This window comes from Salvia hispanica, chromosome 6 (assembly GCF_023119035.1).
Source record: "Salvia hispanica cultivar TCC Black 2014 chromosome 6, UniMelb_Shisp_WGS_1.0, whole genome shotgun sequence".
NCBI lineage: Eukaryota > Viridiplantae > Streptophyta > Magnoliopsida > Lamiales > Lamiaceae > Salvia > Salvia hispanica.
In genome coordinates, this window is record NC_062970.1 from 42,054,661 (window position 1) to 42,308,961 (window position 254,301).

The window sequence follows — 254,301 nt, forward strand, 5'->3', positions numbered from 1 at the left end:
TGTATAATCATCAGGATATATATATATATAGCTCGAGAAGTAGGTGAACCCCAGTTTTGTGTTAGCCATTTGTAGCCTTCCTTGATTGTCTCTCTCAGGAAGATATTTGATCTTTTCCTCGAGTTGTATCGGCAAGCTCAACATTTTCCCAGTTGAAGGTTGGTAGAACTAATACCCAATTTTTTGGTCATTTTATGTTTTACTATTAGACTGGATTAGCAGCTCAAGAATTTGGATCCCATATAATCTTTTCTTCAATCCTTACATAATACATATTCCACATACATGTGACACCAGAGAATATGAATAATTATACAGAAAAATCCCATAATTATAAATGAATGCAATTTCTTCATCCCCATTCATATCATCATTTCATTTTTCATATGTTAAAGCTGCAAATTTACATAAGCAAAAAATTGCATCAGATCAATAAGCCATTGGAAGAAACCTTGAGATTATAAGAGAGAGAGAAAAAGAAAAGGCAAGAAATTCAAGTAAATTTTCCTTCATTGAACATCTGTTGACAATCTTACACAAGTTGTAGTAATGTACAAAATTCTAAAACCTTAGAAGCTAACAAGCTAACAATATTTTTTAAAAGCTACTAACAAGCTAACAATGTTTTTTCTTCAAATTTTCATTTTTGCAGTGGGCTTACAGCTGTTTCCAGTTGAAACCTTAAAAGGATACTATAAGAATTCATACCCTTCAAGATCCAGAAACTTTTAAATATTCAATTAATAGAATCAAAAAAAGATGCACTGTTCAAATGTTCAGTTCCCCAGAGTTTGATTACCTGGGGTTCAACTGGACATCTCTCAGGTTGCCTTACAATGTAAATCTGATCACCAGTTTCGTTGTACATGTCTTTATTGCGATGCCACGACCACAGAGCATGTGTCTCATTCTTCACCTGCACGATAAACCCAAATGAGATGACCTAAACAAGAACAAACTCGACTTGTCAACGTAGATGACATCCATACTCCCAATTATGCCCTCAGACTGTAAGGAAGGATTCAGACAAAATGGAAGTACCTCGAGAATTCCATGGCCGAAGCTGGCTTCTCTGTAAGCACTATACTCAGGTTGTCGGTCCCAACAGAACTTCCCAGCAGCTGGTCCAGATGTAAAATTTTGTGCACAGAATCCCCCCATGAAGTCATCGGGCGTGGTGGAGGGCTCTGGGCAGTTGCCATGCTCGTCAGCATGTATCGTTGCCATTTTCTCTCTATTTCCCCCATCGCCAACTGAGAGGTGGACAGGACCACATGGATCAAGAGTGTAGTTGTACACTCTGTTTGACCTCTCATATGCATGTACCTAAATATTGTTTCCCCTTTTTTAATTGTTCTCTTAGGTTTTAGCGAAAGAACGACATAATAAACCATGATTTACGACCATATAAACTTACGTGGCCGTTGAAGACTATGTCGACACCATACTTGTACAGTAACTCTTCCATGGATACCCTCATGCATTCAACTTCCCGGTAGTGTGCCGTGTAAGTGGTGTACCAGGGAGGATGCCATGTAGCGACTAACCACGGAGTAACATCTCGGTTCACATGAGCTAGATCCCTTTGCAACCATTTGTATTGATCATCTGCAGTGAAGGAGCCATGGAATTAGAACCAACTGTAACAAATACTATCAGAGACTTATACGATAATAATTAAAGGCTTACTGTTACCTGTCTTGCCGTAGGCAGCATATCCACCTAGAACGACAAAATGTATGCCTCCTGCGTTGAACGAATAATAGAATGGGGAAGAAGAGCCACTTTCTTTATGTGGGAAAGCAAATCGAGAAGTGAAGGAAGTAAAAGTCTGGCCGTGGATTTGTTCTTCTATTTCATGGTTCCCTTGCACCATCATTATTGGAATTCTAGATATCAGTGGCTGCATAAATCTGAAAGGATCATACACCAAATGTCACAGTTATATATAGTCTCAGAACTGTTTGAAGTTTATGACAACTAGAGTTACACATTTTAAACCAGTAAGAGAAACTGTTATTAAGATAATCGAGATGTTACCTTCCCCAATAATCCCACCGGGGCTGATAAGTCTCATGTATAGGAGTATTTGGAAACGAGCATGAATAGCAATCAGAACCAGTGCCATTGGTAAGATACAAGTTAGCATAGCACAGATCTCCAACCATCAGAATTAGATCAGGACTGTTTCTCGTTACATGATCAATCGTGGAAGTGGAGTTGTATGTGAGACCAAGGTCTCCAACCACAGCTACTCTACCAGGATAGCTATGTTTACTGGAAACTGGCATTGTCCTAAAATGTAGGATACGGCTCATGGCCTGTATTGAAGGATCACCACACTTGTAGTGGTATTGAGAATCAGGATCCAAACCTAAGAAACAATAAATGAAAATCTACCATCACAATTAAAATCAAGATTTGTGCGTTGCAAAGTGTCGGTCAGAGCAGAAAAATCAATATTCCTATAAAACAAAATTTGGAAACACACTACAATTCAAGACCAGGAGCTAAAAATGATTGATGGATTGGATGCATTCTTCAAGTAAAGATTATCAGGCAACTCGACATGGAAAAGGCGAAAACTCTTTTACTGCACCTGTGAGACGGACATGATGAATGACTCCGGAAGTGTAGTTCTTGAGTCCTTTGAAGGGATAAAGCTGGCTGTAGACTTCAGATTCTCCGGTAGCTATGCGATGCATAGGAAATCTTAGCTTCCCATAGTAAACCACACTGGCAATACTCTTCGGATTCAACGGTTTGATGTTGTCACCAATCTGAAATTCCCCTGCAAGACATCATCATCATCATCAAGAAACCAGTCACAAAATGAAGCATTCATTTATTCATCTAGGCCTAATTTAGCATCCATTCATCATAAGTTCAGCATTCATTTAAAATAGTAACTATGTCTAATTTAGCATTCATTCATCATAAGTTTAGCATTCACTTCAAAATAGTAACTAGGCCTAATTAAATCATAGCTGATCATCTATAATCCAACAAATTCAAGAAAAGGGCTGCTTAACATTCATTCATCATAAGTTTCACCACATAATGAATGCACAAAAGAAAATATCAGGAAATAACCAAATTTGAAGGCTCAAAAGAAGAGATTCAAACCTGTAATCCAAGAAATCCAGACAGAATCGTGAGTGGAAGAGAGAGAGACCGAAATTTGTTCAGGTTCGAAACCTGAGACATCCCTTTGCACTCTGGGGTCAGAATCAGGCAAATCAATAGCATTCCCCCTGAAATTCTCATCCAATGAAACAGTGACAGGATCAAAGGGCCCATCGAGGGTTGTGGGAATTTTGCAATGAATTTGAATTAATTCCAAGAAAAGAAGAATGAAAACGGCAACCACCATTTTCCCTATTTGCGGGGCCATTTCCCCCCTTCAAACGTGCTAAAATCTAAACCCAAATCAAATCAAATCAAATCATTGAAAAAAAGAATCTTGAAAAGCAATAAAGCTCCCTTCTTTATGAGTCAAACGAAATTCTCCCAAAATGAGAGCTCTAGATTTCTGCAAATTCGCATTCCTACAAAGTGGCTATTTCTGTATATATAGACATGCGTGTGTGAATATGAAGATGGGGTGAAGAATTAAAAGGGTAGTGGTGAGCGGTTATGTCAGTTATATAATCAATCGATACAAAATCGTCAATTATAATCTGCACCTCGAAATCAGAGAACTGCTGCATGCTTGCCGTTTTCGAGGCATATTTCAAATGATAAATTCAATAAATTATGACTATGTATTTAGTCTAAATCCCCTAAATTAGCATAGTAGATTTGATTTCAATGATTTACTAAAACAATATTTATGCATTGAACGTGTCTACAACCCTACTACTTCCAATTTGTAAAAATTAAATGCAAATCATGTGAAAGTAGTCAAGTACAATGGTGTAATTAATTGTAAGGAATGTTCATGCATCATCTTGTTGTGTGAGTCGTATGTGTCATTTTCATACTATAAAATTTATAAATTTAAAACAAAATTTCAAAGTCTAAAATAAACTCAATTACGGAACAAATCTCAAAGTTTAATATTTTGGTAGATTTTAGTACGCATAATAGACTATGTGTTGTGTCTACATGATTTTAATATTATATTTAAGGTATATTTTCTTATTTTTTACTATAAATAGTATTACTATATAGTAATAATGAAAATCAAAAATTTGATGGATCGAAATCGAAATGTTTTAATCGAGAAGAATATTCTTTTGCCCTATTATTCGCGTAGAATATCCGATATGGAGATGAGGCCATTGGCCTGATATGCGGTCCACTTATATTTTCTCTAAAGTGAAGTAGATGTCATTTTTTATAGGGATATAGTATAGGCATATAATATCACAAAATTTTAAAAAAATTGAGTTTTTTGCACGAACTTTAAAATTGGCAAATAATATCACAAACTTTATCCCGCGTTTGTTTTTTTCTACGAATGAAAAAATTCATGTTATGTTAATAAATTAAAAACAATTTTGGAGGATGTGCTTCAAGAAAAATTATTTTTAAATATTGAAAAACTTGAAACTCTCAAAATTGTTGTCGAGAAATTACGAAAAATAATCGTATTATAATATTATTTGTGGAATTTTTTCATTCGTGGGAAAAATAGATCCGGAGCAAAGTTCGTGATATTATTTGTCAATTTTAACGTTCGTGGGAAAACCCCTACTTTTTAAAAGTTTTGTGATATTAGATGCCAATATCCTTTTTTATATGAACTCCGTATCTGAGCATCATTTTCGTTTTATGCACATTTAGTATTGTTCGTTTCAATTTATATATTTAGGGTGCGTCTGGTAGCCCAAACAATTTTTATCATGTTTTGATGGATAATGGGCTTTCTCTAATTGGTAGATAGGATAGTATGTGGTTTGGTTCAGCCCATAGAGGGCTGATTGAGCTTATATCAAGCGTTTGGTTCAACCAAGGAATAAAGGAAACAAAATGCCATCTGCCTAAACTACCCTCTCACGTCTGGGCAAATATTAGCGCCGCACATCAACTCCAAAAAGTGTACCAAGTGCAAATGCTCCTATGATTACTCATCCTAACTGATATGATATGCTATATAATTCACACTTTATTGTTTCATAAAAGACTCGAAAACAGACTATCGATGCAAGGTCCAATTCTAGCATGCTTTGAAGAACATATAAATGAGAGACAATCAATGCAACAACCATTGTCATGTACTTAGTTCAAGTTGAGCAGAGGAAGAGTTAACAACAAAATGTTTCACTGAGTTAGCTAACCTATGCTAAGTTGTGCATAACATTGATACTATTATAAATGTGGGAGAGTGTTCATCCATGACAAAGCTCAACAAGCTGTGGGATGAGATCAGAGTCCCGTAGTCCAACAATGGCAAAAGAGGTGGTTTGAACAGCGTGAGATGTCATAGCGATTAGAGATTGCAGCTTCTTTATCGAGGCCTTTGTTTTGTCCAATTTCGACTCCTCTTCACCGTGGTACTCCTGCCCCTGAAGTGCACATAGCTCCTTCTCATGCTCGATTTTCGCTGCTTCACGAGCCTGCAATTGTGATCACACACATAAGATATGAAATTCTGAAATAAGTAGACACGATTTACAAGCTTATTATACCTTCACTTCCTGGTACAATTTCTTCTCCCAAGCCAAGAGGCGTTCCCCGAGTGGAACACAAGCTCTAATTGCCACTGGAGAGCTCGACTGAGCTGGGCTCGAACCGGTATTTAAGCGTCAATGGAGGCTTTGAAGTCCAGCTTGAGCTCAAGTTGCTCAACATTCCACTAGAGTGATACACACTCTCTACAACACCAAATCTAATTCACAGTCATATGTTAAAGAAAACACAACTCAAACTCAAAAGCATATATAGCATGTGAAACAGAGCCATCAGCCATATTCAGTTCTCAACTGCTTGAAGCTTCGATGCAGCTGATCCCGCCCGGCCTCCAGCATCTCTGTCACCTGCTCGCCAGCGGAAGCAGCCTTGTCGAAATACTCCATGAGAGCTGCAGGTCAATGCACAACCATCATATGGGCAATCGTAATCAGTTTGATGGAACAAAACCAATTAATTAAGCTGACCAAATCGGGCTGAAAAAAATTAAGCAACAGATCGATACGACACCCATGAATCGAACATTGAAAAAAACCTGACCCGGATTTCAGGGCGAAATCAACTATGCAACCCAGTCTTATCGAACACAAATTTTCAAAATTGGCACAAATGCAAAACGACTTTGGCGTACCAGACTTTTACCAGATGCAGAGACAAAATTTGTGCAAATCGGACTCGAATTCAAACATCAACACCAAATTCACATTCACTGCCAACAGATCAAAGCCAAAAATCGACAATTCGCAAAATTGGAATGTTCATATTCTTTAGGACGGATAAAAAATGAAATAATACATCCTCTTTAGGGATATGGAGGGAGTATATGAAAGAAAAATAATTGTGCTTAGAGAGGAATGATCTGTTATATTGTTGACTCAATACCTTCTTGCTAACTACAACTAAATAATAGCTATTAGATATTCAAATTAAGGGTCCAGACCATTAGTCACGGAATGTCAATACGATCAACAAAAAATGTCAATAAGGATATTAAGGTCAATTCATAACAAATTAGTTGTAACTGACTTTTGAAAAATATCCTATAACTTTAAAACGCATATAACTTTCTCGATTTTAATTATTTTTTCGCACAACATATATCAAATTAAAGATAATTTCATAAGGATTCTAACGAGATCTCACTTGTATATGTTACGATGTCAAAATTTCAAAAAAAATCAAAAAAATTTCAATTTTTCATCCAGCAACATATGTCAACATGATATATAAAATATGTCAATATAATACATGTAAAATGTCAATATAAGCTATGTGTAAACATTTTTCAAAACATTGTGTTGATATTTTCAAAACACAATATTGACATTTTCATCCAAAACCCTAACTTGGTAGTTTTTTTTTATCTTTTTCGATTTAATTATTAACAACGAAAATTACACGTAGCAAATTATACTTATATACAGAGCTCACAGAAATTGAAACGAATAATACTAAACATGAGTTAAACGAGAGTGATACTCACCGTAAGATATGTAACATATCATTTTTATATGTTTTATATATAAGATAGGAGTACATAAACATTCGTGATTTTCTTGCATTTCTTTAAAATTCTAAAAATGCATTTTGAGATTTGCAAATCAGAAGGGGAAAAAAAAACTGAAATATATACTTAAATATAGAATGAAAATATAACGATGGAAAAATATGTCATGCATAAGTGCATCTCTTCAAAGAAGAGGATAAATGGAGAGGTAAAAAGAAATACTACCATATTTATTTATTCTTTATAAAATTTTATTCTCCAATGAAAAGGTTATTTGAGAAGGTATTATTATATCTTCTTTCATTTTGAAAAAGTATCTTTACCTCTTTTTGATAAATAAAAAAAAAGGTAAAAAGTTAGTTATTTTGTTTGCCTTTTTAATTTACCTTCTTTCTTTGGAGTTTATTACTTTTAAAAAGAGTGAACTTTAAAAATAGTCATTTTCATCTCAAAACAGTGCAAAAGGACCGTTTTTTATATAAACTCTTAGTCCAGGGACTACTGGTGATATTTTTAAAGTCCAGAGACTATTTTCGAGATAAATCCATAGTCCATGGACCAGTTTTGAAGTTCACTCTTTTGAAAAAGATATAATAACCTTTTTGAGAAGAGAAATGAGAAATATACCTTCTCAATATACATTTTTCTCATGGAGATGCTCTAAGTGAATTTATGTCGATATAAAACGCTAAACCGTTTTATATGAACCTTCTCAATATAATGGGTAAAAAAGCTAAACCGTTTTATATGTACTCCTACTTATTTTTTTGAAAAAAAGCTAAACTGATTTAATGGGTAAAAAACATACTAAAAAATATTGAAATTTATATATTTATAAAAAAATAATTTGTCATATTTTGACATGTAGATGATAATATGTTATGTACTACTGGGATGTAATCAATTGCTAACTAATTATCCATCCCAAATTGAGACCAGTCATCTCATCAAAATGGTTTATCATCACAAAAAGTAGAAAATCTGAAATTCAAGTATTTGAATTTAAAATATAAATTTTGAAAATAAAACCAAAAAATATTAAAAATGATTGTATTTATATACTAATAAAAGTAACTATAAATACCTCAAACTAAATTGAAGATCACACGCGTCAAACTTTTATCTCATTGGCTGAAACACGTCCTGAGACCTTTCTCACGTGCCACGTTACAGTTTCAATATCTAACGCGCTGCATTTTTTTATTCTGTCAAAAAAAAAAAAAAATCCCAATTTCATTTTGTCTAAATTAAAAAAGGGAAATACTAATACAACTACGCAAAATCTTGTTCTGCTATTTTCTGGGCACAAGCAAAAATTTTCTGGTTTGCAGAGAGAGTGAGAAGAAAAGAGAGTGAAGATGAATATATTCAGGCTAGTAGGGGATATGACACATTTGGCAAGTGTTCTTGTCCTGCTCCTCAAGATTCACACTATCAAATCATGTGCAGGTATGCATTTACATATTCCCCTTTTTTTCTTATCCAATTTGCTTCGCAAGATCCAGATTAAGAGATTTGGTGTTTGCGGCTGAAACGCCCCTGTTTGTTGTATCTAAAGCCCTAATTCAGTGCCTCGTGTGTGTGAGAGAGACGGAGTGAGACAAAGCGATTTCATTGTTGTTTGTTTTTGTAATTGGTGGAATGGTTTTCTTTTCTGGCAATGGAAACATATTCCCTTGTTTCCGTACGTGTCACACGAACTGTGGCGCAGTCAATCTAAATTTTACTTATTAAATTATCAATCGTGAAACTGATGCACAGTAAGATTGGGTGCAAATATTTTTGTGCACTTGGCATAAGGGTGTTTGGGGCATTGTTGTTTGGGCTTAGTCATGTTCAGAGACCAGGTAGAGCTAGATGTAATGAGGTCAAATTGAGATGTTGTAGGCTATGTTAGTAATGAGAGCTATAATAAATTTACCAGGTCTTCAGCCAAGGAACTGATCAAAGGTTGGAGTAGTTTGATGGTCCTTGCCTCTTTCTGCTTTAATGTAAGAGGTTCTGGAGGAGATTCATCTGTTTGGGTGGAAATAATTGTATCCAAGGGAAGTTTATTGTTTGAGAGGTTAAATGATTCTATTGGTACTTTCTGATAGTTGGATTAGCTGAGGTCAGATCAAGACATAGGTGATGTGGTTACTGGTCTAGTGTATTTAAAACTTAACTGCAAGCTTTATGCTTCAGATTAGCTGAAAAACTACCAATCCTTTGAGGTTGGTGGTATTACAAGTATCATGTTGTAGTAATGCTCACAAAATTGTACTTTCAGTGGAAAATTCTTAAGCCCACTGAGACCCTGCATCTATTTTACATCCGTTATAGTCTTATAGACATATATGATTGGGAGATCACTTCTATGTTGGTTGTAAATCGATTTGGGAATCGGTATACATGCTTTGTAAATCAGATAGAGTAGATGATGACTTACATTTGCAGCCTACTTTCACTTCATTACGCATAGGAACCTAATTAGTGCAACTCATCAGTTGAATATGTTGCCTGCTGAGGTGTGCCTTGTCATCTTCTCATGGCTTGATTGGAACAATATGAATCATGTCTCTTTAATCATTTTTAAGATGTTGACTGTATGTGTTTATGCAGGCGTTTCTCTGAAGACTCAGGAGCTCTATGCTATTGTTTTTGCTACTCGCTACTTGGATTTATTTACACAATATGTGTCTTTCTATAACACACTTATGAAATTAATATTTTTGGTGAGCTCTTTCTCAATTGTCTGGTATATGAGGCGTCACAAGATTGTGCGCAGATCATACGACAAAGATCACGACACTTTTCGCCACTATTTTCTAATTCTTCCATGCTTATTACTAGCCCTGGTCTTGAATGAGAAGTTTACCTTTAGAGAGGTACTGTAATCCCATGAGAAAGCTAATATATGTACCAACATATTTCTCTGTAAAATATTTATGCTTTATATGATTGACTAGGTTATGTGGGCCTTTTCCTTGTACCTGGAAGCTGTTGCCATCCTTCCTCAACTGGTCTTGTTGCAGAGAACGAGAAATATTGACAACTTGACAGGGCAATATGTTTTTCTTCTAGGGTAATGGATGATTCCCCCCTTTAATTTTTTTTAATTCTTGCAGCAGTCGGTGTGTACGAATCAATGATGGTGGGGTTCAAATTGTGTTTTGTCGTGTGGCAAGTTCCTCTAGTGTTATCTTTTGTTATAAAATCCAATTTATGCTTTAATATCTGGTAAAGAGTCTTGGGTAAAAGTATAGCTTATGAGATTCAGCCTTGATTTTCGAAATCAATTATTAGGATTTATTGTTATGTAATGTACAGATTGTGTGAATGTATGAATTTGGTATGTGTTATGCTGTCTTGGGTGCTTGCGACATGACTATAATTAGAGCATTACAATATATATGGAGGAAGTAGCTTGTATGAAGATTTCAGATGTCATTGTTAAGCAGACCTAGTTTCGAAATTTGATGTAATTCCAATTGAAAATTGTTTACATATTCTAAAATATTATTAACACTATTAGCTCGAACATAATTTTTTATAAGGATGCATGGAGATGATTTATGTACAGTCTTCTCTCTCATTACCACTCTTTGTTGAACAGTTGATGTAACTTTATTGCTAGAAAAACATCAATTATGTATAATAGAAATTTATTCCCATGAAAGACTCCACTTATAGTAGAAATATTGATTAAAGCACATATTACTCACTCTGTACTCTTTATCTTGATAACAACTGGCTATCCAGTTTAGTTATCGACTGGTGTATTTGTTGTCTCTTTCATGAATTTTACAATTAGTTTGTGGGATGGAAAAATGATTAGATGGATTTGACTTGTCAGATTCCATTCTTTTTCACAGTAAAAGGGGTCGCTGGTAACTTATGTCTGTCAAAATATTCATATTTCATGATATTCTTTTGCTTACTTGGTGGAACATGATTTAACTGAGTTACCACTGCCATTAGAACCTCTTGTTCCTTTCTTTAAAGCTAAATTTACTTGGTTTTGTACACTTAACTTTTTTATGTCTTGGTTTCTTCTTGCAGTGCCTACCGATCATTCTACATTTTGAACTGGGTTTACCGTTACTTCACTCAGCCACACTTTGTCCACTGGATATGTAAAGCCTCTATCTCTCTCTCTTTTTCTGTCTGTTTTGCCTTATAATCATGAAATTTGGGTGATGTTCCTGCCGAAGCTAAAATCTCTAAAGAGGAACAGCTGGTTACCGAAATTTATAGTAGTACTAAATTGATGTGCTTATTTTTGCCCTGCAGCTTGGGTTTCAGGGCTTGTCCAGACCTTGCTTTATGCCGATTTCTTTTATTACTATTTCCAAAGGTAAAGTACATTTGATAGGGCTTGTCCAGACCACATGTCCAAAGTTCGTATTTGCTTTATACTGATTTATTTTCTGATTTCATTTTCTCAGCTGGAAGAATAATGCAAAGCTTGAATTACCGGCTTGAGATCGTCCTCAGCATAAAATTGTTCGAGGCTGATATTTTCAAGCAGCACTTCTCCAGACACTCTAGTAGGTACTTGGCATGTGGTTTCGCTTATGCCTGTCTTAATTTGGACAAGAGATGAGATCCCATTACTCATTATCGTATATTTAGCCTGCTATTAAGTGACTTATTACTGTGTTGTAATGTTGAGGGAAATAGTTATACAGCAAGAATGATTAGCAGAACATGTGGCCAACTTTTCACTAGACAGATATAATTTGTCATTTTCTTTTTTTCCCAATTGAGAAAGAGCAAACATATGTTTTCTTATATCGTTATTGATTTAATTAGTATTTAATCCTAGCACATAAAGGGCTCTTTTTCCCCATGTGTTCTGTTTACTCGAGCTTCTCCTGATTGGTAGAAAATTTGCAGATAATTTAAGTCTTAGTACATGTTTTTGTTGTTTTATCAATGTCATGGCCAGTTTGGAGATTTGCTTAAACGTACTGCTTATTTTCGAAGGATATTACAACTTGCCTTTGGTTTTATCAATAAAATTATAATGTCAGTTTGATTATTTTTATCGGCAAGAGCATCAGTAACGGGCTTTAAATTTGGTTCGGAATGCTCTAGAGGTATGGGCACCCCGTCCGATATGTGGGAGGGCGAGGGACTGGGCCCCGCACCCCTCCAGGGGTGTGATTCCGGGACTGATTTACTGTCCAGTCCCGTATGCTGTTGCTTTACGGGCACCGGGCCAAACACAAATCAATTTTTTAATTTTCTTTACAAAATAGTTTTTTTTAATTATTTATTTTAATCACAATTCACATACTTACTTTCCTCTGGAAAACTTAAATTACGTAATGGACTTTTAATCTATGTAATTTTCATTATTTATTTGACGTAATTGTAGAAAAGATTTCATATTTAAGTCATGTCATTTTGAGTTATTTACTTTAATTCTACAAATAAAAAAATGCTATGAATTGGATAATAATTAAAAATGCGGAAATAGAAAAAACACTGATTGAGAATTTATTACTAATAATTTAATTTGATAGTTAAGGATAATGATAATTCTATCACCTGTCAAATCTTCGTCAATGTCATGTGAAAATATAATACTATCAAATTAAAAAGTTTCAATAATGGCTCACTTATATCCAAAATGGTCTTTTGACCATTATAATGTCTTTCTAAAATAAGTAGTTTATTTATTTATTTTTTAATTAAAGGTAATTTTGAGAATCATGAAAACCGCAATGTGATAATTGAAAATAATTCTATTTTAACAGAATTTATTCAAATTTCGTGATTCAGATATGAAGAGTAAAAGAAACTACATTGGATCGATTGCTTATGCACACAATTATGAATAAATATGCAATCTCACAACAGAGTTTATTCGGATGATCATTGCCGTTTAAGCTGGCGGGCGAATCTGTGATAATTAAGCAGAAAATTGAGGCAATTGATGCACAAAAGCAACACGGCGGCGAGGAGAGCTATGGTGGTCCACGGACTACGAAAATACGTATAAAGCAGCTCCGCCTTGAACGTCTTCGTCTTGCTCCTGCAGTGCTCGTTGATTCTCTCTCTAACCCCTCGGAAAATATCCTTCCGGCACGCCCCCTCCGTCTCCAGCTCCCTGAACATCTTCACCACCTCCTCGTCGTCCGCCTGCCACGCCATCACCAGAATCCCCTTCTCCCGCAGCTCCTTCACGTCCTCCGCCTTCATTATCAGCGACTTCATGAACTTCGCGTACGACGTCACCGCGAAATCGGTACGGCTCCCCGGCGACATCTCCATCGCGATGATGTTCGAGAGTATCACCTTCGTCTTGCTCTCCAGCAGCAGGATCGGGAGGCGGAGCATCCCGTAGAAGGAGTGAGATCTGAATTCGATGTCGGTTAATCGGTACGATTTCGATTTCGTCGGCCGGAAATGGATCCCCTTCGCTTTTAGATCCATTACCGACTGGAATTGGCTGTTTACCACCTTCGGTTTCTGGTTCCCCTCCTCAATTTTAGATTCTCCGCTCTTATTAATTCCGACGAGAAGCGTGCGGCAGGCGTCGAGGAGGTGAGTGATTTCTCTCCCCTGCGGCGATTTTTCTTCACTGTTCATCATGGAGATCACGAGCTCGTAAAAATACCCGTCGATTGATTTATCGGCAACGCCTTCGCATGTGTGGGGGATCAGCATTTTGATTACGAAATAGGGGAGCTGATTCTCCAGCATGAAGAAATCGCGGACGACGAACGCGAGCTTCGACATTCCGAGGCGGTGGAGGACGACGGAGTTGTCGTCGTTGTGGTGCTTCAAGCAGTAGATGAGGAAGCAGGCATCACGGAGCATCATTCCAGCCAAATCGACGTCGCTTTGTATCGACAGGCGTTCGTAGAAGGTTCTGATTTGGCTTGAGTGGTTTTGTAGTATATCCGTGACCAGCAGCTGCTGCTGCTTGTCGGGGATGAGCAGGTCGAGGATCTCGGATTTGAGATCCTCGACCGGCTTGAGTTGAGTGAGGCCATAATCATAATGGTAGGGGCCAAGGGAGACTAGGACCGGGTCGTAGATTTGGTGCCTACCCTCGGCCCCTCGCACCGGTGATGGCGCTCTGTTTTGCCCACCCCGAGACTCTCGCACTTGCGTTGGCACTCTGTAGATTATCGGTTGCGGTATATCGATGCTCGAGTACTCTTTGCTAGGTTTTGGGGGTTTTGGAGAGGCCATTTTTATGCATACAATTTAAAAGCTAGGAAGATGATGAGCTGCACTTGATTGAAACTAACCCTAAAATTGTCCAATTGCTTTGTATAGAGGCGAATATAGTATGTATAAACCGTTTTTTTCTACTACTATTTCATCAAATATTGAAGTCTTAATGTGGAATTGAGATGATTCAAAAGTTGAGTAGGTGAAATAAGTAAAGATCTCCTCAAAAAGTTGAGACATGCATCACGTTGAAAGGAGAAAAGGAATTCATATCATCAACAAAAGCGATAATAATTGAATAGAATGGGACCATCATTATTGTTACCAATCAACTCATTACTAATGGTAGTACATTCTTCACCTATCTTTTCTGCTTGCATGACATATTTAATGTATTTATTTATGATGTCATCGATTTGTATTATGGAACTTACGTAGAAGGTATAAATGCGAACGACAAATAACATTACCGAATTCGTACGAACATAGAACATTGTCGTCTATTGCCCTTGGGACATTGACTATTGGACTTTCTTGAGAGTTATTTTAAAATAGATGGAACTACGTAAATAATACCTGATTTTTCACTTTCGAAAATAAATGATACATGATCTTTATTTTATATCGTTTTTAGTACCTATATATCACATTTTTTATATCTGATGCAATTTTGACCCCAAAATGTCCTCTAAACAAATACATACTTCCATTTGTATTATTAAGGTTATTTTGGGCATACAAAATTAAGTACCAAAAGTGATATTATAATTTCTTCACTCATTCTTCTCACTCGTTATACTATTATTATTAATCAATATTAAAATTATTATTTTGATGAATTAATTTATTTTTTATATCATTCAAATATACTCCCTCCGTCCCAAGATAAGTGACTTGTATTCCTTTTTGGGGTGTCCCACTATAAGTGATCTATTTCCATTTTTAGCAAAAAGTCATCTCTCTAACTTTATTCTCCACCTACTTTATTCTCTCTTCTCTTCTATACTTTTCCCTCTCTCATACTTTACTCTCACCACTTTAACTTATTTAAATACCATTCCTTAAATCTCGTGCCCAAAAGAAGTAGGTCACTTATCTTGGGACGGAGGGAGTACTTAATTATAGTTATAATTGTATTTAATTATTGTAATAATATTATTGTTATAGTGCTAAAAACATGTTGTAATAAATAAATAATAATATAATTATTTAAAGAGTGAACTACAAAAGTAGTCCCTGGACTATGGGTTTATCTCGCCCATAGTCCCTGGACTTTAAAAATATCGCCAGTAGTCCCTGGACTAAGGGTTTATCTCGAAATTGGTCCTTTTGGCTTTTTTGGTACGAAAATGCCCTTTTGAGGGGTTTTGGGGGGTTTGGGCAATTTGGTCTTTTTACACTTTTAACATTTTAAATATGATATTATTTCAGTTATGTATTAAATTTGATATTATTTCAAAATTATCATTCTTCTTCCTTTTTGTCATCCTTCACTTTGTTTTTTTATTTCAATATTAGATTTAATTTTACAAAATTTTAATTTTTAAATATCAATAAATTTTTTTAATTACAAAAATTATTAAATAAAAAAATTAATAGTCATAATCAATATTTGAAAGTGTATAATATTTAATCAATATGACAACGACTTAGTTTTAATCAATATTTAATAGCTTTAATCATAAATATATCATATAACACGATTTATTCTCAAATAAGTATGCATCTAATGTAAGACTAATATAATTTTTGTTTATTAATTTGAAAACAATCAAAATTTACTAGTAATTTTCAACAAAAATACTCCTATATAAAATTTTTAGTAGGATCAAATTTTTAGTCAACTTCATAATATTCAATCACAAGCAATTATAACAACCGAATGAAGGCAAAATAGTACTCTTATTTTTCCATCATGATTAATATTATTTGTGTACTACTTCAATTCAGCTGAATATTATATTAAATAACAAAAATTAATAGTTTTAATCAATATTTATAGTGTCCATGAATTAATAGTTTAATTAAAAAATTTATTGATATTTAAAAATCAAAATTTGAAATTTAATTTTATAAAATTAAATATAATATTGAAATAAGGGTGTCTCTGGTGGCGCCCCTCCCACTAGGACCTCCACTAGCCCTTCCCACAAAAACTGCATGCCACGTCAGCACTAGCCCTTCCCATTCCACTGCCACATCACTAGCCTTTCCCACTGCACTAGGACTTCCCACTAGTCCTTCCATTAGCCCTTTCCACAATTAAATTAATTCACAATTAAAATTAAAATTCACGGAATTAAAATTCGACACGAATACGAACGGGAAATACGAATATTTCATTAAAAAAACATATATCATTCGGAAAAAAAAAAATTACATAGTAGATAAGAAAAAAAATTACATAGTAGATAAAAAAAAACAACCACATCAGTGTCCACCCCTCTTCGATGATATCCTCCTGAAGTCGAATATGGGCATTTCTTTGCCGCATGTCGGCAAATGCGCGCAACCGCTCAACCTCTCCATGAGGTACCCCCATGTTCACATTCGCGGTGGCGATGGATCGGCCGAGGTACCGCCGCCGCCGCCTGCTGCCGCCGCTGCTGCCTCTGCCGGAGTGATCGATCAATCGCCTCTTGCACAGCGAAATCCAATTCATCATCACTATAACCATCACTATCACTAGTGCCTCCGCCACTACCACCCGCACGACTACTCGCCATTATAGATAATTGAAAAAAGAGGTTAGAGAGAGAAACTTGTCAACACAAGTGGTGTGAATGAAATAAAGTTGGGGAAGCCCTATTTATAGAGTTTTTTTTTTTTTTTAAAAAAATTAAAAATTCCGGACGTCCGACCTTCGCCACAGTGGCGGACGTCCGGTTGGACGTCGATGCGAGGGGCGAGCCCATCCGACCGGCACTCGGGACGGGCGTGGGCGCCTCCCCGCCCACTACGGCGGACCTCCGGTCGGACGTCAGCGACGAGCGACCGGGACGTCCGCCGGTGGAGACACCCTAAAAAAACGAAGTGAAGGATGACAAAATGGAAGAAGAATGATAATTTTGAAATAATATCAAATTTAGTACATAACTGAAATAATATCAGATTTAAAATGCTAAAAGTGTAAAAAGACCAAATTGCCCAAAATCCTCAAAACCCCCCAAAAGGGCATTTTCGTACCAAAAAAAGCCAAAGGGACCAATTTCGAGATAAACCCTTGGTCCAGGGACTACTGACGATATTTTTAAAGTCAAGGGACTATGGGCGAGATAAACCCATAGTCCAAGAACCATTTTTGTAGTTTACTCTTATTTAAATTATGAATCACACAATATTATATAATAATAATAATAATAATAATTATTATTATTATTATTATTATTATTATTTTATATTAAACTAATAACTAATCAATATAATCTTAATAAAAATTTAAAATTGTGAAATATATTCATAATGATATTAAGAGTTGAATATTTTTAGTTAGGTGTTTCAACCGTAAAATGAGTATAAAATAATTCAATATAAAATATTTAATTGATTTAAATATTTTAAATAATTAATTTAATTAGGTGTTTTGTTCTTGATTTATATTATGAATGCAATTAGATGTATGTATAAAACACTAAAAAGAAAGAAGAAAAAGAAGAGAAAAGGAAAAAGAGGAAACATAAACTATGAGAAAAGAAAGAAGAAAGGAAGATAAAATACTAAAAAGAAAGAAGAAAATGAAGAAAAAAGAAAGAAGAAAAAGAAAGAAGGAGAAACTAAAGAAGAAAAAAAAAAGAAATGAAGAAAAAAATAATCACATGTTTGGCATACTATTTAATGGAAATTTTCAAAAATATCCTCCATAACAAAATAATCAAAAGTTTGATACCTAGGATTATTTTTGTCACTAGGTACCAAAAATAATATAAAATAAAGATAATGTATCATTTGCGTGCGAAAATGAAAGATCAGGTACTATTATTTCAGTCTTTAAAATAATACTCTCCAAAAAAAATAATTCTAACATTGTCGTCTATTGCCCTTGGGACATTGACTATTGGACTTTCTTGAGAGTTATTTTAAAATAATACTCTCCAAAAAAATAATTCCAACATTTTATCTATTTACATCAAATTTGCCTCTTTAATAAGTCATATCTATTCATATAACCCTTCATTAGCAAATCGTGTTGTCAAATTTTTGTGAATGGAAAGAGGGTAGTAGTAGTTTCTTTCATTGGGTCTAGTACAATCATTATCATTTAAAGTAGTCGTCAATATTGACTAATCAGTATCCTCAGGCAGTCAGGCCTCAAATCCCGATGGAAAATAAAGTAGATTGAAAATATTAAAATAGAGTTCCATTGATGTACTCCCAATGTTATAATGATAGAGTTCCATTGAGTGGAAATGTGAGTTGGATTCTACAATAATACTGATTGATTAAAGTGAAGGCGTAATATTCGTAACGATTTTAACCACGTAATTATGATATAATCTGTCAAAATTTGATATACTATAAATTTATAATTTACAATCATTCTGGATTATTCCCTCCGTTCCGCTTTAAGTAGTTCCATTGACTTTTCTATTCTCTTTTTGTAAAAATGATAAAAAATAGTTAAAGAGGAGAAATGGTAAATTAAGAAAAAAAATAATATAGAGAAGAATTTTATCTACACAATTGTCTCTCTTACTTTATCATTTTTCCGCTTTAACTATTTTTTATCATTTTTACAAAAAGAAGGCAGAAAAGTCAATGAGACTGCTAAAGCGGGACGGAGGGAGTACTATATTTATGAAAGAATAGAAATACTCATTTTATGCATATTTAATTGATAAAATTTCATATATTTTCAAAATTCACACTTGTTCCAAGACGAATATGTTTCAAACAGATGCGACGCTGAGTATATGCATACACATAAAGTTTTAGTGACGTGCATTAACGGTGCTACGAATGTTTTTTCATAACTGTGTAGCTTTTAAAAAGAAAAAAGAAAAAACAAATTTAGTCAGGTAAGCAATTGAGAATTTTTTAAACATCAGGATTTATCATTCAAATTCGGAAAGGGGCAAAACATAACTATTCTTTATGATTTTATAAGCAATCAACTCATAATAATAATAATAATAATAATTTAAAAGACACTAAAAGATCAAGCTGAGTAAGTCATTTCATTTAGCACAATGGCAGAATAAGATTTTCATCACATTACAAAAAACCAGAAACTGCTCCGCGCTTAGGAAATTCACAAATTTTTCTCTGGAGGAATAAAGCTGTCGAATAGAAGTCAGATGCGAAATAGTGCATTTTGGTGCAAGGAAAAATGTCAAAAGAGAATTCTTGACAACTTAAAATAGGTGGGCAGTAGATCAAAGAACCCCGAAGAAAGGATTGTTTATGGCGCTGTTCAACTCACTCCCCGCAGAGTGGAGCACCGGCATGTCGACTTTCTCTCTTGGTAGATACAAAAATTCACCCCCTTCGATTTTCTCAAATCCACAAAGCTCAAGAAACTCAATGCCTCCTTTCAGTTTTCCAACTCGTTCCTGCCACGTTGAATTAAGGTTAATCAGTTAATCGTCACCAATAAACTCAAACATGTATAGATGTATAAGAGCGACCAGTGCAATGAAATTCAGTTAAAGGAGATATAACCCATATTATAAGAATCGATAGATATGTTCGGCAAAGTGCACCTGAAAATTAGCATTGGTGAGTCTAATTTTGCGGAATTTCTCCTCATTTGGATTTGTTGCAACATTCTTTGCAAAAGTCAAGAGTGTGTTGAAAGCTGTCTTCACTTTGGCTTCATCTTCCTGGTTAATCAGGAGTAATAATAGCTCAGACGAAATAGGAACATATAATGTCAGAATGTCACAATAATTAGGAGGAACCATCAATAAAGAATTAAAATGTAGCCCAGTTGTTTGAATTGCAAAGATATTGCACCATACCCAACATTTCCGTTTGAAAGAAACATGCTCTGTCAGATACATATATGACACATCAGGCTCATTCGCTTCACAACATAAATTGACAGAGAAATAATCTTGGAGAGAAACTTCTCCTCTTCAGAAATTTGAAGAATATTGTTCATCAGAATATAAAACTCATCAATCCAAAAATGCAAAACTAACATTTTTCTGTTCTGACTCGCAAATCATAACAGAATTTGAATGATACCTTGTTATTCTGTTTAAGTGTTCTTAAGCACTCTCTCATTTGCTCTGCCTTTGTAGCTGGTCGAATGGGCAGGGAGCTCTGTATTTTAATTTTGAGAAGAATAGCTCAGTTGGGCACAGAACAAGGCCAAACAAACTCATAACCAGACCATTTCAGTGAAGAAACAGATAGGGAAATACCTTCTTTTCCTCAACAGGTGGAGCGGAGGGTTTTGCAGCAGCTGGTTCCTCAGGGGGCAACCCAAGTTTCCTACGTCTTTCTGCCTGGAAATGTGAACAAGTTTGGACTCAGCTCGATCCAAAGGTTAGATTGAAAGAAGTGAAATAAGTAATAACAAAAGAAAATTAATGGAAAAACACGCCCCAGTCCTAGACACCTAAAGCAGACTACTCCAAAACAACATACCCAACCATCAACAGGTAAGTTTGTCCATATATTCAAAGGCCAAGTGCATGATATAGGATATCTTCAGCAAATATACATCAAAGAAAATAAGAAATCACAAAAGCACATAGCAAGGACCTTGTCTTCTTCCAATTTTTGACGAATTTTTTCCCTAGCTCTTTTTTCTTCCTCTTTCTCTGCTTTCCGCAAGGCCAAAATACTGTTTGCAAAGAACCCAACTCATTGAGAATATCTACCAAAAAAGCCAAAATCTAAATTGGAATACACAAGTGATAGCCAACCGTTTTCTTTCATTATCTTCTTCAATGCGTTTTGCTTCAAGCAGTTCCTTCCCAATTCGAATCCTTTCCTGCCATATCATGTGACGCCAATTACAGCAATTGTTAATGAAGTTGCACAATATAAATTGAAACTAATAAGATGACAGTAATATATATAATAAAAATGTGCACATCAACGCCAATTCTCTGGGTCAATACTGTAACATTGAAAATTTTCAATAAAAATCTGGATTAAAATTTTCATCAATCTATATAAAATCCCAATCCAGATAAGTACATAAAACTGGGAGGAAGAATCAAATGAAGAAATACCTTCTCTCTTTCTCTTTCACTCAGTTTTTCTGCCTCTTCTTTCTTCTTGCGAGCTCGCTCCCTGAAATTAACAAAGATCAAGCAAAACTAAGAAACAAATCTGAGTATGCAAGCTTGCAACATCATCAGTAGTATGGCGGGGTACAGGTAAACGAGGGTGATGAAATCCTCCATAATATATAATGCATGTAGACTAACATTCAAAAAAGAATGAGTCCTCACATTCATCAACATCTCTACAGTGTTATGTAAGGAGATGACACTTGCAAAATTAACCAAAAGCGTCATCAATTTCAAGTAGCAGCAAGCTAATATCATTGACATAGAATGCTTCTACTGAAACGAACACATTTATAGTAGTAGTACCAGAACAGAAAGAGATACGAGTTTCATCAGGATCCAAGTATACCTTAGTTCATGTTGTTTCTGCTTAATCTCTTCTGGTGTGAGAGCTTTTTTGGGAGCCTCGGGTTTCTTGGAATTGACAGGTACCTAAACAGAACAGATGGCAATCAGATATATGCTCTGATATGTCAGAAAAATAAACGATGATTTAGGTGATAATAACAGGCATATATCTGATAAAAGTGAGTGCTCAGATTAGGAATCACAGTATCCTTGCAGCAAGCATTGCTAATGATGGCAACAGCCAACAGGAGTCTAGAGGATTGAAGCAAAATAATTCCACTAATATACAAACAACTCCAAGTCTCCAACAAAGAAGACAAACTTCCAATAGGGCAAATTTTCTAGCCCATATCACGAGATTTGAGTTTACAATATTTGCGTGCTCGAATTTCAAGCTAAACAAATTGACTAAGGATGGCAGTTGCAATATGCATGCTTCCCTTTAACCAAACATTGATCCTTTCATTCGCAAGCTAGGGGAGGACCACGAATCTTACTTTTGCTTACATGTAAACTTCCAGATTCTATGTAGAGGTGTTGACATTTTAGTAGAAATACTTATTTTAATATTAAGTGATAGTATGACATATCAATAGTACTGTACACGAAACTCGTACCAGAGGCATTAGATCAATGTCAGGGTCATTATCATGCTCAACAATCCAACTTACAGCAGCCTCAAGATTTTCATTGCCTGTAAGAAGATCAAAACAATATGAATCCACCAATTTCATTGGCACAATTGTAAAGATCATCTAGTTAAAACTTCAGCAAAATAATCATTGTACTAAAGAAGCATGCTGTGTCTCAGAACCCCTGTGCATATCTACTAGGGCTAGAAGAGCAAAAAAAAACTAACAAAATGTGAAACAAAAATCAGGATTGTCTTTGTGTAATGCTCATTAGGTGATTAGGTCTATATCAAACAAGAGAATACTGCAAGCCATAAAATATATTACAATAAATATTCACTATTCAGAAAAAGCATACCTGAAAAATGAAGTGCCCGAGTTGACCTTTCTTTAGGAAACCCCATTTCCTCAAGCTCAAAAAGTAGCTCCGGGTTGACTTCAGGAACGACCATTTCTAAATAGAGGAAGAGTATTAGAAAGTTGCACTAAGCTGATTGAACAAAAGACTATTGATAATATTAATAAATAAAATATTTGATGAAATGAACATTAAAATCCAAAGGAAAAATAATGTTTGGTAATTTCAAGAGAAATTTCACTTATCAAGATATGAAGACAAATTCTGCATGCTATGAAATGTAAATACTCATTTTTCCACCAGGGATCCAACAGATCAAACCAGTTGTATTCTTAAAAGAGGAAAATGCTACAGAACGCTTGAAGTGGTGATAGTACATAGCATGCACATGAAAAACCGAACATGTTTACCACCTTCTTGTTGAGTGCTACTACCCTCGCCAGCCTCCTCCATCTCAACATCATCTTTAGGCTTTGGCGCCTCCAGACTTATAGGTTTTGCTGCCTCCGAAGTCTTGTCCACAAACTCAGTGTGTCCTGTCCGCTTAGTATGTAAATCGCTCTCCTGAGTTCAAATAACACACCGAAACCCACATTATTTAAGAAATATGCTAAATTCTAAACTACTTCTTGTGTAAATTTTATTATGTGAAAAAAAAAAACAATAAGTGCCTAAAACATGAGTAGCTCATTGAGTTAAAAAATCATCCAATGTACCAATTTCAGGAAGGAGTACCCTCCAAATGCATCAAAAAATATATTGATCAACTGTGCATCTATAGTGAAAGTTTGGTTCAAACTTCAAATGTGTGTTATATAGCAGAATAATTCACTTATTGGTAATCTTTTGCTCAAACTTTCCACAACAAACACATCTACTCCTCTTTTAACCTATAGATATAGTTGAGGTGAAACTTATTAATCTTTAATGGATTAATTAGATACCAGATTCCATATTACATACGCCTATAAAGTGTGTGATGCTAAATTTTTCATTTTAATTTTACCGATCTAGGGAACATGAACAACAGGACAAGAATATGATTGAATTGTCACAGACTCGCAGCAGATCATCATTTTCAATTTGAAAATAAAGAGATCGATCACCAGACTCACGCAAGAAATCGGCCACTACTTGATTTTCACCAGAATGCTTTACAATTAACGAATTCACCACTCGGAAAAGCACGCACACAACTACATATCAAAGCATATTTAAAGAATTATACGGTTTTGGAGCGGCACGGCTTTCCGCAATCGGAGCAGACCAAATTGAGCACGGCCTCCGTGGATTCGACGAAGTTGGCGTGTTTGGTTAGCTCCGCGTGCTCCTGCGCTTCCTCCACTGACTTCAGCAGCGTCCCGCAATCCCCGCATTTCAATGAGAACCCCGCCATGGTCCGTTTTCGCTCCGAGCAGAATCTATCAGTTATTATGTGATGGAATCGCCCGATTCATTGATCGCGCGCGCGGCTCCTGAGATATTTTTTCAAATTAGGTTCGAAATTTGGGGGAAAATGAGAGGAACTCTCGGAGTGAAATCCGATTGACTGAAGAAAATTTAGGTACGAAGGCGAAAAGAAGGATAAATAGGTACAGTAAGATTTAAGAATTTACGCTTTGGCCCTTCAATAATTTGGTTCTCCTACTTTAACCCCATAAAATATTATCGTTGAAAGAAAAAATTAATATTGCCAACTCATATCCACGACTTTAGAAAAACTTCATTAAATGCAGGTTATGTAGCTGTCACCGATTCCATAGTGTGGCAACTTCACCCCATCCCTCATCCATTATTAGCATTGGTCGTGGCACGGGTTCTGTTTCAGATATCAACAATGACATTTTTTTATTATATTCGACTTCGCAAATTTTATTTTGAGATCTGTCACTAGTTTTATGATCAACTAAACGTTTGAAATTTTGCACAAAAGACACTAAATATAATATGTCAAATTCGTATTGCACCTAAACCTAAATCCAAGTTCCATCAAATTTTGTTAACCCAATTTGTTTGAGACATCTCAAGTCATCTTGACCATTATCTACGGGCATGCCGAACGGGAGTGTCAAACATGCCGAATGGGAATGCCAACCCAACTGGCTTCAATTGCAGGCATGGCCATATGGACCGAGCGGATATAGCGATCGACTATAACCGATGATACAATTTTTATTTTTTATTTTTTATGACTTATGTAATTTTGTAACTCCATTTCGATGCAATTTTTTATATTTTAATTATATATTTGTCAAAATGTAATTATTTTTAAAAAATAAAGTAAAATAAATATATAAAATAGTATCCCATATGTTTCACAATGTGCAACCATTTTATCAGTTTAGTACGTTCCATAATAGTAAAGTCATTTCCTTTAAGTAAAAGTAACACATTTCTTCCCACTTACTATACTCTTTCTTACTTTATTCTTTCTTCGATCTCTATATTTTTTTTCTAGTATTCTATTATTCCTTTATTTAATTCACTTAACATTTTTTTTCAAATGGCGGACTGAAAATAAAGGCATCCACTATTGCTGAATGAAGCAAATGATAAAAATATCATGGTAACGTGTATGTTGTGGAAGTGTAAAGAGCGTTACTTTTAAGCATCACGCTTTTACGACCTCCCACTATCATGCAGCTGCGACACACTGCAGGAAATAAAAAACCAAATTTGAAGGGGGGAAAATTGAACGAAAATAATTGTTTCACTTTCCTCTATTCGATTGCATCAATTTGACGAAAATTCAAAGATTTATAGCTATGAGGGAACGGTTCTCGCCATCTAAACCCTAGATTTCCTCCTGAATTTTATATGTAGTACGATGGTGAAGAGGAGCTACGGCGATGGATATCGTATTTCGCCGTTGAAATCAAAGAGATTTTCTAGAAACAATTCGTCGATCGTGACTTGTGAATGGGGTCGTTTAAAAAGCCAATTGCGAAGGTACAAGAGGAAGAACGGGTAGCAGAGGAGGATCAGCCGGCGAAGGTTATACAATGGGAGGATTACGAGCAGGAGCTCGCTCGTTTGTGCAGTTTGACCTCCGCACTTGAGGAAGCCAAGAGTAAGAAATCGGTGCTTGAAGAGAAGCTTCACTCGTGGATACAAGTAATATATTGATCTTTGATTATTATCTTTATTTTTTTCATTGGTGCTAAAGGAGTTGCAATGGAAGATGAATTATGGATAAATTTGTTGGATATTAGTGATCCTCTAAATGTGTTATGAATATGAACCGATTAATTAACAATAAAACAGTAGAATGATGCAAACAAGATTTAGGTGATTTGGTTGGAAAACCTACTTCCTCGGGAAAAGAAGGATTCCACTATGATTGTATGATCACGATCACGCAAGAATCACACTGTACAACAACTCATCCAATCTAGTTCACTCTTAGAATTAATCGATTGAAGTGTAGTTGCTTCTTCCCCTCTCGATGAACAAAACGTGTATCTCTGAATTTTTTATTGTTATGTTCGGATCTTTTATATATATATGGAACCCGTAAATAATCTCCAGCTCGCATCAGCAACTCACACAGCTCGTGCTCCCAACTGGACTTCAACTCCATAACTGATTTAACTAACTCAATCAATCTCAGCCATTGAATTGATACATCATCCAATGGTTTAAGATGATTCATGGTTATATAACAAAATGTTATTGGCTTATTTATTCATAATAGTTGGAATGAGAATAGTGAAGGGAAATAAAAAGAGCAGTCAATATGGCCCCAACGTGCTATTTGATCAAGTAGCTGTTGATTGTGATAACTTCAATATGGATAGAGGGGGATCATTTTTGCATGAACTGACTTTAAGGGCTCTGCAATGTGCTTTGCTCAATTTTGTGAATCAGGTACTGCCAAAATTGAACATTAGAAAATATGTTTGATAGAAGAGCTATGCTGGATTGATATAAATACAAAGAATAAGAGAAAAAGGACTTATAGAGGGTGGTCGAGTTTTTTACCAGAAAATTGACTATTTGAAGTTTCTCATGTTAATAGATAAATGGATTCAACTGGGAATTGGGAGTTAGGATACAGAAATGGAAAGCCTATGAGTTCAGGCTCACGGTAAAGATATAATTATTGGTCATACCATCATGTGGTGGTTGTTTAAGAATTTGGTTCATGTTAAATTTGTCTTATTATCTAAATTGTTCATTTATTATTGACATTCCTTGTAATTTTACAAAGGATGTAACAATGATACATCAATAGCCAGATACCGCATTACCACCAAAAAAATGATAATGCATCATGTTATTTCTTCGCATATTTTGTGAAGATTCTTTAATGGCCTCTTATCAGTCCTCAACTGCTGTGTGCACTTCATACCGACTTTTAGTTTTTTTCACTGGCATGATTTGGTTCCCCCTCAACCAGGATCTTCAAGTGTCTGGTAATCATGACTAGGGGGTAGGTCATATTTGCAAAAGCACCGGATCTTGTTACACACTTTTTCATTGATTGATTGTTTTTTATAATTACCAAGTAAGCTATATCTGTAAGATAATAAACACCATGGAATATTTCCTAGATGACATTTCCATAGTCACGAGATGTTACTCTATCATATGTGGTTGCAAGAGTAGTTGTTATTTAGTTATTATTATTGTTTCTGCTTTCGTGTTGCTCCTGCAATTTACTCTATATCTTTGGTTGTGTGTTTGAAAGACATTAAATGAATGATACAGCTTTTTATGGCACTTTTCTATCTTTTTTTCTGTTTGACTTAATTGCATTTTGCTAAATGCATTAGTGACACTATGGCCAGATAGAATCTGAGTCATTAAGTCGGTCAAATGAGCTTGATCAGATGCGTGAGAAATTGGAACATCGCAAGCTGTTGATGGGGAAGATGTCTATGCGTTCCAAAGTTGTAAAGGAGAAGGTAAGAAAGCAAGAGGAAAAACTCAGTGGCGAAATTAGATCTCTTTTGGTTGGTGGAAGTTCTCTTTCTGTGGCCAACAAACACATGGAGGTAATGTTTGACTATGTAACTTGACTTTCTTCACCAGTTTTATTAACTCAAATGAATTTACATTGGTCCTTAAATTTTGACTATCTAAATCGCGACTGTATAAGTTTATTTGTACTTTTACTACTGCAAGTAGATGACTAAGCATGCGGTAAATTATGTCTGTAAAGTCCTCTATAAACCTGCAGCATATGTTGACCAATTAGATACCCAAGTGAAATGATAATAAATCATTCTAACAGGGGTTTAATATTTTATACAAGTATAGTTTTAGCCACCAGTTTTCATCCATCCCTAGATTCTTTCCTTATTTACCTTTCCAGAGATTTGATCTGACAGACATTGTTCAGCTTATTCAGTATAGTGACTAATATTTGAAGAGCACTTCCGTAGATGCCATCTTGAGTAGGCTGATGGATGTGTTCTATTTATTTGCTTGAAAACAATGAGTGACGTGTAAATTACAACTGGCGAAAAATCTAGATTCCCAATAGAAACAAGTTATGCTTTCTTATGTCAGTATCTACTAGAGTCTAAGAAGGCAAAAGATTTGTCAGATACATTCAATGCATAAAAAAAATAATGTGTTGAAGACTGGAAGCTCACTGTGATCACACAAATAGTTTTCTTGCTTTATGTTTAACAGTTGAGGACTTAGTTTCCCTATATGTAGTCATTATTTGAATTTATATGCGGCTAAGATCCTAAAATACTATTGTTCTTCGTTCTTCATTCTATATTTCCTACTCTGCTTTCACTTGTGGAATGAAATAAATATATGTTTAGCAAATATAATTACTTATCTGATCTGAAATGTAAATTTGTTCCACTGCAGGACTCAAGTAGGTCACTTGCTGGGGAAAAAGGTTATGGTTATTTGAAAAATTTGCAGAAATCATTGAGATTGAGGCAACAGTTTATGGTCTCCCAGGTCACTTTGTTATATCCAGTTAAGGTTGTGGTCAGAAAAGCTTCTGAGCAAGAGGTTGAATCATTTCGCAGTAGTATTAAGTCAGGTAATTGTTGATAAGAATTAAGATAGTTTATTTAACTGTAAAGTGAAGTGAATGTGCTTCAAGGTAATTGATCTCACATTTATTCAGGGAGAGGATATTATTCAGTAATATAAAACTGCAAATGAACAATAACTCTGGAGTAAAATCATGAATCGGTAACTTGGTTAGAGAGTTAAAATCAAGTCAAAATTTATTGTTTTTGGGGTCTGAGATATACAGAGTCTATAAGCCATAGGTCAATAAAACTTGTGAACTTGTTAGAAAAAAGTTATTGGCTCGTAATTTTGACTGCATATATGCATTAACACAATGAATTAGTCAAGTAAATTATAATAACCAATTTGGTATATAAAAATCCAAGGCAACAAAACTAAGCACACCCGTCAAGATAATAATTCAGAGCCAGACACCCAATATTTATCCCCCAAAGTATGTGTATTCCTTCTTTCTTTATCGTACGAAACAAGAAAGTATCATTACAAAATTGTAAAATCAACTGACTATCTGGTACCTTATACCTATACTCATACACGAACGCCTTCTTGACAGTTTTTTATCTTCCTATTAATATTTTCCAATCCAACAATTATGTGTTCTGGGTCATTTGAGCAAGTCAAAGCTGCACGGTTTCTCATTTTGGTAAACTAGTAAACGCTTCCCATTGTCTGGGTAGAATTGTTTTGCATTATCATTTGTTAGACGATAAACTTAAAGTTATAATGGCAGTTATGAAGCTATGTGCAATATGGTATGGCGCTATTGAAGAGGCTCTGTCACAGTTGCAAATGTTAATGATTGTTCTAATTTGCCAAGATGTATGAGCGTGGTTAGTGAAAGTTTGCTTCTGTGCCATTTTTCCCTCTTCAAAATACGTACAACAGAAAGACTGCAGTTTTTGTTCTAAAAGAGTTGATGGAGTGGAGGGCAAATCAGGGATGGAACAATTTGTATTTGAGTTTATTTTGTCTGTGCAACAGTATCAGTAGTTGAAGAAACATATAAAATATGTGACTAGGGGATGTCTTTTAGATCATCAGCCTGGGTTAGGTCGAGAAATCGGATTATGTATGCCATTAAATATAATAGCATATGTTGTCTTTTTTGGTTTTCAACCTTGTTTGAGGTCCAGGGACCAGGAGTGTGTATTTGCTGCCTTGTCATTTGTATATTTTGGTTTTCTTTTCTTACCTTTCTGCTAATTTTCACCCCATTAGTCTTTAAAATGATCCACCTAAAAGTCAAAACCAGTATTGGGTTTCATTATCTAACTGGTTAAAATATTTGAGCAATTTTGAGTATATCTAATTTTTGTGATGTAAATATTGACATATGCAACACCAGTTGTATGGACATATACGCAGAGACATAATAATCATATTGTTGCTTTGCATTGATGATTTACTTGGTTTTGTTTCATATAGACCTTTAATATCTATGTTCTAATATGATTGGTATTTGGTAATCATCACGATTTATGCACATAGTGTATTTTGTAGATGATGTACACTATTATAATGCACCTGATTCAAACTTGGAGTTAGTAGGTGTTACCTCTTGATCTGCTTCATATATACGAAGGATCTTAAGTTTTGTAATCATAATATTTTTGTGCTGTTTTATTCGTCTTCTGACAGGTGTTCCGGATGGATCAAAACCCCTCGATCAGGGCACATTGACTATCTCAGGGTTACACCTCACTGTGGTCTCTTTTACGAAGATGAGTTTTTTTACTGACAAGAAGGAGGTTCAGCGTTCGTCAACTGCCCTTGGATATGTAGCTCACGTATGTACTTTCCATATTTGAAAGCTTTATGTACTTTATGCATACGCTGTCAATCTGCGAGTGCACTTATTTCTAAGTTAATACGTCTTGATCAAAATGGGCTATTTTATGCAGGCTGTGTCTCTTATTGCTTCGTATTTGCAAGTCCCTCTGCGATATCCATTACGCTTAGGAGGTTCTCGATCATATATTCGTGACCATTCTCCATCAGTTGAACATTCAGCATCTAGTGCATCCTTAGATACAGTAATTTCCACGAGCTCAAAGCCTGTAGAATTTCCTTTATTCATCGAAGGTCAAGACTCAACAAGAGCAGCTTACGCTGTGTTCCTGCTAAACAAGGTATGTTCATTACTAGATTCTTGCATTAGTAACACATCACTTCAATAAATTGTAGATATTTGGAGCATTACGTATATACCTTTTCAATAAACAAACAATTTTCATTGAATATTTAAAGTAACCTTGAATTTAGGTCACTATAATGACCTTAATTGAGGATCTTTTAAATTTAATATTGACATGACTTAATTCGTTCACTAATGTTGTTGATATTACTGTTCGAGACACATCTGGAATCAACTTTCTACTAAGATATGCAAGAACAACTCTTACTATCGACCAAAGTATGATACTATTGAATAATTGTTCGAGGACATGCCAACGATCCCTTTTTTTTATGCAGTGCAAATTTCTGTTGTCTAATTTGTTATCATAGGGCGTGTTATTACTCATTTGTAAATTTGATTGCAGGATTTAGAGCAGCTCTTGAATTTTATCGGTGTTAAGAGCTTAGGACCTCGCCATATATTAGCAAATCTAAAGGAGCTTACACGAACAATTCTTTCCAGGAAGTACATAGATATGTGAAGTGAACTGTAAGTTTCTGTAAATGGATTACTTGTATTCTGCAAGGGTGTTGTTTTTTGGCCGAGCACCCCAAAATCTTGGTCTATTTTCCAAATCAGTGCCAATTATATTTCATGTGATTCATGGCTTGGATGGAACCTTTTTTATCCGATTTTTTTCATTGATTTTCGAAAATAGACTATATAGTTTTTAACAGACATTTTTATGAATCAATTTTCACTGAATACTTCTCTCTTTCCCTGACTACATTACTGTTTATTATGGATATGCAGATGAGAAGATCACTCTGTATCTTTTGTATAATGACATGTGTGTGTGTGAGAGAGAGAGAAAGAGGGTCGATAGTAGTAGTAGTATAATGATTCAACAACTTTGTTAAATGATTAAAGATTTGTGATAATATTTTAGGAAAGGACATAGCTTAGGTATCCTCCACAATCACATGATATGTGATGGACCAGTGCTTGTACTCTCAACATCATGTGCCCCAACACAATCTTATGGTTTTTAGTTGTTAAACTTGCACCATTGTCATTTCTTGCAAGTAAAAGCATTCAATAATTGCTTGATAAGTCATCACGTATACAGTATATGTCTTCACAATAAATCAATGAATCACAAAAGCAATTTAGTTTTAGTGATTGCTGCGTTATCAGGAGGAATGATAATAGTATCTCTGAAAGTACATTTGATGTCACGCACTCCCTTCGTCGAATTATAACTGAATCATTTGATCTTTATAAAAATTAACAAATTTATCATTTTCTTAATTTATTCTATCTCCAAAAAAAAAACTACCTCACTTGTAGTGGGATAGAAAAAGCACTCCGGTGAATATCAAATTCGGGCATATTTAAGTTTATTTAAACATTATAAAAAAGCTGTGTTTTTATGTTATTCTATGACATTAGCTGCGATCTCAATACTAATTTGGGTGCAAAATTAATTTTGTTATTTTGACCAAAATTCAGACTATTATTTCATATATTTATATATTTTCTTTGTCTCGATGTATTTTTTATACAAAAATTAAGAAAATTGTGTTTAATGAAAAAGATAATAAAATATAAAGAAATAAAATATAGAAATGAGAATAAAGTTATAATGAAGTATTTTAAAAATATAAGTATTTGAGTATATCATTAATAAAAAAGAGATAGAAAGAAATAGATGGTAGTAAAAAATGAGTCCTATAAAGAGAAAGAGCTTATTCAAAATAAAATGTCTATATTTTTTAAAAAATAATTAAATTTTTTTTTTAATTTTTAGGAAACAGGAAAGTGTATCATTTTTTGTACGCTTAATTTTCAACGTCTAGCGCATGCCAAAGCCACGTGACCACAACAAATCCACCTGGCAACAAAACTTCGTTCGTCCCAACTCTCTCTCTCTCTAAACACAAACACACACAGTCACACACACAAACACAGAGAGGGGAACACGCCGAACTAAATGAGTGCGACGCATTCACGAAGAACGTCCCGTCCGCAGTGATCAGAGGAAACCTTTTTCTCCAATCTTAAAAAACTAATCCGACGCAATTCAATCCATTTCTCACCAAATCATCACTGGATCGCGAATCGCTGACGAATTCGGTTTCATTATGGTGAAGAAAGGGGTGCCTGACTGGCTCAACAGCTCCCTCTGGTCGACACCCAATCCACCGCCGTCGCCGCCCCCCAACGACGCCGTGAAGCCCTCACCTGCCCCAGTGGTCCAGCCACCGCCTCCAGTGCCCCCACCGGAGCCTCCGGCTGCTTCTTCTGTTGCCAGTGCTGCGAAGACGGAAATCAGGGATCCGCTGAGTAGCACTTACTGTAGTAATAGTAGTGTTTCTCACAGCGACGAAGAAAATGGAAGCTCCTCGGCCAATTCTACAGTGTCAGGTGGCGGAGCGGCTGTGGCACCTGCCCCGGCGCTTCCTGCTGCGGAAGTTATCTCTAGGCAGACTCAGCTTCTACAAGAGGTTTTTATTCTTTCTCCTCTCTATCGAATACTGCTTAAATGATACTACTTACTGCATATTTTACAAACCTAAAACTTACGTGTTAATGCGGATATCATGTGGATTTCAACCAGTTGAAGGAGAATTACTGGCCGATGTTCATCTAAGAGTATTAAGTTAAACCTAACCATAATTCATCTACTCCTAAAAATATGAAATTGTTTAGCCCTAAACCATAAATTCTAAGAGTCATAGCTCGGAATATTTCAGAATCCAAAAGAATTATCAATTCAACTACTTAGTTATGTATAAGGCACATAGCCTTTGTTAGCACAATGTCGAGATGCCTGGCTTAGGTCCTTGTTCCCTTTGTCTGCACCCATAGAAAACCTTGTAGTATGATTCATGACCTTGATATGAAGATCAACTGACTTCTACTCAATAAAAGATGGAGAGGGTGTTTTCCTCTGTGCGAAGATAGTGACCCTAGGGCTAGGGTATCGTGGGTAATGTCTATGGTTCTTCTATTTGCAAACAAATATATACTTTAATTTGGCATCTGGCAGCCTACTTATTTTGAGTATATTAGGCATGTTTTGTTATTTGGACTCCGTGTCTCTTTATCTATCTGCAGTACATACATTCACATAAAAAGTGGAGAATTGTATTCAAGAATGATATGACTCGGTTGACAATGTGAAATATTTGTCCTTCTTAGTCAAGTTGCAGAATATAATGAACATCATTTAGTACTTAGCAGTACTATATTGGAGACCCATCTCTCTGGCACTATGACTTTGTTGTTTGTTGTCCTGATTATTTTTTCTCCAGTCTTTATGAACTCCATTGTTATTTTGTATTTTTGTGTGATACTTTGCGTCTTTCTTAACCTCAGCTGTCAAGGAAGGTTATAATTATGGGAGAACTGAGGAGGTTAGCATCAGAAGGCATACCTGATGGAGCTGGAATTCGCTCAATCGTGTGGAAGGTATGAGGTGTAAGTTAGAATGATATTGATATCTGTGCCTGTTCTACACTTGGTGCCTACTTTCCTAACTTATGAGTTACCTATTGTATATCAGTATTCCCATTTCTATTACTTTTTGACTTGCATTGTTTATTAATATCAATTCAAGGAGGAGTTTCTTTAGTTCGAATATGTTTTGGCATTGTTGTAGTGACCTCTTGCCGTGTTTGATAAATGTGGCACTTAGTCCTTCGCCTACTTTGTAATATTATTTGTGATTGCAAGCTCGTATCACTGAACAAGGAGGGTCTTTATTTCTTGTGATTACTGGAGACTTATCCGAGCATTGATTTTTTGTTCTTAAGGATGTGTAGCTGTTTTTTGTTTTTAATTCTTTAGCCAGATTTAGAACTTTTGATATAGCTAACTTATGAATTTTCCTTTTATTTTTTCAGCTATTGTTGGGGTATCTACCTCCCGATCGCTCTCTTTGGCCTTCAGAGTTGGCCAAGAAACGTTCTCAATATAAACATTTCAAAGAGGAGTTATTAATCAGTCCTGTAAGTTCATGAATATTTGGATAATATGTAAACACGACGGTGCCAATTTCACTAGTGCAGTGTCTGTGAAATTGGAAAAAGGACCAATAATGTTCTTATTTCATCTGCTGTTTTAGACTTTTAGTCGTGCTTTGTGTATTAAGTTTTGTATGTCTTATTTGTTTTTAGTCCCATAGCCCATAGTAAGTTATTGCAAAGAAACAATACCATGTGGCCGATTTTATAATCTGATATCTTAAAAACAATGTTTTTGTTTTTTCTAATTTTCCTTACTTAAGTTGGATAATGTTTTTTAAATTCCTTGACAGGTGAAATGAACTAGCCATATATGACATGTTCATATCGACCTTTGAATTGTAGCTAGTTTTCTTTATCTGGTTGGGCTAATGTATTTGAAATCCCTTGACAGTTGAAATAAACTAGTCATCTATGACATGGCATTTTGTGCTTGTGAATCACTCTTATTGTTTTAATGACAAACAAGAAATTTTAATTTTATATGAAAAACTATGAAGTACAAGTAAATCGGTGACTACATATCTACACCACCTAAGCGTTAATATAGATAATTGTTTTCAACTTCTGATAATATTGTTGACAGAAAAATCCTGGAACTCTTTATTTTTGCTAATGCACTTTGCTAAATCAATCTTTGTCAAACTTCAAAGACTTGTATTGCTTTATGTTTTCCACCCATGTTTCAATTATTGGAATTTTCTGAATGTTTTTGTGGCTAGTCAGTCAGATATTACGAGGAGGCTGGAAAAATCAAGTCATGAGAAAAATGAACCTGATGGCAGCCCAGGTTTCCTCTCAAGATCGGAAATAACTCATGGAGAGCATCCCTTGAGTCTTGGACAAAGCAGCATATGGAATCAATTCTTTCAGGTACCTTTAATTCTTTCCAAAGAGTCATGTATCACTGATAGTGATATTATATTTTATGTAAGCCATTCCTACTTGCTTGAAATTAAGTTAAATTTGCCCCACTTTTATAACATTAATGGAATGCTGCCATCAATCTTAACACCAATATTTGACCATTTGGCTGGAATACATATGCTTTGTAGGATGCTGAAATCTTGGAACAAATTGACAGAGATGTCAACCGTACTCATCCGGGCATAAACTTTTTCTCCGGGGACTCAGCTTTTGCTAAATCCAACCAAGTAAGCTCAAGTTATACTCTGTATTTTGTTCTTCTTGTTGACATCTTGCTGAACTTATTTCACTTGCTTATGTGATCTTTCTTTCAGGAGGCTTTAAGGAATATTTTAATTGTATTCGCAAAACTCAACCCTGGAATAAGATATGTACAGGGGATGAATGAACTCTTAGCGCCTTTATACTATGTATTCAAAAATGATCCCAATGAGGAATATGCGGTATGTTACTTTCTTGGATAGCTCTTGCTTGTTATGACTTATGATGATGAAGTGCTACTTTAACCTATTAGTTTAGAATGAGATGCAATCTTTTTGTCTTTAAGTAAATTAATCTACCAACTAGAAAACTAATTATTCCATTTCATATAATTGAGATTTTTTAGCTGTTTGAAGCCCCTATAAGCTCTCCTTTCATCTATGCTAATTGGATATCGATGAAAATTTTATGCTACTTGGATACTGGCATAAATCTTGCCCTTTTTTCATCAAATTAAGCTTGTGCTTACCTATCAATATTGGCTCATGCAATGACTAACCTATCTACACTGTTGCTCCATCCTCTCAAAAGAATAAGTACAATGAGATTATCATGTAACCAAGATCTCAAATCTCAATATGTGAGATGAGTTTCTTTGTTTGTAACATTGTGCATGCTTTTAATGATGGAGTTTTGTATTGTTATTTTGTTTTCTTTTACAATTAATACTTCCTTTTGCCAAGTTCTGCAGGCTTCTGCTGAAGCAGATACTTTCTTCTGTTTCGTGGAGTTGATAGGCGGATTCCGGGACAATTTTGTTCAGAAGCTTGATAATAGTGTTGTGGGGATTCGTTCCACCATTACAAGATTATCACAGCTTTTGAAGGAGCATGATGAAGAACTATGGCGGCATCTTGAGATGACAACAAAAGTGAGAAATTATATCTCTACTTTGTTATTACATGGAAAAACTATTAGGTTTCCTTTTTTAAATTCATTTGTATGTATTTGCAGGTCAATCCCCAATTTTATGCCTTTCGGTGGATAACCCTCCTTTTGACCCAAGAGTTCAATTTTCCTGACATTCTCTTAATCTGGGACACGCTTCTGAGTGACCCTGAAGGTCCTCAGGTAGGTCACTTTCTTAGAGTATTTCATATACGAATATTACATTTGCAGATGTCCGGTAATGTTAGCTAGGTCTTCTGATTATTGTGTGCAAGCGATTGCTTATGTAGAGCCACAGATGGTATGGCAGTTGGCTGACCTTTCATGATACTACATGTTTGAAGCTGATACATATAGCTGATGTCTTGTTTGACTAATGATTTTCTTGGGATTGATATAGAGGTGATGCTAAGCAATTTCCAAATTGCAGGAAACACTACTCCGAGTTTGTTGTGCAATGCTGATTATTGTGCGTAAGCGCCTGCTTGCTGGTGACTTTACATCTAATCTAAAGTTGCTCCAAAACTACCCATCAACAAACATCAGCCATCTCCTCTACGTTGCCAGCAAGCTTCGAGCTTGCCCGGCAGGCTGAAATAGTTACCCTTTACATTACTTGGCATACTGATCTGTGTGTCGTCATGTTTCAGTTATAGTACTCCAATTGTTGTTATTTTGTCTGATATTTATTGTAAGAAAGTTTAGGTGTAAATGTCATTTGATTTGACCGCATGAAGATTCTTTGTTTCTTTGTATTATCTTATATTTTGTAGCGCTACAGCAAGAAAGGAAATGTTTGTGCAAGTTCTGGATTTTGATAGATTTAAAAAGAAAGATTTTGTTAGTATCATTCAACTCAAATAGGTGTTGCACTTATAATTTTGTAGATACTTACTCCTTTTCCTTTCCTTGCTTTGCCGTATTCGTATTCATTGTACTTTAGTGTAATGTGTCGTTGCTACCTGTACTCCCCCCCCCCCCTTCATAAAAAATGTCTTACTCCCTCCATTCATAAAAAAATGTCTTGTAAAAAATGTCTAATTTATAAATAACATGAGTTTTAATGTTCACTTGGTAAATACTAGTACTAGAAAAAATGTTATAAAGTGAAAGAGGGAAAAAGGACATTTGAAAAAACAAGACTATTTTTTCTGGAAGAACAATTTACTACGCAAGTTTTAATGTTATTTTGATGGATGAATCAAAAAAAAAAAAAAAAAAATTAAATTATTTTTTTGTGGACGGTAGTGTATTGAGTCTTAATTTATTTCGATTAGTAATTTAATTAAACATTTTTTGCTCTAATTGTTGTATTTATTTCGTTTTTTAAAAAATATATTAATTGTATGGAGTACTAATTTGTACTACTCCTATCAATTTCGGTTTTGAAAATTTCACTCGAATAGTGGCATGCATACAAATATTACTCGTAATATTTTATTATAAATTTTAAACTATAATTATCTAATACTAATTGGAAAATTAAGATAGAATGAGTAATTTGATAGTAAATCGGTAATAAAATTGATGCAATTATAAAATTACTAACATTAGTAAAGCTCATGAAATAAGTATTCAATTATTAATTCTCAATTTTTTCACAAAGTGTGAATGGGACCTATAAAAGTAGGTATTTTGCTCCCGCCTCCCTGAAATTGGAACTCCGTCGTTACTCTTCCACCTACAATGTACGGACAACGACCGCCCTTCCGCCCTGGCGGCGGCGGCCGTGGCGCATCACAACCACCGCAGCCACAGCAGCAGCAAATCCAGATGAACCCTAATTTATTCCCGAACCCCAATCTCTTCATGCTCCAGCAAAACCCCAATTTATTGCCTCAATTTAATCCCTTTCTCCAAAACCCTAACAGCTATCCCCAGTTTCAACATCAGTATCAGAACATGAATATCCCTGTTCAACTGAATCACGAACGTACTAGTTATCAAGCGCCCCCTCAAAATGAATATAACTACAATAGCAATAGCAATAGCAATAGCAATAACAATAACAACTTTCCGCAACAGCACGTTAAGGTGCAAAACGAAATTGCTGAGAAAGTTGAAAAGGCGGCGAGGAGCGCTTGGAATGACCTTTTGAAGTCGAAGGAGAACGTCTCGGCATGGAAAGTTTCGCAGGCAGCCTTGTTAGCTATGAAAGCCGAGTCCTGGGAAAGTTTGGGCCTTCCAATGCAGCAAGTGCCTTCGCTGAAGAGCATCCTCGTTACAGAAGGAAAGGTAAGCAAATTATAGTTTCATTGGAATCACAACCTCTCAATACTTTATATTTCTGTTTTTGGTGTAACTGAAATGGAGTAATCAATCTTTCATGGTGATGTAAATATCCTTGCTCGACATCTTTTTTTATTTGCTAATTTGTGTTAGTTATGAGAAATATAATTGTGAATTACAAGAGATTATTCTGTTTTCTCTATTGCAACATTCTCAATTACTTATACCGCACTATAGTTCCGCCACTTTATTTCAGCTTTAAGCAGGTATCAAGTTCATAATTTGATATCTGTTGTTATTTTCTTATAGATCAATGCATTCATACACTGCTTTGTAGCGGCTAGAAAAATTACTTCATTGTATGATTTGGAAGTGGCAGTCTGTGAGAGTGAGGGCGTCAAAATTTTTGAAGAGCTGGAATTGGGTCCTTTGGTGAAGCACCCACTTGCTGTGCATTATTTTTCCCTGACTTCTAAAGTGACTGAAGTTTACACAATAAGAACTGAAGAAATAATATCTCACCTTTGTGAGTTTATTGATACTCACAATAAGAAAAGTATTAAAGTCGATATCTTTTTGGATTTTATTTGTAAGAAGCAATCTGCCAGTGGCTGGGAAAACCTTGGTGTGCGGGTCCAGGATTTCAGGTAACTTTTTTTTGTTCAATAACTTATCTAGAGCATAATAATAAATAATCATAGAGCGCTCGTATAATTTAGGAACCCGTTTCTACAACTGTCATGTACAGTGTTGGAAATTTTAGTGCATCCGCAATACTTTTGTGGTGGATTTGGAAATTTTCCTAATATTTATATCTATATCTATATCTATACAAGCATCCCGTCTATCACAAATTTTGTATGCTTTTATTGGATAATATTGTGTTGTAACTCATGTCGTGGTGGGACTGGTGGAGACTAGGGATGTGAATGCAAAGAAATCCTGTGTTTTTATAGAATATCACATTGTTTGCAAATATTGGTATGGATGCAAGTTTGTGGAATGCTTATTTAGGCAGTGGTTTAATGCATGTTCGATTTATGGTTGCATGATCTGTTTCAAACTACAAAGATTTAAAAGCCATTGATAAGGATTGTTGGTTGCAGAGTAATTGTTTTTTATATTAGTTATTTCACATTTGTGTCTGTTTCTTTAAGGAGTCTTGTTTGTCATAGTCAGATTTTATCCATTAGAGTTGAGTCAGATTAGTAGTTATTTTCATTGGGGTTCAATTTCAACCAATTCATTATTTATAGGGCTATGCTTTCCTACATTTTATTCATTGATTCATTCAACAAATATACTTAAGGTTCAACAAATACGTTGTGGCCTTCCGTTATGTTCTTTTCCAATATCAATCACCTTTACTAAAAAAAGTTATTCGCTGGTGCACCATAGTTCCCACTTAATGAAAAAACTGGGATGCATATTGATGTCTAGCCATGAGCCCATGACAGATTTGGATGTGTTCTGAGCTTGTTTCCCAGCCTTGTGGACATGGTTATTTCAAGCGGTGGAGCAGTTGATAAAGATAGTTGGTTGCAGTTTATTACTAAATGTTATTGATTGTTCTTATTAGTTAGTTGTTTCATTTAGGAGTCCGATTCTTTAAGGAGTCAAGTTTGTTAATGGTTTGTTAGAGTTGGCTTTCATCTATTAGAGCTAGAGCCTTATTAGGAATTCTTTTTGTTAGGTTTTATTCAGTTTATTATTTTATAGGGCTCTGTTTCCAGTGTTACATACATTTAGAAACATATCACTGTTAAGCAAATGCAACGTGGCCTCTCCAGAGGAGAGTTCCTTCGTTTCAGTTGATGCATTATACATTGGAAGAGTGTGATTTGGTAATTTCTATGTGAGCCTTGAGATTTCTCATCCTTGCTGTAGTTGTTATTTTCTTAATAAAATTTCTTTTTCCTATAGACTGGTAAGTTTTGTTATGATGTACGTTGTGAACGCCTGAACGACTAGAAACACAGTGCTATCAATCCAGAACTTAAAAAATGTGGTGGTGCTTCTCTGAGGATTGAGGCAACATAGTTGTTGTTTTTCCTTGCTGTAGTTGGTATTACGAAAAACTGTCTAATAAATGATCTACTATTTATGTAAAATAACGCAGTATGCGCAACGATTACCGTGTTTTTTTGGGTTATTCTGTATAAGTAAGTTATACTTCCTGTGTCTCAGGTTATATGTTAATCATATAAAGCACGTAAAAGAATCAGAAGATGTTGTACTAGAGAAGTGTTATGAGAAAATCAGAAAGCAAGATGGGAAACGCAGCAAGAAGCGTCCACTTTTTTCAAAACAAAAGAAGGAAATGGATGACCATTTTGACACAATCTCCCAGCGCCTGCAGTCCTTTTCATCGGAAGCCCAGTTTTCTGGGAAACACATAAGATTTTTGTCATCAAGTTCAGAGGATGATGATAGTGAAGCGAATCAATGTGAAGATAACCAGAACCAGAAGAATGTAGATAGCAGTTGTAATTTGTCGCAGCCAAATGGTAGAGCGGAGCGTGTTGGCAGCTGCCCTTATCCATCAGCAATTGAAGAAATGAAAAGGCTGGGCTTGAAAAGTGAAGTGGAGTCCACCTCTTATACACTCAGTGGTGGTGTAAGGTGTGATAGGGACAATAACCACTCTCGTGGGAAGAGAAGATATGAAAATTTGAGTTCAAGCACTTCGTTACCTCGCAAGTTGCCTAAAAAGGAGAAATTTGATGCAGATGTCAAGCTTAGGGGCTCTGATGATAATAATAGTTTGAGTGGTGAATCACTTTCTATTGAATCATTAAGGACATTTGTTACTACCTGGAATGAGGCATGCCGAGATAATAATGCAGATGTGGTAATATCTTGATCTTTAATGGAGATGCGCAGCTTAGTGGAGCTGCATGCACACACTTCTAGTATTAGCCTCTTTCTAAATTTTTGATCCTTTATCTTTCTTTTTTGGCAACAGATGGCGTTAAATATATGTGTGGAGTAGCTTCACTGTTAAATTATAAAGTATAGCTGTAGTAAGGCTTTTTATCCTACTTAAGCTGATGAAGAATGTTACTTTTGGCATCTTGCATGACCATCTTGCTCAATTAGCTACTCGGTTTTTGAAATTAGGCTCGGGTATTTAGATGTCTTGTATGTTTCATTTTTTAGTTTTTGAGCACTTGTTTATGTTAGAATCACTTGTATCAGAAGTTTTATGACCAGATAGACATTAAGTATTAAATTTGTATTTGAGTCTCGGACTGACGACTTTCACTATTAAAAGTTAAAACTAGCATTGTGCAATGCTAGGCAGTGGGCTGACTCTATCTTTGTGCTTCATTTTCCATTGCTTATTAGGTTCTCGAAAGGATGCTTCAATTTTACAACGTAAGGAGAAAGAGGAAAGTGAAGGAAATGTTTGCATCATATCCATTCATTGGATTGCTCAATGCTGCTGTAAGTATATGGTTTTTTGTAGTAATTTATTGTATCAAATTTCCTTAGGTCCCAGACCTCTTTTCTAAATATGCTTTTGGCTTACTCATATCTGGCTGTTACAGGTGGCATGTATGAAATTGGGATTATGGGATAATATGTATGATACTTTCCTGAACTTTGGCCAGCAAGAAATAGACAATAAACAAGATGAGAGTTCAGATGATTACATAAACATTGGTGTCCGATCAGCTAAGAAGGATGTTGCTGCTCCAGCACCTGTGATTGTTACACACAAACAAAGTGAGTAAAGCATTAGTAGTCCTGAATTTTTAAAATGATCATGGAGCTAGCTGCTTACCCTTTCCTTCCTGGCCTCCTGCGTGCTAGTGTGTTTCTTTTTCACGAATTTGATATAATCGAAAGCAGCAATAGAATTTGAATAGAAATTTCATGTTCAGATTGCTATGAAGTATTGGCTGCATCATTATAGTTATAAAACTTCAACTACTAATCAAACCATTGCTCTCATGCTAATAAAAACAAATTCCCTTTCCAACACAGCTATGCTTAACTTTAGTCAGGCAGTGCTATGCTGAATTGTATTGTGGCATGGATATCAGATGTCCTATAACCTCTGGAAGGCATAGTTTAGTGTCTTGGTCTGGTCAATTGCATTTTCTGCATAACTCACCTCTGTTTTTTCTCAGTTTGTGCATTTTATGACAGGACATGTATTTTTGAGTAATCTGATGCATATAATCTCTAATACTGTGAATATACTGCTTTAGTCATCTATTTATCTAATTTATGTGCAATGTGAAAACTGAAATATGATATCCACCTCTGTTTTGTTGATATCCTGTTTTCTCACCTCTTCCTCTCCTATTTTAATTTCTATAGATATTGCAGTTGAAGATATTGCTAAGAAAATTTCTGGGTATCTTGAGGATGATGTTTTGCCCCGTAAAAGTCCCGAAGAAAATAGATTTCGTTTGTTGAGGAAACTCTGCAACTGTGAGTATTGGCTAATTGAACAATATTCTGTGGACAAGTTTGAATCAATTGGTTATGGAGAATATTTTGTGTTTCTTGAGAAATATTCACACCTGCTTCCTGATGCATTACAAAAGTGCATACTAGGTGGTTCATCGAAAAATGTTTCTTTGGAGGCTCACATGCTGCCTATTCAATTGGATGTGTTGCTATCACAAGCTTTAGATAGCTTTCAGGAAAATGAAACTGTGAACATCCACTATGTTTCTGAATTGCTGGCTAGGCAGTTTCCTTTAGTATGCTTCGAACTAGGGAATAGTCATATCAAGGAAAACTTTCTGGATGTCATACAGGAAAGGAGGTGCAACTTAACTTCACATTCTGTATTGTTTTCTACACCATTATCAAGACCAGCCTATATGGGAAATTCATCGGCTGAAGATGAGAAGGATAACGCAGTAAAAAGTGGAATTACTGCTCCTGTTACTAGCCGAGACGCCATTGAGGTCATGCTGAAGGCCCCTATGCTGGCTGATTTGAAATTGTGGTCGCATTGGGATACTTTATTTGCTCCCCATCTTGGTTCAATTGTGAAGTGGTTGCTAAAGGAGGTTAACTCCAAAGAGTTGCTTTGTTTGGTTACCAAGGATGGCAAAGTAATTCGTTTGGATCAATCAGCTACTGTGGACTCTTTTTTGAAAGTTTTCATTGAAGAATCTTCTTTTGAAACAGCAGTGCAGTTGTTGTCCTTATTTGCAATATATGGTGGTGAACAGAGTATTCCTCTATCACTTCTGAAGTGCCATGCACAGAAAGCCTTTGAAGTTGTTACCAATAATTATTTAGAGAAGATACTTGATAATGAAAATTCACACATGCGTGGAACTCAATCTTTTGATCAGCATATCGTCGGCGAAAGTACATCAAGTAATTTAGACAGAAAGTTTTTGAATAATAGGAGCATAATGAATAGGGCAGCTCCAGTTTTGTCAAGGTTTGTACTTGAATGTTTGAGTTATCTGCCAGTTGAGTTTTGCAGTACAGTAGCAGATATATTGATTTCTGGGTTACAATCTTTTGTGAATAATGCTCCTGCAGCTATCTTGGCTGAATGCAAGCAAATAGAGCATCGTCTTATTCTTCATGAAGTTGGTCTGTCTCTTGGATTGTTGGAATGGGTAAATGACTACCAATCCTTTTGTTCTTCTACTACACATGGACTACCCCCCACACCATCATGCTTAGATGTGGTCAATTCGGAGCCCAATAGATTATCAATGGTTGGTCAAGGTGATCTGAACGTGCATGTTGCTTCTTCGGGTGAAATGCTGGTTTCCAGTGAGGCAGATCTTGGAAAAGATAAACCAGCCAGTGATGTGACTGATTATGCTAACCTTTTAGGCTGCACTAGTACTTATTCAGAGGAATTATCAAGGCCTGATAATCACAACGACACAGATCCTGCAAAATTTATTGAATCTATTAGGCAGGATGAATTTGGTTTAAATCAATGTCTTTCAGCTACTGAAAGTAGCATGCTGGAAAAGCAGCATGCTCGATTGGGCAGAGCTCTCCATTGTCTATCACAAGAGCTGTACTCTCAAGATTCTCACTTTATCTTAGAGCTGGTATGGACATGTTCCCTAATATCTTAACTGTATTTTTGAGCTTGTATAAGAGTTTTCTTCCTGGTGGCTATCAAACCTGTTATTTGTTGCTACTTGCTACTTCATTTATTGAAGAAAAATAAAATTGCAGTACTAACCTTATCGATAGTAATTTATTACACCCAGTAACACTGATAAGAACAAAAATTACCAGATAGTATCGAATAGTGACAAGTGAAATATTTAGATGCATAACTTTTCATTTGAAGAGATGCTTTTATCATTGGTGACAATTTTATATATTTATTCTTGACATTTTTCTATCTGATTTGTCTGTAGGTACAAAATGCCGATGATAATATTTATCCCGAAAATGTGGAACCCACTCTAACATTCATTCTGGAGGAGAAAGGCATTGTTGTGTTGAATAATGAACATGGTTTTTCATTCAATAACATCAGGGCCCTTTGTGATGTTGGAAATTCAACAAAAAAAGGCGTTAACACTGGATACATTGGAAAGAAAGGCATCGGATTCAAATCAGTATTCCGGGTACCATTAACTTGAGTTTCTGTTATCTTGCAAGTGTTATTTGTTGCATTATATTCTGATGTGTTATGATGATTTAAACACATATGGTTCATGCGGTTTACCACCATTTTCCTGCTGCATAAATATGCAATGATTTTTCTTTCCTGGAATGCTGTGACAAGATATTTTAGTACACTTTGCATGCCTATTGGTTCAAACTCCTTCAATCATTTCTCTCCTATATAAAACAAATGTGACATCATTGTCAAACATATTTATCTAGATTACCCTTCATTATGCAAAATTGATCTTTGCTGTTTAACGCCCATCTTTCTGTTTACTATATGCTGCATTATCTTCTAGAGTCTTTAAAGCCCGCAGCTCTAAGATATTTCTGAATACTACTAGCTGAGATTGAAGATTAACAAAAATATGGAACTGGTTATTGTGCTAGGTTCTGCCTTGATGTAGTTCTGTCAGGCTGATTAAAAGTCTTTAAAGCCCATTGTTTCTTGTCATGTATAAACAGAGAAGTGTTAGTACGAGTTATTATATGCCAGCCCTCGCCCCCTCAGTCTTCAGTATACCATAGTTTTATTTTTTGTTCTTCTCAAATTTCAGGTTACTGATGCTCCAGAAATTCATTCAAATGGTTTTCATATAAAATTTGACATTACTGGAGGCCAGATTGGGTTTGTTCTGCCAACAGTAATCCCTCCTTGTGATGTTGACTTTTATACCAGATTGGCATTGGAAGGTTCTGACCACCTTGATCGAAACTCTTGGAAAACATGCATTGTGCTACCTTTCAGATCAAGTTTGCTGGAGGGATTTGGCATGAACAACATTTTATCTATGTTCTCGGATCTTCATCCTTCTTTGCTATTATTTCTTCATCGGCTACAATGCATTAAGTTTAAGAACTTAGTTGATGATTCATTCATTGTTATGAGGAAAGAAGTTATTGGGAATGGCATAGTAGAGGTTACCCTTGGTAATAATAGGATGACGTGGTTTGTAGCATCCAAGAAATTAGTGGCTGATACCATTCGTTCTGATGCGCAAACGACAGAAATTTCTGTAGCTTTTACATTAAAGGAGACAGGCGAAGAAGGATATGCCCCAGTTCTGAATCAGCAGCCAGTTTTTTCGTTTCTTCCTCTCAGGACATATGGACTTAAGTTTATTCTCCAAGGTGATTTTGTTTTGCCTTCTTCTAGAGAAGAAGTTGATGGTAATAGTCCATGGAACCAGTGGTTACTATCCGAATTCCCTGATTTATTTGTTAGTGCTGTGAGGTCTTTTTGTTCACTTCCTTGTTATGAGAACAGTCCAGCAAAAGCTATTACGGTATTTATGAGCTTTGTTCCTCTTGTGGGTGAAGTACACGGGTTCTTTTCTAGTCTACCACGAAGGATAATTTCCAAATTGCGCATGTCAAATTGCTTGCTTCTGGAAAGCAATGAAGAATGGGTTCCTCCTTGCAAGGTAATGAGGAATTGGTCTGACCAGACACGTTCATTATTATCTGACAGTATGCTTCACGAGCATCTTGGTCTGGGATTCTTGAATAAGGATATTGTTCTCTCTGATTCATTAGCTAAGGCTCTGGGGGTTGAGGATTGTGGACCCACTATTTTGCTTAAGTTCATTTCTTCATTGTGCCGCTCAGAAGATAAATTAAAGTCGATGGGTTTCGGTTGGTTAGCATCTTGGCTCAGCACCATTTATGTGATGCCATCTCAGCCTTTTATGCAAACTTCCTCAAGTAATGAGACTGAATCTAATTTCATATCTGATCTTCAGAAAACTCCATTCATCCCTCTTTCAGATGGTAAATATAGCTCTCTGAATGAGGGCATCATTTGGTTGCATTGTGACTCTGTAGACCAAGGTATTAGTGATCAATATCTTCTTGAGACATTTCCAAGATTGTTTGCCAAACTGCGGATTGTGAATCCAGGACTCCTGGCTGCAGCTTCCACCATTGATGGTTCATGCTCCGACGCATCAATTATGGAGAATGCTGCAAGGATGCTTTATAAAATCGGAGTCCAGCGACTGTGCATTCATGACATTGTAAAGTTGCAGATTCTGCCAGCCATATACGATGATAAAATTGCAGTGGGACAGGAAGAATTGATGACAGAGTACCTTGCCTTTGTCATGTTCCATTTACAATCAAGTTGTACAACCTGTTGCCTAGAAAGGGATAGCATTATTGCAGAGTTGCACGAGAAGGCCCTGATCCTGACAAATTTTGGATTCAAGCGATGTAGTGAGGTGGCTATCCATTTCAATCAGGAGTATGGAAATTCTGTTGATGTGGACAAGCTAATAAATGGAATTGATATAAATTGGTACAAAATAGGTGTTGCCTATGTAAGACATCCAATCACCAAATCCATCTCTGGTGGAGTGTTGAAATGGAGGAGATTTTTCCAGGAAATTGGAGTAACTGATTTTGTTCAAGTAGTTGCTGTTTGTAAGAGTGTTCCTGAAATGTCTCCTATTAGTTTTAAGTATGAAGAGAAAGCTACAGAGATGTCCGTTGATTCAGTTGCTAACAACTGGGAATCTCAGGAGTTGTTTCACATAGTGTCCTGGATTTCTTCTCGAGATGATCGGGAAAAGTCTGGATACCTCTTGGAGATTCTTGATAAATTATGGGATGAATATTACAGTGATAAGGCTACTGGTTATCACAATGATACAACTGGGGAACGCAAATCATTCAAATCCTCTATTGTATGCACACTCCAAAATATCCCATGGATAGCATCAAATATCAGCAACAAACTTCACTACCCTAAAGATCTCTTTGATGATTGTGTGGCAGTAAATTCTATTTTTGGTCGTAATGCTCCTTGTACTATTCCAAAGGTTAGTCAATGTTTAAAAATTTTAGGTGCTTCATGTTTCAATCAGGATTTGAAGTTTGAGGTGTGTATATTAGCGTGTCTGATCTCATCTCTCTATGCTCTGAAACTATATTGTCCAAAGTTTTGTGCCTGGTATAAGTTGTTTTGCTTGACTGTGTATGTTAACTGGCATATTGTATTAAACATTCACATTGTTACTTATAAAATGCTTCCACATTTTTCCCATCTTTGGTTTAAATGAATGTACAAGTCTATTTACTTTATTTCATGTCCATTATATAATTGTTAGCATCTTGAACTCCATAATAACTACCGATTTAAAATGTTGCCAAATAATTATGTGCTGGTTGTTAGCTAGTAACCTTTGGAATTTTATCCTTGTACAAATAACTGGTTCTGGAACTTTTATGCTCAACTTTTCTTGAATGTCTCAGCTTCATATAGTTTTCTGTTCAGCTTTACAATTGCCCTTCTGATAGTACTTCTGGAATTTTCTATTGTACTCTTCAATCTTAAAGAGATATTGTTATGCCTTCCATCAAAAACTGTGTGGAGGGTCTAGGATGTGAATTTATCAACCAATGTTTGGTTTGCATTAGACCTTGGGAAAATATTACGGAAAATCTTGGCTTATATGATTTTGATATGTTGCTTCTAATATGTACTATAGTAGAATGAAATTCATATTCATTAAGTGTTTCTAACTTGAGGATCCACTGACAAGTGTATTCGTGTGAAACAGTATGTTCTATAAGTGAAAGTACTGAAAGTTTTTCCATTTGAAACAGGTGAAAAGTACAAAGTTGCTCACTGATATTGGATTAAAAACTGAAGTTACCCTTGATGATGCTCTATCCGTTCTTAGACTTTGGAGACAGTCTGCATCTCATTTAAATGCTAGGTATATTTTCAGTAACCAGTCTACCATGTTCAGTAGTTGTTAGAACTTCTTATTTACTTCACTACTCCTACTAAAGTTAATACTACTATGTTTTCTTTTAGAATGAACCAGTGTCCTAGCCTTTCCTATCCTAATCTGTGAACTTAATTAACCATCACTGCTAATAATCTCTGATAGTAGATTTGTTTTCATCAGCATTGCTTAATAACACTACCTATCTTCTTCTTTAATTGAGTACTTTCTGATCTATACCATGGATATTCAAGTCAGACCCTTAAACGATTTTTGACATGGATTGCATGACCTAAATTGCCAGTCATTTTCAACCTGGATCGATTTGGTGAATAAGTGTTTCGAATTGTTGAAATGACATATTAGGCTGAAAGTACGAGACTATGATGCGATATATTTTTGCAGTACAATGCTTGCTTTCAGAATATGATGTGCATTTATTAAATTAGGTTCAATCTTTAGAACAGTATGCAATTTTGACCATTTAAAAGAACATCTTGTTACTTGAGTTGACATAAGGATTTAATAACCCAAATGGTACACAATCTGAGTGGACCCCTACTGTGAAGCATGTTGCTCTAAATGCCATTTGATATATACCTGTACTGACCCTATGACCTGAATCGTGTACCATTTTTGACAAGGATATTAGTCTTAACATAGTTATCCAGCTAGCATAATATGTTAAATCTTACTCGATTTTTATAGGCAAATCTACGGCATGAGAGATAATCAATAATTTTAGTGGTAAAGTTATCCGTAGTAATGATAAAAATTGGACTAGACTGGCATATTCCATTAGTTGGTTATGTAGGCTAAATGAATCTTAGAAAGGACTTCTAGTACTTGTGTTTAATAATGGTTTCCAATCAGAGTGTCTTGCATGTTAATTTGTTCTCTCTTGTTTTGCCAGTGTCTCACAGATGTCCAACTTCTATGCATACCTCTGGAAGGAAATGACACATTCAAAGAAGAAAGTTATAGAGGAATTACATTCTGGGCCTTTTATTTTTGTTCCTGATACATGTAGCTATTTGAATGAAGATGTTTTACCTGGTTCTCTTATGTCTCCTCGGGATGTTTACTGGCATGATACTATTGGTTCCGTAGACCTAATAAAATCAGATCACCCTGAATGTGTTTCAGCATTTGCAAGTTCTAAGATAAAAATGTTGCAAAACTTATACCCACATCTTCATGATTTTTTTGTGAATGAATGTGGAGTGGATGAGAGTCCTCCCTTTAGCAGCTACCTTCAGATTTTGCTGGAGTTATCTGCTATTGCTTTACCGCATCAGGCTGCAAAGCAAGTAAGTGATTCTCAAATTAGATTTTGGATATTTTATGTAACCTAGGAATCTTAGCTTATTTTTTATAAATGTGATATAGGTTTTTGAGGTGTTCTTAATCTGGGATGATGCATTGAGATCTGGATCAATGACGTCACAAGATGTTCAATTCCTGAAAGAAAATCTCCTGAAAAAGGAATATGCTGTGCTTCCTACTAGACAAGATAAATGGGTTTCTCTACACTCATCATTTGGTATAGTCTGTTGGTCTGATGATGACAATCTACGAAGAGAATTCAAACATCGTGAAGGTGTTGACTTCCTGTATTTTGAAAAGTCCACTCTAAGGTCTCAGTCAGATGCTTCTGGGGAAGACAATCAGATACTTCTGGGGAAGGTCTCAGTTGCCATGCAAAGACTAGGAATTCCTGTCCTCTCTAAGGTTCTCTCCTCCCCCCTCCCTCCCTGTCTCTCTCTCTATGTATATTTGTGTGTATATATATGGTAGATCAAGTCTTAACACTTGCTTGGGTAAGAAGTTACTAAAGATTTTGAGTGGAGTGGGCAGTAGGGCAGTAAAAATTGCCTCTATTTTCCTAATTAATGTTTTGGCAATTAATGCCCCCAATAATTTGTAGCTTATCTAATGCTTGTCTTTATCCAAAAATACCTTTGCTATCAGAACAGATTCTGTGCATACAGAGGAATGATTGGCTAACTATCCTAACATACTTTCTTAATCCATATTTGGGTGGATAACTTGCAAGTTCTTGACATTATTGAACTTGACACTTGCAACTAGACCAACTTATAGTCATGTTGATCATTTGTCCTAAATTATGTCCTCATTACCAATATGTGGACTATAACAATAGAATTACTACTTTTCATTCGGTAAGGATTTTTTTGGTTTCTTCAACGGCTAGCCATGTATTTTTTGTCAAACAATTAGTGTTATTAATTTATATTATATATATATATATATATAGATGTATTTATTTCCAACTATGACTTCCATTAATATTGTACTATTACTTTAAAAGCTTATAAATGGAACTTGAAGTTAGGCCTTTTATCTCTTTTGCTAGTTTTGGCCTTGTTGGTCTATTTCTGTCATTCACAAGTATAATATCTTTAATTGTTTGAAAATTTGAGCATTTACTTAATTAATTATAGTTTAAAGTACAAAGCAACAGCCCAAGTAAGATTTTGTAAATATCATAAGTTCTCTTATGCTTTTGCTATTTGAGATATCTTTATTTTCTATATCCTCTGTTGGTTTTCATATTTTATTGCTTATCCTATTGTTTTTATCTAAATTCTTTATTCAAACTGTTTTTTATTTGAATTTTTTAAATTTGTGATTTCCGTATGCATATTTTTTGCTTTTAGCATTTTTTGTATTTGATGCTCATTTACTTTTTATTGAAACTTTAAAACTAAATATTCTAAGATGAAATAGGCTGCCTCAGTATTTGTTTGATTAATTGACATTTCACTATTTCAGTTGCTTATAAGTTTCTCCCTGGAATGATCATTCTCTCTTTGATTTCACTCTATCCTAATTTATTTGTATAGTACTCCTTCCATCAACAAAATGTGTGGTGTTTCAATTTTGGTACACATCCCCTTATATTTTTAAATCTCATTGACACTCAAAATTTACCCAAAACAACACTTATAATTAATCAATACAATACCCTCTGTGGGACCCTTCTCCACTCAAAACACATGTTCCAACTATTTGCCCATGCCCTCCACACCGAACTTATTGTTGACATATGGACTATTTGGTATTGATTTATCTATTAGTCCCATCATTTGCATAATGTATGTTGGACTGTTGGACCTTTTTTCTGGTTTGTTGAATTTTCCAATTACTGTTTGTTGAAGTTTTATGTTTGCTGCATAGTATAAAGTATTGTTTTTTGAATTAATTTCCATTCACTTTTTGCTGTTTAGTTTTTATGCAAACATACATAATTTCAATTTATATTATTTGCTCAAGTCTTTTCAGGTAATACTCTTTTCGGATTGCCATTTTATTAAAAATAATGTTTGATGTGAAGTTATACGTATAATTTTGAATCTTTTACACTTCAAATATGATTTGTTACTTCCCTTCGGACAAACCGTATTGAAGGTGTCCCTACTTTGATTCAATAGTTACTTCTGTTTTTTGTTGTGTATTTTGACATCTAGTAATTACATGTGCTTACAGTTTCACTAAAGTGTAAGAAAAGATTCTTCTAAAGATCTTGTTATATTATAAACAAGCTGTCCATTTTGAAAAGCCTCAATAAGAAAAGCTAGGAACGCGCAAGGTGGTAGTTCACCAATTTTGAACAGCCAGAGAAAACATTAGCAAACTTATAGTATTAAATCATTACCCTTTCCCTCTTGTTCTATATCTACAGCCCAAGGCATATAGAAAACTTGAGTTAACTTACATAGAAAACATTAGCAAACTTATTTCTATTACCATTTCCATTTTGGTATGTGGCTATATGCACATCATCTACCTTTCAGGTGTCTGGTTTTATACGTATGTCCTATGAAGTATGTTATGAAGTGGACATATCTTAGCCTATCTTGTCATCCTTTGGATCTTATATATTCTCCATACAAGTTACAACCATGTAGCAGGTGGTTATAATTCCCATGGATAAACCAATATATTGTTTATTTCATGCATAGCTATGATGTTTATTTTGGACCTTGGAGTAGTTACTTTTTCATAACTTGTTGAGAAACAATAAAAACTTTATTTTGTACAGGATTTACAATAGTCACTACTTACTAACTTACTAGTAGCAACTAAATAATTCAATTTATTCCCTAAATTAAGAATTTATTTTACCCACTTCATTTCTTCTACTCTAAACTTGCTTTTATTATGTTGTAGCCTAACTTATTATACTTTATGAAATTTAATAAATTACATTCAGTAAGTTATAAAATGTAATTATATGGTGTATTTTCATTAATTGTCGAAAAGAAAAGTGTAGAATTGCTATTTATCTTAGCTGTGTGTGCCTAGAGTTTTAAATAATTTTACTTGTACAAATTCCTGATCTATCTTTGCAGAAAATTTACTTTTTTTTCATGTTTCAAGTTTTCTTCAGTTGTGAAAAGTTTGCACTATGCTGATGTTAACAAGCAATTCAGCTAATGCTCCATTTAGTAATTCCTTTTCTTAATCTCATTATCTTTTAGCAAGTTACATTGATTTGTTTCTAAGAGTGACATTCTATCCTTTGGTGAGAGGAAACCACCTTGATGGTAAAAACATTGAATGTCTGTCATTCTAACCAAATCGTCCATGGAATGTGGTTTGTAAAACTCAGACCAATAGACTGTGAGATCATTTCTTTGTCATTCTTAGTGACATGAACATTCTTTCTTTCGCAGATTGTAACCCGTGAGGCTATTGCCTATGGTTCAGAAGATAGTAGTTCCATTTCCTTGCTGGTGAACTGGGTTCTTCCATATGCTCAGCGCTACATCTTCAATGCACACCCGGACAAATATTTTCAACTTAAGCAGTCTTCTTTTGAGAATCTCAAACATCTGAAGATTGTTGTTGTTGAAAAGTTGTTCTATCGGTATAAGATAATGAAATCTGATATTGCGTCGAAAAAAAGACACCAGTGCAACTGCCTTCTGCAGGTACTTAATGCCTGAGATGCATCCTCATTCTTGTTTATTTGAGTTTTTATCTCTAACTTCTTTTTTCCTTATTTTGCAGGAAAACATTTTATACTGCTGTCGGGAATCAGATTCACACTCAATATTTCTAGAGTTATCTTGTTTACTATTTGACGGAACTCCTGAATTGCACTTTGCAAATTTCCTTCATATGATCAAGACCATGGCTGAATCAGGTGCGACAGAGGAGCAAACAGAATCGTTCATTTTGAATAGCCAGAAGATGCCAAAGCTCCCTGATGAGGAATCCATCTGGTCTCTTCAATCTGTCTCATCATTGGAAAGTGATGCTGCGTGTTCCGACTCTGTAAAGGTTCAGGATTTGAGCAATTTACCATCCAAACGCAAACATGGCATCAAGTCCTCAAACTGGCCACCTGCTAATTGGAAAACCGCACCTGGTTTTGAGTCTGTTGATACATCTAAGTTAACAAAACCATGGCCCAGCACTGTCCAAATCGAAGCGGGGAATATTGCACAGGAAGATTATAGAACAGCAGATATTTGTTTTAATGATGTTAGCAGTGAATTTAACATTGATGTTAATTCAACAACTCAGGGAGCAGTTCAAGTTGAGACAGAGGTTCCAGAACCCCAGTCCAATCTTCCGAGCAACTTGGTGCCATCCAACGTTAACGTAGTCATGGATTCTATTGATCTCGATTCCTTTGATACAAAGGATGTCGGGCCATCTGTTTGTAGCGAGAAAGATCCGGCACTTAGTCAGCAAGCATTGCTCACAGGGAGATTGGGAGAGCTTGTGGCTTTCAAATATTTCATGGGGGAAGAAGTTGGCGACCGGTCTGTGAAATGGGTGAACGAAGCTAATGAAACTGGACTGCCTTACGATATTGTATTGGAGGGCGATGACAGCACTACTGAATATATCGAAGTAAAAGCGACCAGATATGGAAGAAAGAATTGGTTTCTCATATCTCTTAGAGAGTGGCAGTTCGCAATCGAGAAAGGTGAATCTTTCAGCATTGCACATGTTGTCTTGGCAGAAAATAATATGGCGAAGGTCACGGTATACCAAAATCCAGCCAGATTGTGCCAACTGGGTAATTTGAGGTTGGCAGTTGTGGTACCAAAACAGTAGAGTTGTTTGTATGGGTGTCTATACGGGTAGCGGGTGTGTAATATGTCCCGACCTGATACATGTGTAATGCTCGAACGATGAAAAGTGAAAAGTATTGAAAATGTGTTTTTCTATTTCTTGATCCGTGTATTTTGACAAAACACTCTGTACGGGTGTGTCAAAATGCGTCAATACATAACGAATGTACATATATTCAACTCCAACAAGATCTGGAAAAGGAAATTTGAGCGTATACCCATTGAAGTTTTATGTATGAATTTTAATCAAGTATTGTACAGTAGTATTTTTAGTTGTAAATTTATCAGTTGTTGAATTCTATCACTATGTGATTCAAGAATGTCATTTAAATTTCAACTTTGTCAATTTCTTTAATTGTGTCATGATAAATAACAAAAGTAAAGGTCGATCTCTGTCATAAGTTAAATTTTGACAATTTAGTCTACAATTATAATGATAATAATGGTATTTAATTATACAGTTACTTAATATTGTGTTTTTTAAAATTTATGAACCCGTATATTGGTACTATCATATTTTTACTATTATTATACTAATTTTTTTGATGCATAGTTAAGTATTCATCTGGTCATCTCTACATTGCATGAACGTAAATATTACCTGAAGATTAGTCCGTACAAAAATATACTCCCTCCGTCTGCGAATAGGAGTCCCGTTTTTTTATTTTAGTCCGTCCACAAATAAGAGTCACGGTTCACTTTTATCATAAATAGTAATAGGGTCTCACCTTCCCCTAACTCATTCCACTCACATTTTATTTAAAACTAATATATACAAGTGAAACCACTATTCCACTAACTTTTTTTCACTCACTTTTCTTAACATTTCTTAAAACCCGTGCCGTCAAGGAATGAGACTCCAAATGGCGGGAAGTATTCTCTAACCTTATTTCAATTATTTATTTTATTTTCATTATTTTTATAGTGTAATTTTTGTAGAGAGTAGTATAAAAGTAGGTTATCCTGCTCCCGCCACCCAAAATTTGGAACTTCGTCTCTCTTCGTCTACCTCCAATGTACGGACAAAACCCGCCTTTCCTTCCCGACGGCGTCGTCCAGGGGTCACTGCAACCGCCGCAACTACAGCTACTGCAACATCAACATCAAATCAATCTGAACCCTAATTTATTCCCAAACCCCAATCTTTTCATCCCCAATTTATTGCCTCAATTTAACCCCTTTCTCCAAAACCCTAACACCTTCCTCCAGCTCCAACACCTGTTCCAGAACTTGAATCTCCCTGTTCAACTGAATCACGAACATACTGCTTTTCAAGCGCCGTATCAGAATGAATACAATAACAATGACAGCAACAAAAGCTTCCCGCAACAGCACGGTAAGGTGGAAAATGAGATGGCAGAGAAAGTTGATCAGGCAGCGAAGAGCGCTTGGAAGGACCTTTTGGAGTCGAAAGAGAATGTTTCGGCGTGGAGAGTTTCGCAGGCAGCCTTGTTGGCGGTGAATGCCGGTTCCTGGGAAAGTTTGGGGTTTCCGATGCAGGAAGTGCCTTCGCTGAAGAGCATCATGGTTACAGAAGAGAAGGTAAGCAAATTATACTTTGATTGGAATCACAAACCGTTGCCCTTTCAATAGTTTTTATTTCTGTTTTTGGTGTGCTACTGATTTGTAACTGAAATTTATAAAGGTTGATAGAGTAATTGATCTTTAGTACTCGACACTTCTGTTGCTTTGCTACTAATTTGTGTTGATTTGATTATGAGAAATATATTTGTGAATTACACGTAATTATTTGGTTTTATTTGCTGCAACATTATCAATTTATACCCGCTTCTTTATTTCAGCTTAAAGTTCATAATTTGATGCTTGTTTGTTAATTTTTTTTATAGATCAATGCATTCATACACTGCTTTGTAGCGGCTAGAAAAATTACTACGTTGTATGATTTGGAAGTGGCAATTTGTGAGAGTGAGGGCCTCAAAAAGTTTGAAGAGCTGGAATTGGGTCCTTTGGTGAAGCACCCACTTGCTGTGCATTATTTTTCTCTGACTTCTAAAGTTACTGAAGTTTACAGAATAAGAACTGAAGAAATAATATCTTACCTTTGTGAGTTTATTGATACTCACAAAAGGAAAAGTATTAGAGCCTATTACTTTTTGAATTTTATTTGTGAAAAGCAATCTGCCAGTGGCTGTGAAAACCTCTGTGTGCGGGTCCAGGATTTCGGGTAACGTTTTTTTCTCTAGTACGAAATTTCAAATGATTTATCTAGAGTATTGTTACGGATTACAGCATGATGGGCTCTTGTATAATTTAGGAACCTGTTTCTACAACTGTTTGTTTCACTAATCATTCTTTATCAGTTATTTGTTTCATTAAGGATTCTGTTTCTTTCAGGATTCAAGCTTGTTATAGTCAACTTTTATCCATTAGAGTCAGAGTAAGAGGAGTTCTTTTCGTTAGGGTTGAACCAATTCATTATTTATAGGGCTATGTTTCCTATACTAGTCATTTAGAAATACTCCCTCCATCTCATTCAAGATGTTCACCTTTCTTTTTTAGTTTGTCCCACCCAAGATGTTCACTTTCTATATTTGGAAATAAATTCATCTCTCCTCTCTCCTCATTAAAATATTCAACTAACTTTTTCACTCTACTTATTCCACCTAACAACTCCGTCTAAAATCCCATGTCACTCAAGAATGTGGACATCTTGAGTGGGACAGAGGGAGTATAATAAAGGTTCACCAAATACGTTTGTGGCCACTTCAGAGGAGTGGCCTCTTTGGAGGAGGGTTTGTTTCATTTCTTCCGTTATGTTCTTTTCCAACCTCAATCGCCTTTACTCTAACAGATTGATTCATTGGTGCACCACTGCTTCCCCTTAATGGAAAAAATTGGGATGCATATTGATGCCTAGCCATGACAGATTTGGACGTTTTCTGACATTATTTCCCAGCCTTGAGAATAAGGTTATTTTGAGCGGTGGAGCAGTTGATAGAGATCGTTGGTTACAGTTTATTATTAGTTATTGATTATTCTTTATTAGTCATTGTTTGACTAAGGAGTCTGTTTCTTTAAGGAGCCAAGTTTGTTGATGGTTTGTTAGGGTCAGCTTTTATCTACTAAATTTTTCATTAAGGAGTCAACTTTGGCAATGGTTTCTTAGAGTCAGCTTTCTATTAGAGTTAGAGTCATATCAGGAGTTCTTCGTTAGCATTTAATCAGTTCATAATTCATCGAGCTACATTTCCTATGTTTCATTCATTTAGAAATATAATTAAGGTTAAGCAAATACGTTGATATTTCCCATCCAACTTGGATTATAAGCAAATGCGTTGAAATATAATTATAAGTACATTGGAACTGTGAGATCTGGTTAATTTCTATGTAACTCTTGAGATTTCACATCCTTGTTGTTGTTATTATTTTCTTAATGAAATTTTCTTTTGCTATAAATGGTAAGTTATGTTATGACCCATGTCGTGAATGATAAGATGCACAATGCTATTACTCAGTTTCTTGAAAAATGTGGTGTTTCTTCTATGAGGCAACATAGTTCTGTTTTTCCAGCTGGAGTTGGTATCTGTGAAAAAATGTTCTTCATATCCTCAATTTCTCATTTACCATTATGTAAAATAACTCTGTAGATGTAATGCGTACCATTTTTTTGGTTTGTGACTTTGTTCTAAGTAAGGTATGCTTTCTGTGTCTCAGATTCTATGTTAATCATATAAAGCAGGCAAAAGAATCAGAAGGTGTTGTACTAGAAAAATGTTATGAGAAATTCAGAAAGCATAATGGTAAACGCAGCAAGAAGCGTCCGCCTTTTTCAGAACAAAAAAATGAAATGGATGGCCATTTAAAAGAAAACTCCCAGCGCCTGAAGTCCTTTTCATCGATAAATGCTTCTGGGAAACACATGAGATTTTTGTCATCAAGTTCAGAGGATGATGATAGTGAAGCGAATCATTGTGAAGATAACCATAATGAGAAGAATACAAACAGCGGCTGTAATTTGTCGCTGCCAAATGGTAGAGTGGAGCGTGTTGGCAGCTGTCCTTATCCTTCAGCAACTGAAGAAATGGAAAGACTCGGCTTGAAAAGTGTAGAGCCTACCTCTTATACTCCTGGTGGGGGTGTAAGGTGTGATATGCACAATAACAACTCCCGTCAGAAGAGAAAATATAATAAATTGAGTTCAAGCACTTTGTTACCTCACAAGTTGCCTAAAAAGCAGAAATTTGATGCAGATGTCAAGCTTAATGGCTCTGATGATCAGAGTTTAAGTGGCGATTCACTTCCCATTGAATCAAGGACATTTATCACTACCCGGAAAGCGGCATGCCTGGATAATAATCCAGATGAGGTAATATCTTGATCTTTAATGGTGATGCACAGCTTAGTGAAGCTGCATCCACGCTATCTGTTCTTCCTGTTAAACTTGATAGAACATGTCCATTACCTGAGAGCTATTAGCTGATCATTTAGGGCATGGGATATGAGTTCAGCCACCGATAATATATTTTTGTAGTTATATATTGATATCAAGATCTAGGTTTCCTCAGTGTTCTCCCTTTATCCTGAATTTGTTGAGTCATCTGTCTTTTGTTGTTTTACAATGATGGTCCATGTTGACTCATTCACTACTTTTAAGCTAATATTCCAAGCTCTCACTTAATTCACCCTCTCTTACTTAAATATATGTGTGGAGAGTATCTTCACTGTTAAATTGTAAATTAAAGCTTTAGTGTGCTTTTTTATCCTACTTAAATGCTGATGAAGAATGTTACTTTTGGCAACTTGCATGATCGGTTATGATCAGAAAATGATAATGGAGATTATTAAATGAAGAATCAGGTTGACCTTCCTTTCTCTTGCTCAATTAGCTCCTCGGTTCTTGAAATTATGCTTGGGGCATTTAGAATCTCAGATGACTTTTACTCCCTCCGTCCGCCATTAGGAGTCCCATTCCTTGGCGGCACGAGTTTTAAGAAATGTTAAGAAAAGTGGGTGGAAAAAAGTTAGTGGAATAGGGGTCCCACTTGTATATATTAGTTTTAAATGAAATGTGAGTGGAATGAGTTAGGTGAAGGTGGGACCCTATTACCATTTATGGTAAAAGTGAACCGGGACTCTTATTCGCGGACGTACTAAAATGGGAAAACGGGACTCCTATTCGCGGACTGAGGGAGTATGAAATTATGTTTTTTGAATATGATAATTTGCTTCATTTCCTCTTCTCTAAACTTGCTTTTAACTAACCTAAGTTTTAATATGTTGTATTGTAGCCTTTTTCTATTTTGGTCTGTCCAAAAAAGTTTGTCTCGTTTCATTTTTGGTAACATGGCCCATGACTTTTTTCTCTCTTTTATTTATTCAAGTTCAACTTCACTTTTTTTTGTCTTTTATTTGTTCAAGTTCAACTAACAATACTTCATCCACTTTTTATATCTCTACAATTTTTCATTAAAACTCGTGTCATCCACTACCAAGCCTATTGATAGTGGACGGGAGGGAGTATTACATTTAGCAAGTTGTGAACTGTCATTTTATGATGCGTTCTCATAATGTGACCAGAAGAGAAGCGTAGAATTGCTAATGTAACACTCCTGATTTATCTTTCTTGAAGATTTACATTTTATTTTCACATTTCAATTTTTCTTCAGTTGTGAAAAGTTTGCACTATGCTGATGTTAACAAGCAATCCAGCTAATGCTCCTACTTAGCGGTTTCTTTTCTTAATCTCATTACCTATTAGATGGTGCATATTGTTGATAATTTTTGTAGGTTTTTCAAATGGTTGCTACAGCTCTAATTTTGAACTGATGCTATTCAGCTCAGCAACTTTATTTTTTTGAAATGTACTCCATCCAAGTTCTTTTTATTTAGTATTATTGTCTGTATACAAGTTGGTTGGTAATAAGCGTACCAGTTGACTATTTCTAGCTAGTAACTTGTATTGAGGCTTTGTAAGAGAAGTGCAGATCTGTTCTATGTCATTCTTTATGACATGAACACTCTTTCTTTCGCAGATTGTAACTCGTGAGGCTATTGCCTATGGTTTAGAAGGCAGTAGCCCCATTTGTTTGTTGGTGAATTGGGTTCTTCCATATGCTCAGCGCTACATCTTCAATGTACACCCGGACAAATATTTTCAACTTAAGCAGTCTTCTTTTGAGAATCTCAAAAGTCTGAAGATTGTTGTTGTTGAAAAGTTGTTTTATCGGTATAAGATAAAAATATCTGACATTGCATCAAAGAAAAGATACCAGTGCAACTGCCTTCTGCAGGTACTTAATGAAGATGCATCCTCAGTTAGGAGGCCCTTGTCGATTTGAGTTTTCATTTCTAACTCCTTTACCTGATTTTGCAGGAAAACATTTTATACTGCTGTCGGGACTCAGATTCACTCTCAATATTTCTGGAGTTATCTTGTTTATTATTTGATGGAACTCCTGAATTGCACTTTGCGAATTTCCTTCAAATGATCAAGACCATGGCTGAATCGGGTGCAACAGAGGAGCAAATAGAATCGTTCATTATGAACAGCCAGAAGGTGCCAAAGCTCCCTGATGAGGAATCCATCTGGTCTCTTCAATCTGCCTCATCATTGGTGGAAAATTATGCTGCACCCATAGCTTCCGGCTCTGGGAAGGTTGAGTGTTTGAGCAATTTACAATCCAAATGGAAACCAAATGAATTTAAAGTTGATGTTAATTCAACAGCTCCTGGAGCAGTTCTAGTCGGGGTAGAGGTTCCAGAACTCCAGCCTAATCTACTGAGCAACTTGGTGGCATCCAACCTGAACGTAGTAGCGGATTCTCTTGATCTCGATTCCTCTGATACCACAGATGTTTGCCCACCAGTTTTTAGTGAGAAGGATCCGGCACTTGAGCAGGCATTGCTCACAGGGAGATTAGGGGAGCATGTGGCTTTCAAATATTTCATGGAGGGAGAAATTGGTGACCGTTCTGTGAAATGGGTGAACGAAACTAATGAAACTGGACTGCCTTACGATATTTTACTGGAGGGTGATCACAACACTACTGAATATATTGAAGTAAAAGCAACCAGATATGGTAGCAAGAATTGGTTTCTCATATCTATTAGAGAGTGGCAATTTGCAATTGAGAAAGGTGAATCTTTCAGCATTGCACATGTAGTCTTGTCAGAAAATAATATGGCGAAGGTCACGGTGTACAAAAATCCAGCCAGATTGTGTCAGATGGGTAATCTGAGGTTGGCAGTTGTGGTTCCAAAGCAGTACAAAAGTTCGTAGGGGTGTCCAAACGGGTGGTAGGTATCAGGTAATTCCAACCTGATATCTGATGCGGTTGGCAATTTTGGTTCCAAAACAGTAGAGTTGTCTGTAGGTGTATCCAAATGGATAGTGAGTATCAGGCAATTCCTGACTCTACATGTGTAATGCTCAATCGATGAGAAGTGAAAAAGTAGACAGTTCGTGTTAGAGAAAAAATTGAAAATGTGTTTCTATTTCTTGATCTATATATGTTGTACTACTATATAGGGATTAAGAAATTTTTACCTAAATCAGCGATACATAGCGAGAGCAATATGATTTGGAAAGTTTATTTGATGTCTTTGATGTTTTGAACAGACATTCAGATTGTGTTTTAAAATTAGATAACAAATTTAAAGGTGGAAACTTGAAAACACAAAACGGATATTTTGAATCTTATCTGAAAACCCAATATCATAATAAAAATATAAATAATTATTATCTCAAAATTCGATAGAACAAACATCTCAATCAACCTACAAATATTTTGTAAGCCACCGGAAAACTCTTCTTGTCACACGATATATGAAAATATGCTACCTCATAATATTCTACTTTTACAGTCAAAATTTAAATATCAACCATCTAAGTTTACTTCCAGCTATCATTTACATACATGTTTCAAAACAAAATTAAAGAGCAAAAAAATGAATCTCAGTTTTTCCCAACCAGCACGTAACATACTCGCACTTTCTCACAGTTAATATCCATTTCACTGTGCTTTTGGTTTTTGAATGTTCACGTAAGGGAACATACCCAAAAAGTGCTTTACTTTGGGATTCCACCCTCGTTGTTGAGCTCGGCAGAACATCAAAAACGTGTTGGCGAAGTACGAGTTGAAACCCATTAAAACATGCCACAAGGCATGACCCTGTGGATTGAAGTGCCACAGCGAAATATCCTTGCAGAAGAGACGGTCGGCTAGCCAGCAGATGGTTGCCGTCACAAGAGTGGCCACATAGAGCTTTGCCAGCCGCTTAGCAGCTTTGTCTTCTGTGTAAATGTAATACTTGTACATCCTGGGAATGCAAAGGAAACAAAGCAGTGCGTAGTGTACCTTGAAACCAAGGTTGAAACGAAGTTGTGAGTGTGCAACTGCGAATGCTGCGCCATAGAGAAACAAAAACGTGGGCATTGTACTTCGATAATGCCAGTCGGGAGAGTATAGAATGTAGATGTAAAGGAGCATTTCCCACACCATAGGTGTTTCGTCCCCTTGCTGCTGCCTGAAGGAATTCAAAATAATGGGTTATTATCAAAAATAGTGCCAGATATATCAATACTAGATGCAGCTTAGACGAACTCATAACTACTTTAGATATACCCAACATTTCGATAAGATTAACTAAATAGGTACTCAAAACTATGATCACAACCTCATACTGTCTTAGCCCCTCTATATGAGACCAACTTCAAGCATGCTACAGAAATAGGCAATCAGCTTGCTTATAACAATTTGTAGCATAATTAAACTAAAAGCCATGTTACATCATAAGCCTCTCACTTGTCTAGTACACAGGACTCATATAAATTCTCCTTTATTTTAAATCGCAAATGACAATCCAATTTTCTAACATCTGAAATTTGTTCCAACAACAGGTTTCATTAATTGTATATGGTGTCCCCTAATGAACAAGCATTACTACACTCGACTCTCGACTATCATACAAAATGTCACATGTTTAATGATGATAGTAACACAGAAGTACATAAATCTGATTTCAAATAGGAAAGCAGAAAAGGCAAGGACACAATAAAAGAACTTACAGTCGCTGCAATGTGGCATGATATATCATGCTGCCAATGCCAAGTATCATATTTGATAGGTGAAGGACGCTGAACCTTTTCTCGAATCGATATTTCAGAGAATTAACAAGGCCAATTAGTGCTAGGAGGATGCATGGGACATTAGATATGGTGTTGAAAAATTCGGCAATATAGGATGAGTGGACATAATTCAGCTCACACCACTCATGTGTGGATGTCACAGGGCCCCAAAAACTTGACAGATCTTCCATTTCTCAGTACTTAAGCGTGCTCAGATGTAACTATTTCTGAAATCCTACAGTGGAAATTTAATGTATTATCTGATTGAGTGTGCAGAACAGATATGAGTCAACCCAGAAAATATAAAACTTAAAGAACCTTCATGATCAAATATAATATAATAAATCGGTTCAGAGGTAATGGTGGAAAAAAATGCTTTGATTAGAAACCATATACTTTGACCATCTCAACATGTCAAATACAATTGAGCCATGAAAATCTGATTAAAACCTTTAATTTTGATACACTGCCAATAAAATAAACCACCTCGCTTAATGCCTTAATCTAATTTCAGAACTCCAGTAATTCCGGCTGGAAATAGAATTCTGAAACAATTTACACAAGTCGGAAATAGTAGAAGAAGCATGGACCCAATAACAAGTTCGCTTTATTTGTGTAATGTGGACATATGCACACATACCAGCAACAGAGCATCTATGAGGTCTCAAGCATTAACACATTCAAGTAAACAACATTACATCATTCTAGTATGGCCTTAGGATCTACAGCAATATAGTGGAGTACGGGGCACAATCAATAGTATTTTACATTGGGATTGATCTTGAGAAATGAAGTGATTTCTTCATGCAATCTTAACATGAACACTTGAAATGCACATATCGTTTTTACAGCCTTTCTTTTTCTTAGAGCTTTCATAATCAAGGTGTGATAATCACTACTCAAGCCATTTCAGCATTTCTCCCATTTCATTTGGAAAATTTCACTTGGTTTGATAAATTTACTTCAGAGCTTGTTCACTAAAGAATTAAGGTATTTGACCAAATAAGCATGCTGCAGACAGGAGAAGGAATCACAAATACTAGACAAATAGAATCAAAAGAAAACTTGAGATCTTCAAGAGAGTCTATTCCATTTGTCTATGGAAATTGAACCAGGGACCAACAGAAAGAGGGGGGAAAGGCAAAGAAATAGATCTGACAAACAAAAATTCAATCATAGGTCAAACTTTAAATTCACAAGCTCTTACTTTAATAGCAATATTAGAAAATAGTGTAGAAATTGACAATTTATGTAGAGTTCTGAAGTTGAGGAAAAGTAACTCGAGTCACACACGGAGCTGAAAAACTCTACAAATGTCAGAGCTCGGTGGTGTCATCAACTACGGCATGAGGAACTACACACATAACCACATAACATCAATAGTATTTAGCAGAAATCCCAACTCTGTTTCTTATCTAAAAACCTATGCATGGTTGCAGTTCGTAAGTACTAATCTGATCAATAGGCAATAGTACATCCTTCCTACAAGAGCTCTAAAATGCATCTAAAGAGGACATCAGACTCAGCCACCTAGAATATTTCACATTTTGGAAATGTAAACAAAAATCAACCTCCACAATCAATATAAATACCAGAATACTCCTACAAATGAAACAGTGAACATGAATAAATATGTTCAGAAGCAACAGATTAGCCGATGTAAAACGATAACAAATCAATAATGCTAAACTAACATCCACCTAACCGATCTCTAAATCAAATATTCAACAGCACGCAGATCATTGAAAAACATTCCAAACGAGGCACCGATCGTTCCACTCAACAAACCGCCAGCCATTTCCGAAAATCAACTATCCATATCCAATAAAATCATTAAAAAATCATTATAATTAGCTTCCTCGATCAATCAAATTCCTTCACCGCTTAATTTTCCGCATTACCACCACAAACACACGCGCACATGAAAATCGTCGATTCACAAAGCAAACTGACCTAAAAACTCAGATCTGCGGCAGCGGCCGCTGCATTCACACAATGAATCCTTCGAAATTCGGCAGGAATAATACAGATATCACCGCTGCATACGCGTACCTATATGTGTTCGTGTACGCGAATTGAAATACATAGCCGGATTTTTTTCCTCCTCTCTTTTAACTTATTTTGCAATTAGAAAATTATTTAAGATTACTATGTTTAAATACTCGTTTTACTACAGTATATTCTTTTGTGCTGTATATATTCTTTTTTATTGTGGTAATTTTTTATATTTCATAATTTCAGCTAAATCAAATCTGATTTATTTAAAAATAAAAGCGTAGTCTGAGAGAAATGTCATCTTTAGAAATTTGAATGATAAATATTGAAATTACAAAAATTCTCAACTTTCTCAATTAAATTTTTATTATTTTTTAGTTTTATTAGGCTCAAAAGTATGGTTCTATTCACATAATCACATTAACATACGTATGTGTTACTATTCATTCACATCACCAAAAATTTATAGGCAAAACACATTCTTAGGTCCTTATACTTTAATCAAATTGTTCATTAGATCCTCGTACAATTTTTTCGATTTAATAGGTCCTTATACCTTTTTCATAAATTTCATCACATCCTCGTACAATTTTTTCGTTTTAATAGGTCCTTATACTTTGATTATAAATTTTATTAGGTCCTTATACAATTTTTTATTTTAAGATATTTTTTACTTTTATCTTAGATAATAATTTATATTTAATTAATTAAATTTAATGAACCTTTTAATTTTATTATTTAACTTATCTTATGATTATGAATATTCAGGGAAACGTATTTTTCAATATAAATATAAATAATCAATTGAAAATTCGGATAGTTATACTAAAAAAACACTTCGATTTTAATCTTCAATCATCACGGTTAATCTTTTTATTATTCTCTACAACTTATTGAGATTATTGGATAACAAGATGATATTATCTTTATAGACTATGCTAAGTTAAATAATGGAATATTAAAAAGTTCATTAAGTTTAATTAAATATATATTATTATCCAAGATAAATGTAAAAAAGTCCCTAAAATAAAAGATTGTACAAGGACCTAATGAAATTTATGATAAAAGTATAAGGACCTACTAAAACGAAAAATCGTACGAGGACCTGATAAAAATATTGTGAAAAGTATAAGGACCCAGTAAAACGAAAAAATTGTACAAGGACCTAATTAACATTTTGACTAAAGTATAAGGACCTAAGAATGTGTTTTGCCAAAATTTATATGTGTGCTCCAACGTAGCCCCGCATTTACTCAAATAAAATTATCATGAAAAATTAAAAAATTTAAATTCCACAATTTGTGATTCTAATTCTGAAGTGTGTAATCGCAATTTGACCAAAATTTGTGATTTATAGGCTATCAACTCTTTTATAAATAGAGATTTAGTTCAAGGTTCCAACCTTATAGGATATTTTCTTTTTTATTAATCCATTACTTTTCATAATGAATTCATAAAGTTTCATAGCAAATTTATTGTATATTATGAAAACATATTTTATACTATAATCTGACCTCTCTGCTATTCTCAAAATTGTTACAACTAGTATTATAATCAGGGAACCACATCTAACCAACCTAATGTATATACTACTACCTCTTTTATAGTGAAATTCATAATATCATGCGATATGATGTGATATTCCCTCGTATAGATGAAGTATAGAATTTCGAATTTATGCGATTCTATTTGATAAAAACATAAATTGATACCACTATGTCATTTATCGTTTTCACACTGAGACAATAACATAATTTGATATGATGTGATATTCCCTCTTTACTGTGCATTGTAATTAATTATTCAGGCAATTAGTTGATATTAGAGTACTACCAATTTGTATATTGGAGAGTTGTGCATATTATAGTACTCCTATTACTTTGCTTCTTTACACGTATCTACTTTATTCAGAAAATAAAGTTAGATTCCATGTTTAATTTGGAAGTAAGATGTAAAATGACTATTTTTATATTAAGTGTAAATTTTTAGAAATCGTTTCATAAATTAAGAAAATCAATTAGTTCCTATAATATGGAGAAATGTGTGTAATCAATTGCTAACTTTCTTAAGTTGCTAACTTGCTAACTCATCAATGCAGTGTATTAAAAATGTCAACACGATGACATTAAAATGTCAACACATGATTTTGTAGAACTTCAATATAATGTGTTGATATTTTGATGTCACCGTATTGATATTTTAATACACTATATTGATGAGTTAGCAGAGTTAGCAACTTAAATGGTTAGCAATATAACGCACCCCCTATGTAGAAATATAACACCTTATTATTCGTGATACATTTATTTGTCCATATAAATTTAATTTAAAGTAGTAAATAAATTTAAAAAAAATAATTTCACTAAAACAACACACGTATTGTACGCATGCAATCATACTATATGGAGTATAACTAATATACCGTCGTAATTTGCATATCGCATACAGAAGGAGAGTGTTGTAATGACTCAATCTTGGTCGATAAAATAGGTATCTCTTTGATTACGATATATAATCCACTATGAATCTAAACAAATATTAATCAATATAAGAAATAATTAATGAAAAAAGTTAGTATGAAGTATAATATTAGTTTTAAAAAAAGATAATTAAAAAAATAAAAATGACATAAGAAAATGGAAATTAGGTAGACTCGAGTTGAGAAATCAGTTGGAATGTCTGCTATAAGAAACTGGCAATCTGACTTCTCAGCAGAAGGATACATTTTAGAAATTTTATCGAGAAATGGGCGATCACAGTCACAGCGCCGCCGCGAAGCTGCCGATACCAGGGAAGCGGAACATCCTCATCACAAGCGCCTTGCCTTATGTAAACAACGTCCCCCACCTCGGCAACATCATCGGAAGTAATTCCCGCTTCAATTTGCGTATCTATGTACATATATATGTCGATTGTGATTTTGCGCATCGGTTGAATTTCTCATGTTTGGGGAACTGATTTAGGTGTTCTGAGCGCCGATGTCTTTGCGCGGTACTGCCGGATGAGGGGCTATAACGTGGTCTATGTTTGTGGCACGGATGAATACGGCACTGCAACAGAGACTAAAGCAATGGAGGAGGGCTCTTCTCCCAAGGAGATCTGTGACAAGTAATTTGCTCATGTTTCGATCATACTACTACTATTTCATTATTTATTCGGGAATATGGAGTATTTTTTAAATGGAGTACGTATTTGTGGATAAAATTAACCACGTACATTAGCTGTTGATGAATAACTTAGAAGGAAGCACCTCTGTTTTACTAGAGAAAAACAAACTTACTTTTTTTTTGTGTGTGTGTGTGTGTGTGTTCTGTGAGAATTTGTTCTGATTCTTATGTGAAATTGCTAGCTATATTCGGAGAATCATTTCTTAATAGTGTTAGAGCTGGTTGTAAAGCTTTTAAAGTAAGCAAGTGGTTTTATCATCTTTAAATCTATTTAGATCATATTATTGTCAAAGGATATGTCCACCACTATAGACTCACTGTCTTGCACCTTAGCCCTTTTTTGCAGTTTGTTAATGTTGATAATATATGAAAAAGACATTCAACTTCAATTAAAATATAACTTTATACTATTATTGAGATATGAAAACTATATGTAATATTGAAATCAGATTATTTAATTCTGTAAACTTAACCACAGGTTAACTCAAATAAAACTTTTATAAGATTATATCCAGGTGAAAATTGCAGTAATATTATAACTTTGAATAAAAAACTAGATTTTTCTTGAAAAAAGTTTCGTTTTAGTTTTATAAGACACACAGAACAATAGCTTGATTAAGTAGAAAGTGGATAATAATTGAAACAATTATTGAAGTTCTATCAAATTATATTTTCATAATGTGTTGAGTTATAGTATTGGTTTTTTACCTCTTATATTAGTCTATGTATGATGCATCATATAAGTGAGTCTTTTTACACCCGAACTAATAATTACATATGACATAACATAATTCAGTTATTTGAATGCTTAAAGTGAATTATCACATGTTTTTATAATTATGTTTTATGGTAAGATGCGTATAGCTTTCTATTTGATCTGATGCTGCACATTCCACTCGAGCATGAAGTCGAATACAACATCAATCCGTGATTGATCAATGGAAATTGTATATAGTTGGACATTTAGGCCTGTGCTGAATTTCTCTCTGACCCAACTTTTGTTGGTTGAGCAGATACCATGCCATTCATAAAGATGTATACAAGTGGTTCGGTATAAGCTTTGATGAGTTTGGCCGCACCTCAAGTCCTCAGCAGACAGAAGTCTGTCAAGATATTTTCAAGAAACTGTTGAAGAATAACTGGCTTTCTGAAAACATAATGCAACAGGTTCAATGTTATTGCATAAACTATTTAGTTTCTGCCTCCGTACTTTTTCTGTTCATCATTGCTGTTTGCATTTCAATTTCCCATTTTCTCATGGTTCGTCCATTAAATAGTTTCTCTCTTGCAGCTCTACTGTGAAACATGTAAAAGATTCTTGGCAGATCGGCTTGTGGAGGGTTGTTGTCCGACACCAGGCTGTAACTATGATTCTGCCCGTGGAGACCAGTGTGAAAAATGCGGGAAGCTTTTAAATCCTACAGAACTACTAGAGCCAAAGTGCAAGGTGTGCTGTAGCTGTAAATTCATTGTCATAGATTATTTCTTAGGGATTCTAAGTACTTTAATCACTCCTTATCTGACCAACTGCTTCACCCATTTCTAAATGGCTAGATTATGATAGAATGATGATTCGTTTCCACTCAGGAGATTGTGATAAATTCTACTGTGCCACCTTCATAAACAGGTTTGCCGCAGCACTCCACACATTCGTGATACAAACCACATGTTTCTCGAGCTTCCTTTACTGAAGGACAAATTAGAAGAATATATAAACAGCATGTCAGTGATGGGAGGGTGGAGTCAAAATGCTATTCAAGCAACGCATGCTTGGCTCAGGGAAGGGTTGAAACCACGATGTATAACAAGAGATTTGAAATGGGGAGTTCCTGTCCCACATGAGAGATTTATGGATAAGGTAAAATCAGATGATGCAATGTATAGTGCAGCATAGATGGTTACAGAAGTTAAATGGTCTATTTACAATGTTACCATTAGGTATTCTATGTATGGTTTGATGCTCCAATTGGATACGTCTCGATCACTTCATGCTACACACCAGAATGGGAGAGGTGGTGGAAGAATCCTGAAGATGTTGAGCTTTACCAATTCATGGGCAAAGATAATGTTCCCTTTCACACAGTAAGTTGTTAATTGTAAACTTGCACTCTGGAAATATCCACTTCACAGAGTTTCAGTTTTTCTGAGTCTACGATAAACTTTCACTTCCCATGAGGTTTCGGTTATTCTTTTGGTAGCTTTTCTTATATTCTGCATACTTTCTAAAATTAGCGAGTATTATTTGATTTTGCAGGTGATGTTTCCTTCCACTCTTATTGGAACAGGTGAAAACTGGACATTAATGAAAACCATAAGTGTTACAGAGTATTTGAACTATGAAACTGGTTAGTCATATCACAGTAGTTCATATGTGTGACAGTCTGACCGGAAATCTTCACCTGGCTTAAGCTGTTTTCCTGGTTTTAATGTTAGGAAAATTCTCGAAGAGCAAGGGTATCGGTGTGTTTGGAGACAATGCAAAAGACACAAATATCCCTGTAGAGGTGTGGAGATACTATCTGCTGACAAATAGGCCAGAGGTAGGTTCTACGCGACATACCTTTTCATCAATGGTCCATTCAAACATAAGCCATTATGATAAAAAAAAATGAAGAAGGATTTCTCTTCGGGCAACATTTCATCTTTAGGTATCGGATACACTATTCACATGGGCTGATTTGCAAGCAAAGCTTAACAGCGAGTTGCTGAATAATCTTGGAAATTTTGTCAACCGAGTCCTGAGTTTCATTGCAAAAGCCCCAGGTGGGTCAATTGATTCTGTTTATCAATACAGAAAAACTTGGTCTTACATGTGATTCATTGTTTTCTTTGCACAAACTTCTATTTGTGAATGTACTTAACTGATTTTCCATTACTAGATTTAAAAGCAGATCCAATTTGTAGGAATTTCCTTTGCATTGTTGAAGCTAGATTCTCGGCTCATTCATGAATGACACTATGGACAGCTTAAAAATTGAGATCTAGAGCCTTCGGTTTGATCACAATGTCTAACATGGAACAAGACAAGAATGCAGTTCCTGTCTTAGGATGGATGACCAATAACGATCTGTTTTATGTTGCATTCTTTGGTTCAGTTCTTTGTATTGGGTGCAGAGGCCCCTAATAGTTCGTGACTACAGTACGCAGGTCATGTTTGTTGGATATTGGTTCAAACGTATGGATTCCATGAGGTTGATGTGGAAGAGGCTAGTAAATACTAAAACCTGTGGGGTCGAGAAGGAAACAAGAGAAGTTTCAACAGTTCCCTTGAAGTTTCATCTTCTGGAACTTAGAAGTGCACACGTTTTCTTATCAGAAGCAGAATATTTTGGTGTGCTTTATTTTATCTAACCTAGAAAAAAATTGATTGTAATGGCTAGTATTCACTTCTAGATTTTCGTAGAGTAGACCTCTTGCGTATGATTTTCACGCCTACTAATCTTCACCTCTAAAAGAGATCCTTACTCTTCTTCCATTAGCACTTACTAATAGTTTTTTTACTCGTTCAGGTTCAGGATATGGTTCGATCATCCCCGATGCTCCAAATGCAGATACTCATCCACTGACCAAAGCATTGGGAGAGAAGATCGGTAGTTTTGTGGAACAGTACATAGATGCAATGGAGAAGGTAAACGAAGGCACTAATGGTCTTATTTTGCTACTGAATATTATCATGCCTTAACATTCTGAACCGCGTTTGGTGTAGGTGAAACTAAAGCAAGGCTTGAAGATTGCTATGACCATATCTGGTGTAGGAAATGCTTATCTTCAAGTATGAACATTGCCACGTTTTTTATGATGATTTTGAACTTTTTGCTATTAGGTTTATCAGATGTTGAACATGCAGTTATCCTCGTGCAGGAAAGCCAATTCTGGAAGCTCTACAGGGAGGATCGACCTTCTTGTTCCGTGGTCATGAAAACTTCACTCGGATTAGTGTATCTTCTCGCTTGCCTCTTGGAACCTTTTATGCCGTCCTTCTCCCTTGAGGTGAATTACTGCATTTGTGCTCATAAAGATATCCATCACCGCGGTGCTAACGCTACAAATATTTTCTGATGCATAGGTGCTTAAGCAGCTCGATTTGCCACTTGAAACGCAATTTTCACTCTCTGATGAAAACAGTGACGTTGAAAGGGCTAGAACGCCGTGGGTGATCCTACCTGCCGGTCATAAAATTGGTACCCCGACGCCATTGTTTAGAGAAATGGTATAGTTTGATTTTTCTACCTTTCTACATGTAGTGGTGTTGAATATCAATTTTGTTGTGTTTATTAAATGAATAATATGATGCAGAGAGATGATGAAGTGGAGCTATTCAGACAGAGGTTTGCTGGAAGTCAAGCAGATAGGCTTGCTAGGGCTGAAGGAGAAACCAAAAAAATATCTCAAAAACTCAATGAGACTAAGATTTGAAGTATGCTGTCATATTTGTTTTACGAACAAGTAAAGTTGGTCACTCTGTGTGTTAAAATAGTGGATTATTTGTTTTTGTCATATGGTAAAATCACGTACTATTATATTAACATGGTAAAACAAAATGTTCCTCATATGGCATTTGATTTTATATAATGTTGTTCCATTACTCGTGAGTTGGATGAAAAGATAATAAAGTCGACTTACGAGACAACAAGAGTATTTTTTTTCAAGTGAATGACGCTTTATTACAAAAGAAATGGCAGTGGAATACCTTTTTAGAAGATGCTAGTACTACTATAAAGAATGACCACGAAAGACATACTCATATTAATTGCTCAAATCAGACTTTAAGAGTGTTTGGCTGAATTTATAAACTATTTATAACTTATATACTATACTCTTAAAAAGTGTTTGACAAAATAATTTACTGTTAAACAACTTAAAATTGTGTAAATAAGCTACATCAAATTATCACACATTTTCACAATTAATAAATTCTTAAAATAAATTCTCTGAAACAAGCTTTATCAAGAAAACTTGAAATTAAACACAAAAAGGAGCCATATCACATATAACACTTTTTAACAAGCAGATAAATATTTTCTTAAAACTAAATGAGATTTATACTAATTGTATTTGTTGGTAGAGGACTTGAGGCTACGCAACCAATCGAATGTGTGCGAACACATGTCATGCATAGCAGGTAAATATCACTTACTTAGTCGACATTTATCATTTTTTTAATTTTAATATCTGAAAATAACTATTGAAAAACAAATTCAACTTTACTTTTAAAAACAATTTATAGTACTATTAATGTATATTTTAAAATAAATGAGTAATGTGGACTTGGACCAAATCATATGAACAAATGATGATCATATTATACGGCATCTTAGGTGCCACCATTCTTTAAAATAATATCGTACCACAATTTTTAGTCAATCATTTGTATATATGGACAAATAATAAGTTGCCACGTGGTAAAAAAAATTGAAAAACTCGGCCAGTAATTTGTTGTTCTTTATATAATAATTTTTATTATCCAGCAATATCCAACACGCTTGCTGTATAGTATTTATAGTATTGTTGTATAAGTGGTGTCACGGTGTGACTTTAAGAGAGTTTACGTTTTAACACAAAGCTCATATTGTATATTACAAAGCTCATATTGTATATTCCATATATTTTGGTTTTAAAAAACCGTTGCAGATAGTGCGCAGTTAAACCCCAAATCAACTCTAAACTCTCTGCAAAACCCTAAACTCTCGATGGGGAAGAAGAAGAGCAAGCAGCAGCGAAGAATAGCGAATGGAGAGCAACAAATCAAGCAAGAGGAGATTCTGAAAACCCTGGGTGACTTCACAGACAAAGATAATTGGGACAAATTCTTCACACTTCGCGGCAGTGAAGATAACTTCGAATGGTACGCCGAGTGGCCGCAGCTACGGAGCTTACTCACCGACAATCTCTCGTTCCCCGAGAAGCCTCCCAAGGAGGTGACTATCTTAGTCCCGGGTTGCGGGAACTCCAAGCTCTCGGAGCAGCTCTACGATGCCGGATTTCAGAGCATAACGAATATTGATTTCTCGAAAGTGGTTATTATGGATATGTTGAGGAGGAACGTGAGAGAGCGGCCAGAGATGAAGTGGAGAGTTATGGATATGACCGAGTTGCAGGTAATTGCAGCATGTTTTTGTCACATCTGTGAGTCCTGTGTTAGTTAGTGAGTGATGTGCATCGACAGATTATGGATTAAGCTATATTGATTAAGTATTCGAGAGTTCGATTATAGAAGTTTGTGCGTAATTTGTTTGATCGTGAGCAATGTGTTTATGGATGCCAGTGCATTAACAAATTTGGTTCTGGATTAAGCTATGCCAATTGAGTTATCCAAGATTTGATTATGGAATAATCTCTATCAATTAAGTGATCTTATATAATAATCTGATTGATGAACATATAAACACATTAATAGGAATATATTGCCAGAAAGAGCCTTGCGACTTCTTGATGTTCACTTTACTTGTTTTTAAGTTTGATGGTGGGAGCTTCAATGCTGTTGTGGACAAAGGAGGCTTGGATGCTTTGATGGAGCCGAAGCTCGGTTCAAGATTAGGCATTCTCTACTTAAGCGAGGTATTGGATATTGATACTAAATTGACCTTTCATACATGATAGGCCTAAACATTGATTTTACGTGTAAACTATCTTGTGCATTCTTAGGTAAAAAGGGTTATGGAAACTGGAGGAAAATTCATTTGTCTCACCTTAGCAGAATCTCATGTCTTAGGTATGGTTCCATTGAATATCACCTTTTCTTATGTTAAGCTATGCCCTTGGACCTCTCTTTCATATTCCTCATAACTTTTTTCTGCAGATTTACTTCTCCGTGAATTTCGATTTGGGTGGAAAATGAGTATTCATGCCATTACTCAAGCGCCACCATATGGAACCACCCCGGAACTGCAGACTTTTGTGGTAGTTGCGGAGAAAGATACTCCTACATCAGTATCTGATTTATCATTGTTCTTGGGTGAATATTCTATTGAACGACATGGTAATCAGGTATATCACTTTCCATCTTATTATGAAACTCAATAGGATATATTGTATTGGCATGATTTTGAAATAAAAAAGACAATATACTTTCAATAAGAGTTCAAGTAATCTATTTTTAACTACTTTCAGTTAAGTTGCTATCTTGGACATTCTCTTTACTTAAGTTAAAATTTATTTTATCCATTATACACTGAAATATAAATTTTCCTTGTTAACATGGTTTAGGCTCGTAAACTATATGAAATGCTTGAAAAAGAAAGACATACTCGCACAAAATACTCCAACAACTCTGACATATCGTACACAATGGAAGACTTGAGACTCGGGGCGAAAGGAAACATTTCAATGCTTGAACCTGGGCGTAGGATAAAGCTCATCTTAGGTGAACCTGGAGTATCCAATTTTTTCTATAATTGCATGCTTCTTGATGCTAAGCCAGACTCAGGACAATTTGTCTATCCCTATGGTGTATTCATTGTTCCCCAAGTAAGTCTCTTTCTCCAATGCATATTATATTGTTCCACAAGATATAGTCGCTACTGTGTTTCGTATCTGTCATTTTACAGACAATTGGATATTCTTTTGTCATTTGTTCAAGATTACGAAGATAATCTTGCATTAATTATTAGAGAGCTTTCCTAGTATGTAAATCAAATCTCAACAAAGCAACTCATTTTAGGGATTATAAAGTGAAGTTGTATGACATGTTTTAGCTTTTATGTTTGAACTATTAAGAGATAATATTGAGGTCTGTTTCATCTGAACCAACTTCCCAGTTGAGATCTAGACGTATTAACTTTTGTTTCTTCTTTTTGTTATGCCATCATAATTGATCTAGTCCCTTTTTCTACCATAAATCAGGTGTTGTGGCCTACTTTTGTTATATATTTGTTTTAATCAAGCTGGTGTGTGATGTGACTGGACTATATATTTCAGTTAAGAGCTCATGACTGGCTTTACACATCAGAAGAAGGGCAGTGGCTTATTGTTGTAAGTGCAAAGGCTGCTAGATTGTGCATGGTAAGCCTTCTTGTCGCTAATAAATTTAGTATATTATTCCTGTATGCAATTTCTATTTTGTTTCTAATAATAAAATTTTCCTTATTGACTTTAGGTTTTTCTGGATTCTAGTAATTCCATTTACCCCATGCAGTCCATCCAGGTTAATATCTTACTACTTATTTTACATGTTAGAATGGTTCCGTTTTCTTGCTGAAAGTATGATAACATCTTATATTTTGTTTTTCCTTATTTTAGTCGGACCTTTCTCCTTTAGTCAAGCAGTTGGCTCCAAACTACGGTGACAATGACAATGACCTTCAAATTCCGTATGTATCCATTCGTTACTCTCTATTAGTAGGATGTCCATGATCAGATCATTTGAATAACATTCCCTGAGTTCCTGTGTCCTTCTTGGATATACAATATATCTATATGTCTGTATGTGTGTGGGGGGTGGAAGTTGTCAGTGCACGTGCCTTAGATATTCAAATGTTATTTTTTTCACTTGCTAGATTTGTTGGAAAAAGGTTTATTGGTTTCCTTTGTTCTCTTTTCGTTTGGCAGGTTTATGGCTGCCGGTGATGGAATTAAGAAGCGAGATATTGTGCACCAGGTTAGATAACTGCCATCTTTTATTTTATATTACAAGATGTGTTCAATAATAAATACGGAGTGTATTTTAGAGAGACTTGTTTCAGATTCCCAAGTTCATATTTGGTCTCTTAGACCTTAGTGCCCCTTCCTTGGTTGTGCTGAGTTTTCACCATGATATTAATATGTTGGGCATGAATTCTTTGCTATTTCTTGTCCCAATCAACTTCTTTGATGATTAAATATCACCCAACCATCTGCTTCTGATTTTTGTCTTTTTGTTAATGTAGGTTGAATCTGACTTGACTGGTCTAATCATCGTGGATGATGTGATCTATGAAGCTATACAGCTACAAATATGCATTTTTAATTTGTTGACTCATGTGTTCTGTCTTATTTTGGGCAGCTTTAAGTAGTGAAGCAGAAGTTATTCACAACCACTTAGCTAGTCCATACCACAATGGGATTATTTCAGGAATACTGTTGATCTCTTCATATTTGAGCATAGCTACCTCATTTGGAGGCCTGGTGAGCGATTTCCTCACTTGCAAATGACCGATGTGCATTAAATTCTGTCTTGCTTAAGAAGGCCATGCTTTAGTATGCTCTGCTTTCTTATCAATGTCTAGATTAGTATATGAATATTTTTTTTATATTTGTTATATTATCACTTTGCCTTTAAATCGTCCATAAATTTTGGTGTGTGGCTGTAGTTTTTGAATAACTGGATTTAAGGCTACTCTTCCATGTTTTCTAGGTAAAAACAGCGGTTCTTGGTCTTGGGGCGGGACTGCTTCCTATGTTCATGAAGAAAAATCTACCCACCCTCCAGATTGAGGTTTAGTTAAATTCTGATACTTTACATTCCTGATTATTTTGCTATCTCACCCTTATGCAAATTCTTATTTTCATAGGTTATCGAGTTAGATCCAGTGGTATTGGATGTTGCTAGGGATTTTTTTGGTTTCGAAGAGGATGAGCGCTTGAAGGTAACACTATTTTTGAAAATAAATCCCGAATTGAAATTGTAGGGGGTTAAGATGCTTGACAACTTCTTATTTAAGTTCATGAAAATAACTTCTTATTTAAGTTCATGAAAATAATATGCATTACTTATAGTACTTGTTATTTTAAACTACAAACATAATGTTACATAAAAGAGATGCATATGGTTTAAATTCGACTGCAGGCATTTTCAAAATCTTCAATCCATTTTATGTTCCTTTGTAGGTACATGTTACAGATGGAATTAAATTTGTCAAGGAGATAGCAGATTCTAAGGTTGAGGGAGGTAAAGTTACATCAACTATCTGTGAAAATAGAGAAAAATGTGCTTAACTAACCCCAATGCATTATATAATCGCATTGTACTCTGTCCAGAAGAAAAAAGCCTCAGAAAAATCGACATTCTCGTGGTCGATGTCGACTCATCAGACACTAGGTAATGTGGATATCTTAACCGGTTATTCATCATCGTCATCTTCTTTGTTAATTTTCTCAATGCGCCTATGACAATCTTATCCAGTTCTGGTTTGACATGCCCTGAAGCGGATTTTGTCGAAGAATATTTTCTGTTGGCCGCGAAAGAATCACTTTCTGAGCAAGGTTTATTCATCATCAATCTGGTCTCGAGATCCTCTACCATGAAAGATGCAGTGTATACGCGCCTGAAAAAGGCAAGAACTATAGTGATGTGGAAAATAGTATGATTCCGATTCAAGCTAATTGCACCATCATGTTAATTTTGACACATATTTCGGTTTCTTCTTGTTGCAATTTGCAGGTATTCAGCAACATCTTTTGCCTCAAGATCGAAGAAGATGTCAACGAAGTACTTTTTGCGCTCAAGACCGACTTCGCCATTGAAGAGCAGCAGCTCTCAGAAGCTCGTAATGCAGTTGCCAGGTATTCAGAAGAGGCAAAGGAATGGGGCGAAAAAGTCGTGGATCTATCAAAATCGATCGAGCTACTGAGTTAATGAAGGAGGAGATGGAAGTTGTACAAACATTTTGTTTTCCTTCAATATATACATGTATACTACTTAGAGTATTACTTTCTTAATTTATTTATTTTATATAACAAAACTGCCAGTTTGCAGATAAAAGATGTGTTAGGACAGTTATTGGCCTTTTGCATTTTTGTTTTATTTGAACAGAAATATGACTAAGACTTTGATAAGCATAAAATGTTTAGTGACATCCAGTTATAATAAAACTCAAAACTATCAAGAAACAACATACCTTCTTGCATTTCTCCTAATATCTGCAAACAAAACGCTGAAAACAGATAAAGTACAAAGGCAATATTGAAAATTATGAAGTGATGTGATTCCAAGTGCTTTCTGGTTGAAATTATTTTCGACAATTGTTATTCAACCGAAAAAAATGAGGAATAAATTATTGTATGCTACACTATATCAGATCAAAAGAGTTTCCAGGTGAAAAAAAAAGCAAAGAATATAAACTAAAAGCTATAATACAGACATCTGATTCAGTTCCTCAGGCTCCTTCGAACAGCAGATAAAAAGACACTCTGTAGGTCGGTTCAATCAAGGCGCTAACCATCAACAATGAACTGATCTTCTTGGTTATCATCCCCCTCGACCCGTGCATCACCATGAACCATACCATTCACATGGTGCATGTTCTGTATCATCTGCGACATATAATGGCTACTCGCTCCAGCGTGATCAGAGAGTGCCGAGGGATGGCCAGTCCACTGTGAAACAATTCCAATCAACTGACTGGTAAGATTCTGTTGCTCGTGGATTATCCTCGCCTGAATCTGGCCTATTTCAGCTCGGTGTTGACTCAACGTCTCATCCATCCTCTTCTTCCATTCTGATCTCCTCCGGTTCATCCTCTCCTCCCATTCCCTCTGGTTCCTTAACTCCTCGTCTCTTCTTCTTCTCTCTCGCTCTTCATTCTCCCTCTCCATAGCTTCCCATTCTTGAATCCACTTCCTCCTTAACTTGTCCCTATTGTTCTCCCTAACTTCTCGATCCTTCTCCATTTCTTCCCACTTCCTCTCACGCTCTTTCTCCATCTCCATCCGGAGCTGGTCCCTTCTTTGCCTCTCCCTCTCTCTCTCCCCCTCACGCTGCTCACTCCGAGCTTCCATCTCCTTCAAGCTCCCCAGCTGGTTAAAAAGGAAACCCCACGCTTTCTTCTCCATCCCTTTCAACACCTTCCTCTTCTTCCTCATATCCGGCTCTATAGCTTCACATACAAATCTCGCACCAGCATCTTCCCTCATACAAGCATCACTCTTACTCCCTCCGTTGTAATTGTCTTCCCCCTCCTCCCCATCATAATCAAACTCCAAATCCATCACCCCATTCTCAACCCCATCAATCCCAGCCACGAAACCCCCTTCCCCCACCTCCCCCAGCTGCCCGAACGGGATGATATCATCCCCTTCGTAACAATCATTCCCCCCTCCAACCCCATCATTGCTTGCAAACACAAGTGGCACATCCCCAAACACCTCCTTATACCTAAGAAAGTTGGACCAATGTGTAATCCCTTCCAACCAATCAAACTCATCCTCGCCCGACCCCCTAATCGAAGACTCGGGCTTCTTGATCTTCTGCTTAACTAGGGCATACTGATGCCTCATGTTCTGCACCTTCGTAGACACATCTTTCCAACTCCATTGCCACGGATACGACACCGGGTCTCGGACATGGTGCACAGAATTCACATGTAAAGCAATAGGCCTATATTTCTTCTCCCTAGTTTTCATCTTAGATAAAGTCCCATCACAAGTCATATCGCCATACTTATCTATTAGAGTCCTCTCCTCTGCCTCAGTCCATTTCTTTCTTCTTGGCTGAGGCGTCATCACTCTCTATCCCACTACACTACACCCAACTAAAACTACTACAAAGCTCAATTTCATCAAATAAAAAAACTAAAAAAACCCATAAAATCATTTGCATAACAACAAAAGCCCAGATCAAGATTCCTCACAGCGAGAGGGAAAAATGGTTGCTTGACCCCACTGTGTGAAAAAACGTGTTTAAATGTGCGTGCTCAGCCATCAAGAATCACGGGAAGTTGCTAAAAAAACTTACCTTTAGTTGAGAGATGGGGAGCGAACTGGAATTGGAGGGCGGAGGTGAACGGACGGAGAGGACAGGAGAATTATTGGGAAAGTTTTTGCTAAATTTTGTCGATGGGTGTGAAAGTGAAAGTATATTCATCAGGGACTGAAAGGGAATTTTTGGTGTTCATTGGGTGCAAATGTGAAAATATTGGTAATGTTTGGAGCAGAAAGTCCATAGACAGTTTTCAACTCAGCCATTGGTCAGAATTTTGATTTGTCCTTTGAAAATCAATATTAAATATATTGAAATTTAGATTTATTTGCATTTATTCTATGATTATTCTGAAATGGTAGTTTCAAAATCAAAATTTAAACGTCATCGTCGATGATTAAGAAATTTATTGATAAACAGAACGAATTCATTTGGTTTATGAACATCAACAATATATTAAAATAGAGGGACGGATCTGGATCATAGGGTTTTTTTTTGGTAATTTGGCCAATATATATTTAAATTTCATCAACTCAAATTTGAAGAATTACTAATATTAATATAAATTTAACTTCAGGTTTCTCCTTCAAATACCCAAAAAACACATTACTTCCATTAAGTTAAAAAATTACTTCATAATACATAAATTGTTAAAGTTGTTATTTATTGTTTCTATTTCTTCTTTCATCCATACAAAATGGTTGAGACTCTCAAAAGCTCCATGTTTGCTCCATTTATTCTCTGCCCGACCCCACCTAGCTCCACTCCTGACCCTGTGGTTCGGCAATGGCCAAGCTCCTGCTGGCGGCGACTTGGCCTATATGGGCTCCGTCGCTTGCCCACCACCACTTTGTATGTTGCACATCAAAATTGTGGATACATGAAACTAGAACTGCACTTGCTTAAATTAGAATGGACAGGACGAGCGCCAAGTCACCTATGCTACAAAAATATACAGGTCGAATATTGTATCTCTCCATGACATGCGACACCGGTGGGGCAGCACAACATCGATGCCTTGTACCTACAAGATCAAATAGGTCAGACGAAAGGGCTAGGAAAGATTAGTGGTGGCATGTCACAGGAATAAGATACCATACCCGGCCATATCAAGAGGCAGATGCCGAGGATAACTCTGGCAATGGCTGGCTCTCTTCAACCAGCAGTTAACGAGCGAGAATCAGTAAGGAATCACATATGGCAGAGCACAAACATCAGCTGATTTGATATGTACAGCTTCAGACCATACTTGCAGATCTTCCTTGACCCCGGCTGGTTCTAACTTGGGCTTATTTGGATGGCCGTTTTTGCTTAATAACCATTCTTGGTCGTCTTCCTCGGACCAGTCTCCCACTGTGGGAACTGCTAAGATCTGACTTAGATACTTGGAATCGGGATGTGGAGGCCTCCTTGATGCTTCAGCAGCATGGTCCTTTATTTTATGCATTTTGGGAGGCTCATTTACATTGCTAGGAGCAGGATCTGGCGTCTTTGGAGGTACAAAAATTTGATGGTTAAGCTTGTTAACACCAGAAGGATGATTAGGTTTAGATGGAGATGGTTTCTTGGCTTCATTTATACCATTGTTCAACTGGCCACCGTGATCCGACCAAACTTTGTTTGGAATATTATGCTTACCAGAAGAGAATTTAGTGGATATTCTTCCATTCTCTGTTGTGGAAAGCCTTTGAACTTTATTAGGCCTAATTTCACCATCTGTAAATTAAGCAGCAGTGATTATTTTAAACAAAAAGGTAAATCACATATGCAATTACAAACATGTGCATAGATAGAATCCAAACAATTATTCTCATTTCCTAACATAGTGAAATAAAATAATGAGCATTGACTAAAAGAACTCACCATGAAGAAAACCATTAGTGTCCATGTCTTTCCGCTTCTTGATACTCGCTTCATTAGTAGCAGCACCGACAACATCCTCGTGCAAATTTTCATTTTTACCAAAAGTAGCATCAACAAGATATTTTTTTCCGGAATTTAGGGATTCGCTTTTCTTGTTTTCTATGTTTGCATTAGCCGCCTCCTTTTTCATCTCCTTCTCCCTGTGTTTATCCTTTCTATGGCTTTTCTTATCCCTGTCTTTCTGTTTGTCTCCCTGCTTATTATTACCCCATGCTTCCTTGTACTTCTCTTTGTCCTCCAACCTTGAGTCATTTTGTACTTCCAGTGGTCTAGGAATCCCTTCATTTTTACTTTTGGCAACTCCGAGGTTTTGGACCGTCGCCTTTCCAGTAAACACGCCATCATTGCATCCTTGCAACTCAACTTTCTTAACATGGAAGCTCTTACCTCCATCGTTATTCCTAGGTGCTGCCCCTTGATCCCTTTTGCCCACATTGGCGACTCTCTGAAGAAACTGGCTCCCTCCACCCTTTTCCTCATCTTGGATCCACCCGTTCAGTTCCTGTACTGATCTTGCTCCATTGGTTGTTTGGGAGGGCAAGATGCTCTGTGAAGGCTTCTTTCCATTTTGACCGTGCAATAAGGGGGAACATTTCCCTTCATCCTCAAAACGGCTATGTTTGTTGTGCCATTCAGGTTGGAGGTTCTCTCCACTTCTTTCCTCAAGCTTCCTAGAAACAGTTGATTCTTCCGAGACACTACTTTTATCTTTATCCTTTCCCCGGTCCTCTTTCTCCCTTTTCTTATCCCTGTGTTTTTCTTTTTTGTCCTTGTGCTTCCCTTTGCGGTCTTTCTTGTCTCTGTGTTTTTCCTTTCCATCCTTCTCCTTCTTTTCCTTGTCTTTCTTCCTCTCCCTATCTTTTTTCTCCTTCTTCTCTTTGTGCTCTTTGGGTTTAGCCTGGAACCAAAAATCATAAGCAATAAAGTAACTATCTCTATGAGACTTCACATTATGCAGAGGCTACCAAAGGATAACAATGAAACTTAATAATACAAGAGAGAGTTATTCCAAGCAATCTCAAATTTAATTCTATGCTCTTCCAGGTGTAAAATTAAATTTCTTACTCATTATATCTAAAACACAGAGGAAATCACAAAGAATGTTTGTCCTATCAACTTTTCCTACACTTATCTGTTCTGGCTTAGTAAATTTATAGTGGGAAGGAGAAATGAATGGCCAAATCATCAAATCAATAAAATTTATTGGAATACTAAGACCAGTTGTCATTTACATTTCAACAACATGAACATCTGATTCTATTTCTGAAAACTGGCGCCGACGAGAAGGCATATTTCATTGATAACAAAGGAACATTAATGTGGAGTGTATATGTGTTCGTCGAGCATAAATGAAACAGCTCATCCTCCCAATAACTGGGGCCTCTATTATATGTGCATACTGAGCTACTAAAGAAAATGAGCTAGGAGAAAAGGAGACAATTCCCTAAATTTGGATTCAAATATAGCAAGATAGAAAACACATCAGTGCAAGAATAAATTAGAGTATGAGAAAATATAATATCAATGGTTGGTCATTTCCAATGCTTGGAACACAATCAAATTTGCATTGAGTATCGTTTATACTCAAGTCAGACTTACGTCAGATATCAGATTTTATTATGAGGTTGAATAAATCTAACAACTAAACTAAATCACTGATGTATTTACCCAGTTGTATATTTACATTGTGACATGTACTACTCACTCACTGATCCAAACCTATAACTTAAGCTATATGAAGCCCGAGATTAACTTTGCCTTACACAATCTGTGTTCTAGATCATTAGATACAAAATTCCCAACCATAACAGTTGAAGCTCGTTCTCGCCATAAAATGAGATTAATTAAATGGAAGTAATACAGAACGCCTTAGTTCTGAAGTTACTTTTATGCCCCTTTAGGAATAGCAAAAAAAATATCATGTTCAGAATCCTACTCTGAAATCCAGCATTGATTTATTCCTTCTTATAACATCATTAAATCAACACCTACTTTCACTTATGTCTCAACACGATAATGGTGTCTTCGCAGGAGTTGGGTTTCAACAAAAAAAATCGAGTCAGCACAACTACCAGACATGATTTCTGATTTTACACTGCGTCAGCTAAATTACTCTAAAATTCAATGTAAGGGGATGGAGCATTCACTACCAAGAAAGAGAGCATCGTCTTTCTGTTGTTATCAAACGTAACAATAGTTTTCAGATAACATGCGTTTTCCACCACTAATGAACTGAGAACTATCTCACAGGCTCATTACAACTTCGCAGCAAAGAGGAACTAATAGTGCATAAAATGATAATCAATTCAGCCGCATTAAATATATAACTAAGTTTCCAAGCATGACACGAAAAACACCCAAGGACGTCCACATACACAGCCTTAATAAAGAAATGCTATCATATCAGTAAACATCATACGAAAACGCCGAAACTGATGATGAATGAACAGACCTCTTTAAGCAGAACCACATCTTCTGGTAGATGCTTTCTTTCATATCCCGGTGGAGGAAATGGAAAGCAGCGAGACATTGGACGCTTTCCCGCAACAAACAAAATAGCTACAACCAAGAAAATTATAGTCTTGAATTACTTCCCTCGTATAGCTGAGTTCCAATATGGGAACAGACCCGCGTTTAAATTTCTGTCCATTAACCATGTCCCCCACACATTGATTTCTAGATTAGAGATCTTCCATATGACCTCTCTTTTCAACTGATCCAACCACCCACCAAACAATGATAATCAAGATCAAGCTCAAACCCGTGCAGATTACCCTTGAGCTTCAACACAAAGGCCTCTAAGCGACGAACAGAAAATGACTGAAAACTATATACAATAACCAAAATCACAGCCAACGAAGGAGCAACAGCAAATTAGTTGGCAAAATTGTTGCTAATCCACCATAAACTTAACACTTTTGACTTAGCTTGTTTCTGAGAAAAATGGAAGGCAACCAGCTAAAGGATCAAGTTATGGCAGCTTACTAAGCAAATGGAGGCTGATGATCATGGCCTTCACCTCGTCAACCTTGTAGTCAAAATCCAAAATTCGATCCCAAATAAATCTCGAAATCTCAGTACCAATTTCAATGAGGGTAACTCTATCTGTGAAAACAATCTGCCTCCATAGCCCCTTTGAAGAAATGGCACACTGAAAATTAATACTTAATCTGATCAAATCGAAAACCCTAGAAAAACTCAGGCTTCGGCAAACCAATACCCAATCCCCAAAACCCCAAATTTCCAAATGAGCAGAGAGCGCGTTTGAGTTCACTTGATCAAGAGGAGAATCAATTCTGCTAGAGAAACGACAATCGAAAACACAATACTTTTCAGCTGAATACAAGCAGATGATATGCTTTCCGTCAATACAATTTACTTCACTCACGGTTCCTCAATTTCGAAAACCCCAAATCAAAAGAATCGACATTTAGCTCAATAAGCACCTCAATATTCAAGCCGAGTTCAATTTGATTCCCAGTAGAAAACGAAGAGCATTTGCAGAAATGCCACAAGATCTCAGCTTTCCTTCTTTCACAGTATTTCCCAATCTCAATCAATCAGGCTAACAGTTCAGCTTCGTCTCCAGATATACGGAAGCACATGGAAGGGGCGTGTGTATATATGGTTATGCAAGCTAGTTTCCTCTGTGAGAGAAGTGAGAAGGGAGAGAACATGGAGAGTTATTAAATGATATTCTCGTTTATTATTTGGATATATACGTATAAATTTTAGAGAGAGAGAGAGGAGAAAGACATCCCTGTATGCGCCATGTGCGTGTGTGTGCGTCTCCACGGGACAAGGCTCGCTGCACCCACATACCGGTGTCCGTGCCACGTGTACAACAATAGGTTTGGAGATTTTTTTTTTTTTTTTGGAAATGAAATGGTTTCCAATTTATTGTACTCCCTATACATGTAAGTTGCCAAGGATATGAGTTGAAATAGTTATTAATTTCTCTATATAAGTGTGTTAGTTGCTAGAAATAGTTATTAATTTCTCTATATAAGTGTGTTAGTTGCTAGAGGATATGAGTTTTTTGAGTATGTATTAACGCGCTTTATATCGAAGTAAGATGTTAAAACTTAAAACTATTGTATACGTTGTGCCTATTACTTTAATGCGTGGAACGGTGGAAGAGCAACTAATGTGTAGTCTAATTAGAATCCACCATATAATTATCTACATACAGCATAAAAAAATGAAAATCATAATTTTTAAAGTTTTTATTGCTCAATGCTGTAGATGTCATAATAGAAGAATAAGCATGGATTAGTATAGAATTCGTACGTATCATTGTAGTTGATGTAATTTTTAAGTACATTAAGGAACGAGTGTTTTATAATATAACATAAAAAACAATGAACTAGATAAGTGAGAAGAATATACAAACATGATAGTATGATACAAAGTAAAATAAATAATTGAAAAAATCTTAAAATAAGAGAGATTACATGTTATGATTTCTAACATGAGAATCCTTCAAATATAATAAGACAACTAAAAAGAAATGCAACGAAACTCTAGAGATGAAGGGAGTATTATTGCTATGACAGTTGATATTGTTGAAAAAATTGTGAGTTCCAATCAAGTCAAACTTTTATAGTAATAATTTTTATACACGTGTAGCATTTATATCCACAATAAAATAGTTAATTTATATCATAAAAATATCCGTCTATCAATATATAAGATCAAGTCTAATCGAGTACAAGTTTTAACAAATGTAGTCCTAGTAGTCGATAGAAAAAGTTAGTGGATGGTAAATCCTATTTTTATATTATTAATTTTATGGTGAAATAAAGGTAGTGGAATGTAGAGTCAATTACCAAAATTGTTAAAATTAAAGAAATGACACGTTTATTAGACGAATGAAAATGACAAAATGAGTCATTATTGATGAATGAAGAGGTTTTATTACTATTTGTTGAATATTTATCACAATTATATTTTTATTTTATTTTTTCCTTTTTTTTATTTTGTGAATGACGCATTTCGTAGGGTAAGAGTATGTAATTAAGATTCCTAATATGCATTAGTCATATTAATAGGATATATTCATAGGGCCGCATCAGAGTGTCCTCTTATTTAGAATCATAGCGTACATCCAATTTGGTGCTGCTATCTGGTACAAAACATGCAATATTTTAAATACAAAAATGCAATCTAGTTGTATATGCATTTCCGCAAATTGCATTTTAGTTGTATGTAAATTGCATTTTATAGTGTTGAGTTTTGCATTTTCACATAAATTGTATTTTATATTGTTAAGTTTTGCATTTTCACATATATAAATGCAATATGTCTATATATAAAATGCAAATTAAACAGTCAATATCTAAAATGCAAAACTCAACAATAAAAAATGCAATCTGCCGAAATTCATTTATAACTTCTACAAATATATATTGCAATTTAGTGTTTAGAATATTGCATTTTTTGTGCCATATGGCAGCACCGGATTGGATGTACGTTGTAATTTTAAATTTAGTTGTTATACTAGTACATCCCTATATTCGTATTCATATGGTAAATATTGTTCAAAAATAAAATATTTGTTCATTGGATCTTATGATCTAACGTTTAGATTAATGTCACATGTCATCTAATAGTGTAGTCTATTAATCTAATAATGCAACTTAGCTAATAATATGGGGTACCTATTTTAGTAAAATAATATAGCATTTTAGTCTAATAAGGTAGTTTAGCTAATAATGTAGGAGTAACATCTTAGTCTAATTATGCAGAACAACAACAACAACAACAACAACAACAACTACAACTAACCAAAATAATAATAATAATAACTAACCAAAATAATAATAATGATAACTAACCAAAATAAAACTACATAGGCAAATGGAGTAATAATAATATAAGTATATAACTAACCAAAGTAAAACTACTACTGGGGATGTCAATGTAGCCCGCAATCCGTGTGCTGGCCCGATTAGCCAGCCAAATTTATAGGGTTAGGGCTGAATATTTATAGCCCGATAAAATTACAGTCTGATTAGCCCGCATCCGATTAACATGCAACCCGTTAGGGCCAGACCCAAAAACCCGATAAAATTTATATTGTTTAATTTGTTTGACTCTACTTCGACACTGCATTGGTTATTTTATAATGTAGATTACTAAAAAAATAACTTTTATTTTATATTATTAATTTTTTATTAACATAATAATAGATAAATAAATTAAAAATTTCAAATTTACTAAAAAATATATTTAAATTTCTAAAACGTGCTTTAAAATTTCTTGATGTTTATGTTTTATTTTGCATAAATCTCAAATATTAATATTTGATTATGTTTATGTTTGAGTTTAAGCATATATATCTCAAATTTATCATGCTTAAATATTTTACTTAAAAAAAAAAAATCACCATTATTTAGTGGATTGATCGCATGTTAATTTTATCGGTAGCAATCCGATTAATCCGCTGGGCCAGCCCGAAACCCAAGCTTTTAGGGTTAGGGTTGAACTTTTATAACCCGAAAAAATCACAGTCCGATTAGCCCGTACTCAATTGACCCGCAACCCGGTGGGCTGGCCCGATTAGCATCCCTAACTACTACTACTATGAATTAATAAAATAATAATAATAAAATAATAATAATAATAATAATAATAATAATAATAATAATAATAAAACAAATGAATAACTAATTCAATGCATAACCCAAAAGCGGATACAGCATAGGTAATGGAGCCCTAACCGCAGGAAAAATAACTGTAGTGGAGATATTTTCGTAGTTTCAGCTCCAATCTGATTAATATATTCCTTTAAACCCTTCACTTGATAGCAGTAGCCGCTCCGTAAAACCCTTCTATTCCAAGAGGTATCTTTCTTCTGATTTCGCAGACTAAATTATTTTTCTGATAGCTTTTTTCTCAGATCTATTCATTTCTGCATGTGTTAATCTTCATATGCGTCAGAGATCTTTGTTTTTAGTTACAGAATATAAAACTTTCATTTAGTTTTTCGTCCTCTGAGAAGTGTGAATTTTTTAATATTTTTTTCGATTTATGTCATTTGTTTATCTATGCCAAGGTGCGATTTATGTATTTTGTATGCCATGAGTGATCTGTGTGATGATATGAGGCCTAGAACATACTCTAATTTTCACCAGATGTTTTTTTATTTTTGTATGGTTCACGACATAAGAAGAGGTGAAATGTTTTATGCTCGTGATTTGCGCTTCTATAGCAATTTGTTTCTTGTTTTTTGACAGATTGGTGCTTGAATCAGTTTATCTTGAGTTATCTGTTTCTGACTAGAATTGGATTGTCATGGCTTCTTGATTGATTACGATCTTATTTGTAAACAGATGTACATGTTTGTTGAGATATTTGACTATATAGTTGTTTAATTCAGCTTCTAACGCATATGGCTTGCTTCAACAAAGTTGGAACCATGCTAAGGCAGAGCATATCTGCCTCTTGTGCATTGAGTGGACAACCCTCGATGTTTAATGCTATGCGCCTCATGTCCACCAAGCTTTTCATTGGAGGTTTTTCTTTCTGAAATTTCACATTTATAGCTTTGTTTGTGTGTGACATGTATTTGTGTTATGATCTCATATTCATGTCCTGTGTTTTCCTCTGATAGGGCTTTCTTATCAAACTGATGATCAGTCTCTCAGAGATGCTTTTTCTAGCTTCGGAGAAGTTGACTCTGGTGAGTCGAATAGAGTAGCTGTTATTTCCTATTTGTGTACGTTCCCAAGTTTGTTGAAAGGCATGTTGCAGGGACCAAGTATCTTGATGTCTCTATGCTCATAAGGTCTTGTTCAGCATGTATTTCCCAAATCTTACGATGAGCCCTATTAGTTTTGGTTTTGTCTGTGTGTTTGTCTGTGGATATAAAATGGCAACACTATCCTGTACTTAAATGAACGCTGACAATGATGTGTCTGTTTGGCTTGTTTTAAATCCATATTCCATGTGATATAGGCGGATGTTGTAGGTCACTGGCTCTGTTAGTTGGAGCATTAGATAAAGTGTTTAATGGACTAAAATATAGAGTACTGTGACTTTTTGCTTGAAGTAGTTTCTTCCTTTTATATATTGACTTAGCTGTCTGTATGCAGTAAGAATTATCGTTGACAGAGACACTGGAAGATCGAGAGGGTTTGGTTTTGTAAATTTCACTTGTGAAGAGGCTGCTAACTCAGCCATATCAGCAATGGATGGACAGGTTAAATTCTGAATGCTAGAAGTAACTGCTAAGCAATCTTTACAGCATTCGTTTTGCATTGACTCTAACATTGTCTGATTCACGTGTTGTCACTTCCCTATAGGAACTGAATGGCAGGAACATCCGCGTAAGCCAGGCAACAGAGAGACCTCCACGCAGTAACTATGGCGGGGGCGGGGGCGGTGGTGGTTATGGAGGCAACAGCTTTAGCCGCGGTGGTGGTGGTGGTGGTTATGGAGGCGGGTATGGCAACAGAGATGAGAGTTACTAGTCTACATATTGCTTGCTTCGTTATTTTTGGCACTACTAGTTCAGTAATCAAGTTACAAACTTGCACTGTTTTTCCCTCACAATGTTCCTTTGCTTTCTGCAACTTGTAATAATTGGAGGATGATTTTTAGTTTGCTATGCTTCTCAGTTTTCCTCAAGCATTTTACTGCAGCTTCTACTTTCTGTCACGTTGAGCACTAAAATGTTAAACAATTACACTGTGTTCATTAAATATGAAATGTTTTTTATTGGTAGTCCTAGGGATGCATTTTCTAAAATAAAAATAATATCATTTTTATTTTATTCTCTTTTCGCTTAATTTTTAAAATAATAAAGAAATCTCGAGTTGAAAAACAAATGTTTTATATTTAGTAAGATTTGCATGTAATGTAAGACTTTTCGTGTGATATAAAATTAGATTACCAAAATTATAGTTATAGGAACAAGATGTTATAATAAAAACAATATTCTATAGTGGAAAACTTTCCACCTCAAATTTTGATTAACTTCAACTTCGTAGGAACATAAGGAAATTTGATGACATTGGAAAACAACTTTGGCACATCATATATTGCCTGTTCTTTTAGTTATTTTAGACATCCGTAATTCAAAATCAGAAGAGCCTAATAGTTGAACTCAAGGGAAAACACACAAATCGAAAACAGAGAAACTTAAAAATGAGGAGTTAATGCATCACATAGTCTTTGTACTTCATCTCTGACATGAGGAAGCCGGGCATCTCGAATGAAGAGGAGAATTTCTCGACATCAATCTTGAGCTCTTCGATGTCTTTGTTGTTCACTAGGCCCTTGTTGAAGTCTTTCAGTAGTTTACCGTGCTCCTTCTGGATCTTCAGTGTCACGGTCACAGCCCGGTGGAGGAATTCAGCAATCTGCTCGAAGTCTTTCTCGACTAACCCTCTCGATGTCATGGCAGGAGCACCTGCAATACAAAAACTCACTCATCAGTAACAGCGGAAACTAAGACAAAGAAACTAAGCTCTCATTCGAATAATACAATACTGATACGTACCAATGCGAACACCTCCAGGAGCCAAGGCACTGCTGTCACCAAACACGGCATTCTTGTTAACAGTAATGTTGCACAGATCACAGAGTTTCTCAACTTTGTTTCCTGCAAAACAACAGCCGGATGTAAACGAAAGAGCTCAACAATCACTTGTGTCTTACAAACAAACTAGATTCAGATCCGTGATCCCATACCAGTTAGCCCAAGAGGACGGAGATCCCACAGAACCAAGTGGTTCTCGGTTCCACCAGTGACGAGATTGTATCCTTTGCTGATCAGATAATTCCCAAGAGCCACTGCGTTCGCCCTGACTTGCTTTGCATACGCCTTGAAACCAGGGGTCATGACCTGCTTTAGGGCCACAGCGAGGGCACCAATTTGGTGGTTATGGGGGCCACCCTGAAGGGATGGGAAGACGGCGAAATTGATCTTATCCTCAAAATCGTAAACTGCACCCTCAGGCTGCCCCTTTTTGGCTGGCTTCGGACCCTTCCTGTAGAATATCATGCCCGCCCTTGGACCCCTCAGACTCTTGTGGGTGGTGGTCGTTACCAAGTCGCAGTACTCAAATGGATCAGCCGCTTCCTATAACAATCAACCATAGCAGTGAGAATCACCAATACTAACAAAAAGTCTCAAGGCAAAAGCACGAAATGAAATTAACATGCAGATCCAAACTCCATCACCAGTTGTAATCAACTGCATTATGCAGATCTATTAGTATATTGAGTATTTCATCTAAATCAAACATATACATGCAACTGAAGAACCATTGAAATTTGAAAATGCACATATCTCTGATTCCACAATACAAACTCCATCACCAGTTGTAATTAACAGCATTATGCAGATTCTATTACTCTAAATCAAACATACATGCAACTGAAGCACCAGTGGAAATGCGAAGATCTCAAATTCCACAGCACAAAACGCAAATGTATATGCAGAGCAAATTGAATAGTAAAGTTCATAACAACTAAGTCAGATCGAGATCGAATGATAACGCACCTGAGCAGCAACGAGGCCGCTAATGTGCGCCATATCGCAGAGCAGAAGCGCGCCGCACTTATCAGCAACCGATCTGAACCTCTTGTAATCCCAATCCCTAGGGTAAGCACTCCCTCCGCAGATAATCAACTTAGGCCTGAAGTCAAGCGCCTTCTCCTCCAACCTATCGTAATCAATGTACCCGGTCTTCGAATCAACCTTGTACGGCAGGCTCTCGAAGTAGATCGAGGTGGCGCTGATCTTCTTACCGCCGGAGGTGTAGTACCCGTGCGTGAGATGGCCGCCGGATGGCAGATCCAGCCCCATGATCCGGTCGTGCGGGTTGAGAACCGCCGTGTAGGCGGCGAAGTTCGCCGGTGAGCCGCTGTAGGGCTGGACATTGACGCCCCAACTGGCCGGGTCGAGGCGGTAGGCCTGGAGGGCGCGAGAGCGGGTGAGGTTCTCGATCTGGTCGATGTACTCGTTGCCGCCGTAGTAGCGGTTGCCAGGCATGCCCTCGGAATACTTGTTGGTGAGCGCGCTGCCGAGAGCTTCAATCACCGCGAAGGAGGTGAAATTCTCGGAGGCGATGAGCTCGATGCCGCGGCACTGGCGGCGCTTCTCCTTCTCGATGAGGTCGTGGATCTCGGGATCCACGGCGGCGAGAGGAGTGTTTCCCCATTCTGATACGGCGTCCATGATTGGAATCGGAGGTGGTGGAATGGAGGTGGTGAGGTGGTCAGTTTGGATCTGATTTAATAAATTAGGAATTTGGTGAGGTTGGTGAATATGTTTGGACTATTATACCCTTGTGGTGGGTGAGAGGGCTTTTTAGTAATTCATTAGTGTTGCTGATAATTCACCATGATTAATTAACTCATTGTGTTAATGTCAGTGTAAGATTACCAACTCCCTGGATGAAGAGGCTTTGAAAACAGTGGAAAAAAATAAATATTTCCTGTTGAATTATGATAGTGTTACTCCTCCTCACAAATTTTAATGTAAAATTAGTAAAATTGAAAAGTTAAAAAAAATAATTTAAGTATATTTTTATTAATGAAAAAAATAGAATTATTCTTATTAGGTGGACTTGAAATTAAATTAAGCTTTGCAATTTGAATTATCAGTTGATGGATAGGCCGCCTATAGATCGTGACGAATTAGCATAGTTTAATGGTTAAAATGTATTTTCTTCACTGTCTAAAAATGGTAGCAGTATAATTATTGGAAAAATAATAAAATGGAAATCGAGCTACTATTAATTTGATAAAATAGATCCTGTAGATGTCGCCATGATGTCAACATATTGTGGAGTAGGATTTTTATAGCTGTACAAAATTTCCTTATTGCAAACAATAATTTACTTTTGGGATTAAAATATGTGAAATAAGAATTCAAAAGTTTGGTGTTGTTTTTAAAGTTCTAATCAAATTGAAGAAATGCCATGTGATATTTTCTCATCGGGTCCTTTTCCCATTGGAGTCACGACAGTTACTAAATCCCACCAAACACACCAAATATGAAAAATATGTTGTCTTCTAAATTCATTTTTCTTCTTAGACAATATTCTATAAAATAGGTAACCTTACCTATCCCTGAATAAAATTAGTGCAATCGTGAGGCAAAATAAACCTATCATGATTCATAACCAATGATGACTACAGTAATGATAGAAGATTTCCTTACCTTAAAAAAATTAAAATCATACTATAATCAACAAAAATGGTGAAGCCTTGACTTACCAACTTCGTGGTTTATTCTGAATTTATATATTGCTAATCAAATTATTACCCTCTTGGTTTGCAAGTATCGCATTTACTATTTTTATAAGCATACAAAATATAACTCCCTCCATTCGATTTATATGTCTAATTTTGATCCAGCATTGATTTTAAGAATGGATGAAATAATTAGTGAAACATTACTCATGTTTATATATATTAATTTTATGCTCAAATACTAATACAACGAGTTAATGAATATGAAATTCATTTATCAAAAATAGTGCTAAGAAATAAAATAAAATATTTAACAATAAGCACTCAATATTATGAGTAGCAATAGGAGACATGAATCGATTTTCAGCTAGAGTAATCTTTAAAATATAAGCTGTTTTTGTGACAATCCATTTTGAATTCATTTTTATTCAATAGTTTAGGCATTAAAGTGTAGTAAAAAGAAAAACGTATGGACTAAAACCGAATAAATAGAAGTATAGGGGTATAAACAAATTACCTCATTTTTGTCACCTAGCAGTAGCGCAGCTCTTTATAACCCCTCACACTCCATCTTCTCCTTCGTCCGCTTCTCTACTCCAAAACCCTCATTTCTCAGATCTGAAACCTCCGCAGCCATGGCTCTCCAAATCGAGAAGACCACCTCCGGCCGCGAGTACAAGGTCAAGGACATGTCCCAGGCCGACTTCGGCCGCCTCGAAATCGAGCTCGCCGAGGTCGAGATGCCCGGCCTCATGTCCTGCCGCACCGAATTCGGCCCCTCCCAGCCTTTCAAGGGCGCCAGGATCACCGGATCCCTCCACATGACCATCCAGACCGCCGTCCTCATCGAGACCCTCACCGCCCTCGGCGCCGAGGTCAGATGGTGCTCCTGCAACATCTTCTCCACCCAGGACCACGCCGCCGCGGCCATCGCCCGCGACAGCGCTGCCGTCTTCGCCTGGAAGGGGGAGACCTTGCAGGAGTACTGGTGGTGCACCGAGCGCGCCCTGGACTGGGGCCCCGGCGGCGGACCGGATCTGATTGTTGACGACGGCGGCGACACCACGCTGCTGATTCACGAGGGCGTGAAGGCGGAGCTGGAGTATGAGAAGACGGGGAAGCTGCCGGATCCGAGCTCCACTGACAACGCCGAGTTTCAGATCGTGCTGACGCTGATCAGAGATGGCTTGAAGGGAGATCCGACCAAGTACAGGAAGATGAATGAGAGATTGGTTGGCGTTTCGGAGGAGACGACGACTGGTGTGAAGAGGCTGTATCAGATGCAGGCTAATGGCACTCTGCTTTTCCCTGCCATTAATGTCAATGACTCTGTCACCAAGAGCAAGGTATTCAATTTTCGATTTGGTTTGTTTTGATGTATGATTGCTTTGATTGTGATTGGTTTTGTTGGGGATATTTGGTTGGTGGTCCTTTGTCAACGATGGTCGATCTACCTGTTTATTTATGCCTAATTGGTAATTAGGGTTTATCAACCATAATTAGGGCTTATGCATCGGATTGTGCCTCTTTGGATGCTTATGAATACTCAACTGTTACTACCTAATTAACACTGCTTGTTGTCTACGCCGATTCAATGTCTTTCCTTAGATTTAGGATCATGTTTTAATTTTGTTACTTGATATTGATTTCTCCTTAATTTTCTATGTTATCTCTTAATATATGATCTGTCATGATTTAGGTTAATAATTGCCAGATTTAGCCAAGAACTTTCACATATTCAGATTTCTGCATTTTCATTCCCTCTGATTATCTTTGTTGATTCTGCTATAACCAGTTTGACAACCTCTACGGGTGCCGCCACTCACTTCCCGATGGTCTGATGAGGGCAACTGACGTCATGATCGCCGGAAAGGTTGGCGTTGTCTGTGGTTACGGAGATGTTGGGAAGGGCTGTGCCGCCGCCCTGAAACAGGGTGGTGCTCGTGTGGTCGTGACTGAGATCGATCCCATCTGCGCTCTCCAAGCCCTCATGGAAGGCTTCGAAGTCCTAACCCTCGAGGACGTGGTCTCCACCGCCGACATCTTTGTCACCACCACCGGCAACAAGGACATCATCATGCTCGAGCACATGAGGAAGATGAAGAACAACGCCATCGTCTGCAACATCGGCCACTTTGACAACGAGATCGACATGCAGGGACTCGAGAACTTCCCGGGCGTGAAGAGGGTCACCATCAAGCCCCAGACGGACAGGTGGATCTTCCCGGACACCAAGACCGGCATCATCGTCCTGGCTGAGGGCAGGCTGATGAACCTGGGATGCGCCACGGGGCACCCCAGCTTCGTCATGTCGTGCTCCTTCACCAACCAGGTCATCGCCCAGCTCGAGCTGTGGAACGAGAGGAGCTCCGGGAAGTATGAGAAGAAGGTGTACGTGCTGCCCAAGCACCTCGACGAGAAGGTGGCGGCCCTCCATCTCGGGAAGCTCGGTGCCAAGCTCACGAAGCTGAGCAAGGAGCAGGCCGACTACATCAGTGTGCCGGTTGAGGGGCCTTACAAGCCTTTGCACTACAGGTACTAAAAGGGACAAGAAGTTGCAACCCAGAGAAAAGAAGATCTCTTATTATCATTATTGTTGTTTTTGATTGTCTTAGAATTTGTGGTTTTCATGTTTTTTGTTTGAGGTGTTTGCTGGCGCAGCAGCTACCATTTTCCATGTTGGAATTTGCTTTTATGGCCAAAATAACTTGAGGATTTTCTTTTCTTATTCTGTCCCTGTTTATCGCTTTATTCTCTCTCTGTTTAGATATTTTAATTTGGGAAGATCTTGTAGAGATATAGTTGGGATAGTAGATTAGTAGTCAATTATTGAAAATCAATAAGTAGCACAAGGATAAAATTAAATGCATGTGACCAAACTATATACGGGAGTATTTAAAAAGGGCTACTAAAGTGTACCCTACGCTATTTGAGACACACATTTGCATATTTCCTATTTAATGAAAGTCTACTATAATTTCGGTATCATTACGTAACTGTATTAATTATTCTGAATTAATATTGATCGCGCGCCCGATCGGCCGAGATCGGGCTCGGGCGCGGTCAGGCATCCATTGCAGCCCTCGGTCGCGCCCGATCCCGAGCCTATCTATAACAGGAACAGGGACGGAAGAGCTAGCGGTGAGAGCATGGAGGATGTCCTCAACAAGTCGTTGTCCGAGTACCAACGGCAGTTCGGGCAGTTCAAGCCTGTTGCAATGTTTGGCTCGATCTTGAAGGACAAGGGGAAGTTCAACGGAGGGATACCTGGCTGGATCCTCGGCTCCGAAGCGGACGAAGAACACCGCCGCTGGCGATTACACGAGCAGCGGGCCCATCTCCTGTGGATCGGAACGCTGAGCCGGAAGGGAGTTCCCGGCACGCCTACGTCTACTTTTAGACGTCCCATTGGTACCAAGGCCGCTTGAAAGCCCAGGCCGAAAGGGAAGAGCGAAGGCGGGCGCGCTCCATCGGCCAGCGGTTCCCGCAGCGCGCATGGACAGCCCATGGACGAGGCGATCGAGGAGTTCGGAGGTTATCGCGAGGTGGTTGAGTATATGTTTATACTTGACGCCCAAAACAGCCTTCGTGAAGAAACCGATCCGGAAGCCCGACAGAGGACTAAGAATATGATCAAGAATTTGGCGCAGAGGTTGAATTTAGATTACTAGTTTGCTTTTTTCTTTTTTTTAGTATTTTAGTTTTAATGTAGTTTTTTTTTTAATCTAAGTATGATGTAGTTCCACTTTTCTATTAAGTAATGTAGTTTTTTTTTTTTTTGTATTTGTGGTGTTTGAAATAATATATTTTGATAATTTATAGTAATTAAAAACAAATTAAAAAAATAATGATTTAAAATTGAAATGAAAAGTGGATAAGAGATAGGGCATGCACTAGGGCTCCACCATTGCAGAAAGATAGGGCATGCTGACGTGGCAACCACTAGGGCTCTCACTAGGGCTTCCACTAGGGCATCCATTGTGGATGTCCTAACTGCGACTTTCTTGCGAAAATGATACACACCAAATGGTTTGATTTTGATTTTGATTTGTTCCACTATTTTTAAAGCCCACAGTTGGAGATATCGTTCAAATGAGAATATTGCAGTTGGTTCGACGTAAAAAGCCAAACTATTTTTAATTGGTCGAAATTAAATAGGAGGAATTTGCATTCGTTGGTCGAAATTTTTTATCTATGAGTACTTATCTAAGTTTAGGGTAGGCATGGGTCATAGTGGGTTCCTAGCTCTAGGTTCCAACTAACTCAGGATTTATTCTCCATATTTATACTAGTTGAGTACTTATAGATACTTGAAAATTGAAATTGCCACAACGATTGTGTGTAATGTTTTTTTTTTGAAACGATATAACTATATAAGCCTCTTAAAACTGAAATCATCTTTAGTCTTTGGATCAATTTAAATAAAGTGATACTCCCTCCGTCCCAAGGAAGATGATCCATTTCTTGGGCGGCACGGGATTTTGTGCAAATTTATTTTGTGTGTTGAGAGGAGAGAGTAAAGTAAGAGAGATGGAATAAAGTAGAGATAAAAGTGTTTCCATTTTAAGTAATGGGTCATCTTAGTTGGGACAAACTAAAAGGAAAGTGGGTCATCTTTAATGGGACGGAGAGAGTATATTATTTTGGTCGTGTTACCAGTGAATACTTCATGATAATGAGATCATCCGTGATTCCATTCCATAAATAATGATTCATTTCATTTGCACATGACTATTTAAGCGAGTAATAAATATTTATTCAAACTTTTTGAATAATATAGATATTCCGAATAGCAATGAATCAAAATATATGACACATAGGAAGAAAAAAGTACTCTACATATATATGGTAATGTAATAGTAGCCGTCCTAAGATAAGTGAAACATTTATTTTATTCACGAGATTTAAGAAATTGATATTTAAAGAATTAAATAGAAAGAGTAAAGTATGAGAGAGGGAAAAAAAAGAGAAGTGAACAGAGAATATTTTTTTATAAAGTGAACTACAAAATTAGCCCCTATGTATGGCTAATCGAACGCTAGAAGTACCCATGTTTCAAAAAATGCATCAGACACCTCTACGTATGGTTATAATATCATTTGAAGTCCTTTTTCACTATTTACGGTCTTTCATGCCCTTCTCATCCTCCATTTATTTCCTAAATGCCACTCCAAGGGCATTAATGTCTTTCCATTATTTCTCATATTCCTAGTATAAATTAGTTTTAGAAGAGTGTACATGGGAAAAGAATTTTTATATATTATTAGTATACTTTAATCTTTATTAGTATTTCTCAATAAAAATAATTGGAGAATAAAATATATTTAATTATCCTTAAAACATTCGCTGATAATATGTGTATTATAATTTCTAGTATTTCTAATTTATTGGTATTATGTTTATATAAAAATTAATATTTTAATAATTTATTTTACAATATTCTTAAAATTCAAATTTGTTTTTAAAGAGTGTGGGAAAATATTTTTTATATATTATTAGTATACTTTAATCTTTATTAGTATATCTTAAGAAAAATAATTGGAGAATAAAATATATTTAACTATCATTAAAACATTCGATGATGATAATATGTGTATTATATAATTTCTGATATTTTAATAAATTATTTTTCAATATTCTTAAAATTCAAATTTGTTTATATTAATGAAATGTAATGATGAAATATTGGAAAGACCTAAATGTCCTTAGTGGCATTTTGGAAAAAAAGGGAGGGTGAAAAGGGCATGGAAGACCGTAAATAATGAAAAAGGACTTCAAATGATATTATATCCATACATAGAGGTGTCTGGAGCATTTTTTGAAACATAGATACCTCCAACGTTCGATTAGTCATACATAGAGGCTAATTTTGTAGTTCACTCTTTTTTATAAAAAAGAGAATGACTCGCTTATAGTGGGACATCTCAAAAAGGAATATGACTTGATCATCTTGGAATAAATGAAGTAGTATTTTTTATGTAAGCAAGATTTCTTACAATATTATGAATCATAGTCGATTTTTATTACAAAATTGAAGTTAAGAAAATAGTTACTCCATAATTTTAAATAATCAATGAATCACAAGTAATAGTAAAAGTGAAAATAAATGATACTAGAATAATTACACACTCTACTTTCTATTGGGTGGAATAAATCATACTCCTGTAATTAATATTTATAAAATAAAATTAAAACATACTAATAAAATTACAATTTAAGAAAAAAGATAAAATACAATAAGGTTATTATAATTAATCTACACCATGATCATTAAATCAAAATTTATTTATAGTCTCAATTTTGATTTATTGTATATACATAATACATGAAATTGTTTAGTTAATCCATAATCACGGAGGGTGTATTGTTGCACTAACTTTGAGGTGTGATTCCGATCTCATCGATGGTCCAGTGACGGCGGTTGACGGGTTGTTCTACTCATCAACAATGTATTACTATCTCAGTAAGTATAATCTAATTGTGGCACAGTGACTTCCAAATGTTTGACAAAAGTCTGCAACCAAAAAGGTCAAAAAACCTTCCTTGCTTTCTCCCCTTGTGAGTTGTGTGGGTCACTCTCGCTCTCATGGTCAGTAGTAGTAGGTGCACACTCATAAATGACCAAAACCAAAGCAATCTCACTCTCCACCATTTCCACCACTGTTGACAAAGAAAAAAACCTCTCAATCACAAAATGCCCAAACCTCAGCCGCAATCCTTGTGCGCCCTTCTCCTGCTGCATTTCCTGCTCTGCTCCTCAATTCCAGATCCAAAATCCGGCGAATTTGCCTGCGCGGGAAAGATCGGCGAGTGCGCCGCGGCGGAGGAGGAGGTGATGGATTCAGAGAGCAATCGGAGGGCATTGCAGTTACGGCGGAGATACATCAGCTACGACACACTGAGACGAGACATGGTGCCGTGCGATCGGCCAGGAGCTTCGTATTACAACTGCAAGGCCGCCGGCGTCGCCAATTCCTACGGCAGAGGCTGCGAGATCATCACGAGATGCGCCAGGGGAGATTGATGGAGCTAATTTTTCTTTTCTTTTTTTTGCAGAGCGCTGTTTATGGTAAATTATTTTTTTACCGACTTGCTTGTTTTTGGGAAAATGTTAATGTCATTTGATTTCAGAATTTTGTCAAATGCAAGTTTATTGGAATTCAGTTTAACTAGACTGCTTTTTATACTATGAGTGCAGATTGGTTTGATTTAAAGTAAAGATTACATGGCTAATTATTGAAAGCTATTGATTTCTATGATTGTGGAACTATTTGTAAATGAAATGCTTCAAATTTAATATTCTCTCCATCTATATACATTTACCTATTTTTCACGCCCAAAAATGTTAATTTATTGTACAAAAATGTAATGACTAATAAGTGTGTAATTTGAAAAAGAAATAAGCCAAGATACTTGAGATAGCTGAAAAATGAAAGACAGACTGTTGCTCTCAACATCCTCCTCCCTTCTCCTCCACCATTGCTTCCTCCACCGCCGTTGCCGCCACTCCTTCACTCCCTTAGAGCATCCTTAACCCCGCCCCGAATTTGGGCCGCAAGTCCCCTCCACGTCATTATTCCCTCAAATTAGGGGTTCCAGGCCACAACTCCATTAACCCCGCAGACCACAACTATTCATTTGCACTATTCACAACTACAACATATTTTAATCGTAAAATATAATACGTTGAACAATTAAAACCGGGAAAATTCATTGTTCAATCAAAAAATAGAAAATTACAACATTGAAATTTAAAAATTCCAATTTTTTTTTTTAAACATAAGTCAATTGCGGTTCCAAATTTCTTCAATTAGATCTGCTTGGAGGCGTGTGTGTAGTTCTTCTTGGCGCATTGCCGCTGAACAGGCCATGACATTGCGCACGTCGGGAGGAACACCTTGCACGGGCGGGTCGGTGACAATGTAGCTACTGCTGGTGCTGGCGAGTGGATCGTCGCTCCAGAAAGTGACGTTTTCTTCCTCGTCCTCAACGATCATGTTATGCATTATGATATATGCATACATGATGTCGGTGATTATTGGACGGTGCCAACCACGGGCCGCACCCTTCACTATAGCCCAACGTGATTGGAGGACTCCGAATGCGCGCTCCACATCTCTCCGAGCCGCCTCTTGCTTTTTGGCAAACAATTTCCTCCTATCCGTTGTCGGACATGTGATGGTCTTCACGAACACGGGCCATCGAGGGTAGATCCCGTTTGCCAGATAGTACCCCATAGTGTACCGACGGTGGTTGGCCGTGAACTCTACGGTAGGCGCTCGCCCGGCACACAAGTCGTTGAACAATGGAGACTCGTTCAACACATTGAGGTCGTTGTTCGACCCAACGACTCCAAAGTAGGCATGCCAGATCCACAACCGTTGGTCGGCAACGGCCTCCAACACAATCGTTGGATGTGTGCCCTTGTGCCGCTAGTGTATGCTCCTCTCCAAGCCATTGGACAATTCTTCCACTGCCAATGCATACAGTCGATGCTGCCCAACATCCCTGGGAAGCCGTGGGTGTCCTCGTGCATCCGCACCAATCTGTGAACATCGTCGGTCGTTGGCTTTCTCAAGTATGTGTCCTTGAATGCTTCGACCACTGCCCGACAGAATCTAGCTAGGCAATCGCGTTCACTATGCTCGCTCACATGGAGGTACTCATCAAACATATCTGCAGTTGTTCCGTAAGCGAGTTGGCGTAGGGCGGATGTGCATTTCTGCAAAGTCGATATACTTTGCCGCCCGACAGCATCGACGGTGTGCATGAAGTACGAGTCACGAGCTACAACTGCGTTGACAATGCGCAAGAACACATGCCTCCGCATCCGGAACTGGCGACGGAGCATCCATGAAAAACCATAAACCAGCTTGTTCACGGTCTCGATGGATATACATCCGAGTACGTGGTGTACTCGGACGTGTTGCTCGTTCCACGCTTGAATAGCAGCTTGATAGCGTTCCACCTCGTTGTTGATTTCTGCTTGGATTGCGGGCATCGCCGTCTCTAACATTCGAGCCATTTGAGCTTCGATTGCTCGTTGACCTTCACAACGAGGAGACATTTTTGGAATTTTACTGTGAGAGTGAGAGAAATGAAGTTGAAGTAATATGAGAATGGATGGAAGAGTGGTATTTATATATAAATTTTTGAATTTTATAAAAAAAATAAAAAATTATGAAGTAGAGTCCCGGTTCGGCCCGCACCCCAAATAATGCCGGGCCGGGACTCTCCGCGGCACGGCCCAACACGTTTAACCCTAGGCCGGGACGGGACTCGGGAGCGGCCCAGGGACGCAACTGCGTCCTCGGGACCGTCCCGGCTGTGACTCTCCGCCCTCCAACGCTAAATTCGGGCCAGGACTCGCGATTTGCGGCCCGACCCCTCCACGTTAAGGATGCCCTCATGTACTAAATGTATAAGCTCATTGTGCACTTCAAATAAAAAGAAAAGTCTATATTTCATGATAATTACACTCTTCACGGTACAAGGAGTTTGAAGTTTGTATAAATAAGTACTAACAACAAGTTTCATCTGTGCTTCACTTAGTATATTTCGCATATAGATAACGCCAACTTTTTGCTCACATGAGGTACGAAAATGTTTCAATATCGTTTCATTATTGCTACTATTATTCATGCTGGCATAAATTTTTTTATCATTATTTCAAAGTTCTGCATATTGTGTAAGTAAAAAAATGGAATATACTCGTTAAATTGAAATGTGAAAGAAACTTTTTGTGGCTGCAGGGGCAGCGCATTTGGCCATGGAGGCCTTGCAGCGCATTTGGCCATGGAGGGGCAGATCTTGCTGCAATTAGTCTGGTTAAAATCTCACTACTGCCGTGTAGTTCTTCCTTCTTCGTACCTAATTGAAACCCCTCACATGATGTTGATAGCTTTTTTTTGCTGCAGTGAAAGAGACTTTTTGTACTATTATTTATAAAAATTTCAAACTATTTTGTATAAACAATGATAAAAAGTTACTCCCTCTTTTCTTGAATAAGAGTTGCTAATTTCTATTTTGGTCCGTCCCCAATTAAGAGTAGCACTTCATTTTTACCATAAATGATAAGTAGGTCCCACATTCCACTAACTCATTTCACTCACATTTTATTATAAAATCAATATAAAAAAGTGGGTATCACATTCCACTAACTTTTTCAACAAACTTTTCTTTACATTTTTTAAATCTTGGCTGATCAAATTGTTACTCTGGAGGGAGTAATAATTAATGGTTTAATTGTTGAATTATGCAATTCATTTGCGTTGGCATGTCCATTGTCAACTTTGATGATTAAAGAATTCCTTTAATTGTATACACACGTACAGTTTCCTACAAACACTGCTCCTATTTCCGTTCCTCACAAAATCCAGTCAACTACATAGTCAATCAGAATTCCCAATTAATGGATGGAGGAGCTTCCGGCGGCGGCGGCGGCCCGGCGCCTTTCCTGCTGAAGACGTATGAGATGGTGGACGACTCTTCAACAGATGCGATCGTATCATGGAGCGGGAGCACGAAGAGCTTCGTCGTCTGGAATCCACCGGAATTCGCCCGCGTCCTCCTCCCTTCCTACTTCAAGCACAACAATTTCTCTAGCTTCATCCGCCAGCTCAACACATACGTATGTTTCTCGATCAATTCGACTGTTGTGGTTCAGTTTTCCGTTTAATTGTTCAATTAGGGTTTCAGTTTTTAACGCTTACTGTTTTAGAGGTCAAAATTGTGCGAGAACGTAACTTATTTAAATTTCGATGATCATGTTTGTTGGTGGAGATTGAGCTGTGTGTGCCATCGTGTGTGATGAATTAGGATTTGATTGTGATTTGTGGTTGATGACATCGTTTTTTGAGCCTTTTTTTGTTCCTGATGAATTAGGATCTATTTCTCGATTTTCTTATGTGTAGTTCTCGTTTCACGGTGTGGATCTGCTTATGTTTTACTGAAACAGTATTTCTCGAAAAACTCTTGTTTGCTTCTCCTTTATCGTCTTGTTTTGGAGAAGTATAGATTTTTACCTTTAATCCAGAAAGAGAAAAACTGAAGACTGAAGTACTTAATAAGTGTGATGTAGGAATTCTTAGTGAATTTTCAAGTGGACACTTGCATTTTTCCAGATAATTTGAACTGTATCATTACATATTCGTGGTTTGCTAACAAGTAGAGAGACGTATTTGGCTATAGGGATTCAGGAAGATTGATCCGGAGAGATGGGAGTTTGCTAATGATGAATTTGTGAAGGATCAGAAGCATCTTCTTAAGAATATTCATCGTAGAAAGCCTATTCACAGCCACAGTCAGCCTCAGGGTCCGGTCGATCCTGAAAGAGCGACATATGAGGAAGAAATTGATAAGTTGTCCCGTGAGAAGGCTGCTCTCGAAGGCAATTTGGTGGGATTCAAAGAGGAGCAGTCTGCAGCTAAGGGACAATTGGAAGACTTAACGAAGCGTATAGTTAGCATGGAGCAGAGACAGGAAAAACTACTAAGCTACCTGAATAAGTCAGCTCAAAATCCTCAGTTTGTTGAACGCCTTGCCCAGAAGCTCGAATCAATGGATTTTTCAGCGTATAATAAGAAGAGGAGACTCCCCGAGTCAGATGGTGTCCAGTTGATTCAGGAGACTGTTTCGGTTGAAAATCATAGCAGCTGCAGGCCTGAGGTTGACTGTACAGAAGAAGACCTAGAATTCTGCAATAAACTCAGGCTGGAGTTATCTGCAACTATTTCCGATGTCAACTTGCTTTCACATAGCACACAGAGCTCGGACGAAGACGAAATAAGCCCTCAAGGCAGAATCGAGGAATGGCCAAGAGACATCCATATGAGAACAGCAAGTTTCATATGCCCCCCTGAAACGTTGGAACTATCAGATACCGGTGCTTCTTCAGATTTACATATGGATACATCTTTGTCGTGCCCAAAACTGCACTCCTTGCATAATAGCCTGACTTCAAATGACGAAGGTGATGATCACCTTTCCTGCCTGCTGAACCTCTCTCTTGCTTCGTCTACTCTGGAGCTCAACAAGAGCCAGAACTCCACGGTGATGCCTCAATCAAGTTCGGATATGTGTACCTCATCACTGCCTAACAGTGACATTGTTGATGCTGGCCATCACTGCCTAGCAGTGACAGCTGATAGAATTCGCCGGGATGAGGTTTTGGATTCGTCTTCCTCACCTGATGCTGCCAAGCAAGCACCTGCAATGGAGCAGAAACGGGTGAATGATGTCTTCTGGGAACAGTTCTTGACAGAAAGACCCGGCTGCTCGGATACTGAAGAGGCCAGCTCTTGTTTAAGGGCGAACCCTTACGACGAACAGGAAGAGAAGAAACCAGTGACCGGAGTGGCGAGAAACACTGAAGGTATAGAACATCTTACACTGTAGGTAAATTTTAATGCTATGTTTTATCACTTTATGGAAACTCATATGTTTGTTTTGTGTAATTTTTATTACTCATATGATCATCTGCTCATGATGTGTAAACCTTGAAATCTGGCTAGTGGTTATTATAAGAAGGAATTCTCCATTTGATTTTTGTGATTATGAATAAGCTTATGAATGATCATTTGATTCCTATTTCGTTCCATCGTGGAGTAATCAATTATGTTAGTTCGATTTTAAGAAAGCAATGACTTTAATCTCATTAGTTCTCAGTCAATGCTTGCTTTGGTATCTATATAAAATCAAGAAAAGTAAATTAGGTGAACTTAAAAATCTAGCAATCAGCTTTTTGTCCACCAAAAATATCAGTACAAATACTGGTATAGTCCTGGGAAAAAATACCAATACTGATATTGAGATTTGAACAGGACAATTTTTTTATTGAAATTGTACTCAATTTATAAGCAAGTGAATTCAACTATTTTCTGCAGTTGGAGTCATATCGAAATAGCAAAATGTTGAAAAGAAAAGTGTGGAAATAATCGAATTGAGATGAAATGTTAAAATAAGTGTTACGGGGGCGACAAAAAAGGAATTGTATCAACATTCAACACTAACTGCTATGATGATAGTTTTTCTGCACAAAAATTGTTTATTTTAGTTATTTGTATAAATCTGGACTATTCGTTTTAAAAACAGCACAAATTATAAAAAAAACATCATACTTGGGATTAGAAACTTACAAAATAGCTTATTATATCACAAATTCATCATTCTCCTCAGTTAATCCATAATTTAGCATTCGAGGAAATTATGACAAACGAAGAATGTTACTATGTGATGAAAATGTTCGGCTACTTAAACGGCATATTATAATACACTTTGTCAGTCAAGTCAATAAATTCAGACCTGAAGTACATCAGATTTTTTTTATTTGGAACAATTGAGAATATATCAAAGTTACGATATAATCGATTATTTTTAAATTTATCTAATTATTAAATCTAGTTGATTAAATGGATTAAAGCTGGATTGGAAAGCCCAATTGACGACGGAACGAAGGCCCATTCATTTAATTTCTAACTACTCAAAGTTGCAATTGAAACCTTAAACGTAAAGTTAAACTACAACTCTGAAGCTCGACTGAACAACAATGGCGTCCGACAAATCAAACGATGCACCTAAAGAAGCAATCTTTCGTCTCTTCGGCGACAAACCCACTTCTGGATTGGGTTTTCTAGACTTCCCAGAAAAGCCTCTCCCTCCCCCGCCGCCTTGCCTTGAAGTTCTCCTCTCAGAGGTACTCTTTTTCAACCAAAACACATTTATTTTTGAAAAAAAAAAGATACACTCAATTGATTGATTAATAATCAACTATATACGAAATCAAAACTGCAGGTTTCAGCAGATGCGAAGTGCTCTATGGAGCCTGTGAATGTTGCTGGGCTTACTCTACTTAAGGTCAGTGACAACTCTCTCCGATATCTTTATTTGATTGTAAACTTCGAAACTCTAATACTTGGAATGCTTTTTAAAACAATTTTGGTCTTGTTGTTCTTGATTTTTTAGGGGATTGTGGCTTGGAATTACTTAATTGAACAGTATTGATTGAACTGAATTGGATGATGTTCTTGCAGGGGAGGGTAAGCACTGAGGAGGTGTTTGCACTGTCCAACTCTGATTTAGTGCCTGGTAAATATGAAGGTTGGTATTGTTTCAAGATTGATTTTTTATATGCATACCGATGAGTATGTCTATCCTTTACATATTTATAGTTGTGCTCTCTGCCCATTCATTTGTATGTGCTTTCGGAGTGATCGATGTTTTGTGGATGGGTGCAGGAGGGTTGAAACTATGGGAGGGGTCACTAGATTTAATTGCAGCACTAAACTCAGAGATGGAGAATGGGCGGTTGTCTTTCACCGGGAAGCGAGTTCTTGAGGTGGGCCTTTAATGCTAAGGTGATTCGACAAACTTTAGTTTGCATACTTGTGCTGTAATGAGGCCCTCTTAGTCATTGTTTATGATGGAGCTACTATTTTTCAAGATAGGTTCAAAGATCATAATGTTTTGTTTCCATAGGAGATATCCATCATCAATTGGAAATAGGAGAATAATTTTGAGATTTTCATGAACTTCTTAGTGTAATATCTAGTTCCTAACTCCCTATCTTATATACCTTCTCTATTTTTTTAGTCTTTGGATGATACGCGTAAAAGACTAATAGACTAAAAAGTTTTCAACAGAGTTCGATGCTTTGGTTTCTTGTTAAAAACTGGAATGTGATAAATAACTGAAGTAGGTTATGTGATGGCTGACACATTATAGTAACTCTTGTGTTTGAGCTTCCTTTAATGCTTACTTCGTTTCATCTATCAGCTTGGATGCGGCCATGGACTTCCTGGTATATTTGCTTGCCTAAAGGTAAGTAAAGGTGCACTGACATTTCGATTTTAATCAACTTTGCCTCGTATATCAGCGATTTCATGACCGTTGCTTTCATTGCATTAGGCGGCAGCTGCTGTGCATTTCCAGGACTTCAACGCAGAAGTCCTCCGGTGCCTCACCATTCCCAATGTTACTGCTAATATGGAAGAGAATCCTCAGTATTTGTCTGCTGAAGTGAAGGAAGGCCGCATCAGCACTGAGACTCGGTTCTTCTCCGGCGACTGGGGTGAAGTGCACTCGATTCTGGATCAGGGAACTGGTTATGATGTCATACTTATGGCAGAGACAGTTTACTCGATTCCTGCACTGCCAAATCTGTACAATCTTATCAAGAAGGTTTAATTTAGTTTCTTTAATCTCTCCTTTTCTTTTTAATCACTTCTCTCTGAGCACCTTCCGTTTCCTTTCACCAGTGCCTGAGTAGTTCCCATGGAGTTGTGTACATGGCAGCAAAGAAATATTATTTTGGGGTTGGCGGAGGATCAAGGCGCTTTCTCTCTCTCGTCGAAAAAGATGGTGAGCAATTCTAAGACATCAGTGCACTGTGTTTATTTTGCTTCATATCAAAGAAAATAATGATTTTCTTTGTTGATGGTCATGATTTTCTTTTCCCCCTAAAAATATGAAAAGAAAACACTACAATGATTGTTAAGATTTCTGGTTTCATTTGTTTCATTTGAAGCACAAATAGTAAATGTAAACTCTCGACTGTGTGAATGTACTAATATGAACGTCTACAGGTCTTCTTTCCTCTTCTCTGGTTGCTGAGGTTGCTGATGGTTCATCCAATGTTCGAGAGGTCTGGAAGCTACATCTCAAATGAGCTCACAGCACCAAGCAGCGTATGTTTCAGCTGGTTTCGAAGAAAGCACCTCAGATAATTGCTGCAGCCTCATTTGTGACTTCTGCAAGTTTTAACTATTGTATTTACTGCTTAAAATCTTCATAGAAACCGGTTTCTATAGTTATTTGCGCCCTAATTATGTTGATCCGACTACATATCGTGCAATGTACGCGGCTTTTTCTTCCCATTCAGTGCAATTTTCACGAGCTAATAATGCATTATTGTCAAATAGATTGTTGCAGAAGGCATTCTGTATAGCTATATGAGAACCATTGAACAGCAAATACAAAAAAGAAAACAACGAAATACAAAAAAAAAGAAAGCACGAGAGGCCGGGCTGAGAGGAGTCACGCATCATCCCTGCATCGGTAGTATCTGGAGCATCCCCTGTGGTAAGGATTGGATGGCTCGGGGATGCAGCCGCTGCCTCTGGAGTAAGGCTGGCCTGCTGCTCCGCCGTTGCAAACAGGCTGGTCGGGCTTGAGAGCGCCCGGTGAGATGTATCTCTTCTGTTCAAGAAACCTTCTGCTGATGTCTGATTCCATCAGCATCTCCAAGTCTCTGTTGCATTCGGCTATTGAGCCTGTGCATGGCGATGGAGAGGGTGCCGTTGCATTGAGGGAGGCGCCGTTGATTGGAGATGTGAGGAGGTTAAGGAGTGTGAAGAAGAAGAAGAGATGGAGAAGAAAGGTAGTGTGTTTTGTTTCCATTGATTATGCTTTGAGCAATCACTGAGATTGAGCAAAGATTATAAAGTTGGGAGATAGTGGAAGATGCACTATGAGCAGGGTGCTGCACTTCACCTAAACTGGAACTATTACTTAATATTTTATTTGGAAAATACCAGAAAATGGTAACTTTTTTTTCAATTATGTCATGTTTTTCTAATGTCTACATGGCCTTTTGAATGTGATGTCGAATGTATATTCTAGTTGACAAAGTCAGCCACTGATTTAGAAATGGTAGTATTAAAAAATACTTTAAATTATAAGAGAAAGTCGAGAGAGATTTATTAATTTTGGAGAAAGGAACAAATGAATCATTTAACTTTACATCACTGAATACGAAAAAGAAATACGAATTAATTGATTAAATGTAAAGTGAAACATTTTATAATTGATAAAAATTAAAACTTGATTAAGAGTTTAAAATAGAGGTGTTTTGTGGTGGATAGCATCATGGCTTAGCCACCACACCTCCATCATTGCTGCCCACTTTATTTCTTGTATACATACCTTTTTTTTTATTTTTTATTTCTACATGATAAAAGGTGGCTCAAAATTAAACTCGTGATAAAATAATAACTCTATATCCAATCTGTTATCCTAAAATCTAGAACAAGACTAGCTATATACATAAGATTTGATTTTTTTTTATTTGAGAAAAACAAATCTACTCTATTTCACAATTAATTCAACTAATAATCCTATAGTTATGAAATCATTTATGTATTACTCCCGTCCACGAATAAGAGTCCTATTTTTCCATTTTGGTTCATCCACAAATAAGAATTCCAGTTCATAATTACCATAAATAGTAAAGAGATCTCACATTCCACTAACTCATTCCACTCACATATCATCTAAATTAATATATACAAGTGAGACCTCTATTCCACTAACTTTCTTCCACCCACTTTTCTTAACATTTCTTAACATACACTTTTATCTGCTGTGAATAATGAATATATTCAATTTATAAAATATTAGTATAAGTATATGAATATCATTTATGCACTCGTTGTGTGGAGATACAAAGTTATTTTGTTTACATAATTATAGGGGTGCGTTAACACGACAACACCTCTTAAAGTAATACCATGCCATCATTCTTAGTCAATTATTTGTACATATGGACGAATAATCAGCTGTCATGTGGCAATCATAAAAAATGTTCAAGAGTAAATTTTCTCGGCCAGCAATATCCAATTCGCTAGACAGCAATATCTAGCATTTATACTATTAATGTGTAGTGTTTATAATGTTATTAGATACGTGGTGTCACAATATCACTTTAAAATGTGTTGTCATTTTAACACAAACCCATAATCATATCCTCAAAGCTTTATAATAAACAACTATACTACCCATAAAGTGTATTTCTTGGGGAGCTCATTCACATGGGAAACACATACGCCTTCAAATGAATTAACAAAAAATATATGGTGTAATATTTAAATTATCACTGCTAGATTAAATTATTTGATTTTGGTTTGTGTGTGTGTGTGGAATTATGTGACAAAGGAATATAAACTTGAGGAAATTGATTGATCAATTAATATGCGCCCAGTTACAAAGATAAGGATTGTGATTGGATGCCTCGTGGTGAGTAAGTATTTATCTCAATTTTTTCCCAATGATGGTTTCTATTAATATACTAAGTACGAGGCAAAAGGTAATTCTGATTATAGAAATCGATACAAATGGTAAAGATTATAATAAAGTTAATAAGTTGAAACAATGAGATAAAATTGATTCAGTTATTAAAAGTTATTGTATAGCATAAATTTAACAAATTTAAAAAATCAGGATATAATTGATGATACCATTAAAAGTTGTGATTATATCAATATTTTGGATGGGTTTGTCATAGAAAAATATTAACCATAAACCCTGAACATTATTAAGCACTATTCTTATTTAGTTTATTATTCCCTCTGTTTTATAGTTATAAAATTATTTCGCCATTTTCCTTTATAGCAAAAGTCGGCGCATTTTTTATTATTTACTCCGTCTCTTTACATTTTTTTTAATTTATTCTTTTTTTAACTTAACTCGTTTAACATAATTTTTTTAAAAATCATGTGCTAAAAAGAAACTCATCCACTGTAGTAGAATGAAGGAGTGCTATCTATTTAATTTGGTTCTAAATTTCTAATACTTTAAAATTATCAGGTTATTATTTTACAAATTACCTAAAAATCAATTGATTTTTCTCTACAACTTGAAAATTGAATGAGAAAAAAATGAAACTTGGATTGTTACGTTGAGTCGTTGATTGTGAATCAACGGCGGCAATAATCATAAAAATCAAACTAATCTTTCCGAAATTACCTTAGAGCCATTGCACCTAGACACATTTTTCTACAAATTTGTATGGAGACAAAGCAAGCCTATACTGATTGCATCGTCATGTATAAATCAATTTGTTTGTACTTGCGTTGCGTGCCATAATTCTACTCGTTAAAACCTTAAAGGCGTTATCTTTTTCAGTAGTTTGGGATCTGGGCGTTGAGCAAGAACAAGATAAGAGAGCCAGAAAGCTAGAGAGAGATAGAGGGAGATGGCAACAGATATTGATTTGGCTTCATTGCAGCATGCAAAGGTGGAAAATGGGTGCTGCAAGAAAGGGCCTGGCTACGCTACTCCGCTTGATGCCATGGCTGGCCCCAAGGAAACTCTTATCTATGTCACTTGTATATACACTGGTAAAATTCTCACCCTTTCTGCTTTTTGAATTTTTGATCTTTACTTTCATTTGATGGGTAGTTTTGCTAGTGTTTTGTCATGATTTATTTCCCCCCCCCCCCTTTTTTCCATTTTTGGTGGTGGAATGTTTGTGATTGAGGTGCTGTTACTTGAAATTTTATTGATGTGGAATGCTAAAGTCAATCATGAGCAAATGGTATGGTGATTTCTGTATTTATAGTAGTGGATAATTGGGTGAAATTGAAAAGAGAATTGCATCAGTGGCTTATGCTTAGGGTTTCAAGGGGATTTGATTATCAGTTGAAACCCTTTTTCATAGAGTTGGAAAATTTTGGGATAAATTCATCTAGTAGTGTAGGTGGTGATGCTGAATTGCTGATCCTGATTAGATTTTGGAAATCTTGGTGTGTTTTTTTAATGCTGGCAGGAACAGGGAAGGAGAAGCCAGATTACCTTGCAACTGTGGATATTGATCCGAATTCGCCAACGTATTCTCAAGTCATCCACCGGCTGCCCATGCCTTACCTCGGAGACGAGCTGCACCACTCTGGATGGAATGCCTGCAGCTCTTGCCACGGAGATCCATCAGCTGCACGGCGGTTTCTTGTCCTTCCTTCGCTAGTGTAAGTATGCCTATGTTTGTGCGTTTCCCTTGGCTCGTTCGTGCAGTTACTTTTAGCAACATTTCAGTTTAGTGTGGCCTTACCAATGTCTGAGATTGCCTTTACAACTTATGACATCTAATGCCTCTCTTCTCAGGTCTGGGAGGATATATGCCGTTGATACTCAGAAGGATCCGAGGGCTCCATCTTTGCATAAGGTTGTTGATCCCAAGGATGTAGTACAGAAGACGGGGTTGGCATATCCCCACACAGCTCACTGCCTCGCCTCAGGTGAAATCATGGTGTCGTGTCTTGGAGATAAAGATGGAAATGCTGAAGGGAATGGATTTCTACTGCTGGACTCCGATTTTAATGTCAAAGGAAGGTAGACTCTGTTTATATCTTCTCGTGGATTAGTAAGGTGTATTTTAACCCGTTGTTCGACCTGAACTTGTGATTGCTAAAGTCATGTCTTCGACCTTATATGACTAGTTGTGTGATTCAATTCTGTTTTTAGAAGGCTAATGCTCTTAATTTTACGACAGGTGGGAGAAACCAGGGCACAGCCCCCTATATGGCTACGATTTCTGGTACCAGCCTCGACACAAGACCATGATCAGCACGTCATGGGGAGCTCCTGCCGCTTTCACCAAAGGTTTCAACCTTCAGCATGTTTCCGAGGGTTTATACGGGAGACATTTGCACGTCTACAGCTGGCCAGGAGGAGAGCTGAAACAGACATTGGATCTCGGAAATACTGGCCTCCTACCTTTGGAGGTTACTACTAGTGCACACTACATCATCATTTTCCCGTATGTAGCATTTTTTTTATATATAACAGGGTGTTTCCGATGATCTATCCACAGATACGGTTCTTGCACGATCCAGCCAAGGATACGGGCTTCGTGGGGTGTGCTTTGACGAGCAATATGGTAAGGTTTTTCAAGAAGCCGGATGAGACTTGGGGTCACGAGTTAGCTATATCAGTGAAGCCACTCAAGGTGCAGAACTGGATCCTACCCGAGATGCCCGGTCTTATAACTGATTTCCTCATATCCCTCGATGATCGCTTCCTCTACCTAGCCAACTGGCTTCACGGAGACATAAGACAGTATAACATCGAAGATCCTGCAAATCCGCGGTTGGCAGGCCAGGTTTGGGTTGGAGGTTCCATCCGGAATGGAGGTCCTGTGGTGGTGGAGGCAGAAGATGGAACAACATACCAGACCGACGTACCAGATGTCCAGGTACACCTCTTTCCCTTCTTAAGGAAGAACTATGTCACTGAATTGTAAGGTCTATAGATTATCAGACACAGGGTGTAATCGAGCTGAGCCAAGCTGAGTAGTGTTAAGCTCAAGTTCAATTAATGTTCTAAATTAGATCAATTTTCATATTAATCCCATTAGATATTAGTTAATTCTTCACCAGTAACATTTCTACTTAAATTCATTTTCAGTATAATAATACTAGAATGAAAATTATTAGATAATACTCCCTCCGTTCCATTAGATTCAAGTTCAAACGAGCTTCACTTAAATGAGCTTGAATGACCTTTTGTTGAGTCGAGTACTCATAGTGTCATCTCAATGTATGCAGTCATACTGAAGTTTTTCCACAATGTATCGACTTTTTTAGGGGCACCAACTAAGAGGAGGGCCGCAGATGATACAGCTGAGCTTGGACGGGAAGCGGCTGTACGCCACAAACTCTCTGTTCAGCACTTGGGACCGTCAGTTTTATCCTGAGCTCGTGGAGAAAGGCGGTCACATGCTCCAGATTGATGTGGACACGGAGAGGGGAGGTCTCGAGATCAACCCTAGGTTCTTCGTGGACTTCGGAGCTGAGCCGGATGGCCCCTCCCTTGCCCACGAAATGAGGTATCCCGGTGGAGATTGCACCTCCGACATCTGGATTTGAGCTCTGTAAAATAAATTCTATGGTTGCAGCAGAAAATGTGTTGTGGATTGTATCTAGAAAAATAAGTGCAGCCATATTTGTGTTTGGACTTTGGATGAAACTTGATTTAATTATACAGTCTTTCTACTCGTTTCTTTGATATCCATTAATTCTATGATTTGAATTTTGTCATTTCTTGATTGTTGTCTGTTATTTTTGCTTGGGTTTAGAGCGGTTGTGAGACTACTTTTTTGGTTGTTTGCGATTTTTTGGCTCGAATATTTTGTAAGACATCAAAAAATTGAAAATTGTTTTATAATTTGAAAATGTAATTTTAAAAAAGTCATGATTTATAATCCCTTTCAATGTTGAACTCTTTGTCACCAGGGAATGTATTCTTTAGAAAATACTAGTACTCCTAATATATAAATAATATTTTTCTAGCTAAATGTCAATTGTGAGAAACAAACAGGTAGGGAGATTTTTGGTTTGATCACATCGAAAACGTGAAGGTGTTTGGTTATTTTGAGTCTTGACAAAGGGAATTTGAATTCCATAACATACCCAACTTAAGTGACGTTATTAACGTGATAGAGATGTTGCCGGTTCAAAAATCATCGGTTTCATTCTAGAAATATTGAACCGAAACTGATTCGTTAAAAGAATTTGTGGTTTCGATTTCGATTCAAAACCGTCAGTTTTCATTAATTAGTAATCAATTGTTAAATTGGTATGCATGTTCTTGTTTAACACGTGAGAAGTTATTCCAGTTCTAAAACTATAACTGTCAATCCAGTTATTGTTTTACCCAACAGCCTCATTCGAACCATGCATCTTTAGCATGAATTAAATTTTATAAATTCAAAATAAAATCAAATAAATAATACATTACTTTAAAATAAAAGGTACTATTAACAGCTAAATTTTGCCAAAAATTAAGGATCGCACTGAGGTAGTGTTTAAAGAGAGTTTTGACAAATAAAGAAAAAGGTAACAATAGGAGTCATGTGACAAAGTGCCAACCCTTTCTTGTTTAATTGAAGGGAATTGTAACGATATATAGTTGAGTAGTACTACCTTTTAAAGATATGAAGGATAAATTTAAACATTATCAATCCCTACTTTATTGATAGCACATACCATTTCCTTCCTCTCAAAAAGAAAGGAAAGATTGTCAAAGAAACAAGTATACTTAATTGTTGTAGAAGTTGGTCAAATCAACATTATTAACACTACCAAACGGCGCTCTCACGACATAATTTTAATTATGATCAATAGATATAATAATTTCTAAAACACTTATTTCATGTTATATAATATCCTACGAGTTTTATTTAGATTTGACGCTTTAATAGGAGTATTAAATATTTGAATAAAAAAACACTGAATTTCCCCAATATATGCCATAGATTCAGTTCATAATTTCAGTTTCAAGTTAATATATTGCATAATCTCATGAACCCTAGATTCATGCTACTAATTGCAATGATTAGTTGTCTCACCAAGTATTATCCATCTATAATTTTGATCAAATAGGTCTAATAAAGAAAGATTATTTGACTTTGTTCTTGGTGTACATTTGTATTAAAATGAATTATACCAGTTAAATTTAGTCTTATTTACCCTTTATTCTTTTAAATTTTTGTTTTATAGAATTTCCCAACCGTTCGAATTGAATTGCAATTTGGACGTTCGAAGACTAAAATTGCAACACAAGATGATAACCCAAAAATAATTTTCAAAAGCATCACAGAATTTCTAAATTTGATAATTCTAAACATCAATTTCGAACTTGCCAGCAATTGTTTTTCTTTTATGAATATATCTCAAACAAAATTGTTATTTTAATAAGTGTCGTGTCATCGGCAACTTGTATGAAATTTTATTAATTCAATTTAAAGTTTTAGAACTACCTCCACAATTATATGCCCCATATCTCCACAACCCATGTGATACAAACAAACAACTTTTTTTCTTGAATCGCACCGAATTCATACCAATATTATATATGTTAGCATTGTTTTTTTCGAGTCGCTTCCATTTGGATTATTATTTCACAAAAATTGTTTATTAAAATTCGCCAAATGACATCTAGATTAAGATTCACTTGCATTTTAATGCTTATGTTCGGACCGAGTCAATCTCACAAGACAACCTAACAATAGACTACTCTATTAAATTATAGTACAATAGATAATCCAAAAAATGGGATTTGTGAGTCACACATATAGAAGAAAAAGACCGATTTTGAAAAACAGAGACAGAGTAAACCAAAATATGAATTAACTAAATTTAACGATGCTTACGGCCCTCGTACATAGTACAAAAGATAAATCCAAAAATCGAAGAAAAAGACCGGTTTTGAAAAACAAAGACATAGTCAACCAAAATTTGAATTAACTAAATTTAACGATGTTTACGACCCTCGTACATTGGCGTCTGGACTGGTTGACTCCGAACCCTCCTGAATTAGTGTTTTAGTGACAACATTTTTCTAAAATTTAAGTCCATGGGCATGGTGGATATAGTTATTAAAACTGAATTAGGCAAATCAAATTTAAAAAAAATAAAATAAAAGTTTGAAATTAATTTATAAATTTTTTTAAACTTAAAGATTTAATCAAAGAGTATTTTGATTGTGCATACAATTGATCATTGATTCATTATCGTTTTGCTTCTATTATAAAAATTAAAAATATAGCTAATATTAGTATATTATCTCCGCGTATCCAGCTTTATTACAGCAAATATCTAAAGACGTGTGAAATCTGAGAAACAGAAAAAAACAAGAGAATAAAGCAAGTTTCTACAGCCTGGAATGATTATTAAGAAATTTAATGTCAGAAATTCATAACCACTTTGTTTTTTCTCTCTTTTTTCTTTTCCCATTTTTTCCCCCATTGCATATTACAGCGATGAAAGCTGATTCTTCAAATCATTGTTTTTAAATTTTAATCCTAAAATCTAGGTGCAATTCAAAATGAATCATATCTCTATACATGTGAAACTCTAATATTTCAATTGTCAATGATTTTTTATTTATTTATGAAATATATAAATCAAACTCATAAATCCATGTTGAAAATTGTATTCATATCATATGCTCAATAAATATCAAATGGAATAAAACGATACATCAACACATGTTGAAATTTTCAATCTTGATTTCTTGACATCCAAAGAGTTAGAGATCAACACAATCCATCAATACATTTTTCTCCAAAAATAGAGCTATAATATTGTACAAGTCAAGTAAAAAAAAGAATAAATTAAATACAACTAGCAATCTTCCTTTTGAGGCTCAAAAATGAGTTGAAGGAAAATAAAATACAACATGCAACATTCGAAAACAGACTTAACCTTTTATCAAATTTCTCCAGTCATTCATCAAATTTCTCCGGCCGGTCATCTACAGTCCGTGGAGCTAAACGTGTCCGCGAATCCAGTGGGTTTCGAGGGGATGCTCGACTGCGTCTGGCTGAAGGAGATATCATCGAACATTCTAGAAGTGCCTTCATCGGCTTGCCATCTCAGGAGGGCTTGAGGGAGGCTCATGTGGAGGTTGACGCCATCACCTTCGTCCTCCTGTGTTCTAGAAGGTTTCCACTGCTCCACGAGCGGCCCCAGGACGTTCACTGCATGCCCCATGTCGGGCCTCTGGAATGGCTCGCGAGCAGTGCAGTGGCCAGCCAGCTCGGCAACCTTGCAGATACTTTCATAGGTTTCGTCGTCTGGCTGGAGATTCTGGTCAATGGACTTCCGGAGGTTGTCCTTGCTGATAAGGACCCTGCGGAACCATGTCACCAGATGGGACTTCTCGTCTGGCATGTTCTCATCGAGGGCTTTTCTACCAGTTAAAATCTCCATCAACACAACTCCAAAGGCGTACACATCGACTTTTGTGGTTACTCTTCCAGTAGCTGAAGAGATGAAAAACTTAGAATGTTACTAAGAAATTCAATCATGTAGATAGAATGCATATTTGAATTCTAATGATCAATAAACTCACAAAACTCAAAATGCAGTGTTCAATACTAACATACAAACTCACTCAAAATATCAAGCTAAAAACTTAATCTAAAGCATGAATTGAAGGTTAGAATTTGCAGTAAGTGAAGTTGAACAATACTATACATAGATATAAGCATCAAAGAAAAGAAAAGGTAACTCATACCAGCATATTCAGGGGCGAGATAGCCAAAAGTTCCAGCCAACCGCGTCTCAACAGAATATTTCCCATCAGGTGCGTTCTTCACCAATCCGAAATCCGCCACCTTGGCTCTCATGTCATCGGACAGGAGTATATTCGATGGCTTCAAATCTCTGTGAATGAAACTCTGCTGCGCCAAGCTGTGGAGATACTCAACTCCTCTGGCCACATCCAATGCTATTGTCACCCGTTGTTTCCAGGTCAGAAGCTGATTGCCATGCTCCTCCCATTCAAACAAATGCTGGCCTAAATGCCCCTGCGGCATGTACTCATACACCAACAGCCTCTCGTGGCCGTTTATACAGTAACCTAACAGTGCGACCAGATGTCTGTGACGGACTTTGGTTAGGACCGCGATTTCTGCCTGAAACTCTTTCATCCCTTTCGTGCCCATAGCATTGGACTCCATCCTCTTCACTGCAATCTTTGTCCCGTCGTGCAACTCACCCTTGTACACGACCCCAAACCCTCCTCTACCCAAGATATTCGCTTCACTGAAATTGTCAGTCACTTCCCTAAGAACCTGAATCGAGATGGCAATGTTGCCACCCTCGAAAACAGGCATCTCGCCATGATCACCACTGCTCTGGCTCATGATCTCACCCGAGACACCCGCATAACCACTCACCCCATTCACTCCATTGCCCATCACCATCTCCTTCCCTTGCTCAGACCCCTCAATCACACTAAACCTCTTATGCCGTCTCTTCAAATAGCATTTATAAGACACAAACAACAGAATCCCAACAAACACTAAAACAGCTATAACCACACCAACAATCATACCAACCGATGGAGACTTCTTCGAAGAACCAGAGCCCCCATCCGATTGCCCCGGACTCTTCCCCGATCCACCACCACCTCCACCACCACTCTTACCAAGCAATGCATTTCCACCATATAAAAAACTTATATTACGAGGAAAGCTCAAAATCGGCCCGGTTAAGTTATTATTCGACACATCAAACGTCTGAAGCGAAGGCAACGTAGTCAATTCAGCAGGAATGTCACCTGTGAGGTTGTTGTCACTCAGCACCAAAGTCCTCAGCGAAGTGAGATTAGCAAACGCAGGCGATATAGTGCCCGAAAACCCCTGCTTCGCCATGTTCACAATCGTCACATTGCTCCCCTGCGCATCGCAGTGGACGAATTGCCATTGTTGGCAAGCATTGTTCCCTTCCCACGACTCCGCTAGCGCCATCGGATACCCGAGTGCACCTGCGACCTCAAGAAGAACGGTCACCTGCGGATCACACGGCCTGGGATCAGGCAAACAGAAGCTGTTAGTTTTAATCCCTAAATCAGCTTCAACTTTATCCGGAAACTTAGGGCAAGGTCCCTGCAGCTTATTGTTTTGCAGTGTAATGTTAAGAAGACTAGGCAGATTAACCAAAGAAGGCGGCACTATTCCAGTAAACCTATTATCCCTGAGCTGCAGATCGAACAAATTAGGGCAATTCGACAAATCAGGAATTCCACCAGTAAACGCATTCGCGTGAAGCCAAACTTGAGACAGCTGAGGCATATCGGAAAGCACATCGATAGTTCCAGAAAGCCCTAGGACCTGATTGTTGAGCCAGAGGTTGCGAATCTCCGATCCGGAGAAGGATCCGGGGAGAGATCCGGTTAAGTTGTTGTAGGAAAGCCTCAGATCCTGCAAATTGAGGAAGGAGGCGAAGATATCTGGAATGACGCCGCTAATGCTAGCATTGCTGGCGTAGAACTTGACGAGATTAGAGCTATCGGAGAGATAAGCAGGGATTTGCCAGGGAGCGAGAGCCTCGTTTTCACTTATGCTGAAAACCTGGAGATTGGTGAGGCCTGCGAGGAAGTTGTTGGGGATCGAGGAGAATTGGTTGTCGTCGAGGAGGATCTGCAGGAGGGAGGTCATGTTTTGGAAGGAAGGAAGGGGTCCGGAGAGGGAGTTTTTCTGGACGGCGAAGGATTGGAGCTTGGAGAGCTGGTTGATTTCGGGGGGGAGAGTGCCGGAGACGGAGGCGGAGTCGAGGTTGATGTTGGTGACGAAGGAGTTGGTGGAGTCGCACTTGACGTTGCTCCAGGTGCAGAACTGGGCGGAGGAGGACCAGCCGCGGGGGGCGGGGGAGAGGGAGGAGAGGAGCTTGGACATGGCGGCGGAGTCGTCGGCGGCGGTGAGGCTGAGGAGGGAGAGGAGGATGAGGAGGTGGTGGAGGCGGCGGTGGCGCGTGGCCATTGTGGTTGCTAGAGAGAGAGAGTAGTTGGCGATTCGCTGTGTTTTTTCGGCTAATTTCTTTATTTGGTTTGTATTTGTAATTAGTGTTTTCAATGGCGCTCTGCGTTGCGTGAAGGGTGGAGTGAAGCTGAACTCGTTTCAGAATTAAGTTAATTTCCTTTTGTTTATATAAAAGTGAAGATACCAATTTTTTAAGTTTGCATACAAATGTTTCCCAATACCCAAAAATTACGAAACAAATAATCACGTTATGACAATTTTTTATTCTTTATCATTTCTAACTAACACAATTTGTGACTATTTTTTTTTTGGTTTTATTAAAAGTTTTTATATTAAGTGATCATATTTATATATTTAATAATATTACTTGCCTATAATATTTAGTGTATTTAGTAAATATTTAGATACAAGATTTAATAAATTTAAACTTGTCTTTAAAATCAGAAACTTTGGCCTAATTTTGTATTTTCGACGAACTTTAAATTTGGTCGAAAAATTATGAATTTATCTCTTGTAGTGAATTTCTCATGGATTGGAAAAATTCAATTATGCGGAAAATTCGCAACAAAGCCTGAGTTTATGGTTTTTGAGATTAACTTTAAAGTTTTTGGAAAATATAAAATTTTAATCAAAATTTGTGGTTTTAGGGACCTATATTCTAATAATTTATATTAGAATAGTTTTTGATAAAATTTAATATTCTATATGAATAATTTTTTAAAAAATAAAATAGTATTAAATGCTTTAAGATCATTGTCAAGGATGTGCATGAAACTAACAATAAAAAGGACCTTCTCAAAAATGTGAGTTTTAGAGTACAACATGAAATACTTATCTGTAGAAAATTAGTATAATCTCACTTGAGATATTTTCACATTATATTCTATTTTTTTTTTATCTTAATGTTATTTGAATCAATCTCTCTACATTATTTATCTTTGACTTAATTTCTGTAATAAATTTCTTTCTTATCTCTCTTCTCTTTCCACCATTTTCCGCTCAGTCACTTGCTCCATTTCATTTATTACCCTTCCTCATTAAATCCACACGGTATTATTTTGTTTCAATTTCTACAAATAATATTCCATCATTTTCACATACGAAATTTGAATCGACCAATTAATTTCTATTGGATTATTCATATCGGTGGTGAGAAAAGAAGTACAAAAATTTAAACAAATACAAAGCTCCTCCAAAATAAAAAGGATCACAAAACTAATATACCACCACAAGTCCACAACCTAACAATCATAACAAAAAAAAACAAGTCCAAAAGAAATACTCGACAACCAAAAAACCACCAACCAAAAACAGTCAATCACAATAAAGATGGATAGCCACAATTACCAGGCATACAAGGAATAATCCGTTAGGTCATCTTCGAATTTGTGTTAACCATCCAATGTGATTTGTCACTTTAGTTATGTTATGATCATCTTCTAATTTCATGTAAGTCTTTGCATATTTACTTGGGTGAATAAGGAAAATTTGAACATCACCCTTTAGTTTATACTCCAAACCTCCAAAGAATGAGTTTTGTTTCATTCCTTTCAAGATTAATTTATTAATAATCCACTAAATTGACCAAGATATCACATACAAGAGAGAACTCCAAATTTTCTTGCCAAATCTCTTGAACGACATGTCCATCCATATAATAAAGTAAGATGTTGGATCCTTGGGCATGCAGAAGTTGAGATTTCAACAATTGCATCCAAAATACCACAGACTACTAAAAAATCTGCAACTAAAAATGAAGTGGTCGGCTATTCCAGGTTCCTCCCTACACAAGAGGCATAGTTTATCTCGTGTCCAGGAAAGCCAAATCTAAACAGTCTTTGTCTGGTGTTTAGTTTGCCCTGCAAGACAAACCAAACCAAAAGTTATACGCGCGCATCCTCACATCCTCAATTTTGAAGAATGAAGTGGTTCATTTCTTCTTGTCCCAAGATACGAGGAACCTGCAAATAAAATCAGAAACAAAGAAAGAAGCTGACTTGTTATACGCCCACATCCTCACATCTCTCACTCTATCACTTACACTCAGAGATTTTGATCCACAACTAGATAGAGATCCTTCTCCAAGTGCTCCTCCCAAATAAAATGTCTCTTCTCCAGATAAAGTTCCTCCCTAAATTATTGTTAAACTTTATACTAGTACTATATTATTACATTCAAATGTAACAAGAAACCAAAATATCATAAGCATAGGTCTATCAAAATCATACTCCGTCCCATAAGAATATGCACTTTTAGTTAGCCACAAGTTTTAATGTATAATTAACAAAGTGAAAGGTAGAAAGAAAAAGTAATTAAAGTACTCCAACGGTCCTATTAAAAATGAAACATTTTCCTTTTCGGGTTATTTCATTAAAAATGAAACGTTTCATAAATTGGAAATAACATTATCTCTACTTTTTCATTTCTCTTACTTTATTCTCTTATCATTAACTCACAAAACAACACTATATAAAATCTCGTGCTAAAAAACAAATGTTGTGTGAGAGTCTGAGACGAACTAAAAAGAAAAGAGTGCATATTCTTATAGAACTAAAAAGAAAAGAGTTGCACGCTCTCGTGGGACAAATAAAGTATAAAAATCATTTATTTTGAATATTATTTGTTAAATTAAAAAACTGCGCATTCATTTCATTCGATTGAGTCACGTTTAATTTTCGTGATTAAATTATGCAGAAACTTAATGCAACTTGATAGTTTAATTTATACTTCAAATCTACTAATTTACAAGCATAATCGAAATCATGTTATAAATGACATTTTCGAAGGTGCGTGACAAAGTCATCAAATTTAAAGCAAAACTATATCTACGTTAAACCAGATGTATCTTACCTAATCCTCAAAATACAAAACATATACTATATCTGAGGAATCATACGTTATTTGCTTAATTCTTATACATTGGTTTCTTGAAATTTACTTTTTGACCAAAATAGGCACTAATTATGCATACCATATTAGTAGTACGTATTTGTTTTCAGTCGATATTGGATCGATAAATACTTTCTCCATTCCATAGTAATAGAGGTATTTTATTTTTGAGCACTTATTTTGAAAAAAATAATTATAAATAGTTAAAGTGGAGAAAAAGTAAAGTAAGAGAGAGAATATTATAGATAAAATTCTTCTCTACATTATTCTCTCTCTTCAAAACGAGTGTAGAAAATGAAATGCCTCTATTACTGTGGAACGGAGGGAGTAAGAATTTTGTTTTTCTACTAGATCAAATAGAGTGGATAAAGATGGATTATTAAAAGTTACTACTAAAACTATATTCACTTCTAATTTTTTACTTACTTTAAATGAGTGGATAATCGATTGACCAAGCGAGATATGATTTTATCTCTAGCTATATCTTAAATAAAGTGGTCGGTGTTGATTATAAACTATACCTACCATGTAAATTTCACTAGATACGAACAAAAATAAATATGCATAAATTGTGAATATTTAATATTTCTAAATTTTAACTCAAATTTGGTTGATGTTGTTACCCTATGTTCCTAAAAAATTATCATCTTTAATTTGAGGAATGACAAGATATTAGTTTTAGGAAATGTGTTTCAGTATGTTAAATATGAAGAAATGGCATTTGAATATATAAATGCAGAAATAGAAAGTAATTGAATATATTAATAATTGTTACTAGGTACTATAAATAAACAAGAAAACTGTGTCATTTTTTATAAGACAATGAAATACTAATTACATTATGTTTTTACTAAACTGACCCTTTTAATTTGTTTTATTTACACAATCTATGAATTATGATGTATAGTACTATGAACAAATAGTTGCATAAAAACTGTTACTATTGCTGATGCATGATTATGAATTAACATTAAAAAAACATAAGCATCATTTATTTTAATAAAAATCAACATCCAAGCATGATTCAACCGGTTAAAAAGGCCGGCTAGATATGAAGTAGGATTCTTTCTTCTTACTTCACATTTTTAATTCTAATATGTCTAGATTAGTAGACTAATTCATTATTCTTTTTGTAGTTTCTCTTACAAGTTGACAGTTGTCTCTAAGGATGTAATAATAAATAGAATAATGAATGAGACTAATATTGCTGGTTTTAGATGGATCCTGCTGTTATATATAATTATTTACATAAAGTAGTTTGGGGATAATGATACAAAGAATTATTAGTTTTAAATATAAATATAGAAACAATATGAGTTGCACATGGCTACTCATTATTTTCATATGTCAAATGTCATCATGTATATATTTAGTTATTTGTTGTATTTGGTTGAATGTGTGACAAACTTAATTCATGGAACCTTCTGCATACCCTTGTCCCTTCCAATGATCCAGTCTATATAGGCTTTGCCCCTCCTTGTGTTTCTAGTTTTATAATTTAGTTAGACTAAATAGAAATTTAAATTCGTCTCCCTCGTGTCATATACAAATAGTTTGAACATTGAAATGATAACAAAATTTCATGTCCACATAAAAATTCATAATTATTCTTCTACTTAAATTCGTCTCCCCATTGAAATGCTAACAAAATTTCATGTTCCGATAAAAATTCATAATTGTTTATGTATTCTACCATTGAAAGAAAATGTTTAGAAAAGAATATAGGAGAAAAGTCTAGCCCAATATGTGTAGTTGGGTAACGTAAAGAACTATATAGTTCACAGCCCAATAAATAGTTTAGGCTCGTGATAGTAATTCTCAGGAGTTTTTTGCTTGATAATTTAGCCATCCTAAAAATAGGAATTTACAAACATCACGAGTTTTAATATAAAATTAGTGAAGTAAGCCATAAAAAGAAAAATATGTTAGTAAAAAAAATGGTTCTCATTTATTAGAGAGAAAGAAATTTTCTTAAATAGAAAGTTTCACGAGTACTCACAAGTATCTCATGAAACTCTTTTTTCGGCAAAATTAGTGGTGATATAGAAGCTGGATCTTTTCCACGAGTACGGTTCACAACTCACTTAACGTAGTAGGGTGGTTGTAACTACCTTTATTCCACATAAGTGTCCGTCTCATAAAATAAATGTCACATATTTAAGGAAAAATATACGTTATGGGATCAATCAAAAGACACAATTTAAATGATAGGAATTTTTCATCAGAAGTATCGCTAGTTGAGCTTATGAATCATAAAATTTAAAACAAAATATTTATCAATTAATGAGATTATATTGTCTCTTTGGTTGATAAAGAAAAAGTAACGGAGACCGCATGGTTGGAGGTTGGAGTAAAATCGACCACAATTGATGAGAGAGAGAAGCCTTCAATCTTTTTAAAAAATACACAAGTAATGTGCGTTGTCGATCACTGAGAGCATCCCTAACCTGTCCCGAATCCAGCCAATACTTGTCACACTTATATTTTAGGAGTATTATTTTCTATTACTTATAATGGACCCATATTCTACTAAAACACTAACTTATACCCACTTATTATAAACAAAAAAATAAAAGTAAAATCTTCATTTCACTACCTTCCTTATTCCATCTCTGCTATTTTTTTTAACTAAAACTCGTGCTGAGTCAAAATGTGCCGATTAATGACGGTGGAAGGAAGATGTACTTATTCTATTTATGGTCTCAGAGAAGAACACAATGACAGTTGATGATCATTAACACCATAAAAAGCAGAGATTAATCAAATTTGTTGAAGAAAGGCGTGGATATTATTAAACGAAGATCCATTATCCGCCATAGCTTCCCTCGCCAAATCCTTCCATTTCCTCGCATTTTCCCTCACTGCCCTGCTCTTCTCACCCCCATCCATCACCATCTCTATACACCTCCGCAACTCACTCCCACCCCCTCCCCCCACCCTCACCCCGCACCCCCACACATCCTCCATCAGCTTCGCATTCGTCCCCTGATCAAACCACTGCGGCACCGCCACCACCGGCACCCCCAAACTCACACTCTCCACCGCCGAATTCCACCCACAGTGCGTCACGAAGCACCCCACCGCCCCGTGCCCTAGAATCTCCAATTGCGCGCACCACCTCACCATCTTCCCCAATTTCCCCAATTCCGTGGCGTGGCTCAGCTCCTCTTCGTCTTTCTCATCCTCGTCTCCTCTGATAACCCAGAGGAAGGGTCTCGCACATGCCAGCAGCGCCTCCGCGATCCCCTCCATCTGCGCCTTCGGGAGCTTCAGCATGCTCCCGAAGGACACGTACACCACCGACGACGGCGCCTGCGCGTCCAGCCAGGACGCGCATCCGCCGCCGTCGTCTGGTGCACGGAAGAGATCGCCTCCGTATGATCTGTCGGAGGGGTCTCTTCCGTCCAGGTACGCTGTGGGGATCAGCGGCCCGATCCCCATCAGCTCGTACCTGTCGACCGCTCTGAGCGCGTCCGGCTCGAGCGCGTCGAAAGTGTTCACGAGCACCTTCACTTTTCCGTTTTCGGCTCCGCCGGCGTCTAGGGTTTCGAGCTTCTCTCTCATCATGGACTTGAATCTCTCCGGCGTCTCCGGCAGGAGGAACGTCGGGAGGTCGCGCTGCTCGAGCGGCGGGAGGTGCGGGAGGCGGATGTCGTCGGAGCCGGCGTCGACGGCGGCGGCGTGGCCGTTGAAGTAGAAGTGGTAGATGCAGAGGACGGTGGCGGGCTCGACCCAGAGGAGGGCGCTGGGGAGGTGGGCGTCACGCGCCACCTCCGCCGCCCAGGAGAAGAGGTGGGAGTAGACGAGGAAGGAGGCGTCGGTGCGGAGGAGGAGGCCCCGGAGGGCCTCCTGGCCGCGGGATTTCATCTCGGACATGTAGCGGCCGCTGTCGCCGCCGGGCTTGAGGCCGTCGTCGTAGCCGTCCGAGAAGGAGACGAAGTCGAGGCCCGGCGGGGATGCGGCGGCGGAGGAGATGGCCATGCGCCGAGATGCGTAAACGCTGGTGAAGAAGGTGACGTCGGTGCCGGCGTTGAGGAGTCGCTTGGCGAATTGGAGGGCCGGATTGATGTGGCCTTGTGCCGGAAATGTTGCCAACACCACGCGCCGGCGGCCCATTTCTGTGGAGTTATTGGTTGTTTATGGAAATTTCCGGTGGTGGAGAGAGGATTCCTATGTCGCGAAGAAGAGAAATACAAGTATATATATAGCCTATAGGGGTGTTTGGAGTATTCATTATCAAGAATTGTCAAATTCTAACATGTAATTTTAAAATTTAACTAGAAAGATTTAAAAATTTGTGTGTCATAGTTATCACAAGTCAAATTAATCTTATATACGAAACGACTTCTTTCTCTTTATAAATTCACAACATCACTTAACTCGCGAGGTAATATCCACACATAAATTTTTGAATGACATATCGACTATAATTTCATAAAAAAAATTCATTCGCGAAATTGATGTGAACAATTTATGATTTATGGAATAATTTATTTTGTGGAATGGACCAAAATTAGAGTACATTGCCCTTTTATTTATCCAACACAGTATTTTAATTTAATGGTTTTATAATGTACGAATATTAATATGACTTGACCTGATTGTTCAAGGTCAAGTTACTACATACAGGGGGTGTTCGGTTTGCAAGATTGTAATATGTTTGGTTCATGAGATTCAACTCTACAACTCAATCCTAGATGAATAATTAGTCATAACTAACCCCCTATGATTAAAATAATCTCACAACTCAATCTTAAAATGTATCTTGATATTATTTATCTTGGAAAACCGATCACCACCATAGTATTTTATCTTACCTATGCTTAAGTTAGATAGAAATTGTACAAAGCATTTGTGATAATGTATGGATGAAAGTAGTAAACATGCGCCACCCATCTTTCAAGCACATGCCAGCTACCGTTATGTTTCTCTAGCTAACCTTGCATTCAATTTCTGGCCAACGTAATTCTATGTGCACCAATAAGACTTGGGTATGAAAACGACTATATATGTACTTTCAGAATCGTATTAAAAGACGAACCATTTTTTTTAAAAGATGAACAATGTTTGTTGTAAGATATGCTACTATTTTTTTTAAATCCAGACTCTTATATGATGATTTTAGTTAATTTGTGGCTCAAAACTTATAATCTTCAACGTGATATTCGCATCAAATGAGTATAAATTTAGTGACAATTAAGTGTCACGGACTCACGGCAAATATAAGTACATGCTACAAATCTCTAGTCATAGTCTCGGCCCATTACAATAATTGTTTTGAAATGCTTAATAAGTACTCCCTCGTTCCATAGTAATAGAGTCATTTTACCATTTTGGTACATTCCATAGTAATAAAGTCATTTCCCTTTCTAGTAAAAATCAACATATTTTTCACACCTACTTTATTCTCTCTTAGTTTTCTCTCTCTTCATCTCTCTACCTTTTTTTATTTTCCACTTTATTCTCCCTTTACTCAACTTACCTAACACAATTTTAATTTCTTAATCTCCGTCCCGAAAATAAACACCTCCATTACTATGGAACAGAGGGAGTAGTTGTAGTTTTTTTAGGATCAATAATGTGATTTTTTTTCTCTATGTTTTCCTTCGTTAATTGCTGTAATATTTCATTTTATACAAAGGAGCCTTCGTTGATTAATTCGGCCCTTCCTAAAAGAAGCCTTAGGAGCTGAGCTATTGGACCTTGCAAACTAATTAAAACGCACGTATAATTAAGTGCAAAATCCTGAATATTGTTTAAGTGCAACGATATGAATAAATTAAGTTAAGTATTTGGCCTAATTGAGATTCATAATTGACCGTTCTAAAATATTTTTCTGATTTTCAAGTACATAATTACATCACTTTTTCCACTTCTTCCGTATATAGTACTCCCTCTGTTTCTTTATAGTTGAGTCATTTTTTCCATTTCGGAGGGAGTAGGTACTATTTAATTAGCTCATTAAATAAAGTTAAAGAGACGCGTCATGGGTCAATTAAAGTAGTAGTACTTATACATTTTTCCAACTAACATCGTCTCATTGCCATGCATTATATAAACGTGAAGTGTGGAGTAATAATATTAGGGTGGACTGGTAGAGTGTCTTAAACAATCAATACTGGTAATATAGTTTGTCCTAACAGTGTAAATCTACTATACTTTGGTAATCAAAATAAACGACTATATTTGGAAATCAACATAAAACTTATAAACCCGTTTTGAGATACGATTTTCCAGACACGACTATTTCAAGAAGTTTGCCTCATGCAATCAATGATTTATTTATATCCTGCTTTAATTTACTTTTGATTCTCCGGCTTCTCCGGCTTATTATCCGGCTTATTCTCCCCCCTCTTTACTTTCCTTCTTTGATTCATGATTTTAATAAATTTTTATCATCGTTATAATTTAATCCATCAATTAATCTAAATTACTAAACACCTCACCTCGCTAATATTATCTTGTTTAATTATATACTACGGCCATATTTGATATGGGTGATAACTCATCTTATGAATAAAAATATTATTTTTGCTGGATGACTCGTTTCATCTGTGACTGTTAAAAGAGTACTTCATATTGGATATTGTTGTTTATTTAAGTGATAATCAAACCGTTATTAATTAACGGCCGCCGACAATTTGATTCAAGAAGATGCCAAGATTAACTTGAGAAGTTCCACCATCGTCCACAGCCTCCCTCGCCAAATCCCTCCATTTCTTAGCGTTTTCCCTCATCTTCCTACTCTCATCTCCGCCGTCCATCACCATCTCCAAACACCGCACGATCTCATCTGCCTCCACAATCTCCCCCTCCACCTGATTGCACCAATTCACCACTCTCCCTCTCTTCAATAGCTCCTCCTTACACCTCAGCTTCTCTCTCTCATCCGAGCCTCTCACCACCCACAGGAACGGCCGCCGGATCCTCACCAGCGCTTCGGCTATCGCCTCCGTCTGCCGCCACGTCAGCTCCAAATAGCTCCCGAACGCCACGTAGATCACCGATTCCCTCTCCAAAGAATCCAAATATTGCATGTAATTTTCACTTTTCTGAATCAAATCACCTCCGAAGGCGACGTCGGATGGATCCGAACCGTCCAAAAAAGCAGAAGGAATCAACGGCCCGATCGCCAGCAATCTGTACTTATCCAAATCTCTCAGAGCCTCCGCCTCCAACGCGTCGAACGTGTTCACCACCACCGTCGGCTTCTCATCCTCTCCGTCCAAAATCTCAAAATTCTCACTGAACAGCGCAATCGCGAAATCGAACGTGCTCGGACTCGTATCCTGAAAAAAAGACGGCAGTTCGCCGCGGCGGAGGCGCGGCAGCCCCGGCAGCTCGATCACTTCATCAGAAGGATCAAATTTGTTATTATAGTAATGAAAATAGACGCCGAAGAGAGCTGCCGGTTGGATCCAGAGGAGCGTGAAGGGGACGCCGAGGCGGCGGGCGGCGCGGGCTGCCCATGGCACGAGGAGATTGTAGACGATCCGAGTGTAGGGGCGGGCGGCGACGGCGGCTTCGATGGCCTTGGTGCCGTGGTGGGAGAGCTCTTTCATGTATCTGGAAGCGTCTTGGGTGGACCACTCGAAGGCGGTGGAGAATGAAACGACGTCGATTAGGGGGTGGAAGGATGGAGAGATGGCGGCGGTGGCGTAGCGGCTGGTGAGGATTGTGACGTTAACGCCGCGTTTGGCGAGGCGTTTGGCGAGCTGGAGAGACGGGTTGATGTGGCCCTGAGCGGGGTAGGTTACCAGTAGAATATGCTTGTCCGCCATTTTTGTGTTAATATTGTTGTTTTGTTGCATGTTGTTAGGGCAGTCTTTTATAGGAGCGAGTTACTACTAAATGAGTGGAAAACAGCACGTTTATGTTTTACTTACTCACGTTTGTTTACTCATGAGTCATAATGCCGTAATCAAATGAATCAATTTTAACAAGTATTGCCTTATTCCGGCACCGTGCATACAGCGGCTGATGAAATAAAACCTAATGTAATACTCGATCCGTCCGAAACACATCGTATAGTACGAGTTTTAATGAGAAATAAAGAAAATAAGAGAAGAAAGAAAAAAAGTGAGTAAAGTAATAGAGATAAATAGAAAAAATAGACATCCAAAAAAAAATGAAACTATTTTTCATGGACGAAGAAGTACTCCCTGTATATGACGCTTAGTATATGATAGCCAGTTGCAATCTTATTCCATGTGTTTGATATTCGGTACTGACTTTCTAGAGTTAATAAATAGTTAATTATAATTTCTACTCCATATTGTAATATTTCCACTGTTGCATTAAAATTGAAACGTTTTTCGTTACGTATTGTCTTATTGAAAATGAAAAATATTTTAAAAAATGGAAATAATACTCTCTCTACTTTTTCTTTTCCCTTACTTAATCTCCATTAACTCACAAAACAACACTATAATAAAATCTCGTGCCGAAAACCAAATGTTTCATATTTAATGGGACTGAGAGAATACTATTTAATAGCTCACGGTCACCATAATTTTGCGCTGCCAACTGTACTACAACCTGTTGATTTTTAATTCAAGTTTTTTTAAATAAACCAGATTTTATTAATTTCGTTATTGTTGACTTTTGTTTTACTTTTGAGTAAAATGAGAAAAATACATTGCAAGTATAAAAATATAATTTCACACTTTAATTTATCATAACAAGTGGAGTTTCAAATATCCCAACAAAATTCATTTGTTTTTAGTTTATCATAGTAGTAATTCATAAATACTGGACCATATTTAGGATATAGGAGTAGGGATTTTGCTGGATGACTCGTTTCATGTGTAACTGTTAAGAGTACTACATATTGGATATCGTGGTTTATTTAAGTGATAATCAAACCGTTATTAATTAACGGCCGCCGACAATTTGATCCAAGAAGATGCCAAGATTAACTTGAGAAGTTCCACCCTCGCCCACAGCCTGCCTCGCCAAATCCCTCCATTTCTTAGCGTTTTCCCTCATCTTCCTACTCTCATCTCCGCCGTCCATCACCATCTCCAAACACCGCACGATCTCATCCGCCTCCACAATCTCCCCCTTCGCCGCCCTCACTCCACACCTCCACAAATCCTCCACCAGCTTCGCATTCGTCCCCTGATCCGTCCACTGTGGCAGCGCCACCACCGGCACCCCCACCGCCACGCTCTCCAGCGTCGAATTCCACCCACAGTGCGTTACGAAGCAACCCACGCTACGGTGCGACAGAACCTCCACCTGATTGCACCAATTCACTACTCTCCCTCTCTCCATCAACTCCTCTCTACAGCTCAGCTTCTCTCTCTCCTCCGAGTCTCTCATCACCCACAGAAACGGCCGCCGGATCCTCACCAGCGCCTCCACTATCGCCTCCGTCTGCAACCGCGGCAGCTCCGAATAGCTCCCGAACGCCACGTAGATCACCGATTCCCTCTCCGAAGAATCCAAAAATTGCATGTAATCGTCAATTTTCTGAATCAAATCACCTCCGAAGCTGGCGTCGGATTGATCCGAACCGTCCAAAAACGCAGAAGGAATCAACGGCCCGATCGCCAGCAATCTGTACTTATCCAAATCTCTCAGAGCCTCCGCCTCCAACGCGTCGAACGTGTTCACCACCACCGTCGGCTTCCCATCCTCTCCGTCCAAAATCTCGAAATTATCAATCAGCGTCGGAATCACCAAATTGTACACGCTCGGATTCGTCTCGAGAAAAAAAGACGGCAGATCGCCGCGGCGGAGGCGCGGAAGCCCCGGCAGCTCGATCACTTCATCGGAAGGATTAAATTTCTTAGTATAGTAATGAAAATAGACGCTGAAGAGAGCGGCCGGTTGGATCCAGAGGAGCGTGAAGGGGACACCGAGACGGCGGGCGGCGTGGCCGGCCCACGGCACGAGGAGATTGTAGACGATCCGAGAGTAGGGGCGGCCTTCGGCTCGCTTGGCGGCGACGGCGTCTTCGATGGCTTTGACGCCGTGTTCGGAGAGGTCTTGGTAGAATTTGGGGAAGTCGTGTGTGGATAAATCGAGGACGGTAGAGAAGGAAACGACGTCGATTAGGGAGTGGAAGGAAGGGGAGAGGGTGTGGGACATGCGGGCGGTGGCGGCGGTGCTGGTGAGGATGGTGACTTTAAGGCCGTGTTTGGCTAGGCGCTTTGCGAATTGGAGGGAAGGGTTGATGTGGCCTTGCGCGGGGAATGTTACTAGTAGGATATGCTTCTCCGCCATTGTTGATAGTAAAAGATAAGTTGTGTGTTTGTGGTCTCAGTTATTTGTTGTGGTTTATATAGTGCTAGATATGCATTATCATGATATGAGACCACTATTAGTACGATTACTGAAATGAGTATTACTATTAGGAATGCATGGTTAAATTGGTATCACTGGGCTCCGAATTAGACTATGTTGGTTTCTGTTTTGGAATACTCCCTCCATCGCAAAATATTGTCCATGTTTGACTCGGCAGAGTTTTAAGAAATGTGTAGAAAAGTGAGTTGAAAAAGTTAGTGGAACGAGGATCTCGTATTTATATATTAATTTTATAATAGAATGTGAGTGTAAATAATTGGTGGAAAATGGAGACCATTTATCAAAAATAGAAAAAAAAAACAAAGTGGACAACTTTTTACAGATGGATCAAAATGGTAAAACTGGACAACATTTCACGGACAAAGGGAGTATTAACAACCTCTCACGGGCTGTCTCAGAACCATATCTAGGGATGTCAATCGGGCCGGCCCATCGGGTTTCGGGCCGACCCTATTCGGGTTGCGGGTCAATCGGGTGCGGGCTTGCCGGGTTGTGATTTCTTTCGGGTTGTAAAAGTTCGGCCCTAACCCTAAAAGCTCGGGTTTCGGGCTAGCCCGACGGGTTAATCGGGTTGCTACCGATAAGGTTAAGGCTCGAACAACACAATAAATCATGATGAAAATTAGTTATATTTATAAAATATAAAATATTTAATTATGATAAATTTGATATATATGCTTAAACTCAATCATAAAATACTAATATTTGTAATATTTCGTGAAATTTTAATGCATGTTAAAAATTTAAATATTATTTTAGTTAGATTAATTTATTTAATAATTATTATATTAATAAAAATTCAATATATAATTTATATATTTACCATAAAATTGAAAGTTATCTTTTTTTAGTTATCTATGTCATAAAATTAGTCAACGAAGTATCGAATTAGGAGTAAAAAATTGAAAAATATAAATTTTACCGGGTTATCGGGCCAGCCCATCGGTTTTCGGGTCTGGCCCTAACGGGTTGCGAGTTAATCGGGTGCGGGCTTATCGGGTTTAATTTTATCGGGCTAGAAATTTCCGACCCTAACCATATAAATTTAGCGGGCTATTCGGGTCAGCCCACGGGTTGCGGACTATATTGACATTCCTAAACATATCGGCCAGGTTTGGGCCTCAGAGTATTTTGAACTGGTAGCAAGCCGTTGGTGCAATGATTTCGACAATTACCGAGGTTGAAGAGACTTAAAACTCAATATAAGTAGAAATTTTGGTCATCTGACGTTTTTAAACGACCATGGCAACATCATCGAGCAAAACTAATTGGTTTAATAAATTAGACACAAATTAAATACTTATAAAATTTCAAATATTTTTTTATGTATTATGCAAAACTACCGCTTTATCAATTTGGGCATAGTTTAGCCACTCAGGTCTGTCGTCAGCGCCAGGAATAGAAGAATGAGATAAGTCTCTATGAAGGAACGGGATAAAAAAACTAACAGTTGTATTTTTGTCGATAAATGAGGACAGCGAGGGACGCACTTGTCATGTACCCTTCCGTTCTTAAAAATTTGTCACCATTTAAATTGTTGTCCACTTTTGCGTGATAAATCCGTGTTGGCAAATTACCACTTTCGCTCACCATTTCACAAACTTTTTAGAATGGTGAAAATTTCACTAACTTCCCAAAAGTTGACAACATTTCACGAACGAAGGAAGTAGTATAATATTCCCTCCACCGCTTAAAATAGGACATATTTCCTTTTTCGCCTGTCCCATAAAAATAGTGTTCATTTATTTATGGCGACCTTTTTTCCCTTCTCTTTTACTTTATCATTTATGGGCTCCACCATCTTCTACACAATTTCAACTATTTTACCAATTACACATTAAAACTCGTTCTGTTTCAACCCAAAATGATATATTTCTATGGGGCGGAGGGAGTATAGTATATTTATTTATTATCACACTATTTTTTTTATAAAAAATAAATAAGACAATTATATAAAAACATATTTAAAATTTGTGAAAATACACACTTTTATAAAATCAATAAATAATTAGATAAAAATGGTATATTTGGATAATATTTACAATGTGAATCTAATTCTCAATTAAAATTTTATAAAAACAAGATAGACATTGATTAGTAATGGCATGATTAGATCTCTCAAATCAGAGTCGGGCTGTTTTTCCGGAAATAGCAAAAGTTGGCATTGGTTTGTTGTGCTTGCAGGAGGAAATACCAAATAAAAAAAACTCTCAACATAGGTATTTACAAATAAGAGAAAGAAAACATAAAATTTGACTTGATTGCTTTATAGATGTAAGTAGTGATATCGACAATGATCTGATCTTCTACTTACGTATGGCATTTGGCCAATATTATGCGGTTTATATTAAGTGCATGGTGTAATCTATTGCATAATCTATGACATCGCGCAAGGCTCCCCCCCTCCCCCCCGGTCGGATATGAGTCGGACAGCCCGGATGAAGGGCGGGACGTACAGTCGGGCTGCTCTACGCCTCTATCCAGTGGCGGATCCAGGACTTCAAAACGGAGGGGGCGGAATTTATTAGTAGTATATAAAATTAAATATATTATTTTAATATATATTTTAATAATAAAATACTCCCTCTGTTCCATAGTAATGGGGGCATTTCTTTTCGGCACGAAGATTAAAAAAATTGTGTTAGGTGAGTTAAAGTAAGGAGAGAATAAAGTGGAAAATGAAAAAGGTTGAGAGATGAAAAGATAAAAAAGTAAGAGAGAGAAAAGTAGGTGTGGAAAAATGTGTTGACTTTTACTAAAAAGGAAATGACTCTATTACTATGGAACGTATCAAAATGGCAAAATGACTCTATTACTATGGAACAGAGGGAGTAATACTTTCTCTTCCTATTAAAACTGAAATGTTTTCTAAAATGCAAACAATGTCATCTCTACATTTTCATCTCTCTTATTCTACTTTCTATTCATTAACTAAAAAAAACACTACATAAAATTCTGAAATTCAAATATTTCATATTTACTGAGTGGAGGGAGTATATTAATATTCAAGTATCACTCCGCGAAATTAATTTCTGTGAATACTTATATCTTAAAAATATTTTTAAATTCTTTTATTATAAATAATTGAAGAAAAAACTTTTCTTGATGAGATAAAATTATACTATGAATATCAAAGGCCAAATTATATTTAAAACTTTAATTAAATATATATTAAAGATATTAATAAAAGATATGATTAAGTAATATGTTTACTACAATTGGTTTGAAGGTATAATTCAAGGTATTACTATTCATTTTTAAATAAAATCTATAGTATAATTGAGCACAATTTTCTAAATATAGTATATATAATTGTCCAAGTACAAATATAATTAGATAAAAATGTGCATTCCATATTCTATATTAAAGTAATATATGTAAGAAAGTGTGTCTCCAATTTTAGAAATTACTTATACTTTACTAAAATATTTGGGCCCTTCTATAGATTTATTAGCCCAACAAATGATCAATTTATTAAACCCAATATATCTTTCTCCAAATAAGCCCAATATGGTCATCTTCTTTCCAACGTTTCCTTCCCCAATTCACTGAACGAACCCTAATCTCCATTTCCGTCGGCGTCGTCATATTCCGATAACCTTCTCATCTCAAGTCACCTTCTGATCTTGGACCGTTGTGAAGGAACTGGCAGCGGAAGCGTTCGTTAAATTAATTAAATCGAACAAATAAATCACATAATTATCAGATCTATTTAGCTTATATTTTTTTGTCTCCTTTATTCTCCTATTTATATTAAGTTCCTTTTCGACCCAGACATGGAGCTATGGAAGGTTTTGGATATGGGCTCATCCAATTTACTTTTTAAATTGAACCTAAAAAAAAATTGAACCCACAATTTAATATAAGCTTTAATTGGAATATTACGAGCAGCCACTACATAAGTAATATTGAACTCTCCCCATCCAAATCCGAAATTATAAGTAATCTGGGTTCCGTTTTAACTTTCATTTCCCGCGCTTAAGATAAAAATGTCCATTAATTAATTAATGTCTGCTTTGGACTTAATTAATTAACTTCTTATTAATTCCAAGAGTGAACTTAGCATGAAACGCTTATTTATTATTCTTAGAGTAATCAAACTCCAACTAGCTAGATTCTCGAATAATAAAACCTTGTTTCGCGCTCCTCTTGAGGACATTATCAAACGAGACTCACCTCGCGCATGATTCAATATAATAGCAATCCTAGCTACCGCTAGATATTAATCACCACTACCCAATATATCGAGGATTATTGGGTTACGAAAAACCCGCACCATTTGATAAGTCAAAGTAATGCATAATCAATACCGTATGCTCAATGCCAAACCCTACATTGATTAAGAAACAAATATTTATCAAGATCTCGTCTTTCAGTAGATAGCACAAAGACACGTCTTGCTGTTAGATCCGTTCAGTGCTTTACCACACCAATGTCATCTTATTTCAATAAGGCTTAGAAATATGCGGACTGACATTGCAACCTTTCACGATGAATAGTCTAATTCCATCTAGGTCGTGAAATTCTTCTTTTTCTTTGTTTAGGACTGACCGTGTTACCTTAAAGTGGACGTCGCCCACAACCGGTCTACTAAAACAAAGAATTAGACTTTGTTAAGTTAACTTATACATTTAAACATGCAATTAACATCCATTAAATGTAAAACACAACAACATTATGACAAAAATAATCTATTTTATTCCTTGGAAAATAAAATAAGAGTTTTATAGTATTCAATCACTCGAAACGTGATTTCTAGTATACAAACTCTGACACGTTCTCCACTGTTCGCTCAGTTTACGAGTCTTCTTCCCTTTTAATTTTTTTCAACGGAGGGGGAGACCATGGATTTTTCCGGCCAATCTTTAGGACAAATTCGACTCTGTTGGCCGTCGGAGAGGTGCGACCACCCCCTCCTGCCCCCCTAATAATATTAACATAGTTTGTTATTTTCCTATTAATCTTAGTTTTAAGTTTATGGCTTTCAAGTGGAGCATTGTCATCACCTATGAGTTAATATACGATTCTTAATACATACTAGTACTACAGTATTACTTATTAAACTAAACACAAGGTGGCTAATTTGCATTTATTATTTTAAAAAATTGAAACTATAACTCTATAAGTAGTTTAATAGTTTGGCTACCCGATTCATTAAATTACTCATATTTTAGGGATTTTTTAAACTCTAATTAGTTGTAGTCCAACTTGTCGCAAGATGATTCTCTCAAACTTTATAATAATTTTTCAAATATATTACTCCCTATGTAACATTAACGACATCACTGCCAATCAAATGAAAGTGATGAATCGTATAAATGAAATAAAAATTATAGCCAGTATATTATTATCATTTTTAGCTGCTGAATTATAAATTAAGATTCTTCATCAATATTTGTATTTTTATGAAGGGGTCGATATTATTAAATCACACGTGGCAATTATTGCCTTACTTGATTATAATAGTACTCCGTATAAAACAATATATTATCGTCATATTATATGTGCATGAAAGCATTATTGAATTCTGATTAAATTCTGATAAGCTCTATAAATCTGTAACTCTAAAAATATGGAATATAAGAAAAATCATAAAAATTGAATTCGTTTTCAATTATCCCATAACATAAATTTTAATGAGGTTATATCATATGGAGTATGACGGTTGAGAAATTTCAATTTTATAAATTTTCGACTATTTTAAAAATTATGGATAAATAAATTTAATCAAATTTCAACAGATAAAAAAAATAGAATTGTCACATTAATTGCGTGAGACTACATTTGCAGGATAGACTATTTGAGAAACAGAGAAAAAAAAGCTATACTTTAAAGAAATACTACTAGAATCTATTGCAACATTAATTGCCTTGGTCTACGTTTGGAATAAAAGGCTGCATCATTGTGACATTGGTATGACGTCGTTTAATGATGAAATATTGGGTTGGGTGCCCATGTACTTCTCTCCTCGTCCCAAAAAAATATGTCACACTTGTGGAACAGCAACACTTGTGGGACAGCAGCACAAGATTTTAGGAGGTTTTGTTTTGTGTATTAAATAGAGAAAGAAAATATAATTTTTATATTTATATGAGAAGAACCTTTTTCAAAAATGAGAAATGTGACATTTTTTTTAGATCAAACTAAAAAGGAAAGTGTGACATCTTTTTGTGGGATGGAGGGAGTACTAGTATTTTCTTAATCCCAACACACGACATTCTTTATTTTGAATTTTAATTCTAACTTCTATGTAAATATGTAATACTAGTAGTACTAATTTACTCCCTCATTCCCTCATCCCCTGTTAATTGTCACTCTTTTCCATTTTGACCCGTCTTTCAATAATTGTCACACTTCATTTTTACTATAAATGGTAAGTAGATCTCACATTCCACTAACTCACTTGATCACATTTTATTATAAAACCAATATAAAAAAATGGGTATCATATTCCACTAACTTTTTCAACCAACTTTTCTTTACATTTTTTAAAACTCAAGCCCGATCAAAGAGTAACAATTAATCGAGAACGAATGGAGTATAATATTAGTACTATTAGTTTATAAAATGGTAATTTGCTTCCTTTCCCCTCATTCACAATGAATCTAATGTTAAAAAATATGACAAATGAAGTAGGAAAGGTATCTGTTTATATTTATAAAGATCTAACTGGCGTAAGAACTAATCTACATTTAATCCTAATCATATAAACTCAAATATCAAAACTACTATATAAATTTTGTTAGCCATCTTCAATTATGTATACTGAACTCAAACCCATTTTTGAGTATCTGTCCAACTATTTACATTAAATTTAAAATTTACATCATTTTTGGATTTTGTCTCACAAAACTTTTGTAAGTAAGACCAAATATGGTGCTGTTTCACAAAAAACACTAAAAATGAATTTGAATTTGGTGTATGGTTGAAAAAGATTTTTACACCAAAACTTATTTTTGATGTATGGTTGGAGATAATTTTAGAGTATACACCTTTTAACTTTGGAAAGTCGTTTCTCTCTAATTAGGTAGGCTCATTCTCAGTTAACAATATTTTAATTATTTTTTCTCTCATACAACTATCTTACTCTACTAATTTTATATTAAAACTTGTGTCGATCAATATCCTTTTAGGACGGAGGGAGTATCAAATATTACTAAGTCAAAAGAAAAATTCAAGAATAGTCTCTTTTCCTATTGCGGTCGAATTGACTGAATTCTTCGATTTTCAATTATCCAAATGTGAGAGGATTATATACGTCCAAACCAATCTGGACAACACGCCAATTCGGCTTTTTTCTTTACGATAATTAATCAAAATTTTAGTCGTAAGAGTAGATGAGTAACCATTATTGATCGTTCGAGAAAATGCAGAGATTCGCAACCGAACGGTCAATGACTTATGACTCAATCCTGGTTAAAAAGTTGGCGTTGCTAGTTTTTTATAGCTTACGTAGTCTTAAAAAGGTCGTTATTTCAAGTATATAAATTGGAGATGTGAGAGCAGACTTTATAGACACAAAACACAAGAGATTTTTATATGATCTCTGCAACCAAACTCGTATTGTTGAATCACAAAACCATCATCACTAATTCTCCAATTCGCCAAACGTTTTCTTCTTCTCTGAGGAGCATAATGTCTGTATCCGATCAAGGCTTCGAGCAGCCTAGATTGGTCGCCAAGATAGTCCTGGCAAAGCCCCAGAGCGCGGGAGAAGGTGCTGTTGTTAGACGAAGCATTGGAAGGTGCGCCCTAATTTCTTCAAATTCTAAGCTTTTTAATTGGGCATTTTTTTGTTTTCGAAGAAGATCATTGATTCTATGGGAATCAAGTAATTCGCTACTTCAACTTCAACTTGTAGTAGCATGAGTTGTTATTGAATCGTGATTTTGGTTTGATTTGGTGCTTGAAAATTGTAGACCTGAATTGAAGTCGCTGGATCCTTTCCTCATGCTGGATGAATTTTCTGGTAACACGTTGTTTTTATGATGATTTTTATTGAATATTTAATTATGTTATTGAATTTGAATGATCTTATTTTCATTGTAGTTACGCCGCCTGCTGGATTTCCTGATCATCCCCACCGTGGTATCTACCATTATCAAATACTGCTATAATATTAAATTTCTTATGCAAATTCAAACAAATGAAAACAAAATATTGACATTTATGCTCTGTTTTCAGGGTTTGAGACTGTTACATATTTGTTACAGGTAATTTTGTGTTGTTTTCACAGCTAAGAGAGGTCTTTTTGTAGCCATTTTTGGATGAAATGAAATAAATTGAACTTGCTATCTGTATATAGGGAGGTCTCACACATCAAGATTTTACTGGTAATAAGAGTACAATTCATGCTGGTGAAGTGCAGGTAGTTGATCAACTGATTATTTTGATTATCTATCAATTCGAATTTCGGGTTTGATCTTCGTGTTTGGAGTTGTGCAGTGGATGACTGCAGGGAGGGGTATGGTCCACTCAGAAATGCCTGCAGGGGAAGGCACTCACACAGGCCTCCAACTGTGGATCAATCTCTCATCCAAGGATAAGATGTTAGTTCTATTTCCTTTTGTGTTATGCAGCTATCCACAAATGTACTAGTAATGATTTAATGCTTAAAAGTTGATGAAATTGAATGAATAAAATGGTTTGTTACTTTTGCAGGATTGAACCTAGATATCAAGAATTGCTGAGGGATGACATCCCGAGTGCAGAGGAAGACGGTGTTAGAGTTCGAGTGATTGCAGGGGAGTCCATGGGAGTTCACTCCCCGGTTTACACGCGAACTCCAACAATGTACCTTGATTTCACCCTCCAGCACGGCTCTCAGCATCATCAGAGGATCCCGGAGTCATGGAATGCGTTTGCATACATTATTGAAGGGGAAGGGGTGTTTGGAACGCCCAACTCGTCTCCCGTGTCAGCCCATCATATCTTGGTTTTGGGTCCGGGAGAGGGTCTGAGCGTGTGGAACAAGTCGGCCAAGCCGCTGAGGTTCATCTTGGTGGGCGGCGAGCCACTCGGTGAGCCAGTGGTTCAGCATGGCCCCTATGTGATGAACACGCAAGCCGAAATCGAGAAGACCATTGAAGACTACAACTATGGCAAGAATGGGTTTGAGATGGCAAAAGAATGGAGGTCTAAGTGAGTGCTGTTGAAACAGCTAATTCAAATTAATTAGGTTGTAAAAGTTTCCGTCTGTCACTAGAAATCTCTATCTCCACCAACACATTTTCACACACATACACATACCATCACCATTGATTCTAGATTTTATCATAATAATGTGGACAGAAAGCTTCTAGAAGCTAAGAAAATATGCAGCACTGAGATTCTGTGTAACCTAAATAAAGTTGTCTATTTAGATGCTGATAAATATGACTTTGATACACGAGGACTATAATTTGTACCTGTCGATGTGTACAATATCCTAGTACACTTAATTGGTATGGTTTGGAAATAGTCGTCATATGTGTATATCACAAGTTAAAGTACATTGAAACCTCCTCGACCAAAATCGTTAATTACTAGTACTCCGTAGATTTTATTGGAACTAATTAGAGGATTGTTTTCGCTTATCAATTTTACAAGTTCACTCCCTCAACTCTTTAAAATTTAGATATTGATTAACATAAGATTACACTAAAGTGAATTAACCATCTGACATGACCCTACTAATATTCTACTTGCGTACTCAATTTGACAAGAATCTGTTGAAATTTACACCAAATGAAAATTCTTGGCAAAGGCTGTGAATCTTCCTTCACATACAATAACCGATGCTATACAATAATATTCAAAAGTTGTCCTGTTTGATTTTTTTATCTTACTTTGAGCATACTCATTTTTCAAGTATATAACAACCATAACAAATATAGTAAGTGAGAAAAAGAGTAACAAATCAAAGCATAAGATTGAATATAATGGCGGAGAAGCACATCCTACTAGTAACCTTCCCCGGCCAAGGCCACATCAACCCTTCCCTCCAATTCGCAAAGCGCCTAGCCAAACACGGCCTTAAAGTCACCATCCTCACCCACGCCTCCGCCACCGCCCGCATGTCCTCCTTCCTCTCCCTAATCGACATCATTTCCTTCTCCACCGGCCCCGACGACTCCTCACAAAACCCCCCCAAATTCAACCAAGCCATCACCGAACACGGTACCAAAGCCGTTGAAGACGCCGTCGCCGCCAAGCGCGCCGAAGGCCGCCCATACGCGCGGATCGTCTTCAGCCTCCTCGTCCCCTGGGCCGGCCTCGCCGCCCGCCGCCTCGGCGTCCCCGCCACTCTCCTCTGCATCCAACCGGCTATTCTATTCGGCGTCTATTTTCATTACTATAATACTCCTAACAGTTTTAATCCTTCAGATCAAGTGATTGAATTGCCAGGGCTGCCGCGGCTCTGCCCAGGCGATCTCCCGTCCTTCTTCCTCGACACGAATCCGATCGTGAAAGATTTCGGCAACAAATTGCTGAGTGGTATTTTTGAGGTTTTGGACGGAGAGGATGAGCGGGCGACGGTGGTGGTGAACACGTTCGACGCGCTGGAGGCGGAGGCTCTCAGAGATTTGGATAAGTACAAATTGGTGGCGATCGGGCCGTTGATTCCTTCTGCGTTTTTGGACGGTTCGGATCCATCCGACGTCGCCTTCGGAGGTGATTTGATTCAGAAAAGCGACGATTACATGGAATTTTTGGATTCTTCGGAGAGGGAATCGGTGATCTACGTGGCGTTCGGGAGCAATTCGGAGCTGACGTGGCGGCAGACGAAGGCGATAGCCGAGGCGCTGGTGAGGATCCGGCGGCCGTTCCTGTGGGTGGTGAGAGGATCGGAGGAGAGAGAGAAGCTGAGGTGTAAGGAGGAGCTATTGAAGAGAGGGAGAGTGGTGAATTGGTGCAATCAGGTGGAGGTTCTGTCGCACCGTAGCGTGGGTTGCTTCGTGAGCCACTGTGGGTGGAATTCGACGCTGGAGAGCGTGGCGGCGGGGGTGCCGGTGGTGGCGATGGCGCAGGCGATGGATCAGGTGACGAATGCGAAGCTGGTGGAGGATTTGTGGAGGTGTGGAGTGAGGGCGGCGAAGGGGGAGATTGTGGAGAGCGATGAGATCGTGCGGTGCTTGGAGATGGTGATGGACGGCGGAGATGAGAGTAGAGAGATGAGGAAAATGGCTAAGAAATGGAGGGATTTGGCGAGGGATGCTGTGGAAGATGGTGGGAGCTCTCAACTTAATCTTAAGATGTTCGTTCACCAAATCGTTGGTGGTGATGGTCAGCCAACGATTTGAGTATTAGATGAAGGATTGAAGGCGAATTTTATTTTAATATTAATAGTATAATAAAATATTTAGTATAACAATTTTTTGTATTTTCATTTGCTCGTCAACATATACTACTAGTATATATTAGAGCATCTACAATGGTGCTTAGGCCAGCCATTCTCTCCCCTGCCACGTCAGCAACACTAAAAAAACCACCTGCTACATCAGATTTAGGCCAGCCGCAATAAAAAACAATTCAAAATATACTACATTTACGGAATTAAAATTACGATTAAAATACGGAATTAAATTTACGACACATATACAGGAAAATTCATTAATTGCATTTAAAAAAGTTATATAGATAAAAAAAAATTACATGCATAATAAAGAAAAAAAACTATCGCCGTGCAATCCTCCGTGCCCACAACTCTTCAATTATATCCTTTTGGAGTTGAATATGAGCATCCACTTGGCGCATGTTGGCAAATTCCTTGAGGCGGCCGGCTTCATCGAGAGGTACCCCTGTCGTCGTACACTAGGGGTGGCCGTTCCGTGGCTTGGATCGGCTTCATCGTCACCGACCCAACTAGTCGGTTGTACGCTTTCGTCTTCGACGATCATGTTGTGCAGGATAATGCAGGCGTACATTATCTCGGAAACGCATCCGACATCCCACAAACGCGTTAGACCCTTAATTGTCGTCCATCGAGACTGGAGCACACCAAATGCGCGCTCCACGTCTTTGCGCGCCGACTCCTGTCGTTGCGCAAACTAGGCCTTCTTTTCATCACTTGTTTGTCGGATCGTCTTCACAAAGACCGGCCACCGAGGGTATATCCCATCCGCCAAGTAGTAGCCCATATCATGCCCGTTGCCGTTGGCCACAAAAGAGACGGCTTGGACCGACGCCCTGGCACTTCTCGTTGAAGAGGGGAGACGAGTTCAGGACGTTGAGGTCGTTGTTCGACCCGGCTACCCCAAAATACGCATGCCAGATCCACAAGCGGTAATCAGCTACGGCCTCGAGGATTATCGTGGGGTTCTTTGACTTGTAGCCGGTCGTGTAGGCCCCCTTCCAGGCAGTCGGACAGTTCTTCGACTCCCAATGCATACAATCTATGCCGCCTAACATCCCGGGAAACCCATGCTTCTCCCCGTGCATCCGCATCAAATTCCGACAATCTTCGGAGTAGGGCTTCAAGGTACCGCTCACCGTAAATGCCGATCACGCCCCCACGTAACTCCTTCGCACATTTCAGTGGCCGACGACTCACCGATGTGGAGGTACTCATCCCACATGTCTGCCGCGCCTCCGTAGGCCAACTGCCCGATTGCCGCCGTGCACTTTTGAATAGGGGTGTGGCCGGGTCTGCCAACCGCATCGTGCCCGAAGCGGAAACACAGATATCAACGCTCTAATGCGCCAACGATGCGCATAAACAACTCCCCGCGCATTCTAAAACGTCGTCGGAACATGTTGGCGGGAAACCGCAGGTTCTCTCGCAAAGTAGTCGTCGTACAGCCGCCGATGTGCAGCCTACGTGATCCCGATCAATCACCGCTCGGTGGTGGACAACTCGTAGAGGGCGAGGTATCGCCTGCTGTTCCACCATACGCATGTACCGCTCCATCCCACGGTTCATGTAGGCATCCATAGCCTCGTTCATCCTCCGTTCGTACTCCTCAGGATCCCCACCACTACCACTACCGCTACCACCCGCGTTACTCATCGCTCGATGATGCTCTTGTACAGAAAGTTAGAGAGAGAGAAAACTCGTTAAAACAAGTGGTGCAAATGAAAATGAAACGAAAATCGCGTTTATATATGATTTAAAAAATAAAAATAAAAAATCGGCGCTGGCCGATCGGGCCGCCACAATCGCCCAATTTGCGACGAGCGACGGCTAGCGCGACGAATCGGCTAGCCGGTCGCTAGCCGACCATTGCGGATGCTCTTACTCCAATAAAAGAGTTTAGCTTTCGTAATAAAATATACGTACTCCGTATTACTCTCTCCGTTCCATTATAACAGAGACGTTTCTTTTCGGCACGGAGATTAAAAAAAAATTATTTTAGGTGAGTTAAATAAAAGAAAAATAAAGTAGAAAATGAAAAAGGTCTATGAAGAGAGAAAAAATAAGAGAGGGTAAAGTAGGATGTGGAAAAATGTGTTGACTTTTACGAAAAAAAGAAATGACTCTATTCCTATGGAACCTTCCAAAATAGTAAAATGACAGTATTGCTATGGAACACTGGAGTAAAATTTAGCCGAAATGAATTAAGGCCCATTCATTTGTATGGTAACAGACAAGTTATCTTACGAATTGAACTAAGGCCCATTATCTCTGAAGAGCCCATTTATATTCATGTAGTAGTTCACTACTTAAGGGCTTAAGGCCCATTGTCTCCGTATTACAAACAAGTTATCGTTACTCTCTTTTCACAATTTGTCTACAAACTCTCTCTACACAAGTTTATAACATATATATAGTAGTAGTATTTGGACTTTGGTTTCAAACTTATATTCTCTAGAAATTTGGATTATTTGATTGTAAATTCCTAAACTTTTGTCAAATTCGGGTTAATATACCTAAATTAGAATCTAATTGTAAATTACCAAACTATTGATTTGTTCAGATTTTACTGCCAATTAAAATTTTGGTGTTAAAATAACTTAATATGAACCTTAACTCAACAAAGATCAAACTATTTAATCTAGTATAATTCTACATTTCAAACATGAAAATGTTGTTTCACAACCTAAAATCAAATATGCAACTCCTGAATTTTGCATAAGAAATGGAGTAGATTGCATAATTCTACATTTCAAACATGAAAATGATCAAAGCTTTTAGCCTTTTAGGGTGTGCAGCTCTTGAGTTTTATAGGTGTTGACAAAGGATATGGAGTATTAGAATTTGATCTATTCACACTCTCCAATCTAAACCAACTCATTTTTTTGATAATCTACAACTGTTCTTCCTCATAAATCTTAGCTGTAATCAAGATCTGTTTTACATTGACACTGGCAATAATTAATAAGCCTTCACTTTTTTGTTGGACTAGTGAACAACTGGATGCAGAAGAGGTTGGGACCAAAGCATTAAGTAAGCAAGCTACTTTGTTGAAAAAGTTAAATATTGTTTCACATGTGAAACCACAGTAGTGGTAGCGAAACATTTTAACGGTTCCGTTCATTTTTGGTTCATTTCATACTGTTTAGGATCTGAAAATCGCATACTTCATATGGAGTAACATTTTGGATCTAAAATGGAGGGCTGAAAATAGAGTTTACTCCTTGGTCTTATTTTAAAAAGAGAGGGTTAAGTTTCTCATTATTGATAAAACTAGTTAGGTCATCCCCAACCATACGACGAATCTTATTTTTGCTGTAGAAATTTCTCCAATTATACTACAAACTTAAACCTATTTTTATGTTTTTTTTTGGATAACAATAAATATGGATATGTGTTGTGAGACACGGTACTAAAAGATTATGTAAATTTGAGTTTGGTGTAAACGTTGAAGTAAAATTATTTTTTGGTGTGATATATATTTAAACGTGAATTTTAATTTAGTATAAATGGCTAAAGATGGTTTGAATCATATTATAATTTTCCAAAAAGTTAGTGATTGAAAGATGGTACTGCGTATTTTAATTAAAGAAGGGCTAAAAATTGAGTTTACTCTTTGGTCTTGAAAAAAGGTCTTAAAATTGAGAGGGTTAAGTTTCTCATTATGATAAAACTAGTGAATCATATAATTTTCCAAAAAGTTAGTGAATGAAAGATGGTGGAGTATTAATTAAAGAAAATGAAGCCCATAAATTTAGAACTATGGCATTTAGGACAAACTCCTTTCAATAAAATTTAATTATAGGAAGATTCTTGTGTGTAGTGAAGACAAATTTGCGTTCTTGTTATGTCAGGCTATGATAATATTCATGTCAAGGCATAACATTATTTAACACTAGTCCACGCATATGGGTCGACACTTTTCTTTGAATGTAGTAGTATATATTTTAATACTATTAAAGATCATTATTTGTTCACATTGAGCATTTATCTCAATAGAAAAGGGATGGGTATGATGGCCATTATTCTATGTATTGAATTTAATAAAACCTTTTTACATATGTTAACTTAGTTGAATAGAAGTGGGTTGCCGCAATTGTAGATTCGATGAATCTCGTGCAGTTATATGCCATCCCATTTTACCCACTCACAATTTGGTTGTGATTGTTGAATTAATACATGTACTACTACTACTAATATACAGTGAACTTAGTGTATATGACTATTATTTGTGCCTTTGTGGCATGGCTCTCAATTAATTCATTTATGTTTAATATTGATTATTAATTATACCAATTATTTAATTATAATCAAAGCTTGATTTATTACTTATTTATTACTTGAAATTATAGAAAATAAATAAATAAAACTTTAATAAGTAATTAAATACTTTTTAGAACTAATAACATTAATAATCCTTTTTGGAATTAAAATAAATAATGCTAACATATCACATGAAAAGTTGCAGTATAACATATATGTGTTTGTATAATGTCTCCAAGCCATAATAACATTGTGACTAATTTACCCTAACATTAAAGTATTAAATAGATATATACCTAATTAAGGAAAATTTAACCAAATTAATTATTCTTATCTAAATGCATATATGTTAATTGGAGATAAACTTAATCATGCAACTAGAGTAATGAATTTAAAAATTTTTCAATCAAAACCATTCTTGTCGTGTAAATTTTTAAAACAATTAATTAAAAAATTAGTAATTTAGATTACCAGTATTAATTAACACACTACATAACTAAATTATTATATTTAATTGTAAAATAATTTGATTACTTAAATAGCATCATATGCTTTTTCAAATAGATTTTACGTTGTGCTATTCTTTCATAACTTATTTTTTTCCTTAAATTTTCTGAAACATTTTGTCAATATAGTAACAATGAAATCATTCATTTAATAGTATATGAAAAAATATGTAAAAAATTAAACATTTATCTTATTCAAATTGGTTTATATAATAAAATAATATACTATTTTTTCATTATCTTTTCAATTTTTTTATTATTTTTCTTTGCTTTAACTAAATTTAATATTTTTTATTTAATTAAGCTAGGGCGTCTAATATTTTAATATAACTATTTAGTTTTAAAATATTAAATAGATGAGTTAAGAAAATACAATTTAATTTTTATTCAGATTCAAATCTATCGTTTTAAATGTTAAAAATCAAAGAAATTATTAATTTAATACAAAAATAATTGGATGAATCTACTTTTCTCATTTTAGATTATTTTAATATACCACATGTCAACTACTACTAGTTGATTAATAATTAAAAGTAATAAGAATCATAAACTCTGCTAATATTATAAGATAGTGCGGAGTATTATTTGTTTAGAGTTAGGAATTCTAATATTTGCAAAAAAAAGAGTGAGGGAATATTAAATATGTAGCTTTAAAATGTTAAATATATAAGTTAAGAACATGCGATTATTTATTATTGATCACTGTTAAACATAATCTTTCAAAAATTATAAATTAAAGAAATTATAATTTTGTAAAATAAAGAATTAAACTTAAAATCATAAACACTAGACTCAATTAGCATTCGTACACCATGTATCAAATTTAATTTATTGCATGTTATAGTTAAATATTTTAATATATTTAAAATATGAAATAAATGATATAAGAACATATGATTTTATCGAGGTTCAACTATAATGGTCCAAGATTTAAGAATTTAAAAAAATCAAAATAAAAAAATAAAAAATTAGAACTAGAGAATTCTTAAAATCAAAACCATATACTCACTTAATTAGTAGTATTAATATATAATATAGTATTATCAAATTTTAATGTGTTGGGTGTTATATTAAAGTGAGCTAAAAAATTTATTATTTTTTAAAGATTATTGTGAATAAAAAGTGATTAAAAGAATAAGTTTATCAATATTGAAGATTATAGTATTATAATTACAAAGTAATTATTTTTTGTCACATGTTATAGTAACTCTAAGTATTTACAGTTCAAAAATATTAGATAACTAATTATTTATATTTTATAGCGCTAATTATTTGTTAAAAATTATTTAAATTCACATTTATAAAGACTAATTCATTAAGAAGTCTGAAATTATTTATTTGTTGATAAATCTTATTTTATTTGTAGACAAAATGTACACTAAATATATAAAGCTAATAAAATTAATATTTAAAATTTTAAAGAAATATCTTTAAGTAAATGCATTAAAATGGGCATATATAAAAAAAGTTATCAAATCATGTTTTAAACACTTAGATGATTGCAACATGTTATTAAATGCATGCATCATCTATGCATAATCAAAATTTATATCCTTAAATAGGTGTATTTAGTAAACAAATTAATGTAGGGGTAATAAAGTACATATACAAAATATAAATTTAATTAAAAATATGATATAATATATACTTACCATTTTAAGTATTATGGCTTGGAGACATTATGTCTCCGAATCATTTTCCTAATGAGAATTGGTTTATGCTACTTTTTAAAAGGGTAAATTAATAAATGTATACTAGCCGTCTTGTCGGAATTGGATTTGTAATGTTGTACACTTCAAAAACTACACTAAATTTGAAAAACTAAATGTAGTAATTCTAGATTAAGTCAATTCAATTATGGAACTGAATTTATATCTTGATCATCAACTTACAATTAAATGCTTAATTTTTTCATAATACCTAATTCTAGATTAAGTCAATTCAATATTGATCATAGCAATACATAACCAACAAACAACTAAAAATGACACACTTCCTTCAACAAAGCGCACAACAAAGCCATAAAACAAGCAAAATTAGGGACAAAGTTTTAAACAATACTACTATATTGGAAAAAAAAACACATCTTCTTCAATAGTCTTTGCTTTCAACCTTAATTGTTATACGATAATCTTGATCGGTTTTAGCCCTGGTAAAATTAAAACTCCAATTGATGGGAACCCACACAATATAATATTAACATAGTTTGTTATTTTCCAATTAATCTATAGTTTAAGTTTGTGGCTTTTAAGTGGAGCATTTAGTTACTTATGATGAGAGCATCATAGTTGTCATCACCATGAGATAATATACGATTCTAAATACATAGATTAAACTAATTACGGAGTATATTATTGTAAACACAAGGTGGCTAATTTGCATTTATTGTTTTTTAAAATTGAAACAATAAGTAGTTTAATATGGTTTGGTTACCCGATTCATTAAATTACTCAAATTTTAGGGATTTTTTTTACTCTAATTAGTTGTAGTCAAACTTGTAACAAGATGATTCTCTCAAACTTTATAATAAATTTTCAAATATATTATACTATGTAACATTGACGACATCACTGGTAATCAAATGAAAGTGATGAATCGTATAAATGAAATAAAAATTATAGCCAGTCAATGACACAATAAATGACACCATCCTCACGTCTAAGCATATCTTTTTATGTTTTATATTATTATCATTTTTAGCTGCTGAATTATAAATTAAGATTCTTCAACATTTTTTGTATTTTTATGAATGGGTCGATATTATTAATCACACGTGGCAATTATCGCCTTACTTGACTATAATAGTAGTTATAAAACAACGTATTGTATTCATTATACACGTCCAAAAAAACATTAAATCCTGGTTAAATTTTGATATGTTCTACAATTATATAACTCTAAAAATATATAGAAAAATCATAAAAATTGAATTCCTTTTCAGTTATAACATAACATAAATTTTAGTGAGGTTATATCATATATGACAGGTCGAGAAATTTCAAATTTTATAATTTTTAGACTATTTCAAAAATTATGGATAAATAAAATTTAATCAAATTCATAATTTTTTTAACTTGTCAAAAAAATACAAAAAAATAGAATTGTCACATTAATTGCGTGTGTCTACATTGGGTCTACGTTTGGAAAATAGACTTGTGCGTAAGAAAGCAAATTTTCTTTTTAAAATAAAAGGCTGCATCATTGTGACATTGGTATGACGTCATTATGATGAAAATTGGGTCCCCATTTTATATATTTTCTTAATCCCAACACACGACACTCTATATTTTAATTTAACTTCTATCTTTATAATATGATATTACTAATTTATAATATAGTAGTAGTACTAGTTTTTACAATGGTAATTCGCTTTATTTCCCCTCGTTGACAATAACTCTAATGTTCTAAAAAATGACAAATGAAGTAGAAAAATCATCGGTTTATATTTATAAGATCTAACTGGTTGAAGAACAAATCTACAAGTTATTCATATAAATTCAAATATCAAAACTACTATATAAATTTTTTTTATTCAAATATTTCAATAATGATCTCTTTTCTTCTTGCGGTCGAATCGGCCGAATTCCTCATTATTGTCCAAATCAAACTGGACAACGCGCCAATTCATTTTCCCTCTCGAACAATTAATCAAAATTTCACAATTGTAAAATTAGATAATTGTAAAATTAGATGAGTAACCATTATCGATTATTTGAAGAAAAAAAACAAGATTTGCAACCGAAAGGTCAATCCGATTAAAAAGTTAGTATTGAATTGTATAGTTTTTTTTATAGCTTACGCAGTCTTAAAAAGGTCGTTATTTGGAGTGTATAAATAGGAGATGTGAGAGCAGACTTTGTAGACACAAAACACAAGATATTTTTATATGATCTCTGCAACCAAACTCGTATTGTTGAATCACAAACCCATCATCACCAATTCTCCAATTCGCCAAACGTTTTCTTCTTCTATTAGAAGCATAATGTCTGTGTCCGATCAAAGCTTCGAGCAGCCAAGATTGGTCGCCAAGAAAGTCCTGGCAAAGCCCCAGAGCGAGGGAGAAGGTGCTGTTGTTAGACGAAGCATTGGAAGGTGCGCCCTAATTTCTTCAAATTCTAATCTTTTTAATTGGGCATTTTTTTGATTTCGAAGAAAATCATTGATTCTTTGGGAATCAAGTAATTAGCTACTTTAACTTGAAGCATGAGTTGTTATTGAATCGAGATTTTGGTTTGATTTGGTGCTTGAAAATTGTAGACCTGAATTGAAGTCGGTGGATCCCTTTCTCATGCTGGATGAATTTTCTGGTAACATTTTATTTTTATGATGAATTTAATTTGAATTATTTAATTTAGTTATTGAATTTGAATGATCTTATTTTCATTGTAGTTACACCGCCTGCTGGATTTCCTGATCATCCCCACCGTGGTATCTACCATTATCAAATACTGCTATGATTATAAATTTCCTATGCAAATTCAAACAAATGAAAACAAAATATTGACATTTATGGCTCTGTTTTCAGGGTTTGAGACTGTTACATATGTGTTACAGGTAATTGTGTGTTGTTTTCATAGCTGAGAGAGGTCTTTTTGTAGCCATCTTTGGATGGAATGAATTAAATTAAACTTGCTATTTGTATACAGGGAGGTGTCACACATCAGGATTTTGCTGGTCACAAGGGTACAATTCATGCCGGTGAAGTGCAGGTAGTATTTGAATAACACTTGATTCATTATCTATCTATGTGTTTTGTTTGGCTCTTCGAATTTCAGGTTTAAATTTTGTGTTTGGAGCTGTGCAGTGGATGACTGCAGGGAGGGGTATAGTCCACTCAGAAATGCCTGCAGGGGAAGGTACTCACACAGGCCTCCAACTGTGGATCAATCTCTCATCCAAGGATAAGATGTTAGTTCTATTTCCTTTTGTGTTGATGCTTAACAGTTGATGAAATCTATGTTTGAATGAATAAAATGGTTTGTTACTTTTGCAGGATTGAACCTAGATATCAAGAATTGCTGAGGGATGACATCCCGAGTGCAGAGGAAGACGGTGTTAGAGTTCGAGTTATTGCAGGGGAGTCCATGGGGGTTCACTCCCCGGTTTACACGCGAACTCCAACAATGTACCTTGATTTCACCCTACAGCCCGACTCTCAGCATCATCAGAGGATCCCGGAGTCATGGAATGCGTTTGCATACATTATTGAAGGGGAAGGGGTGTTTGGGACGCCCAACTCGCCTCCCGTGTCAGCCCACCATATCTTGGTTTTGGGCCCGGGTGAGGGAATGAGCGTGTGGAACAAGGCAGCCAAGCCACTGAGGTTTATCTTTGTGGGCGGTGAGCCACTCGGTGAGCCAGTGGTTCAGCATGGTCCCTTTGTGATGAACACGAAAGCCGAAATCGAGAAGACCATTGAAGACTACTACTATGGCAAGAATGGGTTTGAGATGGCAAGAAACTGGAGGTCTAAATGAGTGCTGTTGAAACAACTAAGTCAAACTAATTAGGTTGTGAAAGTTTCTCTCTGTCACTAGCAATCTCTATCTTCACCAACACATTTTCACACACATACACATACACCATCATCATTGATTTAAGATTTTATCATAGTAATGTGGACAGAAAGCTTCTAGAAGCTAAGAAAGTATGCAGCACTGAGATTCTATGTTTGATGGGGTCAGGTTGCTTCTAGAACATGTTGATTCTTGTACTATTATTATTTTTTTCTTTTGGTTGTGTAATTAGTTTTGAGATTTACTACAAGTTTATTCTTGTCGGAATAAGATCTCCTAATAATTGCATTATTCTTGTGACCACTGATGATTTTTTTTCGGTTTGGATAACAAAAAAGCTTTTCTTGTGAGTTGGGAACTATCATACCAAATTACCAATAGAGAGTGATTGGTGGAACCACTTAGATTATTAAATGTGGCAGAAATTGATTTGAAAATAAATCAGTTTTTTTTTTAGGAGATTTCATTGGATATTCATTGATAATGATATTGTGATATTGACTTTGATCAAGCGCTGAAATATTGTACACTATCCATATACATTTGCGTTTTTGTGTTGATACATTTTACAACTTTCGCTGGAACTCAAAAGTGGTGTTTTAGTTGGTCTGTCACATTGTTTCTAGAAGATGCATCAAACATGAATGTATAGAATGGAAAATTGCTTGCTTATTAGTGGAACAAACACAAAGGTGACAGAAGTAGAAAAAATTGTAAATGTTGGAAGTTAGATTTTGATAGAAACAGTGGAATAAAAATGGGGGATTGCACCAAAAATGTTGTGTGACTAGCCCACTAAGCAATAAGCCACAGGGTATCTTGAAGCATTTATATTGGTGACTTGTTGAATTTTTGTGGGTTTGGACATTTTAGCTAAATTTCCTTTTTAAGGGGGAGCTGGTCAAACGCTGATTGGATGGGTCGTGCGAGTGATGCGCACGTCTGTGTTTTACACGGTACAAATTGTTGTGCGCGCACTAGATGCAACGATGTGCTCGTGCACCGTTAAAGATGCCCTAATGTCAAAATTCCTTATCTCCAAAAATCCACTTATTTTCATTGGTCTGGTGGTGGGGTGGAGGTGGGCAGAGTGCACAATCTTATCCATAATGGGATATCTAGACATTCTCAATACAAAGTTGGAGCTCCAAATCAAGACAGAGAAGAAACTAAAATGAGTTGCTATTAAAACAACTGTTGTATGATTTCTATAAATAAATGTTACTCCTTAAGAGTATAATTTACACTTTCAGAGAAAAGATGTTTCAAGTATAAAGCAACATTCAATTCAATTAAAAAAAGTAAAAAACATATTTGGTCATTGTAGGATCCCTTTCTATGAAAATAGAACCAAAATCAAGAATGTAATGCCATGGCTTTTGATTGAGCACTTTGCTTCAGAGTCAACTAGAACAACAAGATGATCCTCCCTTTTGCTTCGATTGATCAGTGTCATCGTGGACGTGGTCGAGGGACACTCTGTTGAGAGACAATTGTGCTTTGTACGAGTCTGAATTCAAGACCTTCCTGCTGACATTGTTATAAATATCGTGGATGACTACATCAAAAGCCTTCTCAACGTTTGTCGAGTCCAGTGCTGAGGTTTCCATGAAAAACAATCCTTCTGATTCAGCGAGCTTCTTGCCTTCCTCCACGCTCACGTCCCTGATATTGTCCAAGTCTAGTTTGTTCCCCACAAGAATCTTGGCAACTGCTGTGTCGGAATGTGCTGTGGATGAAGAGTATCATGTGCATCAGATATATGTATTGTTCTCTTGTATTTTCAACTCATTCAGCAAATGTTAATGAGCTATGGAAGGTGCAAATGTAAAACAGAGTAGATCTAAGCATAAAGGTTCATGAATATAAATCAATTTTAGAACATAGAGGTTGAAGCTCGAGCTTATATGCAATGCAATTTACTATAAAACTGGCTCCAACTCAATCTAGCATAGGCCTCCAATGATCCAATCTTGAATCAAATCATCTATGAGCCCCCCCAAAAAATGAAGTAGATATGCACCACATTATGATTTCACATACAAAGACTGCGCAATGAAGAATACCAAAGATTTGACACACTTTAATGTCAAAAATTGCAAATATATGCAAAGCATAAATGTGTGACAGACAATCTAATCAAATATAACCATATATTCTATCAGAGTATATAGTTTTCATATCAGCACCTAATCAATGCCGGAAATAGTTCAATTTTTTCGACATCCAAAAAAAGTCAGATCTGTTTCAAATTTGTGCCCTGGCTGGAATGTGTGTTATGAAACAGGAGCATTGAAACGGACTCCAATTTCCTCAAGCAATTTGTATACAATCAAGCAAATCGACTCTTCTATCATTTTACTTCCAATCAGAACAAATGAACTAATCTATCTCATCCTCGATTTCAAAATTGATCATTCCAGATTAAGCAAGCAGAACAAATGAAGTCGTTTATAGCATCCGCGATTTCGAGAAACGAAATTGATGATTCAGATTAAGCAAGCAGAGAGGGGGGGGGTGAAACGAGACGTACTCTTGAGTTCCTCGAGCCATCGGGGAATATTGTCGAAGGTAGATCTCCTGGAGATGTCATAGACGACGAGCGCGCCGAAGGAGCCGCGATAGTAGGCGGAGGTGACGGCGCGGAACCTCTCCTGGCCGGCGGTGTCCCAAATCTGAGCCTTGACTTCCTTTCCGTCGATTTGGCGCGTTTTCGTCTGGAACTCGACCCCAATGGTGGCCTTTGTGTGGAGGCTGAACTCGTTTCTGGCGTAGCGGGAGAGGAGGTTGGATTTTCCGACGGCGGAGTCGCCTATTATGACGATTTTGAAGAGGTACTCCTCTCCCTCGTCATCGGAAGAAGACGCCATTGCTGTACAAGGAGAGAGAGCGCGCGGTATTTAATTAAATATATTTTTATTTGTTTATTAAATTACGATTTTGGCAATACAGATTAATGGTAACGTCTCTATAATTTGAAGTTAATTATCGCGTGTATGAAATATTCGGCATTTGTGATTATGGTAATCAAATATCTTCCAAATTTCATTAATTATTACTCCATTCACGTGCTCTCATTTTGTTATTTTAAAATATACATTTTATTCTATTTTTATACTCCATTTGTCCTATTAAATATGAAACATTTACTTTCTCACACATATTTTGAAAAAATAATAATAAATAATTAAAGTATAAAATAAAATAAAACGGGGAATAATGTAAAGAGTAGTACTAACTTGTATAAGTCACGTTATTTCAATTAGCTTATTACACTTACACTTCTATGTAAATGAAACTTTGTATTTAATTATTTTTTTTCATTTATGTTTCTTCAACTGTCTTAATCATGCCAAAGATTTCTTAAAATCGTGTCAATTTCAAATGAGATAATTAATAACGGATGAAGAGGGTGATATATTGAAAAAAGTCATTATTACTAGATTTTGAAGTTAATTGTTTAAATATGTAATTAAATTGTATAATTTTGAAACATTTGTGACTAATATATATCAAAATATTAGTATGATTTATGAGGGTATTAAAAAATATATCTTAAATATTAATGGATATTAAATCTATATATATACACTCTAATCACCTGTACCAAATTAACACAATTAATTGTTTAAATAGATAATAAAATTGTAGCAATATTTTAAAACATTTGTGACGAATACATATCAATATTTCGAGGGTATTTCTAAAATATTATTCTAATCAATAATGGAATGTAAATTTGTCTATCAAAAAACATATTATCAAATTAATACACATGCATATAATTGCTTAACGGTCGACATCTATCATCACGGTTTTCATGTACAAAAGTTTGAAATAAAGTGATTATTATGAACTCTAAAACTCTGCCAAAAAGCGACTTACTTGTTCTGAAATGAATTATTCTTGATTATGTTTTACCAAATTATTGTGTTCGTCATTTGCTATTGATCCAAACAGGTTACATGTCATGCACGTGGCTTAAATTTATTGTTTTTAGATTATATAATTCAATTTGTCATGTGTACTTCAATAATGTTTGGTACTACGAATTTAGTTTAATTTATTAATACTTCAAATTTATAAATCAAAATTTATTGTCACAAAATATACTAGGAGTAGTATTTTATAATAAGTCAAAAAATGGTGTCCCGTGGGGGGAAAATGGGGATTTATCATAAAGTTTTATTGGCATTGTCAATAGTAATTTTTAAAAAATGTAGAATTATTTATTTATAAATTTTAAAAATAATGAAGATAAAAAATTAATATTTTGTGAAACTCTATTATATAAAAGTAATATAAGAGTTACAAGCTTGAATAAGATCAATAACTTGTGAAATTTAAAAGTTTTGGTCACTAATATATTTTTATATGTTTTGAATTCCATTTATTTATGATTTTATTTACATAGTGTTGGGAAAATATTAGTGTGGTTTACATCTTATTTATTTTATTGAAAACTAGATAAATATTTAATGATATTTATTATATACATAGTCTCAACTAATTTTAAGGTGTATATATTGTGGTTGAAAATCCTGTAATTTTACTTTGATATTTATGTTTGGAATGAGAGATTAGAATTGATTTTTATTATTTATTTTATCATTTTTAAATTAATTGTTTTGAAAAAAATGATTGTCAATATATAAGATTAATAGAAAAAATAGAAAGAAAATAATTACCTCCTCTGCAGTATTAAAAACTGAACATAAAAATCTCTTCAAATCTTAAAAACAAAAAAAGAACGTAGTAATGCCAACTATAGATTACAAAATAAAGCGAGGCAATAAAAATACCAAGATATCAGTCAATATTAATACTAACATTTAATTTATTGAAAAATACATGACTCAAACGAATAATTAAGACCAAAACCTCGGTAGACAGTAAACAACAAGATCGAGTCATATCCTCAAAGAATCTCATACCAACAAGATCGAAAATTTAAATGATGAAAAAGTTTGTTAATGAACAAGAGTTAGAATTCTTAAGTGAAAACTAGATTAACAAATTTACACAAATTCTCCAAAACTCAGAAGCAAAGATCACATAGAGATTTCCTCATAGCTATAGCTTTAGATGATGAGTTGCTTCTGTATTTACACATCTTTTTCTACTCAATCACTCTTTTCTTCTCAGGTGGACTACGTTTCTTCGTCTTCATTCGTCGTGCTAGCTAGTTGTCCCGCGTCTTCTTGCACCCGCATGAGCAGTTATCAAGATCATGGTTCAATTTCTAGAAAATTAACACAGAAATTAATTTATGATATTTGAACACATGGTTTTTTGTTGAATTAACAACTGTAAGAAACAAAACATTCATGTAATGTTATAATATTATTCTTATTTTAGAAGGGTGGGAATGTGAACACAACTATAGCACAATTTTCAGCAATTTATTGAATTGATTTTGGGACATTTATACTGACCTCAACCTGATCTTGAAGGGTTTTGATGTGTTGCACTGCTAGATCCAGCATGTCGGCGTAGCTGGTTTGCTGCAGCCAACATATATATACATGTAAAACACCAAGAACGCGCACAAACACACACTCTGTGAAAGAATGAGAGAGAGGTTCAACCTTATCCATGTTTGGAACAAGATCTTGTAATTTCCTCAACTTGCCGCTGATTCGTGTCCTTCTCTCCTACATAATACAAGAAAACAACTTAATGAGAGAGAGGTTCAACCCTATCCATGTTTAAGACACCTAAAGGCATTATTTCTAACTCACCATGCATGACTATACATCCCTATATATATACATAACATATATATATGTTATAAACTCTAAATCATAACTAACGAACATATTTTAGGATCATATTCCATGGATCCTTTGATCTTGCATGTTGAGATATTCACAAATCACATGCTAGTTGTTATGTATTGAAAAATTGAAGTAAAATAAATTAATCTAAATACCTAATGAGTCACTCTTCTTTCACCAACTGGTTTCAGATCATAACTATGGTTTGGTTAGTCTCGACTTCACGTATGAAGTACACTTCAATGAAAATCTAGTACTAGAGAAGACTTGAAGTTCTAATTATATGCATATCTAAAATATGGAGTAATTAAAAGAGAACAAATAAAAAAATACCCGTTCTGCAATGCTACGAGGATGCGTAGCAAAGCCACGCTTAGCTCGAATCTTGCACGTAACGGAATCCTGTGGTATGTTGATCAACTTCTCCATGTCTTGTGCTGTTTGCGAAATGCTAAACTGAAACTACAACCCGCAGAGTCAATGCAACAATATTTGTAAGTTGAATCTCATATATAATGATCGATATCAATAGAAAGTAACAAACAAAATAAATAGAGATACTATCATGTTTTGGACGATATAAATTTTAATGCACAGATGGTAAAATATGAAGGAGAAACATAAAATATGTGTAACATAAGAGATATAGTGGTGGAACGAAGTTTCTACAAATAAAAGTAAAAGTAATTTTAATGGACAGGCCAAAATAAAAAAAATGAAACTAAACGAACGGAGTATGTTGCGAAAAGAGCTTATATATAGACACCTGAGATTCGTCAAGACTGTCGGCGACGTGCTTGCCTCGATTCGGCTGCGCGACTGAAAACATTATAGGATTGTTACTACTTGCTTCCCACATTCCAAAGGCGCCGCCGCCGCTGCTGGTGGTGGCGTACGACTTCTTCTGGTGGTGGTTGTCCATGGCGGCGGCCTCAGCAGCTTCTAATTCCGAGATGCGAGAGAGCGATTCTTTCCCGGTGAAGCTCAGCTGTGAATTCAATCTGGAAATGCCGCCGCCGGTCTCCGCTACCCCCTTTGAGTTGTAGCTGCCGATGCCTCTCGTGACTGAAAACCCTGCTGTTATTGTCAATATTTTGAATTTTTGTTTTGTTGCGTGGAAATTAAGACATGTAAATTAGGGTCTACTGTTCCATAAAACTAATGAATGTTACATTTTGATTCTAAGAAATGTAAGTTAAAAAAAGTTAGTAGAAACATTGAATTATACCTCTTTATATAGTATATTTATTCAAAAATAAAATGGGAGTAGGATGAATAGGATATAAGTTTCGTTCAATAAAAATAGTAAAAATAAAAATGAGATATTTAAGATGAACTAAGGATTATATTCAATCGATTAAAAAACAAATCTATTACTACTACATACATTTAGGGTTTCACCGAAAAGGTCATAAGAATTTAATAGTTGCAATTAGTTTAGCCTGATTAGGTGATCAAATTATAAAAACCCTAATCTAAGACATTTTTTTAGTGTACACTTGAAACATAAATTATGCCAAACAACTACACAACAAATTAAAGAGCAAGCCAATCACAACAAATTAAGAGTGGCTTTTTTTAATATTACTCCTATATATCAGTAAATCAATAGTAATTACAAATTTTCATAACTATTTACCCAGCTTTTTTTTTTATCATTTTAGTAGTATATAATATAATTTGGACAAATACAACTAATTATGATATTATATACGTACTCCGATCCTATATTGTATATGTTGGGTGTTTTGTAAGAAACGTTGGGCTGATGATGGTGGTTTAGGCCACTTGCAAGGCACGTGAGAGGCACTCACTAAATACAAATACAATGTATCTATGAATTATTGAACAAAGTGATTATTTATAATTATTTATATAAAATATATACCATCCATGCAAAATTCAACTGTCAGTCACCTATGGGCGTTGCCCCCTTGTATAAATTTTAAATCTGCAACTTGCATTCCTTCAAAAATTTTAAAATTAAAAAGAAATACAAATAAATCATCCACTTGCAATGACAAATTAATTTTAGGTCGTAAAAGTGACAACAAAAAGACTGTAATTTATCTTTTCCCGGATACAAAATCGATACAGAAAATAATACGTACAGTATATAAAAAAAATTATTTAGGAATATCTATAAGTTAAGATTCCAAATTATCAACAATATATATTATGATAGAAAAAAAATTATTTTAATTTGATCATTTTCACGATTCATCACAAATTTAATCAGGAGTTTAATTATACTATGTATATTGACACAATATAAGGTTTTAGTTCAATGAGTATAAAAAACCTATTTTTAGCACAAATATATATTTGCACTGTTGTCTAATAATTTAGAATTATGAGTTAATTTCATCACAAATAAAAGATAGGAAAGACAACATAAATTTTCTTGCATGATTTTTGTTGCAACGAGCTATACAACGAAAATATGGAGTATTAATAAAGTACTCCTATAATAATAATAATAATAGTAGTACATGATATAATATAATTAAAAATCTCATCCTACATGCCTCTTTTAATTGCCCAAGTGGTGAATACTTTATAGCAAAATAAAAATTGGCCAATTCAAGGTGAGCAAGTTGATGGAACGAGAGACCTAAAAGTCTAAGAATTTTAATATAGTTTCTAATACTTTTTGGCTAAAGTCATGAATTTCATAGTTTCTAATATACTTTTTAGGTCGAACTATATATTCATATCAAACTCACGAGTAGATAATAACAACAATAACAAATTTAAATAATAGAAAACCCAAAATTTCTATCAAGGATTGTAAATATGGTACACTTCAATATTAAATATATATAAATTTTCACTGAAAATAAGTAATAAAAAAATAAAACTAAAATTTGAGCGACTTGGTTTATTTAATTTAAGTCAATATTTATTACTACTATAGTACGACTACTAAATATCGGGTGTTGGGTCTTTCACTATTTGTCACATATTGTGAGACAAGTTGGTGTTAACCCCATATAAATTTACTACTTTGCCCCTTCATCCTACATTCTTTATTACTCAACAATTACACTAGTTAATTTGATAATTGGATACTAAATTAAATAAGTAGTAGTTGCATGTATTTATATCTTTTCAAAATTAGAGGGATTGTTAGGTCAAAAATAAATATTTCATGGTAAATGTTATCACGCTCTACAATGTTGAAATATTTAGCAGTATAGCCATTGTAATTAGGGTTCAATGGTATGACATCGAGTCTAAAAACCAAACTAATTACTCCTTTTAAGATTTTTTTTGTCTAAAAAAGGAATATATACCTGAGTGTGATTATGAGACATTACTTTTTATAAAAGCAACAATATGACTTACTGAATAATTGTCAAGTTGCAAATTATAATTTTTTTCGTGACGCCTACTATGAGTAAATTTATATCTATACGGGATATCCCGAAACCCGAAGGATTAGGGTTTAATTTTTAACCCCAAAAATCATGATTTGAATAGCCCAACAACCAGAATGGGTTGACCCGAACCCGAGCGGGTCGACCCAATTGGATTAAAAAAAATATAAAAAATCAACATATTTTTCAGAATATTTTCCTAATTCTTGAACTCGACCAATCATTTCATATTTATTTACGTCCTAAGTAACAAAAGAACATAATATTCGTAGTTGCATGCAGACACAAACATAAATCAAACAACAAAATTAATCACTCGTTAAATTAGCGATTATATAAACAGCAAAGCTCAAAATAGGAAGGACAAAAAGGTAATTTAACGTCAAACAAAGAAGCATCATATAAATTTCAGCAAGCAACCAATGAAAAACGAATACAGTGCAAAAATGCTCAAAGAATAAATAAAATATTAATATATATACACACACACATACCGTTTCTATCTCCGGCCGCCGTCGCCAAGTGATTGAGAAATCCCGCCGGCGAGCTGCTCTGCCTCAGCAGCGCCGTCGAAGAGCCGCCTCCGAATCCATACGACGGCTGCAAGCCAATGGTCGTGTTGGCCGCCCCGTGCTCCTCCTCGCCGCGCCGCTGCATTGCGGCGGAATCGGAGGCGTCGGGGTGGAAGAATCGGGCCGGGCCGGGACCGAGGGCGGAGAATTCGCGGGTCGGGGGCCCGACCACGGAGTCGGCCGCGGCGGTGAGGAGGGAGCCGGGGGCGGAGCCGTAGCGCATGAGGCTGCCGCCGCCGTTGGTGGCGGCGCCGCTGCTCATGGAGGAGGAGGAGGAGGCGGAGGAGGGATGCATATTCGGTTAGGGGGGAGAGAGAGGGGAGAGAGGGTGTGGGATATTTAAAAAAGTGGGGTTGTGTTGCAAGTTGCAAAGGGAAAAGTCTAGGAAGAGTGATTGGGGTAGAGGTGGGTGTTTCAAGAATTGGAGTGTTGTTAGAGACCACTTGATTAAATAGCTTACTATATTGCAACTTGTCATTTGTCTCTATAAATTTATAACTTTAGGGGTTAGGGTTAAAATCCCATGTTTGACTATGAGTAGGGGTTCTTCATTAATTTGAATCTTTCTTGTGTAAAATATCGTCCATGACTTTATTGTTAGATTTGGTTATATATATGAGATCCTATTCATTGAAACGTACTTGATGCGTGAAAAGGAGATCAGATAAATCCGACTATGCACTTGGTAATCATTTTATCAGTCATTTAAACATATCTTTGATGCACTATATTTATCAGCGCTAAAATCGACTGCATGGAGACAGATAACTGTTGGTATCGTATCTGTATGGACTATATGTAACTCTAAGTAATGCATCTTGAATATCTTATACTACTAGTAGTATTATCTAAAGATAAATAGTATTGGGGGGGGGGGGGTGTTTAACTACTGAAGTAACAAAATGAGATAAAGAATATTGGAGTAGTAATTAGGATGAAACACTCAGGCAAAGGAATAGTAAGATAAAGATTTCATGAACTATATCAGCTATTAATTCGATGTATGTATAGTTAATTCAAGATTTCTAAACGCCCTATTATGTATACAGGATATGGTCATGCCAATTCGTACATGAACATAATTGTCTAGAACAAATCGTACATGAACATAATTGTCTAGAACACAACTAACTATACAACTCCAAGAAACTTTACTAAAAATGGATCATCTAATATGGTCTACTATTCTCGATCATGTTACATTGCACATCTCCAGATCTATCAATACATACATACATCAACTAATTATGTAAAGCCGTACCATACCAAAAGCATTTTGAGTACAAATAATTGAAGTAAACCTTGAAATAAGTACGAGGAATGAATACTTAAAATATCGAAAGTGTAGATTACTTTCAACACATATAATACCATAATATTAATTTCTCACAGATAATGATACTAATAATACTATCATTTTAAAAATATATAAAGAGGATAAATAATAAAATAAACTCCGTGGATTAAATATAGTTGCTTCCTTGATCTTGTGCAATTAATTTGCTTTTGTCGATTTTCACAAAAAATGGAAGCATAAAAATGATGGATGGTGGTAAAACATATCAACATCTTATTTAGCTGCTGAAAAGTGGAAAGTGAGCAACAAACTAGACAATTCAATAAAATGACAAAAATATGAAATATAAAGGGTTTTGGGTGGCGTCTTTAATTACGACCGAGACAATTGTATTTGACCCAACGATTAGAAAGATAAATTTGCTAAGATTAAGAAGCCCAAGTAATCTTGTATAATACTAATGAACAAGATGCTTAAGTGATCTTGTACTATAATAAAAAAATTAGTGGATTGGGCCGGTTTGAGTCACTTTCCAGATCTTATACTATACAATCAACTGTACTATAAAAAAAATTTAAACAATAAACTCTCCGTTCAAACTTATTATACTACTACCTTTCCTAAAAATAAGAACTTTTAAAATAATATGGATTTTAAAACAAAATTAGTAAAAAATAGTCCCACATTTTCTAAAACAATTTTTTTTTAATTTTTAAGAAACGGAACAAAATGAAAAGAGTTTCCATTTTTATGAAATGGAGAGAGTATTCAGTTTCAAATTGTTTCGCATTATTTAATTATTGTTCTTTATGAAAAAATTATATTGAATCTCATATTTTATTCTCACTACATAATAATGAAACACTATTCTCATAAATCTTGTGCCTAAAATAATCATTCAATACTACCCCACTTTCATAGATCTTGAGAGGGACATTGATTTAAGTACAATTATGAAAAAAAAAACATTGCCTAATGTGGAGAGCCTTAGGCCCAGTCGTAAAATTAGTAAATAGCCCACTTCACCCATATAGATCGGCCCAAGCCCAAATATCTGTATAAATACCTAGCTAGGGTTTTCAATTCGCCTGCGTTGAGTCTCTAGAGAGAGAGAGAGGTAGGTCTAGAGTGAGAAAGCTTCGTGAGCGGCGGAAATGGTGAAGTTCCTGAAGCCAAACAAGGCCGTGGTGGTCCTCCAGGGCCGCTACGCCGGCCGCAAGGCGGTGATCGTCCGGTCATTCGACGACGGCACCCGCGACCGCCCCTACGGGCACTGCCTGGTCGCGGGGCTAACCAAGTACCCTCGCAAGGTCATCCGCAAGGACTCGGCGAAGAAGCAGGCGAAGAAGTCGCGCGTCAAGTGCTTCATCAAGCTCGTGAATTACAACCACATCATGCCCACGCGCTACACGCTCGACGTGGATCTGAAGGATGTCGTCACCGCGGATTGTCTGCAGTCCAAGGATAAGAAGGTGACTGCGGCAAAGGAGACCAAGGCGCGGTTCGAGGAGCGGTTCAAGACAGGGAAAAACCGCTGGTTCTTCACCAAGCTCAGGTTCTGAGTGTTTTATTCATGTTTTGGTAGGGCTTTAATTGAATTACTGTCTGCTACTCTTTTGTTGAGTAATTTTGCGATATTTATGTTTTTGAAGGAGATGATTTTGTCTCTGAATTTTAATCTCAGATGCGTTGAACTTCTTATGTTTTAGTGTTGCAATGTTTTTTGTGTGTGGATTTCAATTTCAATTTCGGAAGTTGGTGTACTGGATTTAGTTTGAGTGATTATTGATGGAAATTATGTTTAAGTTGCTGTTTGATCTAGCTGGGCGAATGAACTTCATTTGAAAATTCTCAAATGTATATAATGTTAATAATTATTTACCCAAGGCAAGCTAGAATTTTGAACTAAGCTGATTGTGGATTTAGATTTAGACCTCATTAACCTTCTAGTGTTATCCTCACAATTATTGAATTTAATAATCCTGAATTAACTGTTATCCCTTTAATCGTAATTACTCAACTAACATTTGATAGAAAGGAAGGAATCGTGTTTATTTTTTTCATTGTAGATTTCTGGAAATGTTCCTCCAGTTTGTTAAAAGATGTACATTTTCCCTCTTGTGATATGATACTTCTCTTCCAGCTCCTTGTTAAGATATCAATCCCTTCTGATAGAATTTTTAAGATGGATATACTTTCTTTATCCACTTTAGTAGTTGTTGGACGGTTCTATTGCAGTTCAGGCATTTCCTTTCATTGCAAAAATCAACGTATTTAGTCTTCTACCTATTCTATTCTACTTTGTTCTCACCTTATTCTCTTGGCTTAATTTTCAACCATTTATTCCATCTATGTCTCAAAGTAAACGCACTCAACTTTGATGAGAGTCATGAGGCCGAATGAGTACCTTGGTACTTGTAATGTTTTCATTGCATGTTTCCGTCTTGTTTTGAGCCTCATTTTTTTTACCATCTCTATATCTTTCTCTTAATTAGTCTGTTCTTCAAAATATTGGATTAGGATTTTTTGATTGCTATTTTAATACTCGTTGCCTTCATTGAAAGGTGGCACTTATGTAAAGCAACCATTCATTGATACTCCCTCCGTCCCAAGATATTCGTTCCTTATTCTACTTTGGGGTGTCCCAATACACTTGAATCATTTCTATTTATGCTAAAAATTTACTCTACAAGCAACTCCACTTACACCACTAAATAACTATCTCCTAAATTTCCGTGCACAAAAGAAATGGCTTTAATATCTTGGGACGGAGTAGTAGATATAGTACTCCCTCCGTTTCATAGTAACGGAGGTGTTTCTTTTCGACACGGTGATTAAGAAAAATAGTGTTAGGTGAGTTAAGTAAAGAGGGAATAAAGTAGAAAATGAAAAAGGTAGAGAGATGAAGATAGAAAAAAGGCAGATATATTCTCTCCGTCCCATTGAAGATGACTCACTTTCCTTTTTAGTTTGTCCCAACTAAGATGACCCATTACTTAAAATGGAAACATTTTATCTCTACTTTATTGTAAAATAACTCTATTATTATGGAACGAAGGGAGTACTTGTTTGGAATTCTATGAATTGAGATATCTAGTAAATAAAATGTCTAATTGATTACATTTCATGTTTTATTGTTAATTTTAATTCTAAACAATTGAAGAAGCTCAACAATTCAGCATTGGAGAATCCACCACCCATGATTTGTATGATACTGTATTGAATCAAGCCAAACCTATACTTTAAGCTAAAATAAAAAAATTGTTTCCCAAATAGCCGTACGTTAATTACGGTATGAACTAAAGTAGTAGTATAAGAAAGATAAGCGAATAATATCATGGGAAGTAGCCAAATCATCTAATGACCAAAGTCAAGGATTGTCAACAAAATGTTAGGAAATACTAATAACAATTAAACGAACGAATTCGACAGGAAATGTAGTTGTTTTCACTATTCCACAAACTCAATTTCATTTCAAAATCCAAAGTCAAAATTTCATTCAAAACTCATCGTTATCACGATCATTTTATATTTCTATAATCTCCAATTTTAACAATTTTTGGTACTTGTAAAATTGGAATAGATAACAAAAATTAATTCATAATAATTAAAATTACATTAATTAAATACTAATAATAACATGATTTAAAATTTCGAAATTGAATTTTAGAAACAACTAGAATTGAGGACGATTTGGGATGATGTGATTTTACTAGTAAAATTTAAAGGGATAGTGGAAGCACTGTAGAAGCCGACGCTGACATAAATAAGTCTATGCATAGATTGATTGATCGTCGAAGAAAAAGGATGAGGCGGGTCAAATGGTTGCGTCAGCGATGACGTACTTCCACTTCCCAATCCCCTATTTTAAGCTCACCATTCCTCAATTCACTTCGATTCATCACTCAAATTCTCAATTCCGCCAAAATGGGAGTAAATGTGCCCAAAATCAACACCCGTGTGCCCATAGAAGTCACTGTGAGTACTCTCTTTTAAGGAGCATATACTTGAAAAGAATGGATATTGTGTTTCAAACTTGCAGTGTCTCTGGTGGTTTCTTTTCCTGTTAATATTTGGAGAAGAAAACTTGGCTCAATGCTGGTAAAACGTATAATTTTGACGCACTGATAGACAAATTGCTTATGCCTGAGACGTGAATTGTGACGATTGTATTTGGAACAGAAATTTTTGTGCAGTATAAAGCCATGGCTTTTAATTGAATTTTTCTTGCCTTGTTCCTAATGCTGAATGTGGTTCATGATTTTGTAGATGGGAGAACTCAAGAAATTGGTCGAAGAAGGAAAGATAAAATACATTGGACTCTCAGAGGCATCTGCTTCAACAATTAGAAGGGCTCATGCAATTCATCCAATAACTGCCCTTCAAATCGAATGGTCATTGTTTTCAAGAGATGTGGAAGAAGAATTGATTCCTACATGCAGGTAACAGGAATACATTTTTGCTGAATTATGATGTTTTGAAGGGAAAAAACAATAGTTTGTTTTGTGATTTTCAGAGAACTTGGTATTGGAATTGTCCCATATAGTCCACTTGGACGCGGCTTCCTTTCAGTTGGTCCCAAGTTGCTAGAGGAGGCATCAGAGGGTGACTTTCGCAAGGTTAGTGCTTGTTCGTGTATGATATGTATCTTCTGTATCCCCAATAAAACAAGGATAATGTCTAAAATTTCTGTTGCATTTGCTAGTTTTATCCGAGGTTCCAGGGTGACAATCTTGAAAGCAACAAGCTCTTATACGAAAAGATTTGTGAAATGGCTACAAGTAAAGGTTGCAGCCCATCTCAATTGGCGTTGGCTTGGGTGCATCACCAAGGAGATGATGTAGTTCCTATACCCGGCACCACCAAGATTGACAATATCAACGACAATGTAGGAGCACTCTCTGTGAAACTAACTCCTGAAGAGATGAGCCTTCTATCTTCTTTGGCTGAGAATGTCAAAGGAGACAGATCCATGGCCATGGCGAGCACATGGACTAACGCAGACACGCCCCTGTTGGAATCGTGGAAAGCCGAGGGTTGATATGCATGACCGCAGCTTCTCCTTCCATGCCTCCAATAATTCTTGTAGTATAGTTAACTACTTGAAAATCTATCTTCTTCCCTTTCTGTTTGTTTGTTTATTGTTAATTTTAACTATAAACAAACCAATAAGCTCAACAATTCAGCATTGGAGGTTTTGTAGTGAATTGTGAAGTAAGTGACGGTCGTAATGCCTCTGGGTGTGAGAATCCACCACCCATGATTTGTACTCCTGATTACTGTATTGAGGCAAACCTAATACTTTAAGCTAAAATAAAAAATTTATCTCCTGAATAGCCGTACGTTATTTTTTGGGTTTTTGGCCTTAAAAACCATAAACTTTCTTCGAATTCCGGTTTTTCCCATGAACTTCGAAATTTGTTTTTAAAACCACCAACTTTAGGTCGGTCTGCAATTTCCCACGGCGGGTCAACGGTGAAACCCGGCTTGTCATATTTAATCCTATTTGGCATATCAAGGGTTAGCTGGATCCTATTTGGCAAAATTAGGGTGATATGGCAGCAGTGCGCTGCTTCTTGTGAGGCTCCATCACGACGGAGGAAGACGCCGCTGCCTCTTCCTCCGACGCCTTCAGCTCGAGGCCGAGGGCGTCGAAATCTCTGTCTACGTCGCCGGCACCCTCGTCGTAGGTACGGAGGAGTCCGTCGAAGGTGAGGCCTTTCTCGCCGTCGATGAACTTAACCCTAGGATTCACGACCACCACAAGCGCCGGCATCTCCTCCCGGTCCAAGCCCCCGTCTATGTTCACGTCGAATTGCTGGAATATTCTCTTCTCTTTCTCCGATCTGCTCCCTCGAGTCGTCATGGCTCGATCTCGCCCCCAAATTCTGGATATTCAATTGGGAATGCCGATGGAAAAGTCAACTCAAATTGAGAGTGAATGGTGCCTAAATTCCTAAATTAGGGATTGAATTGAGCTTGGAACAGAATATTTGGGGAAATTATAGCTCCTAAATCAATCAGCTCTGTCCAATAAACCCTGAGCTGAAGAAAACGACGCCCGTTGCACAGTCATTTTTACGGCGTCCCGGATGGACAATCTCATACCGGAATTTTAGTGGAAATTGCATATTCGGGTCGGGTTGGGAAATTGCAGACGGACCGAAAATTGGTGATTTTAAAAACAAATTTCGAAGTACATGGGAAAAACCAGAATTCGGGAAAAGTTTTTGATTTTTAAGGCCAAAAATCCTTATTTTTTCTATATGAACCAAAGTAGTATACTACTACAAGAAACATAAGCGGAAGTCATGGGAAGTAGCCAATGCATCTAATGACCAAAGTCAAGGATTGTCAACAAAAATGTTACTCCCTCCGTCCGCGAATAGGAGTCTCGGTTGGCCATTTTCATCCGTCCGTCATTAGGAGTCCCGGTTAGACATTTTATCTTGAGAGTATAAAAAATGACCCCATTGTTCCCTTAATTTAGAAGCTGCAATTAATTTTAATCCACTTTGATTGCAATTTCTCTCTCTCTCTTAATATTAGATTTCATTATTCCAAAGAATAAAGCAAATAATAATATAAATGAGTCTCACATTCCACTATCACACACTTTAATTATTACACTCAAACTTTTCTTAAAGCCCGCACCCAACTCAACCGGAACTTCTATTCGCGGACGGAGGGAGTAGTAAATACTAGTAATAACAATTAAACGAACGAATTCGACAGGAAATGTAGTTGTTTTCACTGTTCCACAGACTCAATTTCATTTCAAAATCTAAAGCCAAAATTTCATTCAAAACTCATCGTATCACGATACATAGAAGTACTATATCTTATACCTCAAATCATACCATAATTAAAAAAATCATTTTATATTTCTATAATCTCCAATTTGAACAATTTTTGTTACTTGTAAAAATGGAATAGATAACAAAATAATCCATAATAATTTTAAAATTACATTAATTAAATACTGACAATTTCATGATTCAAAATTTGAAAATTGAATTTAGAAACAAATTGTGGAACGCAAGCCGAAATATGTCTTTACATGGGTTGAAAGTTCGAAGTAGGTTGATTAATCGTCGAAGAAAAAGGATAAGGCGGAAGTTTACGTCAAATGATTGCGGCAGCGATGACGTACTTCCCCTTCCCAATCCCCTATTTAAACCTCACAATTACTCAATTCGGTTCAATTCACACTTGGATTCATCACTCGGATTCTCAATTCCGCCAAAATGGGAGTAAACGTGCCCAAAATCAAGCTCGGATCGCAGGGCTTGGAGGTCTCCAAGCAAGGCCTCGGATGCATGGGTATGTCCGCCTTTTACGGGCTTCCCAAGCCCGACGCCGACATGATCAAGCTCATCCACCACGCCATCGAATCCGGCGTTACCTTTCTTGATACCTCCGACCTCTACGGTCCCCACACCAACGAGATCCTCATCGGAAAAGTCAGCGTTTTCTGCTACTCTACTTAATTCCTTCTGTCGATTTCTTCTGCTGTTACTCTCTGGCGCCGATCTCTGTTTAATCTGTTTCAGCTTTTAGTGGTTTTGTTTTATAATGATCTTAGTTGCTACAAAACAGATTGATTTAGTTTCTCAGTTGTTTATCTCTGATAATCACAATTCATATCGGTATTTTCGGGTTTTAGGAGAATTAATTAGTCAACTCTTGTTCTTATATGTTTAGTTGTTTAATACTCCATGATTCTACTTTCTTATCGAGGAGGGTGAAATGTTTATGCTCTTAATTTACTTTGTTTCCAAGAGATTTTTGCCTAACTTAATTTCCATATCTGAGTTTCAAATTTTGATTGGATGGAAACTATTGAGACTCATTATCTATACATATAAAGAGTCCATAGGTGGATTTGTTTACAGATCATGTGTGGTGTGGGTGTTTTTTTTGTCTGAGTTTGGTGTTGAATGAGTTGCGATGTTCCTGGATTTAATGATTCGGAGTTTTTGCAGGCTTTGAAAGGGGGGATGAGGGAGAAAGTGCAACTTGCTACTAAGTTCGGGATAATATACCGGGATGGGAAGGGTGAGGTACGTGGTGACCCAGCATATGTGAGGTCATCATGTGAGGCGAGCTTGAAGCGTCTTGATGTGGACTGCATTGATCTCTATTATGTTCATCGGATTGACACCCGTGTGCCCATAGAAGTCACTGTGAGTACTCTCTTTTTAGGAGCATATACTTGAAAAGAGTGGATATTGTGTTTCAAACTTGCAGTGCCTCTGGTGGTTTCTTTTCCTGTTAATATTTGGAGAAGAAAACTTGGCTCAATGCCGGTAAAACTTAAAATTTGATGCACTGACAGAAAAATTGCTTATGTCTGAGACGTGAATTATGACAATTGTATTTGGAACAGAAATTTTCGTGCAGTATAAAGTCATGGCTTTGATCCAATTTTTCTTGCCTTGTTCCTAACACTGAATGTGGTACATGATTTCGTAGATGGGGGAACTCAAGAAATTGGTCGAAGAAGGAAAGATAAAATACATTGGCCTCTCCGAGGCATCTGCTTCAACAATTAGAAGGGCTCATGCTGTCCATCCAATAACTGCCCTTCAAATCGAATGGTCATTGTTCTCAAGAGACGTGGAAGAAGACTTGATACCTACATGCAGGTAATAGAGACTATATATTTTGTTGAATTCTGATGTTTTGAAGAAAAAAAAATTGAAATCAACCTTTGACTTGTTTTGTAAATTTCAGAGAACTTGGTATTGGAATTGTCCCATATAGTCCACTTGGACGCGGCTTCCTTTCAGTAGGTCCAAAGCTGCTAGAGGAACCATCAGAGGGTGACCTTCGCAAGGTTAGTGATTGTTAGTGATATAATATGTATCTTGTGTCTCCCAAAAAAACAAGGGCACTGTCTAAAAAGTTTCTGTTGCATTTGCTAGTCCTATTTTCCGAGGTTCCAGGGTGAAAATCTTGAAAGCAACAAGCTCTTATACGAAAAGATTCGTGAAATGGCTACAAGTAAAGGTTGCAGCCCATCCCAATTGGCGTTGGCTTGGGTTCATCACCAAGGAGATGATGTAGTTCCTATACCTGGCACCACCAAGATTGACAATTTCAACGACAATGTAGGAGCACTCTCTGTGAAACTAACTCCTGAAGAGATGAGCCTTCTATCTTCTTTGGCTGAGAATGTCAAAGGAGACAGATACATAACCATGGCGAGCACATGGACTAACGCAGACACGCCTCCGTTGGAATCGTGGAAAGCCGAGGGTTGATATGCATGACCGCACCTTCTCCCTGCATGCCTCCAATAATTCTTGTAGTATAGTTAACTACTTGAAAATATATCTTCTTCCCTTTCTGTTTGTTTGTGAGTTTTTTCGTTGGAGTTGGGAAATAAGGGAGGTAATAATATTTGCTTCCAAGATAGTTAGATACTCCAATGATTTCTTGCTTTGTATTAGTGTGAACTTTGTCTCGAAAAGATAGTAAATTAGTAATTAGCAATAATTATTTGGTATTGTATCTGTAAAATAAAATAAAAAATATTTAAATTGCTATTTTTATATTAAAAGGTACAAATGTGGTTGTGTGGTTCCACACATTGCAATGGAGCCATTGCTGGGTCAGACCGCAACCCACCCCTGACCTACATGACATACGGTTCTACGCCCAACCTAGCACATTGACCTCTCTCTCGCAACACATAAGACATGACTACGTGTGTCAAATCAAGTATCCTTCGATACCCAATCCCAAAATTTGCGCGAGTCTATACCCAACATCCGACCCCAAACTTATATTGGATACCCGATTACTTGATGAATGTATTCGTACCCCAGTCAATAATGTATCCGAAATGCCCGAGCCAAGTTTGAACAGAAATTTATGTTATTAGTTGTGTCATTTACTAACTTTATTGAGCAGAAAATAATGTTAAGACTTAATAAAAGGCTGATAATTGGATGTGAGCTTCACACTAAGAAACGTGTATGTAGACTTGTAGAGGGTTTAATCTCACAGCCTTATTAAATCCCACTTTTCCAATAAAATAATACTCTCTTCGTCCAAAAAAAATAGATAAGTTTTGCTACTTTGGTCCGTCCATATTCAGTAACACGGAGATTTTTAAAAACACACCAGTTCTTTAGTAATTAAATTATTTTTTTCATTTTGTAAAATTCTAATATACTTAAGTAAATTTTATTTTGATAAAAAGTAATATTCTTTTATTTTATTCTCACTTACTTTAATTTTTTAAATCTCAATGCCGAAAAAAAGCGACTCAATTAACAAAGAAAGAAGAGAGTAGATTAAAAAGCCAGTGAATATGACGTGGAATGAGTCAGTGAAATGTGAGGTCTATAACAAAAAATAATAACCATGAAATTTGACAAACTTTATGTGAACGATGAAATAGCAATATTTGACAAACTTTCAGCAATAAAAGTAGTAATTAAATTGTGAAATTAGGTAATTGAGTATTATCCAATACTAGATTTTTCCGAAATATATATACACGAATCTGATCCGATCGATATATGACACTCCCTCCGACTTATAAAGATATGGGCAATTGATTTGGCACATAAACTAATAAAAAATTGGTAGAGTAAGAGAGATGAGAAAAATGATAGTGTCAGTGAACAGTAAAACCTTGTTATTATTAGTTTTTTAAAAATGTATATATTATAAATAACTTGATATATAATGATAATAAATTAGGATAACTTTTTATACATAGAAACACACATACTCCCTCCGTCCCAAGATAAGTGACTTGTATTCCTTTTTGGGTGTCCCACTATAAGTGACCTATTTCCATTTTTAGCAAAAAGTCATCTCTCTTACTTTATTCTCCACCTACTTTATTCTCTCTTCTCTCCTCTACTTTTCCCTCTCTCATACTTTACTCTCTCCACTTTAACTTATTTAAATACCATTCCTTAAATCCCGTGCCCAAAAGAAGTAGGTCACTTATCTTGGGACGGAGGGAGTATTTTTTATCAAGAGGAGGGAATATTCGAATACCGGATGATATTTGGATTGGATCGACACACCATTTAAAATATGTTGTTGTGTGTCGCACGCTCTTGGAACGGAATGGTGCACTATTGTTGTGAGCGTTGGAGCAGGAATGATGCACAAGTAGGAGATCTGCTCCGAGCTGCGAGGGTCGGACTCAGATAATTACTTTGATCTAATCATAAGTCAACACACGTTGAAAATAAAGAATAATCATTGAAGAAGGAGTGGAGGAGGAAGATTTAAGCTGCGTGGCGACAAAATCGTTTCGGCAGCGATGATGCACAACGTCGCTAATTCTCAATCCAATTCAGGCCACAAAATCGTTTACGGCAGCGATGACGCATTTGTCCCCTATTTTAACGTCGCTATTTCTCACTTCAGTTTGACTCATCACTCGAATCCTCAATTCCGCCAAAATGGCAGTCAACATGCCGAAAATCAAGCTCGGATCGCAGGGCTTTGAGGTCTCCAAGCAAGGCCTCGGATGCTTGGGTATGTCGGCCTTTTACGGCCCGCCCAAGCCCGACGCCGATATGATCAAGCTTATCCACCACGCCATCCACTCCGGCGTCACCTTTCTCGACACCTCCGACCTTTACGGTCCCCACGCCAACGAGATCCTCATCGGAAAAGTCAGCGTTTCTCGATCTCTGTTTAATTCGATTCAGATTTTAGGAGTTTTCTTCTGTGCTGCTTTTATTTGCCAGAAAAGAGATGGATAAATCAGATTTAGTTGCTCTGTGATGTTAATCTGTTTCTACATTCATATCAGAGAGGTTGAAATGTTTATGTTCTGTCCGTTTGATAATTTGTGCTATACTGTTAGTACTGATTTGTTAGACAAACTCATAATCATGCTGTTAATTTCCATATGTATGTTTCAAATTTTGATTGGATGGAAACTGTTAAGATTGACTATTTGTACATATGAAGTGTTGATTGGTTGAGGTCTACCATTCTCCTTTGTATGTTATGTTTACAGATTATTCCAGTTGAAGCTGAAACATTACATGGATCGTGTGTGTGTGTGTGTGGAGTTTAGTGTTGAATACTTGAATGAGTTGCGATGTTACTGGATTTGATGTTTGGAAGTTGTTGCAGGCTTCAAAAGGGAGGATGAGGGATAAAGTGCAACTTGCTACTAAGTTTGGGATGATATTCCAGGATGGGAAGGTTGAGGTACGTGGTGACCCAGCATATGTGAGGTCATCATGTGAGTCGAGCTTGAAGCGTCTTGATGTGGACTGCATTGATCTCTATTATGCTCATCGGATTGACACCCGTGTGCCCATAGAAGTCACTGTGAGTACTCCCTTTTTTAGCAGCATATACTTGAAAATAGTGGATATTTCTACCTCTTTCACTGTGTATTTAAACTTATGCAGTGCCTGTGGTGGTGTCTTTTCCTGTTAATTTTTGGAGAAGAAAACTTGGTTCAATGCTGGTGAAACCTATAATTTGATGTATTGATATACACATCACTTATGCTGAGACGCTAATTATGACGATTGTATTTGTAACAGAAATATTTGTGCAGTATAAAGCCATGCATCACAAATTAAAAAGACTAATAATCCTCCATGTTTCTTCATATGCACATCCATCACAAATAAAAAAGACTCAAATAAACTACCTTTGATTCAGTATTTCTTGCCTTGTTCCTAATGCTGAATGTGGTTCATGATTTCGTAGATGGGGGAACTCAAGAAATTGGTCGAAGAAGGAAAGATAAAATACATTGGCCTCTCAGAGGCATCTGCTTCAACAATTAGAAGGGCTCATGCTGTTCATCCAATAACTGCCCTTCAAATCGAATGGTCATTGTTCTCAAGAGATGTGGAAGAAGAATTGATTCCTACATGCAGGTAAGAGGGATACATTTCGCTGAATTTATGATGTTTTGAAGGAAATAAAAACAATAGGTTTGTTTTGTGATTTTCAGAGAACTTGGTATTGGAATTGTCTCATATAGTCCACTTGGACTCGGCTTCCTTTCAGTAGGTCCCAAGTGTCTAGAGGAGGCATCAGAGGGTGACTTTCGCAAGGTTAGTGATTGTTCGTGTATGATATGTATCTTCTATATCCCCAATAAAACAAGGATAATGTCTAAAATTTCTGTTGCATTTGCTAGAGTGCCTATTTTCCGAGGTTCCAGGGTGAAAATCTTGAAAGCAACAAGCTCTTATACGAAAAGATTCGTGAAATGGCTACAAGTAAAGGTTGCAGCCCATCCCAATTGGCTTTGGCTTGGGTTCATCACCAAGGAGATGATGTGGTTCCTATACCGGGCACCACCAAGATCGAAAATTTTAACGACAATATAGGAGCACTATCTGTGAAACTATCTCCAGAAGAGATGACCCTTCTATCTTCTTTGGCTGAGAATGTCAAAGGAGAAAGGCTCATAACCACGGTGCACACATGGAAACACGCAGACACGCCCCCGTTGGAATCGTGGAAACCCGAGGTTGATATGAATGACTGCACCTGCTCCTTCCATGCCTCCAATAGTTCTTGTAGTAAACTACTTGAAAATCTATCCTTCTTCCCTTTTTGTTTGCTTGTGAGAGGTAATGCCTTGCTTGAATAATGCTTCCAAGATAGTTTGATATGTGTATTTTTGTGACTTTTTTCTATAAGATGGTTCTGTGTTACCTGACATCTTGTTGTATCTTAAACTGTTACCTAAAATCTCTTTTTGAGACCAAATACGTAGTTTCTATAGAAAATATAATATTTAGGATGCATTCTGAATTTATTGAATTCACAATTTTATAGTACTCATTTTTTTTTTTGGGTTATTTATTTTTACTTACTTTCGTTTTTCCATTAGTTTTGCATTTTCTCTTGTACTTTTTGCTAAATTTTAGAAAATATTGTATGCATTTAATTAGGCTATTAATTTAATCAGAATATCAATCTTTCAAAAAAAAATATTTTCTTCTAGATTTGTCGAATTCAATTTTTAATGAATTTTGTATTTTAATAAATTAAAAAATTATTTTTACTAAACACTTAATGAATAAATGAAGTAGTAAGATGAATGGAAAATAAACATATGAAACTTACGTATATTTAAGGGAAGGTTGTGAATGTTAAGTGATGAATGATGTAAAAAGCTCCACAGGATCATAAGTGTCAAACTAAACAAATACTAGGTCACGACTAAGAGATTGTATATTGTTTATAATTAAATTTCAGTTAATATTATTATAAGCCCAATATTATTCGTGTTTGATTGTATATTGTTAAAAATCAATTTCAGTTAATATTTTTAATACTATAATAGATTTAATTATATTTATTATTAAGGACACTTTTTAATGCAACTAAGGACACTAATTTGAGTGTCTAATTATACCAACAACACTTCATAAAATGTTCTTATTGTTGGTGTCCGGTGTCCCAACTAAAAATAGGGTACACAAATAGAAACATCCTAAAATGAACAAAAGATTAAGATAATTTGTCTTCAATTTAAAAACGTTTTCTTTTCCGTCTTGTATTATGATTATTTTTAGAAATCTCCAAACGCCAGTAAGTACTACTCCCTCCGTTTCTTCATAGTTGAGTCATTTTTCCATTTCGGAAAGTTTCTTCGTAGTTGAGTCATTTTCATATATGGTAACTTTTTTTCTCCTTCTTACTTACTCTCTCTTACTTTATTCTCTCTACTTTATTCTCTCTCTTATTTTTTTATCTATTTATTTAAAACACCTAACATTCTTTTCTAAGAGCATCCACAGTGGGAGGACCGCGGCCCTTGGCCCAGAGTCGGCCCAGGCGCGGCCCCCCACTACCGAGGTGAGAGAAGGAGTCAGCCAAGGGGGTGGACGAGAGAGAGGCGAGCTCTCGGCTAGGCCGAGGCCCTTGGGCGCGAGGCGCGGCTCGCCACTGCACGGGCCGAGAGCCGCGGCCCTCCCCCATTTCCGATTTTTTTTTTTTTAAATTATTTTATAAATATTCCTTCCTCCGATTTTTTTATCATTCTCAATTCTAAAGTATGCATTTTTAATTCAAAATATAATAAAAAAAATTTGGTTTCAATTTGGTCTCAATTCTCAATTCTCAATTCTAAAGTATGCATTTTTAATTCTCAATTCTAAAGTATGCATTTTTTATCATTCTCAATTCTAAAGTATGCATTTTTAATTCAAATATAATAAATATTCTTTCGAAAATTTGGTTTCAATTCACTCATTTTTAAAGTATGCATTTTTAAAAAATTATTATAGGCATATAATTTTTATTTAGTAATATTCAAATATAATAAAAAATGTATGAAAATAATTTTAATTTTTGAAATATAACAAAAAATGGTGGCCCTTTGGGCCACCATTGTAGTGGCCAAGTTTTCATGGGCAGGACCAAATTTGTTGAGCATGCTCAAGAGAACCACCACTGTGGATGACCTAAAACTCTATGCCAAAAAATTTCGCCTCAACTATAAAGAAATAGAGAGAGTACATTCTTATACATATATATCATTGGCTTATTGATGTTTCACATTACAAATGCCCAAATTTATGCATTATAATTGTCAATTTTGTTTATTAATGTTTATAATTATTTGTATAAAATATATTTAATTAAATATATATAAATGTTGCTACAATATTTTGGCTCAATCAGTAGTTCGATCAATCGCACCAGTTGAAGTGTGAATCAGTACCTACCCTGGTTCGTACACCGATCCGTTTTTTAAAACATTGAATAGGACTCCAAACTCCATTTCATAAACTTTACCACACTTTGACTCGACGTGGTTTATTAAAAATACTCCAGTTCTTGATTAATTAAATTATTTTTCATTAAAATAATTGCGTAATTTTTTATTTTGGCAAAAAGTAATGCACTCTCTTACTTTATTTTTATGATCTCACATACTTTTATTCTTCATCCACTTAAGATACTAAACAGTTTTTTATGATCTCCATACCGAAAAGGAGTGACTTAATTAACAAACAAAGAAAGAAGAGAGTTTAATAAAAAATAGATTAAAAACTTAGTGAAATGTAGATTCTAATTTTATAAGGGCTCGTCTGGTAACCCTCATTAGCCATGAAACACCTCTTCCAACAGGGCTAATCTTCCGTTTGGTAGCACCAAAACTACTCAAAGGACCCGGTAAAAGCAAGCGGGTTTCAGGCTTCTGTATACTAGTATTCATGTATGTGAGAAACTGAATCAGGGTTGAAAGCAGGTATTAGAAACGGTTTGGCTGAAATATAATTTCTTACCCATTTTTACCCTCAGCTCCCTCCACAAAGAAGCAACCGTTGCTCTCGTCTCTCCCTCTTTTTTTGGCGGTACTATTTCTCCAATTGACGGTATCGTCATCACCGTCTCCCCAATTTCAGACCGTCACACATTTTGGTGTTGAAATCCAAATCAGAATCTACGATTGCGCCGTTCAATTCGTTCGACTTGTTGAGCTTTAACATCGATCTGTTCGATTTGCTTAATTGGAGTTGAGCGAGAGATTGGGGGGGGGGGAGGGGAGGCGGAGGAAGGTGAAGGAAGAAGAGGCGGCGGCGGCAGAGGGTGAAGGAATAAACAGCGCAGAGACGAAGACGGAGAAGGAAGGGTGATGTTGGGGATGAAGAGTGCTAGGCATGTAAAGGAGCAGAAGAGGGGTAGTTTAGTATGTAAAAATTGTTTTCAGCCCTACTCCCATTCAACCAAACTCTCCAAATTGGGCTATACTAATTTCTTGGACTCAACCAAACAACTAACAATTCTACCCATCAACTCATGAAAAGCCCATAACCATACATTCATGTTAATTATTTACCCACCTACCAGACGAGCCCTAATAGTAATAAAATGTGATACAGAATGCGCGTTAGTGAAATGTAGGGCCTGCAGCCAAAAATAATAAACACGAAATGTGACAGATGGAAATGGCGATATGTGGTGGACTTACTTTCCGCGACAGAGGTAATAATTATATTGTGAAATTAGTCACTTGAGTATTATCCGTTACTAGATTTTTTCGAAATATAAATACCCAAACCTGATTCGATATCTAATACTCGATGATTGGTTGAACACACCATTTGAGATATGGTCAAGGTCTCAGGGAAGCTTAGTAGTAAAATAGTCCATGATGTGTCACTGTGTGTCGTGCAGCTGAGAAAGCTATGTTGGAAAAAGAGTAATCATTGAAGGAGGAGTGGAGGAGGAAGATTTGAGGTGTGTGGCGACAAAATCGTTTACGGCAGCGATGACGAACTACACTTGTCCCCTATTTTAAGTCCGCCACTTCAGTTCACTTGGATTCATCACTCGAATTCTCAATTCCGCCAAAATGGGAGTAAACGTGCCCAAAATCAAGCTCGGATCGCAAGGCTTTGAGGTCTCCAAGCAAGGCCTCGGATGCATGAGTATGTCGGCCTTTTACGGCCCGCCCAAGCCCGACGCCGATATGATCAAGCTTATCCACCACGCCATCCACTCCGGCGTTACCTTTCTCGACACCTCCGACCTCTACGGTCCCCACACCAACGAGATCCTCATCGGAAAAGTCAGCGTTTCTCGATCTCTGTTTAATTCGATTTAGATTTTAGGGGTTTTGTTCTGTGCTGCTCTTATATGCCAGAAAAGAGATGGATAAATCCGATTTAGTTGCTCTGTGATGTTAATCTGTTTCTAATTTCATATCAGAGAGGTTGAAATGTTTATGTTCTGCTCGTTTGATAATGTGTGCTATACTGTTCGTACTGATTTGTTAGTCAAACTCATAATCATGCTCTTAATTTCCATATGTATGTTTCAATTTTTGACTGGATGGAAACTTTTAAGATTGACTATTTATACATATAAAGTGTTGATTGGTTGAGGTCTACCATTCTCCTTTGTATGTTATGTTTACAGATTATTCCAGTTGAAGCTGAAACATTACATGGCATGTGTGTGTGTGTGTGTGTGTGTGTGGAGTTTAGTGTTGAATACTTAAATAAGTCGCGATGTTACTGGATTTGATGTTACGGAGTTGTTGCAGGCTTTGAAAGGGGGGATGAGGGATAAAGTGCAACTTGCTACTAAGTTTGGGATAATTTACCGAGATGGGAAGGGTGAGATATGTGGTGACCCAGCATATGTGAGGTCATCATGTGAGTCGAGCTTGAAGCGTCTTGATGTGGACTGCATTGATCTCTATTATGCTCATCGGATTGACACAAGCGTGCCCATAGAAGTCACTGTGAGTACTTTTTGTTTTAGCAGCATATGCTTGAAAAGAATGGATATTTCTGCCTCTTTTACTGTATTTCAAACTTGCAGTGCCTCTGGTGGTTTCTTTTCCTGTTAATATTTGGAGAAGAAAACTTGGTTCAATACTGGTAAAACATATAATTTGATGCACTGAAAGACAAAGTGCTTATGTCTGAGACGTGAATTATGACGATTGTGTTTGGAACAAAAATTTTCATGCAGTATAAAGCCATGGCTTTGATTCAATTTTTCTTGCCTTGTTCCTAATGCTGAATGTGGTTCATGATTTCGTAGATGGGGGAACTCAAGAAATTGGTCGAAGAAGGAAAGATAAAATACATAGGCCTCTCAGAGGCATCTGCTTCAACAATTAGAAGGGCTCATGCTGTTCATCCAATAACTGCCCTTCAAATTGAATGGTCATTGTTTTCAAGAGATGTGGAAGAAGAATTGATTCCTACATGCAGGTAAGAGGTATACATTTTGCTGAATTATGATGTTTTGATTGGAAAAAAGACAATAGGTTTGTCCTGTGATTTTCAGAGAACTTGGTATTGGAATTGTCCCATATAGTCCACTTGGACGCGGCTTCCTTTCAGTAGGTCCCAAGTTTCTAGAGGAGGCATCAGAGGGTGATGTTCGCAAGGTTAGTGATTGTTCGTGATATGATATGTATCTCGTTATCTAACCCAAAAAAAAAGGATAATGTCTAAAATATCTGTTGCATTTGCTAGACCGCCTATTTTCCGAGGTTCCAGGGTGAAAATCTTGAAAGCAACAAGCTCTTATACGAAAAGATTCGTGAAATGGCTACAAGTAAAGGTTGCAGCCCATCCCAATTGGCGTTGGCTTGGGTTCATCACCAAGGAGATGATGTGGTTCCTATACCGGGCACCACCAAGATCGAAAATTTCAACGACAATATAGGAGCACTATCTGTGGAACTATCACCAGAAGAGATGACCCTTCTATCTTCTTTGGCTGAGAATGTCAAAGGAGAAAGGCTCATAACCATGGAGCACACATGGAAAGACGCAGACACGCCCCCGTTGGAATCGTGGAAACCCGAGGGTTGATATGCATAACTGCTCCTCTCCTTCCATTCCTCCAATAGTTCTTGTAGTATAGTTAACTACTTGAAAATCTATCCTTCTTCCCTTTTTGTTTGTTTATGAAAGGAAATGGCTTGTTTGAATAATTCTTCCAATATAGTTTGGTAAATTTGTGTGAACTTTTTCTATAGATGGTACTGTGTTACCTAGTATCTTAAACTGTTACCTGAAATCTCTGAGACCAAATACAGAGTTGACTTCTAGAAAATATATCGAGTGTCATATTTAGGATACATATTGAATTTATTGAATTCACAATACTCATTTTTGTTTTTATTTATTTATTTTACTTAGTTTCGTTTTTCCGTTAGTTTTGCATTTTCTCTTGTACTTTTTCCTAAGTTTTAGAAAATTTTTATAATTTTATGCATTTAATTTGGCTATTAATTTAATCAGAATATCAATCTTCAAAAAAAAATTATTTTCTTCTGGATTTGAATTCAATTTTTAATGAATTTTGTATTTTAATAAATTAAATTTTTTTTTACTAAACACTTAATGAATTAATGAAGTAAGAAATGAATGGAAAATAAAAATATGAAACTTACGAATATACTACCTCTGTCCCACAATAAGAGTCCATTTTTGTTATTCTAGTCCGTCCAACAATAAGAATTCACTTTCACTTTTACTATAAATAGTAAGTAGGTCACACATTTCACTAACGCATATTACTATAAAACAAATCTATAAAGTGAGACCCCTTAACTCACTTTCCGAGTTTTCGTTATACTCCCTCCGTCCCAGTTTAAGAGTCATGTTTTGTCATTTCGGTCCGTCCCAGTTTAAGAGTCTCATTTAGAATTTACCATATTTGGACATAAAATTTATTCGTATTGTTGATAGAATTTACACTCAAATACCATTATTTTCATAAAAATAAAACAAAACAAAATCCTAGACATACTAGAAGTCAAAAGGGTCTCACTTTCCGCTACCTCACTTCAATCATTGCGTTCGAACAACCACTACCTTACTTCAATCATTACACACTCCAATAATTTCCTAAAACCTGTGTCATAACTAGGACGAAGGTAATATAAGGTGAATTTTAAGTGATGGGTTATTTAAAAAGCCCCGAAGATCATAAATAGTGAAGAGAATGAACCGTTTCAATGACATACTACTGAGAATGTCATCATATTAGTACAAAATACAAATAAGATGAACAATCACGATTCACGGCTAATAATAAAATACTACTAGTATTACTAATATTTGATTTTAAAATTATCCATTATTCAAAATGTATCCATTCCCTCGCAAGAAGAAGCAGGCGAAGAAATGGCGCGTCAAATGCTTCATCAAGCTCGTGAATTTCAATGCCCACGCATTTGAGATACCCTACGTGGATTCTCTTAACATCGTGAATAAATGTTGTGACGTGGCGAGAATCTGAGATCGGCGGCTGGATTAATTCTCTACAGACTACATAGGTTGAAATGTTGAATGATCGCCCAAGAATAAAACGATAAGGGCGAAGATGATGTAAGAGGGTTGCGGCAGCGATGACGCAATTCCACTTCACAATCCCCTATTTTAAGCTCGCCATTCCTCAATTCACTTCGATTTATCACCATTTCCGCCAAAATGGGAGTAAACGTCCCCAAAATCAAGCTCGGATCGCAGGGCCTTGAGGTCTCGAAGCTAGGGCTCGGATGCATGGGTATGTCGGCTTTCTATGGGCTGCCCAAGCCCGACGCCGATATGATCAAACTTATCCACCACGCCATCCACTCCGGCGTCACCTTTCTCGACACCTCCGACCTCTTCGGTCCCCACATCAATGAGATCCTCATCGGAAAAGTGAGACTCTTCTTCCTTCCCTCCAATTTTTTTTGTGATGTATGGATTTTGTGGCGCTGATCTCTGTCCAGTTTAATTCATAATTTGTGCTTATCTAATTTGTTAGAGTCAAACTCTTAATTGTGCTGTTAATTTACTCTGTTTCCAGTAGAATTTTGCCTAATTTCCATACATGAGTTTCAAATTTTGATTGGATGGAAACTATTGAGACTCACTATTTATACATATGAAGAATTGATAGGTCATAGGTGGACTTGTTTACAGATCATAGTGATGAATGAGTGGCGATGTTCCCAGAGTTAATGTTTCGAAATTGTTGCAGGCTTTGAAAGGGGGGATGAGGGAAAAAGTGCAACTTGCTACTAAGTTTGGGATAATACACCGGGGTGGGAAGGGTGAGGTACGCGGTGACCCAGCATATGTGAGATCAGCATGTGAATCGAGCTTGAAACGTCTTGATGTTGAGTGCATTGATCTCTATTATGTTAACCAGATTGACACCCGTGTGCCCATTGAAGTCACTGTGAGTACTCTCTTGAAGATACAGTACATTCTTTTTTAGCAGCATATAGTACTTGAAATGAGTGGCATTTTTCTGCCTTTTTTACTGTCTATTTAAAGGTATGCAGTGCCTCTGGTGGTTTCTTTTCATGTGGAGAAACCTTGGTTCAATGCTGGTTTCTTGCCTTGTTCCTAATGCTGAATGTGGTTCATGATTCTGTAGATGGGGGAACTCAAGAAACTGGTTGAAGAAGGAAAAATAAAATACATTGGCCTCCCAGAGGCATCTGCTTCAACAATTAGAAGGGCTCATGCGGTTCATCCCATAACTGCCGTTCAATTTGAATGGTCATTGTGGTCAAGAGACGTGGAAAAAGATTTAATTCCTACATGCAGGTAATAGGCATAACTTTTGTTGAATTATGATGATTTGAAGGGGAAAAAAATAGGTTTGTCTTGTTATTTGCAGAGAACTTGGTATTGGAATTGTCCCGTATAGTCCACTTGGTCGCGGCTTCTTTTCAGTAGGTCCCAAGTTGCTAGAGGATCCATTGGAGGGTGACGTTCGCAAGGTCAGTTAGCATTGTTAGTGATATGATATGTATCTTGTATCTCTCATAAAATTATATTGCATTTGTTATAGATCTATTTTCGGAGGTTTCAAGGTGAAAATCTTGAAAGCAACAAGCTCATATACGAAAAGATTTGTGAAATGGCAACAAGTAAAGGTTGCAGCTCATCCCAATTGGCATTGGCTTGGGTTTATCACCAAGGAGATGATGTGGTTCCGATACCGGGCACCACCAATATAGACCATTTTAACGACAACATAGGAGCACTTTCTGTGAAACTAACTCCAGAAGAGATGACCTTGCTATCTTCTTTGGCTGAGAATGTCAAAGGGGAAAGGACCATGGTGATGACATGGAAAGATGCAGACACTCCCTCGTTGGAATCATGGAAAGCCGAGGGTTGATATACATTACTGCACCTGCTCCTTCCACGCCTCCAATTGTTCTTGTAGTAGAATAGTTAACTATAGTACTACTTGATAATCTATCTTCTTCCCTTTCTGTTTGTTTGTGAGTTTTTTAATTGAGTTGGGGAATAAGGAAGGTAATGGATTGTTTGAATAATATTTGCTGCCAATATAGTGTGAAATTTGCTGCCAAAAGTTTGATACTCCAGTTGTATTAGGTTGAAATATTTGGTTCTGTATTACTACCTTGCTTTGTATACTGGACAAATGAAGTAGCCACATAATGTGTTATTCTTGTGGGCAGATTATATCATGTGATTCCAAAAAAAAGATTTTTTTTGTGTCTTGATGTATTTTTTGCCTCGTATTAGCTAATTCAAGGCTAGATTCATGCCCAAACCGAAGAGGCAAACCAATAAAAAATAAAGATGTGGAATCGAGTGGAAAGACGTGGAATAAAGATCAAAGAAGACCAAGATTTGCAACTATGGCCCATGAAATTCAAAAGTACAACAAAAACCATAAAACTTAGCAAGTATAATATTTTTTAATTTAAAACTGCAACCTCGATCCACGGGTTCCTACACTCATATTCGGAAGTTCGGGTGGATACCCTAGACTGAACTAGGGGTGGTTCGGTACGGTATACCGTACCGAGAGTGCCATACCGTATACCGTACCAAAAATTACGGTATGACAAAAACCATACCGATACCGTACCGTAAGTTTCGGTATACCGGAGTTCGGTATACCGGAAATTCGGTATGGCAGTTTTCCATACCGTTACCATACCGTGTTATCGGTATACCGTACCGCATTTCGGTATATACCGAACTGCGATATGACATTCCGATATACCGTTGTACCGTGTTTTGCGGTACGACATACCGTTATACCATTATACCGTGAAAAAATCTATTATATCCAAAATATTAAAATAAAATCTTGTTTTCAACTACTTCAAAAAATAGGGTTCCCAATTTTGATTCTTTTATTTTTTGTATAATAAAAATTCTTATTTTTTAAAATTTATTTTAAATATAACATATATAAATATAAGAGTTGTGATCAATGTCGAACCAATTTTAAAGACCGAACTAGAGACCAAATCTTGGCCATTAGATCTAGTTTTTTTGATGAGATATGTTGCTGTGAATTTTTTTTCGACTTCATTACAAGCCCATTTTACTTCATTATATAGGTTTATTACTTCATTCTGCACTTCAAATGCTTCTACACATACTTCATTCCAACAATTTATTACATTATTCCATGTGTTTATTAAACCATATTAGCGTCATGGCGTTGGTGATAGATATTGTAGAGAGAAAGACCGGCACGCGACGGCGAAACCACATTTACGTACTTGAAATGAAGTAAAAACCTACTCGAATGAAGTAAAAACCTACTAGAATTAAGTAAAAACCTACTAGAATGAAGTAATATATTCCGGAACGAAGTTAAATCTTCGTAACATGTTAGTATGACTTATTTACCTTCGGATGAATTAAAGTAGGCTCGTGATGAAGGCGAAAATAATTTATAAATTTCTGTATCTTATCCATAAAAAACTAGATCTAAAAGCCCTAATTTGGTAGGGTTCGGTGGTTCGGTCTTTAAGAGTGGATTTGTGGATAATAGGACTCTATATTTATATATTATATATATCAATCGGTATACCGGTATACCACGGTATACCGAAGCATCAGTATATACCAATCTTCGGTATACCGGTATATACCCAACATACCGAATCTTCGGTATACCGCGGTATGGGAAATCTTATACCGTTACCGTACCGATCTCTATCGGTAAGGTATCATACCGTACCGAAAACTACGTTATACCGAAAAAACGGTATTTTCGGTATTTTTTCGGTACGGTAAGTCCGGTATTCCGGTATTTCGGTATAATTCCCCAGCCCTAGACTGGACTACCTTGGTTCCAGTGGCGGATCCAGGATACAGAAATGGAGGGGGCGGAATATATAGTATTAGCTTGATTTAGTGCGGACATGACTATTTTTTTCGTTGTTTGGGGCGACGCTGGAGGCAAACGGGGGGCGGACATGGTAATTTTACGTCTCGATAAGGGGAAATAGTCGCACGGAGGGGCGACCGCCCCCTCCTGCCCCCCTAGATCCGCCACTGCTTGGTTCCTCCGTCCGCCATTAAATGTCTCATTTTTCCTTTTTCGTCCGTCCGCCAATAAATGTCCCACTTCACTTTACTATATTTGGTAAGTGGACACTACATCCCACTAACTCATTTCACTCACATTTTATTATAAAACAAATATATATAAAAGTAAGTTACACATTCCACTAATTTTTCTACCAATTTTACTACATAAAGTCAAATAATTTCTTAAAATCTGTGCCTGTCAAATATAAGACATTTAATCACGAACGGAGTATATTTCCACTTTCCACTGTGTCGTGCTGCTGAGAAAGGCGGCTGAATTCAAACAGTAGTGCTTCATTAGATAAGTCTACACGTTGATTGAAGAATAATCATCGAAGAAAAGGAGGAGGAAGATTTGACAACATGTCAAAATCGTTTACGGCATCGATGACGCACTTGCTCTTCTCATTCACCTTCTCTCTATATTAAGGTCACCATTCCACTGCGATTTTCTCAATTAAAATGGGACCGAAGATGAAGCTCGGATCGCAGGGCCTTGAGGTCTCCAAACAAGGGCTTGGATGCATGGGTATGTCCGCCTTTTACGGCCTGCCCAAGCCCGAACCTGACATGATCAAACTTATCCACCACGCCATCCACTCCGGCGTCACCTTTCTCGACACCTCCGACTTTTACGGTCCCCACACCAACGAGATCCTCATCGCAAAAGTCTGATTTTCAGGCCTTTTACTTGCCATGCTCTGTCATGTTAATTCTGTTCAATCACTTTAATTTGATTCTACTTTCTTATCAAACATTTCTTTGATCGTTTGTGCTATGAGTTGTTCATATCCATGCTGTTAATTTCCATATTTGTGTTTCAAGTTTTGATTGAATGAAAACTCACTGTTTATACATACATACCTGAAACATTACATGGATCATGTGTGTGTAGAGTTTAGTGTTGAATGAGCTGCGTTGTTACCGGATTTGATGTTTCGGAATTGTTGCAGGCTTTGAAAGGGGGAGTGAGGGAAAAGGTGCAACTTGCTACTAAGTTTGGTTTAGTATACCGGGACGGGAAGAGTGAGGCATGTGGTGACCCAGCATATGTGAGGTCAGCATGTGAGGCGAGCTTGAAGCGTCTTGATGTGGACTGCATTGATCTCTATTATGTTCATCAGATAGACACCCGTGTGCCCATAGAAGTCACTGTGAGTACTCTCTCGAAGATACATTCGTTTTAACTTAAAAAGAGTGGATGTATTTCTTAATGTGGTTCATGATTGCGTAGATGGGGGAACTCAAGAAATTGGTTGAAGAAGGGAAAATTAAATACATTGGACTCTCAGAGGCATCTGCTTCAACAATTAGAAGGGCTCATGCTGTCCATCCAATAACTGCCCTTCAAATCGAATGGTCACTGTGGTCAAGAGACGTGGAAGAAGATTTGATTCCTACATGCAGGTAAAATACATATGTATGTTGTTGAATTCTGATGTTTTGAAGAAAAACAGAAAACTATATCAGCCTTTGGCTTGTCTTTTGATTTTCAGAGAACTTGGAATTGGAATTGTCCCATATAGTCCACTTGGACGCGGCTTCCTTTCAGTTGGTCCCAAGGTGCTGGAGGAGGCATCTGAGGGTGACGCTCGCAAGGTTGGTTCTTATCTAATAGCTCTGTTCGAAAAAAACAAGGATAATGTCTAAAATTTTTGTTGCATTTGCTAGACCTATTTCCCGAGGTTCCAGGGTGAAAATCTTGAAAGCAACAAGCTCATATATGACAAGATTTGTGAAATGGCTACAAGTAAAGGTTGCAGCCCATCCCAATTGGCGTTGGCTTGGGTTCATCACCAAGGAGATGATGTGGTTCCTATACCAGGCACCACCAAGATCGACAATTTCAACGACAATATAGGAGCACTCTCTGTGAAACTAACTCCTGAAGAGATGACCCTTCTCTCTTCTTTGGCTGAGAATGTCAAAGGAGATAGGTACATAGCCATGGTTCGTACATGGAAAGATGCAGACACGCCACCGTTGGAATCGTGGAAAGCCGAGGGTTGATATGCATGACTGCACCTGCTACGTCCACGCCTCCAATAGTTGTTGTAGTATAGTTAACTACATGAAAATCTATCTTCTTCCCTTTCTGTTTGTTTGTGAGTTTTTTGTTTGAGTTGGGGCAGTAAGATAGGTAATTGATCGTTTTTACACTTCGAAGATAGTTTGATAGTACTTTCTTGCTTTATATCGGTGTGAACATTTTCTGTAAGATGGCTCTGTACTCATGTATTACTCCAGAAAATATATCTGAGTGCCATATTTTAAATAAGTTTTGAATTTATCGAATTCATAGTTTTATGTTTATTTATTTTTGTTTCTTTGGAATTGGGTCTTTTGCTAAGTTTTTAAAAATGTTTATTAGTGTATTAATAAATTGAAAAAATAATTTTATTAGAATGCATGATAAATAAACTTAAAGAAAAAAATGAATAAAAAATAAACATGTGGAACTCACGAATATTTAAAAGATTGAATATTACAAACAAAAGCCTAAATAATAATGAGAATGGACTATTTTAGCGATAGTTTTCATGACAAAACAAAACAAGAAAGGGGAATAAGCAAGACTAATAACAAAACTCGTGCATAGAAGTTCTAGCAATATTCTAATATTTTTGATACTTTTAAAAAGAACATCTATTTTACGTATTTAAGCTTCATTTTTACCCTTTTTTTTTAAATCGAAAACAATATTTAATTTTAAAATTTACTCACTATTTAGTTATTTATCAAATAATAGTAATATGTAATAAATAATGAAATAAAAATAAATGGGACCCGTGTCTGAAAAATGAATTTGAACTTAGAATCTGGGCAGCAAGCAACAATGGCGGGTTACCTACAAAAAAGTAAAACAAAAAAGTGGAATGGCGACAGCATTGATGCCGGCAGCGTTAGCGTCATTATCTCCAGTACTTTATTTAAAGATCAACGGATGCACCAATGCTCAATTCAGTTCAATCACTCGAAATTCTCAAACCCTAATTTAACAAAATGGGGGTGAATTTTCCGAGAATCAAGCTAGGCTCGCAGGGCCTTGAGGTGTCCAAACAAGGCCTCGGCTGCATGGGCATGTCGGCTTCCTACGGGCCTCCGAAGCCCGAGCCCGACATGATCAAACTCATCCACCACGCCATCAGCTCCGGCGTCACCTTTCTCGACACCTCCGACGTCTACGGCCCTTACACCAACGAAGTCCTTATCGGAAAGGTACTCTTCTCTTTTAATTGATTTGAAAACTCATTTTGATTGGTTCTTAGTTGTCGTATATCTGATAATCATGATTCAATTTCCAGAAATAAGAGTAGCTCCAACTTGTTGCTGAATTTCTTACTTCTCCTCATATAATTAATTCTCTGTATGGTTTGTTTAGAGATTAGTATATAATTCTGTCTCTCTGTGTGTTCCAATGGGGCTTGGGGTTGAATGAGTCATGATTGCAGGCTTTGAAAGGGGGAATGAGGGAAAAAGTGCAGCTTGCTTCCAAGTTTGGTGCAGTTAATCAGGATGGCAAGAGGGAGATTCGTGGAGACCCTGCGTATGTCAGGTCAGCGTGCGAGTCAAGCTTGAAGCGTCTTGATGTCGACTGCATTGATCTGTATTATGTTCATCGGATTGACACACGCGTGCCCATTGAAATCACAGTAAGCTCTATCTGAACTTTTGTGATTGTATTGAGTGTGGTGATGAATGATGATTGAATCCTAGTGATTTTGTATTGATCTCTTTTATGGTCATCAGTTTGGCACCCGTTTACTTATAGAAGTCACTGTGAGTACTGTTTTGAATGTGCATTCTGTTGTAGCAGTAGCATATAGAGGAATACTGTGTCTGTGTTAAGTTCTTACTTCTTAACCTGTTAATTCGAGAAGAAAACTTGGTTCAATGCTGGTGAAACCTATAATTTGATGTAATGATGTACAGATTGCCTATTGAGAGAAGGCTCGAACGTATGTGGGAAAAGACTTTTTGTTTGTCTGAGAAGTGAATTATTACGATTGTATTTGAAACTGAAATTTCCGTGCTGTGTAAAGCCGTCCTTTACAATTCATTGCAAAACCAGAATAATACTACTCCATGTTTCTTCATATGCATATCTATGCAGATAGGAATGGAAATTACAAACTACATTTGATTAAATTTTGTTTCATGATTTCATAGATAGGGGAACTCAAGAAACTGGTCGAAGAAGGAAAAATAAAATACATTGGCCTCTCAGAGGCATCGCCTTCAACAATTAGAAGGGCTCATGCTGTTCATCCAATAACTGCTGTTCAAATCGAATGGTCATTGTGGTCAAGAGACGTGGAAGAAGAATTGGTTCCTACATGCAGGTAAAGAGGGATAAATTTTGTTGAATTCTGATATTTTAAAGAAAAAGAAGAAACAATAGGTTTGTCTTGTGATTTTCAGAGAACTTGGTATTGGAATTGTTCCATATAGTCCACTTGGGCGCGGCTTCCTTTCAGTAGGTCCCAAGTTGCTAGATGAGGCATCAGAGGGTGACGTTCGCAAGGTTAGCTTTGTTCGTGATATGATATGCATCTCGTATCTCCCTAAAAACAAGGACAATCTCTAATTTTTTTTTTTTGCATTTGCTAGACCTATTTTCCGAGGTTCAATGGTGAAAATCTCGAAAGCAACAAGCTCATATATGAAAAGATCTGCGAAATGGCTACAAGTAAAGGTTGCAGCACATCCCAATTGGCATTGGCTTGGGTGCATCACCAAGGTGATGACGTGGTTCCTATACCGGGCACCACCAAGATCGACAATTTTAACGATAATATAGGAGCGCTCTCTGTGAAACTAACTCCAGAAGAGATGTCCCTTCTATCTTCTTTGGCTGAGAATGTCAAAGGAGAAAGATACATGGCCATGACGTACACATGGAAGAACTCAGACACGCCCCCATTGGAATCGTGGAAAGCCGAGTGTTGATATGCATGACTGCACCTGCTCCTCAACACTCCAATAATTCTTGTAGTATTGTTAACTACTTGAGAATCCAATTTCTTCCCTTTGTGTTTGTTTGTTACTCTATTATTTTTTGAGCTTTGGAATAAAGGGAGGCATTGATTTTTTTGCAATAATATTTGCTGTTCTTTTTTTTATGTTGCTTTCTGGTTCGAATTTTATTGGTACTGTTTTGTGTTGTTCTTATCAAACTCAGCAATTATGTTGTTAATTTTCTCTGTTTCCAATAGCCAAAGGCGGCTTATATACAAAAAAACAACATACAAAAAGGTTTAATGGCGACAACATTGATGCGGCAGCGATGGTGATGTCTTTATTTAAAGATCAACAGATGCACCAATGCTCAATCCAGTTCAAGCCGACCAATCACTCAAAATTCTGAAAAATGGGGATGATTGTGCCGAGAATCAAGCTGGGGTCTCAGGGCCTTGAGGTGTCCAAACAAGGCCTCGGCTGCATGGGCATGTCAGCTTTTCACGGGCCTCCGAAGCCCGAGTCCGACATGATCAAACTCATCCACCACGCCATCAACTCTGGCGTCACCTTTCTCGACACCTCTGACGCCTACGGCCCTCACACCAACGAAGTCCTGATCGGAAAGGTACTCTTCTCTTTGATTGACTTTTCTGTCGTCCGTTAAATGGCCTGAAATCTATGTCATCTCCACCTCCGACCCCATAACTACTCGCGCCACAACTCTTCTCGTTTCTATTAATCATCCTGCAGGCTTTGAAAGGGGGAATGAGGGAAAAAGTGCAACTTGCTTCCAAGTTTGCTGTATTCCATCAGGATGGCAAATGGGAAACTCGTGGCGACCCTGCCTATGTCAGGCTGGCATGCGAGTCCAGCTTGAAACGTCTTGATGTCGACTGCATTGATCTGTATTATGTTCATCGGATTGACACAAGCGTGCCCATTGAAATCACGGTAAGCAGCTCCATCTCAAATTCGATTTCCTCATTTTTCCTGGCCTGAATGTTTCCCATCCCATGATTATGAAGATGGGGGAACTTAAGAAACTGGTTGAAGAAGGAAAAGTAAAATACATTGGCCTCTCAGAGGCCTCTCCTTCAACTATTAGAAGAGCTCATGCTGTTCATCCAATAACTGCTGTTCAAATCGAATGGTCGTTGTGGTCGAGAGATGCTGAAGAAGAGCTGATTCCTACTTGCAGGTAACTAAGTTCCCTTTTTGTTGATTTCTGATGTTGTATCAGCATTTCATTTGGCTTGTGTGATGAATTTCAGAGAGCTCGGTATTGGAATTGTCCCGTATAGCCCACTTGGAAGTGGCTTCCTTTCAGTCGGACCCAAGATGTTCGAGACTGCTTCACAGGGCGACATTCGTAAGGTTGGTGCATATCAATGACTTTGTTCAGTTTGTTTTATTTGTGAAAAATGATGAACAGGATCTGTCTGGTTTATATGCTAGGCCTTTTATCCGAGGTTTCATGACGAAAATCTTGAGAGCAACAAGCTGATATACGAGAAGATATGTGTAATGGCAGCAAGTAAAGGGTGCAGCCCGTCTCAACTGGCGTTAGCATGGGTTCATCACCGAGGAGACGATGTGTCTCCTATACCGGGCACCACCAAGATCGACAACCTCAAGGACAATGTCGGAGCGCTCTCTGTGAAACTGACTCGGGAGGATATGGCTCAGCTCTCTACTTTGGCTGACAACGTGAAGGGAGAAAGGTACGCTTCCATGGCCAGAACATGGAAAAACGCAGACACACCCCCGTTGGAATCGTGGAAAGGCGAGGCCTGATAAGCTCTGTTCTTTCCATGTTTGGACTGCAAAATCTACTTACATCCTTAGATCAGTTACTCTACTCCTTTGTTGCTGAATGTGTGTTTGATAAGTATCCGCTTCCAAACATAGTACTGATCTTATGTTTTCTTGCATAGGCTTGTAATAATACTACTCTCTCCATTTGCAATTAAATGTCTCATTTTGCCTCATCTATCCTGGAGTTATATAACAAAAAATAATCTGAAATGTGTGTTCTGATCATGTCGCACTGCTAATAGTTCTATAAAAAAACGACATGAGTTTTAATGCGAAATTTATAAAGCATGAGAGAGTATAGTAATAGTATTATTGAATTTTTTATACTACATTCTGCGCATAAAAAATACTCCATAGTAGTAATAGTTTTGTTGTTTATATACTATACTACTATATAGATCCCATTTTTAACTACTTATTATTGTACTAATTTTTATCTTTTATGGTTCCTACTTTATTTATTTGGTCATAAAATTCGTATTGTCTACCAATAAATTATTTTTGATGAATATATGAGGTATTTTATACTGAATCATTACTTTAAAATCAGAACGTATGTGGGAAAAGACTTTTTGTTTGTCTGAGAAGTGAATTATTACGATTTGTATTTGAAACTGAAATTTTCGTGCTGTATAAAGCCGTCCTTTTTATAGTTTACTAGTATCATCCACATGCGTTGCACGATCCATTTTATTTTTCTCGAGTTAATATTCATATTGTTGATTAATAAAAAAATATGAAAAACAATATAGTTATACGAACTTTAAAAATAAAAATAAAATAAATATTTAATACACATTTTATTGTTGTTAGTTTAAATATTAATAACAAATTCTGGAGAGATTTTTTACTGTATTACATTAAACACCAAGGTTGTAATAAATAATATATTTATTTTAATTAATTATTAAATGTTGATAAATTACTTAATTAGAGTAGTATATATAAATGGTAATTTATTTAATTATGGAGAATAAAAAACGGCTAAAATTTTAGAAAAAACATTCAAACAACATAATTGACATTATCAATATTTTGGAAGATAGAAAATTCAAAATATATTCATATATGGACATATTAAATTGCTCATTCATCAATCCCATAAATTAAGAATGAATTGATACCCATTTAATCTCATTAATTGTCAATCAGTCAACATTTCGTCTTATTTTTAAAAAAAATAAAATTTCAAATTTCGAAACTAAATAGAATCTCAAATTTTCTACATCTCATCTATTTTTCAACACTCTCTCTCCATTGCCAATCCAACCTCCCGACGATAGGTAAAGCTCGTTGCCACCAGCCCTCACTCACGGCTTCTACCTCTGCACCACCACCATTGCCCTTTCATTCTTCATATTTGTTTCCCCACCGTAGATCGGACGCTAAAACCGTCGATCCTTTCTTCAAGAGATCATTATCGGGGTTTTTTTCTCGATTCCTCGTTTCTGCATATTTGATATTCTTCCTTGATTCTACATGTCCTATCCCTCTGACAAGGCTCGTTTCATGCATTGGTTTTGGGTTAAAATTCTGTGCATTTGGGGCGCTAATGTGCGTTTATGAGTTCAGGTGCGTAGTAAATCTGCTGGGCCTAGGAGTTGCTGTTACCTGACCTGGCAGATGCAAAAGAGATGAAATTGAAGCAAAAATCAGAAATCGTCGTTCGGACCTGGGAGAATCAAAAGTTGGCGACAGGAGCAGAATGGAGCGAGAGCAGATTATTTTAAAGAGTCTTACTCAAGGGCAAGATCGTCAAATCACCAGAGGGATACCCTAGGGATCAGAGCCTAACATATATAAGGAGCTCAACCTTGAAGAACAAGACAGCCACTTCTACACTTTCCTAGCTCTAGCTTTCGTTCCATGCTTTAGTTCCACACTTCAAATTTCTCATTTCGTCTGCTGCGCACTTGGACATGGAGGATTCTGGCCACCGTGGTTCTCATCACTGTTATTTTGCTGCTGTGTAACACCGCCTCGTGAAGGCGAAGAAACAATTTTTACTTACTTTCGTTTAGTACTTGTTGGTTTTTAAGTTTCATAACTCTAGTTCTGACTTTGATCTACTGGATTCAGACCTATTTCTAGTTATTATGGAAGTTTATGTTTGCTTTTGTTGGATCTCGCTGAGTTGACATTTATTTCTTGCTTTTTAGCTTTCGTTCTTGTTTATTGTTGGATGTTTGGAGCTGAAATCTGTTGGTTTGTTGATGGAGGTTGGGGATGTGCATATGGAGATGTTTGGAGTTGTTGAATCATGGTGTATTTGAGTCGGAGTTTCGCGTATTTGGTGTTTGCTGTTTACGTTGTGCATGATTATGGCTGTTTACTTTCTGTTTCTACATCCTTTAGGTCAAGTAGCGTAGATCTGTTAGTTTAGACTTTAATTTCTTGTTTTAAGTTCAGATCTGAAGCTTGCTCTGTTTTCATGGTGTTTAATTCTCTGTTTTATCTGCTATTCTCGTTTGATTCCCGAAGAAGATGAAGTTGTTAATAGTTAGAACCAGATCTGCTTTATCTCAGCACTTTTCAGCATGTACTTTACTTTTCTGTATTGTCTACTAGACCACTGTCAGTACGATTTGCTTTGTCTTTTTACTTTTTTGCATGCTTTTCCAGACCCTGGTAGTTTAAGGAAACTTGTCTCTACTTTTCGCTTTATGCTTGTCTGTCCAAATTAGGAAAGTTTGTCTAGTTAAGTTCACTCCAGTTGTTTTAGAACTTTAAAATATCTCAGTTTTTCTAAGTCATGTATGTTCCGTACGTTCCCAGTTCTTAGACTCAGTAGGTAGAGTAAAGTTTTTCTATCTCTCAAGCCCAGTAGTTTTAAGTTCTCGACCCACAAAATTGCGTGGCAGCAGCCAACCCCCCTTCCCATAACATCCTCAAATGCAGTTTTGTAACACCTTCGTCCTCGTGGGATCGATCCTTTACTTCCCTGTGCTAAGTTGTAGTATAGTGGGTTGAGGTTTTTGAAGGAATAGAGTGCACTCAACGACCCCTTTCTGATAGTTTCATGATCTTCTAGCCTCTGAAGTTTAGGCGAATCCTCTGGACCTGTTGAATCGAGTGACACATATATCACACAACACAAAACCGCACGTCTACTCTAGTCCTGTCACCCTCACTTGAGGAGATCATTTTCTGAGCGGACCATGGTGACGGCGTTGAGCATCCAACAATTTTGTTGTTATGTAGATACGCTAACCTACCGCTAATGATTTTGAGTTAAGTTTTTGGTCTTGTATTTATAGAGTCGTGCATTGAACATTAGCCATTATTTATAACATCAATGGTCATTAATATTGTCATTATGTTGTACTGTAAAGTTAAAATGGAATTTTACTTTTAGGATTATGGATTTGTAACTGCTATTTAAACAACTAATTTGTATTTGTATTTGACAAAATGACATATATTGCTGTGATTATTGGAGGTTACAATTGATGTGGCTAAGGATTAATGACATATTGCTATTTAAATCACATTAATTTATTTTACGGTTTTTCTGAAGTATGACAAATGACATATTGTTGCTATTTTTTTGCTAGTTTTTGAAATTACTGTCCTCTTAAATGTTTGAAACTTTGAATTGCATAGGACCTATTAAATCTAAATGACAGTTACTAAACATCCATGCACATTTATTATAATTATTTGTAGAATGCAGCCGGGAATTTGTAGCTGATTTTAGGACTCATAACCCCCATTTTATAAATTGATATCCATGGCTGAACTATCAATGCACATTTATAATTAATTTTTATGACCTTTCATGCTCTACATTGATTATGACATGTTTTATAAATTTACAATTCAACCCATAATTTATAAATATTTTCAAATAAGGCCAAAACTCGTATTTTATATATGTATAGATATGTGTTATGATGGAAAATTTATTACATTCTTGTCCAATATTTATCAATATTTAAATGCATACCCAAAACTTATGAAAATTCTAAAGCATATCAAAACTCGCATTTTATATTACTCCTAGTATAGATATAGATTGCAAAACCAGAATAATGCTACTCCATGCTCCTCAACACTCCAATAATTCTTGTAGTATTGTTAACTACTTGAGAATCCGATTTCTTCCCTTTCTGTTTGTTTGTTAGTATTCTTTTGAGTTGTGGAATAAAGGGAGGCATTGAATTTTTTGCAATAATATTTGCTGTTCTTTTTTGGAGAATCATTATTCATTAACCCCGGCCTAGATCTAGCCCAAATTCCATCCACGTCATTATTTCCCTAGTTTTCAAAGTCAGGCCACAACTCCTATAACTCTGTAGGGCAGACCCCATCCATACCTCAACTATTAAATTGCACTATTTACAAATACAAGTTATTTTACTCGCAAAATAGAAAGCGTTAAACAATTAAAACATAAATATTCATTGTTCAGTCGAAAATAAAATGTTACAAATCCTAGAAATAAAAAATTATAAATCGTAGAAAATAAAATTTACAAACCCTAGAAATTAAAAATTATAAATAGAGGTAGAATAAAGTGAGAAATTGGTGGAAGAATGTTGGGCAAATGGTATATAAATGGGCAAAAATTCGATATAAAATATTTTTAAGAAAAAGAATTTGGGGTTCAGGTCCGACCCGAACACCCCATAACCCTAGGTCGGGCCGCAACCAGGCGCGGCCCCGGGACTCTTCCCCGTCCTCAAGCACGGCCTAGGCCTCTCCACCGCTACCTCCAATGCTGCTGGGCCTAGGCCGGACCCCAGGTGCGGTCCTCCCCCAATTTATTTTCAGCGTTAATGTTGATATATATTTTTTTTTCAATTAACTCCTACGAAGGATGAAATTACAAATTACAAATAAACTCTTAAGAAAGGAGGAAATTACAACTGATGTTAAGAGGGCTCGAACTCGGCACCTCATACATTAATGTTATGTTGCTTTCTGGTTCGACTTTTAGTGGTACCGGTATTGTTGTGTGTTGTTCTTATCAAACTCAGCAATTAAGACAAAGGCGGCTTATATACAAAAGGACATTTAATGGCGACAACACGGTGGTCAATGGCGGAGCCAGACTTTTAGTGACAGGGGGCTCAAACAACTACTCCCTCCGTCGGAAAAAAATAGGCTCATTTGTAGACGACACGAATTTTAATGAGAACTTAGTAAAATAAGAGAGAAAATGTATAAAAATATGGGTAAAGTAAGACAGATGAGGGAAAAAGAGGTAAAGTATGGGATGAAAATTTTCCATTTTTATAAATGGAATAATTTTTTATGAACATCCCCAAATGGCAAAATGAAACTTTTTTCATGAACGGAGAGAGTTTTAAAATTTATTGAGTATGTTCAGTGTTCGGAAACAACTCAAACATAAGCTATAGAAAAAGTCGTGCGTGAGAAATAGATAATAAGAAAAATTTGAATATTTTTTTGAAGAGCATATTTAAATCGTTTGTGAAATTCGCTAGAGAGAAAATTAATAAAAATACTAATATGAGAAAAATCAAAAGAATTACTCCCTCCGTCCCGCTCAAGATGACACATTTTCCTTTTTAGTTTGTCCCAACTAAGATGACACATTTCCTTTTTTGGTAACTTTCTCTCTTCAATTAATACACTCAACCACTTTTTCTCACTCCTATTAAAATATCCATCTTTCTTTATCTCTCTACTTTAATACTCACACCCACCTTCTCTCTCTCCAATTAAACACTTTAACCAATAACTCCTAAAATCCCGTGCTGGCTAAGCAATGTGTCATCTTAGCCGGGCGGAGGGAGTACTAATTTAAGAAATTTAAAAATAAAGCCATAAATGAACTTAACATACCTTTTAAATCAATTTTACTAATTTTATTATAGGGATGTATTCATATCATTACACTAAATATTTGTAAAATAGTAAACAAATCTCCACCCTTGGATCTATTAATCCGATGGCTATGATCAAAACTAATGACGTACATTATTGTATCGTTTTCGTACATTAAAGGGTAAAAATGGTAAATCACAATTGTACATGACTTGCTACATGATCTAGTTATATTTGTACATCATGTTCTATTAGTACATGATGTTTATAATGTATGAAAACGGTATTTTAATGTACGAGTCTCACACATTAATGCAGGTGACTGAATAATGTATACTTTATCACGGTTATATCGTACATTACTGTCCGACTCATGCTTTTGTGGATGAAAGCTATACTATATAGCATCTACTAATTCACAAAGTCGGAAAGTAATGTACGATATGCACATGATAATGTACGATGTTGTACATTATCATAGGTATATCGTACATCACTTATTCATTAATATAGCATCGTATTTAGGGGTGTGCATTTGGGTTTCGGTTCAGGTTTTTGCCCAAACCGAACCGAACCTGGGAAAAAACTGAACCGAACCCGAAAAACCGAATTTCCTTGAAAATTAAAACCGAACCCAACCGAAAAACCGAACTAAAAAAGTCGAATTAAACCGAAAAACCAAAAAAAATAATGGAGCATATATTAATATATATATATATATATATAATTTATTTTATTTTATATACTAATATAATATAAATATATAATATAAAATTAGAAGAATTGTGATTAATGTCGAACCCTTCTCAAAGACCGAACTAGAGACCAAATTTGGGTCATCCATTTTTCTTAATCTCGTGGTTGTGAATTAATTCAATATTTTATTTAATATTTACAAAGTAGAGCTCGGTGTAATGCGAATCGAGGAGAGCGACGAGGACTGAATTGGAATTGATCTGAGCGGCGGAGTTTGCTGGTTGGGCCGGCAATGCGGAGGCTGGTGGTGAGAAGAGCGAGGAAGGCGAGAGAGAGGCCATGAATCTGAGAATCCATGGCGATTAATGAATTTGGGGATTTGTCGGTTTAGAGTAATAAGTAAGTCTGTTGATTTCTCTCTTTGTTTGGGAGAAAACAGTGAGAAAAAATATGTGGCGTTAGTTAGGTTAATTAGTGCTATGTTGTTTGGTGGAATATTAAAGTGGGAAAAAGAAAGGAAGGAAACAGAAATTAGTAGTATATCCATTTTTTTCTTATTGTTTTTTATATCAAAAATATCAAATCGATTCTCGAATACTTTCCAATATTTATTAAATATGTGTAATATTTATTGATGCCAGGCCCAGCAAACATGATTGTAATATTAGTAAATATCAAATAAGGGGGTGATAAAGGCTAACTAATTAGCAATCTCAAATTAAGACTAAATCTTAGTCATTAGATTAAAATATCTAGTGGCTGAAATAATGCCACATGAATTATATTTTTAATCAAGAACATTAATAAATAAAATTAGAGGGTATTAATGTCAATTCACTCTCATTAAAATCATCTTAAAACTTTAAATTTACGTAATTCTCTCGATTTAAATTATTTTTTCGCAAAAAATATATCAAATTAAAGATAATTTTATAAGGATTCCAACGAGATCTCAATTGCATATGTTCCGACGACGTTCGGGTGATGAAATTTGATATTTTTTATTTTAGTTTTCGTAAATGTTGATAACCAGATTTTTATCAAATACATCGAAAAATCTCAATAAAATCATGTAAAAATCTCAATACAACCATGTAAAAATCTTAATAAATATGTGTTGATATTTTCTTGTACTAGTGTTGATATTCTTATGTCATATTGTTGATATTTGTAATACACTATGTTGATATAAAAAAACATTTACGAAAATTATCATATGATAACATAATGACGATATTACCCTTTTGTAGATATTTTGTCTACTATTTATTGAGATTCGTAAGATTTAATCTCATCCACTTATTTTAAAATCTAAAGGTTGGGATTTGGTCTTGATTTTGAATTAGTATGCTATAAGCATTAAAATATGACCATATCAAATAACCTATATTTGTAGTTAATGGTTTAGGGTAGAAAATAGTGGGTAATACACATTAATTACTATTTTCTATTATTATTTGTATTGATAAAATAAGATGCATTTGTGGTTAATTGTTTAGGGTAGAAAACACTATAGTTGGTAATACACATTCATTACTAATGAATGGAGTAATAGCATGACTAAATGAAGTAATAAACTAATGGAATGAAGTAATGGCATGATTGAATGAAGTATAATAAACTAACGAAATGGAGTAATAAACTAATGGAATGAAGTAATAGCATGACTGAATGAAGTATAATAAACTAACGAAATGGAGTAATAAACTAATGGAATGAAGTAATAGCATGACTGAATGAAGTAATAAGTTCATTACTACTGCTTGACGTTTAACACAGTTAACATTGTATTTCAATAAAATGTCATATTTACTTCATTACTAATCTTCATTTGGGTCATTATTTATTGGATATAGTTTATTACTACCGCTTAACGTTTAACACTAAAATTTGTTGTATCATTAATGTATTTCAATAACATGTCAAAATTACTTCATAACATACTTCATTTAGTTCATTATTTAGTGAATATAGTTCATTATTTACTCCGGCAAGTTTTTATTGAATAAAAAAAATTAAATTTTTTATTATAAAAAATAAAAATAAAAATAAAAATAAAAAAATAAAAAAAGTTGATTGAATAAAATATTGAATTAATTGTAAATTAATTCTAACCACAAGATTAAGAAAATGGATGGTCCTAATTTGGTCTCTAGTTCGGTCTTTAAAGTGGATTTGTGAATAATGGGACTCATTAATAGAATATATATAATACATATTATATAAAATATATTAAAAGAATATATATTATATATATGTTATAATATATTTAAATTAATAGAATAAATATATATAATATTTTATTTAAAATATAATTCGGTTTTTCAACTTTTCAGTTTTTTTTATCGCCCGACTCGAACCAAACCGAACCGGAAAACCAATTTTTTTTTATTTTTAAAACCGAACTGAATTTCAAAATTTTGGTTTGGTTTGGTTCGGTTTGGATATTCGGTTTTTTTGCTTACCCCTAATCGTATTAATTCCCTTAGGGCCGAAAATTAACATAATTCACCAAGGGTTTAGTAGTCCATGGGGCTAGGGTGTAGTACCATCGTATTAACATAATGTTCACTAACCGGAGGAAGTTAGATCCAGTCCCCTAAGTTAACTTATCTATATGGCTGGGGTATAGTATCCACACGATTACCCTAGTGAACGTTGTGTTACTGAGTCGGTACTACACTCTAGCCTCATGGATTGCTAAACCCTTAGGGAATGAATATAACTTTCGCCATTCATTCAATAAATTATAAGGAATGGATATAACTTTCGTCATTCATTCAATAAATTATAATCTTTACGTAGAAGGGACATATAGTAATCCATATAAATGATGAAATAGTAATATATACAAATTGCCCTTTAATGTAACATAATGCAGTAGTAATATACCCAAATTTCCCTTTATTGTAACATGATGTAACAGTAATATACTCAAATTGCCTACGTAGAATGGACATATACATTAAAACATTAAAACACATTATTGCCCTTTAATGTAACAATGAGAAACGATTTTGGTATTTCGCGCATGAATGGCTCATATTCACACCAACTAGGCTGGCTACTGATATTATTAATGCCGCATATATTTATTTTATATAATAAATGCTCAAACGGCTGGGGGCCCAAGGTCCCCCCCTTGCCCCACCGTGGCTCCGCCACCGCCAGTGGTGATGTCTTTATTTAAAGATCAACAGATGCACCAATTACTCAAAATGGGGATGAATGTGCCGAGAATCAAGCTAGGGTCTCAGGGCCTGGAAGTGTCCAAACAAGGCCTCGGCTGCATGGGCATGTCGGCATTTACGGGCCTCCGAAGCTCGAGTCCGACATGATCAAACTCATCCACCACGCCATCAACTCTGGCATCACCTTTCTCGACACCTCTGACGCCTACGGCCCTCATACCAACGAACTCCTCATCGGAAGGTACTCTTCTCTTTGATTCACTTTTCTAAATTGCCTGAAATCTATGTCATCTCCACCTCCGACCCCACAACTCTTCTCGTTTCTAGTAGCTTTCTCTTTTTTAATCAGGATTCAAATATATTGTCTTCGTTTTCAATGACAATTTTATCTTTTCAACTTTTAATTTTTCCCTCAAATTTATTGTGTTTTATGTATGAAAATGGAGTTTTGAGAGGGAAATAAATTTAAAACTAGAAATGTATGTTGTATGGATTTTGGTGGATGTGCTGGAATGATATATAGACCATAGGGTTTATAGGTCGTCATCCGATGCGTTGTATGCTGAGGGAGGAAGTAGAGTCGGTCATTACAAACATCATGACATATTGGTTGTATACAGTGATAGGAAAATTCCAATCCAACGAGTTTTGTTTCCTGTATCTGTCACTTTATTGAACGAGTCATAATCCTGCACATGGGGCGGACACCGTAGGAAGAGAGGGAGGGCTTTAAGCCCCTGCCCAAATATTTTTTTTTGTATTTTTTCTATTTATAAAATTTTTGAAATCTTAAAAAATTTACCTCAGCCCTCACCAATTTAATGAAATTGAAGGATAAAAATGGCTGAAAATTAAAAATTCTTAAATAGCAGAGAAAACAATAAGAAAGAGTTTGGTGTTTTAGAGCATCCACAATAGCGGCTAGCCCACCGGCTAGCCGATTCACGTCGCTAGCCGATCGGCTAGCCGAACTATTGGAATCGGCCAGCCGCGAATCGGCGAAAAAATCGGCGTGGGCTAGCCGATTTGAGGGCGCTGACCGATGCGCTGGCCGCCATTGTGGCGTGCCGATCAGCTAGCGATCGGCCAACGCTAATTTTCATTTTTTTTTAAATTTTTTTTTTGAAAACCTATATATACGCTATTTTAGTTTCATTTTCATTTGCACCACTTGTTTTAATCTTCCTCACAAATCTAAAACGCTAGCTGAGCCGGCGGTGCACCAGCGGATCTTCACTTCCTTCTCCCAACTCCATCAAATTTCTCTGCAGCTACGGCGGTCGGATTCTCCCCCGCCTCTCAGACGGCAAGCTCCGCTATCACGGCGGCCAAATCTCGATTGCGTAGAATAATTGATTCAGATTTAGGTTTTGTATTGATTTTAATACTCGTGTTAATTCGTAAATTAAAGAGCTGTTGGTGAAGATAGGGAGATGTGTGGATCATCGGTGAGTTTGAGGTGGCAATTGCTCGCGGATGATCTGGACGCTTTGATTTCGATCACCCGCGATGAGGATCTAACCAATCTCATCTAAATATACGACCCTGCCTTTAAGATCAGAGCCTTCCTCTCCGTCAAAAAGGTGTCCTGACTCCAGAATGTCTCGACCTCGTTCAAACGGATCACGTCAAAACCCTCTGCGTATCCTACTATCTGCCGGAAAGTTACCCCAAAAATTCCTTTTATCACTATCATTATCAACTTATCCACACCTACAAACACTCGGAATAGATACAAATCATCAATAGTTTGGAAGGGGGGGTGAGAGAGAGGCAGAGGTGGTGGAGAGTTGTGGGGAAGATGAAATAACTGTTGAATTCAGCGGAGTGTGAGAGGAGGGAGATGCCACATAATATTTAATTTATTTTATACTTTTTTAAAGAGTGCACACATGTTAATTTATGACTGGTGTAGGAGCAAATGTCTTAGGAAAAGGCTTAGCTGATCCCTCCCGGGAAACAACTTCCCGAAATGGGAAAATGACTCAATTATAAAGAAACGGAGGGAGTAACTTTTTTTTTTTCTCTCTAAACGTGCAATACTACTATCGATTAGTTTTAAAATGAAACTAACTTATTCTATTTATCATTTTAATTCCTTGTCTAGCATTTTCTACATTGGAACCTTTAATTCTTTTTAGGCGATGTTTTTTTGTTGTTGTTACTATTCAATTTTCTAATTATTTATTTTCTCTTCAGTTTTTAATTAAATTATGCAGAAATTTATTTTTTTTATCATTCTTTATTTCTTTATTAACATTCGAGGATAAGAAAAAGAATAGGTAAATATGAACTGTTTCTTTCTTTTGATTAGGTATTTGTTAATTAGTTTCTTGCAATAAAAAAATATTTATGAATTTTCGTAGATTTTATAATTGTGATTTTTTATACTATGCTATTACTTCACATAATTTTTGTGAGTATGCGTTTTCTTTCTGCATTTAAAAAAAAAATAAAGAAAAAGTTAGCAAAATCTTTTAGAACCAGAGTCTACTCTTTTAGAATGCACGGTCTATTTACTAAAAATAATAAAAATAAAATGAAAGTGCAAACATAATAAGTAAAAGTGTTTTTCTATAAACCCGTGTTAGATCAAAATAGGACATATATTGGGGAACAAAGGGATCTTTATCCCTACTGAAAAAATTCCTACATCCGCCACTGATCTGCAGGCTTTGAAAGGGGGAATGAGGGAAAAAGTGCAGCTTGCTTCCAAGTTTGCTGCATTTAATCAGGATGGCAAAAGGGAGATTCGTGGTGACCCTGCCTATGTCAGGTCGGCGTGCGAGTCCAGCTTGAAGCGTCTTGATGTCGACTGCATTGATCTGTATTATGTTCATCGGATTGACACACGTGTGCCCATTGAAATCACAGTAAGCAGCTCCATCTCGAATTCGGTTTCCTCATCTTTTCAATTGCTGAATGTTTCCCAAAACTATGAAGATGGGGGAACTTAAGAAACTGGTTGAAGAAGGAAAAATTAAATACATTGGCCTCTCAGAGGCCTCTCCTTCAACTATTAGAAGGGCTCATGCTGTTCATCCGATAACTGCTGTTCAAATCGAATGGTCGTTGTGGTCAAGAGATGCTGAAGAAGAAGTGATTCCTACTTGCAGGTTACAGAGTTCCCTTTTTTTTGTTGCATTCTGATGTTGTATCAGCATTTGGCTTGTGTGATGAATTTCAGAGAGCTCGGTATTGGAATTGTCCCGTATAGCCCACTTGGACGCGGTTTCCTTTCAGCCGGACCCAAGATGTTCGAGACTGCTTCACAGGGCGACTTTCGTAAGGTTGGTGCATATCAATGACTTTGTTCAATTTGTTGTATTTGTGAAAAATGATGAACGAGATCTGTCTGGTTTATATGCTAGGCCTTTTATCCGAGGTTTCACGACGAAAATCTTGAGAGCAACAAGCTGATATACGGGAAGATATGTGTAATGGCAGCAAGTAAAGGGTGCAGCCCATCTCAACTGGCGTTAGCATGGGTTCATCACCGAGGAGACGATGTGTCTCCTATACCGGGCACCACCAAGATCGACAACCTCAAGGACAATGTCGGAGCGCTCTCTGTGAAACTGACTCGGGAGGAAATGGCTCAGCTCTCTACTTTGGCTGACAACGTGAAGGGAGAAAGGTACGCTTCCATGGCGAGAACGTGGAAAAACGCAGACACGCCCCCGTTGGAATCGTGGAAAGGCGAGGCCTGATAAGCTCTGTTCTTTCCATGTTTGGACTGCAAAATCTACTTACATTCTTAGATCAGTTACTCTACTCCTTTGTTGCTGAATGTGTGTTTGATAAGTATCCGCTTCCAAACATAGTACTGATCTTATGTTTTCTTGCATAAGCTTGTAATAATACTACTCTTTCCGTTTGCAATTAAATGTCTTATTTTGCCTCATCTATCCCGGAGTTATATAACAAAAAATAATCTAAAATGTGTGTTCTTATCATGTCGGATTGCTAATAGTTCTATAAAAAGACGAAATGAATTTTAATCGGAAATTAGTATAGCATAAGAGAGTAAAGTATTATGGAATTTTTTATGCTACGTTCTACGTCTGCCATTAGGAGTCCCGGTCATTTTTGCGCACTTGTTTTGTAAAAATGATACTCCATAAATAGTTAAAATAAGAGAGCGAATAATGTTGAGAAGCTCTCTTACTTTACCATTTATTCACTTTAACTATTTATTATCATTTTCACAAAACGAGTGCGCAAAAGTAACCAAGACTCCTAATGGCGGACGGAGGGAGTACTCCATAGTAATAGTTTTTTTTTATATACTACTAGTACTATATAGATCCCATTTTTAACTAACAGTAATTATTGTTCTAATTTTTATTTTTTATGTTTCCTACTTTATTTATTTGGTCGTAAATTTCGTATTGTCTACCAATAAATTATTTTTGATGAATATATGTAGTACGTATTTTATACTGAATCATTACTATAGAATCTTGAAATCTATATTTTCTATTAGCATATAAAAATCTGAATGAGTGCAATTCACTGTAGTATTTTTTTTATGACTGTAAAGAAGAATAAATACTTATGTGGAAGTAGGTGAGTATTCAATTTTCGATTCAGTTATTGAAATTAATTTTAAATTTCTGTTTAGTTCGGAAGGAAAATTGGGTTTTCAATTATTTTGACAGAAAGTAACAATAGATGGCTTTGTATTTGAGATCGTGGAAGAGAGATCTAACAATGGCGTCATCGCTGGCGATAGCATTACGCAGCACACTTACGTTACCATCTTTCGTTTTCCCCAATCATTTGCTATCATTCAAAAATCGAGTGTCAATTGAAGGCAGAAGCCCTAATTAAGCGAAATGGGGGCGATTGTGCCGACAGTCAAGCTGGGTTCGCAGGGCCTCGAGGTCTCCAAACAAGGCCTCGGCTGCTTCGGCATGTCAGCTAGCTATGGGCAGCGGAAGCCCGAATCCGAGATGATCCAAGTCATCCGCCACGCCATCAACTCCGGCGTCACATTTCTCGACACCTCCGACTCCTATGGCCCCCACACCAACGAAATTCTTATTGGAAAGGTATTACTACTATTTCTTTCTGATTCAATCGATTTGATGCGTTTGTAATTTGTGCTAATTAGTTGATTGATTTTCCCGCCGAGTATTAATGTTTGAACATTTCAGAGAAGAGATATTCAAGTTAAGATCTACTTGTGCAGTTATGCATTGTTATATGGGCTGAGCAATTAGCAATGTATGCTTTAAAATTTAAATAACAATCTGATTGTGACAATCTTCATACATTGCATTTATAGAGTCTCAGGTTTTTATGTCTGTTGAAACTGTTGCAGGCTTTAAAAGGGGTGATGAGGGAGAAAGTGCAAATTGCTTCTAAATTTGGAGTAATACACAAGGATGGGGGAGTCGATGTACATGGTGAGCCAGAATATGTGAGGGCTGCGTGTGAGGCGAGCTTGAAGCGTCTTGATGTTGACTGTATTGATCTCTATTACGCTCATAGAATCGACACTCGTGTGCCCATTGAAGTCACGGTCAGTACCCTTGTGAAGAATAAATATCTCTGTTGGAATGTGAAGACTGTATACATAGTGATACTTATGTTCGATATTGATGATTCCAAATTCAAAAAAATGCTGTGTTTGATAGTTAACCTATATGATCTTGAATTAAAACTAGTATGAGTAAAAGTGACTACATTGGTTATATTTCCTCTGCTCTTCTTCCTAAAATGATTTGTTCTCATGCTTTCCAAGATGGGAGAGCTTAAGAAACTGGTTGAAGAAGGGAAGATAAAATATGTTGGCCTCTCAGAGGCTTCTGTTTCAACAATCAGAAGGGCTCATGCTGTTCATCCAATTACTGCGGTCCAGAACGAATGGTCACTATGGTCGAGAGATTTGGAAGAAGAATTAGTTCCTACTTGCAGGTACAAGGTTGCGGTAGCTTTCCAGCAATTTAGCATTTGTGGAAATGGTCAAAATCAGCTTTCTTCTTCTTGTATTGTGATTTCAGGGAACTTGGCATTGGAATTGTTTCATACAGTCCACTTGGGCGTGGCTTCTTGTCACTAGGTCCCAAGTTGGTACAGAACATGCTGGAGGGCGACTGGCGTAAGGTTAGTGCATATATCTTGTAAAGCTTCTCGATAAATACAAATATGAAATCATTTATGCATATAGCATAACGTTAGCTTTATCCATACCTGTCTAACAGTAAGATGAATATCAGCTACATTTAACGCGGTTGCAACTAAAATATTGAAGCAGGAAGACGTTCTCTTTATTGTCCAATGCCATTTGTTATATGATGTTTCTGCTTGAAGCAGATGGTTTCTGAATCTATTTTCAGTTCTTTGTCTTTTTAACGATGAAGATGCCAAAAACTGTTTTTACTTGCATTTCTTGATAGTAGTCTGTCGAATTTTGTAGCACTTTCCAAGGTTCAATGCTAAGAATCTTGAATCCAACAAGGTGGTGTATGAAAAGATCAGTGAGATTGCAACGAGGAAAGGCTGCACCCCGTCTCAACTGGCGTTAGCTTGGGTTCATCACCAAGGAGATGATGTGTTCCCTATACCAGGCACCACCAAGATCGATAACATCAATGAGAATATCGGAGCCCTCTCTGTGAAACTAACCTTAGAAGAGATGACTGAGCTCTCGGCTTTGGCTGACATGGTTAAGGGGGATCGGCATGTGTTCATGGAGAATACATGGATGCATTCCAACACGCCACCATTGTCATCTTGGAAAGTCTATACCTGAGATTACCATGTTCAAATTTCCACAGAAAGCTGGGTTTGATCGTCTGGAAATCTATTTCCGGTTCTGTAAGCTGTTTTCGTCTGTCAAATTTACAGTTTTTTTCAAGGTTTCATGGCTGTGAAGCTTGAAACCAACTGACCTTAATTGGTTACTAAGATCACGAACGTGAACTAAATTTTGGATTTTTTCATGAACTTAAATTTGATGGTAAAAGCCTGAACTTTGCTGTTGTTTGGAATTTCCCACAATTTGACTATTCCAGTAAAATCGATACCTGCGTGATTATTCAATCGCCATTTCTGGTCATTTTAGCTCCTTATACTACATTCAATCAAATTTAATCACTATACCTAAACACACTAATAAATAGCTCCTAATTCCTATATTCAAGAAATGTGTAACTGGTCTTATTTATGCTTTCTTGCATTAGCTTTTTTTTATTTGTAAAATTATATCGCATTTTGATGCAAAATCTTATACCATCATAATAAATTAATAAAATATAAAAACATAACATTGAAAATTATTGTCTTAATAGTTATACTAATACTTTTATTAGTGAAAAAAGAAATTTATTTAACGAAAATTAATGGCTCTGAATTTGAGTTGAGTGAAGAGAGGTCCAACAATGGCGTCATCGCTTACGTTATCATCTTTCCTTTTCCCTCTTAGAGCATCCGCAATGGTTAATAGGCCAGCCATTCTTTCCTCTGCCACGTCAGCAACACTAAAAAAACCACCTGCCACGTCAGATTTAGGCCAGCCGCAATAAAAACAATTCAAAATATACTACATTTACGGAATTAAAATTGCGATATACGGAATTAAATTTACGACACATATACGGGAAAAATAATCCATTCCATTAAAAAAAAAGTACAAAGATTTTTAAAAAAAAGTACATGATTTTTTTTTAAAAAAAAAGGGCTTCAACACCCGAGCCCCGCCACTCTCTACTCCCCATCGCCGTCGCCGTCGCCCTCCTCGTGGCCGTCGCCGCGCCGCATTGCCGCCACCCGTGGTATCTCGAGCCCACGTCGGAACCCCCAGCCTCCTCGTCGCGATCTCTAAATCAGCACGCATGCTCTCGAGCATCTCGAAAAGAATCCTCTTCTCCGTGGGGTCGCGGCGTTCTTCCACTCTCGGAAGACCTGTAACATCTGAGCCCGCGTTTGGTTACGCGAATGGAGAGTGTACGCGAGTGGGGGCCCGGGAGGGCGGAGGACCTGGACCTCGCGGGGCGATAGGGATCCGCCTCGCAGCCCTGGCTGCGCCCGCTTCGTCTAACCGGGTGGGGGCGACCAGTGAAATGAAGTGAGGGATGGAAACTCCTCCGCATCCGGGGAGGTCGTGGGATCCGCCATTGCCGCGCGCTGTAGCGCGCGCTATAGTTAAGTCGCTTCTTCGGCCACCCAACCGCGCACCCGCCCGAACTTCTCCGAGTCCTTCAACAACAAGAAGCACTCCCATAAGGTGAACTCCTTATACTTCCTCCAAGGGGAACTGACTCGCGCGGCTATCCTCCGGGCGTCGTCCCGTCCCGTCCCACTTTTGAGCCGACGGAGGGCGTTGGCGTACAAATTCCGCAAACGGCCCACTGCGGCCCTGGTGCGTTCCCACCCCTTCCGACCTCCTCGTTGCCGAAGTCCTTCCCTGCGGGCAAAGTGCCTCTTATAGGCAGCAGACCGATCTTCGCCACATGTTGACGACCCGCTCGGTTGTTCGCAACCAGCGGATCGTCGCACACCTCCAACCACCCCTTGGCCACCCCGGCGTACTCATCCTCCGTCCACTTCCTCCGGCCGGGGGTGGCTGCGATGACTCGCCGACCGCCTTGCCCTTCCCCTTCCCCTCGTCTTCTTCTTCGGCGCGGCCCGTCGCGCTGGAACGGGAGTATCATCTTCCCCGAGATCGATCCCCATATCGTGCAATGACAAGGTCATCGCCAGAGAACTGCGTCTTCCACCGGGGTCGACGGGTGAGACGGCCGTCAAAAAATCAAGCCATTCCACTAACCTTTTTCCACTCACATTTTATTATAAAACTAATATAAAAAGGTAGGACCCACATTCCACTATATTTTTTCACCAACTTTCCTTTACATTTCTTAATTCCCGTGCCGAACTCAACCGGACTCCTAAAGTGAGACGGAGGGAGTAATATAAATCAGCTCACTTCATTTGCTTTCCAGTAAAACACATTGAATCCCAAATTGCAGAAGCCCTAATTAAGTGAAATGGGGGTGAATGTGCCGAGAATCAAGCTGGGGTCGCAGGGGCTCGAGGTCTCCAAACAAGGCCTCGGCTGCATGGGCATGTCATCCGGCTATGGCCAGCGGAAGCCCGACGACGAGATGATCCAACTCATCCACCACGCCATCAACTCCGGCGTCACTTTTCTCGACACCTCCGACGCCTACGGTCCCCACACCAACGAAATTCTTATTGGAAAGGTATTATTTCTCTCTGCTTAACTTCTGAATTCAATCGATTGTATTCACTCATCGAGGTTTAATCTGTTTGTAATTTGTGCTGATTAGTTGATTGATGTTGTTTGCTGATTTTCGCCGAGTATTAATGTTAGAACACTTTTGAGAAGAGATAATTCAAGTGAAGATGCAATTGTGCAGTTATGTTTTGTGATTGTGACAATCTTCATGATTATTTGAGCTTAATTTCGTTGAGGTTTGAGGAGATTCTCATGGAGACTGAGATTTGAATAAAGTGTACCATGATTTTCCTGAACTAGTGCGTTGAAACTGTTGCAGGCTTTGAAAGGGGGGCTGAGGGGGAAAGTGCAAATTGCTACTAAGTTTGGGATAACACACAAGGATGGGAAAATGGATATACATGGTGAGCCAGAATATGTGAGGGCTTCGTGTGAGGCGAGCTTGAAGCGTCTTGATATTGACTGTATTGATCTCTATTATGTTCATAGAATCGACACTCGTGTGCCCATTGAAGTCACGGTCAGTACCCTTGCGAAGATTAAATAACTCTGTTGGAATGTGAAGGCTGTATATGTAGTTATATACTTAATGATCCATGAACTATTTGAAGTTGAAAATTTTCCAGTACACTTATGGTTCATATTGGTGATTTCAAAATTCAAAAGATGCTGTGTTTGATAGTTAACCTATATGATCTTAATTGAAATTATGAGTAAAACTGACTACATTTGTGTTATTTCCTCTGTTCTTCTTCCTATAATGATTTGTTTTCATTTCCAAGATGGGAGAGCTTAAGAAACTGGTTGAAGAAGGGAAGATAAAATATGTTGGGCTCTCAGAGGCTTCTGTTTCGACAATCAGAAGGGCTCACGCTGTACACCCAATTACTGCGATCCAGAACGAATGGTCACTATGGTCGAGAGATTTGGAAGAAGAATTAGTTCCTACTTGCAGGTACGAGGTTGAGGTAATTTGTCAGTAATTCAGGATTTAAGTCTTGAGAAACTGGTTAAAATCAGATTTCTTCATGTATTGTTATTTCAGGGAACTTGGCATTGGAATTGTCCCATACAGTCCACTTGGGCGTGGCTTCTTTTCACTTGGTCCCAAGTTGATACAGAACTTGCCGGAGGGCGACTTCCGTAAGGTTGGTTCATATCTTGTAAAGCTTCTCAATCTTTTATGCGTATAGAGTAACTTAAGCTTTATCCGTATCTATCTAGCAGATAGATGAATATTAGCTACATTTAACGCAGTTGCAACTAAAATATTGAAGCATGAACGCATTCTCTTTAACTTGCATTTGCTGATTATAGTTTGTTGAATTTTGTAGCTCTTTCCAAGGTTCAGTGCTGAAAATCTTGAAACCAACAAGGTGGTGTATGAGAAGATCAGTGAAATAGCTACGAGTAAAGGCTGCACCCCGTCTCAACTGGCGTTAGCTTGGGTTCATCACCAAGGAGATGATGTGTGCCCTATACCGGGCACCACCAAGATCGACAACATCAATGAGAATATTGGAGCCCTCTCGGTGAAACTAACCCCGGAAGAGATGACTGCGCTCTCGGCTTTGGCTGACATGGTTAAGGGGGAGAGGCATGTGTTCATGGAGAATACATGGATGCATTCCGACACTCCACCGTTGTCATCTTGGAAAGTCGATACCTGAGACCACCGTGTTCCAATTTGCACAAAGAAAAACTAGGTTTGATAGTCTGAAAATCTGGTTCCAGTTCTGTAATCTGTTTTCGTCTGTCGAATTTGCTAGTTTGACGAGGTTTTCATGGCTGAGAAGACGAGACCAACTGCCTTCATTGAATAAAAATTACTACTATATGTCGTCGAAACTTGAGATTGCAAACATATAATTCACACGTATTTGACATGATATAAAAAAATAATCTACTAATATCACGGACTTTGGTAAAAGTTCAATTTTTTCATGACAATTGGTAGTTTCAATCAAAAGCAACGTTTTTTTTTGCGGTTTTCACCAATTTTTATCCAATGCTTTTAGAATTGGTTCAATAAGCGAATAAACCAATTGATCGAGACCAATTTAATTAGTACTCCCTCCGTCCCGCATTAGCAGTCCTATTGACTTTTCTGCACTCGTTTTGTAAAAATGATAATAAATAATTAAAGTGGAGAAATAATAAAGTAAAAAAGGGAATAATGTAGATAAGACTCTTCTCTATATTATTCTCTTTTTTATTTTATTATTTCTTCACTTTAACTATTTATTATCATTTTTACAAAACGAGTGCAGAAAAGTCAATGAGACTGCTAAAGCGGAACGGATGGAGTATTAAGCAATTTAATTATTTAAGCATTGGTAAGATTAGAATGAGAATACACGGTATCAACGAGAGGTGAGTTATAGTGCTAACTCATCAATGCTTATTAAAGAGTTATAGTGCTAACTCATCAATGCTTATTAAAAATATAAACACAGTGATATTAACATGTCAATGCATAATGTCAACACAATATATTGAAATGCCAACAAAATTATATCTTGACATTTTATTATCATCGTGTTGCATTTTTAATACACTGCATTGATGAGTTAAGCAAAATTAGAAACTTAAAAAAATTAACAATTTATCACACTACGTATCAACAATATATAAGACTTATACTAAAAGAAATAGATTAATAATAAAACTTAAAATCATTTATAAATTTTACTTTTCAAATAAATTCAATATTTAATTATATTTTTTATAAGTATAAAATTATAAAAAAATGTACTACTCATCTCCATTTTTTAATCAAAATTGCTGAAGCTCATGGCGTCCAATTAAAAACATGTAAGCTTACTATTTTTGGTTAATTGAATAACCCAAACCCTTATAGAAGCTCCTCACAAATTCAAGCAGCAAAGTCTGCAAAATCACCGCCAGAAACCAATAATGGCTCCCAAAGTTCTAATGGTAAGAAATTAGCAGACGTCTGTGAAGTTTATGCATATGATTTCTCAAATCCTACTTTTTCTAACTTTTTAATTTGTAGTAATTCTTTTTTTGTTGCCGTGCTAACGATATTCTCAATGGATTCAGGTAGCCGAGAAGCCGAGCATTGCTCTTTCGATTGCTACAGTTCTTTCCGGCGGTCGAGTAAGCCATTTCCGTTTCTTTTCAATAATTTCGCATTTATTGTGATGCTTGTTGTTTATGTGAACATGAATTAGTCAAAAGTAGCTAGTAATATTTTAGCTTGCTCTTCGAGTAGGAAAGAAATGAGGAAATGATGAATTTAGATAACGAAGTTTCATCATTTTTCTCTTTTGGCATAAGCTAGCTAAATGTTAAAGATTGGACTTTAGCTACAGGATGCTTTTACATTTTTCCATATTCAATAGAACTGGTTTTTACCTATTCATGGAGCAGGTAGCGGTGTTTATTAGTGAGTCAACCCTATAGTTGCATTTTTGGGATGTGAAATCATTATAAAGTGAAGTTGCTCTTATAGTGTTTGGTTATGGTGGAGTTTGGTATTACGGTCATAAAGAGGAACATACTTGAAATTAATGTCTCTTTGCTTGGAAAGTTTAAAAGGAATTTCTATTGGTTTGAGGACTAGTACAGCTTATCATAGATAGACTAAACTTTGCATCTAAAGGCAGAATGTTGTGTTTGTTTAGTGAATATGCGCTCATCTTATTGGCAGATATGCTATGCTTTAGTTTAGTTCCGGTTTCTTTTCTCTCTGTTTTTGTTTTTTTTGAAAAACAATTCCCTATTCTGCCCGACTCTGTATCGATTAAAGTATGTGCTTTACTTTTGATAAAATTGCATGACATAGTTAGGCTTTTCTAATTGCAGATGTCAACAAGAAGGGGTAGCACTGAGGTGCATGAGTTTGAGGGGAAGTTTCTGGGATTTCCCGTGCTTTATAGAGTAACATCAGTGATTGGTCATGTTTTCAGGTTTCCATATCCTTGACTTGCGAGTATGTCCTTTAGGAGAATTCCTTGCTATTTAGTAAGATTGCTTGCCTAATAAATTTTCTCATGATGTTGATGGAGAAACCATGCACTGCATTCATTTTGTAACCTAGAAACAAATAATTGCTCAATACTCGATAGTAACATATACTCCCTCCGTCCCACTTTAGGAGTCCCGGTTGAGTTCGGCACGGGAATTAAGAAATGTAAAGGAAAGTTGGTGAAAAAATATGGCTATTCTTGACCAAACATAAGTGGTTATAACCTCTATTGCTTTCCATCCCCATGTTTTTTTATCATCCATGTGATAACATAAATTTTTAGGTGCTTCTTTGGTCTTTGTCTTTTGGGTGCTATCAGGGTGGTCTCTGATTTTATTTTCATTATTTATGATTATAATTCCTTTCATGCTTGGAAAGGCTCATATTGTTAGGCATTTGAACCAAGAAGCTCGTGGTTGTGGGCACTTGGTACTGTGGCTTGATTGTGACCGTGAGGGAGAAAATATATGCTTTGAAGGTAACTTTATTTATTGTATTGCTCTCTTTCAGTCTTTCAACACACTGAAAATGTAACAAAACTATGCTTTATGGATGTGTTTAATCACCTCGAATTACCCCGCACTTGTCTAATCACGAGTTAATACCTGTATGTTGTGGCACTGGGCATGCCAATGTATCTTCAGACATTCAGTCCAGGAGGAGGTACTCCCCCCGTCCGCTAAAACCTGACACATTTTGCCATTTTGGGGTGTCCGCCATTTAAAGACACATTTACCTTTTTTTTCACTTTTAGCAAGTGGGCCCCATACTCCACTAACTCATTCCACTCACATTCTACTATGAAATTAATATGTAAAAATGGGACCCACATTCCACTAACTTTTTCACTTTTCTTTATAAAGTGAAACAATATCCTAAAACCTGCACCGATTCAAAATGCGTCGTTAATGGGCGGATGGAGGGAGTATGATTTATTTAGAAGTGTTATTCGTATAAAAATGGCAAGAGTACAATGTACTGGAAGATGCGGAGAACTATAGAAAACCTACTTAGTTTGGGGGGAGAAGCTTTGGTTGGTTGAATGATAATATGAATGTATTTAAAAGTAAAGATCAGAGTTTGTTGTTATACTTTGCTTGCTGTATGTAGAACATGGGAGTGATGTACATAAAAGGAGCTATATGTAAAAGATGAGGCATAATAGTTTAAGAAAGTGGATGGATGTTATATGGCATCAATTAGTTGATTATCTTCTTCACATTACCCTTTTATGTAGAAGTAGATCTCTTTAGTTTATGACACAAGAATGAGAAGTTAATTTCCTCAGAAAAAATACCTATATTTCTGGTTGGTTCTAGGCTGATACTTTTTGGGGAACAAAGTCCATTCTTAATTAAAATATTTCTTTTTTATTTTTTCAGTAATTGAGTCCACTGGTTTCCAGTCAAAGGATGGAAAAAAGATTTATCGTGCTCGATTTTCATCTGTAACCGAGAAGGATATTTTGAATGCCATGAGTAACCTTGTTGAACCTAACAAAAATGAGGCACTGGCTGTGGATGCACGGCAAGAGATAGATCTCAAAGTTGGAGTTGCCTTCACACGGTTTCAAACGAGCTATTTCAATGGGAAATATGGAAACCTTGATTCACGAGTTATTTCGTTAGTATCTCTCCGTATAATAATTTTTGCTTGCAACGGCAGCTGGATATTTGTGTAATTCTAAATATTTGTGTGACTAACCCAAATTATTTCTGTAATTCTGTTACTTTGGGTGCATGTGTACTTAGTTACCGTGTAAAATTCTAATTGTGTGTTACTAACTAACTCAAATTCCACATTCAGTTATGGGCCGTGTCAAACTCCAACTCTAGGCTTTTGTGTGCAACGACACCTAGACATTTCCACTTTTAAGCCAGAAAAGTTTTGGGCATTGCATCCATATATATTACACCAAGGGTATGAACTCAAATTACAATGGGAGCGCCATAGACTATTTGATTCGGATGTAAGGTTTTCTTGAATTCTCTGTGATGTTCTATATGTGATACTCATATCTTAAAAGCCATGTTAATTTATTTGATAACAGACAACTCATATGTTCCAAAACATAGTAAAAGAGGATGGAATGCTGAAAGTTGTTCGTATATCAGAAAAACAGGAGTCAAAAAGTCGCCCTTCTGGTCTCAACACAGTAAAACTTCTGAAGGTTGGTTCATGGCATCTTTTTTTTCGTATGCAATAAATTTCCTCTAGATTTCATAATTTGTCCCTCCTATTCAAAGTGATTTATTTTCTATTTCTATTTTCTGATCTACTTCGTTTTTAACCCCAATCTGAGACCAACTGATTGATGAACCCACAATTTCACAGTCTATGTCTTGAAGAGAAGGGAAAAAATGTTAAAAAGAGAAAAATAAAATTAAGAATAAAATAGCCTCAATAATGTTTGAAGTTGAATCTCTAATTTGGTTTTGATTCTCAAATAGTCCAGTATGAAATCTTACTATAGATTGTAATTGTGTCTTGACTGATTTAGATAGCTTCAAGTGCTATGGGCCTGGGTCCGCAGCTGGCTATGCAATTGGCTGAGCGTTTATATACCCAAGGTTACATCAGGTTTGATATTGTCACTATTTCTCTTATATACTACATATATATACATGTATGTGTTTGGCAGCAGCATCTCTTTCTAGAATCTCAAAACACGTGTATATGAAACCTATGTGATTCAGATTCATAGCAAGTGTTTGTTTTCCATTTTTTACTTTTTTATGACTTTTTCATGCACCGGGACATCAACAGTAATCTGTTATAAATAAATCAACATTATTTATGCATTTTGTTTGGTCAATTCAATATATTAGGGAATCAATCATAAGATTCATCATATGGAGAATTTCCGTGTTATAAAGTATCTTTGCTTTGCTCTGCAGCATAATCGTAATAATCAGTCTAGGGCTAGGCAGGTAGGCATGGAAATGGCCCTAGGAGCTCCTGGCCGACAGGCCATTTAATTTTAATATATTCAGGCCAAGAAGACAAATGATATGATATATAACAACTTTATGCTAATGTCTTTGACAATGCCTTCAATGTATATCACGATTTTCAGACGTACAAAAAGAGTTAAAAATAACTATCACCAGTGATTAATTGGGACCAGGGGTCATGTTTGAAATTTTTGGAAATTTTTTGAAATTTTTTCTCTCCAATTAATCCACCCAATCACTTTTTTCTCAATTAACACATTAACTAACAACTTCTAAAATCTCGTGCCGACTAAGAAATGTGTCATCTTAGCCGGGACAAAGGGAGTAGTTAACTGTAAGCAGTAAGCACTAGTATCTCCTGCATCGATTCTAGTATTTCTTCTGTTGCATAATTGCAGCAGTGAATGTAAAGGATACTGGATATAGCTTTGTTAAAAGAGTGTTGAGCACAACAATTTGATGACAATTAGAATGTGGTTCACACATTGTATCGCCTTCATAATAGTCTATTTTTTATTCTAATTGAAGAATTTTCTTTGTTGGATGCGTTGTTTCTTCTTTGTGCTACTGCAGCTATCCCCGAACAGAGAGCACTGCGTACCCATCTTCCTTTGATTACAAAGGTACTCTTGGAGCACTAGCCAGGAATCCAGAATTTGGTAATTATGTGCAGTTGCTTCTGTCTGATGGCTATCACAAGCCGCGATCTGGAACTGATGTAGGCGATCATCCTCCAATAACTCCAATGTGCTCAGCTACAGAGGATATGCTAGGGCATGATTCATGGAAACTCTATCAGTATATTTGTCAACATTTTCTGGGAACTCTTTCTCCTGAATGCAAGTATATCAAGAGAACGGTTGAATTTGAATCTGGTGGAGAATCATTCCATTGTGTTGGGCAGCATGTAACAGCCAAAGGATTCACATCCATTATGCCATGGCTGGCAGTTAGTGAGAAAAACATACCCCAGTTTACTGAAGGGAAAAAAATTGACATAGCTCGAATTGAAGTAGAAGAGGTATTGACCATTAGCATTTAAGAGCTACTCAATTTTCTTTCTTTTGGTATTGAAACAGCAGATGTCATATAGTATGTGTTTTCTATTAATGTCTTGCTAACGAGTAAAATTTATTGCTGTCCTGGCTGGCTATCTTTAACTTTATGATTTTCAGGGGAGTACACAGCCTCCAGATTACCTTACTGAAAGTGAAGTTATCTCTTTGATGGAAAAGAATGGAATAGGAACAGATGCATCCATTCCTGTACACATTAACAACATATGTGAACGGAATTATGTACAGGTTCGCAATCTTAAATCACTCTTTCTATGAAATTGGAGCGCATGAATACTCTTCTTGTTGAAAGACACCACGGACCCTTCTGGTATAAAACCAAAAATATAAACGAAAAGCACAAAAAAAAGAAGAAAAAAGCAAAAAAAACCGAGAACCTGTCAACAAGGGGACGGGGTACCTTATGCTATATGCTGAAATGATAAGCAAGACTTATTGTAAGTCTTTATTTGATGGGCAGGTACAAGCTGGAAGGAGATTGGTTCCTACTGTTTTGGGTATCAGCTTAATAAGAGGCTACCAGTGCATAGACCCAGATCTCTGTTTGCCTGATATCCGGAGTTTTATTGAGCATCAAATTGGCCTTGTTGCTAAAGGTCAAGCAGACCATTCTTTAGTCGTGCAGCATGTGATAGAGCAGTTCCGAAGGAAGTTTACCTACTTTGTCAAGCAGGTAATTTTTTCCTTTAAGTGGGAAGCATTTTTGTTTGTACTTTTTCAGATACCAGCAGAGACATGCATTCTCACATAAAAATAATTATTTTTTAAATAAATTTTGACGAGTGTAAATTTGTTTGGAAAACCTTCTTCCTGCGCATGTAGATTGAAGACATGGATGCATTATTTGAAGCTGAATTTTCTCCACTCTCAGACACTGGACGCGTGCTTAGCAAATGTGGCAAATGTTTGCGGTACATGAAGCTCATTTCTTCCCAGCCATCACGTTTATATTGTGGGACGTGTGAAGAAATTTATTACACCCCTCAGAAGGGTACAGTCAAGGTAAACATAAATTCAGTGCATACGATGAAGTGCAAGGTCATGAATTGGATGATTTTAGTAAAACTTGGCATATCTGAAATTTTATTCATGTTTGTTCATTTGATCTGTAGTGGCATGTTTTTCTCATGAGATGTTTATAGACTTGATACGTTTGTTTCGTTTCAGCTGTACAAGGAACTCACCTGCCCTTTGGATAACTTTGAGCTTTTGATCTTCTCATTGCCTGGTCCAGAGGGAAAATCCTTTCCGTTCTGCCCGTACTGTTACAACAGCCCTCCATTTGAAGGGATCGGTAATTTATATGGTGCGGCTAAGACTGCTGGTGCTGTGACATTGGGCAAAGGAGCCGGCATGCCATGTTTCCAATGCCCACATCCTACATGCCCGCACTCTATGATATCCCAAGGTGTTTGTGCTTGTCCCGAGTGCGATGGTACACTAGTGCTCGATCCAGTCAGTGCTCCCAAATGGAGGCTCTACTGCAATATGTGCAACTGTCTCGTTTCCCTTCCTGAAGGCGCTCATAAGATCTCGACAACCAAGGATCATTGCCCTAATTGTGACTCCACCATCTTAGAGGTGGATTTCAACAAGAAGACCACCCCTTTGAAGGATGGAGGCACACTGCATGTTGGGTGCATTCTGTGCGATGAACTGTTGCATTCACTCGTAGAGATGAAGCACGGGAGGTCGTTTTTCAGAGGCAGGGGAAGAGGCCGGGGAAGAGGACGGAGAGGAAGGGGCAACAGGAAACAGCAAGATCCGAAAATGAGTTTCCGTGATTTCTGATAGAGTTGGTCGCAAACAGTCAGAATAGTTGTAGTTCTCAAATTCAGCAGTCCATGAAACTCAGTTCCATGGCTAAGCTGTGTGCTGCACGAGTTGAGCTGATTGGCTCGGGTGCACGAATGTGCGGCACACGAGGCCTCCGAGTAGTGATATGCTCACTTATTAAAACACACGCAAAGCCTTCTAACACTGTGCGCCTAAGCTCTAAAACAATACTTTATACGTTGTTCGCGCCCTCTGTGCTATGTGCACCTAAGTCATTCTGTTGTTACACTAATGCATTTTGTAATCTCTCTGCGAAACAATTCTATAGCGCTTAGAGTTATTGGATATTGCAACCTAGAGTATTGGATGTTGCAGTCCGCGTAAATTTACCATTGAGAATTTTTTATGATTGCCACATGGCAGCTGATTATTCGTCCATGTGTACAAATGATTGGCTAGGAATGGTGGTATGGTGTGATTTTAAGAGGAGTTGTCATTTTAACACATTCCGTGTAATTTTATATTTAAATACCACCACGACAACTTTTTTATACAATATTACATTAACTAAATGAAAGAACATTTATTTAGTAAATGAATATTAGAAAAATGCAAAGTAGATGTTTAATTTTTCAAAATCTAAATATATATAATAATAAATTAAAGTTTCATGTATAGCACGGATGTTGGTAAACACATTCTTAGGTCCTTATACTTTAATTTAAATGTTCATTAGATCCTTATACAATTTTTTTCGTTTTAATAGGTCCTTATACCTTTCTCATAAATTTCATCACATCCTCGTACAATTTTTTCGTTTTAGTAGGTCCTTATACTTTGATTATAACTTTTATTAGGTCTTTATACATTTTTTTATTTTAAGATATTCTTTTACTTTTATCTTAGGTAATAATTTATATTTAATTAAATTTAATAAACCTTTTAATTTATTATTTAACTTATCTTATGATTATAAATATTCAGGGAAACGTATCTTTCAATATAAATATAAATAATCAATTGAAAATTCAGATAGTTATTCTAAAAAAAAATTCGATTTTAATCTTCAATCATCACGGTTAATCTTTTTATTATTCACTGCAACTTATTGCGATTATTGGATAACAAGATGATATTATCTTTATAGACTATGCTAAGTTAAATAATGGAATATTAAAAAGTTCATTAAGTTTAATTAAATTTAGATTATTATCCAAGATAAATGTAAAAAAGTTCCTAAAATAAAAGATTGTACAAGGACCTAATGAAAGTTATGATAAAAGTATAAGGACCTACTAAAACGAAAAATTGTACGAGGATGTGATACAATTTATGAGAAAGGTATAAGGACCAATTAAAACGAAAAAATTGTACAAGAACCTAATGAACATTTTGACTAATATATAATGACCTAAGAATGTATTTTGCCCACGGATGTTTCACAAGTTACTATTAAAAAGAACAAGAACCCCACAAATCCGTAGTCATAGATGATTGGGAACAGTGGCGGACGCAGAAATTTGTTAGAGTAGGGGCTATATATTCAAATTTTGTATGGGATAATAATTTTTTTATACTTTTCTATTTTGGTAGGGGCTTTTACACATTAATTCACACAAATTATTAATAAAATTATAAGATTTTATAACTAAAAAAGTTAAAAAAAAAATTGGGGAAGGGCTTAAGCCCTCCCCCACCATAATGTGTGTCCGCCAGTGATTGGGAAATAATTAAAACGCCCTAGTCACTATTAAAAAAAAACAAGAACCCCACAAATCCATAGTCATAGATGATTGGGAAATAATTAAAGGACAAGGCACTATGCATAAACATATTGTAACCGAAAGCATAGACATAAAAACATATTGTAAGCAAAGACGTTTATGATATGAAGACCGTCCAAATTTACTATGCATCATAACCAAATATAGAAACAAAGATTTTCGAAAGAGATGTCTGAGGCACATTGTTGATATTAACAATAATAATAACAATAAAATTAGAGCTCATTCTGATTCTGCCCAACAAGAACAGGTTGCAGGAGGCGCCTGTTTAGTGGTGGTAGGACGGTTTTGGATAAGGCGGAAAGGGAGGCGCGAGAGCCACGCCGATGATTCGGAAAACAAAATGACTAGTTGCCAAAGAGAGCGAGACGCAAGGTAACGTGATAGTGAACAAAGGTGATATGGGGCCGATGGCACGGGGCAGTGGTTGGTCGAAGGCGTGAGTGAGCAATGACGGATCTAGATATTGATAATCGTGGGGTTGGATCAGAAAATAAAGGACTAATTATGATTTAAATAGTTATGTCTTATGTTGTGCGTAATAATTGACTTCTACTAAGTATCCATATTATAAAAATAACTTGGAACTATTTGTTTATAAATTGTTGCAAATATTACTTCCTCAATGTATAGCATTAAGATGTCCACGTCAAAATTATCAATATATTTTTATAATGCAAGATTGACAACCACTTTAATTTTTAATCCATTTTATTCTATTCCAAATTATTATCAAGTAGTACTGTACCATGTAACTTTCTAATCATTGTGATTTTAACACTAGAATTATCATCATTCCTTTTGCTTTTCCTCTTTTGAGTTGTTTTTTCATGCTATGCTCCTCCGTAGAGATTTTTCTTAGGGGCATGAAATTAGAGAAAATTGAATAAAATGAATTAAGTGAATAAAATACTTAAGTAAAATAGGTTTGGGAGAACAGAGTGCTCGATAAACGGCAAGCGCATCGCGTGCTTGTAGATTATGCTCGATAAATGCTGGTTTTAATAAAAAGTTTTTTCTTAAAGGAAGTTATAACAAAAAGTTAGTACTTCCTCCATCCCAAGGAAGATGATCTCTTTCTTGGGCGGCACGGGATTTTATGCAACTTTAGTTTGTGTGTTGAGGAGAGAGAGTAAAGTAAGAGAGAGAATAAAGTAGAGATAAATCTGTTTCCATTTTAAGTAATGAGTCATTTTAGTTGGAATAAACTAAAAAGAAAAATAAGTTATCTTCAATGGAACGGAGGAAGTACTGTTTTGTTAAAAAATTTAAAAGTACACAAATCTGTAAAAAGAAGTCCATTCGATCAGTGACTTTTGCGTAAGAAATAAATAGTGGAGTCAAGTTCTTTACATCGATGTCAACAAATCGAAATTACAACCATACATACCGAATTAGGGAGATACAACTACCCAAAAAGTGGATTCTGTAATTATCAATCAATTTTATCCAATTTCAACCACACATACCGATTTTTGTTTTTCGAAAGAGGAAGATACAACTACCCAAAAAGAGAGAAGAAAAAGAAAAGGCAAAAATATAGTACTACACCATTTGTATTTGTAATTATGCACCTTAACATAATTACATTTGTGGTATTTTTGTACTCCTATTTTCAGACTTTTCTGTTGTTTTTCACTATTTTAATTTTGAGAGATATTATAGTCCTTATACTTAATATTTCTCTCTCATCACTTCTCTCTCTTTTCCCATTTTCTTCTATTTTCTAGTACTAGTATTATTTATTTAATTTCTTATTCATCTTTCTTATTCTCCATTTATTTTCAGATTTACAATAAACATCCAATAAACACATCATGAATTTAGAGATAATTACAAAAGCTTTAATTTTATATTTTAATATGAAAGAAATTTTTAAAAAAAGAAAATGTAGTATTCCCACATTTCTAATTATTTTATCCAATTAATTTTATTTTAGTCCAATTAAAATATACCAACAATTGATAAAATAATGTGATTTGTGGCGGTGGTGTGGCTCGACAAGTTTTTGTGGCTGTTGATGACTAGGCGGACAAGTTTTTTTTTTAGCTGTGGCATGGCTGTTCCACCTTTTGTAGACACTCTAACAACTCTTCCTAAAATCTCGAGTACTCGAGAATGTGGACATTTTGAATAAAACGAGGGAGTACTATTTGTTTAACGGTCACATATATATGCAGCATGAATCATGTAATTAACCAAGTTAGGGTTTTGTGTAGTAGGTGAGTAAGTGAGTAAGTGAGTAGGTGGAAACCTGGTTTTGAGTAGTAGGTGGAAACCTGTTTTTTTCTCTGTCTTTGCTCGTGCATTCTAATTTTACTACTCCATCAATTAAATGTCAGATTTTTATCTGGCAATTGATATCGTTCGCATATGTCACACGTCAATTTATATAGAATCACGTTTATATCCTTTTGGAATAGTTACTCCTACCGGTTGCGGGAAAGACGACAACAACATATTCTACTGTGATTCATGAAGCTTTTACCACTTGTATCTTCAGGCAGAGTCACGTCTAAATCAAATCTACTTTTTTTAGAGAATTAATATGATAAAAATAACCAATATATAATCCAAATGCTAAATTTAAATTAGTACTCACACCGTCCCTTTGTAGACTCAATCCTATGTAGCTGAGTCGTATTCTTTTGTGGGTTGTCTCACTGTAACTGAGTCATTTCCTTTTTTTTAGCGAAAAGTGTTTTACTCTATATTACTTTATTCTCTCTTTATCTCTCCATCTTTTTCCTTTCTACTTTATTATCTTTATACTTAACTCATTTAAACCAATTTTTTTAAAATCCTGTGCCGAAAAGAAATGCATCTACTACAGATAAACGAAGGGAGTACATAATTATGAATCAATTTCATACAAAAAAATTATAGTACTCCACTATTCCCTCCGGTCAAATTATAAGCGAGACGCCCACTAATTTTATAAAAAATAATATAATAATTAAAGTGGAAAGAATAATGCAGATAATGTAGTGTTAAACACTACACATGGAACGGACTTACAGAGTACAAATAGTTTCAATATTTTCCAAGAACTTTTTGAGTAAAAAACCAAAATGCAGAGCATTTTCTGAGCACGAAAAGAATAGTCTGAAACAATGGAAAGATCGTGTATTTAGCATGCATTTTTCAACCACGACCAAAGTTCTAGCAACGTATTATGGAGAAATTGTGAGACCTTTGCCTGAGCACATATGTTTTTATTGAAAATTAAGAGTACTATCTCGTCCCTGAAAGTTTGACACACTTCACTTTTTACCATTTTTTGTAGTGAACCTCATATTCCACTAACTCATTCCTACTCGCATTTTATTATAAAACTAATACTCTCCCCGTCCCGCTTAAGATGACACGTTTTCCTTTTTAGTTTGTCCCAACTAAGATGACACATTTTCTTTTTAGTAACTTTCTCTCTCCAATTAATACACTCAACCACTTTTTCTCACTTCTATTAAAATATCCATCTTTCTTTATCTCTTTACTTTAATACTTACATCCACCTTTTCTCTCTCCAATTAAACACTTTAACCAATAACTCCTAAAATCTCGTGCCGGCTAAGCAATGTGTCATCTTAGCCGGGACGGAGGGAGTACTTTAAAAGTAGGACCCACATCCCACCAACTTTTTCAACTCACTTTCCATTACATTTTTTAAAACCCATGTCGGGTCAAAGTGTGTCAATATTTGGGGGACGGAGGTAGTATTTGTGAGTGTATATGTCTTTATCGGACATTCTAAGTTTTTCTGAGCACATATATTTTTATCGGACACTGTGAATTATTCCGAGCACCTATGTGCTCGGCAAAATGGCTATAGGTGCTCGGAAAAATGGCATAATCCGAGAACGTACATCCTTCTCTTTGATTGCGAGATATTTAGAGCACATCCATGCTCAGAAATATGTTACATGGCTTTTTTTATTATCACATGCTCGAAAATACTCTTTGGTTTTTTAAAAGATTCAGGGTTATGAGGCTCACATCTGGCGTTGAACATGGATTTAGGTCAATTGCTTTTATAATAAAGCTGATAAATTATGGAGTATTTTTAATAAGGTCAATTACTTTAATAATATAAGCTAATTGGTGTTTTTAATACAGTATCATATACTATGTCAATCATAAAAATTGAGTTTTCTTTTCAGTCCGTGGAATCTGTTCACACACTACTTTTTGCAATGGAGTATCAATTAAACAAAATAAAAATAAAAATATTTAATTTAACAAACAGTAATATGGCGCCCGATGTCAATGCCCAGGGGTCACAAATAAAATTCAAATTTTCAGTTACTTATAAATTTTGTTGATTGTCTTTTTGAGGGTGAGCCATGAATATTTAGGCGGGCCCACGTTCTCTACCACGTAGGAGTACTAATGAGAGTTTAAACTAGGAACTTATAAATGCTGCACACATTTTCGCAATCTCCACAACACATACCGATAAAAAACAAATAGGAGAAATGGTTTCTCCTACGAATTGTTTATTTTTGTGCTTCTCTGCTATTATTTTATTGGGAGGCATAACACCTGTCCAAGCGTTGGTTCATAGGTTTGAAGTATGTTCAACATCTCTAATAAGTAATTGGTTTTATTTTTCTTGTAGTATGTTTTTACATTTTAGAAAAGCTAATATAATGTGTATTGCAGGTGAGAAGAACATTTCACACAAGGCTATGCACCAACAAAAGCATGCTAACGGTAAACGGGCAGTTCCCGGGACCAACGATCTATGCTAGAAGGGGAGAATTGGTCACAGTCGATATTATAAATCTCTCCGAACAAAATATAACCATCCATTGGTATGTAAATTTAAACATGCATAGAATTGCTACTATTTATGATAAAAAAAATCCTAATTAATGAATTAATTTATGGTTTGTAATTTAGGCATGGAGTAAGAATGCCGAGATACCCGTGGGCGGATGGCACCAACCTCGTGACAATGTGTCCCATTACTCCCGGCAACAAGTTTCGACAGAGAATGATCCTCTCGGACGAAGAAGGCACATTGTTTTGGCACGCTCACAGTGACTGGTCTCGAGCTACTGTATATGGCGCGATCATCGTCCTGCCTCCCACGCCGGAGAGTTATCCTTTCCCTAAGCCTCATGCCGAAATTCCTATATTACTAGGTATGTGTCAATGTTACGGACTCTGGTGCAAGAAAAAGTGCAAGAAAACTTTTGTTTTGTAATGTATGAATAGTAAATGTACGGTTAGGGTTTATATATCATATCGACTCTCTCTTTTAATAAACTAGTCTTTTAATTGAGATGAATTCTCACGTGCAGGACTATGGTGGAATGCTGAAATAGAACAAGTTTATGCGAATTTTATTGCCGAGGGGCGGGATCCCGCACCCGTTGATGCTTTCCTCATGAATGGTCAACCCGGAGATCTGTATCCATGCTCAAAACAAGGTGGATTATAATTTATACATTAGTTGTTACGTAAGACAAGTTTAGAGACTAAATGAACTCTCTTTCCTAATATAGTAGTAATATAATATGTTTGACTTTTGACCCGCAGATACATTCAGATTGAAAGTCGAGCCAAGAAAGACCTACTTGATCAGGATGGTAAGTGGATTGATGCACTTCATGGTATTCTTCAAGATCGCCGGCCACAACATGACGGTGGTGGGCATGGACGGCGCCTACACAAAGCCGCTGAACACCAACCACATCGTCATCTCCCCCGGCCAGACCATCGACTTCCTCCTCGAAACCAACCAGGAGCCCTCCCATTACTACATGGCTTACAAAATATACACCCGGAGCTCCAACTACACCCCGTCCACCGCAATCCTCGAGTACACCGGAAACTACATCCCATCGCCGTCCCCGCTGTTCCCCTCCTACCAGGAAGGGTGGCCGTCCACGTCAATGCACTTCGAGACGAAGCTCAGAAGCCTCGCCGACGACAAGCACCCCATCTCCGTCCCCATGAACATCACAGAGAAGCTCTTCTTCACCCTCTCCATCAACCTGTGGCCGTGTAACGCGGATTCCTGCTTGTTCAGCGACAGGTTCCTGGCAAGCATAAACAACATCTCGATGATGGTGCCCGACACGAGCATTCTAGAAGCTTACTACAGAGGGATTCGAGGCGTTTTCACAACCAATTTCCCCGATCGTCCGGAGAGAATCTTCAACTTCACATACGTGACGCTGCAGCAGAGTGAGTCGCATCCGCGTTTCGCGACTGCGGTGTATATGTTGGATTACAACGCCGAGGTTGAAATCGTGCTTCAAGGCACCATCCTCGGCAAGGGAATGGACCATCCCATGCATTTACATGGCTACAGCGTCTACCTTCTCGGCAGTGGATTGGGGAACTTCAACGAGGCCCGGGACCGCCCCAACTTGAACCTTGTCGACCCCCCGTATATGGATACGGTGAACGTTCCGAGATTCGGATGGACCGTTGTGAGATTTAAGGCTAACAACCCAGGTAACATTTTCCATCTAATATTTTTCTTAAAAATAATTTATTTTGCAGTTTTGGGGTGTAATTAAAGTGTTTCATTTTGTAGGAGTGTGGTACATGCACTGCCATTACGACCGTCATCAGACTTGGGGAATGAGGATGGTGTTCATCGTTAAGGACGGGGATCGCCCCGAGGAGAAGATGCTACCGCCACCACCGGATATGCCTCGGTGTGACATGCCTGGTGGCGAAGTCACGTTAGGGCCAAGGGAGCTAGCGCAATTGGCCTCTTAATTATTATTATTGAGGAATTGAATGTTTAAACAATATCTAAATTGAAGTGGCAAGCATGCATTAATCTCATATTTTGAAATGTGGATTTGCTATATATATATATATATATATTGTGTGTGAATAAAAATCTCATTTTACTTTTAGTAGTATTTCACAAATTTTTAAACTATGACTTTTTATATAGGAGTAGAATTCTTAAAACTTATGGACTAGCAAAAAGAAAGAAAAACTTGTAATCATAGATGGACGAAGTACTATTTTACATGTGTTGATAAACAATAATTTATGATCATTACTAAATACTCCCTCAGTTTCCCATTATGAGTAGCACTTTGACCGAACACGAGTTTTAAGAAATGTAAAGAAAAGTTGATTGAAAAAGTTAGTAGAATATGAGATCTATTTTTTTTATTGATTTTATAATAAAATGTGAGTGAAATGCGTTAGTGGAATGTGGGACCTACTTACCATTTATGGTAAAAATGAAGTGTTACTCTTAATTGGAGATAGACCAAAATGAAAATTAATAACTCTTATTCAGGAATGGAGGAAATAGTTTAATTTGCAATGATCGAGATACAATACATAATGCTTGGTTCGTGGAACTCAAATAAAATATCATGATAATAAGCCGGACCTCCTAGCCTGTTTTAAAAATATAGGACCCACACGTATATATAATTTATAAGAACATACAAAAAATATCAATCACAGCAGTATAAGATAGACAATATAAGGTCTACAATAACTCCTACTTATCTCAAATCAACCACATGCTCAAAAGTCCATCAATAATATCCAAACCTTATCCCAATTAAACTTTTTAATTTATACCAATTAAGATGACATATTTTTATTTTTGGTAAATTAATCACTTTTTTCTCACTCTAATTAAATATTCAATCATCTTTCTTTCTCCATTTAATATTTAGGAATACTCTTATCTAAGCGTTGTGAGGTGTATGATTTCGAGGGGATATGATGTTTCTGTGATTTATAAAGTAACCAGTGATTGGTCTTGTTTTCAGGTTTCCAAATCGAGTAATTTATCACGTTGCTGAATGCTGATGGAGAAACTATACAGTACTGCTTTTATTTTGGAACCTAAAAACAGACACTACTAATTGCTCAATACTCCTTAAACTTTTACCTAGCTAGTTCGAAAAAGAAAATTGTTTGTATCACATTCACATCCCTAGTTCGTTGTTATTCATCTACCAATTGATGTCTTGGTGTATGGATATAAATTATCAACTGAGTGCATATTTGGTAGACATGCATGTTAAATTAACACAAGATAATTAATTAAAATGGACTTTAAGATAATGATATGCTATCTCACTCTTTTGAGATGTTAAATAATCCATCTTTTTGAACTACTAATTTGCTTCTGACCTCTGTGGACCGAGATGGGCTTTGATAGCCTAATATGACCTTATTTTATACTCCGTATATCAAACAGCCAAATAATCTACATAACTCATATATATGTCTTGGCCTATGTTGGAATATTTTTGAAACACAATCATATTGTAACAAAGAGCAGTGCCTTTTCTTAATAATGTTTCCAATATACGTATAGTATAATGTATGACTGTAAATCTGTAATAATCTGTTTCTGAAATTCTAGTCTAGAATGCTACTTAACCTTTGGATCTCTTCGATGCACCGACTGTTAAAGCAGAATCCACGCTATCTGTCACTGATTCACTATATGGCTATTCTTGACCAAACATAGATGTACTTCTCAAATTCAGCAGTCCATGACCATGCCCAAAGTCGTTTTGTGTTTTTGCAAATAATTTGATTTAATAAATTCTAGCATTAGAGATTTTTCGGTTAAGCGTTAACAGTTACTCCAAAGATTTGAAACTCACTTCTTTGCTTGACTTTTGGATACCGATAATACTCAGCCTAAGTTAATCGATTTGAATATTTCTTTTTCCAGACGTTTCATTCCATTTAAGTGACTCACTTTCTCTTTTAATAAAAATTAATCATGTTTACATTTCTTTTACTTTGTTCTCTCAATTTACTTCTTGTATATCCAAAGAAAGGCAACAGCTTGACACGGGAAGGAGGGATTATGTTTTAAGAAAGGGTGATTATATTTAACTGATTTTTTTCAAAAATAAAAATATAAATTCGAAAATAGCTAGAAAAACTAAAAAAATTAAATTAAAGGCTAGAAGCCTAACAAAAATCGGTCCCATGGCTAAGCCATGTGCTGCACCACTGCACGAGTTCAGCCGATTGGCTCGTGCGGACGAATGTGCGGCACATGAGGCCTCTGACTAGTGATATGCTCACTTATTAAAATATACGCAGAACCATGTAACACTCTGTGCCTTTTATAATAGTGATATGTACATAATAGAGTAAAGGTCAAATACGGTACTAAACATATGATATATTTACGATTTTGGTCCTAGACATTATGTTTTGAATTATTTGGTCCTATGCATTTGAAATCAGGCCGAAATCAGTCCAAAATGGACGGCGCCGTTAAAATTAAACGGCCAACGACTGTTTAGCCGATTTTGACTCATTTATGAATTTAAATTAATTTAATTTTTTTTTAAAAAAAATAAAATTATTATTCTTAAAAAACTAATTAATAATTTTAGTTTTTAAAGAATAATAATTAAATTAAATTTAGCCAAGCGACCGGCTATCAACCCAAGCATCTCACTCTCCCACGATCTCTTCCGACGCCGTTCCGATCGAGCAGTACATTCGCTCCAGCGCCTCCTCCTCCATGATTTCGACTTCTACGTCTTCCACGAGAGCTTCGACTACGAATCCTCCGCCGCCGACGAGCTCTTCTTCGACGGCAAAATCCTACCCATCCAAATCCAAAAGCGCCTCGCTCCAGTGCCGCCGCCGTCGTCCCCCTCGCTGCCAATATTACTGTAATCTCAGTTTGCAGCTTAGAGTTGATTAGGCCACTATTTGTTTGATTCTGCAAAACGGGAGTTTAAAGCTTTCATGTTCTTCATTGAGTCTTCTTCGTTGAAAATGAGGCTTCGAAGAATAGGTTTCTCACATTTCCTTCGAGTATGAAATTCAATAAGAAAGAGAAGAAGGCTTGTTTTAAATTCATAAATGGGTCAAAATCGGCTAAACAGCCGTTGACCGTTTAGTTTTAACGGTGTCATCCATTTTGGATTGATTTTGGCCCGATTTCAAATGTATAAGGCCGAATAATTCAAAACGTAATGTCTATGATTAAAATCGTAAAAATGTCACATGTTTAGGATCATAATTAACCTTTGCTTTACTTAATAAAAAGATGCATATTTGGTTAATCAGAAAGTAACGATATATAAACACTATGACCAATATTACAAAATTACTGAACTCCAATCTCGAGAAAACACACGTAGTCATAAAATCTTGTACTCCATATTGTTTGGCAAATTGTTATGATCACATCAAACAAAGTGTATCACATGACTCACTTGATTCACTATAAACAATTACTCCCTTCGTTCTCGATTAATTATCACTATTTGACTGGACACGAATTTTAAGAAATGTAAAGAAAAGTTGATTGAAAAAATTAGTAGAATGTGAGACTCACTTTTATATATTGATTTTATAATAAAATGTAAGTGAAGTATGTTAGTGGAATGTGTGACCTACTTAGCATTTATGGTAAAAATAAAGTGTGACAATTATTGAGGGACGAACCGAAATGGAAAAAGAGTGACAATTAATCGGGGATGGAGGGAAAATATAATTAAAAAGTCTTATAAATGGACCAATCAGTTACTTTTCAAAGTACACAAAAAAATGTTTTCACATATGAAGTTTTTCATTCCGTGCTTCTTAGGGCATCCGCATCGCGTCTCGATGTGGTCCCTATCTCGTCTCGAAGAGACGAGCTGGCATCGAGACGGCGATGCGGCATGCATCTCGTCCCGAAGAGACAAGCCGTCTCGTCACGCGATGCTCGCCAAAGAGGCCGGCCTCGAGTTGGCGAGACACGCGCGCGGCGCCACGTGGCGCACGCTGGTGCGCGGCGTGACGCCCACTCGCCGGCATGCGAGTGAGCGTCGTAATAATGACGTCATAATTCATTTCTTTTTTTAAAAAAAATCAATTTTTCGAAAAAAATAAAAATAAAAAATAAAAAACGGTAATATGACCGTTTAACGGTCATATTTTAAATTTTTTTATTTTTTTTTTATTCTATAAATACTCTTCTCATTCTCCATTTTACACACAAACACACATCTATTATTCTCTCATCTCTCTTTCTTTCCTCTCCAATCACTTCTATAAAATCATTCCTTTATTTTTTTCTTCTCCCAAATTTAATCCATTATGGATTTATTTGAGCAAATGCGTCGAATAATGGAAGAATCGCTAGAAGAAGATCGTCGTAGGGAGGAGGAAGCCCCCGCGCCTCCTCAAAGGCGACCCCGGACTTACATCCATCGTAACCGGGAGGAAGTCGCCGCAAGTTCCAAAGCGGCTAGGGTTAGGGTTTAGGGAGTGCTGCTTTTTTATGGTGTCTTTAGGGTTTCCGTATCTCATCAGCTAGTATAATGGATGTTGAAATTTAGGTTGGGGATCCATGGAATGACTTAAAGTGTTGGGCTCACCCATTGGATAAAATTACTAATTAAATCAAATGACCCATGATTTAATATATTATCAATGGAATATTATTTTTGTTCCACTAAAGAATAATATTAAACAGCTTAAATCACCCAATTACAAATAACTTGGGTCGTTTTATTTTATAATATTTCACAGCGTTTAAGATTATCTTGATCCATCAATTTAATTCTTTTTTATGCTATGTGACTAGAATTAAATTAATTCTCTTAAAGTTTTCTAGTTTGAAACTTTATTTATTATTCGTGGAATAAATTAAATGCTTGTGATTTACGAATAATAAATTAAGCAACAGCTTAACCATTTGAGGATCACCCTTTTAAGGATTTAATCATACCACAGGCATAGCGAATTTTATGAAATAATATTCCAATACCTTCATGTTGTATTAATTTACTACCACCAAAGTATCATGAACTTGAGTTCGTACAAACTCACATATTGATAGTCGAAAGTGGCGTTTGATTGAATAAACAATATTGATATTAATATCACTAGACTAGAAAATACTAAACTTTCTTGAAATATATTCTTTCGGTAGATAGCAATAAAGAATACCATTTAGAAGTTAGATCCTTTCGGTCTTTACCACACTGATGTTACTAATCTCATCTTAGGTAAAAATTATCACTAATATGCATAATAGTTGGAAATGGTGACAGCTTTATCTAGGTTGTGAATACGTTTTCCTATTACTTACTAGATGCGGCCAGAATCCCCTCTTGGAAAACTCATGAGGAAATTCATCGAATTTCCTAGGCACTGTAGTAAAAGCCTTAGACTTGTTTATCATATTGATAATAAACCGTTTATATTATATTATTTATTCACATAAATAGTATAAACAAGTGGGCGTGGCGTTTCTCATTATGCATGCACAAGGCATTTTGTCTGAAGGCATGTACGCTCAGAAGCATATTTTAGTATACAAGCCCCCTGACAACTTTGTTTCTTTGAGTCATAAAAAGGTGTCAGACGCGACCTTCCTTAGATATGAATTTCTAAAAGAAGCAAATACCGCATATTGCCGGTTTAACAATTCTTAGATAAATTTATGCATGAACATAATTACCTCATCACAATGATAATTGGAGGTGATCCTTATAATAATAAAACCGAATGATTGCATTCTTTGTTTTATAGTTATAAATTCAAGTTCATTTGTTAACAATTGTGTGATCTTTAGAAATACTTTCTTTATAAAATCAAAAGTAATTCTAATTTAATAGCTAACTGAAATGTCTTTTAATGTTATTAAGTCTTAGAAAGTGTGCGATTCATGCTTCTTTCATTCTGAGGTGTGAACCCTTTTAACTCTATCAAACATTACCTTAATTCCATTATGAATATTCTGAGACAAAATTTAGCTCCCACTTTTAAAAGTAGAAAATACTAGTCTCGTATTCTTTAAGGCTATTAAAACAATTTAAATAGTGCTTGGAGTTAAATTCATCCTAGTTTAATAAAATGAGCTATGAAGCTCTTATTAAACACTTAAATTTTAATCATTCATTTAAGAAAAGCTCCCACTATTTTAATTATCACTTTCACAACAAATTAAATAAAACAATAGCTAATCAAATAATTAAACACAGGCTTGGAACATTAAAATAAATTTAATGTACACACTATATTTACTACACAAGAATTTCTAGTATTTATAATAAATACTTATCTTGTTTCTAGTTGAATTTAATTTACTTGTCTTGTAATCAATTATTGTGATTATTTTTCTTACACCTTCCCCATTTGAACAAGCATGATCATGAGATCATTTATTTTGTATTGAATCACGTATCGAACATTAATATTCTATTATTTCAATGACAAAATAATGGTTGGAACTTAAGTTAAAGAAACTTAACTAATCAATATTTCTAGAAAAGCTTCATAATAATTGAATCAACAAGTTTAATCACAGTAAACATTTGATATTAACCGTCTACATTTGATGTCATAAATAATTGGATAATCAATACGTTTTATCTATGTGCAAGCATTATAAAATGACATCGATATTAAAAACACAATTGATAAACTAGGAATAAAATTCCATATCAATAATCCATATGATATCAAAACCAAACAATATAAAAAACTCTTAAATTGACAATTAAATAAATAAAAATAAACTCTTCGACTTGAACTTGATCATCTTTCAAAAGTCCGCCCCGCCTTTTCATCTTTGTTTGAGCAATCACAAGCTTGTTATAAAGCTCCAAAAGCGCTTTTTTGTCATTAAAATTTCATTACGACTTCATTAAAGCTATCTTGGAAGCCCGTGAGGATCATTGCTCTGTTGGGTTTAAGATTATTTCTTACGACAAGTGAAGTTTATTGAAGTAGCCAAGCATGACTAGGGCATATACCCCCGACGGCCTCTTCAAATACATCATGCCTTAAATGCTTCTGACGATACGACTCTTACCTTAGAGGACTTTTCTTCAACCCATTAGGCTTGTTGACAGCGGCTATTAGGTTTATGTCAGACCTCTCGAGGCATTGCCAACAACAGCGAAATGAAGCCCTTGAGATGACATTGTGATATGCCAGTCAAGAAACTCCCTTGTCCTCTCCTTGTAGATGGTATGTGGGTGGGCGATCCTTCTTTGAGATCGATCTGGTCGTTGATCAAGCGATCAACGCTCGAGTTTACTTTCGTTCGCCCAAACAATTCAGAGTCATCTTCCTCGAACTAAGTATGGCATAATAAATATCCCAAGTATCAATCATCTTTCATTCAAGTGAGAATAAATACCAACAATATAAACATGTAAAATTTCAAGGAATTGCAAATAACCGCCAAAGCAATTAAGTGATTTTCGTCATGGCATCAATAGCCAAGCGTTCTTCTACGAGGAAGCCCGAGTCTCATGCGTGCGGTATTTTCACGGCCGCAGTAAACGGATAGTCCAGGAGAGACCATAAGAATGGCATAGGTGACTAACTGCTTGCTAGCGTATAACCGTAAAATTAGCACTAAGGATTCTTCTTGTCGTGAACTCCTAAAGAAAGGTCGAACGGACGAAGCATAGCTCCCTCACAGCATGATTAAAATACAATCCTTATAATTTACGCAGCAATATTGCTCAGGTAAGGCAGAGTCGCATTATTCTTGAAAAACTGAAATTTTACGATTTTTAATAACCTTTATCTAGAGAAGTCGAACTTATGACCCAAGTGACCTGTTCCTCCCGGTAAAAACGAGGCGGTCACTAACCGCACTAAGACCAATTTTTATGGAGGCCGTATACAAGCGACAATTATCAACCCCGTATTTTTTTCTTGTTGGTGGTTTAATAGTTTAATTATCATAGCGAGATAAAGTAGGTATCCACATTAAAGAAGAATAATTAAATATGTGCATCTTAGACAATAAGTACATAAGCGATGCAAAGAGTTAAACTAGATTTAACAAATAAAATCATAACTTAAATTAAATATCCATCGTTAAATCAATAAAACATGTAAGCATAGCATTTACATAAGGTTCACATGAACATAATGGCGAAACTTGATCATTTAATTAAGCATCTAAAACAAATAGATATAATTAAAATTCCATCTTCATATAAGCAGATTATCTAGACATTAATTCAATTTTAAATATGTCCTTACGTTATTAGTTAAAACAGCATTAATCACTTGATTAATTAGAATCACTTTTAATACTATTATGATTTACTTAGATAGAATTAATCCGTCATTATCCTAAAATTAATGTCTAGGTGTATATCATAAAAGATTAGCTAAGTCTATTTAAAATGCCCACTTGGATATATAAATCCGCATTTATCGATTAAGACTAAATCGTTTAAAGCAGCACCAATTAAATTTGAGAACTAAATTTCTCTTAGCTTTAAGTAAAATTACATGACAAGAAGAATCTTATTACATCTTTAATTCAAAATGATGTTTCTAGATATGAAGCAAATTCACCTTCATCAAAATTAAAGACAGAATTGACTTAATTAAGGATTTTAATAGCAAAATTAATGCTCTATGAATTTTCATACCTTTAAATCATTTGATGTTATCTAGATGAAGCAATTCATATTCATCAAAATTAAAGATAAAATTCAAATTAAAACTGGGAATTGAATTCCAATTAAATCGATTAATTATTAACACTTTAATAATTTAGGATTTAAGTAGCATGTTAATGCAGACAATTTTCACTTCTTTAATTAAACGATGTTATCTAGATGAAATAAAATTCACCTACATCATATTAAAGACAAAATTTAAACTAGGAATAGGATTCCAATTAAAATCCATCCAATTATTGACATGTAATTTTTGAAAATTTTTGAAGGTTTAAAACAATTGAAAAACTCATGTAATTTTCCTTAGGTATATCTAGGAAATAATTTCATAACACACGATTAAAATGTAGACAATTTTCAATTAAGCAGTAAAAAATTAAAACATGAAAGCATATAGTGAGAATATTCAAGATTATTCTATTATGGAAAAGCCGAAAATTTAGATCAATCAAAATTGAATTCCCTTATGTTAATTATCTGATATTATCTAGATGGAAAGAATCCATCAAAATCAACTAATTAACAAATTAAATCAATTTATTTAAATCCTAATTAATTGATTGGCAATTTTAAAAGATATTCTCTTTTAAATTAGAATCTTGATTTAATTACAAAATCATTCTAATTACCACAAGATATTTACAATTATTCTAGGTTTAGGATTTTAAACCACAATTATAAATAACTTGTGCCTTAAGAAACAAAAAACAGAAAGCGAAAAAAAGCGAGGCGAAGCGAAGAATGTGATGCAACCCAAAACCCTAATTAGGAGTTTGGGCGTACAGGCCTCGCAGCAGCCGCTACAGCCGGCGCCCGACCACGCCGCCTCCCGCGACTGCTGCGCTGCTCCCCTGCAGCAGCCCGCCACCGCTGCACCCTTCGCCGTCCGTCTCTGCCGCTCCCACTGGAGCAGCCACCCGGCAACAGCCGCCCGAACCGCTGCTGCGCCGTTCCTCGCGGCCTCCGGCGCTGCAGACCTCACGGCTGCCGCTGCTGTCCGGGCAGCGGCCGCTGGTGACTGTGGCTGTCGTGGTCAGCCTCCACGATCGCCCAGAAGACGCGCGTAGCTGCTGGGCTTCATGCCCTGGAGACACTGCCGCTGCCGGAGCTGCTGCCCGCTGACCCCGCCGAAGACGCCGCTGCCGCTGCTGGATCAGCAAGGGGGATCCACGGCTGCCTGTCTTCATCAGCACGCTGCTGTCCGCAGCGGCCTGCGCGGCCGCTGTCCGTCGGCAACGCAGCTGCTGTTCGGATCTGCAACGCGAGAGGCTGCGGAGCCGATGCAGATCGCTGCTGCCTCTTCTCACCGGATCTAGATCTCGGATCCCCGATGAAGGCAGCCCGGTTCTAGAACACATCTAGGGGTTTTAAACCCTTGCGTTCAGATATTCGTTTTCAATTAATTAGCTTGATTCATGCGGTCGCTAAAGCAGCCGCGATCTTAAATCTTAATTAATGTTTCTTAATTTGTAACAATCTTTTATGTTCATATCAAATATGCATATTTAAACATCTAGCATTTAGCAATTTAAATTATTGCTTGCATATTAAGAACATACTTATAGATACAAGAATCTTTATTTGAATGCAGAATATTGTGAAAAACTCGAATAAAATTCAAGATTCATAATATTCTTTCATCGATCCAAGTATTCAATCATGATCATTTTTATTTCTTGATTGAAAACATACTATTCACTTAAACACACACATATATATATATATGTAATTAACAAACATATAATCTAGTATATATTACTTAGAATATATAGATCTAATGATGTTCATCATAGATCTAGAATATTTTTGTGAAAAACTTGAATAAAATCGAGATCCCATAATATTCTTTCATCGATCTGAAACACTCATATCATAGATCCGAAAAGAAAATCAAGAAAAACATAGATCAAACCATGTGCATTATTTTCGAAAATCCCAAGTTTTAACACTATAATTTTCGAAAAATTCAATTAATCCAAATACATGTCAGAACTAAAGTGCTCGATACCGGTCATTAGGGCCACCGCGTGGAAGACACGGGAAACCAAACAGGCCTAGAACGGATCTATTTAAGGTGATTATGCATTCGACTCCGATTTCATGCAATTAACATAGATCTATAGATATAACATCAAAAAAATAAACACATAATACAATTTGATGTAGATTAGGTGTTACCTCATTTGATCCATCATAGGATCGAAATTGCTATTTGCACCACCCAGGAAGTCCTTGGTTTATCGGCTAGGCAGATCTTCGACCTATTCCCCAGTCATGATTACTCATCCAGGTGTGGGCGGATCTCGAACAATCAAAATAGTCTTGATGAGATCATAAAAACACTACGCAATCTATCTATCTCGATTCAATTCTATGGATTAGAATGAACAAGGCTAGAACAGGCAAAACCTGAGTCTGTGTTCTATGGCTCGAAAATCGAGGCAAGAAGGAGAGAGAGAGGCCGAGTCGGCGGCTAGAGGGTTAAGTTTAGGGTGTAACTTATGGTGTGCTAGGTTTCCACATCTCTGTCACTATTTATAATGGACTTGTTAGAAATTTAGGTTGGGATCGTGGAATGAGAAACTTAAGTGTTGGAGTCGCGTTGGATAAAGTGTAATTAAATCAAATGACCATTGATTTAATATATTATCGATGGAATATTATTTTGTTAAAAGCTAAAGAATAATATTGCACTCCCACTCAAATCACCAAATTACAAATAACTTGGGTCCATTTATTTATAATATTTTCAGCGTTTAGATTATCTTGATCCGATTTAATTCTTTTTGTCTGCTTCTCTACTTGACCTTCTTAGTAAAAAGCCTTAGACTTGTTTATCATATTTCAATAATAAACCATTTATATTATATTATTTATTCTCATAAATAGGTAAACAAGTGGACGTGGCGTTTCTCGTATACATGCACAAGCTGACTGTACAAAGGCATGTACGCTCGAAGCATCTTTTAGTATACAAACCCCAACACTTTGTTTGCTGAAATTCTGCAAAGGTGTCCGGGCAGCCTTCACCGATGAATTTCTAAAGAAGCCAACCACCGCAGATTGTCAGTTTCTGCTCCAACTTCACGAACAAGTGCACGGATTCCCCGGGATGCTCGGGAGCGTCGATTGCTTGCATTGGAAATAGAAGAATTGCCCTGTGGCGTTGAGGGGGTCATACACGAGCGGCCACAAAGGCACCCACCCCACCGTTATATTCGAGGCCGTCGCCGACTATCGGCTATGGATTTGGCATGCGTATTTCGGGGTCCTCGGCTCGAACAACAACGTCAACGTGCTCAACAATTCCGACCTCTTCAGCGAAGTTCTGAATGGTAAAGCGCCGGCCATCAACTTCATCGCTAACAATCGCCAGTATAAAATGGGTACTATCTTGCCGACGGCATCTATCCGAAGTGGCCAACCTTCGTGAAGACGTTCAACAGGCCTGCGAACGAAAAACAGTCTCTTTTTGCGCAGAAGCAAGAGGCTGCTCGCAAGGATGTGGAGAGAGCGTTCGGGATTCTCCAAGCTCGATTTAACATTATCAAAGCATCGGCTCGTACGTGGTTTATGGATAATATGGTCGACATCATGTATACGTGCATAATCTTGCACAATATGATTGTCGCCGACGAAGGACCTGAGGCGGGAAATTGGTTCGACCCTGAAACCCCGGGAAGCTCAACCGCAAGTAGTCCGCCTCGAAGGGGAGTGCATCCGTCTTTGCAAGAACAGTTGTCTATTCTGGCAAGGACACGTGATTCTACCGCCTACACCCAACTCCAGGAGGATCTAATGGAGCACATTTGGGCAATATTTGGCAACCGTTAGATGATCGTCACTAGAGAACTCCTTCTTCTGCTTCTTTGCCTCCATTTTTTTTGTGATTTGAATTTAAGTGTGCAATTTGTAATTTCTAGTTTTTTAAATTATGTGTTTTTTTAGGTATTTAAATTGTAATTTTATTTTATTTAATGAAGTATGTTTTTATTAATTGAATTTGTTGGAAATAAAAAAAAAAATGAAATTGAATGAATAGTTAAGGGATGAGATGGTTAAGAGATGAAGGGATGCAGGTGCTGTCTCTTAACCGTCTCATCTCTTCACTATTCATGGGCCCCACTGTACTTTTCACCCCATCTCTTAACTAAGAGACAACACCTGCATCCCTTCATCTCTTAACCATCTCATCCCTTAACTATTCATTCAATTTCATTTTTTATTTTTATTTCCAATAAATTCAATTAATATTTCATTGAAATATTAAATTAATACTAATAATTCATTAAATCATTAAAAATCACAAAAATTACAACATCCGAAAATACGAAAAATACATAATTGAAATCCTATGGAGTATTTTTAATTTTAATTTTTGATTTTTATTACAATATTGAAAAATAAAAAAATTAAAAATCACAATATTTTAATTTATTTTATTTTCGAATTTTCCTGATTTAAAAAAAAACAAAAAAAAATATTTTAAACGGATATAAACGACGCCCACTCGCGGGCCGGCTAGTGAGTGTCACGCACGAACCGGAGCACGCCACGTCGCCAAGGCGCGTGGCGAGCTGTCTCGAGGCCGGCCTCTTCCGCGCGCGACACGCGACGAGATGTCCCGTCTCATCGAGACGAGATGGAGGCCGCATCGCCATCTCGATGCGGTCTCGTCTCTTCCAGACGAGATAGAGCCCGCATCGAGATGCGATGCGGATGCTCTTAGGTCTTGTGTTTGGAGAAATTAATGCATTGCGATTCTATAAGTTTGAAGTAATTAGTGGACTCGCGTTCTCACATTAATGCCAACAATTCGAATGAGTACATCATATTCAACTACAAATATGAATCACATTTTCTCCGATCTCAATAATACATGTTGTTTCAAAAAATAGAGAGGCAGCATATTACCCCAAAAAAAGGAAAACAAAAATGTTTCGGCTACAAAGTTTTTCCTTTTATGCTTGTGGGATATTATTATGCTCACACCGATCCATGCATTGGTTCATAGCGTTGGCTATTGAAATTTAAAAGTAACATATAACTATTTTGCATCGGTGTCAAGAGAAAACAGAAACTAGTATATACTCCCTTCGGTCTCCATTAAATGTCTCATATTTCCTTATTCGACGGGTCCCCAATAAATGTCTCATTTCACATTTACTATTTTTAGTAGTGGATCCCACATTCCACTAACTCATTCTCACTCATATTTTATTATACAACTATTATACTATTATATAAAAGTAGGACACACATTCCACTAATATTTTCTACCCACTTTTCTTTAAAAAGTCAAACAATTTTTTAAAACCCGCACTGATAAGATATGAGACATTTAATGGGAACCGGAGGGAGTAAATTCCATGGGCCACTCTTTCTTTACCATTTGGTTTTAGGATGGAACCCATGGATTTCTAACCTAGCAGTATGTCTAGGCTTAAAATTTGGACCAATGGTCCAATAGATCAAAAAAAGAATTTGTGTCCAACCGATCAGAAAAAAGTTCAACCTCTCCAAGGTTCACCTTGAAGAGTTTGAGGGAGGGTGTTGGCAATTAAAACTACTACCTCCGTCCCCCAAATTTTGACACATTTTACTATTTCAGTTCGTCCCTGAAAATTTGACAAACTTCACCTTTACCATTTTTGGTAGTGAGCACCATATTCCACTAACTCATTCCTACTCACATTTTATTATAAAACTAATAGTTTAAAAGTAGGACCCACATCCCACTAACTTTTTCAACTCACTTTCCATTACATTTCTTAAAACCCGTGCTGGGTCAAAGTATGTCAAAATTTGGGGAACGGAGGTAGTGAAAAATAACATATAACTATCACACATTGATGTCAAGAAAAAACTTAAACTAGTACTACATAAATCACATGGGTGCCGACTACGTCCCAACAACCGGAGTCCTCGAGTACGTCGAGAACTACACCCGGCCAACGCCGCCGATGTTTCCCTCTTTCTCGGAAATCGAAGGCTACGTGACGTCGATCTATTTCAGCAACAAACATTCTAGAAGCTTAGTACAAAGGGATAAGAGGGGTTTTCACATCGGATTTCCCAGATCGTCCGGAAAGAGTGTTCAATTATACACAAGTTAGTTTGGAGAAGAATGAGTCGCATCCGC

General features: G+C 36.4%; 44 protein-coding genes and 1 pseudogene across 59 annotated transcripts in view; 30 read left to right on the top strand and 15 right to left on the bottom strand.

Moving 5' to 3' along the window:
• LOC125195903 (PLASMODESMATA CALLOSE-BINDING PROTEIN 3-like) overlaps positions 1–239 on the top strand; it is a 2,371-nt gene extending 2,132 nt beyond the window's left edge. The window contains exon 3 of the mRNA XM_048094186.1: positions 1–239. This exon is cut by the window's left edge and continues 265 nt beyond it. The gene's annotated coding sequence lies outside the window, so the exon portion shown is untranslated.
• A 253-nt stretch (positions 240–492) lies between these two features.
• Positions 493–3,682, bottom strand: LOC125195902 (purple acid phosphatase 15). Its single transcript, XM_048094185.1, has 7 exons — positions 3,127–3,682; positions 2,600–2,791; positions 2,041–2,374; positions 1,696–1,913; positions 1,418–1,608; positions 1,042–1,326; positions 493–916 (listed from the first exon to the last, which is right to left on the bottom strand). Exons 1-7 carry the CDS (start codon positions 3,392–3,394, stop codon positions 737–739), a joined length of 1,668 nt encoding a protein of 555 aa, XP_047950142.1. The 5' UTR covers positions 3,395–3,682; the 3' UTR covers positions 493–736.
• A 4,686-nt stretch (positions 3,683–8,368) lies between these two features.
• LOC125197068 (ER lumen protein-retaining receptor-like) lies at positions 8,369–11,914 on the top strand. Its single transcript, XM_048095766.1, has 6 exons — positions 8,369–8,590; positions 9,743–10,008; positions 10,090–10,205; positions 11,183–11,256; positions 11,414–11,477; positions 11,569–11,914. The coding sequence occupies exons 1-6, from the start codon at positions 8,500–8,502 to the stop codon at positions 11,603–11,605; spliced, it is 648 nt and encodes a 215-aa protein (XP_047951723.1). The 5' UTR covers positions 8,369–8,499; the 3' UTR covers positions 11,606–11,914.
• Positions 11,915–13,003: 1,089 nt separating this feature from the next.
• LOC125195377 (UPF0481 protein At3g47200-like) lies at positions 13,004–14,329 on the bottom strand. The gene has a single exon (XM_048093535.1). It carries the CDS (start codon positions 14,327–14,329, stop codon positions 13,004–13,006), a length of 1,326 nt encoding a protein of 441 aa, XP_047949492.1.
• A 5,137-nt stretch (positions 14,330–19,466) lies between these two features.
• On the bottom strand, positions 19,467–24,449 carry LOC125196909 (UBX domain-containing protein 1). Its single transcript, XM_048095574.1, has 12 exons — positions 24,122–24,449; positions 23,307–23,457; positions 22,894–22,989; positions 22,521–22,597; positions 21,905–21,987; positions 21,496–21,556; positions 21,184–21,251; positions 21,020–21,101; positions 20,677–20,760; positions 20,498–20,575; positions 20,011–20,130; positions 19,467–19,860 (listed from the first exon to the last, which is right to left on the bottom strand). Exons 1-12 carry the CDS (start codon positions 24,287–24,289, stop codon positions 19,684–19,686), a joined length of 1,245 nt encoding a protein of 414 aa, XP_047951531.1. The 5' UTR covers positions 24,290–24,449; the 3' UTR covers positions 19,467–19,683.
• A 1,117-nt stretch (positions 24,450–25,566) lies between these two features.
• LOC125191921 (UV radiation resistance-associated protein) lies at positions 25,567–31,986 on the top strand. Of its 4 annotated transcripts, XM_048089356.1 has the most exons (7): positions 25,567–26,007; positions 27,684–27,890; positions 28,723–28,903; positions 30,538–30,686; positions 30,801–31,028; positions 31,440–31,564; positions 31,829–31,986. In XM_048089356.1, the coding sequence occupies exons 1-6, from the start codon at positions 25,813–25,815 to the stop codon at positions 31,554–31,556; spliced, it is 1,077 nt and encodes a 358-aa protein (XP_047945313.1). In that variant the 5' UTR covers positions 25,567–25,812; the 3' UTR covers positions 31,557–31,564; positions 31,829–31,986. The 4 variants fall into 4 exon arrangements, with proteins under 4 accessions (XP_047945313.1, XP_047945312.1, XP_047945314.1 ...); XM_048089355.1 differs by lacking the exon at positions 31,829–31,986 and having other exon boundaries at positions 31,440–31,702; XM_048089357.1 differs by lacking the exon at positions 31,829–31,986 and having other exon boundaries at positions 25,869–26,007; positions 27,669–27,890; positions 31,440–31,702.
• Positions 31,987–32,932: 946 nt separating this feature from the next.
• Positions 32,933–37,980, top strand: LOC125196268 (TBC1 domain family member 13-like). Its single transcript, XM_048094716.1, has 9 exons — positions 32,933–33,522; positions 34,397–34,489; positions 34,924–35,028; positions 35,770–35,916; positions 36,099–36,197; positions 36,285–36,413; positions 36,923–37,102; positions 37,186–37,302; positions 37,550–37,980. The coding sequence occupies exons 1-9, from the start codon at positions 33,160–33,162 to the stop codon at positions 37,712–37,714; spliced, it is 1,398 nt and encodes a 465-aa protein (XP_047950673.1). The 5' UTR covers positions 32,933–33,159; the 3' UTR covers positions 37,715–37,980.
• A 756-nt stretch (positions 37,981–38,736) lies between these two features.
• Positions 38,737–56,048, top strand: LOC125193815 (protein NO VEIN). 2 transcript variants are annotated; one of them, XM_048091708.1, is made up of 13 exons: positions 38,737–39,354; positions 39,658–39,995; positions 41,536–42,199; positions 42,697–42,795; positions 42,900–43,077; positions 43,678–45,398; positions 45,717–45,929; positions 46,530–48,791; positions 49,579–49,691; positions 50,617–51,013; positions 51,093–51,434; positions 54,404–54,661; positions 54,741–56,048. In XM_048091708.1, the coding sequence occupies exons 1-13, from the start codon at positions 38,806–38,808 to the stop codon at positions 55,797–55,799; spliced, it is 8,193 nt and encodes a 2,730-aa protein (XP_047947665.1). In that variant the 5' UTR covers positions 38,737–38,805; the 3' UTR covers positions 55,800–56,048. The 2 variants fall into 2 exon arrangements, with proteins under 2 accessions (XP_047947665.1, XP_047947666.1); XM_048091709.1 differs by lacking the exon at positions 39,658–39,995 and having other exon boundaries at positions 39,237–39,354.
• A 757-nt stretch (positions 56,049–56,805) lies between these two features.
• On the top strand, positions 56,806–63,369 carry LOC125193817 (protein NO VEIN). 2 transcript variants are annotated; one of them, XM_048091711.1, is made up of 6 exons: positions 56,806–57,358; positions 57,664–58,001; positions 59,492–60,143; positions 61,810–62,067; positions 62,151–62,432; positions 62,503–62,557. In XM_048091711.1, the coding sequence occupies exons 1-6, from the start codon at positions 56,831–56,833 to the stop codon at positions 62,518–62,520; spliced, it is 2,076 nt and encodes a 691-aa protein (XP_047947668.1). In that variant the 5' UTR covers positions 56,806–56,830; the 3' UTR covers positions 62,521–62,557. The 2 variants fall into 2 exon arrangements, with proteins under 2 accessions (XP_047947668.1, XP_047947667.1); XM_048091710.1 differs by having other exon boundaries at positions 62,151–63,369.
• Positions 63,370–63,491: 122 nt separating this feature from the next.
• Positions 63,492–67,018, bottom strand: LOC125193818 (alkaline ceramidase-like). 2 transcript variants are annotated; one of them, XM_048091713.1, is made up of 3 exons: positions 66,858–67,018; positions 64,845–65,139; positions 63,492–64,303 (listed from the first exon to the last, which is right to left on the bottom strand). In XM_048091713.1, exons 2-3 carry the CDS (start codon positions 65,093–65,095, stop codon positions 63,790–63,792), a joined length of 765 nt encoding a protein of 254 aa, XP_047947670.1. In that variant the 5' UTR covers positions 65,096–65,139; positions 66,858–67,018; the 3' UTR covers positions 63,492–63,789. The 2 variants fall into 2 exon arrangements, with proteins under 2 accessions (XP_047947670.1, XP_047947671.1); XM_048091714.1 differs by having other exon boundaries at positions 66,957–67,010.
• Positions 67,019–69,604: 2,586 nt separating this feature from the next.
• On the top strand, positions 69,605–74,616 carry LOC125193002 (probable methionine--tRNA ligase). The gene is made up of 14 exons (XM_048090701.1): positions 69,605–69,765; positions 69,863–70,007; positions 71,080–71,233; positions 71,358–71,513; positions 71,694–71,924; positions 72,005–72,148; positions 72,321–72,411; positions 72,500–72,606; positions 72,715–72,829; positions 73,576–73,694; positions 73,773–73,838; positions 73,928–74,056; positions 74,133–74,276; positions 74,363–74,616. Exons 1-14 carry the CDS (start codon positions 69,645–69,647, stop codon positions 74,480–74,482), a joined length of 1,842 nt encoding a protein of 613 aa, XP_047946658.1. The 5' UTR covers positions 69,605–69,644; the 3' UTR covers positions 74,483–74,616.
• Positions 74,617–75,688: 1,072 nt separating this feature from the next.
• LOC125195650 (eEF1A lysine and N-terminal methyltransferase) lies at positions 75,689–80,758 on the top strand. The gene is given in 17 exon segments (XM_048093788.1): positions 75,689–76,164; positions 76,523–76,624; positions 76,712–76,778; positions 76,866–77,053; positions 77,273–77,533; positions 77,984–78,067; positions 78,162–78,209; positions 78,305–78,375; positions 78,614–78,662; positions 78,931–79,040; positions 79,042–79,168; positions 79,398–79,478; positions 79,555–79,629; positions 79,871–79,931; positions 80,021–80,081; positions 80,166–80,316; positions 80,424–80,758. Coding segments are annotated over 17 exon segments (2,139 nt in total). The 5' UTR covers positions 75,689–75,756; the 3' UTR covers positions 80,619–80,758.
• Positions 80,759–81,025: 267 nt separating this feature from the next.
• On the bottom strand, positions 81,026–82,821 carry LOC125195652. The gene is made up of 2 exons (XM_048093792.1): positions 82,716–82,821; positions 81,026–82,642 (listed from the first exon to the last, which is right to left on the bottom strand). The coding sequence occupies exon 2, from the start codon at positions 82,481–82,483 to the stop codon at positions 81,197–81,199; it is 1,287 nt and encodes a 428-aa protein (XP_047949749.1). The 5' UTR covers positions 82,484–82,642; positions 82,716–82,821; the 3' UTR covers positions 81,026–81,196.
• A 449-nt stretch (positions 82,822–83,270) lies between these two features.
• Positions 83,271–88,294, bottom strand: LOC125195651 (myb-like protein X). 3 transcript variants are annotated; one of them, XM_048093790.1, is made up of 6 exons: positions 88,049–88,293; positions 87,588–87,735; positions 87,055–87,161; positions 84,543–85,500; positions 83,780–84,395; positions 83,271–83,703 (listed from the first exon to the last, which is right to left on the bottom strand). In XM_048093790.1, the coding sequence occupies exons 2-5, from the start codon at positions 87,610–87,612 to the stop codon at positions 83,860–83,862; spliced, it is 1,626 nt and encodes a 541-aa protein (XP_047949747.1). In that variant the 5' UTR covers positions 87,613–87,735; positions 88,049–88,293; the 3' UTR covers positions 83,271–83,703; positions 83,780–83,859. The 3 variants fall into 3 exon arrangements, with proteins under 3 accessions (XP_047949747.1, XP_047949746.1, XP_047949748.1); XM_048093789.1 differs by having other exon boundaries at positions 87,588–87,753; XM_048093791.1 differs by lacking the exon at positions 87,588–87,735 and having other exon boundaries at positions 88,049–88,294.
• Positions 88,295–91,306: 3,012 nt separating this feature from the next.
• On the top strand, positions 91,307–93,233 carry LOC125192276 (glycine-rich RNA-binding protein 4, mitochondrial-like). Its single transcript, XM_048089803.1, has 5 exons — positions 91,307–91,447; positions 91,984–92,119; positions 92,218–92,286; positions 92,699–92,805; positions 92,909–93,233. The coding sequence occupies exons 2-5, from the start codon at positions 91,996–91,998 to the stop codon at positions 93,074–93,076; spliced, it is 468 nt and encodes a 155-aa protein (XP_047945760.1). The 5' UTR covers positions 91,307–91,447; positions 91,984–91,995; the 3' UTR covers positions 93,077–93,233.
• Positions 93,234–93,542: 309 nt separating this feature from the next.
• LOC125195856 (serine hydroxymethyltransferase 4) lies at positions 93,543–95,832 on the bottom strand. Its single transcript, XM_048094113.1, has 4 exons — positions 95,113–95,832; positions 94,299–94,689; positions 94,108–94,209; positions 93,543–94,017 (listed from the first exon to the last, which is right to left on the bottom strand). Exons 1-4 carry the CDS (start codon positions 95,788–95,790, stop codon positions 93,761–93,763), a joined length of 1,428 nt encoding a protein of 475 aa, XP_047950070.1. The 5' UTR covers positions 95,791–95,832; the 3' UTR covers positions 93,543–93,760.
• A 1,547-nt stretch (positions 95,833–97,379) lies between these two features.
• On the top strand, positions 97,380–99,537 carry LOC125193802 (adenosylhomocysteinase-like). Its single transcript, XM_048091687.1, has 2 exons — positions 97,380–98,155; positions 98,605–99,537. The coding sequence occupies exons 1-2, from the start codon at positions 97,445–97,447 to the stop codon at positions 99,349–99,351; spliced, it is 1,458 nt and encodes a 485-aa protein (XP_047947644.1). The 5' UTR covers positions 97,380–97,444; the 3' UTR covers positions 99,352–99,537.
• Positions 99,538–103,181: 3,644 nt separating this feature from the next.
• On the top strand, positions 103,182–103,981 carry LOC125197059 (protein RALF-like 24). The gene has a single exon (XM_048095758.1). It carries the CDS (start codon positions 103,504–103,506, stop codon positions 103,831–103,833), a length of 330 nt encoding a protein of 109 aa, XP_047951715.1. The 5' UTR covers positions 103,182–103,503; the 3' UTR covers positions 103,834–103,981.
• Positions 103,982–104,593: 612 nt separating this feature from the next.
• On the bottom strand, positions 104,594–105,876 carry LOC125195379. The gene is made up of 2 exons (XM_048093536.1): positions 105,297–105,876; positions 104,594–105,159 (listed from the first exon to the last, which is right to left on the bottom strand). Exons 1-2 carry the CDS (start codon positions 105,874–105,876, stop codon positions 104,594–104,596), a joined length of 1,146 nt encoding a protein of 381 aa, XP_047949493.1.
• A 1,242-nt stretch (positions 105,877–107,118) lies between these two features.
• LOC125194278 (heat stress transcription factor A-5-like) lies at positions 107,119–109,364 on the top strand. Its single transcript, XM_048092414.1, has 2 exons — positions 107,119–107,439; positions 108,000–109,364. The coding sequence occupies exons 1-2, from the start codon at positions 107,221–107,223 to the stop codon at positions 109,203–109,205; spliced, it is 1,425 nt and encodes a 474-aa protein (XP_047948371.1). The 5' UTR covers positions 107,119–107,220; the 3' UTR covers positions 109,206–109,364.
• Positions 109,365–110,326: 962 nt separating this feature from the next.
• On the top strand, positions 110,327–112,681 carry LOC125194279 (histidine protein methyltransferase 1 homolog). The gene is made up of 8 exons (XM_048092415.1): positions 110,327–110,502; positions 110,601–110,663; positions 110,840–110,906; positions 111,044–111,144; positions 111,582–111,626; positions 111,714–111,986; positions 112,064–112,166; positions 112,391–112,681. The coding sequence occupies exons 1-8, from the start codon at positions 110,356–110,358 to the stop codon at positions 112,471–112,473; spliced, it is 882 nt and encodes a 293-aa protein (XP_047948372.1). The 5' UTR covers positions 110,327–110,355; the 3' UTR covers positions 112,474–112,681.
• A 160-nt stretch (positions 112,682–112,841) lies between these two features.
• LOC125195380 (protein RALF-like 32) lies at positions 112,842–113,204 on the bottom strand. Its single transcript, XM_048093537.1, has one exon. It carries the CDS (start codon positions 113,202–113,204, stop codon positions 112,842–112,844), a length of 363 nt encoding a protein of 120 aa, XP_047949494.1.
• A 2,433-nt stretch (positions 113,205–115,637) lies between these two features.
• On the top strand, positions 115,638–118,585 carry LOC125195782 (selenium-binding protein 1-like). The gene is made up of 6 exons (XM_048094012.1): positions 115,638–115,921; positions 116,350–116,545; positions 116,682–116,909; positions 117,070–117,301; positions 117,391–117,771; positions 118,163–118,585. The coding sequence occupies exons 1-6, from the start codon at positions 115,777–115,779 to the stop codon at positions 118,442–118,444; spliced, it is 1,464 nt and encodes a 487-aa protein (XP_047949969.1). The 5' UTR covers positions 115,638–115,776; the 3' UTR covers positions 118,445–118,585.
• Positions 118,586–121,567: 2,982 nt separating this feature from the next.
• On the bottom strand, positions 121,568–124,966 carry LOC125194209 (receptor-like kinase TMK4). 2 transcript variants are annotated; one of them, XM_048092304.1, is made up of 3 exons: positions 124,052–124,951; positions 122,598–123,892; positions 121,568–122,343 (listed from the first exon to the last, which is right to left on the bottom strand). In XM_048092304.1, the coding sequence occupies exons 1-3, from the start codon at positions 124,843–124,845 to the stop codon at positions 121,829–121,831; spliced, it is 2,604 nt and encodes an 867-aa protein (XP_047948261.1). In that variant the 5' UTR covers positions 124,846–124,951; the 3' UTR covers positions 121,568–121,828. The 2 variants fall into 2 exon arrangements, with proteins under 2 accessions (XP_047948261.1, XP_047948260.1); XM_048092303.1 differs by having other exon boundaries at positions 122,598–124,966.
• Positions 124,967–130,397: 5,431 nt separating this feature from the next.
• On the bottom strand, positions 130,398–131,922 carry LOC125193030 (anthocyanidin 3-O-glucoside 5-O-glucosyltransferase 1-like). Its single transcript, XM_048090734.1, has one exon. It carries the CDS (start codon positions 131,848–131,850, stop codon positions 130,495–130,497), a length of 1,356 nt encoding a protein of 451 aa, XP_047946691.1. The 5' UTR covers positions 131,851–131,922; the 3' UTR covers positions 130,398–130,494.
• Positions 131,923–134,307: 2,385 nt separating this feature from the next.
• On the bottom strand, positions 134,308–135,515 carry LOC125196696 (UDP-glycosyltransferase 75C1-like). The gene has a single exon (XM_048095306.1). The coding sequence runs from the start codon at positions 135,513–135,515 to the stop codon at positions 134,358–134,360; it is 1,158 nt and encodes a 385-aa protein (XP_047951263.1). The 3' UTR covers positions 134,308–134,357.
• An 864-nt stretch (positions 135,516–136,379) lies between these two features.
• Positions 136,380–138,086, bottom strand: LOC125197515 (UDP-glycosyltransferase 75C1-like). Its single transcript, XM_048096270.1, has one exon. It carries the CDS (start codon positions 137,962–137,964, stop codon positions 136,609–136,611), a length of 1,356 nt encoding a protein of 451 aa, XP_047952227.1. The 5' UTR covers positions 137,965–138,086; the 3' UTR covers positions 136,380–136,608.
• A 7,353-nt stretch (positions 138,087–145,439) lies between these two features.
• Positions 145,440–147,429, top strand: LOC125195381 (pirin-like protein). The gene is made up of 8 exons (XM_048093538.1): positions 145,440–145,460; positions 145,561–145,790; positions 145,965–146,014; positions 146,095–146,133; positions 146,230–146,258; positions 146,351–146,413; positions 146,491–146,594; positions 146,707–147,429. The coding sequence occupies exons 1-8, from the start codon at positions 145,440–145,442 to the stop codon at positions 147,188–147,190; spliced, it is 1,020 nt and encodes a 339-aa protein (XP_047949495.1). The 3' UTR covers positions 147,191–147,429.
• Positions 147,430–147,860: 431 nt separating this feature from the next.
• On the top strand, positions 147,861–149,398 carry LOC125196904 (UDP-glycosyltransferase 75C1-like). Its single transcript, XM_048095567.1, has one exon. The coding sequence runs from the start codon at positions 147,966–147,968 to the stop codon at positions 149,325–149,327; it is 1,362 nt and encodes a 453-aa protein (XP_047951524.1). The 5' UTR covers positions 147,861–147,965; the 3' UTR covers positions 149,328–149,398.
• Positions 149,399–157,996: 8,598 nt separating this feature from the next.
• On the top strand, positions 157,997–159,953 carry LOC125194340 (pirin-like protein). The gene is made up of 7 exons (XM_048092509.1): positions 157,997–158,238; positions 158,404–158,453; positions 158,536–158,574; positions 158,672–158,700; positions 158,793–158,855; positions 158,951–159,054; positions 159,140–159,953. Exons 1-7 carry the CDS (start codon positions 158,033–158,035, stop codon positions 159,621–159,623), a joined length of 975 nt encoding a protein of 324 aa, XP_047948466.1. The 5' UTR covers positions 157,997–158,032; the 3' UTR covers positions 159,624–159,953.
• Positions 159,954–160,833: 880 nt separating this feature from the next.
• Positions 160,834–162,551, bottom strand: LOC125194341 (ras-related protein RABA5e-like). The gene is made up of 2 exons (XM_048092510.1): positions 162,196–162,551; positions 160,834–161,391 (listed from the first exon to the last, which is right to left on the bottom strand). The coding sequence occupies exons 1-2, from the start codon at positions 162,530–162,532 to the stop codon at positions 161,066–161,068; spliced, it is 663 nt and encodes a 220-aa protein (XP_047948467.1). The 5' UTR covers positions 162,533–162,551; the 3' UTR covers positions 160,834–161,065.
• A 2,024-nt stretch (positions 162,552–164,575) lies between these two features.
• On the bottom strand, positions 164,576–169,779 carry LOC125192745 (transcription factor bHLH128-like). Of its 4 annotated transcripts, none has more exons than XM_048090378.1 (6): positions 169,314–169,779; positions 166,206–166,516; positions 165,773–165,895; positions 165,251–165,316; positions 165,098–165,166; positions 164,576–164,904 (listed from the first exon to the last, which is right to left on the bottom strand). In XM_048090378.1, exons 1-6 carry the CDS (start codon positions 169,684–169,686, stop codon positions 164,845–164,847), a joined length of 1,002 nt encoding a protein of 333 aa, XP_047946335.1. In that variant the 5' UTR covers positions 169,687–169,779; the 3' UTR covers positions 164,576–164,844. The 4 variants fall into 4 exon arrangements, with proteins under 4 accessions (XP_047946335.1, XP_047946334.1, XP_047946333.1 ...); XM_048090377.1 differs by having other exon boundaries at positions 165,773–165,901; positions 166,206–166,513; positions 169,314–169,769; XM_048090376.1 differs by having other exon boundaries at positions 165,773–165,901; positions 169,314–169,769.
• A 2,004-nt stretch (positions 169,780–171,783) lies between these two features.
• On the top strand, positions 171,784–172,493 carry LOC125194404 (60S ribosomal protein L27-3). Its single transcript, XM_048092595.1, has one exon. It carries the CDS (start codon positions 171,843–171,845, stop codon positions 172,248–172,250), a length of 408 nt encoding a protein of 135 aa, XP_047948552.1. The 5' UTR covers positions 171,784–171,842; the 3' UTR covers positions 172,251–172,493.
• A 2,107-nt stretch (positions 172,494–174,600) lies between these two features.
• On the top strand, positions 174,601–176,024 carry LOC125194403 (probable aldo-keto reductase 5). Its single transcript, XM_048092594.1, has 4 exons — positions 174,601–174,666; positions 174,958–175,130; positions 175,205–175,307; positions 175,394–176,024. The coding sequence occupies exons 1-4, from the start codon at positions 174,616–174,618 to the stop codon at positions 175,727–175,729; spliced, it is 663 nt and encodes a 220-aa protein (XP_047948551.1). The 5' UTR covers positions 174,601–174,615; the 3' UTR covers positions 175,730–176,024.
• A 1,854-nt stretch (positions 176,025–177,878) lies between these two features.
• On the top strand, positions 177,879–183,978 carry LOC125194399 (auxin-induced protein PCNT115-like). Of its 2 annotated transcripts, none has more exons than XM_048092589.1 (5): positions 177,879–178,151; positions 178,674–178,874; positions 179,164–179,336; positions 179,425–179,527; positions 183,841–183,978. In XM_048092589.1, exons 1-5 carry the CDS (start codon positions 177,936–177,938, stop codon positions 183,865–183,867), a joined length of 720 nt encoding a protein of 239 aa, XP_047948546.1. In that variant the 5' UTR covers positions 177,879–177,935; the 3' UTR covers positions 183,868–183,978. The 2 variants fall into 2 exon arrangements, with proteins under 2 accessions (XP_047948546.1, XP_047948545.1); XM_048092588.1 differs by lacking the exon at positions 183,841–183,978 and adding an exon at positions 179,616–180,199 and having other exon boundaries at positions 177,880–178,151.
• On the top strand, positions 181,992–184,366 carry LOC125194397 (auxin-induced protein PCNT115-like). Its single transcript, XM_048092585.1, has 5 exons — positions 181,992–182,339; positions 182,809–183,009; positions 183,400–183,572; positions 183,650–183,752; positions 183,839–184,366. Exons 1-5 carry the CDS (start codon positions 182,124–182,126, stop codon positions 184,295–184,297), a joined length of 1,152 nt encoding a protein of 383 aa, XP_047948542.1. The 5' UTR covers positions 181,992–182,123; the 3' UTR covers positions 184,298–184,366.
• A 3,457-nt stretch (positions 184,367–187,823) lies between these two features.
• LOC125194398 (auxin-induced protein PCNT115-like) lies at positions 187,824–200,605 on the top strand. 2 transcript variants are annotated; one of them, XM_048092586.1, is made up of 5 exons: positions 187,824–188,233; positions 188,711–188,911; positions 189,217–189,389; positions 189,466–189,568; positions 189,657–190,153. In XM_048092586.1, exons 1-5 carry the CDS (start codon positions 188,018–188,020, stop codon positions 189,996–189,998), a joined length of 1,035 nt encoding a protein of 344 aa, XP_047948543.1. In that variant the 5' UTR covers positions 187,824–188,017; the 3' UTR covers positions 189,999–190,153. The 2 variants fall into 2 exon arrangements, with proteins under 2 accessions (XP_047948543.1, XP_047948544.1); XM_048092587.1 differs by lacking the exons at positions 187,824–188,233; positions 188,711–188,911; positions 189,217–189,389; positions 189,466–189,568; positions 189,657–190,153 and adding exons at positions 198,337–198,722; positions 198,956–199,156; positions 199,674–199,846; positions 199,926–200,028; positions 200,115–200,605.
• Positions 191,510–193,630, top strand: LOC125194401 (auxin-induced protein PCNT115-like). Its single transcript, XM_048092592.1, has 5 exons — positions 191,510–191,840; positions 192,163–192,363; positions 192,565–192,737; positions 192,811–192,913; positions 192,985–193,630. The coding sequence occupies exons 1-5, from the start codon at positions 191,625–191,627 to the stop codon at positions 193,315–193,317; spliced, it is 1,026 nt and encodes a 341-aa protein (XP_047948549.1). The 5' UTR covers positions 191,510–191,624; the 3' UTR covers positions 193,318–193,630.
• LOC125194402 (auxin-induced protein PCNT115-like) lies at positions 195,932–197,798 on the top strand. The gene is made up of 5 exons (XM_048092593.1): positions 195,932–196,172; positions 196,457–196,657; positions 196,738–196,910; positions 197,000–197,102; positions 197,175–197,798. The coding sequence occupies exons 1-5, from the start codon at positions 195,966–195,968 to the stop codon at positions 197,511–197,513; spliced, it is 1,023 nt and encodes a 340-aa protein (XP_047948550.1). The 5' UTR covers positions 195,932–195,965; the 3' UTR covers positions 197,514–197,798.
• Positions 200,606–200,715: 110 nt separating the features above from the next.
• On the top strand, positions 200,716–202,447 carry LOC125194400 (auxin-induced protein PCNT115-like). Of its 2 annotated transcripts, none has more exons than XM_048092590.1 (5): positions 200,716–201,090; positions 201,216–201,416; positions 201,491–201,663; positions 201,737–201,839; positions 201,921–202,447. In XM_048092590.1, the coding sequence occupies exons 1-5, from the start codon at positions 200,875–200,877 to the stop codon at positions 202,257–202,259; spliced, it is 1,032 nt and encodes a 343-aa protein (XP_047948547.1). In that variant the 5' UTR covers positions 200,716–200,874; the 3' UTR covers positions 202,260–202,447. The 2 variants fall into 2 exon arrangements, with proteins under 2 accessions (XP_047948547.1, XP_047948548.1); XM_048092591.1 differs by having other exon boundaries at positions 201,737–201,834; positions 201,997–202,447.
• A 9,540-nt stretch (positions 202,448–211,987) lies between these two features.
• Positions 211,988–215,813, top strand: LOC125195382 (annotated as a pseudogene).
• Positions 215,814–216,663: 850 nt separating this feature from the next.
• LOC125194037 (auxin-induced protein PCNT115-like) lies at positions 216,664–218,958 on the top strand. The gene is made up of 5 exons (XM_048092038.1): positions 216,664–217,014; positions 217,287–217,487; positions 217,710–217,882; positions 217,969–218,071; positions 218,385–218,958. The coding sequence occupies exons 1-5, from the start codon at positions 216,799–216,801 to the stop codon at positions 218,718–218,720; spliced, it is 1,029 nt and encodes a 342-aa protein (XP_047947995.1). The 5' UTR covers positions 216,664–216,798; the 3' UTR covers positions 218,721–218,958.
• A 1,953-nt stretch (positions 218,959–220,911) lies between these two features.
• Positions 220,912–223,016, top strand: LOC125194036 (auxin-induced protein PCNT115-like). The gene is made up of 5 exons (XM_048092036.1): positions 220,912–221,172; positions 221,488–221,688; positions 221,951–222,123; positions 222,214–222,316; positions 222,503–223,016. The coding sequence occupies exons 1-5, from the start codon at positions 220,957–220,959 to the stop codon at positions 222,836–222,838; spliced, it is 1,029 nt and encodes a 342-aa protein (XP_047947993.1). The 5' UTR covers positions 220,912–220,956; the 3' UTR covers positions 222,839–223,016.
• Positions 223,017–223,975: 959 nt separating this feature from the next.
• On the top strand, positions 223,976–231,371 carry LOC125194476 (DNA topoisomerase 3-beta). Its single transcript, XM_048092714.1, has 13 exons — positions 223,976–224,105; positions 224,232–224,288; positions 224,997–225,123; positions 225,538–225,637; positions 226,542–226,782; positions 226,966–227,128; positions 227,210–227,329; positions 227,660–227,739; positions 228,687–229,134; positions 229,289–229,417; positions 229,650–229,862; positions 230,012–230,191; positions 230,357–231,371. Exons 3-13 carry the CDS (start codon positions 225,091–225,093, stop codon positions 230,978–230,980), a joined length of 2,331 nt encoding a protein of 776 aa, XP_047948671.1. The 5' UTR covers positions 223,976–224,105; positions 224,232–224,288; positions 224,997–225,090; the 3' UTR covers positions 230,981–231,371.
• A 5,817-nt stretch (positions 231,372–237,188) lies between these two features.
• LOC125192103 (laccase-14-like) lies at positions 237,189–239,630 on the top strand. The gene is made up of 6 exons (XM_048089558.1): positions 237,189–237,320; positions 237,412–237,563; positions 237,652–237,896; positions 238,056–238,184; positions 238,294–239,217; positions 239,300–239,630. Exons 1-6 carry the CDS (start codon positions 237,225–237,227, stop codon positions 239,485–239,487), a joined length of 1,734 nt encoding a protein of 577 aa, XP_047945515.1. The 5' UTR covers positions 237,189–237,224; the 3' UTR covers positions 239,488–239,630.
• The last annotated feature ends 14,671 nt before the right edge of the window (positions 239,631–254,301 follow it).

Bases quoted from the DNA above. Each gene is read 5' to 3' on its own strand.
- LOC125195902 (XM_048094185.1), bottom strand. From the start codon at position 3,394: ATGGCCCCGCAAATAGGGAAAATGGTGGTTGCCGTTTTCATTCTTCTT. The intron at 1,609-1,695 runs GTAACAGTAAGC...CCTTCACTGCAG, and splicing joins TGCTGCCTACGGCAAGACAG to ATGATCAATACAAATGGTTG. The intron at 1,327-1,417 runs GTAAGTTTATAT...AACAATATTTAG, and splicing joins ACATAGTCTTCAACGGCCAC to GTACATGCATATGAGAGGTC.
- LOC125197068 (XM_048095766.1), top strand. From the start codon at position 8,500: ATGAATATATTCAGGCTAGTAGGGGATATGACACATTTGGCAAGTGTT. The intron at 8,591-9,742 runs GTATGCATTTAC...GTGTTTATGCAG, and splicing joins CACTATCAAATCATGTGCAG to GCGTTTCTCTGAAGACTCAG. The intron at 10,009-10,089 runs GTACTGTAATCC...ATGATTGACTAG, and splicing joins AGAAGTTTACCTTTAGAGAG to GTTATGTGGGCCTTTTCCTT.
- LOC125195377 (XM_048093535.1), bottom strand. From the start codon at position 14,329: ATGGCCTCTCCAAAACCCCCAAAACCTAGCAAAGAGTACTCGAGCATC.
- LOC125196909 (XM_048095574.1), bottom strand. From the start codon at position 24,289: ATGGCGGGGTTCTCATTGAAATGCGGGGATTGCGGGACGCTGCTGAAG. The intron at 23,458-24,121 runs GTATAATTCTTT...ATTTGAACTCAG, and splicing joins AGCCGTGCCGCTCCAAAACC to GAGAGCGATTTACATACTAA. The intron at 20,131-20,497 runs GTATCATTCAAA...CTGATTAACCAG, and splicing joins CACTTAAACAGAATAACAAG to GAAGATGAAGCCAAAGTGAA.
- LOC125191921 (XM_048089356.1), top strand. From the start codon at position 25,813: ATGGGGTCGTTTAAAAAGCCAATTGCGAAGGTACAAGAGGAAGAACGG. The intron at 30,687-30,800 runs GTATGTACTTTC...TATTTTATGCAG, and splicing joins CCCTTGGATATGTAGCTCAC to GCTGTGTCTCTTATTGCTTC. The intron at 31,029-31,439 runs GTATGTTCATTA...ATTTGATTGCAG, and splicing joins CTGTGTTCCTGCTAAACAAG to GATTTAGAGCAGCTCTTGAA.
- LOC125196268 (XM_048094716.1), top strand. From the start codon at position 33,160: ATGGTGAAGAAAGGGGTGCCTGACTGGCTCAACAGCTCCCTCTGGTCG. The intron at 35,029-35,769 runs GTAAGTTCATGA...GTGGCTAGTCAG, and splicing joins AGGAGTTATTAATCAGTCCT to TCAGATATTACGAGGAGGCT. The intron at 35,917-36,098 runs GTACCTTTAATT...TATGCTTTGTAG, and splicing joins TATGGAATCAATTCTTTCAG to GATGCTGAAATCTTGGAACA.
- LOC125193815 (XM_048091708.1), top strand. From the start codon at position 38,806: ATGTACGGACAACGACCGCCCTTCCGCCCTGGCGGCGGCGGCCGTGGC. The intron at 42,796-42,899 runs GTAAGTATATGG...TGGCTGTTACAG, and splicing joins TTGGATTGCTCAATGCTGCT to GTGGCATGTATGAAATTGGG. The intron at 49,692-50,616 runs GTATATTTTCAG...TTGTTTTGCCAG, and splicing joins GCATCTCATTTAAATGCTAG to TGTCTCACAGATGTCCAACT.
- LOC125193817 (XM_048091710.1), top strand. From the start codon at position 56,831: ATGTACGGACAAAACCCGCCTTTCCTTCCCGACGGCGTCGTCCAGGGG. The intron at 60,144-61,809 runs GTAATATCTTGA...TTTCTTTCGCAG, and splicing joins TGGATAATAATCCAGATGAG to ATTGTAACTCGTGAGGCTAT. The intron at 62,068-62,150 runs GTACTTAATGAA...CTGATTTTGCAG, and splicing joins AGTGCAACTGCCTTCTGCAG to GAAAACATTTTATACTGCTG.
- LOC125193818 (XM_048091713.1), bottom strand. From the start codon at position 65,095: ATGGAAGATCTGTCAAGTTTTTGGGGCCCTGTGACATCCACACATGAG. The intron at 64,304-64,844 runs GTAAGTTCTTTT...GAATTCCTTCAG, and splicing joins CATGCCACATTGCAGCGACT to GCAGCAGCAAGGGGACGAAA.
- LOC125193002 (XM_048090701.1), top strand. From the start codon at position 69,645: ATGGGCGATCACAGTCACAGCGCCGCCGCGAAGCTGCCGATACCAGGG. The intron at 73,695-73,772 runs GTAAACGAAGGC...CGTTTGGTGTAG, and splicing joins ACATAGATGCAATGGAGAAG to GTGAAACTAAAGCAAGGCTT. The intron at 74,277-74,362 runs GTATAGTTTGAT...AATATGATGCAG, and splicing joins CGCCATTGTTTAGAGAAATG to AGAGATGATGAAGTGGAGCT.
- LOC125195652 (XM_048093792.1), bottom strand. From the start codon at position 82,483: ATGACGCCTCAGCCAAGAAGAAAGAAATGGACTGAGGCAGAGGAGAGG.
- LOC125195651 (XM_048093790.1), bottom strand. From the start codon at position 87,612: ATGATCATCAGCCTCCATTTGCTTA. The intron at 87,162-87,587 runs GTAAGCTGCCAT...TCTTGGTTGTAG, and splicing joins CATCAGCCTCCATTTGCTTA to CTATTTTGTTTGTTGCGGGA. The intron at 85,501-87,054 runs GTCTGTTCATTC...TTTTGGTTCCAG, and splicing joins ATGTGGTTCTGCTTAAAGAG to GCTAAACCCAAAGAGCACAA.
- LOC125192276 (XM_048089803.1), top strand. From the start codon at position 91,996: ATGGCTTGCTTCAACAAAGTTGGAACCATGCTAAGGCAGAGCATATCT. The intron at 92,120-92,217 runs GTTTTTCTTTCT...TTCCTCTGATAG, and splicing joins CACCAAGCTTTTCATTGGAG to GGCTTTCTTATCAAACTGAT. The intron at 92,806-92,908 runs GTTAAATTCTGA...ACTTCCCTATAG, and splicing joins TATCAGCAATGGATGGACAG to GAACTGAATGGCAGGAACAT.
- LOC125195856 (XM_048094113.1), bottom strand. From the start codon at position 95,790: ATGGACGCCGTATCAGAATGGGGAAACACTCCTCTCGCCGCCGTGGAT. The intron at 94,690-95,112 runs GTGCGTTATCAT...TGATTGTTATAG, and splicing joins GCGGCCTCGTTGCTGCTCAG to GAAGCGGCTGATCCATTTGA. The intron at 94,210-94,298 runs GTATGGGATCAC...GTTGTTTTGCAG, and splicing joins CCGTCCTCTTGGGCTAACTG to GAAACAAAGTTGAGAAACTC.
- LOC125193802 (XM_048091687.1), top strand. From the start codon at position 97,445: ATGGCTCTCCAAATCGAGAAGACCACCTCCGGCCGCGAGTACAAGGTC. The intron at 98,156-98,604 runs GTATTCAATTTT...TGCTATAACCAG, and splicing joins ACTCTGTCACCAAGAGCAAG to TTTGACAACCTCTACGGGTG.
- LOC125197059 (XM_048095758.1), top strand. From the start codon at position 103,504: ATGCCCAAACCTCAGCCGCAATCCTTGTGCGCCCTTCTCCTGCTGCAT.
- LOC125195379 (XM_048093536.1), bottom strand. From the start codon at position 105,876: ATGTCTCCTCGTTGTGAAGGTCAACGAGCAATCGAAGCTCAAATGGCT. The intron at 105,160-105,296 runs GTATGCATTGGC...CCTACTTTGGAG, and splicing joins GATGTTGGGCAGCATCGACT to TCGTTGGGTCGAACAACGAC.
- LOC125194278 (XM_048092414.1), top strand. From the start codon at position 107,221: ATGGATGGAGGAGCTTCCGGCGGCGGCGGCGGCCCGGCGCCTTTCCTG. The intron at 107,440-107,999 runs GTATGTTTCTCG...ATTTGGCTATAG, and splicing joins TCCGCCAGCTCAACACATAC to GGATTCAGGAAGATTGATCC.
- LOC125194279 (XM_048092415.1), top strand. From the start codon at position 110,356: ATGGCGTCCGACAAATCAAACGATGCACCTAAAGAAGCAATCTTTCGT. The intron at 110,503-110,600 runs GTACTCTTTTTC...TCAAAACTGCAG, and splicing joins TTGAAGTTCTCCTCTCAGAG to GTTTCAGCAGATGCGAAGTG. The intron at 110,907-111,043 runs GTTGGTATTGTT...GGATGGGTGCAG, and splicing joins AGTGCCTGGTAAATATGAAG to GAGGGTTGAAACTATGGGAG.
- LOC125195380 (XM_048093537.1), bottom strand. From the start codon at position 113,204: ATGGAAACAAAACACACTACCTTTCTTCTCCATCTCTTCTTCTTCTTC.
- LOC125195782 (XM_048094012.1), top strand. From the start codon at position 115,777: ATGGCAACAGATATTGATTTGGCTTCATTGCAGCATGCAAAGGTGGAA. The intron at 115,922-116,349 runs GTAAAATTCTCA...TAATGCTGGCAG, and splicing joins TGTCACTTGTATATACACTG to GAACAGGGAAGGAGAAGCCA. The intron at 116,910-117,069 runs GTAGACTCTGTT...ATTTTACGACAG, and splicing joins GATTTTAATGTCAAAGGAAG to GTGGGAGAAACCAGGGCACA.
- LOC125194209 (XM_048092303.1), bottom strand. From the start codon at position 124,845: ATGGCCACGCGCCACCGCCGCCTCCACCACCTCCTCATCCTCCTCTCC. The intron at 122,344-122,597 runs GTATGAGTTACC...TCATCTCTTCAG, and splicing joins TCTCGCCCCTGAATATGCTG to CTACTGGAAGAGTAACCACA.
- LOC125193030 (XM_048090734.1), bottom strand. From the start codon at position 131,850: ATGGGCCGCCGGCGCGTGGTGTTGGCAACATTTCCGGCACAAGGCCAC.
- LOC125196696 (XM_048095306.1), bottom strand. From the start codon at position 135,515: ATGGCGGACAAGCATATTCTACTGGTAACCTACCCCGCTCAGGGCCAC.
- LOC125197515 (XM_048096270.1), bottom strand. From the start codon at position 137,964: ATGGCGGAGAAGCATATCCTACTAGTAACATTCCCCGCGCAAGGCCAC.
- LOC125195381 (XM_048093538.1), top strand. From the start codon at position 145,440: ATGACTTATGACTCAATCCTG. The intron at 146,134-146,229 runs GTATCTACCATT...CTCTGTTTTCAG, and splicing joins TCCTGATCATCCCCACCGTG to GGTTTGAGACTGTTACATAT. The intron at 146,259-146,350 runs GTAATTTTGTGT...ATCTGTATATAG, and splicing joins CTGTTACATATTTGTTACAG to GGAGGTCTCACACATCAAGA.
- LOC125196904 (XM_048095567.1), top strand. From the start codon at position 147,966: ATGGCGGAGAAGCACATCCTACTAGTAACCTTCCCCGGCCAAGGCCAC.
- LOC125194340 (XM_048092509.1), top strand. From the start codon at position 158,033: ATGATCTCTGCAACCAAACTCGTATTGTTGAATCACAAACCCATCATC. The intron at 158,239-158,403 runs GTGCGCCCTAAT...TGAAAATTGTAG, and splicing joins GTTAGACGAAGCATTGGAAG to ACCTGAATTGAAGTCGGTGG. The intron at 158,454-158,535 runs GTAACATTTTAT...TTTTCATTGTAG, and splicing joins CATGCTGGATGAATTTTCTG to TTACACCGCCTGCTGGATTT.
- LOC125194341 (XM_048092510.1), bottom strand. From the start codon at position 162,532: ATGGCGTCTTCTTCCGATGACGAGGGAGAGGAGTACCTCTTCAAAATC. The intron at 161,392-162,195 runs GTACGTCTCGTT...CTTCATCCACAG, and splicing joins ATGGCTCGAGGAACTCAAGA to CACATTCCGACACAGCAGTT.
- LOC125192745 (XM_048090376.1), bottom strand. From the start codon at position 169,686: ATGCATCCCTCCTCCGCCTCCTCCTCCTCCTCCATGAGCAGCGGCGCC. The intron at 165,317-165,772 runs GTATTTTTTTAT...TGTATTATGTAG, and splicing joins CTCGTAGCATTGCAGAACGG to GAGAGAAGGACACGAATCAG. The intron at 164,905-165,097 runs GTCAGTATAAAT...TTAATTTTCTAG, and splicing joins CCCTTCAAGATCAGGTTGAG to AAATTGAACCATGATCTTGA.
- LOC125194404 (XM_048092595.1), top strand. From the start codon at position 171,843: ATGGTGAAGTTCCTGAAGCCAAACAAGGCCGTGGTGGTCCTCCAGGGC.
- LOC125194403 (XM_048092594.1), top strand. From the start codon at position 174,616: ATGGGAGTAAATGTGCCCAAAATCAACACCCGTGTGCCCATAGAAGTC. The intron at 174,667-174,957 runs GTGAGTACTCTC...ATGATTTTGTAG, and splicing joins GTGTGCCCATAGAAGTCACT to ATGGGAGAACTCAAGAAATT. The intron at 175,308-175,393 runs GTTAGTGCTTGT...TGCATTTGCTAG, and splicing joins CAGAGGGTGACTTTCGCAAG to TTTTATCCGAGGTTCCAGGG.
- LOC125194399 (XM_048092588.1), top strand. From the start codon at position 177,936: ATGGGAGTAAACGTGCCCAAAATCAAGCTCGGATCGCAGGGCTTGGAG. The intron at 178,152-178,673 runs GTCAGCGTTTTC...GAGTTTTTGCAG, and splicing joins ACGAGATCCTCATCGGAAAA to GCTTTGAAAGGGGGGATGAG. The intron at 179,528-179,615 runs GTTAGTGATTGT...TGCATTTGCTAG, and splicing joins CAGAGGGTGACCTTCGCAAG to TCCTATTTTCCGAGGTTCCA.
- LOC125194397 (XM_048092585.1), top strand. From the start codon at position 182,124: ATGGCAGTCAACATGCCGAAAATCAAGCTCGGATCGCAGGGCTTTGAG. The intron at 183,010-183,399 runs GTGAGTACTCCC...ATGATTTCGTAG, and splicing joins GTGTGCCCATAGAAGTCACT to ATGGGGGAACTCAAGAAATT. The intron at 183,753-183,838 runs GTTAGTGATTGT...TGCATTTGCTAG, and splicing joins CAGAGGGTGACTTTCGCAAG to AGTGCCTATTTTCCGAGGTT.
- LOC125194398 (XM_048092586.1), top strand. From the start codon at position 188,018: ATGGGAGTAAACGTGCCCAAAATCAAGCTCGGATCGCAAGGCTTTGAG. The intron at 188,912-189,216 runs GTGAGTACTTTT...ATGATTTCGTAG, and splicing joins GCGTGCCCATAGAAGTCACT to ATGGGGGAACTCAAGAAATT. The intron at 189,390-189,465 runs GTAAGAGGTATA...TGTGATTTTCAG, and splicing joins GAATTGATTCCTACATGCAG to AGAACTTGGTATTGGAATTG.
- LOC125194401 (XM_048092592.1), top strand. From the start codon at position 191,625: ATGGGAGTAAACGTCCCCAAAATCAAGCTCGGATCGCAGGGCCTTGAG. The intron at 191,841-192,162 runs GTGAGACTCTTC...AAATTGTTGCAG, and splicing joins ATGAGATCCTCATCGGAAAA to GCTTTGAAAGGGGGGATGAG. The intron at 192,364-192,564 runs GTGAGTACTCTC...ATGATTCTGTAG, and splicing joins GTGTGCCCATTGAAGTCACT to ATGGGGGAACTCAAGAAACT.
- LOC125194402 (XM_048092593.1), top strand. From the start codon at position 195,966: ATGGGACCGAAGATGAAGCTCGGATCGCAGGGCCTTGAGGTCTCCAAA. The intron at 196,658-196,737 runs GTGAGTACTCTC...ATGATTGCGTAG, and splicing joins GTGTGCCCATAGAAGTCACT to ATGGGGGAACTCAAGAAATT. The intron at 197,103-197,174 runs GTTGGTTCTTAT...TGCATTTGCTAG, and splicing joins CTGAGGGTGACGCTCGCAAG to ACCTATTTCCCGAGGTTCCA.
- LOC125194400 (XM_048092590.1), top strand. From the start codon at position 200,875: ATGGGGATGATTGTGCCGAGAATCAAGCTGGGGTCTCAGGGCCTTGAG. The intron at 201,417-201,490 runs GTAAGCAGCTCC...ATGATTATGAAG, and splicing joins GCGTGCCCATTGAAATCACG to ATGGGGGAACTTAAGAAACT. The intron at 201,664-201,736 runs GTAACTAAGTTC...GATGAATTTCAG, and splicing joins GAGCTGATTCCTACTTGCAG to AGAGCTCGGTATTGGAATTG.
- LOC125194037 (XM_048092038.1), top strand. From the start codon at position 216,799: ATGGGGGCGATTGTGCCGACAGTCAAGCTGGGTTCGCAGGGCCTCGAG. The intron at 217,015-217,286 runs GTATTACTACTA...AAACTGTTGCAG, and splicing joins ACGAAATTCTTATTGGAAAG to GCTTTAAAAGGGGTGATGAG. The intron at 217,883-217,968 runs GTACAAGGTTGC...TTGTGATTTCAG, and splicing joins GAATTAGTTCCTACTTGCAG to GGAACTTGGCATTGGAATTG.
- LOC125194036 (XM_048092036.1), top strand. From the start codon at position 220,957: ATGGGGGTGAATGTGCCGAGAATCAAGCTGGGGTCGCAGGGGCTCGAG. The intron at 221,173-221,487 runs GTATTATTTCTC...AAACTGTTGCAG, and splicing joins ACGAAATTCTTATTGGAAAG to GCTTTGAAAGGGGGGCTGAG. The intron at 221,689-221,950 runs GTCAGTACCCTT...TTCATTTCCAAG, and splicing joins GTGTGCCCATTGAAGTCACG to ATGGGAGAGCTTAAGAAACT.
- LOC125194476 (XM_048092714.1), top strand. From the start codon at position 225,091: ATGTTTTCAGGTTTCCATATCCTTGACTTGCGA. The intron at 226,783-226,965 runs GTTAGTATCTCT...TTCCACATTCAG, and splicing joins CTTGATTCACGAGTTATTTC to TTATGGGCCGTGTCAAACTC. The intron at 227,129-227,209 runs GTAAGGTTTTCT...ATTTGATAACAG, and splicing joins ATAGACTATTTGATTCGGAT to ACAACTCATATGTTCCAAAA.
- LOC125192103 (XM_048089558.1), top strand. From the start codon at position 237,225: ATGGTTTCTCCTACGAATTGTTTATTTTTGTGCTTCTCTGCTATTATT. The intron at 237,321-237,411 runs GTATGTTCAACA...TGTGTATTGCAG, and splicing joins CGTTGGTTCATAGGTTTGAA to GTGAGAAGAACATTTCACAC. The intron at 238,185-238,293 runs GTGGATTATAAT...TTTGACCCGCAG, and splicing joins GTATCCATGCTCAAAACAAG to ATACATTCAGATTGAAAGTC.